Here is a 285,287-nt window from a genome sequence, read left to right on the forward strand (position 1 = left end):
ACGATACAGGCCGAAGGCTTAGCACAATGCTGTGAGTTCCTAATGATCAGCAGGCAGCCCCTATGAGGGTGTTAGATTAGGTATCAAGACTGTGTCACGCGAGAGTAGCTCATGCAAATCCTCTCAAACTACAGACAGGTCCTTCTGTGTGTCCTAGGAGAGCCATTTGTGAGTCAAGGAAAAATTTGAAACTCCATTTAAACTCCCAATGACAGCAAATTATGATCGGTGCAGTGTCGATAGCGACAAGACTCCGGGGCTTTGAAGTCAAGTTGGCGTGGGTTTGAATCCCAGCCCTGTTACCTGTGGCTTTGGGCAAATGGCCGAGTCGGTTTCCTCGTCCAAATACTTCACCATATGGGTGAGAAAATTAAATAAAACAACATACAGTGAGCTTCTAGCATAGTGGCTTGCTCATAACAAGCACTTAATAAAAACTAATGAGACTCCTTACTTTCAAAAGGACTAGAAACACTCCCCACTCTCCCTACGCACACACCCACACATACACACACTCAGATGAAAAACTTTCTGGTGGCTCATCTCTTCCTTGAGACTCTCTCTTTAAGGTATAGGTTTTATTTAGTTAGTTAGTTACTTATGTACTTATTTATTTAGAGAAGGGGAGAGAGAGAGAAAAACACTGATTTGTTGTTCCACTCATTTATGTATTAATTAGTTGATTCTTATATGTACCCTGACCAGGGATCAAACCCGCAACCTCAGCATATTGGGATGACGCTCTAACCAACTGAGCTATCCGGCCAGGGCAAGGCATTTATTTCTAGAAGTCAAATGGAAGGCCTGAAACCAAAGTTATGAACAAATGTTTCCCACCAACCATAAGAACATTCAAAGAAAAACATATTTCTTCAAACACAAATTCAGAAAGTCATACTTAAGTTGTCGTGTCCCCATCCCTGCAAAAACCAACTGACCGTGTGGTCTAACAAAACAGGGCACCTGAGAAGAAGCTGCCAGTCTTGCTGCAAACCGGACATTTTATAAACATGTCACCTCCTGCTCCCGAGGGCCAATTAAATCAGAATTTCTGGGAGTGGGCCCCACATGAATGTTTCAGGTTTTCTGGGGTGACTCTGTGGTGAGGCTTGAGGGGCACTAATTGCTTGCTGAAAGCCACCAGACCCCCCAACCCCCTTTGTCACCCCAAATATGAAGGCACAGGAAATACACAACAGAGGAGCGAAGAATACAAAGTACTGACCTGGTCTGCCCTACTCACCAACATCTGCATTTCCAAACATGCTTCAAAGATTTAAAAACTGGTTCCAGCTGAGATAACGAACAGGTAACTTGAGGCTGTGAGACCAGATGAAGAGTGGCAGGCCCTAAATTGGAAAAGAGGCCATCTCCAGCAGGCGTCTGTTCTAGTCCTTTCTCAGCTTGAGTCGCTACCAGTCAGCACCCCAGGACCCCCCTCAATGTAGCCCGGAGCCCACATCTCATACATCTCCAAGGTCTGACAAAGATAAAAAGCCACCGGCACACACAGACCCACCAAACGTTTGCTTCTCCAATCCAAAACTCTTAAAGACTTTTTATGCCAGGAGCAAACCAAAGCAGGAAAGTGAATTTTAAAAGGGAGAAAATGCGTTATCTTATCTAATAATGGAAGCATATGAACAACATGCTGAAGTCTAAAAACAATTCACACACACACACACACACACCTTGCCCTGCTGGACTCCAATCAGATAGTGACTTTCACATGATTATTCTATAACCTGGGGTTCCCAGCACATTTTGCATAACTGACTTCCTTGTGTTTCCAAAAGCCCTCAGCAGATCCTCTTCTCCTTGCCTGAGATGGGGGAAGCAGGGGGGGGGGAGGGGGACCAGCAATCATTGCTGGCCAGGTTAGGTTATGTGCTCCCGCAGCGAGCTACAAACAAGTGTGCAGACAGTGGGAGGACCCAGTGGCTGGGCTCTGTCACCGCACGTGTCCGAGCAGGAGCGCCTAGAACAGGAGTCTGTCTGCAAACCACACCCGCGCTGCCCGTTTCCCTGCGGCTCCTGAACTACAAGCAGTTTTTACATGAAGTGCTTGAAATAAATAAGATCTCATGGCACGTGCATATCATATTACCTTCCAACTTCAGGGTCCATAAACTGTGATTGGAACATGGCCACACCTGCGCGCTTATATTTTTGCAAGTGGCTGCTTTCTCTATAGCAGAGCTGAGTAGCTCCAAGACAGAATGACAGCAAGGCTTAAATACGGACCATCTGTCTGACCCTCTACAGAGCGCGTATGCTGACTCCGGGCATAAAGGGCCAAGATTGCCCTCCGTTTGGGTATACCCAGGGCCAGAATTGGAGCAAATCCAAAGACGTGAAAAAATTAACTAGACAGCTGAAGGTTCATCACAATCCTTGTTCCTAAAACATCAGTGATAAATTTGTATTATTTTGGGGGAAGGGCGTCATAGGCCTTTTAAGATGCTCTGTCCTGTTAAAAGCGTCACTACGAAGATTCAATATACTTTTGAAAATGACTTTGCTTTTTGAATTCTTTATGGTAACTCAGAGCTTTCTGCTTCCTCCCTCCTCAGAGCACTGCATTGGAGGGAAGTGTCAAAACCTAACAGATAACAGAAATTCTAACGCACTGTGATGCTGAGGGGGGGACGCCCAAGTTGCCAGAAGGCCAATGAAGGTTGCAGCTTTGTCTGTCTTCCTTCGATGATAGCCTGCTTGCTGATGGCAGAATGTGGGGTCGCAAGCCCTTCTCTTCATACATAGGAAAGCAGTCTTCCCAAGCTAAAGGCTTCCACCTCGCTGCTTTCAAGAGAGGTCGGTGCAAAGCCCTGACTGCTGTGGGTCAGTGGATTGAGCATCGGCCTGCGAGCCAAGTGTCGCTGGTTCGATTCCCAGTCAGGGCAGATTACTAGGTTGCACGTCAGGTCCCCAGTTGGGGGTGCGAGTGAGAGGCAACCACACAGTGAAAAAAAAAAAGAGGTCGGTGCTGCCCTAGGCGTCCTTCTCGCCTTCTTTCTAAGCCTCTTCAATACAGGCACACGTGGAACAAAGCCCTCTGATCCCTTCACTTCCTTCGTTTGACACCGGGGGTGCCTGTCCAGTCATTCGTCCTGGGGGGCCAGCCCTGCCACTCAGGCCAAGTGCTAGGTGCTCCGTGGGCCGCCACGTGCGCTCATTTCCACTCCAGGTTCCCCGGAGAGTCTGCAAACTAGTACAGGGAAGGTGGGGAAGCTCCCCTCACTGTCCCAGGTTGGGCAGGACACAACGCCGACAGGAAGGCCAAGACCCCCTATGTTTTCCGGCTTTAGGGTCCAGCCTCCACAAGGCGCTCCGGGAGCAGGCTCAGGGCAGGGGTGCAGCCTGACTTGGAGGCCCCAGGCTGCCGTGCCCCTCACTGGAACCCCGCCCAGCGCTTCCCCTAAGCCGGCGGAGGGGTGGGCCGCTCCATGCCGAAGGATGCCCGGGCAGCCCGGAGGCAGCCCTTCCTGCCCACAATAGTCCCCTAGGCAACCATAGCTCAAGGGCAGCCCCAAGGGCAAACCCAAGTTCAGGAGCAGACCAAGGACACAGCATTAAAGGACACTGCACAAAGAGAAACTTCAAAACCTTTTATTACCAACTTGAGCAGGTTTAACTTTGAACCCAGCTAACAGCAAAAGAGCATCTCTAACAGGATCTGGGATGGAGGTGCAGACCTAAAGATGGTCTCTTAATCAAAGGATTAAAAAAATACATATATACATCTGGACAAGTATTTTTTAAAAGAGTAAATTCTCCAGTGTTGCAGAAAAAGATATCCCAAAGTGATTTCAGTCCATAAAAAATAGCATTTGGCATGATGCTGCCTTAAAAACCAAATTCAGGATACACTTGGGAGAAAAAATAAAGTATTTCCTCTTAAAAAAAAAATCCCCTTCTCCTCCTTCCTGTTCAACTTGCACTGTTTATTCCTAGAAATGCCCAGAGAACAAATGAACAAGATCCAGCCCACTTCTCTTGGCCTCTGCTGTCTGAAGGCTCACATCAAGGACTGTGCCTTAGTAATTTTCACCTCTGCTACAATCAGGAAATTGATCCCTGATTTCTGGGAACTGGCAAAAAAAAAATCCTATTTCCTTCAAGGAGGAATCTGGCCCCAACTGGAACACCAGGATGTGCAAAGGGAGCCTTTCTTAATAAAAACACCCAACACCTTAAAACCTAAAGTTTAACCTACAGGTAAAAATGAGTAGCAGCGACTTATATACTAAAAAGGTGCTTATCTCTCCATCTTTAACAATAAAGCAGAGGGGAGGAGAGTCTGGAGTATTTGACCTTCTTTCCCTTCCAAGAACTTTGATGCACATCCTAGGCCAAAGCCACATCACAAAGACAGGCATGTGGTCATGTGTCTGGATAAAGCTGCCACTCCTGGGCAGCCTGGCTCATGGCCGCTTTATCAAAACCTTCCCCTGTATGCAGTGTTTACGAATCATTAGTGGAATTATTTTCTCAACCTGATGTTGTCACAGACTTCTAGAACTGGCCGGAGACCACCACACCCCCCAGTACAGGGTCACAGATCCTTCCAGTCGATGGGCTTCTTGCCAGACTTCTGTAGCAGCTCGTTGGTTTTAGAGAAATGTCTGCATCCAAAGAACCCTCTGTACACCGACAGCGGGGAGGGGTGGGCGGTCTGCAGCACATGGTGGCGCTTCTGAAAGAGAACAAGGGAATGACTAAAAGGCAGCCCATCTGGGACTCGATGGCTGTTGCCCTTGGAGACAGCTAGGCCATTCCCTTTGCCCTCTACATTCTCCCACTTCGCCTTCAGTGTTCACTCTGGAACATCAGGGCACTCATTCCGCATCTGTGGAGCAAGGACCTTTGCGAGGCTCAGAGGCTGCAGAGGCCAGTCTCAGCCTCCAACTTGGCCCCCTCCATGCAATTTTTAAGTGCCCGTATCTTATGATCCAGCAATTCCACTGCTGAGAATATATTTGCTAAAGGACCCCACGATGCATATACCCACACAAAAGACGCAGGTACAAGGAGGGCCATGGCAGCACTGCTTACCCAGGTAACCCCTAATATAAATCCAGTGTTATGCAACTGGCTGAAGATATTTTCTTGAGTTCTTACAATGGAACATTACATGGCGCAGAACAAGGCCGAGCTACATATGCTGATATGAGAAGATCTTCAAAATATATCAAGTGAGAAAAAAAGTGATAATTGCATCAAAAAACCTTTATCTGAAAAATACCCAAAACACCACTTGTACTAGTACTAGTTCTTTCAGGGAGAATAGTGGAAAGCGTCTACTTCTGTTTTGTACCTTGGGTTACTATCTGAATTGTCTTACCACAAAAATGGAATACTTTGATTTTTAAAATTTCAACTGTAGCTAGCAGAGCAAGAAGATTGTAGACTTCTGTTTTCTTCTTATTCTTTTGTGTTTAAAAACCACCTAACAAATCACTGTTTTCAAACATCCCTCCCCACAGGTTGCTCAGGCCAGGAGGGGCCTTAACTGAAGCCAGGCAGCCCAGTGTGATTAAGAGCACAGAGCCTGCGCTCGGGCTGGTGTGGCTCAGCAGACTGAGCGCCGGCCTGCAAATCAAAGGGCTGCTGGTTCAATTCCCAGGCAGGGCACATGCCTGGGTAGCGGGGCAGCTCCCCAGTTGGGGATGTGTGAGAGACAACCACATGCTGGTGTTTCTCTCCCTCCCTTCCCCCTCTCTCTAAAAATAAATAAAATAAAATAAAAGGCAAAGCCAAAACTGGAGATGGATAGCCTGGGTTCAAGTCCTGGCCCTGCCACTTAGCTATGTAGCCACAGGGAAGTTGCGGAGCCTCCCTAAGAGGCATTTTAACAGTGCCTAGCTTCTAGTTACTGCAAAAGAACAAATGGATGATCGTGTGTGCAGAGAACTATGAGATGTAATGAGATCAAGTGCTTACTGGCACCTTGTCTGGCATGCTGTACAGGGCCCCTCATGAAAATGTGAGCTGTGCTGAGCTTTGAAGGATAAGTTGGTCAGCCTCGGAGGAAGGCGGAGGCCTCTACCCTCAGGACAAAGGAAGCAGGGCGCTAAAAGGCCAAAAGGGGGGATGGCTGAGAGGCAGAGCAGGGCCACGCCCAAGCCCCTGCCTGCCTGCCTCAGTCAGGGCCGCCAGGGAGAGGGCAGTGAATGCTCCAGACAAGATCAGAGGGGGCTTACACCAAGGCAGAGGTGTCATGTGGGGCCAGGTTTGAGGGACAGTAGAAAGAGAACGCAGGCTGTGAACAAAGGACTGGGTACCGGGTTGGGGGAGGGGGCAGAGGGAGAAGGGGGATAAGAGAGAAGTAGGGAGGCATTATGAATGGAATCTGGTTTCTGGCTGAACAACTGGGTAGATGGCACTTTTTATCCTTGGGTAGGTCTGAGAAGTTTAGTGAGGGATGGATGAGGAAAGTAAAATTTCCCTTGGAAATGTTGAATCTGATGTTGAGTTTTCCAGGACCACACTGCAAGAATTCTAGAACTCTCTCGACTGGTTTAAAGGGTTAAAACTCACATACCCTGTCAATGGCACTGCCCTTCTTCTGAGCGTAAGATCCCCAGAGCAAGAAGACGAGGCCATTTGAGTTCTGATTGAGCCAGGACACAACCGCATCGGTGAATTGCTCCCAACCTTTCTCCTTGTGAGAGTTGGCCTGGTGCGCCCGCACTGTGAGGACAGCGTTGAGTAGGAGAACACCTACGGACACACGCCGAGGGAAACCAGGTTACAGGCAGGCTGGATCGGGCCAGCCAAGCCCCTGAGGACAGGGCCTGAACCCGTGAGGGAACCTTTCTCAGGATGGAATCCAGAGTGGCCGTCTGAAATTTGGTCACAGAGAAAGCATTACAACAGGCTGCTGGGCACCTCGTGGTGAGGTCAGAGGGCATGCAACTTTCACCTCTGCACTTCCAACATCTTCCAAATTTTGCAACAGTGAGTGTGCATTATTTATCATCGCTTATCAGGAAGGATTGTTTTCAGACAAGTGCATGAAACAATCCCAAGTGACATGAAATGATCCCAGAAGATAACAAAAAGAGGCCAAAGTGTTTCATTGAAAAAAAAATCTAACCGTAAGAAACCAAAGACTAACTATTGTTTCCTTATCCTGGTTACAGTGTATTTGTTAAAAAAAGAAAGAAAAAACTCGGTAAATACATATTAAAACACGTGCAACCCAACCTTTGTTAAAATGACAAAAGCGAGGCCCCCTTCTAAATGGTCAAAGGTAGGCTACGTGAATTAGCATAAAAAAATAACAAAGAACGCACATTTCAAATTATGAATAAAACATGAAAAGCAACACTGGCCGCAGCACAGGACAGAGATACATTTTCTGACTTAGAGCTCTCTTGTTCTTCACAACCATCTCTTACAAACGTAAGTAAGTGGAGAGAAAACTGCTGAACTCCGCCCGAGACACATCGCAGCGGTGGTTTTACCTTGCTTGGCCCACCCAGATAAGTCGCCGTGGCCAGGATGGTCAAAACCGTCTATGTCTGTAGACAGCTCTTTATAAATGTTTTCCAAACTGAAAGCAAGCCAGACGGAAAGAGACAATCTTAAGAGCACAATTCTGAAAACTCTGAAACCTCCCAACATGTCAATTGCAGGCTGAAAAGCCAGCCCCTGCGGGCACGACAGAGCACACACCGATTCAGAGGAAATACAGCCATTCCTTCAGCCCAAGTCCTTCATGTTGGTCTGCGTTTGATGTAAGGAATAGCACTTGAAAAGACCGAAATAAATTAGCCCAGGAGTTACAACCCTCCTCCCGAATGATGCTTAGTCGGTTTTATATCTCTATATATAAAGCAGTGGTTCTTAATCAGGGGTGGTTTCTGTCCCACTAGGGACACCTGGCAATGTCTGAAGTCACTTTTCACTGCCATTCTGTTAGAACTAGCTGGTTCTAGGCGGCCAGTGCTGCTGGCATCCAGTGGGCACAGGCCACAGGTGCTGCCAAACATCCTCCAGCACACAGGACCAGCCCTCCCCCCAACAAAGACCCAGTCCCCAAATGTCACCAGTGCTGAGACTGGGAAATTCTGCTCCAGCCCTTCGCCAGCTCGATTGCTGGTCAGAGCACATGCCTGGTTTTGGGCTAGAACCCTAGTTGGGGGCGTGTAAAAGACAATCAATCAATATTTCTCTTGTTCTTTCTCCCTCCCTTCCTGTCTCTCTATAAATAAACACACAAAATCTTTTAAAAATAGAAAGAAATCCTCCTCTAAAGGCTAGTGAAAGTTCCCCAAATAATAGGTTTACCCTTAATTTGCAAACTACACATCTGAAAAGTAATTGCAATTGGACCTGAGCCATCTATAAAGCAACCATACCTGGGCGGAGGAGGAACAGGCCTTTGAACACTAAAGCAGAGCCCATGAGCTTGATTGGGTCCATGATATGGATCCTGTCCCAGGATGACAACCTTCACCTGTGAACACCAGGTGGCAAATTAAACAATACTCTAGTTAAGCAGTGTAAATGAACACCTGGCTGACCGATGACCTACACAAGGGGATAAGATAATGAGAGGGGCAGCCCGCCTGCTGACCCAACTAAGAACCCCACAGAAGAAGCAGGCGAAGCCCCAGGTGTTGTGGCTCAGTGGCTTGAGCACCGAGCTGCGAACCAGAGGGTCACTGGTTCGATTCCCAGTCAGGGCATATGCCTGGGTTGCACGTGAGAGGCAACCACACATTGATGTTTCTCTCCGTCTCTTTCTCCCTCCCTTCCCCTCTAAAAAATAAATGAAACTTGAAGAAAGAAAAAGAAAGCAAGCAGGTGAGCTGACCTCATTACATACCTTCCACTACCAAATTCTCCTTCACTCAGTCGCCTACCACACCACCCCCTCCCTTCTGACACAGGCATTTAAAACAAGCTGGGGACAGCTTCGCTTTCATCCCTTCCATTTCCCAAATTACAATGGCAAATACATCCTTGAAAACAAGCACAGCCATCTAGAAACATACTAAGTAGTTGGTCATCGCCCAGCTATCCTACCTCCATTCTGATTCAATCAGTTTTAATTACAGACTTGGAGTTATTGTCCTCACTACCCCGCGTTTTTGTGTTTCACACATCACACATTTTGGGCACCTTTCAAGTCAACAGAGCTCAGTCGCTGATAGGCAGTCAGCTTGTTTTCCAATTTTTTCCACTGCAAAAAGTCACACAGTCAACACCCCGGTACACATCTTCCCACACTGTTGCTTTTATTTCTACAGAATATTTATAATAGTGGAGTTGATGGCCAAAGGGTAAGTGTGTTTTAAATTTTCACAGACACATCCTAAATTGCTTTTCAATGAGCTGAAGCAACTCAAATTTCCCACCAGAAGCGTATGAAGGTGCCTGTTCCCCTATATTCCCCTGTATTCACTAAGGAAGGAAACCAGAAGATAAGGAAGCCAGGCCAAAGAGCCATGGGATCAGGCAGCCAGATGCAGTGAAAAGTAATTAGGTCACTGTCACAGGGGTGTTAACACACAGCTAGTCCTTCTGCTCTGGAGGCTGACCTCCTCTTCTTCCTTCCCATGCTTCTGCCCAAGGTGCACCTTCTTAGACTCTCCTTCCACAGTGGACACACACCGTGTCCTCGAGCTTTAGCCATTCCTCTCATCACAAGGCTTTCGTGACCCTCCCTTTCTAGTTACTGCTGGGGCTCACCCTGTCGCCAGCATGAAGCAACCTATTCCGGCAGGGAAGCTATTCAGTTCTGGTCCTGGGCGTGGGACAACCTCAGAGGAGCCAGGCAACCTTCCAGACCCTCCATGTGCTCATCTGCAAAGAAGCCACGCTGGGCCATCTGATCCTCAGTTGCGTGTTCTTTTCTTATTCTTCCCTATTTCTATCAGTCACTGATATTCAAAACTGGACATACTATTCAAATAAGGTGCAAAATAGGACTGAACTTAGAAGGACTTAGTTGTGTTTTTTTTAAACTTCAGAAACAAGGAGCTCTATCTAAAGTCTTTACTCTAAATGGAAAATTGTAAAGTTTGCTAAGTATTAGGTGAAGCAGCTGTATCAACATGGCTTATTCACCTATTTCACTTCTACTTAAAGAGATATTTTATTAAATCACAGGATTCCTGTTCTCAACTTACAAATTGGGGGGGGCGGGGTGTTAACAAAATGTAAAAACCTTCAGTGTAAGCAGACACTAAATATATTTGGGGTGGGGACTTTAGCCCTCCCTGGCTAAAGACTAAGCGCTGGCGTGAGAACCAAAGAGTGACAGGTTCGATTCCCAGTCAGGGCACATGCCTGGGTTGTGGGCCAGGTCCCCAGTTGGGGGCATGCAACAGGCAACCACACATTGATATTTCTCTCCCTTCCTCTAAAAATGAACAAAATATTTTAAAAAGCAAACAGTAAATACAGGTTAAAATATAGCCTGACAAATCTCACAACTCTAGTATTTTACTTATTACTGACTTATGAACAGTAATTTAACTACTTAAGAAATACTATGTAATTCCCACCCCCCATTCACTAAAATACATCCCCAACTCGTACTTACGTCTCTTATGTCGCACATTTGGGTCCAGGTGAAGACTTGGTGAGGGGGCGGATAAACAGTGTAACGTCTTCGTTCTTCTGCAACAAATTCCATTAGCTAAAAGAGAAACTAGGTTTAAAATCAGACTCTCCATGGAAAGCATATGAATTCAACAGGAAAGTTAACTGAAGCATGATCTAGCTCTTTGCTATGTTTTATATCCAAATTCATTTCAAAAACGAAACAAAAACCAACAAAGTTGCTCAATCTGTTTAATTCCCTCCCTCTCTCGAAGCTGACTGGCCTAGACGCTTTTATTTCCTGTTAATGGCAGCCCCACGCCCTTTTTTTTTAAAAGGCGGAGCCACGTTTCTTGCAGTCGGGTTTGTGTTTGTGGTTTTCCTGCGACACCCTTTCCTGGAAAGCAGACTAATTGCACTGAAAGCCATGATAGCATCTTCGTCTTTTAGGTTCTTTAACTAATATAAATGTGCGGGTTCAAAACATCGTGGTTTTATTTTACCCTCTTACCGTGCAAAAGACGTTAAAGGAGGGAAAATAGGAAACTATGAAAGCAATATCCTATAAACGTGGTCTTGGCCTGCTACACTAGCAAGGCAAAGGGCCCGCAGGCTTCTTGTTTACCTGTATAAAATACGGTTTTCCGAACTCTCCGCTGAGCTGCTGCTTCCAACTTTCACCGAAACCCACCGGCACGTTGCGAGCCGCGAGTCTGAGCAAGGCCGCGGCCTTGTTCTTCCGGATGCGGACCAGCTGCTCGGGGCTCAGCGGCGATGAGGGCGGTGTGCCGGGCTCCTCCTGCTCCGCCCGGACCTTCTTGGCCGGGCTGGCCTGCAAGTGGTCCCCGCAGAAGCGGGTCAAGAGTTTCAGGGGTCCTCTCCCAGGCGCTCGTAGGCTCCGCCCCCAACCCAAAGGCCCCTGGCAGAGAACACCCATTCGTGGGTTTCAGCTTCACCCGGAAAGTCGGTGCAAAATCGAACTCTGGAATCCCCGGCCGTTGCCCCCAAATACCCGTTTCGTAGTAAAACGGGGCGGAGAAGATCGTTTCGCTGGAGAAGCCCTGCAACCAGGCGCTCCTCCCCTCTAGGCCCGCCACTCACGTCCCCACGTGGTCTTTTCGCGGCAAAAACCCTCCGCCCAAGAGCCCGCCCCTTCCTCCTTCCGATTGGGCAACTGGGCAAAAAGGGCCGTCTCCCTCGCCTCAGATTGGCGCCGTGGGCGCCGAGGCTCGCCCCCATTGGCTGGCCCCTCAGTATGGCCGCCGCTGCAGCACCGCGGCGGCTGGTTTGAACTGGAGAAGGCTGTTTTGAACATGTGGAGGCTGTTCTGAACGGGGACCGCAGTTTACTAAGTCAGGGGCACGTTTCTGCAACTCCTCGGTCGCACGGGGCCCGTCGCCTCCCGCCGTCTCTCTTCCCCCTCCCCCAGCCCCACAAGCAGTCCCCACAGTGCCTCACCGCTGCATCCCCTCTCTCCTCAGCTACGGCCGCCACGCCGGTCCCCGGGTCGCCCAGCTCGGGGCTGTGGGCACGTCGCTTCCTAGCAGTGCTCGGGGCGAAGAAGGAGTAGAGTGTCTTCTGGCCGATCATCCCGAAGCCGAGAGGGAAGCGAACACTCGTCGCCCCGGGACTTCCACAGGCTGTGGCAGTCTGCAATTGGCGCCAACCCGCGCGCGCATGCTCCAACCGGGGGGGTGGGGGTGAGGGTGGGCTGGGCAGGGGGCGGTGGATGGCCTAGTGCGCATGTGCGAGAGGGGCTGCTCTGGGCAGGGTAGGTTCGCTCTTTCATTTACATGTATTTACTAGGCACACGTCTGTCTCGAGACAAGTTTCTGGTTCTCTCCAACGTAAAAAAATAAAATAAAAAAGTAAAAATACCTGTTGCGAGAGTGAAATTAGCATTAAAATAGTATTTTGAGGCTGTTAGATACTACATTATCTCATCCAATTTTCACAGCCATTTTACTGACAACAAACTAAGGCTAAGAACGATCCAACACTGTGCCTCAGCCTGCAAGGTTTGAGGTCGTAAAGGTTAAACTTCAAACTAGTCATCCTCTGAAAAGTACCACCGCACCCCCCAATACACCTGGGATTCTTCTCTGCCCCTCTCTCCTCACATGCAAACCATGTACCAGTCCTCTTGGTTCTGACTCCAAAAGAAAGCCTGAATTCAGCTGCTGCCCTCTCCAGGCCCTGGCTATAATCCCAGCTAGTCGCCTCTTTCCTACCAAGTGATCTATCTGAAATGTAAATTATCAGGATGATCCCCAGGTGAAAATCCTACCGTTTCCAAGTATGCTTAGAATAAAGTGCCTGCTTCCTACTCTGCTGGCTGGACCGCTTCTCTGTCTGACAGAAGCCCCCGCTACGCTGCCATGACCGAATCTGGGTCTCAGCATTCCCTGGGCATAACCAGCTTGTCCTTTGGGTGGCCTTTACAACTTGCACATACTGTTCCCCTACCTGGAAGCCTGAAAAAGCAGTTCATTGGTGTTTATAAAGCAAAGCAAACACTTATAGGTGCCCCTGCAATCCCACTCCTAGGTATTTACGCAAGTGAAATTAAAATCTACGTTCACACAAAAGCTTCTACAGGAATGGATATAGGGAGTTTACGTGGAGTTGACCTACACTGGGAACAACCCAAATGGCTCTCAGATTCTGGGTCCCTCGGAGTGGATGAAGAAACTACTCAGACATTCACCATCTGAGGAAGGAAGGGAGGGGGTTTTCTCTTAGGAAAATCGTCCCCTTTTCTTTATTAGCCAGGGTTCTTATCTACTTTCTACACGGGAAATGCATAAGAAAAACATGCAGCTCTTCACCAAATGGTTGGGAGTGATAACAAAGGGAAATGCAGATCAACACAGGGTGGTAACGCCCAGGAATTTTACAAAAGTTCAAAAACATTTACTCAATCATTCTGTTTTTCACATCCTACTGACAAGAATTTGGGGCTCTTTAGAAAAAAACAGGTTTCCTTTTCCTTAAAAGCCACTTTGTATTTCTATTCTATCTTTAAAATCTCCCGGAGGGTGGGATTCATAACAAGCATGGAAGACAAACCTGCTGGTTAAGGCCCAAGGCGGGCGGCTCTACACAGCGGTCAAGGTCTTTTGAACCATGCCTGCCTGTCTCCCACAGCCCTCAATGGGTAAAGAGCAGGGCACCAGTACAATGGACTACTACTCAGCAATTTAAGGAACAACTGATAAAAACAAGGATACATCTTGAAAACATCATGCTGAGTGAGAGGCCAGAAACAAAAGGCTATATGTTTTATGGTTTCCTTTATTTAAAAATTCTGAAAAAGACAAAACGATAGGGATGGAAAAGACATCAATGATTGAGGGCTGGGGGAAAATTTGTGGGGTGATGGATCTAGATTGCGGTGGTGGTCACAACTGTGCACGATTGTCTACACCTGCAGAATTGTACACGAAGAGGATTCCTAACAAACCCCAACTTCACGGAGCTTTCCTTCCACTGGAGGAGACAGACAGGAACCAAAAGTAGGAGCAGCAATAGAACCCGACATTTGGAACAGGAAAGCCCTTGGCGCACATCCTCTCATTTAATCCTCACGTGGCACAGGTTTTATAGTCCCCCCACTGTACCCACAAGGCCACTCAAGCCCAGAGACTGTAAGCAACCTGTAGGAGCCACACAGCTAGAGTGGAGGAGACAGAAACGGAAGCCACGGGGTCGAACTGCAGGACTCGTGCTTCTACCTGCGACAGCACGCTGGTGGCCCAACTCCCAGGAGGAGACAGGTGCACCGAACAACAGCTCCCCAACCACAGGTGATCCTCAACAGTTGCAGAGTGAATAACGACTCAACTCAAAGCGCGGTAGTGCTTGCGACAAACCCAGAAGGCCAACAGGTGGCGCCCGAGGACCGCGCACCGAATTGCCGGCTTCTCCCAGCTTGCTGCGGGAATCGACCCGGAAGCTCCGCTGCGGCCCGGGTGAGTGTTTTTTCTCTTTCCGGCCCCCTTTCCACTGTGTTTTGCGGGATTCGAAGCGACGCAGGTGTTGCCTGAAACTTACTGAGAACCCTTGCCACCCCCACCCCACCCTGCGTACGTGTAACAGTTATTTTCTATCAGAATTCCTCGTGCTTGCCAGTGGAGCACGTTTAACTGATTTACATGTAGAATTAGAATCATACCCACTTGAGGGTCACTGTAGTCCTTACCTATGTTAATAATGGTGTGGGGGGGACTGTCAGCTATGGGTGAAAGGCAGGTAGATACACTGCTTCCCTGGATGATTTTGGGCAAGCCTCCTACCTTCCCCTGGGGTCCGTTTCCTCTGTAAAGCAGGGTTTGGATTGTAGTTTCCAAATTTGCCTGTGGCGTGTGAATTCAACTGGGAATTTGGGGGTGGGGTGGGGAATGTCTTTACAAATTCAGGTGCTTGGGGATGGAGTGTAGGTCTCTGGGCTTTTGCAAGCTAACCAGCTGATTCTAGCGTAACCAGGTATGTGGGAGACGCTGGGCGGGACCAGATCACCCCAACGGACTATTCCAGCTTCAGTTTTCCACTTCCTTTCCAGGACATGGTATTGCACTTTAAAATGGAAACTTGAAAACAATAAGGAGGAATGCTGCTGTGAATCACTCTGCCATAGAGCCACTTTCTGCACCTGGGAGAGAGCCTGGGCAACGTGCCCCTGCCCCACCTCTGACTCCCAGGTCTTTGCTTCGTGGAGACAAGATGGACAGATTCCTGGTGAAGAGGGTCGCAGGGGACCTCTCGAGGAAGAGGGAGCGAGAGCAGACGGGAGAAGGCCCGGCAGAGCTGGGAGAAGATGAGGAAGGGGCCGGGACAAGGCGCCGGAGGGAAGGCCCAGGGACGGGTGCAGACTGCGCAGGCCCCCGCTGGCGCCGCATCCGAGCCGAGGGCCTGGCCTGTGACTACGCGGTCCTGTTTGGCAAAGCTGAAGCGGACGAGATTTTCCGAGAGTTGGAGCAGGAAGTGGAATATTTTACAGGTAAGCAGAGGACTGCAGGGTGCATGTTGACGGCTTGTTTGATAAAACTAGTTTTTATTTAGAGAAATCGGAATTCAGGAGGCATTAATTACAGATGAGTTCGTCAACGGATGGAACCATTCTCGGGGTCCCCGTGGGCCAAGACCTTCGCTAAGCGCTTGGGATACAAACCTTTAAAAAAGTAGGATTGCCTGCCCACTGGGAGCAGACAGATGAATAGAGTGAACCTTCACTGGGAGAATCACCTGGGAAAGTAGAAAGAAAGAAAAAAGGAGGCTGAGTTCTGACCGAGATCCACTGAATGGGAAGAGCTGGGGGCGGGGAGTGGGGGGTGCAGCCTGGGCATTGTTGTTTAGAAAGCTTCCAGGTGATTCGAACATGCAGCCAGGGCCAAGAGCAACTGGTCTAGTAGGCGAGACAGCAAATAACCAGGTAATTCTGCACCGTGTTTTCAGAATCACCTGGAGGACTTTATTTCTTATATCAACTCTGATTGCTGGGCCCCACCCCCCAGTCTAATGTCCGAATTTTCAGGTCACACTGGTGCTGCTGGGGACCACACATTGAGAACCACTGCAAGGTGGCAGAACACTTGGAGGCACAGAAAAGCCCAAGGAGACCCCAACCTATAGACTATCTGTGTTAGTCCCATCTTTCACGGGGCCCTATGCCCTTACTCCCCAAAGTTGACAAAGTCACCCTAGTGTGTCACCTAACTTTATCTTGCCCACATTTCAGCCTCTTTATTCTGTTCCTACTGTAGTTAAGGCAATTGAGTTATGATGTTTTCTTTAAAAAAAATGGACTAGGACCATGTATCTGTAAGCACAGGACAAGAATCACTGTTCTTACATGAAAATTTTGTGCAAGCCACACTGACTTTTGAGGCAGGGTCCTTGGTAAGGTTTTTAAGTTATTCCTGCCCTGGGTGGTGTGGCTCAGTTGGTTGGTGCTTCATCTCGTGGCCAAAGGGTCGCAGGTTCGATTCCGAGTCTGGGTACATACCTGGGTTTTGGGTTTGATCCCGGATCTGGGCATGTATGGGAATGCAACCAGTAATTGCTTGTCTCTTGCATCAGTGTTTCTCTCTCTCCCTTCCTCTCTCTCTAAAAGCAATGAAAAAATGTCCTTAGGTGGGGATAAAAGCTTTTTCTTAGTTATTCCTGTTTTACTTTCCTTTCGATCCTGAACGCTTAGGGAGCAGGTGGGCCTGGTTTTCTGAGCCGCTGTGTTTCATCTGCACAGGCGCACTGGCCAAGGTGCAGGTGTTTGGGAAGTGGCACAGTGTGCCGAGGAAGCAAGCAACCTATGGTGACGCTGGGCTGACCTACACGTTTTCAGGCCTTACTCTGTCTCCGAAGCCCTGGATCCCCATTCTAGAGCGAGTCCGGGATCGTGTTTCTTTGGTGACTGGACAGACCTTCAATTTTGTGCTCGTCAACAGGTGACACATACTTGTTTTTTCCTTTTTTTCTTTAAGTTACTGCACTGAATTTTATCAATCTTCTGCCTCTTCCAAAAAGAAAGGTTTAGGATTCCACCATATCTTATTCATTTGCCCAGCAAGTCATTCTCTAGTGCGCCAGCGCTGTCAATGTGGAGAAGCACAGTTGGTCTTCACGGAGCTCTTGCCACCGTTGGAAGTGAGAGGTGATTAACTAATGAGCCATCAAACAAGATCATTTCAGACATTGATACGTGTCTTGATTTGACCGAGAATGGCCAGGAGGAAGGGCCTGGGTTTAGGGTAGGGTTTCTCAACAGCGGCAGTATGGATGTTTTGGGCCGGATACTTCTGTGGTTGGGGCTGTCCTGGGCATTGAAGGATGTTGCGCAGCATTCCTGGCCTCTACACGGTAGATGCCAATAGCAACCGAAAGTCTCCAGACATTACCTAGTCCCGGGGTAGGGCAGGATTTCGCCGGTTCAGAACTCTGGGTTTAGGGGATGGTGGTTAGAGGAGAGTTCGCGGAGGTGCTGACGTTTGAACGGGTAACTAAATGAAGAGAGAGCATGGGCCGTGCAGCCATCAGGAGGAAGAGCAGAGGAATCTTGCTGGGAGTGTCTGTAGAATGAAAATCCCACTGATATTGCATAGAGCGTGAATGAGGGAAAGTGGGGTATGAGTTAAACTCAGAGGTGGGCAAGAGCCAGACTGGGAGGAACATGGATGTTACTCCAGGTATAGGGAGAGACCTTTTCATGATTAAGGTTTACATACATGAACCCGGAGAATGAGAAGACACGTTTTTGGCTCGTTGGTTGTTGAGTCTTAAAGCACGTGGTCACCTAGGACTGGGTAACAGTGAAAAGGCTCCGGGCTTGGTCACCTCACCTGTAGAACCAGATCAGGCCACCAGCCTTGCAGAAGTGCAGCCCGCGTGGAGCGGCGCTTCCTGCCGTAGGAAATGAGGCTGCTGCAGTGCAGGCACATGTCAGGAGAGGGCTGCTGTGAGCTGGGCTGGCTTTCTTGTTGCAGGTATAAAGATGGCCGTGACCACATTGGGGAACACCGGGATGACGAAAGAGAACTGGCTCCTGGGAGCCCCATCGCCTCCGTCTCCTTCGGGGCCTGCAGAGACTTCTTCTTCCGGCATAAAGACTCTCGAGGGAAAAGGCCCACCCGGAGGGTGGAGGTGGTCAGGCTTCAGCTGGCCCACGGGAGTTTACTTATGATGAACCACCCGACGAACTCGAGCTGGTATCACAGTCTCCCCGTCCGCAAGAAAGTTCTGGCTCCGCGTGTCAATCTGACCTTTCGTAAAATTCTGCCTACTAAAAAGTAAAAATGTTTCTCAGTACTTCTGTTTTCTCCTCCCCTCTCTCTACTCGAAGAGGGACCTGGCATTTCCTTTATCAACGGGGAAAGAAAAGGTTTAACATCACATAACAATGCAGAATTCAGAAACAGGATGTTTATATCAAATCAGTAAATGATGAAAGAATACCAGTTGACTTTTTTTCCTAACAAAATGATTCTTTTATTGCTATAATACACAGCAGATACAAAAGGTGCCTTTAGCAAGTACATAAATCAGCAGTTATTATGGCATGAACTACTACTTAAACTTAGGTTTTTGCAAAAAGAGGCTATTTTATAAATAACTTAAAACTAGAAATAAGATTATTTGGCTGCTACTTAATGCCTAATAATTTACAAAATGAGGAAATGAGTTTTAAGTCAAGTTAAGAGACTCTGCAGATATCATTCACATTTACAACCTTGGCTCAAACCCTGGCCTCTGACCAACAGTCTGCTTTAACATGTTCAAAGGATTAGCCCCTTCTGTGCCCACATCTCTCTTTGATGGCAGATTTCAAAGAGTGAACAGTGGCAGAGCAGCAGTTCCTCAAAGCTACAGCTTTGAGGTTGAGAATAAGGTCACGTCATCGGGTGTTCTGCCAGACTTGGGTAAACCAGGCACGTTCATTTCAACATCAAAGCCAGGATCTGCGAGGGAATCAGGAAGGGAGTGGCAATGAATGGATCAGACGCTTCAGGCTGCTCCTGCACCCTGATGCCCGTGGCCCGGAGAACCTTCCCGGTATGTTCTACCGGCAGCCAGTTTGGGAGTCCTCGGGATGCATGCGGGGCCTGGCGGAAGGCGGTCACCTGGGCCTCTTGTACTTCTGGCTGACACTGGGGCGTTGCCTGGAAGTGCTTGCCCGCTCACCCCACCGGAGGAAGCATGGTTCTTAGCCTCACATCAGGTGGCCTCATAGACAGGTCTGATTCCAAATCTTAGAAGAGTCTATATGAACTTGGGATCTTTTTTATTTTCTTTAAATACAAAAGTCTCGCTAAAACAGATAACTTCTCTGTCATCAAAATACCTTCGGCCCCGGCCTGCATTCCTGAGACTTACCTGAAGGAGGAAGAGAAGGCTCACTACAGTCTCTTTGTACTAGGCTACTGGGAACAAATACATTTAGAATATGGGCCTAAAACAAAATGACAGTACTAGGTGTCAGCTACAGTGATATGTTGAAAAAATAATTTAAACTTCTTTTTGTGGAAAAGCCTGGCCTTTGATGGCCACTGAATCTAACCCTTCACTCTACAAATGAAGAAACTGAGGTCCAGAGAGACTGCTGCCCCATGGTCAGTGCCCTTCCTTCTGACTCAAGTTCTCAAATCAAGGCAGGGTTGTCTTCTTACACAGCCCCTGGCCCCACCTGTACATCGTAAGAGCCCTGCATGAGCAATAAATAAATAGATGAGAATAACCGTCCAAAATGGATCTGTGTAAGAAAGGGTTTTCGACAGAGTAGAGGAATCACAGGTGTACAATTCTGGCTATTCACATGGGTTTAGAATAGAATCGCATCTCAGTCCAGTATACAAAACGTAAGAGCAACAGGTGAGCAGTTCACTTAGAACTGATGAAGTAGTGACAGAATTTCCCCGAGGGGCAGATTTGGCAGGTGCGCTTTTACTATATATAAAGAATCGAAAGATAGAAAAAGACATACAAAAAGAGAAGTGGGTGTTTTTTAGGCATCTTTTAACTGTTCTTTTGCTCTCCATTGAGAAACTTAGAAGAGGGCTTTTCAAAAATTGTTTCTATGACTCTTGGAGAATGTATATTTTCCAGAATGGATGTGCTACAAAAGCAATCGAAAGTGAAAGGCACTTTTTCTTCTAAATTGTTGCCTTTAATAATTTCACTAATTCCTATCAATTTTTACATGGGCCTACTTATTAAAAATAAAAGATCTATACTGAAACATCAGAGGATTTGACAAAGGTAACTTCCCTTTGAGAATACCTAGCATATTAGAATATAAAAAAGGTGGCTTCTGGAGTCTGGTTTCTTTTAATTATCTATACCAGGTGAGTAAAAAGATGCTCTAGACATAACGAATGCTTTCCTAACACAACAACGACACCTTCTAGTGCATACTAGCAGAGCTGTTCAGGGAGCCTGATTTGGTTTGAACTGGGGCCACTGGTTCCCTGCTGGAGCTGCTCCTAGAACACACCTGAAGGCTAAAGGACTCTAGTGGGCTGCTTGCACACACACAGACACACACACGCACGCACGCAGTCTGATTTTGTCATTTTCCTGGACAGTTTGGACAGTGCCATCAGGTCTGGCTTGGGGTATGGGGCTCAATCATTCTTCAGACTTCTATTCCCGACTCTGGTGCGGCATCTTGGAAAGAACACGTTCGTAGAACAGCAGGTAAGCACTGGAGGACAAGACCTCCTGCAGGCTGGCCTTGCGGACAGTGTCGTCGGAAATCCACAGCCACTGGTTACTGGTTGAGAGGGGGTTCTTGGCCGAAGGCGGGGACCGTCGGTAAGTCACGAAGTGTCCCGAGTGCATGTCTCCATGGTGGACAACAACTGCCATCAGCCGGAAGAGGTACGTGGAGGAGCTGAATGGTAGAAACAAATGCCAGTAGTTTACAAATACAATGAAGAGGCTGACAGGCAAAAGCAAAAGGTAAAACAATCCTATTTGACAACAGGGGGTTGATACAAGGATACATTCATTCAAATGAATACTACACAACCATTAAAATACAGACCTACATTTACTGGTATGATGTCCATTCTATGAGCATATACATATATGTGCATTTGCATACACACATGACTTCACAGACTAGAAGACCTTAAGGATTTAATGTGATCTCTAGGTGGTATCTCAAGAAATTTAAAATGTTCTGCTTTAATCTTTTTTTCTACATACATCCATACATATATATTTGAATTTTATGTACTTTCTAATTCTTGTATTTAAAGAACGTCCATTTTGGACAAAAATAAACAGGAATGTCTAATAATGAGTTCCACCCTAAACTAAAAGCAAGCTCTCTCTCCACTGTCGTCCATTTCTGTGAAAAGCTGAGTTTGGAAACCAAGCAGTGAAAAATATGGCTTAGGGAGCGGCTCACCTGTAGTCCGCAACAACTGGGAGGGGGAAGGGCACTGGGGCTGGCAGGGGAGGCAACACAGAAGGGGAGCAGGCACCATTCATAAACACTTGGGGCTTGGGGCCCCCTGGGTGATTCAGAACTGCAAGAGAAAAAGGCCCAAGGCAATGAAAATTATTAGCAGCTTTGGTGGCTTTGATTACCCTTAAATTTAACTACACAATAATGCTACAAAGGAAAAAACAAGTATTTCCTTTTTGTTATGTTGTAAAATGTCCTACCTTTCTGTCCCTGTTCTAATCCCAGTAGGAAAAGCGTATCGAGCTCCTGGCCCACTGTCCCCTTTGACAGCTCTGTAAATCTTTAAGATTCTTATCCCTGTCTGCGGAAGACCCGGGTCAGAGGTAAGCAGTGACTAATTTAATGGCATTTTGACCTTAACCGGGTCTCAACCTTGGCATGACTGACATTATAACACTGCCGAACACTGCCTGCCAGTGCCAGTTTGCAGTTTGCTCATGGACCAGTCGTTTCACGTCTCGAAGCCTTGATTGCCTCCTCAGCAACACTGAGGGTAATAATGCCTGCTTTCCCGGGGCCCCATTCAACCAGTGGCCTCAAGTGAGGACAGGACTGGAATTAGATAATAAATCAGTAAAGGAGAAGCATCAACCCCAATAAGATGTGCCATGACCTCTAGCCAGGACGTTTCCTGCTCCCATTTTCTGCATAAATGAGATGGCTGGACTTGGGGGGGAAACGGAAGTTCCCTGGAATGACATAATGTGAGCCAATTACTGCTTAGTCAGAAGACCAGACAGAAATCTGAAGCTTTTCTTGCTGTATTTTCTCAACTGGGATAGTCATATATCTCATTACTACTTAATTTTAGCCTCTTCTAAGAAAGCTTATCCCTCCTGCCCCCAGCCCCGCGAGTCCTCGTGGCACAAGGGCCGCAGAGGCTGGCGATGCCGGACCCCTTTCCTCCGCGCTGCGGGCCCCCGCTGCCTCAGCGACCCGGGCGCACACCTGATCTGGCGGCTGCCGGCCCGTCCTGCAGCTCCGGCGCAGGCCCCGCCTTCCTGTTCAGTTTCGGGTTGTGCTGACCAGGTCTGTGCCCAAGGAGGTGGTACTTGTAGACGTCCATCGTCAGGAACTCGCTGAACTGCACGTGCTCGTGCCGCTTCAGGGGCGTGCCGTGGCTGGACCAGCTCAGCCGCTGCAGGTGGATGCACAGGCACTGGGGGAGCTGCGGGCGGGGGGGAGACCGCGGGTGCCGAGTGTCAGGAGCCGCCACCGGGGGCCCCCGGGAGCAGAGCCGACGACGTGGGTGGTGTGGGCTCACCTTCCCTAGTTTTAGCTGCTTCACAAAAGTGGTCCTCTGGTGTTCCACCTTCTCCCCATTCAACGTCGCTTTGGCTTCGTTCTGAAATAAAAGGAACACCTCTCTGCTGACATCCTTGAGAGGACATCTGTGGAGAGCTGCCATCAGGTTGGTGTTACTTATACCTGTATTTAACTGGCACTTGACTTCTACCTGCTGAAATGAACTTAGCTGCCCGGTCTGTTGTGGGTTGCTTTTATTATTTATGTAACAGCGACAGTGGAGGAAAGAGGAATGAAGAAGCTCTGACACTGGCATGTAATCCTTTCTGGTGGGTCTTCAAAAAATCTGTTCCACACAGTCCCTCTTAGTTCAGAAGGTGAGACTCAATTGCTTAGGAAGTTAGGCAGGCAGCACAGGTAAGGCAGGGTGTGAGACAAGTGGGAATGGAGGGGACTGTAGCAAATTGGAGAGGGCACACCTAATCTCAAAGCATGGTATTCAAATTTGTCCTTTAAATATTTGGGGGATGAAACAAAACTCATGGAAAGAGAGTTGGCCCGTGGGCTGCCAACTTCCCAACCAGTTAGGCAGGAATGGCTGCGGCTGAAAAGATTCTCTGGGAACAATGAGAAGAGCCCAGGGCCACTGGTGTGAGAGGCGCTGTAGCAGGGCACACAGACCGTGGGGACAATGACATCTGGGGTTAAGGCATACCTTTGTGCAGTTGTCACATACAACATCCCGCACTGATTCTGATGAGATGAAGTGGTGAAGGCAGTGGTCCAGGGTCAGTGGGTGACCCTACCGCAGGAGGAGAGAAAACTCATTATTACAATTCCAAGCGGAGCTACACTGAGACAGTGAGCAGGTGGCAACACGAACCCAGGGCTTTAGTTTTGCGTATGTCGGCAAAAGGAGGATCACAGCTGGGTGCCTCCTGAGCAAACATGGAACTCAAAGCGCCCAGACTTGCTACTGTGATGGATTCAAGGGTATGGAGACATAATATTGCAGACAATTAGGGACTTCCGCACTGCTTTAGATATTTTTGAATTTGAGCTTAATATGTGTGTGTGTGTATATATATATTCAAAAAAGCCAAAATTTCTGCAGCAAGAGAAAAACAGCCCACCTCTTCTCCCTTCAAATTGGGCCATGGTACCATGTGTTAAAACTAAGATGGGTTCAACCAACCACGTGTCTGAGTAACACACGGCACCTGAGCTACACAAAATGCCTCAAAGCCCTTTCAGATTCAAATGCCTCCAAAACCGACCCCAAATAAACCACAGATCGGTACATACCCATGTGGCCGCTGGAATACTTAGTGAAAGGCTATCAAAGGTATCAAATCGAACAGGACTCTGAAACAAATATTGCAGAAAATCCAGAAAGGAGTGAAGTTTGATTCAAAACTTTACAGATAGGAAGATATATGCTTATTAAAGTTTAACATTTAGATGCCCAACATTAACACAATGAAAGATAATGTACTTACCTAGAAGCAAATTCTATTAAAACAACCTTATAAACGTAAGAGGTACAATAATACTAGAGAACGGCTTGAAAAAACTAACAAGACAGCTGACCCAGCAATTCTGGGGTTTTATCCTAAGGTAATAACCGTGGACATAACTACGAGGATATTTATCACAGCCTAATTTATAACAGCAAAATGTGAACAGCTGAAATTTCTACAGAATGATTATATCGATTATATCATGTCCACAAAACAGAATAGTATATGAAAAATAGTGTAGCAGAATGCATGATTACGTGGAAAGCTGTGCATGTTACATTATTCATTGCAAAAACATGATAAAATAAGACAACAGTTCCTGCTTCAGGTGATGGCACAGTAGCTTGGCTGACTAGCTCTCCTTGAGATTACAAACTGTAAAATCTGGACCAAAACAAAACAAAATGATCAGAATGACTGGAGAGTTACCAAAAGCAGGCAGAAATGGAAAAGAAGTCAACTCTTCGAAAAACAGGGGCTCCAGTGGTAAGATGTGCATCATGTGGCTTTTTGTTGGAAAAAAGCGTTCTCCCCAAACAATGTACAAATTTGGCGAAAAGCATAAATGTACAGATTTAAGATTCAGCAAACTCCAAGAGAATGCAAAATAAAAATAAAAAATAAAAATAAACACCCATACTTATGCACCGCATGGACAAACTATTGAAACCCCCAAATAAAGAGAAACTCGGAGAAGCAGCCAGAGGAAGAAATGACACTGTGCGTACAAAGGGCTGAGACGGACGATGCTGACTCAGCATTAGAGAAAAAGACAACAGAACAATGTGTACACAGTGAGGAATTTAAAATAAACCAAACGAAACCAAAATAACTGCAATACTCTCAGCCCCAAATTCTATACTCAGCAAAACTATTCTTTAGAAAAAGGCAACATTTTCATGTAAATTAAATCCAGGTGAATTTGTCGCCAATAGACCTGCAAGAAGTATTAAAAGAATCTTTTTAGGTTGAATGGAAAAACCATCCAATGGACTTGGGTCCACAGAAAGGACTGAAAACAGCAAATATAAAATTTTCTTTTTATTTCTTTTGAACACATTTAACTGTTTAAAGCAAAGATTGTAACATGTTATGGGGTCTGTAATATATGTAGATGTAAACATATGACAAAAATGACATAGGATGGGGTAACAGTACTATACTTTTGTAAGTTACCTGTATTTCACATAGAATTTAACCTTAACTCAAAATGGACCATCGTAGGTTAAAATTGCATGATTTTATCATACCTCTCCAAATTTAAAAAGTACAGCAAAAAGCCAACAGAGAAATCACAACAAAATACTAAAAAATATTGTAATGAATCTATAACAAATCTTCTGGAACCAATAAATAACTTTTTTAATATCTCAAGATACAAGGTCAATATTAGACGATTGTTTTTATATATACTAGGAAAAGATTTTAAAATTCCACTTATAATAGCACCAAAATACAAAAAAAGTGCAAGGAAAAATAAAAGAGCTAAATCGTCAAATTACAGACAAAAAGATATTTAAGATGTGTGATTGTAAGCTATGGACCTTATTTATCAAGAAGGAAGCCTAACGAGAGACCACTTCACACACGCTAGGATGGCTGTAACTAAAAAGTCAGATAATATTGTAAATACTAGTGAGGATGCAGAAAAATTGGAAACCTCATTCACTGCTGGTGTGAATGTAAAATGGTGCAGCCGCTCTGGACAACAGCCCGGCAGCTCCTCGAAAGGTTACACACATAGTTACCAGCCGTTCCACTCTCAGGGATTTGCCCTGGAGAAATGAAAGCATATTCCCACACAAAAACTCGTACACAGATGTTCACAGCAGCGTTATACATAACAGCCGAAAAGTAGAAATAACCCAAATGGCCATCAGCTGATGAATGGATAAACAAAATGTGGTCTACCCATTCAGTGGAACGTTGTTTGGTAATCAACAGGCGTGAAGCACTGACACATGCTACAACATGGGCGAGCCTTGAAAACATGCTGAGTAAAAGAATCTAGCCACAAAGGACCATGTACTATATGATTCCACTTACATGAAATGTCTAGAGTAGGAAAGTCTGTTCTGACAGAAAGTAGATCATGGTGGCCTAAGGGCTGAAAGTGTGTGTGCACCGTGGGGGAGGGGGATGAGGAGTAACTGCCAGTGGGTCCAGGTGTTTTGGGGAGGTGACGAAAATATCCTAAAATTGTTTGAGGTGATGGTTGTACAATTCTCTACTTTGGTATTAATGTTGAAAAATTTCCAAATTAAAAACTATTTTTACAGCCTCAAAAGCAAAACAAAGAAGCAAAACAGCCCTGGAATCTGTTGTGTACATCATCGGTACAGACCCAAACTCAGGACATGAATTCTTGCCAACCCACAGTGCGTCTGCTGCTCTTGGCGCAGAAGATGCCATCTGAGGGTTAGATGACATGTTAGTACTGACCACAGACGGACAGTCCTCCACTGAGGGCACAGGGCCAGGCAATCACTGTGCCACATACCAATGTCAGTCCACAGTCTCTTGATCCCTCATGAGTCTTAACTTCAAAGAAAACCTCCCAAGAAAACATCAAGCCTTGGTGTTGTACTTACCTGGTGTTCACAGTGTTTGCAGACCATATTACTAGTAAGTCTTCCATGAAAAGGATGCTGAGATTTCCAGTGACTGGACGTGGGATGAGGTGCCCCTGAAACACAAAACACCTTTTGATCAGCCACCTCCAGCCCTCTGGCTCCAACTTCAAAATTCACCCTCCTTCTTAGCAGGTGGTAGCAACTCTCTCTTTAGAAAAAAAAAAAAAAAGCCCCTGAAAATTAAATTGAAATAGCTTTTCTTATTGACATACATCAATAAGACAAGCCATTCCCTTCATAGGAGGACTTACACGGGTCCTTAAATGAGGTTTCTGTAGAATGGGTACAGTCACGTTTAAAAAAGGAATTTGTGTTTAGCAACGTCTTTTCATAAACAAACGCTTACAACGTTTGAGATGTCAAAAGAAGGATACTGTAAGTGAACAGTTCATAGAGTATGATAAACTTCTGGAATATCATCAGAATAGGCAGGTTCTGAAAAACGTTGTTTGTTTCAACAGAATGCGGTTCAGTGAAATAAGCAGTGTGATGTACTGGTTAGAAACATGAGCCCTAGAGTCAGGCAGCCCGGGGCTTGGCCCTGGCTTGGCTTCTTATGAGCTATGGGACCTGAGAAGTCACTTCATCTCTATCAGCATCTGTTTGCTGGAAATGGGCATAATTGCTGTCCCATCATCCCCAGTATCATCAATTTAATAGAGTTGTTGTGGGACTTCAATGGGACATTACAGTGCCTGGCACACAGTACAGGCTCCAAGGATAATTGTTATTATTACTAATGCACAAAGGAATTGATGTCTTTTTTTCAAAAAGATTAAGTCTCAAGAAAACAATGATTTCCTTCTAAAGAGGACTGTGATCATCTGCAGTACAAGTTGGCCAAAATGGAAATGCTGAGAACATGCGTTTCAGCTTAAGTTCCTAACAGGATCGTTCGCTTCAAGAACATGAAACGTAAACCCTTGTTTGTATCAGAAATGAGTCTGTTTGGGGGGACACTGAGGAGGGCTAAGGTGTGAGGGAACAATTCAAGATGTTCACCGAGGGACAATTTAAAGCTGTTTCCAAAACACAAATTCCTTTGCGAGTACACCCAGTTCAATCCAGATTACATGTTACCAGGGGAAAAAAGAAAAGTAAACAAGCAAATTATTGCCATATCCAAGAGGCACCCATCTTACATGCTATAGAGGTCAATGGAACGTGACTACCTCTCGTGCGGCAGGTTATCTGTTGTGGAGTCACGTCCGACTGCTGCTGTAGGGAAAAAAGACACAGACTGAAAACCCGGCTACAGCCCTTTTAGCGCCCCCACCCGGCCCTGAATCTCACAAGTTTCTGCGTTTGTTGCACCACAAAACCCACTTTAACAGGTTTCTAAACGCAGCTTTGATCATCCTCTCTGGTTGCCTACCCCTTCATCAAATGCAATCAGAACACATTTCCTCACTCTGGAATATCCCCCTTCCCTTTACTAGTTAACTTTTATCAACGTTTATAATGCTCCAGGGAAATGAGGATTCAGTTAGAACCCCCAAGGCTGTGTTCCCCTGTATTAAATAGGGAGAAAAACACATTCTTTTTCAAGCCAGCACAAATTGCAGCCACGAATCAAGTATGGCAGTTTGAGACCCTCCCCCAGTCCCCCTGCTCACTGTTACTGAATCTGATTAGTGAGTTTAAAGCTGTACAAAGATTATACCTGTGGTCCGTCCCTGCTCCTATTAAATATGCCCGAACTGCACAAAATGTATTGGAACTGTAAATGGTTTACCTCCAGGGAATGCACATCGAACAAAGGCGTGACCCGGGGCTGGCGGTCCCGCTCATCCTCCAGGGACGAGGTGATGACATGGAATAATTCGTGAGCATCCTGCCAAAGGGCAAAGCATTCTTCAGAGAGCCCCAAGGGGGCCAGGGCAGTACCAGAGCCACCCCTTGCTCTTCCCCCCGCAGTCGCCCTCCCACTGATGTGGGCGGGGTTTGCTTTCCACCTTCTCGGGGCCCAGCTTGTGAAAGCGAAACAGTTCCCTCCCAGACAAGTTCACAATGAAGACTCTAGACTGACAGCCCTGAGGCCAGAGAGAAGGAAAGGAAGTTGGTGGGGAGCCTTTGCACCAGCTTCTCTGAGCCGTTTTAGCTTTATCGAGATGGCCCAGACCTCCATGCGACCGGACTGCCCTTTTTTTCATTGTGGTGAAATACACGTAACATAAATGTCACCATTTTAACCGTTTTTAAGTGTACAGTTGTGGGGTGTTAGGTACATCACACTGTTGTGCTACCCTAAGAACTGTCCACCTTCAGAACATTTTTATCTTCCCAACCTAACTCCGCACCCATTATACACTAGCTCCTCATTTCCCTGTCCCCACTCCAGCCCCTGGCAACCAACATGCCACTCTCTGTCTCTGTGAATTTGGCGATTCTAGGAACTGCACAGATGTGGAATCATACAGTACGTGTCCTTCTGTGACTGGTTTGTTGCACTCAGCATAGTGCCAGGGGTCACGATGTTGCAGAAGCGCTTTCCTTTTCTAAGGCTGAGTGACATTCCATCACGTGTATATAGATGCATACATTCATATATGTGTGTCTACACATACCACATTTTGTTCATTCATCTGTTGATGGACACTTGAGTCACTTCTGCCTTTTGGCTATTACAAATAATATTGCTAGAAACACGGACGCACAGATACCTGTTCAAGTCTCTGCTTCCAATTCTTTTGGGTTCACACTCAGAAGTAGAATTGCTCTATCATAGAGCAGGGGGACTACTCTTTAAGGATCAACTCAGCACCCCTCTCTCCAAAAACCAAACCGCCTCTCACTCTGCCGGGATGGGCAGGTCTCTACTCCCCGCACTCTGATGCTGCTGATCCTCACTGGGCTCTCAGCTTTAGCTCTCAATCTGCTGCCACACAGTCACCAAAGTGATCTTTTAAAAAACAAATATGTGACTTTATTCTTCTGCTTTCACTGCTAGAGTAAACCCTGCCCTGTTCTGAGCTGGCCTATGAAGCCTGGCTGATCAACCCCTAATGCTCACCTCTCACTCACTGGGCGCTTGGCCCTTTTTTCCTTTTCTTTAAATTGAGGGAACAGGGGTTTATAACACTATATGAGTTTTAGGTGTGCAACTCTGTAATTCAACATCTGCACACTACAGCATGCTCCCCACCAAAGGTCTGGCTCCCAGGCCTTTTGGCTCCTGAATGCACCAAGCTGATTCCCACCTCAGGGCTTCATATTAAAGTAGAAACAGATAATCTTTAAAAATAAGGGGAGCTAGAAAGCCTTCCCACCTCACTTTTCAGAGCTTTTAAATGCTTTTCTTTTCAGCCCCATAGTTTTGGGAGCCCAAAGGCCACCTCCCCTTTCTCTGGCCCTGTGCCTGGACAGTGCAAGCAACCCCAAACTGAACCCACACCCCAAAATGGACAAGACCAACTGGAAATGTGGCTTGAGAGGATGGACCAGTACACCACTGGGTGTCAAATTTTGGTCCTTAGCCTTGGCCTCAGATTTGCCACTGGTCTGGGGAAGAACATGAGGGTGGCTGGTACCAAAGAAGGCAGTGAAGCTGCAGTTGGGGACAAGGAGGTGCAAGTGGCTGGAACAAGTAAGGCCCTGGGGCTGCAGAGGCCAGCTGCTCCCAGTTTGGGGCTACTTTAAGCCAGCCTCTGAAGAGCTTTTTTTTTTAAATGAGGGAGTGGTCTAAGAAGTCTTGACTGAACCTCTGAGCTCCTAAGGTGAAGCCACTTGCCTCTCCCTAAAGGACCCAGCTGCCCTGTCATCCACTGAAGTGCAAATTCACTCAAGAACTAAAAAGATTTTTGCTCTTTGGCAACTGTGCTTGTCCCCTATCCTAACCATCCTTCCATCTGTCAGGTAAAAAAGCTGTTATTTCCCCTCTGATCCTGAGAGTAGGAACAAAACTCATAATCTAGCCCAGAACACAAAGGCTGTCTAAAATGTCACAGAAATGTACACTCAGGCCAGGCAACTGCAAGGTCAATGCTGACATTTATTCTTCCCGCTGCAGCACTGCAGCTGTTTCTCAGCCATCACTGTGAGCTCAGAACCCAGCTCATTAGTGGGAAGGATTCTCCAATAAACCTGTTTCAAATGCTGTGTTCACCTGCTCTTCAAATGAAGATATCTGCCATCTGTACATTCTTAAGACATCCAACAAGCAGCTTGCATCCAAGACCTCATCATCAGTAACTTCTTGGCAGGATAAAGCTGGAAACAAAAAAGGTAACACAATTATTAAATTCACCAGCATAACAACTAATCAGAAAACCTGCACAGAACAACATATCAAAGCTAATTAAGAATTTAAGAACTGTAAAATTCACCTTGGAATTATATCTCCTTCATCATTTTTCCTTGTAACCTTAGTACATTATTAGGCACTTTATGTTTGCTGAATTAATGTAATTTTTCATAAGGCTGCAGCATTTTTTTAATGTATTTTATTGATTATATTGTTACAATAGTTCCAAGGCTGCAGCATTTAAATGAAGCAACTGATTTTCAGTTATTGGAATTATCAATATAAATTTATTGTCGCAAGATTCTTAGTGAATAAAATGACTTTAACTCACAACTCTCAGGGGCAAGAGGACCCTTAAACACTTATCTAGGCCAACCCCACACTCAGTGCTTAACTTCTCTCCACAAGAGAGGCTTTTGCTTGTATTTGTCTGCATGTGAGTTTCTGATTATCACAGCAAAGCATGGAGTTACACGTGGCAGCCTAAATGGGTCTGCTGAGTTGTTTACTTTTAAATCATAAGCAGAATAAAACCAAACAGACAAAAATAAAAGTGTGATGGTCTTGCAGGACAGAAGGGATTGGCACAAAATATTCACAGTGATGAAAAGCAAGGACCTATAACCAAGATTATTCTAGCCGGCAGAGCTATCATTCAGAATAGAAGGAGATCAAAAGCTTTCCAAACAAGAAAAAGCTAAAGGAGTTCATTACCACCAAACCAGTATTACGAGAAATGTTAAAGGGACTTAGGAGGAGGGTTAAGAAGGAGGACAAGAAATTAAAAATATGAATAATAAAATGGCAATAACTACATATCTATCAATAATTACTTTAAATGCAAATGGATTAAATGCACCAATCAAAAGACATAGGGTAGCTGAATGGATAAGAAAACAAGACCCATATATGTGCTGCCTACAAGAGACGCACTTCAGATAGAAAGACATATACAGACTAAAAGGGATGGAAAAGATACTTCATGCACATGGAAACAAACAAACAAAAAACAGGGCGAGTAATACTTGTACCAGACAAAATGGACTTTAAAACAAAGGCTATTAACAAGAAACAGAGAAGGAACCAGCAATTCCACTTCTGGGTATTTATCCGAAGGAATCCATAATACTAAGTCAAAAAGAAATAGGCATCCCTATGTTCACTGCAGCATTACATACAGTAGCCAAGATATGGAAGCAACCTAAGTGTCCATCAACGGATGAGCGGATAAAAAAGAAGTGATGTGTACATACAATGGAGGATGACTTAGGCACAGGAGTTAAATCTTGCCCTCTGTGACAATGTGGATGGACCTAGGGGGCATTATGCTAAGTCAAACAAGTCAGACAAAGAAAAACAAATGCTGTATGATTTCACTTATATGTGGAATCTAAAACACAAACAAACAAACATAACAGAGATACAGAGAACTGATGGCTGCCAAGTGGGAGGGGGGTGAAAATGATGAAGGGATTGAGAAGTACAAATTGGCAGTTACAAAACAGTCACAGGGATGTAAATTACAGTATGGGGAATATAGTCAGTGATATGGTAATAACTGTGTATGGCATTGGAGGCGGTACTAGAATTATCAGGTGATCACTTTTAAGTTATATAAATATCTAACCACTATGCTGTACACCCGAAACTCCTATTTGAAATGGCAACTGAAATTGAAAACTTTTTAAAAATTAAAAATTCCAGGGCAACTCCAAAAAAAAGTTTAATGAGCTTATGAATTTGCCTTATAATTACAACTAGGTAAGGAGGTGGTAAACATTTCTGGCTTCATGGGACTCTGCAGCAGCTGCTCAACTCTGCTGAAACAGCACAAAAGCAGCCACAGACAATGCTAAACAAACGGGCCTGGCTGTGTGTCAATAAAACGTTATTTACAGAAACAGGCAGTGGGCCAGATCAGGCCCGTGGGCCATATTGTGTTGATTCCTGATCTTGGGCTTTCCCTAGCTCAGTGTATTGCACTGCACCAGAGTATGCGAGATGAAAATATAGTGGCCTGTCATCTCACTGCTGTTCCTGGGAGTCCAACAACCCCCTAGATGAACTAAGCAGCCTGTTTCTTCTCCTTCATTTGCAGCCAGTGAACTAGAAAGATCCCTTTTCTGGACCCTGGAGGCTCTGAACACCGCCGCACACACTCCTCTCTGAACACGGTTATGACTTTGTGAGTGGTGAACCCTGGAGAAACAGCAGCCCTGGCAGCCAGTGCTGAGAAGTCCTGAGGCTTGTCTTCCTTGGGAAAATATTACCCTGAGGTCTGACCTTTACCTCCAGAATGAAGGGAATGCAGTAGGGAAGGAACTGTACCTTCCTTCTTCCTCCTACATGCATCAGGCAGCCCTGCTGTTAGCTTTTTCCCTCCCAAGGTTAATTTTAAAAGTCCCCATTAACTCAATTTTGCCTAAAATGCTGTGGAGCAATTTGGCAATGTCTACTAATTTTTGCACCCTACAATCTAGCAATTTCACTTTCTCAGGATCAACGATAGGGAAATATGTGTTTATGTACATGTCTGACATGTACAAGGGTATTCACTACAAGCCTGTTGGTCAGGAGAAGGCACTGGAGGCAAATGGCTACATCAGCTGGGGTGTCCCGGTATTACAGATACTTTAAACGTGAATGAGGTTTGCAAGTAACATATCTGATAAAGGATGGATATCCAGAATACATAAAGAACTCTTGAAACTCAACAACTACAAACATACAGACAATTCAAAAATGAACAAAGGGTTTGAATAGACATTTCTAAAAAAAAAAAAAAAGACATACAAATAGCCGATAAACACAAGAAAACATGCTTAGCATTATTTATCATTAGGGAAATGCAAATCAAACCCACTTCGCTGCGGTACGCAGTCAGATTCAGAGAGACAGAAAGCACAGCGGTCACCAGGGTCTGGGAGGAGCAGAGAACGAGCGCTGCTTAATGAGCACAGGGTCTCAGTGCGGGATGGTGAAAAGTTCTAGAGGTGGAGAGTGGTTATGGCTGCACAACAATGTGAATGTACTTAGTGCTACAGAGCTGAACTGTAAACTTAAAAATGGTTAAGATGGTAAATCTTATGTTCTGAATGTTTTATCACAATTTTTAAAAACAGGATATGCACAAGCAAGTCACAGAAGACAAACTATATAAGGCTAATAAACTCACGCACAAAAAACTACAGTGAAGGAGGCAGAGCGTACCTGTACTGAAGTGGACACGTCTCTAATGCATATTATGTTATTTGGTTATAAAAATAAACAATATATAATTCCTATGGGTATGCAGAAATATGTTTAAATGCACAGAAAATGGTCGAAGTATACACTTACATCATACTTTGGGGAAGGAAGGCAGGAAACAGGATTGGGGTAGTGATAAAGGGGACCCCAGCCTTATCTGTAATGCTTTAATTTTTTACAAGGAGAATTTACTCATGCATTACTTGTATATTTAAAATTTTTCTTTCTAAAAGTCAAACTAAAAGACGCTGAAAAGCAAAAGCAGAAAAAGGAGCATATATTCTAGGCACAGCTGACCTGACATGACTCTGGTCTCCAGCACTGGGTTACATGCTGTGTTCATGGTTAGGACAACTCCTAAACCTGCATCATAACACCTATGTGGACATTTCAGCTTTTCACACAGTCTTTGGAATAGTATGTTTTTAAGAACTTGCTGCATAACGATTTCTGTGTTGAGCTGAGATGACATGGGAAAACACCTCTGTGAAACAATATTTAACCGAGTGCTTCATCAATCCAATCTTTTCCAGACTGTGAGAATAAAATATGCCTACTGTTGAAAGTTTTTAAAATATATATATTTTTAAATGTTTTCAAACTATCAACTAGACAATACCAAAATGGCCATGGGTAGCACTGTGATCTTCTTCTGCCCAGTCATTATCTGTAGAAGTTTTTGCTTCACTGAGGTCAAATTATATCCTATTTTGTATCCTGCTATTTTTTATTTTAAAAGCATTTTTGAAAGAGGGGGTTACATTTTATTTATTTTTAAAGTACTTTATTTATTTATTTATAGAGAAAGGGGAAGGGAGGGAGAAAGAGCGGGAAAGAAACAGATATGAGAGAGAAACACTGACTGGTTGCCTCTCACACAGCCCCACTGGGGACCTGGCCCGCAAGCCAGGCCTGTGCCCTGACTGGGAATCAAACGGGCGACCTTTCAGTTCACAGGCTGGCACTCAGTCCATTGAGCCACACCAGCCAGGGCTGCATCCTGCTCTTTTAAACTTAATACTATAGCTTATGCCATCTCCCAAATTAGAAATAAAAAGACTTCATAAAGATGATTCTGAATGGCTATATATTAGGTTAGCCAAAAAGTTCATTTAGTTTTTTCTATACAAAAACTCTAGTAATGCTTAGTTGTCTTTAATTTCATTTGAGACAATTTTGTTAACTGTATTGTGACAGCTGTCATATCAGCATGCATTTAAAAAAGAAACATCAAAATTGGTGAATTTTTGTGCAGTTATCTTAATATTGAAGATGGAAGAAAATACGCAACATTTTCAGCGTATTGTGTGTTATTATTTCAAGAAAGTTAAACACACAAATGAAATACAAAAAAAAGATTTGTGCAGTGTACACAGAAGATGCTGTGACTGATCAAATGTGTCAAAAGTGGTTTGCAAACTTTCCTTACACTATTGACATTTTGGCCAAATAATTCTCTGCTGTGGGGCTGACTTGTGCACTGGAAGATGTTTAGCAGCACCCCTGGCCTCTACCCACTAGAAGCCAATAACGGGAGACAGCTGACATACTCAAAATATCCAAATCAATAAAGCTATTGGTGAAAATGAAAAATGTGTCTTTTATTTTATGAAAAAAAAACTAACCAGACTTTTTAGCCAACCCAATACTTTTTCATTGATAATCATTCTACTGTTGGACAACCACATTCTCCCCGTTCTTTCCCCCCAGTATAACTAGGTACTGGAGCTCTTTGTGCCTGTAACAGCATTTCCCAAATTATGTTCTATTTCATGTCCTCAGGAGGTTGACAGATGTTAATGTGGTGAGAAGGGGTGGAGGGACAGTTCTGTCATCAAAAACAGTGGTTTAAAAATGAAGTTAGATCAGTGACTTCTTAAAATCCATATATATTGTGACTCTCCAAGCTCAGGGCCAGCCATTCACAAACTCTTAGAGCTCCACTTCAGGCTAGTGGAAATCATGGTCCACATTTCTATTCCTATTAAGACAGACTTCCAGACAAGGCATTGCTAAGTCAAATGGTACTGAGCATTTGGCAAGCTATTACTGTGCAGTTCCAAATGGCTTTCCTGAAATTTACACTCCCACCAGTACGTATGAACACGTCACCCAGCAGCTGGTCATGATTGCGGATTTGTTTTTCAATTGTTGCTGACAGGCAAAAAAACATAGTGCCTCACTATTATTTTATTTATATTTCTTTGATGACAATTAAGTTCAATATTTGAGTGTCTGTTATATATACTTTGTATATAATATAATTTGTATTATTTCTCTTGCAAATTACCTTTCTTCTCAGGCTAAGATACCTTTTAAACAAACTTAAATGTTTAACCAGAGTGTTCTATAATCAAAATGGTTATGTCTGTAGTAGATTTTCTTCTTCCATAGAAATCTGTTACAAAGCTGATAATTTTTAAAATAGATGGTCATGTATTTGATTTTTTTTTTTTTAAGTAGCTGTTTGTATCTATTGGGCTCTTAGTGTTTTTTCCATAATGATCCGTACAATCTTCTTCTACACAGAGGCTATTAACCCTTTGCCTGTCATCTGGGCTGCTGCTTTGAAAATGCACACAGTCCCCCCTTCAACTGCCAGCTAGATACCTTTCAGGAGGTGCAACAGTGTTAAAGATAAATACTGATGTGTGGGGGGCTCCTTCTGATCCCTGGTGTACTGGGTGGTGAACTCTTCCAGCCACTTGATGAAAGCGGGGCAGGCAGACAGGCCTTGCAGCAGGGAGTTCATGAAGCAGGTATTCCCCAAGTTGACAAGGCCAGGCACAAGCCCTAGAAAAAGCGGGACAGGAAAGAGAACAGCATGTCACGTTGGACCAACTCTTTTATTCTCTCCCATTTGCGACCCAGAGTTTCCGCACTGTGGCCTAGATTTTGAAATCAAATGTGAGGAAACCTTTATCCACAGGGATCCAAAGCCAGGCATTCTGTCCATGCCGAGGCCCTGCCCTCGTACTGCTCCTTCAGGACGCTGCAGTGACAGAGGACAGGTCCCCCTCGTGTGGTACTTTTGAAGTCCACCACAGTGTCTGGCACAGTTTGGTTTACACTCAATGTACAAAAAGACATAGTACCATGTCTCTCTTTTCCTCCCTCATTCTCTCTCCTTTGATAGGAAAACAATGTTTCTCAGAACAGAAGAAAACAATTGTTCTGTTGTTGCTCCCTGGGACAACGATTTCATTCTTATAATCAGTGGGAAAGACACTATAGCAATTCGGATCAATCGTTCTGTGAACAGAACCACAAAACTTGACATACTACCCTCTTCTGTTGAAATTTAAAAAAAAAAAACTTTTTATTACGAACATTCTCAAACACGCATAAAAGAGAACATATAATAAACTCTAAATTCTAACCATCCTCATATTTAACAATGGTTAACATTTTGCTACATCTACCTTCCCCCGCCCCCAAGGCTGACTTTTAATCAATGTAAGTAGAGCAACATTCACAAAGGGCACATTTTAAGAAACAAGGAAATAGATTTTTGCATTAACGAAGAGACAACTTGAAACACTTACTAGCGACTAGAAGCCAGTCAGTGAAACCACAAATGCGTCACACAACTAAGGCAGTTGTACTACTAAAAAATGTAATTGCTGCATTAATAAGAACACTAGACAATTAAGCCACTTACAATTTTTCATTACAAAACATGTCTCGAATTCAGGGCTTGACAGGAGGTGAAATATAAATCTTTTGACTCCAGGGTATGAAAGAATGAGTCATTAAAATTAAGTTCTGTTTAAAAGAAAGTATTGTTCAAAAACTGAAGCTACAAGAGCACCAAAAATGCCCTCCTCTTGCTGTACTCTTATTGGGTAAGAAGGGGTTGGGTCAAGTCTACAGACCATGATGTCACGGCCTCCCTCTTACCTTTTCTACGCTTCTTTCGTTCTGTGATGGGACCCCAAATAACATATATTCCTGCTGCCAGAGCAGCGGCAAGTCCACCTATGACACCCCAGTTCTTCATGACTTTATATCTAAAAAAGAAAATCAGTTTACTGTCCTCCCTCATCACACACACGTTATGTGTATATACAGATACAGGAAGAAATAACATTTCATCAAACTAACACACTGGCCCGCCAAATACCTAACTTGCAAGTTAAAGTAATACACAGTACAGATCATGTCTCAAAGCTCAGCACATTCTGACATTAGGATTTGAGACCTAAGTCACAGCACAACCTTCCAAAAGCCCCGTCTCACTGAGAGGTGAAGCCAGGGCTTTCCTGCTACTCTGCCTCTCCCTCCACTGCCACACTGGCTGTCACCTCCCAACGCAGGGCCTTTGCAACGCTGTTCCCTCTGCCCGCATGCTCTTCCCCAGATGACAGCTTGGCTCACTCCTTCACGTCCTCGTCACGTCTAACAAACTATCAGAGTCTGCACTCCTGGTCCCTTTTACCCAGTTTTGCCTTTTATTTTCACTGTCTCACATAAAATTCACTTATTCACTATATTTATTGTCTGTCTCCTTCAAATGGAATGCAAAGTCCCCGGGGGCAGGAATCTTTGTCGGTTTGCTCACTGACATATCCCAAATGTCTAGAACAGTGATTTTCAACCTTTTTCATCTCATGGCACACATAACCTAATTACTAAAATCCTGCGACACACCAAAAAATAGGTATAATTTGGATTCATTCACACTGGTTGGCTATTGTGTCGGCTGTTGTCATTTTCTAAAATGTGACAGTCTAAGGGAAAAGTGCCCCTGACCAAATAGTCAGGTATTGCATATTTTAAACATTCTTGCAGCACACCGGTATGGCCATAGCACGCCGGTTGAAAATTGCTGGTCTAGATTATACTTGGCACTTAGTAGGTTCTCAATAATATTTACTGAGTGGTTGGGTATTGAAGAAAACATAGAAATGGATGTATCTTTTAAAGTACTAATGAAGAGGTGGAGTACAATAGAATAGAAGATCTTTTAAGTATTGATTAAATTAAAGATTCTTAATTTTAGGCTTATCTTTACCACTTAAGTTATTCTTTTACAACGCATGTGGAAATCTCACCAGCAATTTAAGTGTTTTACTAAAAAGTCATGCCTTTCCACTGAATAAAGCAAACCATATATATGTATGTGTGTATATATACATATATATATATTAGATATGTTTGTATATATGTGTGTGTTTAATATATTCTTATCCCAATATTTGGATCATGTAAACACTGTTTTGATTTTAGCTACTGGTGATACTAGTCACTACTATCTTATAACTACTAATATTTTCTTAGTGTCATAACTGATATGATGCAAAACTGATAACTGAATTTCAAATAAATCTTTGTTTTCCCAAGCAGAGTCGATACTGCACAGAACCTGGTTACGAAAGTGGAATCGCATTATTTGGGCGCGCTGTGGTAGGCACGCCGGTGTGCTGTATTTTTAAAACGTGCGATACCTGACTGTCTGGTCAGGGACACTGACCTCTTTTCCCTTAGATTGTCAAATACAAAAAGTGACAACAGCCAACACGACAACAGCTGTCTGGTATGAATGAATCAAAACTATACCTATTTTTTGTCAGATCTGCATAAAATATATGTTTTGGCGTGCCAGAGAGTATTATTAATTAGTTTAGTAATTAGTGCCGTGAGATGAAAGAGGTTGAAACTTGCTGCCCTAGGGCATCATTTCACTTTCTAAGCCTCAGCTCCCTAATCTGTAAAATGGGGGTGCTCACAAGACCTACCTCATAGGCTTCTGGTGATGATAAAATAAGCACTATGCACAGGGTACATAGTAAGAGCTTAGTAAATGTTAGCTGCTACGATTATTAAGCATTGTAACTTCATTTATTTATGAAAGTTATTCTTCAAATTTCTTAAGGTATCACTACGCTGACTTTTGCACAATAGGTATATTCACAAAAGTGCCAGGAAAGATTACAAAGGACCACCACCGAAATGGTCACGCACGTCGCCATATGCTGCCGAACCCCCTATTCGAACACTAACGTTTCAGGGTGCGTACCCTGTGTCAGGCACTGAGATCACCTTAGCTTAACCCCAAAACGATCCCACAGAGTGGGCTGCATTATCAGGCCCATTCTTCTAGATGAGAAAACTAATAGATGGAGCCAGCCTGGTCCAAGTGGGTGAGGCAGTGTGGATCTGAACTTTCACCTGTCGGGCTGCCAAGGCTGTGCTTAAAACCACAAAGTCTGAAGGACAACAGGCTGCTGAAGGGGTGGCAGAGAGAACTTGCCCATGTCCTTAGCGGGGCATGAACAAAAACCCAGGGGCCAGGAGTAACTTTGGAAACGCCATTCCTCTGCAAAGTACAATATAAGGCGAATAAGAGCCTGGGAGTGAAAAGATCTGGTTTCTCCCAACTCTGCCATCAGGTCAGCTTTACGACCACAGGCAAGGCTGTCTCAAGACACACTTCCCACCTACAGAATGGGGACCCTGGACAGGACAACCGCTGATGGCTTCCAGCCTGGGATAATAAGTTCTTTAGCCCTGCTCCAGTCCCAGAGGAAGGAAGCTGACCTGAACAATAGGTCTCAGTCATTTAGGGACAGCGATGAAGGTCCAGTTCTCGAATCTGAGGCCTGGAGCCCATGGAGGGTGAATAAGACGAGGGAAATAGGAGCTCTGACAATTGGGGACAATACTGCTGGGGCGGGGGCTCCCAGCAGGAATGCGGGACCTTAGCAGGACGGGGAGCTTTAACAGGTAAAGGGGTCCTGACTGGTTTAGGGGTCCTTGCGAAATAATGAGTTACTAATAAGATCGGGGACTCAGACAGAGCAGGGGATCCCTGGCATAACTGGGAGGGGGACTGAGAGGAATTGGGGAGGCGGGGGGCGCTGGCAGGCCCCGGACTTCACGGGATTGAGAACCACGGCGGGGCTGGTGAGCTGGCGAGGCCTGGAGAACCGCGGCAGGCCGGGAGCTGGCATGGCCGGGATAAGAGCGGGGTTTCCTGAAAGGCTGAGGGGGTCCTGGGAGGCCTGGGAAGCCCGAGGGGCACTGACAGAATTCAAGGCCTTGACAAGCCTGAGGGTCCCTAGAAGTTCTGGGGACAAGGACAGGGCAGGAGGAGGCACAGGCATGCTGGGGTGGGGGCGCTGATAAAACCTGGGGCGCTGGTAAAACTGGGGGGTGCAGGCAGAACGGGCGCTGCCGAGGACCTGGAAGCCCTAAGGCCCCTCGCCCCTCCCTCCTCAGCGCCTGCTCCTCTCACCCTGCAGGACGCTGGAGCCTCTAGAACCTTCACTCTGGCCCCGGGGCACCTGACCAGGCCGTGAAAAGGCCGCCAGAGACCCAGGCTAGGGACTTAGGTCCCGGTGTCTCCGGCCGCCCCGCCCCCCCCAAGACTCACCTGACGGCCGCCCCAGTCCGCAGGAAGCGCTGGATGGCCCTGTCGGTGGCGCTCACCGCCGCCTGGGCCCGGGAGCTCAGCATTGCGGCCGCGCTGAAGGCCCTCCGTCCGCCGTCGCCGCCCCCGCCGCCCCCGCCGCTGACTGACAGACGTCTCCGAGGGCTCCCGAGGCAGCGGAACCCGCGCTTCAGTCCCCGCTCCTCGGGGGAAGGGAGGCTGAAGCACGGGCTCCCGAGGGGGCCGGAAACAGCCGCCACCGGAGAGGAAAAGCTGAGGGACTACATCCTGTTTTCCTGTTTTTCGCTCCCTAGCAATGGGCCCTGGCGTCTTTTGCTGAGAGAATCCCTGCGGCCCCGGGCTGCTGCGTTTTCAGGTTTTGCCAGAGCTCCACTCATGGATACAGATATCCCACTTCCCAGAGGGACCCTGTGTCATTTTAATTTTTTGATGTGAAGAGGGCGGCCCCCGCCCGAAAGTGTGATCAAGCCTGGGACAGCCTTAGTTATTATTGTCGTCAGAGTAGAAACAGGCGGCAGAGGAAGGGCCTTTAATGAGCATGTGGTCCATCTGATGGCATCAAGAGAGAAACCAAGGCCTTTAATGATAGCCATCGAACTGATTTTTCACTTAGGTGCATTGCTAAGCACCTCACATGCATTATTCATTCACATTCAATCTTCACAGCAGCCTTAACATTATCTACATTTCACAGCCCGTGAAATCCCAGAACTTTAGAGAAGTAATGTCTTTTGACACAGCTTGTAATGGGTAAAAACAAGACTGGCAGTCAAGAATAACACTGTTCAACAGAAATATAATGCAGGCTGCATTTTAAATTTTCTAGTCATCACATTAAAGTAAAAACGAGGAAATTAACAATATCCTTTACTTGACCCGATATGTTCAGAATATTGTAATTTCTATGTAAAAATTGTTAATGAGATATATTACTTTTTGAAATCTTGTACATTTCAACTTGGACCAGCTGCTTTTCATGTACTCATTAGCCACGCATGGAGAGCCTAACTTATAAAGCATTAGAACTAGAGAGAATTTGCCCTCTCTGTTAATCACTTTCCCCAGCTACAGAGCAAACAATTGCAACTGCTTTAGTAAAGAAATCAATGCTTTAGCTCAGTGATTCTCAAAAGTTTTTGGTATAAGAACCCCTTGGTATGCTTAAGCATCTAGAGATATTTTTTTATGTGGGTTATATCTAACTATATTTATACTATTAGAAATTAAAATTAAGACATAACTATTGGGTTTTCAAAAATTGAAGTATAATTTATGCAGTACAATTCACCTAGCTCTAGTGTATAGTTCCATGAGTTTTGGCAAATGCATAGTCATGTAACCACTACCATAATTAAGATACGGAATCATCGTACCCTGACCCCTGCAGATGACTCCCTGACCCACTGTAGTCAAATCCTCCACCCATCTTCAGCACCTGGAAACCACTTAAGACTGAGAAAAAATGTAAAACCCAAGAGTACCAAAGCATACACTCCATTAGACATCAGAGCCATGACTTCATCACATGTTGCGTAACCTCTAGAAAATTTCATGGTACAACCATAAGTGAATGAGAGTGAGAAAGGCAAATAATGTCTAAGTGTTGACTTCAATAACCCCCTGAAGAGGTCCTCAAGTTGGGGTCCTGCAATACACTTTGAGAACCCCTACTTCAGCCTCGTGAGTGAATACCCTGGCATCCCAACCACAGATCTACTTAGAACTCTACATTCTGGCCTAATTTAAATAATTGACATTTATAGATTATCCATGCCTAATGAATTCACAAGCATTTTTGAGCACTTTAAATACCTTATTTTTATTCAATTCTTGCAACAGCCACATGAGGAATAATAGTACTTCACATTTCATGAAGTTAATAACGTTTCCTCCAGCCTTGGTCTCACTGCTTCTCTAACAAGTAGGGGTATGATTTTCCTTGACTACAAGATGTTCTTATCAATAAGGATATATTACTAGTTATGATAATAATGCCGTGAACAGGAGCCAGCAAGGCCTGCTCTAACATCCATCCAGGAGATCAAGGGTTTGTGGCACCTTTGGCTGGGATTGTTCTGCAGGTAAATGGTTTATTCAGGACCCTCGACTCCTGAGGATTAAAAACTAAAAGTAGCAATTTTTTTCCAACTGTCCCCAGTACACTAAGTTGGACCTCTCCCTTTCATGCCATGTCGTAGGTCCCTTAATAATGCAACTTTGCATCTACTTTCAGAGATTCATCTCCTTTCAATATATAAATTGGTGTCTTCTTTATTTTTTAATTTAAAACTCAAATGTGATTCAAAAGTCTTCTCCCTGATTCCAGAGGAGTGAGTAGGCTAGCAAGAGAGAAGTATAGCTGTGGATATCTTCTTCACCCCCTTTTCTGGCTCTCCTGTGCCTCAGAGGTGAGATCTCAGAAATTGCAACCACATTGTCGCATAAAGCCACAAGAAAATATCTAGAATCCAACTGGTTATCTTTTAAAGATTTTTTTTTAGAAACTGTTTATTTTCTGTCAACCCTATTTGCATTCTGTTAAGAGTTTGTGAAAGACCAGCTTAAGACAACTCAGAGGTTGTTCCTACCCATTCAGTGGCCTGTGCAGTCAGGGCACAGTGAGGGCTGCAGACCAAGCTTCAGTAGCAGGGTGAATAGTCCAGTTTTCAGTAGGAAACTGCTGAAGAGGCAAAGAGTGCACCCGTGCGTTCAGACCTCAGGCTGAGCAGCAGTGAACTCAGAATCTGGAGTAATCCATTCACCCTGAAATTCCTCCTTGGTCACGCAGCCTTCTCAGCAGCAGCCTGCTCTTCCTTTTCAATCTCTTCAAGAGCTTTGTACAAGTAGAGATCAGGCATGGTCTCCCATGGGTGTTCACAGGAGATGGTGCCACGCATGCGCAATACTTCTGGGGTGAGCACCCACATCAGGGGTGAGCCTCCTTGTTGTTGCCAAGGATGGCAAAGTCCACATTGCACAGAGGAGTCTGTGTTATACAGAGCAATGGTAGGCAGGTTAACATAAGATGCCTCTGTGAGAGGCTCGTGGTCAGCCCTGGGATCAGCAACCACCAGGAGTCTCAGCTCCTGGAAGGCTGCCTGGATCTGGTTAGTGAAGTTTCCAGAAGTGAAGTGGGCAGCAGTGGGAGTGGCTCCAGGGGCAGCAGCAAACTTCAGCACAGATCACAAACCAGTATTCCTGGACAACATGACATTGACATCAGCAGGGTTTTTAATGGCAACAATGGCACAAGCTGTTAGCAGGAGCTTCTCCCAGGTTCTCTTCAGATTTATGATGTAGATACCATCACTTTTCCTTTTGTAAATGTGTTGTTCCATTTGGGAGTCAAGGTTGGTGTCCTCTAAATGGGTTCCTGCTGCAAGGAATTTGGGGCAATCCTCTTCCTTCATCAAGGCTCTGGACATTATGAAAATTTCCCTTTACGTTACATGAGAACCAAGAACAATGCCATATGGACCCCTCTCTGGGTAGCACGGAAAGCCTTTTTAAGATTTTAAAAAGTTATCATTGCTTTATATTTTCCTCCAGATAGGCAGGGATCCAAATAGCAGGGGATAGAGAGAGCTTCCAGGTTAGCAAAGGCACCCACACCAGGAGAGTGACACACCCCAACTGCATGGGGACAAAAGCTCCTGCACACTGAGGACACTCCCATACATGGCCCTATGTATCTCTTCAACTGTCTGTTCATCTGTATGATATGAAGTTTCCCTGAACAACTCTAGCAAATCATACTTGAGGAGAAAGTCATGGGACCCTCCAATTTGTAGCCAAATCAGGCAGAAGTTGTGGGTAACCTGGCAAACTACTACCTGCAGTTGGCATCTGAAGTGCGGTGGGAGCAGTCTTGTGAAACTGAACCCTTGACCTATTGGATATGACACTGTCTCCAGGTAGGTAGTGTCAGAATTGACTTACATTGGTAGGACACCCAGATAGCGTCACAGAGAGTTGCTTGGTGTGAAGGGAAAACCCCACACATCTGGTGTCAGAAGTGTTGTGAGTGTGGTATTAGTCTGAAAGTAAGAGAGAAACACAGCCAGAGAAGTAGGTTTTTCCCCACTCAGAAAAACTGGTAAAAGAACTAAAGGAAAGAAATAGAACAATGTCTCATCAAATAGAGGATATTAATAAAGAGACAGAAATCATAAAAAACAAATAGAAACTCTGGAGTTGAAAAGAATAACTGAAATTAAAAAATTACTAGAGAGTCTTTACAGCAGACTTGAATAGGCAGAAGAAAGAATAATGAACTTGAACATAGAGCAATTGAGATTATTCATTTTAGAAACAGAGACAAAAAGGAAAGAAGGAAAACGAACAGAGCCTCAGAGACCTGTGGGACACCATATGCATAACGGGAGTCCCAGAAGAGAAAAGAAAGAGGCAGAAAGAATATTTGAAAAAGTAATGGCTAAAAGTTTTCAAAATTTGATGGGAAACAATAATCTATACATCCAAGAAGCTCAGTAAACTCCAAGCAGGATAAATTCAAAGAAATTCACACCTAGACACATTATAATAAACAGCCAAAAGCAAAGAGAATTTCGAAACCAGAGAGAGGTGACTCTCACACAAAAAGAATCTCAATAAAATTAACAGCTGATTTATGATCAGAAACAACAAGGGTCAGAAGGAAGTAGTATCACACATACAGAGTTCTTATTTTCTTTAAAAAACCTGTCAACCAAGAATTCTATATCTGGCAAAACTCTCCTTTAAAAATGAAGGTGAAATTAAGACATTCCCAGATAAACAAACACTATATTTGTCACTAGCAAACTTTCCCTACAAAAATTACTAAGGAGAATCCTTCAGGCTAAAATGAAAGTACACTAGACAGTAATTAAAACCCACACGAAGAAATAAAGAACATCAGTAAAGGCATCTATATAGGTAAGTATATAATATAGAAAAATGTATTTTTTAAAAAACTGCATGAAGCAATAATTATAAATCTATTTTGATGGGCACACAATGCATAGAGCTGTAATTTATGACAATAAAAGCTTAAAAGAGGGAGAAATGGAGATATACAAAGTTTTCTTAAATAAACCTTTAATTTTCTTTTTTATATAAACTTCTTAAAGCAGTTTTTTGTATACTATTAAAACTAAGTTGGTATTAATCCAAACTAGATTGTTATAAATTGATATATTAATGGTAATCTCCAGAGTAACCACTGAGAAAATAACTAAAAATATATGGTGCCATAAAAGAAATGAAAAGGAAATTTAAATCGTACACTAGAAAATATGTATTTAACACAAGAGAAAGCAATAATGGAAGAATTGAGCAACAAAACAGAAATCAAAAATAAATAATACAATAGCATTGTAAATTCTACATGAGCTGTGATTACATCAAATTTAAATTAATTAAAACCCTCCAATTAAAAGCAAAGATTTGCAGAATGGCTAAAAAACCAAGATCAAACTATATGTATACAAAAACCCCATTTTAAATTCAAAGACACAAATAGGTTGAAAGTAAAAGGGTGAGAAAAGTTTTCCCCTGCAAGCGGTAATCAAAAGACAGAAGGCATGACTATACCACTCTCGGACAAAATACACTTTAAGCCAAAAATTGTTACTAGAGACAAATAAGGACATTGTACAATGACAAAAGGGTCAGTCCACAAAGAAAATATAAAATGTAAGCTTACATGCACTTACAAGAGAGCCCCTAAGTACATGAAGAAAAACAGGACAGAAAGGAAGGGAGAAATAGACAATTCAAGAATAATAGTATGAGACTTCAATAGCTCACTTTCAATAAGGGATAGAACAGAAGGGACAGAAGATCAGCAAGGAAAGAGAAGACTTGAGTAACACCGTAAACAACTAGATATAATTTTCTTCTCAAGTGGACATGGAATGATCTCCATATGTTAGGCAGTAAAACAAGTCTCAATAAACTTAAAAAGACTGAACTACCAAGTATGTTCTCTGACCACATGGAATAAAATTAGAAATCAGTAACCGAAGGAAATTTGGAAAATTCGTAAATATGTGGAAATTACACAACACAGTCCTAAATAGTCAATGGGTCAATGAAGAATTAATAAGGGAAAATTTAAATACTTTGAATGAATGAAAATGAAAACACAAGACAATATTGTGGAGAGAAGGTCACCATTTCTTCGATGACTACTCAGATGTCTTGAACTGCTTCTGCTTGACAATCTCTTTGCTATATCTCGACAGGTTCACTGGCCACTGATTCACCTCCACCTCTTGCTTATTTTACATTCCTTCCAAACACATCATTTGAGCATTTTATTTATGAGAATTTCAGAGTTTGTCTTTCGAGCCAGCTGCACAGATGTTCTCTCTACGCTCTCTGGGCCTCTCTAGTCTAGATCAGATATCTTGTATTTCTTGGCGGAATGGGATATGTGACCAAAGGACTCTTTGAAGTTGCATACCTTGACATTTTTAAACAAGGGCTTAACCTCCTCGCCAAGCCTCCCTTTTCTGCGGGCTCCTGTGGCAAAGTCAGGAGATACTTGCACCCCTCAGCACAACCCCATGGACTTGGAAGAGACTCCAGTTTTAGTTTTCCCTTTAGGTTTTTTATCTGATGTCAGCCCCCGCCCCCACCCACCGGCAAATGTACAAATTTGTTTAGGAATTTATATCCATAGGCTTACTTTTTAAAATTAAGTTCACTTTTATAACTAGTAGGATATTGTCTTGATAAAAATAGGGTTTAAAACTCAGCTGATTGGAGAACTGCTTGTACATAGCACATGCTTTTTATACTCAGTATTTCAGGCTAAGGGGCAGCTTTTCAGTCTCTATGCCAACCTCTATTTTAAAATATTCACTTTTTAAAAAATGATATGAGGGAGCCTGGCGAGGTAGCTCAGATGGCTAGAGCATCATCCTGATATGCCAAGGTTGTATAAATAAGTGGATCAACAAATCGATGTTTTTCTCTCTCTCTGTCCCTCATCCTCTCTCTAAAATCAATCAATAAAAATTTTTTTAAAAAGAATATGAGGGGGGAAATCATGGTGAATTACTCTGATGTGAAATAAAACCCATCTGGCTTTTGGCATGCCCCCTTTTCCCAGACAGATGGATAATGTGGTTAGCTGGAGGTAAACTGCCTTTATAATATTTTTATCTGCCCAAGGATGTCTCTAAGATCAGAGGTATAAATATATGAGCTATACTTTTCTTGGCTGATAATATCATCCAGATAGAACTTTAGAACCAGGATTCTCAATTCTCAGCAGCATCAGTATCACCTGGGACGCTGTCAGAAATGCAAACTCAGGCTTCACCCCAGACCTGCTGAATTAGAAACAGGAGTGGGGCCCAGCTAACAGTGTGTTAACAAGCCCTCTGGGGGACGCTGACCCACATTCAAAGGTGAAAAATATAACTGTTTTCTATGAAAGAAGAGAAAATATTATATATTATAAACTAATTAAAACATTACATATTAATTTAATTCTCTAAGATTTTTTTCAATGCCTATTATGTACTAAGTACTGTTCTCCAAGTTTTCAGGAGGTGCCCCTCTAAAGTCTCCAGAGAGCAGGAAGGAAATATCAACGTGCAAAGCTTGCTACAGCCTGGACAGTGTGGGGCAGACTGTTTTGAGACCCCAGTTGTTAGTGGCCAGAGAGAAAGGAAGACCCAGTGGAACAATGCTATCTTCCTTTTTCCCAAGAAACTAATAATCTTATAAAATCTATTTAAAGGTTGGAAATATCAGAAACCAATTTTAAAAGTAAAATTTAATAGAAGGAACAGCTTTATTGAGCTACAATTCATATGTCATATAATTCATCCTTTTTAAGCGTACAACTCGAAGTTTTAGTATAATTAATAGATGCTAGTGTTGCCACATCTAATTTTGGAACATTTTTGTCCCCTGTAAAAGAACTCTCACACGCATTAGTAGTCACTCCCCATTGACTTAGATGGGGAGAATTTTGAAGGCACAGATTTGGTTTAATTAATCTTTGACTCCCCAGCGTCAAGGCTGAAGAAATCACTTAATCATGCTTGTTAGATGAATGAGTGAGAGATCTTTGGCCTTTTCATACTTACCTTGCATTTTTTTCTTGATTCATTTCACTAGACCTTCAGCTCTGTGATGACAACGGCATGCCTGACTTGTTCTCTGTCATATGCCCAGTGCCTGGCACACGGTAGGTACTCAACAAACAGCACTTTAATTCATGACTACATTTAAACATTTTCTCAGTCTCTGCATTTGTTATAGCAGCCTCAGTTCCAAGAATATTACACCCATCACAACATTAATGAATGCCTACAGATCAACATTTAGAGAGGCGCCGTCAACCAAAGAGCGCTCATTGGTACCTCGACAGCCATTTCCCAGGCTGTTGTGCCCTATGGGCACCCCAGGAAAGCACCCCCGGCCCCAGAGCGCCTGTAAATTCTTCTAACCAGAAGAGCTCTCCCCGCCCCCTCTCCCCGCACAGCTTGCTCTGCCCTCCGCCGCCTCCTCCCCGCCCACTCTCGCCGCGGTCTCCTGGCGGCGGCGGCTTTGTCTCGTGGGCTGGTCCCTGGCGGCTTCCTCCCCCGAGCAGCTGCCGCCAGAGGGAGGAAGCGGCGCGGGAGCTGTCCGGCACCCCGGTGCTGAAACCCCGAGCGCTGGCCAGCCACCACCACCATGTAAGGGCCATGAGAAGGGCTCGTCCTGGCGCAGCGCGGACATGGAGGAAGACCTGTTCCAGCTAAGGCAGCTGCCGTGAGTACCGTGGGGGCGAGTGAGAGGCAGACAGGCTTGCCTTTAAAAAAGGAAAAGCTGCAACGGGGGAGGGGGGCATCGCTGCATGGCTTCTTGAATTCAAAGGGAACTGTTTCAGAGGAAAGAATTAGGCCTGGAGGAGAAAAGCCATTTTCCTGCCCCCGGAGCCCAGTCCCTGTATCTTTGACTCAGTTCGATTTTTCAGATCCGTCAGAATCTTATGGGGACCTACAGGGTGTTATGTTTTCCCTTTTAATTGCCCTCAATCCTAAAGGGATTTTGAGGTCGGTGTTTTGAGAAAGCATCCTCTGCTATTTGGAAATGTGGACTGAATTTATGAGTCCATGCAATGACATCGGTTATTTCCAGCCCTTCCCCGATGCTGTGAAATTCCTCATTTTTCTGCAAGGTTTTGTAGAAGGGGATGATAATTGATGTTGCAAACTGGTTTCTAAAAAACTAAGATACGCCCCAGAGGGGAGGCTTGAGCAAAGTCCGGTTGTTTATGAAGTGTGTGAATGAGGGCTGAGCACCCTCGCTGAAACCTCTTGCCTTCTTCTGAATGGGAGGTTTTGTAACAGCTAGAGTGAGACTCACTGTCAACACCTATCCTTGGGGCACCAGGAATACACTGCTCAGAGGATGGGCATTTTAAAGCTGTACCAAATTGGTTCTGAGAATCTTGAGAGAATACGATCAAGCCATGGGAAAGACGGGGCCTTGCAAAGGGGCTTATGGATTTCTCCTGGCTCATGCCAAAGGCGATTTGTTGAGCAAATTCCAAGAGTATGAGATGGGACATTAAATGGAACGTTAAGAGGGACTGTTGTTTTAATTTTTAGAAGCATTAGCCATTTGGATGGTGACCGTAGGCACCATTTGGATTTGTTGGGAAGGATATAATATTGTTAGTATGTGTGTGTTTTCTTGACTTCAAATTTTTTTTTTCTCTCTCTGAGCCACTGAGGAATTCTCCCAAGTGACTGTTAGTGTGACTGTTCAGCTCTCTGAGGCTCTGAATACTGAAGGATATTGTAATATTTACTTCTCAATCAGTGTAAAATTAATTTTTATTTCAAATTTTAATTAATTCATATTTTAATTTTAAGCTCTTATTAATTGATCCATAAATAACATACCTTATGTAATACAACATAATTTCACAGATGCTAAAGGATGCTCAGTTTTATAATATCCAGAGGTTGATGTATGCATACATAAAAATGGGCATATCTGAGTACAAATCTCTCAAGGAAAACACAGTACTTTCATTGAAAATAAATATCATGTTCAAAAACCAACATGTTATCTCAAAATAAAAAATAATTTAGAAACTAAAATATGAAATTTGGTACTCAGAATAACAATTCATATTGGAATTGCAATTTTACTAGGATAAATTTTCAAATAATATCAGAGCATGTGAACTTTGCAAATTACTCAAAGATTCATGTATATCTAATTTACTAATACATAGGCATGACGCTATGGTAACAATTCCTTTCTTAATCAAAAAAGGTAAAATAATAAGAGGTTTTAGCTTACTTAAGTTTAAAAATTAATTTATTTTATATTAACATATAAGATAATGCCTTATATCATCTACAGAGGGTAAATAAAGTTCAAAAAGAAGCACAAGAATAAGAAGTATGTCTCCCTGTTCTCAAACCCCAGTTTTATGTTTCTTGTTTATTCTTTTTGATATTTTATGCACATAAATACATATAATATCTGTTAGAGAGGCCAAAATGTGTTACTCAAGAGCATTGGCTCTTGAGTAAGACAAATTTGTGTTCAGACCCTGACTCTGCCACTTCCTGTTTATGTGACTTTAAGCAAGTGACTTAACCTTTCTGAGACTCAGTTTCCCTAGCCTAAAATAGGGGTCACAATAGTTCTTGGTTCATGGGGTTATTGTGAACCTCAATTGAGTTAATGTATACTACATACCAGACAGATACAAAGCACTCAACACATATTAACTATTATTTGTATTATTACATCTGAAAGATCACTTATAAAAACAAAATATATTAGCTCCTTATGTTGGACTTCCAAAAATTGTAATCTGCAAACCCCAAACTACATTTGAATGAGGTCAAAATTAGCCCTGGTGTGTGCTGACCTCAATTTGTTTATTTATTTTTTTAAGGAGTAAAGTAAAAGGAACAGCTGCATCAATCTGAGTGGGTTACAAATCGTGACTTAGATGGTTAAAAACCACACCCTGTATATGTTATGCACAGGTTTCAGGCAGCAGTTTTGCTGAGAGCAATATGGTTTTAAAAAATCAGAGTACCTCGTAGAGGGTTAGCAAGAGCGGGCTTTGGAACATGTTCTGTCCCATGGGAGTCCAAGTGTTAATAGATTATAAGCTACTAAGTAGTTTACAGGGTCAGGGTTCGAGGGAAAGAGGATGAGGATGTCTAAGAAAACAGCCCTGCTTTGTACTTGGGGGCTTCTTCACATAGTTCTGGGATGGCTCACTTGAGATCACAGACAACCTCTGCTTTTCACCTGCTATCCATTCAGGCACAGCACCATGTATAGGAGATTCAGGAGGCTGAGATTTTATACCTAGTCATGCCTTATTGTGTGACCTTCTGCAGGCTAGACTTTTCTGGGTCTCTCCTTTCTAGGATGACTTCTTGAAAGAAAATCTTGCACACTACCTTTATTCATGCATCCATTAAGTTTACTTGGGCACCATCCTTGGCATAAGAGATTCTACAACTGAATAAGATAGACATTATCCTTGTCCTTGAGAAGCTTATAATCTAGTGCTGCAATGTTTGACACAGTAGTCACTAGCTACATATGACTATTTAAATTTAAACTTGAATCATATACTTTGTATGTGAAATAACCTTTACAGTATAATATACTGTATAACTTATAAATAAAATACGTGAAATTTGAAAAATCGGTCCCCCTGGTAGCACTAACCACATTTCAAATGCTCAATAGCTCCATGTGGCTAGTGGCTGCTATACGCACAGCTTAGGTCAGAAACATTCCCATAACTACAGAAAGTTTTATTGGACTGCACTGGTCTGGTGGGAGAGGCAGACCCTGAACACATAACTGCACAATAACGAGGAGAAAGGTCTTACCGGCTACAAAAGGACAAGGCAGGGTGCAATGAGACTAGTTCTAGAAGGGAGAGAGAGAGGATTGAAAACACTTCCTTGAGGAAGTGACATTGGAGCTGAGTCCCCAGAGATATGTAGGAGTCATCGAGGAAAAGAGATGGGATTAAGGGCAGTTCAGACAAAGGGAACTCTGTGGGGAGAAAGCGCAAAGTCAGGCCAGTGGGGTATACTGGACAAGTGGCTTGGGGAAGGCCACAGAGGGTAGCAGGGACCAAGCCATATAGGACCCTGTAGTTCATGACAAGGAGTTAGAACTTCATCTGGTGTTTGCTCAATCCACTTTCTCTTCTTTCTTACAAACCCTGTCTTTCAAAATTGAGCTTAAGTACACCACTTCATTGAATCTTCTCCTGGTCTTAAACAGCAGCAGGGGTAAAAGATCTGGGTTCAAATCCTGACTCTACCACTTATTATCTGGACGGCCTTCGGGCCAATGACTTCATCTCCCCAAGACTGAAAGCTCATCTTTAAAGTTTGAATAGTGACAGTCTCTGTATGGCAGAAAGATCACCATTCAGGAGCTCTTGGCTCAGTTCCTGGCTCCAAGTAAAGGCTCAATCAATGGCACTCATGTGATTTGTTTTCCTCCACTTTGGATTTGTTTCTCTTATCCTCCAACTTGTTCAGGTAGTAAAGCACCAGGAAGCCATGGTCTTCCTTTTAGAACCCTAAGAAAACGTCCTACTGAAAGCTAACGGCAGTACACCTCCAAACTTGAACTTTTGATCTTTCCTCTACCTTGCTCCTTTTTCAGCCTCAACCATCTCAGCGGATGTACCATCATCCTATTTGGGCCCAAAACTTTGGAGTCAAGTTTGGCTCTTCTTTCTCTTGTATTTCACGTCAATTCATCAGGAAATCCCATTGGTTTTGCCTTTAAGCTATATCCAGACTTCAGCTACTCTTCTCCACCTTTACTGCTGTTTCCTGGTTCAAGACCTCACCGTCTCTCACCTGGAGGGACTGCAATGGTCACCTTACCGGTTTCCTGCTCCTGCGCTTGTCTCCCTCCAGCCCGTTCTCAACACAGCTTCCAGAGGGATTGTTTAAAAGTCAGATCACATCCTTCCTCAGTTCAGAACCCTCCCGTGGCTCCCCATCACCTGTCTCTTCCCCTCTCCCACCAACTCATTCTGCTGCAGCCAGTCCGGTCTCCTTGGTGTTTCTCAAACATTCCAAGTAGGCTCCTGCCTCAGGACCCACTTCTCTGTCTAGAAAGTGTTTCCTCAAAGTATCTGCTTCCCCTTTGTCAAGCCTCGAATGCTACCATCTCACCAAAACCTGCCCTGATCACCCTCTTTAAGATTGAAGCATGGCTCCTAACAAAAAATGAAAATAACAAGCATTGATCAGGCTGTGGAGAAATTGGAATTCTTGGGTACTGTCAGTGGGAATGAAAAATGGTGCAGCCTCTGTGGAAAACAATGTGGTAGTCCCTTTAAAAATTAAAAATACAACCTCACTTCTGGGTATATACCCACAAAACAACCTAAGGCAGAGTCCTGAAGAGATATTTGCACACCCCTGTTCATGGCAACATTATTTTCAATAGCCAAAAGGTGGAAGCATCTCTTGATGGAGAAGTGGATAGACAAATGTGGATGATCCACACAATGGAATATTGTTAGCTTTAAAAAGGAAGGCAATTCTGACACCTGCTACGTGTGGATAAACCTTGAGGACATTGTGCTCAGTGAAAGAAGCCAGTCACAAAGAGACAACTACTGTATGATCCACTTGCACGAGGTACTTAGAGTGGTCAAGTTCATAGAGACAGAAAGCAGAATGGCAGTTGCCAGGGGCTGCAGAAGAAGGGGGAGGGGAGTTGTTTAATGTGTATAGAGTTTCCATTTTGCAAGATAACAAGAGTTCGGCAGACAGATGGTGGTGATGGATGCACAACATGAATGTACTTAATGCCACTGAACTGTACTCTTAAAAATGGTTAAATGGCAAGTTTAATCTTAGGTGTGTTTCACCACAATTGAAAACAACGCAGCCCTCTTTCCTCATCCTCCAGCACCATGTTCTGCCTTTTCCTTGATCATAGTGCTTATCACCTTCTAACGTACCATATAATTTACTTATTTATTGTTCGGTGTATGTCTTCCCTCACTAGAGTAACAGCTCACATGGCAGGGGTCTGATGTATCTAGGTACCGGGGACATCACCTTGATTCCATCTGATTCTGGATTCCAGTGTAGACCCGTATATGTAGGCTGAGAAATTTTTTAAACTTTATGAATGAAAACCCAGAAAAATCTGTTCTTCACCTTAATTATTCTCCTTAACAGTGTGGCCATCTTTATTAAGTTGCAGTGGCTACACAGCTGGGTCCACCTGGAAAGATCAGACATAGCTTTGTTTCATCATATTTATCTATCTGCTTCCCCATCCCATTCTTAAATCAGGGAGCCTGGGAGAATGCAGAGTGACACACTGATTACATGACCCTCTTCTTGATATTGTCCCAGGCAAACTCTTTGGGTCCATGGTAACCTTGATAAGGACTCATTTTTGAATTCTAGAGAAGGACCTAGAAGCAGGTTTTATTTCCTCTAAATGAGGAGACCTCTGCATGATGCTTTCTCTCTCTCTCTCTCTCTCTCTCTCTCTCTCTTTCTCTCCCTCTTCTCCTTTCATCTCCATGGCAACCCTGTGAGATGAGAATTTTCATCTCCATTCCACCAGGGAGGAAACAGACTCAGAGAGGTAAAGTATTGAAACCCAGGTCAGTTTGTACACCAGAGCTGGGCTCTCTTCTTCCCTGAGTCGGACCGCTGCTCTTCACACAAGACTCTAAATGGCACCCTGAGATAATCACAGTTTGGTTTAAGCTTTCTTTTCAGTCTGACAGATTCCTGAACTCAGGGGATAAAGGTCAAGAAACTCAAATGAAAAGAGGAAAATAAAAAAGTCCTCATCTAAAATGCCCTAATCAAGTCTCAGACCCTAACTTACGGTACAAGGTGAATGAATTTCATGATGGTACAAACCAGATCTTTATGTTAACAGCTATTTCCTCAAGCTCTTCTCTTCTTTAAATAGTGAAATTATGTAAAATAAACGTTCCTGGTTATTTTGGTGAATTATATGCTATCTATACCCCACAAATGCCAAGGAGTTGTGAGCCAGTCTGTTTTGAAGGCCTCATACATTTAACATATGCCACTGCTATTTTCTTTCATATTTTTTTTTCTTGGGAAATCTTAGCTTTGGTAGTTGATACATACTTTTAGAAATGCAACTGATTCAAAATGTACCTTGGCTTTCTGAGTCTAATTTAATGTCAAAGGTCTCCTTTCATGTCCGTCTGAAAACATGCATTCGTACGTAAATGTGCCCTGGATTGTTGTGACTTGCCAGAGAAGGAATGTGAACAGGTCCTGGTTTAAGACTGCAGGGAGCTAAGCCAGTTTTTCAAAGTCACGTTTCACAAAGGTCATTGTACCCTTTGCTCAAGGCAAAAAGGCAAGTTGGGTGAAGCCCGGTGGGGGGGAAGCTAATATTTACTCAGTGCATGCACTTGGCCATTCATCAAGCTCAGTCAGTCTCCACGACAGTACTGCAAGCCCTGCCATCATCCCTATTTCATAGATGTGATGTGTGGCCCATGCTGTCAACAGGAGTTCTGTAAATAGTCACGATCATTATGTATATTGATTATTAAAGCATAGATGTCCAGGTTAAAAATTGCAAACATTACAGAAAGGTCCAAAATAAAAAATAAAAAAACAGTCCTTTTCCTCCAAACACCTTGTTTCCACCCAGTCCTCCTCCCCAGAAGCAGCGGTCTTCGGCTCCTCTGTATCCTTCCAGGATGTCTAGGCTCTAGAAGCATAAATAATCCACAGCAGCACTTCTCAGTCTTACTTGAACTGCGCACACTGCCTGGGGACCTGGTTAAAGTGCAGATGCTGATTTAGTAGGTCTGGGTCAGGGCCTCAGGCTGCCTGTCTAATAGCCCCCGGGGGAGGCGGGGCCTCTGCTAGGAGAGCATGCCTCCATCATGGGATCACATTCTAGCCTACGGCATAATGAGCCCCAACCATCTCTTCCTGTTGCCTCTTACAGATTAACTTGTGTGTCCGTTTGTGTATGTGTGTTTATGGCGGTAAACTACACATCACATAAAATTTACCGTTTTGATCCTTAAAAGTGTACAGTCAGTGGCATTAAGTACATTCACACCATTCTGCAACCATTACCACTATCTGTCTGAACTTTTTCATCTTCCCAACTGAAACTCTATACCAATTACACCCTAACTCTTCCCTCCCTCTAGCACCTAGTTTCTGTCTCTGTGAATTTGGCTCTTTTGGGGCCAAATACGTGGACAATATTTGTCCTTTTGTGTTAGGCTTATTTCACTTGGCATAATGTCCTCAACACTCATCCATGTTGTAGCAGGGGTCAGAATTTCCTTCCTTTTTAAGGCAGAATAATATTCCATTGTATGGCTAGACCACACTTTGTTTATCCATTCACCCATTCATCCACTGATGGACACTGGACTGTTCCCGTCTTGGCTGTTGTGATACAGATCCACTCAAAAACATTTTTTAGAACATTTTCTTAATGGATGTGCCATAATCTATTTCATTACTCCTTTCCTGATGATTGTTTCTAGGTTTGCTAACACTTATCACATTTAGTTAACCATGATCCCATGCAAAGCTGCAAACAGCCTGCTAGCACTGGAGGAGAAGAGCATCCACAGAGTGGCTGCGAGTGGGGACTCTGGGAGGGCAGGTGGCTTTGCCAAAGTCTGGCTTAGACACCCACTGTGTGACCTTGGACCAGCTCCCAGCCCCTCTGTTCTTGAGTGTTCTCATCTGGAACATGGGGATAGTGAAAGTGAAGGTTAAATAAGCTAATCAAATAAGCACAAACGCTGGATCGGACACACGGCAAGCCAATAGTCCATATCAGCCACTATTTGTAAGCTAAGTCCTTGCCTACCTGTGTCCGTCCCTATGATGAGTTGCCCGCATGACCATTCTAGGTGGGCACACAGAGCATTTTAAAGTTTACCCAATATCACAGATTACCTTCCACAAAAAGTAACAGTGGTTGCTATCAGTCATAGAAAGAAGTATTGGGTCCAGGAGAGTCCCTCAGGAGAGGGTGTGACAAAAGCAGTAGTCAGGGGAGATTATCGGGCCACCTGGTCATTTCCTTCTCTGGTGTCACCCTCAGAGTCGAGGTCAGTGATCCAAGGACCTTCCCTTCATCCCTGAAAATGAAGTGATGATGCGAGTCAATGCTCATGTCCTTCCTTTGCTTAATAATTATCTGTTTTTATCTTGTTCGAATACCTTGGGGGACTGTTTATGCTTTTTGGGGGGGTTGCTTCTTAGGGACAGAGCCCCCTTCTGGAACCCACTTCATACCACCCATTACTCAGCAGGTTTCAGAATTGAAATGTCCCAGCCTCAGGGACCACACTGCTCAGATCTAGCCATACTATTCCCTCAGAGAAATGTGGGCCCCTGATGGCCAGATATCCTACTTTCTAAGAGGCATCAGAAGTCTTGCATCTTATGTGAATTCCTTCAAGTAACAAGATTTGGCATCCACTTAAAAAAATACCGTATAGGCAACTTTGTTGTGGGCATAATGTAGCCTTCAGGTGACCAAATTGTTATCTCTGTTACAGAGAGGTGAGTCGAACATCTGAAACACAGGTGCTTCCAGACAGTATTCACGTCTAGAATGAACCTATCCTCACCCCAACAGCCCACCGTGTGAATAGGGTCCCTTTGGAGTTGTACAGTGCCCAACCTGTACAACCATAGGTGGCAGCCCTGATACACAGCCTTTGAAGTTGTCACCCCCTACTGTCCAACTCAATAGAAATGCTAACCTCCTACCCATTCAACTCCCCTGACCATGGAAAAATAAGCCTTTTGCCTGGTTTGGGCACGAGAGCTGTGCAGCAAGACTGTGCAGGGGGAGTTTGAGCCTTCATGACCAGATTTGCTCTGTCCTCTAGGGTGGTGAAATTTCGTCGCACGGGAGAGAGTGCAAGGTCAGAGGACGACACGGCTTCAGGAGAGCATGAGGTCCAGATCGAAGGGGTCCGCACGGGCCTAGAGGCGGTGGAGCTCGACGATGGGGCAGCTGTGCCCAAGGAGTTTGCCAATCCCACTGATGGTGAGGGGGCCCTGCAGCTGAGACATCAGCCCTGCCCACAGCCAGGGGCCCTGAGATGCCACCGTTTCCTCCCCAGGTGGCACTTTCAGAGGGACCTCATGAAGGGGCAAGTAGGAGGGCTCAGAGGGCCCAGGGGTGACACTGGAATGGGAGCTGAACCTCCGTGGCTTCCTTCAGCAAGCAAGGTTACGTCACCATCCCTGCCATCAGCATCATTGCATTACACTTGGCTAGGACGGCACAGGGATATGGATGCTGTTGGTGATGATGTGATCATTATGGTGATAGTGATGATGGTGATGATAATGATAGTAGTGATGATGATGATGAAGATGGCGATGATGATGATGGTGATGTGATGGTGGTGGAAATGAAGACAGTGTAATGATGGTGATAATGGTGGGGGTGATGATGATAGTGATGAAGGTGGTGATGATGGTGATGATTATGATAGTGATGTTAATGGTGGTGATGATGATGATGATAGTGGTGGTGATGGTGATGGTGATGATGATGGTGGTGGTGGTGGTGATGATGGTATATATCTGCACATTCTTTTTAACAATTGGGTTATATTTTATAGTATGGATATATAAACATAAAATTATAATATATGTCATCATTTATTTAATCAATTCCTGTTGATAGACATTCTGCATTTTCCAGCTTTTCCTTTTGTAAACAATGTTGCAGTGGATTCTATAGCAAGGTATCTTTCCACACTTGTTGGAATGTTTTTCTAGGATAAGTTTTAGAAGCAGCATGTGCTGCCATTAATGAGTTTGCCTGAGGATCCCCCAGACTCCCCCACACCAGGACAACTGCAAGATGCCCTAACTCCCTCCTCCCCTCCCCCTTTCTCCTTCCCAGATACTTTCATGGTGGAAGATGCGGTGGAAGCCATTGGATTTGGAAAGTTTCAATGGAAGCTGTCGGTTCTCACTGGCTTGGCTTGGGCAAGTATTTCCAAGAGACCCTTCCGTATGCTGCCGCACTAGGATTCCATGATCTACAAGGAAGGACACGGTTCTTTCCACACAGAGCCTTGGCTTGAATCAATAAGTTTTATGTTGAGTGAAGCTGGTGGTAATGAAGGTCAATGCTTGGGGGAAGTTGGGTAATGTTGGCAATTGCCCACAAGGAGGAGTTGTAGCTTCTGGCTAATTAAATGATTCTCAATCCTTTGGGGCTCAGGGCCACTCTAAGATAATGGAGTCATCTGTGAAGCTCACCCTAGAAAACCAAGCACAGAGAAAAACGAGCCCTTTGCTTCATGAGGGTCATGATCCCTTGTTAAAAATCCCTTCGTTGGCCTATTGCAAATAATGCATCTAGACTATTAGTACAACTGAAATTCATTTTTGAAATTGTTTTTCCAAATGGATCTTTAATTTCCCCATGTCATTTTCCCACTAATTTGAAAGGCTACCTATATTGTCAATCACATTCCCACGGCCTCATGGATCTGCTTCTGAACTCTCGTTTCTGTCCCATTGTTCTATCTAGTCCTGTAAAAGATGTTTAATTACTGGGACTTCCTAGTATGTTTTAATATATTAAAATGTCACGCTTGTTAAATATACTAAGAATGCTACATGAACAATGACCTCTAACCCAAAGACAAACTAATCTTTAATTGAACTAAAGAGAAAAGATCCTTGTTTCTCTATCTCCGTAAAACGTTTTTCTTATTTTTTTTATTGAATCATTTTTTATTGTTATTCTATTACAGTTGTCCCAATTTTTTCCCCTTTGCCCTCCTCTGCCCATCAATCTTTTCCCACTTATTCAGGAAGTGCCCCTATTTTTTTTTAAATATGGAAAATCACACACAGAAAAAAAAAGTTTAACGTCTAGTCATCAATTCCTGCATGATACCACACTGTTTTAGCTACTAGAGATTCTAGCACATTTTAATGTGTGGTAGGGTGCTCAGCAGGCAGGAGAAGAGGGCTTTCTATATGCTCTCTTGGGGTCACGGAGCGAGGGGTCAGCCGTTTAGGCACCGGGCAGCGTCCCGGCCTCCTGACGTTGCTTCCTCCCTGCAGATGGCGGACGCCATGGAAATGATGATCCTGAGCATCCTCGCGCCTCAGCTGCACTGTGAGTGGCGGCTGCCCAGCTGGCAGGTTGCGCTGCTGACCTCGGTAGGCAGCCGGCGCTCTCTCCTGTTGCACACAGTTCTGGTCCCCTGGGATGGCCCGTGGGGGGTCCCCCTCCTCCTGCTGCTGCCAAAGGCTCAGCAGAAGAGAATTACACTCTGCATGGAAGTGCCATGACCTCAGCTTCCTCTGCTCTCCAGCGGGTTGGCAGCCAGGGGGACCCCTGCCCGCAAAGGTCCCACTCCCTGGGGGCTCCAGACATCCTGCTCGATTGCTAGGAAGTTGGAAGCCACCTGGGCACGTCACTTAGACCTCACACACCTCACTCATCCAAAAACAAGATGCCAGTACCTCCCGGCCTCCTTTCTCCTGCCTTGCAACCTTTGATATTTTCTTAGCAATAGGACAAAATATTTCTTTGGTATGGCTAGAAATTAGCAAAATGCTAACTCCACAGCCATACCGCCTGATTCCAGCCCAGGCTGCCCCACTTACAGATATGAGACCCCCAGCCAAGTGACCTTCCCTCTCTGAGTCTCAGTTTCCTCATCTGTAAAATGGGGACAACAATGAAAACCACGCCCTAGGATTGTTGTGAGGTTCCAACAGTAACACCACGTACACAGAACAGTGTTTGCACCTTAGCAGGATCTCAGTGAATGTTGGCTCATTATTATTATTACTAGGGTATGAGGTCGCAGGTTCAGTCTATGATTCCCTTTCTCTGCAACGCTCCATGTCACTGTCTCACAGAAATCCTCTTTCCACCCACAGGTGGTCTTCGTCGGCATGATGTCCAGCTCCACCCTCTGGGGAAACATCTCAGACCAGTATGGCAGGAAAACAGTAAGGCGACCCTCTCCTAAGCGCATGTGCCCTGGGTTATCTCCATGGGGATGGTGAGAGGTAGCAAAACGGAGCTGCTTGGGCACTTGGGAGGCCCGATTAGGAGCTCTGTTGACATGCTGTGAGAAAACATTGCTCCGAGGCCTCTGTGGATTCCGAGGCCATGTATGTGTCTACGTACATTTCACAGTATAGAAGATGCTGCTGGCCCCCACGTGATCACCTTGACACTCACCGTTCACAGGAGGCTGGGGGCAGTCAAGGGTTGGGAGAGAAAGACATCAGCTTTCCTGCCCTAAAGTATCGTCTCTCAATCCCAGCAGGATTGAGCTCTGGGGCCACCAGGGGAGCCTGGTCATTGAGTCACCCTGAATTGACTGCCTTTCCTGCCCCTCCTGGGACTACCACCTAAGTAAACTATTTGCACTAGAATTCTTGTCTAAGATACAACATGAAAGGGATTTGCAAATACAAAGGGAATATACAGGTCTGGAGTTGCATGGAGCTCTTACTGCCTTTAAAAAAAAATGTTACCTATTATTTATTGTTTGAGAGAGAGAAAAACATCAATTTATTGTTCCACTTATTTATGCATTCATTGGTTGGATGCTTGTATGGGCCCTGGTCTGGGACTGCACCTGCAACCTTGGTGTATTGGGACAGTGCTCTAACCAGCTGAGCTACCTGGTCAGGGCTGAGCTCTTACTGTTTTGTTACTTCGTGACTTTGATGGTCTCCTTTGTACTTTAGTTGCTTTTGTTTTGCTAGACTGCACTTGAGCTCTTTGATTCTTTTGGTGTGTGAAGCTACAATGCTTCAAACTATAAACCTTGGCCTTAGATCTCAATAGACGCAGGCAAGCTCTACTTGGCAAAGCCACCACTCCACTATTGCTCTTTCTGAGAAATTGTGTTCCCTGACCACTTTGTTCTTCTCTTCCTTGGACTCTCATCAGCCTGCAGTTTCTCCAGAGGCAGCGTAGTGTAGAGGGTATGTGCTTGAGCTCTGAAGTCAAGCGGACCTGGGTTTAGTCCTGGCTCTGCTACTCCTGGCTTTGTGACCTTGGGCAAGTCCAAGTCTAGACCCTTAACCATGATGCTAGGGGATTGAATCCATAGGTGTTTGGTAAATATACGTTGGCTCAATGAATGAATGAATGTTTAAATAGTGCTGTACAGGAAGCAGACTCCAGCTGCAGCCCTTCCTTCTGTGACTGGAAGGAAACACGTGGGCCAGCAGACACCTGGGAGATGCTGACTAGTAAAACCACGGGGAAGTGGCTGTGGCAGGGCCAGAGGCGGCAAGGTTAGGAAACTAGCTGTAGCCATGGTGGACCAGAGAGAGGCTCTTGGTTGGTTTTAGGGGCTGGAGAGGTTAGTTGGAAAGACCTCTCTAGACATCCTAGAGAGAGTAGGAGCTGGGTTACTGTGGTCTTCCGGGGCAGCTTTCTAGACTCTGCCCCCATCCGCCCTCCCACCCACTTCCTGTTTCTGGAGGGTGTGAGTCACTGCTTTCGTGATTTTTGTGGTTGGATAATAGAGCAGAACAAGTTCTAGAGGGAGGGAGGAAAGCAGGAGGAAGGAAAGGAAGGTAGATTGAGGAAAGGAAGGATGGAGGTTGAGGAAGGAAGGGAGAGAGGAAGGAAGGAAAGGAGGGAAGGAGGGAGGGAGGGAGAGATGAAGGAAAGGAGGAAGGGAGAAAGATTGAGAAAGGAAGGAAGGAAGGACGGGAGGGAAGGGAACAACCCTTTAAAGTCAAACAGAGCCATTTCTGCGATGGAGCCGAGCACCCCTGGAAGGACTGGAAACCTGTGGCTGGCTGCCGCTGGACCTAACGTTAATCTTCAGGCCTATAAAATAACGGAAGGAGAAGAACTCTTCTAAGGTCTTAACACGGCTTCTTCCTGAGCAGACTGGGTGTGGGGACAAACGATTCATTCCTCTGCCTCTGGCTAAAAACATGTTTTATCTACTTGTTCTCGAGGCAAACACGCACGTGCGCAGAAAAATCCAGGAACTTGTAATGAGGAATTATACAGTGCCCCAAATTCTGTTATCCAACTGCTGAATACTGAAGCCATGAAGACTGTAGGGGGAAAGGAGGAAAAATACCTTAATTTGGGACCTGAATTTGCCACTGGGTGACTAAAGCAAGTCACTCCCCCACCTTGGGCCTCAGTTTCCTTATTTATATTGAAGCAGGTCGGATTAGGTAATAGCTGATACTAACAGCTACCATTTATTGAATTCCCAAAACTAAAGAGCCAGTGGGTTTTTGTCCCTGGAGTCAGTTCTTATCACTCAGTAGGAGATGTCGGGAACATGGATTTGTAGCGTCGGAAGCCGCAGTGGGCAGAGCTGTGGTTGGTTAGTGATGTCTGCCATGGGGACAGAACAGGACCGATAGCTGAGTTTAGTAAACTCACTGAGGGAAGGGGCGGTGCCTGTGTCGTTCGCAGACTCAGCCCCAGCGCCTGACACAGCACTTGGCTTCGGGCAGGCACTCAATAAATATTTTCTGAGTGGCTGAGCTGGATGGATGAGAATCAGATCTCGTTTCTGTGTTCTGCCACCTCTCCTCTCCAGACCAGCTGACTGCACTAACGAGTTGTCTTTGTTTACCCAAAAAGTCCGCGAAGGTCATTATAGCGTAGGACCGCGGCTTCCCTTGGAAAAGTGTGTTTTATCCTGTCACCAAGGGCAGTGATTCATGCAGTGTTCCCAGGAGGGAGCCCTCTCGACTACAGATGCCTTTGTGTTTAGAATGAGCCTCTGAGGAGAAAGCGCTGAGCTTGGATTTGAAAAAGTGTCAGAGATGGGTTTTCTGTAATGCCATTTACTGAATCTTGTGGCTTCAAAACACATTTTGGCACCTTTTAGAGCAGTGGTGGGCGAAGAGGGGGTGACTTCACGTGTTTTTGGTTGTCACAACTGAGGGGAAGGGTGCTACTGCCACCTACTGAGTAGACACCAGAGATTCTGCTTGAAACCTCACAGTGCCCAGGACAGTCCCCACCACAGAGAGTTACCAGATCAAAAATGTGAACGGTGTCAAGGCTGAGAAACCAGGCACTGAAAAGGAATGTGCAGACAGTGCCCAGTGGCCTCCTTGGGAAGAGTTAGTCCTTCATCATCTTACTGTGTCACCTGGAGACCATTCAACCCTCATCTCAATATTTGCTGAAGGGACTTATTTGGGCTAATGAAATATTGACATAACATCATTGTGAAAAGCATGGGCTACGAGACCAAACTGCTTAGGTTGACGTCCCAGCTCCTCCGGTGACAGGCTGCATGACCTCCAGGAACTTCCTCAACCTTGCTGTGTCTCGGTTTCCTCATCTGTAAATGGGATAATGATAGTCTCTCCCTTTGGGCTGTTATGAAGAGGAAATGGGCCCTCATACAGAAAGCTCTTGGCCCAAAGCAAGCATTTCAAAAATGTCCATTATTATCCCCATCACTTGCCAAGCTCATGGTGCCAATAAGTAGCAATGCCAGTGTTAAAATGCAGGTGTGTCTGGCTCCAGAGTTGACATCCTTCCGCCTGACCATGGCTGCTGGGAGACATGACTGAACTATCCCCAGAATTCAGCTGATCGGTAGGACATTCATCCGTCTCAATAAATCAAGTTTGGGGGGCTTCCTGGAGTGTTTCTCCAGCTCTCCTGACCAGCTTGCTAAATCCCACAGCCAACGCAAAGCTGGCTTGACCAGAGACAGAGGAAAGAAAGCACCCCGAGACTGCAGGGCCCCCTTGTCCCCCGCATGGAGTCCCAGCCCAATCTCAGGGAGGATGGTTTAGACTCTAATTATAAACCTTCCCCAGAACTCCTCCAGAAACAGCGGGCAAGCTGGGCAGCTGGCGAGCTTTGGTGAGCGCTGAAAATCTCTTAGCTCCTTGGTCTGCCTCCGCCCAGCTGGGAGCTTTCTGTGAGGGCGTCCGCTGCGTGACTTTGCAGGGGGATCACATATGGGGTTGGGACTCAGTGGGCCACTTCGGTTCCTGCAGAAGTTTCTACAGCCTCGGGGCTTGCGGCAGCCACAGAAAGGCAGGGCAACTTTGGGGGTGTGGACTTGAAGGGATGGAAATAAATGCATCCAGTTCATGTCCTAGTGAACCTGGAGCCAGTTACTTCACCTCTGTGAGCCTCAGTTTCCCCTTCTGCAAAATCAGGGGACAACAGTAAGAGCTCATAGTGCTGTTTAAAGAAGACAATATACAGAAGGCACTTAGAACCGCATGTCGTGATGCCTGGTTAGCCCGTGATCATTGGTAGCTGTTAATTGCTTGGAACTTGAAGAAAAACAATTTCAAAATAGGATCAGGTCACCTCCTAGTTCAATGTCTGCAGGTGCATGTTATCCCTAAGGAGGGGAGGGAGGTGGCTGGCAGGCACTAGGCCTCTTGTTTCAGTATTTTGAAGATTCCCCAGGTTTCCTTGCCCTGTGACTATTTTTCTTGAGCATAGTTGGAGAATACTTGCCTTGGGAGGGCAGTTCGAGAGCCTGCAGGTGACTGAGCAAACTCCTCTTGGGGGTGACGGGCCTGCCACCCAAATGGCAGCAAGACTTTTAGCTTCTTGGAGCAGGAGCTGGAAGCCTTTCCAAGCTACAGGTTATAAACTAATGAGCCATGGGCCAAATATGGCCCACAGCTGTGTTTCCTTTATTCCTTACAATGCTTTATAGGATTTCCAGTCAGATGCCTCTATTTCAAAAGTGATGTATTTTGCATAAAAATTTAAAAAGTAGAAGAACTATGAGTTATGGGGTTTTGTGTGTGTGTGTGTGTGTGTGTGTGTGTTTTAATTGGCCTATCTGGCAGCCTGGATCCACATTCTGTGAAGGTAACTTTTGATTTTAGAGACAGAAAGGAAGGGGGAAAGCGAGAGAGGGAGAGTCATTGTTTTGTTGTTACACTTATTCAGGCATTCATTGGTTGATTCTTGACTGTGTCCTGATGGGGGATTGAACCCGCAACCTTGGCGTATTAGAATAATGCTCTAACTAACCAACTGAGCCACCCAGCCAGGCCCATAATGGTAACTTTTGGCCAGAGCTGAGCAGAGGCTGATAAAGCAGGTCAAGTTCTCTTTCTTTCGCCCACACTCACCTGTCCTTGCTGCCTTACACCTGTGTGGTACATGCGTGTTCTCTGCCAGAGGGGATGGGGAGCCATCGAAGGCCCTGGAGTAGGGAGTAGCTCGTTCACAGTACAGCGTTCGGGGCCGGAAATCCTGGCTCCAGTTTTGACTCTGCTGATCCTGAACAAATCACTCCGCTATCAATACTTCGACCGTCGCTGTGCTAATTTGGAAATGAAAATCACGTCTTTCCAAAGGTTGCGGTGAGGAGCCATGTGAAAGAAAGTTCCATGAAGTCAGAGGCTCTGGCTGTCATGTTTCCTGCTGTAGCCCAGGGCAAAGTCCAGTGCCTGATGTTCAATACGTGGCGGGGACTCCCTGGCAGTACCCATGGCTTTACAGTAGCCATGGCACTACTCACAAATGGTTGCTGAGTCCTCATTTTCTGAGCAGCTGGAAAGTCCTGGCATCAGCACGCAAATGCAGGGCCAGCTACAATCTGCTGTGACCCCACAGGACGGGTCAGCCTGCCTGTCTGCGGTGCCAGGCATGCGGGCCACTGGTGACCTTGCTGGGATAACACAGGCAGCCCCGGGGGGGAGGCTTAGCCTGCGTACCCCAATCTGGGTGTCTTGTCTCTTCCTTTTCCTATTGTCCTGCTCTGTTTTCCTTCTTTTATTTTCTCTGGTGCTACTGATGTCCTGTTTCCGATTCAAGACTCTTTGGGTTCCAAGGAAGAAAATCTCTATTGAGTTAGCTTAAGTCAAAAGAAAGAATTAAGTATCTACGTGGCAGGTGCTAATTTCATAGTCATGGGTTTAGGGGTGCATAAATGTTGCTTTATTATTGCTGCAATACATCCAGGGCTTCCTGCTTGAATAATTCTTGTCCTACCTGTTCTCTTGTGTACGCTATATGTTTATTTGTACCAACTGTTTCTTTTTTTTTTAATTAAATGAATTTTGAAGGAAAAGAAACTTTGCAGAGCATCTTAAATGGGAAATCAGTAACAACTGCCCTAAGGAAATATAAAATAAATGCAATGAAAACAAAACAATGTTACTAAGTTCTAGCTGGTTATCGTTGTCCCACTGCTCTCTTAAGAGAGATTAGTAGGTGGTTAAAGACAGACTAGCACCACATAGATACTTCCTTTTGGACATAATCAGAAGAATGGATATTGAAACAAAAAAGGAATCACTTTCTTGCAAGGTGATTTAGTTATTTAAAATATTCTCTCTATTCTGGCTGCTGTGGCTCAGTGGATTGAGCGTCGGCCTGCAAACCAAGTGTCGCTGGTTCGATTCCCAGTCAGGGCACATGACTAGGTTGCACGTCAGGTCCCCAATTGGGGGCGCGAGTGAGAGGCAACCACACAGTGATGTTTCTCTCCCTCTCTTTCTCCTTTCCCCTCTCTCTAAAAATAAATACGTAAACAAACAAGTAAGTAAATTTTTTTTTAATAAATAAAATATTCTCTCTACTACTTAAAATCATTTTCCCAAAGACCTAAAATCATCTCAGAGACGTCCAAATTTCCCCTCCAGTTGTTTTAATTCAGTTTAGAGTTTTAAAGCTAAAATCGTAGGCTTTATACTTTTCTCCTAACACGTCCCCAAGGTGCTGGGGAGTGAACTTCAGCCTCTTACTGCAGTTCTCAAACCCATGTAAAATTTGCATTCTACTCCATAATAGGGCTGATGTTGGTTGCTATGTAAAAGCTATAATTTAAGTTATGTTTACTCTCAATTCTTTCTCAACCTCTAAGAGTAATTAACACTCCAGAAATATATAGCATGATTTCCTTGAAGCATTGTGTCCCTAGGTAGGACTTAACCTTGTCAAACACAACGCCCCCTTTATTAAAAAAAAAAGTCATTAAAATTTTTAATCATGTTCCTTAATTATCTAGAAATAATTTCAAAGAGAAAATGAAATAAACACTCACATAATTTTAAAAAGAAATCAGTTAAACCGCCCTAACTATGAGATGAGGGAGAAGTTTTTAAAAGGAGATAATTAATAATGTAAGATTTATTTTCAACATGCAAATGTTCATGTACAACTCTGTCTAGATAATAAAAGGAAGTCGTGAGTATTTGTCCCTGATTATAAATAAGCTTGAATTTAACTGAATCCTGTTGATGTTTTTTCTTTCTATTTGACATTTGGAAATAAGATTCAGACCAGTCTGTTTGTAGGTACACATCGAAGCCCTGTGAAAGGGGACAATGCTGAAAAGTGTTCCCTTGGGGACTTCAGCACCACACACAGCACTGTCATTGGCAACGCGGTTTTCTGAAATCATGAACAATCTTGAAAACTTCCAGATAAAACAAAGCACAATCTTCCTTTGATTTAGCTGGAAGTTGCCTTCCTGAAAAATTAAATATAGTATATTCAATCTATATCCCAACCCAAATCTGTCTGTATGTAAATCGGACTGAAGATCTAGGTGTAGGGAATCATAAACAGAGGTTCCAGCTGCATAATGGTTGGGTGGGAAGTTTGGTTTGAGCTGGACGAGGCTTCACTGGGTCTCGTTCACCGTGAGACATCTTCCACCTCTGGGCCCTGGCTAGTAAATGTCAATCATTGGGACAACCAAGAATGCCCCACAGTTTTGCCACATACCCACTAGAGGTTGGCAGCACCCACCCAGAGGACCCTTGTTTGTGCTGGTTACCCTTTAACATGATTCTGTGGGTGACTTTAAATATGTGGGGCCACGTGACCTGGAGGTGCTGAGAAGCCCCGTGACTCGGTGTCTCCCTTCTCTGCAGGGGCTGAAGATCAGCGTGCTCTGGACACTGTATTACGGGATCCTCAGTGCTTTCGCGCCCGTGTACAGCTGGATCCTGGTGCTCCGGGGCCTGGTGGGCTTCGGCATCGGAGGGGTCCCCCAGTCGTAAGTAAATACCCAGCTCTGGCCTCCCAGCCAGGTGATCAGTCACCCGTGTTCATGGCCTTGAAGAAGGCGAAGATGGCTACAGCAAGGCCTCTGGTATCAGGGAGCTTGCTGTAACCAGAGAACAGCATCATTATCAGTGTTGTAATGATTCACAATGACAGAAGCAGCACAATAGCTGGGAGGTCGTAAAGGTAGAATAATAATAAAAACAATAGATCTAGCATGGATTGGTCATTACTCCTTGACACGTCACAGCAGCCCCAGGAAGGATGTTATTGAATTATTGCAATTTCCGTTTTACAGTTGAGGATGCTGAGACTCAGGGCGTGAAGTCATTTGCCAGAGTTCCACAGTATGTAGGTGGGACTAAGAATCCAAGTTTGTCTCCCTTTGACATTCCTGTTTTTAACCAGCATGTACACTGCCTCTCACCCCCCTGTAACGTAAGCAAGAGGCAAGGGAGGGGGCTAACCATTGGCGAGTTGGGTGTTGTTTTGTTGTTGCTGCTGTTAAGGTACTGAGAGCAGTCAGAGCTGTAGGAAGAAGTCACCCTCTCCTGCAACGTTGGCGAATCCTAAAGCAAAGCATGGCAACAATCGAATATGGGCTGAATCCGATGGGCCAGAGAAAAGATCTAGAAGAGTAATGCTAATGCTGAGGCAGTGTGGCTAGACCATGGGCTCTGAAACCAGATTACCTGGTTTGAATCCTGACTCTGTCATATAATAGCTGTGTGACCTTAGGCGGGTCACTGAAGTTTTCTACACCTCAGTTTACTCACCTCTAATACGGGGAGGACAGTACACCTACATCATGAGGGCACTTAGAATATTAAACAACAACACAGGTAAAGTGCCCAGGACAGTGCCTGGCAGAACACTCAATAAATGTGAGCATGTATCCAGTCTGCTGAAGGCTTTGTTAAGTATCAGTGTGATGGATGGAGGATTCACTGTGTAATTTTGAGCAGAATGAATGGGGAGGGGGGAGATGTGACCACATGCATTTAACACAGGAACAAACGCCTAGATTCTTTCTTGCCAGTTAGAGGCTGCAGGGACAGTGAATGGCTCTCCATTCTCAGTCCTCCCCTTCCTTATTCATTATTGATCCCTGCAGGGCTCTGCAGAGTAGGCCTCTGGCATATCCTCCTGGATCTGGGATGAACTAAAAATCACTGGAGCCGGAAGCAGAGACCATTAAGCCAAGCCCATAAATCTGGGCTGGCAGGGGCTTGTGGCCCGTGTGCTCCATTCAGGCCCAACCCCAAGAATTCTTGCAGACACAGCTGCTACTGCATTCAGGGGCCATTCATTGTCTAGGGGACAGTTATCCCCTAGTGGCTGGAAAGGAGGCACTCACTGAAGTCCACATTCAATTCCTTTCCCTGGGCTGCTCAGGTCATGACAGCAGAAGCAGCCCCCAAAGAGCCACCTGGATTTTCTTCTCGTATGAGGGAAAGAAAGGGAACTTAGTATTCTCAACATCCACAGCAATTCTTGTTCAAGACGGTGCAATGAGAAGCGCTCATTTCTACTTCTTCCTCCACATTTTCTGGAAATGGCATAAAAGGTATAAGAAACAAAAGTCTTTCACAGTGCTGGAAAGCAGGAAAGGGGTGCCAGTAGCAGACTAGAAATTTTGAGGAACTTCTAGAAGATTCTAAGCAGAGAGAATTACAATGGCAGAGCCAGAGGTGAGAGAAACCATCTCCTAAAACTGCAAATGGGAGACATCTTTGAGGAGAGAGGACGGGACACCAGGGAAATAAAATAAAGGACACAGAGCATCTGGGCCTTTATCCCTTACCCTTACGTCATGAAGGTCCCCAACTTGCCTTCCTGCTTTCTGCCCCCATGCCCCAAATATCATGCCTTCCCATTTAGCTCTTTATTTTTTCAACACTACTATAGCCTTTCTGTTTGTTTATTGAGCTATATTACTACATTCCAGGCACTGGACCATGAGCTTTATACACATGAAAAATTTTAAAACTCATAAAACCTTAAGACACAGATATTATTATCTTTATTTTACTAGGGCTTTTAAGATGTTTAGTAACATGCCCAAGGTCACACAGCTAGTAAATGGCGGAACTAACACTTAAACTTCACTTGACCTCCCAGCGTATTCTCTGAACAGCTCTATTCGATGGCTCTTTTGTCTATGACAGCGGTTCTCAACCTTCCTAATGCCGCGACCCTTTAATACCGTTCCTCATGTTGTGGTGATCCCCAACCATAAAATTATTTTTGTTGCTACTTCATAACTATAATTTTGCTACTGTTATGAATCATAATGTAAATATCTGATATGCAGGATGTATTTTCATTGTTACCAATTGAACATATTAAAGCATATTGATTAATCACAAAAACAATATGTAATTATATATGTGTTTTTCGATGGTCTTAGGCGACCCCTGTGAAAGGGTCGTTCGACCCCCAAAGGGGTCGCGACCCACAGGTTGAGAACTGCTGGTCTATGAGGAAAGCAAATAAAAACCATGAACAAAATTACAGAAGAAATATCTTACCACCCAAGGAAGCCGCTGGCATCCCAGCTCTTTCGCTTCAGCCATCTACATAGAAATAATTGTCTTAATTATGCAATGTTTTTATCTAGTTATAAAAATGGCTCCCCTAAGTTCATTACTTGAAAACATTTCGATATTTTTATGTAATTAAATGTAGCTGAGAGTTCCCATTCATTTAGTTTCCATTCCCAATTGTACCGCCTCACAAAACCAAATGAGCAGGAGTTTGCTGCGTAATTTTTAAAAGCCCAACAACCAGAAGTCCTTATAATGTACTCCAAATCTTCAGTATAAGTACAAGTGATATTATTTAAACTTTTTAATTAAAATGTTTTCTTTCTATTTCATGGATATGTACTTGACAGACGGCACTCTCTAAGTGTAAGGTGTACAGCATAATGACTTGACTTACGTATCCTGCAAAATGGTTGCCTCGATAAGTTTAGGTAACATCCATCATCTCATACACAAATTATAGTATTTATAAGGAGCCCATCCCTCTGCTCTGATCTGTGCATTTCTGTGTCCCTCCTTCTCTCTTTCTCTTTCTTCTTTCCTTTCTTTCTTCCCCCAAAGCAGGTGTTCACATTGGTTCTTGGTGATAGCAGCAACAATAACCTTAACAGTGATGATGATGATGATGTTAACTGAATGCTTACCAAGTGCTAGGCCTATGCTAAGTGCTCCCTCACACTACCTCATCTTGTCCATTGAACAGTTCTATTATTTCCATTTTACAGATGAGAAAACCGAGGTCTGTGATCATAAGTGACTTGCTTAAGGTCAGATGGTTATTAAGTGGAGTGTGGAAGTTATCTGGCTTTATAACAAGCCATCCCACCACTTAATGACTTAAAACAATTATTTATTTAACTCGTGATCCTGCAATTTGGCTCTTTGGTTGTTCTGGACTCAATGGGGCTTATTTATGTGCCTTCAGCCAACTGGGAGTTGAATGGGGGCTGGCAGGGCTCACACAGCCACAGCGGAGTCCTCTGTGAGCCACAAGCATCTCATCCTCCAGCTGGCTAGCCCAGGCACCTGGTCACATGGTACCTGGGCAGGGGTCCAAGACAGCAAGCAGAAGCCACAAAGCTTCTTGAGGCTCAAGCTTGGAACTGGCACAATATCACTTCTGCAACATTCTATTGATCAAAAGCAAGTCACAAAGCCCAGATTCAAGGATGGGGACATGAGCTGCAAAGTCTCATTGTGAGGGAACATATAGATACAGGGAGGGGAGACTTAAGGCAACTTTTGCAAACTGTCTACTGGGTTCAAATCCAGGTTGTCTAATGCCAAAGCTCTTTCATTTGAACAAATATTGAGAAAGAGTTCTGAGCTTATGTAGTCAAGGGTCCTGGTAAATCATTAATGCCCGTGGGTCCCGAGTACTGATTGGAGATGATTCTGGGAAGGTAGGTGAGTGGTTCTGAGCAGGTGCTGTTCTCTTTAATTAAGGCAGGAAAGAGGAGTCACATTTAGGATGTCAAGTAATTCTGTTCTGTGTCTGTGAAGGAGCATTAAGAATGAAGAGACATTAATTCAAGCAGGAGAGTTAAATGTAACTTTATTTCGATCATTACAAACAAAACATGTTTGTTTCAGAAAAAATGTTAAATGCAAGTAAGCATCCTACCTCCCCCAAATGTTAATCGCCTCTAATTGTACCTACCACCTCACACACAAACTAAAATAAATACAAGACACAGGTGGGCGGGCACTCAGGCAGATCATTTCTTATTTCCAGTAGAGGGTGCTGTTTACTTCAGAAGAAATGCCTCTTACCTAAGAGGCTGGCACCTGACTCGTGTTTTAGCCACTCTTTAAAAAAACGCTGCACACCCCAGGTAGCTGCCCACCTGTTCTACCCGCAAGCCTGCCTCAGAAGCTTCTTCAGATCGGTGCCTACCATGAGCTTGCTCACAAACCTGCCCCTGACACAGCTTTTTCTTTCAAAGACTAAGCAGAAATGCCAAATGGAGATCACGGGTCATTTCTTTCTAAGCAAATGGCAAACCTCTGAGCACCAAAGTGCTATAGATGCGATTACTTGCAGTGGGGTGTTATTTATGCCCATGTCAGCTGCTTCTTGGCATTGCTAATTGTGTTGCTCGTTCTTTTATATTCAGTGTAATTGTAATAATCACCATACTTTGGATGGAGATCAAACAGCTCATTTTCATTATAAACTGCTATGAATAATGGCCAAGTGTGGGGCACGACAATTCCAGGAAAAGATGTTTCTTGTGGCGTAGGTTGCAAAAACAAGAAGTTGCAAACAATCTATGTATTGATCAACAGGGCTGCAGCTGTTAAAAAATAATGCTATTAATATGGAAAGCTTCCCAAACTGTCGTATTGGAAGCAGCTCTTGACACAGATTCAAGAACAAGCACAGCTGACCCTTGAACAACATGGGGGTTAGAGGCCCCACCATGCGGTCAAAAGTCCAAGTACAAATTTTGATTCCCCAAAAGCTTAACGACAGTCAGCCAGGTTTCACGTCTGCAGATTCAATCAGCCGTGAATAGAAAACACTGTTTTCCATCCACGGATGAGAAACTGCTGTTGGGAATGCAAAAATAGTTTTTGAGCCGAGTTTCGGTGTTGTTTGAATCTGTGGATGTGAACCTGAAGGATATCAAAGGGCTGGAACCCACCTGATTCAAATTCATGGTGTTCGAGGCCCAGCTGTAGCAGTTTACTCCGGGAGACCCTGCAGCATACAGCTCCAGATTGGCTCATTCCAGAGATGATCGAGGGCTGTTCCTGGGAAGTTAAAGTCTTTGGCACTCTGGTCTGCCACACAGGTTGGCAAAGCAATTTTTAATGAGCAGAGAAAGCACTCAGGAAAGAGTTGTAGGTTCTGGCAATTGGGAGTTGGAGTGGCCGGCCCCATAGTGAGAACAGTGCTCTGCGCGTGGTAAGTATAAAGGCAGGAAGAGAGGGAGAGAGGAAGAAGGAAGGAAGGAAGGGAGGGAGAGTTGGAGGGGAAGGGAAGAAAAAAGAAACATACCATGTTGCTTAAATGTATTTATTTACATAGAGAAGAGGCTGGAAGGTTGCAAAGCAAACTGCTGGTCATAATAGCTTTGAGGGAAGAGAATAGAAGAAAGATTATGAGGAAAACAAAGGATCGTCCTGTATACCCTAATGCATCCATGTACTACTTCACTTAAAAATTTTTTTTAAAGAAGACTGCATGACACCCTGACAAGTGTGACTCCAGTGGGTTAGGTGTCATCCCCGCAAACCAAAAGGTCACTGGTTCAATTCCCGGTCAAGGCACATGCCTGGGTTGTGGGGTTTCCAGCTGGGATGTACAAGAGGCAACCAACCAGTGTTTCGCTTCCTTTCTTTCTCCCTCCCTTCCTTTCTCTCTAAAAAAGAATAAATGAAATCTTTTTTTTAAAAAAGTGCGTGCTATAGGTTCATTATACAAAGAAAGCCTTGGCATCTAAGGCATGAATAGCTTTGCCCTTAGAATATGCTTTTGCGCATTTTTGCATGGTTAGTAGTTTGGTTTTATTTGGCAAGTAAAACGTAAGTATGCTCATTTTATTATTATTAATTTTTTTAAATAATGGAAGCACAGCTTTTGAGAATAGAATAAAATTCCAAAGAAATCATTCGTAGCGAGCACTGCAATCTTTTGTAACCACTTTGCGTTAATGAAATTCCTAGTAGCTTTTCTTGAAAGAGGGACTTGTAGGAGTATAAATTGGAACAACTTTTTTGGAACTATATATAGATTCCCAAAAGTCTTAAAAGCATGTATTCTCTTTGATTCAAATTTTACATACAGGAATCCATCCTATGGAAACCACATAAAGACAAAGATTTCAGCCGAAAGATCTTCTTTAAAGTATTGTTTATTATCATAAAACCATCCAATGAGGGAAATAATTGATGGGATGCACAATATAGACAGACCTGGATTAAAATTTTGACTTTTCCACTTACTAACTTGCTAGCTAGCTGCGTGACCCTGGTCAACTAACAACTTCTCTGACATAAACAGATACAGATATGAAAATGAGAGTTAAAGGTATGCACACACATAATGGAAACTATAATTACCTACCCCCATTGACTCACAGTGCTTATTGAGTAGATAAACCATATAAATTAAAATATCTCGAACAGGGTAAAAAACAGTGGCACATAGTAGTTCCTCAATAAAAGGTGACTATTATTCATGCATATGATAGAATATATGTAAGAGGATTTAAAATGGCATGGAAATATTTATAAATAGAATAAAAAAGAGGTTCAGAAATCCTGAGTATGATCTCAGGTAAGGGTTTAGAGTGAGAGAAAGAGACAGAGACAGAAAGAGAGAGCGAGAACAAACCAGGACAGAGAGAGGTAATATACTAAAATACACTGTGAGATGAGACTAGATAATATTGACCTTTTCCCCCATAATTTTCTCTAAAAAGAGTCTATTTGAACTACTAAAGCTCCTGCCTTTCCTCTGAGGCTCTTGAAAAAATTCTTTGATCTCTGGACAGAGGTGTCTTTTGTCATAATCCAAAGGACTTTTACAGTGACAAAACTATTTCTAAATCTCCACGGTATTGCTGAGGCCAACTTCTAAAAAGTTAGCTGCTCTGCAGGGCAAGGTGGTGCGGGTTGGATGCCACAGGAGCAGACAGACTGAGGCAGAGGTTCTTGTCCAAGTGATTTCTTCAGGGAATGCTCTCAGGAGTGACAGGGACAACCCGAGGGACAGTTCTACAGTGAAGTTGTCCACCATCCCACCACCTGATTTCCCCTTATGTTTTCCACTGGCTGGTGGGGAGAGCTCAATGAAAGCAATTGTTAAATTTGGGAGTCATTTGGGGTGTTAGTTAAAAGTGCAGATGCCAGGGCCCCACCCCCAAGAGTCTGTTTCTGAAGGTCTGGGGTGGGACCTGAGGAATCTACATATAAAGTCGCCATCCCAGGAAATTCTGAGGCAAGTAGTCCATGGAACACACTCAGGATCGTTGGCCTACAAATTCAGAAAACAGGAACAATCTCCGCTCACTCATGTCCTTGACCCCCTTTCTGTCTCTGTTTTCCCAGGGTGACACTGTATGCTGAGTTCCTTCCCATGAAAGCCAGAGCTAAGTGTATTTTGCTGATTGAGGTAAGGAGGGTTGGCTGGGTTTCTGGAGAATTCTCAATCTCTGAAATGAGGTTCTTGGGTGTCTTGAGCCACAGGACAAGGAAAAGGGTGTTTAAGAAAGAGATAACAGACTCAGGATGCACAGACTTAAATGGATCAGTGACGTTGGCTTTGACATGGTTATTCTGAAATATGGATAAGTTCTTCAATTGTCAAGACAATTCAGCCTTCTGTCCCTTTGGAAAACAATGGTGGCTGGCAGGTGGTATGTCCCTGTTGAACTGGAAGTGGCTTTGATCTGAGGGTTAGTGCTGGATTGCAGCTTGAGAGGACCAGACTCCCTCCCTCTGCCTGTATCATCCCACTCCACCTCACCCTTGTCTTGTCCAAGATCTCCATTCGTGGCCACCTTTGTGGCCAATAGGCTGCCTTCAAACTCTCTTGTCCAGCGAGTCCCTCTCAAGCCCTCCTGCCAGCATCCTGTGATCCATTTTCCAGCCATGATCTGGAAGATCTCATGGCAAACTCAGAGCTGCCCAACGGCCCCTCCTCCAGGCAGTGTCAGAATGGTATGCTTGTCCCTACTGGACACTGATGTCCACAGTGATGACTGTGATGCCACTTTGACCTTCCTAGTTACCATGACTACACTGACAATATTGATCACATCGATCCCATAGCCCAACTTAACTATCTTGACTGCATCCAGACCTGACCAATCAGGATGGTCCAGATGAACCAGTTGTTTAAATACTGAAATGCATGTGTGACAGCTGATTCTGAGCCTTGACTACCCCTCATCACCTGACCCCTTTAGGACCCTCCCCCAAGAACTCTTCGTGATCTAGCAACTAAAGGGTTAGCACCTGGCATTGTCAGGGTGGCGGTGGAGGAAGTGTATGACCAGGGTCTAGTATGATTGTCAGTGCTATCCCAGTAGTTAGACATTTTGATAGTCACCCCAGTTGTTAGCAACGGAAATAGACTGTGGCTAATTTAAGGAAAAGGAGATTTAGGAAGGCTCTTGGGGGCCCCCAGAACTGTTGGGGTAGCTAAAGGAGTGGTTTGGAAGTGGACGATAGCTGTGGAGTCAGGCTTGCAGCAGAAAAGAACATACTCAGATTAGGCATCTTGGAAGAGCATTTCACAAAAGGAGTACTCGTAATGGCCTTGCAGGGGTATTCTCACCACGGGCCTGAAAGGGCAAAGGGAGGGAGTAATCAGTAGCCCAGAGAGAGAGAGTGTGTGTGTTAGTTAGTTGTATGGCCAGGCCTGTCGGACGGGAGCTGTAACCTTCCACCGAGCAATGCAGCCAGCCCACCGTGACCCTGCGGAGAGGGAGCCAGAGGACTGAGCGGCCAGTCACTCTTTCCTTCTTCCCTCCCTCCCACCCCTGTGGGGGTCCCTGCTGGCTGCACCCAGTGGGAAGCCAGAGGACAGGGAGCCTGTGGACTCTGGGTGAAGAGGATGGGGAGTGACTTGGAGAGGCACACAGAGAACACGCAGCCCCACGGGGCAGAGGCAATTCTGATCAAGGGCACCGGAGCGCTGCTGGGCAGGGGAGATGGATGTCAGTGGACAAAAACCAGCATGCCCGCTACCATTCTGACCTCACACAATATTACTCATATTGATCTCCTTAACCAGAGCTGCCACAGCTCGCACTCCAGTGGGCGCCATGCAAATATTATAGATTGTGAACAGCACTCTCAAGAGATGGGCAACATGGCGGCTCTGGCCTACCCATATAAACCGCAGGCAAAGGGAGGGCTGTTCCATCCTCACTGACCCCAGGGACCCCTTAGCCATATGGATTCCCTTGTCTACAATGGCCCTGAAATTGCTCACTGTGTTAGCCAATGCCGCCCCCGTCACTGACTCCCATTCTTCTGTGCCAGGTGTTCTGGGCCATCGGGACAGTGTTCGAGGTCATCCTGGCTGTGTTTGTGATGCCCAGCCTGGGCTGGCGTTGGCTGCTCATCCTCTCGGCTGTCCCGCTCCTCATCTTCGCTGTCCTGTGTTTTGTAGGTATTCTTTCAGAGGTCACAACCTTTGCTACGTGACCTCCTGCTGTTCGCCATATTTTGGCTTAATTCAGCCTTCACATGAAACTCTGACAGAAGCGCCAAATAACAGTACAGTATTCCCTCACTTATCGCGGGTATTATGTTCTAGACCCCCCGCGATAGGTGAAAATCCGTGAAGTAGGAACCTTACATTTATTTTAGTATTTATATATATTTTAATGTTTTATAAACCCTTCCCACACACTTATAAACCGTTCCCAGTTCCTTAGTAACCTTTCCCATTCCCTTATTAACCTTTTCCACACTTTTATAAACACTACTTATGTTCTTAAACATATTCTACACTCTTAAACCTACGTAACTTTAACAACATACGTATACAGTACCCCAAAATCCCGCGATATAACGGAAAATGCACGATAAATAATTAAATATAATATTTTAAAAAACCCCGCGATACAGTGAGGCCGCGATAAGTGAACCGCGATATAGAGGGACTGCTGTAGTAGGAACAGCAACGACACTAGCTGTGTTATCCCTTCCAGGCACTGGGCTAAGCACTTTGTCTGGGGCCTCCTGTTTAATCCTCTCAGCAAGCCTAAGAGGTTATCCCCATTTTATGAATGAGGAAATGGAGGCATAGAGAGGTCAAACAATTGCTCAAGGTCACACGACCAGTATACTCAATGGCAGAGTCAGGATTTGAAACCAGTCCTCTGGCTCCAGAGTCCCCGCCCTTAAGGTTTCCACACACAAATGAGGGTGAGGCTGGAGCCACCCTAACCTGCCACACGTGGGTCTCCTGTCCCTACAGTGGCTGCCGGAGAGTGCAAGGTATGATGTGCTGTCCGGGAACCAGGAAAAGGCCATCGCCACCCTAAAGAGGATAGCGACAGAAAATGGAGCCCCCATGCCACTGGGGAAACTCATCATTTCCAGACAGGTCAGTTCCTGGTCCGCTGACTCTGCGGCTGTCGTGTCCCTGTGTGTGCAGCAGGGCACATGGATGTACATGAGTGGGGCATGCGTGCGTGTGATCACGGGTGTACAGGGATTGGGTGGGGGTGCGGTGGGCAAATCCTGCGAGGGGAATCTGGCGACTCCAATTGGTATATTTTCACAGCCACGTCCTAAAAGTGCCACCTGGAGAATTTAGCCAATGATTAGAGGAATGTAACACAGTGTCCCCTAATGGATCACGTAACTACTGCTTCTGTTTCACCTTTCAGCACCGATGAAGTCTGATTAGCAAATGTGATTGATCGGCAAAGGCTGGACAATAAATCCATATTAGAAAGCATCCTGATAGGCTTAGATCCCCGGTGCTGTGCTCAGAAGACATTCTTAATGGATAGCGCATAGCTCTGGTGGCAACACCATACGGGAATACACCACAGTCGGAATTTACGAGCACCTTCCGCGTGCGTGTGCGCAGACGCACCAAGCACGTGGGGAAAAGGCGATTAGATTCAAGGCTGCGATCCCTGCCCTCATTCATGCCAAATACCCTTTAACAAATGACAGACCCTGCAAGGAAATGATCTTTTAAAATAAAATTATATTTCTAATTGTTTTTGTATTATGGAAAAAGAACTGAATGAAATTTCACCAGGTGAGAGGAGCTGTTTTTGCATGGTCTGACGATACAGGCCTAGAGACAGATCCAAATCTACTTTTGGCAGCATGATGGTCCAGGAAGGCTCCAAGGAGGTGGTGAATTCTGAGACAAGAAAAAAAAAAAAAAAGAGAAGGGCTTTCTGGAAGCAGACCAATTTTCCAAAAGCAAGTTTTCCTGAATTAACTTGCCAATGTATCAATTACCAAAAACGTGTTTTCAGGATTGTTCTTTTTAAATGTATTTTCTCTATGTACATATTAACGCAGTAATTCATCAATATATTCTCTCTAAATAGTCCTAAATATAGTCAATAAATACACTCTTAAATATATTCAATGAGCATATTTAATGAATGCTGTCTCTTTTGTTGAAGGATATATTACCAAAATATTTTTATTCATGAAGGCAATACTCATAGACTAAACCACCCATGGCCTATAATTTTTTTTAACTTTTAGCATATTTAAATAAGAAAACATTTCTGAAACTGCTACTAAGAAAAATATGTTCATTAACTATATCTAAGAAGAATATAATTAGTCATAGAATATATATTTTAAAAGAATATTGTGAGGCAAAGCTTTGAAAAATTAGCAAATTATATGAAATTGGTAAATGGATCACTTAGCTAATCTGTCTTTTGGCAAATGGCTTTTAAGTGACTTCATTGTCACATTAATTTTTGTCACATTAATTTTTATCACCTTGGGTGCGAGACATGATATGGTTGGACGTCCCTTGGACTGGTTTTCTGCTCCCTGGGTCCATGAAACTACCTGAGAGGTGTCAGGGGCCCCCAGGGGTCTGCTCCCCAGCTTCAGGATTCCAGGATGGGGTAGGAGGTTCAGAATGTCTCCATCCTTCGGAATCAAGACTCTGGAAATTGCTGGGTCCTGGTCTGAGAGGCCAATTTAGCCATACTGGGCTGGGGATCTGAGTTCTCGGTTCTTGGAGCTTCAGTGTCCAGCCCAGAAGAAGCCCCCCTCTCAGCCACGGGTGTCCACCAGCCGGTACCCACACATCTGCATATTTTTGTCTTGAAACAGGAAGACCGAGGCAAAATGAGGGACCTTTTCACGCCCCATTTTAGATGGACAACCTTGTTGCTGTGGTTTATATGGTAAGAGCCATTTCTTGACACTTTGATCCCCTGCATCTGTGCCCTCTTTTGGGTTTTGTTTTAACACGAAGCACAGAGAACTTTTTGATCTCAGGCAGCATTTGCAAAATTCAGTAGTTTGAGCATCACTTTCCCAAACCCTGTCTTATCCAGATATCACCTGTACTATTATTTTCCTAGTCTTTTTTCTTTAACTTGACTCGCTTTTTACTCAGATAAATGCCTTTGAAAAGGAAACTTTATATGTCTTCTTTAAACAATAAAACATTTTAATTTCAGGCCATAGACACAAGGTGCTCTTAAAGATAAATACAGGAAAAAGTTGCCAGGTTGATGGTTTGCCAAAGGCACTGAGTGGCTGTATTTAAAAGATAGAGAGACCGAGAGGGGAGTTGCTAAGGACTCATTCACCTGAGTAACTCATCACTTAAGTAAGACTGGGATACAATCGAAAGAATTGAAAGGAAACTTAAGAGGACATTTTTTTTCACGAGATTTCATATTTACGCTGTATCAGTTTCCTGCTCCACCCGTGTCGCCTTGGGTACCACCAGTGATACAGGGCCTGTATCTGGGGAACCATTGATCTGGTCAACATGGGCATTCTTCGAACTTGCAGTTCTGATCATGTTCTACTTTTCTTAAATAACAGTCATTGGCAGGGGCTGGAGGGGAGGCTTTTATCTCCACAACTAGTCAAGTTTCAACTCTTCTTTCAACTCTCTACCACATCGTGTGCATAGCATTCACAGTGCATGCCGCTGGCCTGGGTAAGGCTTTGTGCCCTGTTTTGCTTAAGCAGTGATCAGCCAGGGAGCATCCATGAAAGCGGTCAGTTGTAGACAAGAGGAGGGAAAAGCTTTGATACTATACAGAACGGGGCTCCGTTTACAGAACTCCATCTATGAACTCTGCCCCTACATTCCTAAGAGCTGAACCAACTCTCCAAGCATTTATTAAGCACCTACTGTGTGCCCCGTATAAAGGTGGAGTCTGTAGGAGTTTTAAAAAGGAGTGTGGAGGTGGGTATAGAATTGAGAGTATCTATCTTTGGGTGCATGTGATTCTGTTGGGCTGGCACTATCCAAATACGGAAGCCATTGTTAAGAAATCAGTATCTTTGCTAGCACATATTGTAACCCAAGGAAATCAATCGTTGGCATCTGATTGTGACTGAGTTCCCACATACTGTACTATGCTGGATGAGAATGTTCTAGTCCTACAGACTTGAGCATTCTGGTTTCTGGGACAGCCGGGAATTAACGAGCTGTGTTATTATGATCTGAAATTCTAATGAAGTCTTCAGACTTCACACTTTTACTGGACACACAACAGCTATTTAATAAATGCTTGGTGCATTGATTTAGCTCTTTGGAATTTGGGGAAAGAGCTGGAACCCAATTCTATTTATTATTAAAGCTTCCCACCCACCCCCCTTTCCTATCCAAGTTGAACAGACCAACTCAACCTGAAAGCCCTGACAGGTGTCAATACTGTGCTTTCTTCCAAATTTTGGTCCCCCCCATTTTTTGCTCTATTGCCAGTTGAGTAAACAGGCTTGTGGGTGGCATGTTGGTGATATAATACAGTTCTTGCTCTTTCAGAGGACACAGGATCAAGTCCCTTTATCACATCACTGTGGTTTGTACCTAACCTCGACCAGCTCAGGGGCCCCAGGAAAGCCCCCAAAGGCCCAATTCTTTACCTTTCTTCCTTCCTTCCTGGCAGGTTTTCCAATGCATTTTCTTACTATGGATTAGTCCTGCTCACCACAGAGCTCTTCCAGGCAGGAGATGTCTGCAGCAGTGAGTATCCCACCGCTGTTTACCAGTGAACTACCCCTCCGCCCAGCACACACTGTCACACACACACGGTCACACATGCGGTCACACACACGCTCCCACCCCGGGTCTGCCCTCACAGGGCCTGCCCTTGCACAGACCCCAGTGACCTTCCCCCACAGACTCCAGGGAGAAAGTTTCTGCAAAATCTGAGCACAGAAGACCTGGGCTGTGGGCTCCACGGTGCTCCATTGAAGCCTGGACAATCTTGTCGTGTTAGAAGTGACATGACAGCAGAGTCACTTTTTTTCCAATTTTTATTGATTTAGAGGGGACGGGGTGCAGGAGAACAAGAGAGAAAGAAACATCTATTTGTTGCTCTACTTATTGATACATTCATGGGTTGATTCTTGTATGTGCCCTGCCTGGGGATCAAACAGCAACCATGGTGTACGGGGATGACGTTCTAACCTACTGGACTACCGGCCAGGGCTAGAGTCACCCCTTCTAGTGCTCCATGCAGTGCAGCACTGAGTTCGGTGGCTGTGACCCTGCGCAGCAATTCTCATGTGAACGTTCATTCTGAGAACCAGGTTGGATCTCAACTGCGGTCACACAACAGAATCACTCGGGGGAGCTTTTAAACACCGCCAGCACCAGTTAAGCAATGCCCAGACCGATTTAATCAGCATCCCTGAGGTGGAGCGCAGGCATGAGTGGGTTATAAAAGCTCCCCAGGTGATTCTATTGTGCCGCTGGAGGTAGGACGCACTGGACAAAAGGAATGAATAAAAAGCAAAGTCTCTATGCCTGTCTCTGGGCTTTCAAGTCATTCTGTCTTTAAGAGAATATGTGCTTGCTTCCTAGCATTGAACCCAGGGTGGGGGAATAAAGGGATCAAGTTCCTGCTCGTCTGCAGGATTTGCCCAATTATCTGTTTTGTATGAAGCCTCTTTAATCTTAGTTAATAGTTTTGTCTTGCGGTGTAAGGATTTAGTGAGATGGTGGAGCCCCGTCTCACTGGGGGAAGTGGGAGTCTAAATTAACCGCTCCGAGGAAGCAGCTCAGTTGTAGGTTTGGGGTTTGGTATCCAGGGAGCGTATATTGCATGCCCCTAACAGTGGGCCTGTTGATGCAAAGCAGAGGATCCAGTGGGATGCTATAAAGTGGGCTTGGCAACTTTTTCTGTAAAGGGCCAGAGAGTAAACATTTTAGGCTCTTTGAGACAGACAGCCCAGACGTAGCAGAGGAGCAGTTAGGGACAACGTGTAAATGAAAAGCTTGCTTGTGTTCTGATAAAACCTGATTTGTGAAGACAGATTTGAATTTCACATCATTTTTATGCCACGAAGTGGTATTCTTTCAGTTTTTAAAAATCACTTTAAAATGTAAAAACCACACTAACCCATGGATCAGGCAGAAACAGGCAGGAGATCAGATTTGAACTCCAGGTGATAGTTGCCAACCTCTCTCTGCTCTCTCTTCTCTTTGGGTAGGAGAGTAATTCTGTGGAACAAGACCACAGCAAGAAATCAGGGAAAGTGAGTTCTAGCACCGCATAGCTGTGGGACCTTAGGCAAGTCATTCATTCATTCATTCATTCATTCATTCAGTATTTTCTTAGTACTGGCCAAGTGTTAGGATATATCACTGAATACAAAAGACAAACATCCCTGCTCTGTGGACTTACATTTTGGTAGACAGAGAGAGAGAGAGAGAGAGAGAGAGAGAGAGAGACAGACTAGCTTAAAGCAAATTTCATAGTGTATTGGAAGGTGATAAATGTCTTAAAGGAAAAACTAAAGAAAAGGTAAAACTGAAATTGGAAAAGTTGGCATTTGTGCTGCCTGTCACTACCAGAACCAATAAGTAGAGACAAGGATTGAATCTTTATGGCGCTTTATACAGATGCCTGAGATCTGAGAATATGGCAGGTTACATACCCTAAAAACGACCTTCCTATCTCACCTCAAGCCCTCCTTCTTTTAGGGAGAAGGAAAAGGTAGGTAAGAGGTTTTGAAAAGGTTAATTAGATAAGTTTCAGTCCCGAGGTGATTTTCCTAGTATTTCTTTATCTGCTGATCAACAATCCTTTATCTGTGTCCCCTCCCTGGAACACAATGGCTCAGATCCCATCTCCACCTCTTGCAGAACACCTGGGGCACACAGGTTGCACACCTTATTGACCTCCTGGGGTCAGGTAGGTCATGCATTCCACTTCCCAGAATAACAGCTTTCCACATGCATTAATCACGGAAGCCTATCAACTGTGACTGAAGTTAAACCCTTTAACTCTTGAGTTCCCCCATCAAAATCATGTCTCTCATACAAATATAAAATGGACACATGTCAAAGATTTTCTTTTCTTTTCTTTATCAATTAACGAATGAATTGGTCATTAAGAACTGTGAACTAATGAGATTTTACCTATTTGCAAGCTAGCAAATCAGCCTTTCACAGTTTGCATAGATGCCAGCAGAAGACATGACACTCCTGGGTCAGAGACAAAGGACTTTATTATGCACAGTAATAGCAATAGTGAGGTGGCCAGTATTTTCTTACACCTGTTCCTTAAGCCCCAGTTCCCAGAGGGCAACATAAAGAGGGGCAGGTGATATCTGCAAAAGCAGTGGGCTGGCTTACAAGAGAGGATCCCTGAGCTTAGGGCACCCAGATCTTTTACACTGGATGGTAGGCCTGGCTGCCCACCCTTTGCCCTGCAGGGTGACACTATATCTTTGAAGGTTATAAACAAAGCTACCCTTTTCGCCAAAGGAAATACTCTATCTTTCAAGACTGTTTGCTAAATAAAAGCCCTTGACAAGATAGTCCAGAGCAGTGGTTCTCAACCTTCCTAATGCCGCGACCCTTCAATACAGTTCCTCATGTTGTGGTGACCCCTGGCTGGTTTGGCTCAGTGGATTGAGCGTCGGCCTGCGAGCTAAGTGTCGCTGGTTCGATCTTCCAGTCAGGGCACATCAGAGAAGGAAAACTCTGATTCCAAAAAACCTCCGCTGCCTTGCGGCATACCTCTTCAGGGGAAAGGCTAAGGGAGTAAACCCCGACAGAAAATCCGGAGCCGGAGTCCCTAAGGCGGTTTGACGTTGTAGTCAACACCGGCAACTCCTGCGGCGCACCTGAAGCCAAGCTGTATTGACTCCGTCTTTCCCTTGGACCCTTCAGCTGCGAAGAGAGGGGGGGTCTGCTGCATGGGCAACAGCAGACCCTCCATATCACCCTGCCCAGGCTCTGTAGCTTCAGCTTCACTGGAGAGGACACTCCAGCGTCATCGTAAGATGTCGATTCAACACGGGAGGAGACAGATACCGTGTCACTCCCGAGTCGGACTGCACAACCATTCTCGGCGGTGCAGATAGACTCTTAAGAAGCTACACCATCGTCTCTCAAGACGGACGGCTGCCGACGACGACGGTGACCCCCAACCATAAAATTATCTTCGTTGCTACTTCATAACTGTAATTTTGCTACTGTTATGAATCGTAATGTAAATATCTGATATGCAGGATGTATTTTCATTGGTACAAATTGAACATAATTAAAGCATAGTGATTAATCACAAAAACAATATGTAATTATATATGTGTTTTCCGATGATCTTAGGCGACCCCTGTGAAAGGATTGTTCGACCCCCCAAAGGGGGTCGCAACTCACAGGTTGAGAACTGCTGGTCCAGAGCAAAGGCAGCCGGTGGAAGCATGAGTGACCCGTGGAGAATTATCTGTTAACACCATTAAGGGGTTACAGCTGGTTCAAAGGATAACTCAAAACACATGTACATGACAACTGAGAACGCTGAAACTGATTTTGAATTAGAGGCAAAACTTGTCAGTATGCATAAGGCAATAGTCCATTGCATCGCCACCAGACACAATTTGCGTTTTGATGGATGAGGATCATTTGCATTCATATCAGTATTCTAGAATGTGCAGTTGTAAAATAGCTCAGTGATAATAAAAGGTGAGGTAATCTAGAAAGGTGATTTGATGGGGCATTTTCGTCAATTTCAAAGTCTGTTATGCTATTTTCTAACAAATACTTTTCCAGGGGCTTGGGGGAGAGAGTAGAGAAGAGTCAAGGGAGGTCGGGGTGGGGCAGAGCAAGGGATAGTGTGTTGGTTGAAGTTTTAAATGAGATGGTCAGAGTGGTCTCAATGAGAAGGTGAGATTTAAGGGAAGGCTTGAAGGAGGTGAGGAAATTAGTCGTGGGAATGTATAAAGTGCCATCCAGGGAGAGGAAGCAGCAAGTGCAAAGGTGCTGGGGCAGGTGTACGCCTTACTTGTTGAAGGAACAGCAAGGGGGCTGTTGTGGCTGGATGAACGATGGAGAGAGAGAGATAAAAAGTGGGATCAAGGAAGTGATGGGGGCCAGATAATATAGGTGGGGATCATTGGGACCACCCTAGAGTCTGTCTGCCACAAGAGCACCTAGAAGGTGCTAATTCTGGGCTAAGCACATTCATGTTCACAGTTTGCTTTCATTCTCTCAACTATCTTGCCCAGTGGTTTTATTAGCCTTGGTTTTTTGTTTTTCTTTCTTTTTTTTTTTTTTTTTTTTTTTTTTGATGAAACTGATACTCAGAGCCGTGAAGCTATAGCGCTGCTGGGCAGGATTCACACCTGAGTCTGTCTGACTCCTGAGTCTGGGCTCTTTCCACGACACCCCTGCCAAATCATACTCAAAGAAGGTGTGAGGATCAGGAGGGTGTGGTTGGAGGCTCTGCACATTGCTTGTCCTCTCTGTGTCTCCCACCTCCCAGTTTCCAGCCGGAAGAAGGCAGTAGAGGCCAAGTGCAGCTTGGCCTGTGAGTACCTGAGTGAGGAGGATTACATGGACCTGCTGTGGACCACCCTCTCTGAATTCCCAGGTGAGAGATGTGTGGGAATGGGGCAAGCCACTTTCCTGGTGCCACCTGGAAGCAAATCCCAATTGCAGGGGAGCTGGGAATTATTTTTTCAACTCTGAGCTACACATTGTCAAGAACTGTGAAGGGGCTGAGATTTTACTCTACTTGAAGGCTAGCAAGTTAAGCTGCCCAGTTTCATGCACGCTGGCTGAAGACATGAGACTCCTGGTCAGAGACAAAAGACTCACAGCACAGCAAACGGCATGAGTAACATATCAGTGCCAGCTCCACTTGCCCCAAGTCCCATGGGGATGATGAGGAAGGATCCAGGGAGATACTACCGTGCAATGGATGTGCAGCACAACTGAGAAATCTCAAGCCTCAGGAACTGAAATCTTTTAAAATAGGCTGCCAGAAACCTTCCCAGCCTTCATCCCAGAAAAAGATGGCATCTTTATTTCACTGGACAGTAAACAGATGTGCCCTTTGCTCTAGAAGGAGCCTGTATATCTTCCGAGGCTATGTCTATAAAAACAACCTTGAAATGAGAGCCTGGAACGAAAGGGCAGCTAGTAACTGCTCACAAGATGTAGCGAAATATGAAAGACCAACGGAGAATTGTCCCCCAACACCGGTCACACTGGAAGGGACCAGCAAGATGTCAAAAATCCAAACCTGCACATAAAGCAACAGTGATGTAGCTTTTTCCTTTAGAAGCAATAATGATTATTATAATAATATCTAGTATTTATTGAGTGCTTACTGTATACCAGGTACTGTGCTAAACATTTTACCAGTAAGTTCTCATTTGATCTTGTGAAGTTGTATAAGTATTTCCATTTTACAACTGGAGACACCAAGCCTTGGAGAGGTGTAGCAGAAACTGTTCCCGCAACTTGCTGCTGCCAGTGTGTGCATCTCTGTGCCCGAGGGCTGTCTCAGGAGGAATGAAAAGCCTAAAAGCAAGCAAAGTGGCCAGAAGTGCCAGGGAATTAACACCTGGGAACAGCCTTCACCCAATGCCTGCAGGAGTTGGTGTGTCAATGCCGCGGCTTCCTCGCCCATCAGGCAGGAGAATTCTAAGGTGCATGTTTCGTGCTGGCTCCCAGACTCCTACAGTGGAATTCGGCAATTTCAGCAGCAACTGCCCGCAGTGGTAATTGCTTGATAGGCACCGTTGTTTGGTGTTTTCCTTCCCTGTCTCCTACTGGCGCTGCCTTGGACGACCTCTCAAGTATGCACTTCGTATTCGCACTCTTGCCGCAGAGTCTGCTTCTTGGATACCCAGCTGAGACACTGAGCCCCACAGCTGCCAGAGCTCAGACCTGGGGTCCCACCCTAGAGCTCAGAGCCCTCACGCCTCTACTACACCATCTTGCTTTCTTCTAAAACACTTTCCTCATAGAGTATAGGAAGGAAGAGTAAAGACTCTGGAGTTGAACCAGCATGACCAATTGCCATTTCTGTGACTTCAAGCACTGCCCATTTCTATGATGTGATCTTTCTAAAACTCTGATTCTCCTCCTTTATTTATTTTGTTTATTGGTTTATTCTTGGTTTTGGTTCACTGACACATCCCAAGCTCCTGGAACAGTTCCTGACATACAGGAGGCACTCAATGTATTGATTGTATAAATATGGAATAGATCTAAAAATAGATGTAAAAGAGGTAATAGATGTAAAAATGCTTGACCCAGATTTAATAATTATTGTTGTTAACAATAATAATAAGCACTATGTTATACTGCCTCTACAGAGGTCAGGAGTGTTATTTTTATTTAATTCCATTTTACAGATGAAGAAATTGAGGCTCAGGGAAGGCAAGGGACTAACCCAAGACCACATGGCAAGTTAGAGGAAAGATGAGGTCTTAGAACCCACGTGGTTCTGACTCTCATTCCAGGTGTCCACCACCTGGACTCAGTGAACACCAATATTCAGGTTCCCCTTGGTGTCTATATTAGTTATCCATTACTGTGTAACCAATTTTCACAGGTTTTAGGGGGCTTAAAACAACACATATCTATTATAGTTTCTGTGGGTCAGGACCCTGGGAGTGGCTTCCCTGGGTACCCTGCCCAGCGCAGGGTATTTCACAAGGCTGCGTTGGAGGTGCTGGCCCAGGGTTTGTGTCTCATCTGAAAGCTCATCTGCAGCAGGACCTGCTCCCACGCTCAGTCACATGGTTGTTGGCAGGATTCAATTCCTCCGGGGTCGTTGGGCTGAGGACCTCAGGTTCCTCGCCTTCAGTTCCTTGCCAGGTGGCCAACAGGGCAAACGCATGAGAAGCAACAGTCCATCACTTCGGCTGTATTCTAGTCATTAGAAGTGAGTCACTAGGTCTGGCCCACTCTCAAGGGGATTGTACAGGCTGTGAATACCAGGAGGTGGGGGTCATTGGAAGCCATCCCCGTAGCTGCCTGCCATTGTGCCCTGCTCCCTTCCAGGTGTCCTTGTGACTCTGTGGATCATTGACCGCCTGGGCCGCAAGAAGACCATGGCTCTGTGCTTCGCCGTCTTCTCCTTCTGCAGCCTGCTGCTGTTCATCTGTGTTGGCAGGTGGGTGGTGAAACCGGCTCTCTCTGGCCAGGAGGCTGATTTCTCAGGTTGTGGGCCTGCAGGTGTGGATTGCACCCCCCAGGGGTCACCTGAGGGATTCCTTCCAGCCCGTCACTAGGACTGAGGCTCCTGACTGCCTTAAAACTGACCAAAAGATCAGGCTCAGAGTTGGGGAGCCTCTGATGGGGGTGTGGACAAGAATGCATTTTGGTCCAGGTTTTACTCCAATATCGTCACATTTAGACTTTTGACAGCCTCTCCCAATGAGATTGTGCAGATAGCTATTTAATTTATGTGTGGGTTAAAAGTGTTCACTTGTTCCATGGAAATATGTTAAATAGGCCCTGTTTTATAATCCTCTTCTGGCTCAGAATATGGAAGCGGCCTGGGCCTCCCTTGACCTATGAGAGGACCCAGACAAAACCTGATGAGGAATCTGTGCAAGGTCTGAATATATAGCCCAGACCATGAAATATTGATACTCTGAGACATTTATGGGAACAATGGAACAGAAGGTTGGGGACCAGGATAATCCTAAAAATACTGAATAGAAGTTTACTTTCCTTGGCTCAACTGAATCCTGGCTCAATACCTGCCCCACGGGGTCCTATCTGGACTTCTGATTATTTATATCCCTTCTCCCCAACCTTGGCCCCCACCCGGGCTCCTCAGATGTTTCCATCTCTCAGCCTGGTGTTTTAGAGAATGATAAAGTTTTTAAAGCAGGCTTTTAGAGAGGACACCAAGACATGAGTACCCGCATGCCTGCCTGCATCCATGTGTGCTGAGTGAGGGTGGGCTTTGCTGGTTTCTCGGGTGTAAATTCTGCCTGGGCAGGAGTGCTTGCTCATCCTCTTTTTCTCTCCCTAGAACTATGCTTACTCTGTTACTCTTTGTTGCAAGAGCGTTTATTTCCGGAGGCTTCCAAGCGGCCTATGTTTACACGCCTGAGGTAGGAGCGGTGTTGGGGAGCAGCGGGACAGTGAGGGAGGGAGGTCTGTCTCTGGAAACACCCAGCTTGGGCTCCTTGGTATGGAATTTGTCCTTGGGTCTGAGAGACAACTATGAAGCCCTTCATTATTTCAGGCTATCTTTCTACAATTTTTTCTGCTTCTAAAAATTTATGTTCTGCGTAGAAGGTCCACATGATACAGAGCTGTATAAACCAAAAGTGAGAGGACCCCTCATTCCTCTTTGCCAGAGATATCCTTCTTGGATAGTTCAGTGTAGGTTTTTTCTAAGCATTTATTAATGTAAGTTAGTGCACGTGTGAAATTGAGAACTGAGCAATTGAGGGGAGTTTAATAAAGGGCATAATTGCAGTGGAGTGGGGCAGGGCTTAGGGAAACTACAAAATGGCAGAGCAGCACCACTGGGATGGGGGTGGCTGGGGATGCTGTTACCATCCAAGTCCTGAGAAAGGAGGTATGACAGGGTCCCAGGAGAAAGGTGTGTAGAGAGAAGCTGTGACCTTTAGTTACAGGACACAAGTGGCCTGAGACAACCTGGAAAGGAAGGAGCAGGAAAATAAATACCCCAGCCTCTCTCTCCCACCTCCTGCCCATCCCCCACTGGGGCTGCCCATTAACTGAACCCAAGTGGAAGCCAGAAGGCCAAGGAGCCCTTTGTGGTCCACATAGGCCAGCCGCCAGGGTAGGGAATAAGGTGGGCGAGGCTGTCCTGCCTCCAACGCCCCAGCTCAGTGGGAAACTCCCTGTCCAGCAGAGATTTCAGGAACACAGTGGAAAAACAAACTTATCCTGGACACTGTATTTTGTCCAGAGGGAAGGGAGGTGGCTAATCTCTTTAGGGGAGAAGAGCGCTGAAGTTCCGTCTCCCATGCCTTTTATGGAGGAGGGGATTTGGGAGATACAAGGTCAAGATTTATGAATCATCAATAAGCTTTCAGATGCTCGGGTTACAGTTGACAGTTACTGATTACAGATATCAATATAAAGAACACAGTGACCAGTCTGTGTCAGGGTCTATTAAACATCTTGATGCCATGCTGACATCAGGTGCAAGGCTTCATCCATTTCTAGCTACAGGTTGTTTATAGTTAACTAAGAGATAAGAGAAGCAGAGCAAGCTCTAAAGCACAATATGCATTCTTTAAATCCAATTCCCGTGGGAACCCTCTGAGTGGCCTTTGGTCCTGTCTGCTGCATAGCCTTTCGGTTTTCTGATGAGACTTAAAGGCCTCCCCAGGGGGTGGGGAGGTTGGCTCATGGCTTGGGCTACAATTCCTAAAACCACAAGGAGCGGTCCCCCACAGGTGGGGAAGGGTAGAGAGATGTTCCAGAGAGAAAGGGGGAAAACAATGAGCACAGAACATACGGATCTACTTTGTTCTTTTTAACAGCTGCAATACTATACTGCACTGCACTACACTGTATTGCACTATATAGTACGTATATACAGTATATGTTATATACTATAGTATATACTGTGCCTTACTATATACTATATATAAACTCTATTATATACCATACTATACTATATAGTACATATACACTATATCTTATGTACTATACTTGCTATACTATATAGTATACATACACTCTATATATTATACTATCTTATACATTACATATCCTCTATGTGATATATACTGTACTTTGCCATACTATATATAATTATACATGTTAATTATTAATTGATATATTAACATATAAAACTATATAAATTTATTATTATGTAATAGGATCTATAGTTCTAGTCTAATATGTATGTATGTGTATATGTATTAAGTTTAGCTTCATACAATGTCCATCAATGTCTACTGCATTGTAAACTGGACTAGTGGGTTGTGGCCTACAGTCACATCAGTTAAAAAGAAGGAGGTGGCAGGTAGCTGTCAGTACACTGATGTGGACAGGATTTTAAGGTGTACTGCTGAATAGAAAAAACAAGATTCAGACTGATATGTATAGTATGAGACCATCTATATTTTAAAAACAATGTTATTTTTTTCTTTAAGATTTTATTTATTTATTTTTAGAGAGAGGGAGAGGGGGAGAGAAACATCGATGCATGAGAGGTACATTGACCGGCTGCCTCTCGCTCATACCCCAATGGGGAACTGGACTTGCAACCCAGGTTGTGTGTCCTGACCGGAATCGAACTGGTGACCTTTTGCTTTGTGGAAAAAATGCTCCAATGCTATATATTTTCTAGATCTACATATTTTAACAGATCTGAGAGGATACATTCCAACTTCATAATAGTGGAGTCCTATGGGGAGAATGTTCCTGAGAGAAGGAGTAGATTAATAGGAAATTTAGGTTTTTTACAAGAATATGCTTATATGTTGCTTATGTAATTAACTGAGTTAAAATATCATATATAAATATATATGGTATGCATTCAAAACGTGTTTGTTGAGTGAATAAATAAAAGAAGGAATATAGGTGTCCAATCACAGAAAAACTAGAAGAATACACATAAAAATGTGACAATGGTCTCTGACTGTTGGAATCGTGCATGAGTTTTGTTTTTCCTCCTTCGGCTTTTCATTCATTTTAAGCTTTCTACACTGGGCATGGTGTTTGTTAGAGGCATGCTACCTCCTGTGACAAATAACTCCCCCAAACAGAATGTGTTGACACAAAAGAAGTTTCTCATGTATGAAACAGTCCAATGTGGGTGTGCCAGGCTGACGGACAGCTATGCTCTCCACAGTGATCCAGGGACCCAGGCTCCTTGCATCCTGTGACTCCCTCGTTCAGACTGTGAACCAAGGGTGATTTTTGCCTCCTTGGGGACATTTGGCAATCTCGATATTTTTTAGGTTGTCACAACTGGAATGGCAGGTGCGGAAATGTGACCACATCTAGTGGGTAGAGGCCAGAGATGCTGCTAAGCATCCTACAGTGCACACGACAGCCCCGTCCCCATTGTGCCCAAGTTGGAAACCCTGCCCTAAAGCCTCAGAGTCCCCCTTCCAGCCAGCAGAAAGGGGAAGAGAATGGGGAAGATATGCTCCCTTTGAATCACGGTGTCCTAGAAAACGCACAGTCCCTTCCCACTTTGCCCAGAGGAGAAGCAGGTGCATGGCCACTCCTGGGGATGAACTGAGAAGCCATGTAAACATTTCAGTCTCTCTCTTCGTGAAATGCCTTGAAAGTCCATAACCGGTGCTTCAAGGTGAAATAGTGGGAAGTGGCGGGTAGGACCGTACCTGGCTCCTGAACGGAGTTCCTGGAGGAGTCTTTGGTGACCACCAGGGCAGAAGGACCCGCTTACTGGGTTCCCACCCACAGCTCAGCCTCTCGTCCTCTTTCTCAGTTGAACTTCTTATCTCCTTTGGGGTAAGAATCTTCACCCCAGTATCTCACCCCTAGTGAGGTCACCAACACCTGAGGGAGTCTCCCTAACTTCAGGCCCACCCCTGGGGGTCAGTCCCATCATTCCTGAGCCAGAGCTGGAAGAAGAACTTGCATTTCCCCCCCCCCTTTTTTTTTATATATTTATTTTTAGAGAGGGGAGGGGAGGGAGAAAGAGAGGGAGAGAAACATCAATACATGGTTGCCTTTTGCACGCCCCCAGCTGGGGACCTGGCCCACAACCCAGGCATGTGCCCTGACTGAGAATTGAACCGGCGACCCTTTGGTTCGCAGGCCAGTGCTCAATCCATTGAGCCACACCAGCCAGGGCAGGGCTTGCATTTTTCAAGGCCACATCTGGTGGCTGTATTTCAGGTGTACCCCACGGCGACGCGAGCGCTGGGCCTGGGCAGCTGCAGTGGCATGGCAAGAGTGGGTGCTCTCATCACTCCGTTCATTGCTCAGGTAGGTGACACACCAAATACAGATGGGGTGTGTAGACAAAAGCCAGCACGTGGCAAGCAGTTACTACATGCTGAGCCTTCTGCGGAACCCTCTTGTGTGCATTATCTTATTTTATCCTAACAACCCATCTTAAGAGAAAAGACACATTGCTTGCAGATGAGAAAAGCTCAGAAGGGTAAAGGGACTTGCCCAAGGTCACACAGCTGAAAAGTAGAGAAGCTGGGGAATCAAACCCAGGTCTTTCCCATGCAGAAGACCTCAGGGGTGTCATAGAATCTGGCCAAAAATAGTTTGGATGAAAACGAGTAGGCCGCCATGATTTTATGGGAAACAAATGTTGCCGTTCCTGGTTTCTGAGTTGGATAATTAGGTGTAGTTGTGGAATTTTGCAACTCTGTGTGTCTTGAAGCATTTCCACCCATATGTAGGGATCTTATTTTGAAATCTTTTTGCTTTTTAAATATCTAATGTACGGGGTTTTTATTTTTATCGCTTTCTAAACTTGAGAGAAAAGCCACATCACACAAAAATTAGCCCTCGTGAAGTGAACAATTTCAGTGGCATTTAGTACATTCACAGTGTTGTGCACCCGCCACCTCTAGCTCGTTCCAAAGCATTTTCATCACCCAAAATAAAACTCTGTGCCCCTTAAGCAGTCACTCCCCAGTTCCCTCTCCCTGCAGCCCCTGGAAACCCCGCATCTGCGTTCTGTCTGTGTGGATTTACCTAGCTGGGTAGTTCACGTACATAGAATTCCAGCACGTGTTTTAGCCGAGCACTTCTGTTCTGCGCTGTTGTGTTTAGCCATTGTGTGCCACTGCCAACTAATACTGGCTGAGAGCTCGCCGTGTGCCTGCGTGGTGCCAAGTGCTGCTAAGGTATCCTCTCATTAGGAAGTGGACACTGCCCTTATGCCTATTTGCCAAAGGAGGAAATCAGGTCCAGCCCCGCTGTGTGCCATCCAGCTAGGAAGTCAGCGGAGGTACTGCTCCAGGAGAGAGTATCATTATAAGGAAGACAGATCACTGGGCCTGACGGGGTCTGGGTTCAAATCCCAACCCCATCCTTAGCATCTGTATGAACTTTGGCATGGTAGTTAACCCTCAGTTTTTCCCCCTGTAAAATGGGGACAGAGAACCCATCACCTGGTGCTGTCATGAGGACTAAGTGGGACAAGCGGACAGTGGCCACCAGAGGGTCTGGCATGATCAATAGCATCTCAGTGGTTGGTGGTCCACTCAGAACGGATGCTCTCACTGACACGCATCTTCCCCCTCCAGGTGATGTTGGAATCCTCCGTGTACCTGACCCTGGCGGTTTACAGTGGCTGCTGCCTCCTGGCTGCTGTGGCCTCCTGCTTTTTGCCCATCGAGACCAAAGGCCGCGGACTGCAGGAATCCAGCCACCGGGAGTGGGGCCAGGAGATGGTCGGCCGAGGGACGCACGGCCCAGGCGTCACCAGGTCTAACTCTGGCTCTCAGGAGTAGTGACCTATGAGGGGCTGAGCTGGTCTTGGAGGCTGGGGGAGCCCGTCTGGGGCACCGACCGTCACTGCCGACACCAAGAACTCACCCAAGAGTACGACCGGGACCCCGGTTGCTCATATTCATTGAGACCCACCCATGGATGGGGAGGCATTTGCTCCAGAGGTTTTCTGTATGTGTTGGGGGGAGGTTTGTTAATAACCTGTGGATCTGCATGGGAAACTGCCACACTAGGACTGCCTGGTGACACCAGTAGCCAGCCAGACACCATCCAGAGTTAGCTGGTCCACATCCTTGGTGAACAACAACCAAAAGATCTCCACAGACACAATCCAGGCCCAGACCCGTGAGACCTGCCGTCCACCCACCAAACCTGCTCAGTAGGTTTCTCCTACACCCCAGACCCCAGCTTTCCTCTTTGAAATTGCAGGTGACTCGGGTGTGGCCTGAGTGTTCTTTCTTGGGTCTGAGAAATGCTCCCTCAGAAGGGGCCTTTCGGTTTGCCTCCCCAGGCAGGGCCTGACTTGTGGCGACTCTGGCAGATGGACGTGCATTTGAACTTGAGCCACATGCCCCACCAGCCCCCTTTGGAGTTGCTGTCCCTGGCTCCAGGGGATCCAAATGTGTCCAAAGGGACGGCTGATGACAACCCCCAAAAGCTGTTCCACCCGGCATTGGGGACTGAGGCGAAAGAAAGGTGAGAGTCGAGCCCAGAGTCAAAGCCGGGGCCCCACGTCTGTAAGCCCTGAACCATGTTGGGGCTTCTTTTCTTGCCTGCTCTCCAGTCAGGCGGATTGGTGACTCTTGGGGAAAGAAAACAGTTAACTCAGGTCTCAGCGCTTTGGGTTTTGAGCTTGGGTGGATGGCGAAATGGACAGAGAAAACAAAAAGATGCATCTCCAGCCATCCTTGCTATCAAGGGTTGGCTTGGTCTTTACACAGAGGCAGCTCCTGGGATCCCGGCAACGGAACCCACGGCAGGGAAGCCATGGAGTGGGGAGGAACGGGGTGTGTGAAATGTGTACATTTTCAAAGGAAGAGGAGGGAGGTCATTTGGATTTCAGGTTGGCCTTGGAAGGAAGGGCTGACCCCATGTCTCAGCCAACCACATCCACCTCCTGGATTTGGTTTACGGGAGCCCTGTCCCTATCGTGAAGGCAGGGGACCTAGAGAAGGAGAGGGGAAGCTGCTGGATCCCATCAAAGGTCAGAGAAGACTGACCCTCTGCTTGGAGATACCTGCCTGAAGTCAGTATTGTGAGGAAGACAAATGTGTACGTTCATCTCTTATTAAAACATGTTGGTGATGGACATCGCGAGGGGCGAAGTCTGTTCATTTGTCGTAATGTCCTAGTGACAGTTCAGCCCAAATGGTTGTGCCAACTTTGTCCATCCGGGATCATCCTTCCCATAAAGAGGAAACGTACAGTTGGCTGCCAACATTGTGACTTGGAGTCTGTTGGAGGCAATACTTTATTCTAACGGTGTTGAGGTCACAGTGGGCAGCTTCTTCAGGTTCATGTCCTAGGTCAACTGCAGACAATCCTGTGTCCCTGGAATATGGGCTGCAGCCCCCTTGGCCCAAGTAGTCAGCCGGAGAGGAAGCGGCTTGGCAGATCTGCCTCTGCCTGGCAATGCGCGTGTACCCTTGAACCCTGAGTGGCTAGAGCTCTCATTATTTCTGGTCTACTGAGCTCTCCCGGGTAACACAGAACCTTCGCTTGTCCTTTTTGCCTTTCAGCTGGCCAGACACTGCCGGATGAGCATGTCCACTCCCTTTACCCTCAAATAACCTGGAGGATTTGGGGGCTGGGGTGGGGAAGGAGGACTTGGTGGGCAGAAATGTTTTCCAGGGGCTGGGGGCAAAGAGGCCTGCAATCCAGAGCTTTCTCTTCTTGAGAAAATGAAAGTTAAAAATTCTTGCCTTCTAAATTGCCTGCCTTTTAAAAATAATCAATATTATTGAATGACACAAGAGCTGCCACAAAAGTTGCCCAAGTCTTTAGCTGAGGACATTTGTATCTAATTTTGAATTCCCCAAAAGCTCCCATTTCCATTAATGGAAATGTCATCTATTTCTCTGCATGTTTGGAAAGATTTCAGAAAATGGCAAAAGGTGTTCAGTGTAGCCAGGGTTATATAGTTTCTTTTCTTTACTTCAAATATTCCCAGGGACACATAAATGACCCTTGGTGGTGTGGGCAATGAGAGGAAAGACTATCTTAGAGATGGACTTTGAAGTGATTATGGACATTCATTATTTTTAAATAATATTAAGCAACAGAGAGCCTTGGAGGATGAGATTCAGAGTCTCCCTTGGTTACTACTAATAAACATCCAAGGACTGGATACCTTGAGCTACTATTCACTAGTCAATAGTAGCTTAAAATATTAAAATATTACTTGTTCACTTAATAACAAGCCCAGAGTCAGGCAGTTCTAAGAAAGATTCAGCAGCTCAGCCAGGTCATCACAGACCCAACTCCCTTTTGCCTTTCTTCTCTGCCATCTTCTGCATGTTGCCCGTCTGAGACCGCATGGTCCCAAGATGGCTGCTGAAGTGCCAGGCCTCCTCTGTGTTTTCAAAGGAGGTAGAACGGGGAAGAAGCAGTGACCAAAGGTCTTCCTTCCCGTGGGTCTGCTGTTCTTTGGTTAAAAGGGAAGCCGTTCAGCACATTTACCATCGCTTCACACTGTCAGACCTGGGGCCTCTGCCCATCCCAGCATGAATCCTTCCCTAGGGCTGGCGAAGGAAGGACCTACTCCCCATAGGATTAAAGGATACGCACGGCCTCTTGAAACAAACTTGGGACCCTGTTAGCACGGAGGAAGGAAGATGGTGGTGGTGCAATGGGGGATGGTAGAGAGAAGCCTTGTCACGCAGTTCTCATCAAAGCTGTTTTAATTGCAAGCAATAGCGACTGGACTCGGGTTAATTCAAATGAACAGGTACAGTTTTATTATAAGGCTGGGGTCGCTAGTTAATTTCCTACAGGGGACACCCAGGGGACATAAAAGAGGGAAACAGGAAGCGTGGAGGGAGTGGCAGAGTAAGGAGCACAGGTCCTGTTCAGAAAAGAGGTGGCAACTACTCAGTCGTAGCTGATTTTTTTTTTTTTTTTTTGCTTGATGGGATCTTCCAATTTTCAAAACAGAAATCTGGATTTTGTATGACGAATCTCCAAATTTTAGTATTTTGGATTAAAAAAATTAAAATGATATGTGAGCCCAATAAAATTCAACTGTTGCACGGCAAGCTTGGTTAACAGGCTACCAGTTTGCGGCCTCTGAAAGGTTAGGAAGGTCTCAGAAATAAAGTGCAGCCTGGCCTCACACAAGCAGCAGGGAACGGGAGCTTCCAGGGCCCGAGACAGCCCCCTCTCCGGATCCGTGGCCCCCATTTCCACTCTTCTCTGTAGACCTGCTTTCTTCTGCCTCCAAGTGGTTGCTGCACAGGCCTCATGGTGCACATGGCTTCCACTTACCCCGGCGCAGCTCTGCGAACAGCTGGCTCGGCTGCTCAGCGTCCCACTTCCAAACCCTCAGGGGCGGAAGCTGATTGGTCCAGTTTAGGGTTGGTTCTAGTCCTGGTCCAATTAAGATGGGTGGCGGGGACAGGGTCAAGAGGTACAAACATGGTGGCTTTGGCCTTCTCTTTCAACACAGTGGCACAATTACAGGTATGTCTGGGATCCACAGCGTTACATATGTAAACTCTCAGGTCTCTTCATCGTAACTATTATGAATCATGTCATAGCATGTGGTCAGCATGTGTGGAGTCTCCACCATGCATCGGATGACAAAAAGAGTGAGACATGGTTCTTATCTTCAAGCACTCGGAGTGTAGTGGCAGATACAGGCATAAATAGGTCAGGGTGATACAGTGTGATGTGGCTGCTAATGGAGGGATGCGGAGTGTTCTGGGAGACACACAAGATGCTAACCCTAAAGCTCTAGAATGTTCTGAGGCCTCTTTGATTCCTCAGAGACTCAGTGGTTTCAGCCAGACTGGAGTCACTGCTGGTGCTTTATTGTATTCTGATTCCTTCACATTTAAACATCCAGATACATCATATATGATCAGTTTTGGTTAACCAAGAATATTTGATGACGAACCACTTCAAATGCCAGAGCACAGAATACTTTCTAAATCCATCAATAAAAGAACAATTCCACTCACAATAGCATCAAAAAGAATAAAACACTAAGGAATGAATTTAATGAAAGGGGTGCAAGGTCTTTACAAAGTATAATACAAAGCATTGCTGAAAGAATTGGAGGTCTAAATAAGTGGAGAGACACTCTAAGATCATGGATCAGCAAACTTAAAATTGTTAAGATAGCAATCAATACTCCCCAAATTGATCTATAAATTTGGTGCAATCCCTGTCATAATCCCAGCCGGTGTTTCACGCAGAAATTGGCAAGCTGATTGTAAAATTCATATGGAAATGCAAAAGACCCAGATTTGCAACAAACAAACAAACAAACATATATATAAAGAAGAATAAAGTTGGAGGACTCACTTGCTGATTTTAAAACTTATTCCAAAGCCAATGATCAAGTCAGTGAGATGATAGCACACAGATAGATATATATAGATGAACAATAGAATTGAGAGTCCAAAAATTAACCCATACATTTATGATCAATTGACTAAAGTGCCAATATGATTCAATGAAAAAATAATTTTTTCTAAATTCATCAAGCTGTCCAGAATTCATTGAAAAGAGCTGCAGATCGCCTTCAGGGCATGCTAGGAGGACACATTGCAAAGAGGTCCTTACCACTTACAAAAAGAACAGGAGTGTCACTCTGGGTCTGAATGTGAACTTGACTAGCCCCATATATTTTTATGTGGTTCCCCTTCACCTTGGGCTTCTTGTGGACAGGAGCCAGGGAGGGCTGGGCTGGGGAGTAGGTGATGGCTTGGAGAGAAGCACATTAATTAGCTGGCCAAGGAAAGAGGGAAGTCCTTCTGTGAGGGACGGTGGTCACTGACATCTTCAGAGGTGGGATGGTGGCATCGTCAGCAGCTTCCTCTCTTCTAGGACCTTCCCAAAGAGCTTGGCCGCCTCCAGGGCACAGCCCCAGTGGATGGTGAGGCCGTAGCCTCCATGGCCATAGTTGTGAATGACCTGGGAGAGGCAAGAGAGAAGGTGGCCTGTTCTGCCCTGGAAGATTCAGGAGCTTTCTGCAGAGTCCTGGGCAAAGCCAAATGAACACCAGACCTCTTCTCAGCACCCTGGTGGAAGGGTGGGCCCCTGGGAACAGCAGTAAGGAGACTGGAGAGCTGGAGGTTGACACCCTCAACTCCTACTTAGGAGATGAACCTACTTTATACGCTCAGCACGAGAAATGTAGAATCATCTAGAACCTGAAGTCAGATGTTCCCATCCTGCTCCAGACTGCTAAACTTCCTGTGTTAATAGATTACTCTTCTACCCACCTTGTAGGGGAAGAAAACCAGAGGCACCAGACTAGCGGACTCTGGGTAACGAGCTAATTCATCCTGGGGGCAGAGGCAAGGCCCTGAGGCTGTTTTCAAAGCTAAAACCATTAGCTGGGAGTTAAAAACTCCCTACAGGACTCTTTCCTCTGTACACACACCTAGGACAAGAAAGGAAGGGTGACCTAGATGGGGAGATTGCTTTCTGGATGGGAGCCCAACCACCACCCACTCAGGTCAGTGCCTTCAACCCAGGACAACATCACCCACCATTTCAATCAGCCCGGTTCCTACCACATGAGAGAGAACACAAGAGAGGACCCCAGGGGGACAATGGAGCAGCCACAAGAGACATGAGCTGGAGTCACGTTGAGACCACATCCCAGGCCGGTCCCTCACCAGTGGTCTGATTTAGGTCCCAGTTTGCTCCTCTAGAGTGTGGGGAGAAGAGTCCCTACCCCAAAGAGCTGTAGGGCAGATTCCATAAGGTCGATCAGGTCATGGGCACAAAGCAGATGTTCAATAAGTGCCCGTTTCCTTTTCTTGACAACAGGCCTTAGCAACCCAAGGCAGCGCCCTCTATGTAACCTTAAGCAGGTCCTTTACCATCTCTGGGCCTCAGTCTCCCCATTTCTAGAGGAGGGGACATTAGCCACCACTGCCAAGAGCCCTCTTTAGGAGCGGGGAGGGCATGGCTTTTCTTGCCAGCAGAGCATACCTCTGTGTTTGAACTTCCGAAGCGAAGCTGTTCTCTTTCCAGCCGAATCTGGGGGCGTGCTGGCCGGAAGCCAGTCCATTCAGCAACAATTGTGGCGTCCTAGAAAGAAAAGTGTTAGTAATTCATCTCTGGATTACTTTTTCTGCTGCCAGCTTTAGGTGATAGAGAGTTCGCTTTGGGAACCTCACTATCATTACCACCACCATTAACACCATCACTCTGTTTTATTTTTTAATATTTTTTAAAGTTTTTATTTATTTTTAGGGAGAGGGGAAGGGAGGGAGAAAGAGTGGGATAGAAACATCAATGTGTGGTGGCTTCTTGCGCGCCCCCAACTGGGGACCTGTCCCACAACCCAGGCGTGTGCCCTGACTGGGAATCCAGCCGGCGACCCTTTGGTTTGCAGGCCGGTGCTCAATCCACTGAGCCACACCAGCCAGGGCTATCAGTTTTATTTATCACCACTGCCATCATCACCACCTTTGCCAGTCGCCAACATTACTATCACTAGTCACCACCAGTTCTATCAGCTAACCCATTTTCATCAACCACCACCGCCAGCCACCACCGCCAGCCACCACCACGATATTGTCAACAGCCACCACCTCATCACCCTCCTTACACCATCCTCAGCGTTTTCATCACCATCAATCCCAACCAGTACCTCCACCCCCTCATCACACCCTCTTCGCCATCAGTATGGGCATTGCCACCAGCAGGCAAATGTGAAAACTGAGATTTATGCAACAGATACATCTGCTCCTTGTGAACAGAGTAAGGTGTTTTGAGGATGTCACCTCAAGAAAGAGAGAGCAGCTCTTCATCATGGCCATAAAGGCTTCATCAGCCCATAGCAGGACTTCCCTGTCCATGATCAAATTCTGGTGTATTCCACAGACCCTTGCTGGGATTAATTCCCCCAACTATCCCGTGGCAGAATCCTCCATCCTCAAGGGTCCTCACAATCAAGCTGCCAGGCCCCTGGCAAGGGCATGGAAACCTCTCCTCGCCTTACCTTCAGAGTGGGCTCCAGTCTGCAGCAGCCCTCCCAAATGGTGTTGTGGTCTTGAGTGCTGTTTACCTCGCTCCAGTTCCCCAGCTGGAAGATGCCTCCAAGAGTCACCGCCTGGATCCTGCATCAGAGTAAGGAGGGTCAGGGGTGAATGAACGCAGAGCCTCTGAGATGAATGGGGATCATCGCCATACTACCCCTTACCGCCACCTCTTCCTAAGTCACTGCTACCATCGACCTCGTCATCCTTGTGCACAACACCGTCAACACCACAGCAGCTGCCGTTGTCACCACCATCGGCCACCACCTCCACCGTCACCATTCACATCACTGTTAACAAGGTCACCTCCTCCGGTGTGTAGCATGGTGACTATAGCTAACAGCACTGTAATAGATACTTGAAAATTGCTAAGAGCGCAGAGCTTAAGTGTTCTCGCCACACACAGCCAATGTCATCATGTGAGGTAATGAATGTGTTAATTAATCTTATTGTGCTAATCATTTATAATATATACAGCTATCAAATCACTTCACACATCTTAACTGAAAACAATGTTCAGCATCACATATCTCAATGAAGCTGGGAAAATATGGTCACATCCATCAACAACATCACCTTTACCACTTCCTCCCCTGTTACCATTAAGCCGTCATCACCATCAAGCTCGGTCACCATTTCCGCCACCATCATTAGCCACTGATACTGTCACCTCCTCCACACCACTAGCACCGCCACCGAGACAGTCAGCACAGCCACAGCATTAACATTGCCCTTGAGACTGTCATCTCTGCTACTCTATTATCATTGACACTGTCATCTTCATCAGCACCGCCTACCTCCCCCACTCCCAGTCACCACCATCACTGATATTGACCTTCTCATCACTAATGATACCACCTCTGCTACCACTGTTTCCCTATCAACACCATTGTTATCCTGTCAACACCACCCCATAGTCAGTAACATCGTTACCACTGTCGTTAATGTCACCGTCAACCCCAGCACCATCCCTATTATTGCCATTCACATCACTTCTAGTGTCGCTGCTGTCACATCATTGTCTCCAGCATCACCTTTGTCTCCAGCATCACTGTCATCCAAAAGTATGTTCAAGAAAGAATCCCATTAAGCCCCAGTCCTGATACCCCACACATTTCATGGCTCAGCCGCACTTTAAAAAAAAAAAAGGAAGAAAAACAGCTGAAGGGACTAAGCAAGGGGCCTGGGGTGGGCAGCAGGAGTATAATGAGGACATAAAGATGCCCCCTCTTCTGCCTAGGGTGTCAGCTTTTTACCCTGGGATGATGTACGGGGACTTGTAGATGCCTCTGTCTGGGTCATGGGTCATGATGAAGTGCTTCACCCAAGGAGCATCCACCTGTTGATAGAGGATGGAGAAGTCTCATCAGGGGCATTGGATCAGCGGGCCCCCTTGCCTTGCTCCCCTCCAAGGCCAGATGTTCTGATAAGAGTGGTCAGTTCCTTAGCCCTCCTAGGACCCTACCTGCCACAAGTCTGCACCTGCCTGCCTGCTCTTGCAGGAAGAGCACCCTGAGAGTCAGCCTTCTCCCTGAGGCATCGCTCAGTGTCACACACATGTCCATAGAAAAGCCCAGGACATGTGTGCAAATGGACACACACACGAGCCCACCTTGGGAACATATATGCCCATCTCCATACACATCCACACATATGAATGCACACACGTGCATTCACAAATAGGCATGCCTCGTGCACACACACACGTACACAGTGAGAAGTGGCGTGGACCGATGCTTACACCTGGGCTCTTAAACCAGGTTGCTGGGCTCTGATCCCAATCCCACCACTGACTACTGTGTGAACTTGTGCGTATACTTAATTCCTCGGTTTCCCCATCTGTGAGATAGCAGTGGTGACATAACAGACCCCACCTCAAAGGGTTGTGGTAAGGGTTAAATAATGAATACAATAAAGTGCTCAGGCCTGTGCCTCGTACTTAGTAAACACTCCATAACTTTTTGCTCTTTCCATATTTATTATTATTTATCCTCACCTAAGGACAGTTTTTCATTGCTTTCAGAGAGAGAGAGAGAGAGTGAGGGGATGGGGAAGAGAGAGAGAGAGAGAGAAACATTGATGTGAAAGAGAAACATTGATCGGTTGCCTCCTGTACACACCCTAACCCAGAATCAAACCCAAAACCAGGGTATGTGCCCTGGCCAGGAATCATACTCATGACCCTTCGGTCCACAGGCTGACGCTCCAACCAACTGAGCCACACAAGCCAGGGCTCTTTTATTATAATACAGGTATATTTGTACATATATACAGCTCCCACATGTGTACAAACATATACACACATGCTTTGCTATTAAGAAAAACGTCAAAAGACAACATTTGGGAGGGTCGTGTTGTACTGGTCTTTCTTGCTTCTTCAGCATGCGATTCCTCTAACATGTCCCCGATGCATCCTCTATCTTCGGAGATGAAATGAGCAGGCAGCTACAACCTTCTTGGCAACAAAAGTCGAAGGTCTCATCCCTCATCCCTACACTCACCTTAATGATCTGCCCCCGGCCTGGCTGCAGCAGGGGGTCTGGTTGCAGCGCCCCAGCCCACACGCCCGTGCAGTTGATAATCACGTCAGCACCTCCTCTTGCCACCTGGCAGCAATAGACAGGGCAAGTGGGGTGGAAGAGAGTAAGGCGAAATGCCTGAGTCCTTCTGGGACTGACAAAAGCTTAGAGTCTGGGACGGGCCTCAGGGGGACCCTGGAAGGCTGAGCAGGGGGCCCTCAACTCAGCAACAGGAAGCAAAGGCCTCCCCCTTCTCCTTCCTCCCAGCCCTGCAGCTCACCTCCTCAAAAGACTCCACCTTCCGCTGGAAGAACTTCACTCCCCTCTCTGTTAACCTGGGATGATCAGACACATGAAAAAGCTCATCATTCAGCTCTTTATCCTGGCTCTCTAAGAGGATGGCCTGGGGGACATTTCCCAAAGAGCCTTCTGTCCCACAGGATGCTCCTTGAGGAAACAGCTGAATAGTCCAATCAGCTCACGAGCACCCTGGTGCACCAGTGGGCCATGAAAGGTCCCTTGGGAAACCTGGGCAGATGGAGATGGGAGAAGGGCCTTGCTGAAGGTTGTGGAGTGAGTCCGTGATGGGGCCGGGACTGATACCCAGGCCTCTTAGTTGGAAACGCTTCCCCCTACAAGAACAGTGCTTTTTACTATCACAGGGGGTGAGGCAGGGTGGAGCAGTGGCGGGGTGGGACCAAGGCCTTAAGCCCCTTTGAAGCAGAGCATGAGGGGGGCGGGGGGCTAAGGATGCTCACCCCTCCCTCTAAGTGTCCCAGCAGAAAAACATTTGTCATGATTAGAAATATAGTGGAAACATCAAAAGAACAAGAAATAAACCATATAAAGGCTGAAGCATAAACTCAGGACTACTTTATCTACATAGTTTCCTCAAGACAGAAAACTGGGAGCATCTGTTCCAGGAAGAGGCTAGACTGGAGTCATTAAGTGTCCCAAGGATAGAAGAAATACCCAGGTTTTAGCACAACGGTTTGCAAACCTGGCTGATTATTACTATCACTCAGGGAACTTCCTAAGATGCAAATTTCTGAGCCCCAGACCAGAGATTTGATTCAGTAGATATAAAGCAGGGTCCTGAAATCTATGTTTTTAAAATTCTGCAGGTCATTTGATAAAAGCCACCACTTATTCCATATTTTTAGAAATCTTAATAAAATAGTGCTATATAGGAAATGTATGGAACTTTCTTAATATGAATATAAATATAAATGTATCTCTCAAGCTACAGAGACGCTGCATGGGCAACAGCAGACCCTCCATATCACCCTGCCCAGGCTCTGTAGCTTCAGCTTCACTGGAGAGGACACTCCAGCGTCATCACAAGATGTCGATTCAACACGGGAGGAGACAGATACCGTGTCACTCCCGAGTTGGACTGCACAACCATTCTCGGCGGTGCAGATAGACTCTTAAGAAGCTACACCATCGTCTCTCGAGACGGACGGCTGCCGACGAATCTCAAGCTAATGTTTGCTAATGTAGAACACTACAAGATTCCTATCAACATCAGAAACAAGACAAGGACATCCACTATCCCCTGTATTAATTAACACTGTTCTGGAAGTACAGGCCACAGCAGTTAGACAAGAAAAAAAGAAAGAAAGCATAAAAATAAAGGCAACTTATGCTTTGTAGATGATGTAAATAGATCTGGAAAACATAAAAAATCTGTCTAAAGCTATAACACACATATTACAGATTTTGGTGAGGTTGATGATAAATATCACATGTAAAGAGCTTCCCAATTGGTTCTTTTGCCCAAGTAGGCATGGGAAGCATTGTCTTAGGGCACAGGACCAAGGAGAGTACCTACTATGCCTAAGGGTTAACATTGGGGGTTGGTCAATGCAAAGATGGATACCAGGAACAATCATCTGCTACCACTCTGGTCCCTGGGAAGTACTTTCCTGAAACTAAAGTTGAAAACCTCACCTACCCTGGCTGGTGTGGCTCAGCAGATTGAGTGCCAGCCAGTGAACCAAAAGGTTGCTGGTTTGATTCCCAGTCAGTGCACATGCCTGGGTTGTGGGCCAAGTCCCTGATTGGGGGTGTGCGAGAGGCAAACAACTGATGTTTCTCTCTCACATTAATGTTTCTCTCCTTCTCCCTCCCTCCCTTCCCCTCTCTTTGAAAATAAATAAATAAAATCTTTTTAAAAATAGAGAATAAAAGAAGCTGTGGTGTGAAAAGAGGACTTTCTGTGAAATGTCATTTAAAAAAAAATAGAAAGAAAATCTCACCTTTCTGTCAGCCACTGCAGATACCTCCTCCCCTCCAGAATAAGGCTTGTGTTGAACCAGCCATAGCTAGAGTCACAGCAGGCAAAGGCAGGAACAAAGGATCAGAATCAAAGCTATATTTGAACGCTATCATATGGAAGTGGGAGCAGTGTTGGTTTTTGTCTTTTGGTGGGGGGAGTTTTCAAGGGTAGAGATAGGACCACTGGGTGAAATTCAAGGGGGAAGTGGTTTTGAGCTCAACGCAAAGAAAAATGTTCTATCATACAGAGCCATCCCTGACCTAGGAGGTGCACCCCAAACATTAGGTGGGGTGAGAAGGGAACCAGAGAAACATTGGGCTGTAGAGAAGAGAATGTAGAGAAGAGATTGGAATTCCATTTGGTCACTTGGTTGTGTGACCTTGGGAAGTAACATAGCCTCTCTAAAGCTCAGTTTCCTCATCTACAAAAGAGGATAGTGATATGGAGCTTCTGGCCTTGAGATCTGTGATTCCACGCCCCCCACTTTCCTAGCCCAAGGCTCAGTTTGGGTGGGTGTCTTCTCTGAAGGAGCTGAACAGAGTACCAGGAGACCAAGGTATGAGGGACTCTAGGTCTAGGATGGGACAGGAAATTTGGTGACTCCATCTTCCACTGCCTCCTAGACAGATCTGTCTCAACTGTGGGGCCTCAGCCCCTTTGCCCAAGTCAGTAACCTTACCTGTAATCAGGAAACATGTCCAGCTCTCTGGGGGTCAGCTTCCGAAATCCCAGAACTATGTTCTTCCAGGAAGGGTCCTGCAGAAGGAGAGAAAGGGGCACAGGGATGGGCAAAAGTCAATAATAACAACAAAATTTTATATAATGTTGACTGTGTGCAAGACTCTGTTGCAAGCATTTTACTTATACCACTCCATTTAATATTCACAACAACCCATTGAGGTAGATACTATTCTTATCCCCATTTAATAGATGGGCCCATTGAGGCTTAGAGACGTGAAGTAACTTGTCTAAGATCACACAGCTGATAAATGGTGGAGCTGAGCTCTGAACCCACACAGTTTGGCCTCAGAGTCCAAATTCTTAACCATTATGCTATACTAAGGGTAAGAATAAGACTTGGGGTGAGTCATAGGGTAAGGGTCATAAATGTGGGAGAAAAAAGGAGTGACAGTGTGAGTTGCCAAGGGGCGAGAGTGGGAGGCAGCAGAGAATGGGCTCAGATAATTTAAATGGAGATTTTGACTTCACCACTGACCACTTGGAATTCTCTGAGACTCCGCTTTCTGGTCTGCATCATGGAGTTAATAGTCACTCTTGGTCCCGTGGACGGTAATACATAACATGGGTAATACTCTTAGCACAGTGTTAAATGTTGTCTAAACCTTGGAGAGCTGGCTTAGGGTTGTGGACACCCAGCCAAATCACCCTCTCCAAGCAACCTGAGAACATCCCCTGCCCGTGTGGTCACAGACTGCCTGGGTTCAAATCCCAGCTCTGCCACTTTAAAGCTTTATGAGTGTAGGTAAGATACTTCATTTGATCTGAAAAAGGAAGATATTAACATTTACTTCCTGGTTATTGTGAGAATTAATTGAGTCATTATTGGTAAAGTTAGTTAGGACAGGAGAAAAATGCGATTTAAAGTAAAGTTGTTTTGGACAGAGAAGTCTGTTGCCTTCAAGATTCAAAACACTCCCCAGACTCGAGACCCCAGCCCTGGTCTGTGATCAAGGCTCTGCCCCATGGCCAAGGACTCCTCACTCACCGGAACAGCTTCACGGAAGAGGTTGTAGCCTGAGATTGGGGCCAGGCCCATGTTTGCTGCATTAGGAGAATGGATGTGGCTCAGGAGATAGTCGAAGGTCTGCTGGTTCCAATGCCTGGAAGGTTCCCCCAGAGTCTCATCACATAATACCCTGAGCTGGGTAAGACAGCTCTGAGGATCACCTTGCACAGGGCTGTGATCAGGTTGGTGGGGATGTGTCCAAATCCAGCATTCCACCACTTTCCACTCCTGCAGCACCCCAAATGTCTACAGGTCTTCCCTATCCCCAAACTTTCCAATATTTCACCATTAATAGAAGAGAGAAGACAGAAAAAAATAATGCTCCATCACAACCATTTGGAGTTTAGCTTGGGATCGTGTAGTTGCCAAGTTTAAATGAAGGCTTTGACCTATTTGGGCAACTGTGAGCCACATACATGGTTCAGGCTCTCTCTGAGCAACACTGCCCCAACTGTAAAAAGCAACTTGTGCTCCCAAATGCTTTCCTCTTCTTCCTGGGCACACAGCTTACCTACATTAGCCAGACTCCCTTGCAGCTAGGTATGGCCATGTGACTGCATTCTAGCTAATGAATCCTAAAGACTGTGCACCTATGGTCCTCATGCTATGCTCATTGCACAGGTGCTGACCCATAAGAATGGCAACATGGGAAATCAAAGAGGAGGATGGCAGAGCTGTGAGATGGAAAGGTGCCTGATCCCTGAATTGTCACCCACTGATCAGGAATATTGTTTTTGGAATTTGTGGGAAGTAAGAGCAGCTGAGGGTTTCAAAACTAACATAATGACTTTTGCAACTTCTTTGCTAAACCGAAGCATTGATCCACCCACTTAGAAGTAGTCCTAATTCACCAACTCATGTGGCATTGACAGCCACCTGGTTTAGGGGAGAAATGGAGACAAAGGTCTCCATCTATCTGGCATATATCACTTGTATCACTGACAAGATCAAGTGTAGCATCAGTCTAGCACATAGAAGGGGCTTAATATTTATTATTTTCTTCATATCATGCCAGGCCATAGCCTCCACAAAGGACTTGTAATTGGTGACAGGGACTTTGAAAGGACTCAGCTCCTCTGGCTGCCCAGCCATCCTCTGGGAACCTCACTCACGCCTCCTGTGGGTTGCTGGAGTCAGAGAGGTAGGGCTGCCAGAGGCCAGCAGCCACGTCGGTGTTGGTGAGCGGGGTGAAGCGGTCTGCGTAGACTTTCATGTCCAGTGACTGCAGGACTGAGTGGTAGCACTCGTGGATGCAGAATGCAGTGGATAGCCCAATGACACCTGCTCCAATCACTACCACACGCATTGTGCCAGCCTGCAGGAAGGAAGGGTAGAGGCGTGCCATCATTACCATCATCACCCTCATCCCCATCACGAGCACCACCATCTCCACTATTCACTGAAGACTTAGAAAATGCCAGATACTGCCCTGGTGGTTCAGTGGATTGAGCACCAGTCTGTGAACCAAAGGGTCGCTGGTTCGATTGTCTGTTGGGGCATATGCCTGGATTGTGGGCCAGGTTCTCAAGAGGTGGCATGAGAGAGGCAACTGATTGATGTTCTCTCTCACATCGATGTTTCTCTCCCTCTCTTTCTCCCCTCCTTTCCACTCTCTCTAAAAATAAATAAATAAAATCTTAAAAAAACAAAAAAACAAAACAAAAGTGCTGGATATTGCCAAACGCTTTCAATACTTGATCCCCTGAATGACCCTCACCAATGGGAAAACTGAGGCACAGAGAGGCAAAGTAACTTGCCCAAGGTCACACAGCTTGTAAGGGATATCACTTTCTCTGGGAAGCCCCCCAAAATACACTGTATCTATCTGGAAATATAAAAGGGGCCTAGCAGAGTACCTGGCCAGCTGTATGTCTAGGAGTACAATGGTTAGGATGATGGGCTCTGGCTTCTAATCTCAGATCTCAGTTCTACTGCCTACTGGCCATTGACCTTGGGCAACATGCTTCATAAGTCTCAATTTCTTCAGCTGGAAAATGAGGAAATTAACTCACGCCTCGGAAAGTAGATGAAAGATTCATCAAGAAGGCAAACGCAACAAGCTTAGCCCGATGTCTATACCAAATAAGTGGCTTACTGACATCTGCGGAGCACCAGCTGTGAGCCGGCCTCAGTGCTAAATGCTTCCCGTCTCTCGTTTCATTTGTCTTCCAACATTCTTATGAGGCAGGGTAGTGCTATTGACTCCACTTTACAGGTGAGAAAACTGAGGCTCAGAGAGGTGAAGTCACTTACCCAAGGTCACAGAGCCAGGAAGTGGTGCTGCTGGGATTTAATTTCAAGTAAACTCACCTGCACCTATTGCACACCTACTGTGTGCGGGGCTGCCAGCTAGTGGATGCAGCTGTGAGCACATGAGATGCATAGGCTGCAATGGCTGGCCTCAGAACTCAGGTGTTCTAGCGTACCCCCTCAAGTGCTGGGCTGCCTGGGTCCTCAGAAGTGTAGAAGGCCTAGCAGCTTTTGACCTTGAAGCTGCTTGGGCCCACACAGCAGGGAAACATTCTGCTGGCTTCTGCTGAGGCAGAACAAGGGGACATTTGTGCCTGAAAGAGCCAAATTCAACTTTCCCTCCTCTTTACTTACAACTCTCCCCCCACAGACCCAGCTCCTGGCCAGAGGCCCTGAATGGCAGGACATTCTCAGTACGGCCTCGTTTTGCAAAGGGGGAAATGGCTCCAGCCCACAAGAACTGGACTGTGCTGGGGTTTCAGCAGCCAAGTTAGAGATAAAACCCCAAAACAAAAAAGCAGCATTGCTCTGGGCGATTCTTCTTCCAGCTGCCAACCTGGGTTTGGTTGGGGTTGTGGGCAGACCCTCTCAGGGACCCCCAGCCTCCTCCCACAACCTTCTCATCTATAAAATAGGAGTAACCTGAGCTCATGGGGTCATTGTGAAGATTAAATGACCAGCATGGCAACAGTTCCTGGTTCAAGCAGGCCCTCAGTACATGGCAGCCTCCTTCTGTCCCCCAGCACCTTGGAAATAGCAAAGAGAAGAACAGCGGGTGCAGAGGAGAAGGGAGAGTCAGACCTGGCTTCACTTCTGGCCTGCTATGTGACCTTGGCTAAGTTACTTCCCTTGTCCGGGTCTTCTCACTGTCTTTGCATAACCTCCATAGAGTTCACCATTTGTGTGTTAACAATAAGAAGGCTTTTCTGTGTTTTCCAAATTCCCCACAGTGAATACGGGGGGAGGCACGGCACAGGGACATGGCAATAACAGCCTCGGCTGTAGGTCAGACACACCCAGGTTCACAGCTGGCTCTGGTGCACACACCAACTGTGTGACCCCAGACAAGTCACTTAACTTTATTAAGCAAGGGTGACCAACCTCCCTGATTTCCTAGGACTGAGGGGGTCCCCGGGATGTAGATTCTGAATGCTAAAAACAGGCAAGTTCTGTGGCAAACTGGAATGAATTGCTCATTATACCTGAGTCTCAGTCTCCTCTAAAACTTTTAAGGGTTAACAAAGGTCCCTGCCTATTATCTCCCTATCAGAATATCAGCTCCAGTAAAGCAAGGACTTTTGTCTACTGCTCTATCCCAAGGGTCTAGAGTAGTACCTGGCCCACAGCAAGGACTCATAAGCGAATGAATGAATGGATAAATGAATGAGTGAATAAATGAAGTTCTTATGAGAATCAAAAGAGAAAATACTCGTAAAGTGCTTGGGAGCTCATAAATTAAGCCAGTGATTATCATCATCCCCAGGATGAAGCAGCTGAGGCCGGGAGAGAGCAAGGTTAATTAGAGGTCACAGTAAGAGCTGGAGGAAGGGGAGGAGGTGTACCCAGCTCTGCACTTTCTGGGGCCCAAGTTTTTTCCATTCTCACACCACCTAGAAAACCAGTAAAGGACTGGGTGGGTGGTGGAGGGGGGAAGGAGCTGTTTATATAATAAAAGTATGTGAGGTGAGAGAAAAGAGTGTTTGAAAATCTTTACGAGGTTTCTGGGCCAGAGAAAGAGGCTTCGGAGGGAAGCGGAGTGGGCACGTGGCATGTCTCTGGTAACAAGCCTGGTTCGGCATGGCAAAGCCTCTGGGCAGGCATGGTGTCACATGCCCAAGAGAACAGCATGAGGGGGGACCCAGAGACTCTTCTGGAACCAGCTGGCAAGATAGAGGGACAAGGAACAGTGTGGGGCTCAGTTTCTACAGTGTGCAAAATTAAAATTCTAAAGGTGAGCAAAGCGTCATCATGCAGATAGGGAAACTGAGGCCCAAAGAAGAGAAGGGACTTGGCTAAAGTCACACATTTGTGGAAAGAAAAAAAAAGATTTGTGGGGTCTTGGCTGGTGTGGCTCAGTGGACTGAGCGCCGAACTGCGAACCAAAAGGTCATTGGTTCGATACCCAGTCAGGGCACGTGCCTGGGTTGTGGGCCAGGTCCCCAGTTGAGGGCAAGCTAGATCCAAACGATTAATGTCCCTCTCCCTCCCTTCCCTTCTCTCTAAAAATAAGTAAATAAAATCTTACAAAACAACTACAATAATAGCAGCTGCTAGATTCAACTTCTAGGATTCCGCTGAGGACTTTACATGCATGGTCTACTTTAACCTGCTACCAAGCTTCGGGTTATCCTTATGCCCATTTTACAGAGGAGGCGACTGAGGCTCAGCCAGCCAGCTGGTGAGAAGCAGAGCCCAGGCTGGCCTGACTCACAAGCGAAAAATCTGAAGGTCAAGCAGGTAAAGAGAAACCTCAATGTTTCAGGGTCCTGCACTGAAAATAAAACAATTTTAGAAATTTTTAGTGTGTTGGTGATAGGTGTAGAGTTGAAGAGGGAAAATGTGTGTCCTAAATTAATTATCTTAATAAACTGTGTAAATCAAATTTGATACTGATTATAGCAACTTTGTGTGCACGCGCCCGTGTGTGTAAATGTGCATCTGATTATAATGACTATGTAAGGGTGGAGTAGGAAGGAAATAATTTTGGCCATTTGTCACTTGCCAGACACATGCAGATGTAATGTAGACACCCTCTTACTTAATCCTCTCAACCGCTCTAGAAGGTTCTACAAAGGTGGGACTAAGGCTCAGGGAGAGGGAGCCACTGTCCCACAGTCACACAGCCGGTGTGGGCCAGCGTTTGGATCTGAGCTTTCGGCACGGTGCCCTAGAACGACGCAGGCAGCCAGCAATAAGTTGGCACTGACGCTTTCTGCTTGCCTTTCAGTCTTGTATTTCTTTGCTTATAACCTCCCTTGCCCCCAGAAAGGAATTTGAGGCAACTCCTGCCTTTGATGGCTATATAGGCAGAGCAAAAAATAGGCAAGGTCGTTCTGAAAAAACAGCAAGTCACGGGGAAGATACTTGAGTGAACATATTAGCTCTTCCAAGTTGCACCATATGGCCACTTCTCATGAAAGTGAGATTTTCAGAGTTTATCTTCAAACCGGAACAGATTCTATAAATGCCTGATAACCAGGCTACCTGCCCCCTGCCCCCAAAATAATAATTACCATGTACTGACTACTTGCTATGTGCCCAGTTCTTTACTAAGCACTTTACATCAATCACCTCTTTTAATACTCAGATTAACCCCATAAGAGCTGAGTTATGATCCTTTCTTTTCAGATGAGGACTGAGCCTTGGAAAGAAGAAGGTCCTTACCTGAGGTCCCCTGCCCGACTCCCAGACTATCCCCCGCCACCGGCTCTAATGTGGGGTCTTCTCTGTCGGGACCAGGGAGGACAGAAAAACCCCACTCACCTGGTATGCCAAACTCGTGGAGAAAAGAAGCAGCTGCTATGGGTGCAGGGTCCTGTCTCCCGAGGGGAGGCTCCTGATTCTGGGGCGTCCTGTCCTCAGTCGTCTGCCTGCCAGCCGGGACTGGAGCTCAGGGTCAAAGTCTGTAGTTATAGACAGGGCACAGCTTGGCACTGTGCTTCTTACAGGGGCTGGACTCAGGCCTGGCTTGGAGACCTCACCTCCCCTCGCTCACAGTCCCTGAAAAGCTGCTTGACTTTTCTGGCTGATCCCAAGCCCCTGTGTACAGGCCTTGATGGAAGGGAAGGGGCAGGTGGGGGTTCTTGGAGGGCTGATGGGCACAAGGAGGTCTGTCACAAGGGGCCAGCTGGAGACGATTCTCTTCCTTCACTCTTTCTGCTGCCATCCTGGGGGAGGGGAGGGTCATTCCCTGCCTGCAGGGTGGGGGTGGTCAATCTGGCAGCCTCTGTGGGGAGGCCAGAGGTACCGGACCAAGGTTCCCAGGGCCAGCCAGCCAGCCAGCCTAGTGCCATTCTGGGACACTAGGTGAGTAAGGCCAAAAAGAGACTCAAGGTGGCGCCTGTTTGGGCCATAAGGACCAGTGGCACTTTGCTCTGTACCCCAAAACACTCACAGCAGGATTCCAAGTCCCTCCTCCACCAGGGCTAGACTTGGAGCTGTGATTATTAAAGCTCAAAGATTATCAGGCACATCACGGTATGGATGGGGAAACTGAGGCCCAAAGAGAGGAACCAACAAGCCCTGGGGGAGGAATACTTTGGATCAGCTTTGAAGGTCTAGCCTCTACCCTCCCCTCACACCTTCAACATCACCAAATAAAAAGGTGAGGGTAAAATAAGAGAATGCATGTAAAGTATAATACTTAGTGCATAGTATTTTTTTAAATAACATGTCTGTTCTAAAACCCAGCAACGCTAACCTTATGTAGCTCCCCAAGAGAAATGAAAACAAATATCAAGCCAGAGGTTTATACAAGAACATTCAGAGACCCAAACCAGAAACAACAAAATCTCTGTCAGCTAGAGAATGCAGAAGCAAATTGTGGTGCTTTCAGACAGTTCACACCGTGAAATATTAAATAGCAATGAAAAAGACGAATACTGCTGCACACAGCAACTTGGATGAATCTCATAGTCCTTAAGTGAAGCAGAAGCAGCCAGACAGGAAAGAGCCCATATTGCATGATTCTATGTATGTGAAATTCAAGAAAAGACAAGGCAGATGGTGATAGGGGATATGGAAAGAGTGGTCACCTCTGGGGGAAGAAGGAGCAAGAGGAAATTTTCTAGGATGATGGCAAGATGCTCCTTAATCCGGTGGCGTTTACAAGAGCGTATGCATATGTGAAAATTCATCAAGCTATACATTGAAGATTAAAATTAACATACTTAATGCAATTAGAAAGAAAGAAGGAGGGAAAGGGAGAAAGAAAGAAGAAAGAAAGAGAGGAGGGAGGTGAGGAGGGAGGAAGGAGAGAGAGGGAGAGAAGAAAGGACTTGCTCATAGAAACACTGCCTGCAAGCAGAGGCTTGCAGTTGAACCCAGGTGAGGGTTGCTAGATCTAGCAAATAAAAATTCAAGGTGCTCTGTGTTTTATCTGGCGACCCCCGGCCAGGATATCTACAACCAGAACTGGAGCACTAGGCCACCACTCTAGAGAACTTAACCGAGTGAGAATAGTGAAGGGTCTTGGGGACCACACAGGGACTTCCCACACAGCAGGGCAGGATGCTGTGGTTTCAGAGAGTCCGATGCTGTGTGTAGAAAAGTTTATTCAGTATTATTATTTAATTTGGAAAATGATGTGGGGGGAGAACCCATATTGTTTTCATGATACAAACTATAGAAAGTAAAATTCCACAGAATGTTCTCAGCTACTGGACTATTACCAAGTCAAGCCAGTACCATCTTTTTTATCTTACTCCACGTCCCTCTCTCCATCCCCATACTGGTCACCTCTCCCCAGGATGACAGCAGCAGCCCCCTTGCTGGCCTCCCTTCACCCCTCTGACCCCAGTCTATTCTTCACACAGCAACCAGAGCTTTCTACAGCGCTCCTCTGCCTCCTGCAATTCTTTCTCAGGAAAGCCTTCCCTGATCTCCCTGCCCCCCAAGAGTTGGCTGGTGAGGAATAGAGTGAAGAAATAAAATGGAGTCCTTATAGTCAAGCTGCTAAATTACTAAAATCAAGTAGATTAAAGTTGGAGGAAATAATTCTATTCTTGTTCTAATTAGCCTGGAAACTTAAACTCATGAACTTTCCAGTCCTGTGTCAGTGCCTGGGTAACACATCAGACCTCCAGATTAGCCTGTGATTACCCCTGAAAGGCTCACATATCCAAATCATCTGGCATCCATCATCCAGGCTGCCTCTCATCTGACTGGTAATGGTCCTGGGCCAATCCCAGGCTAAGAATGCAGGACTGAATATTCTCAAGAATGCACTTTTTATAACAAGTAGTCTTAACTTTCTTCTTCAGAATATTTCTGGGTTTTTGCCCAGTTATGTTTCCAGTTTGCAAACCCTAAGACCCTTGAATAAATCTTTATCATTTATTTCTAGCCAATGTTTCCTGACTCACTTATGTTCAGCTGACACTGGACTTCTGGACACATAGAAGGAATTCATATAAAAAAATGAGCAAAGTAATTTTTAAAATGTGCCTAGTACCATAGTCCCTCCTTATCCATGGGGGATACATTCCAAGACCCTCCGAGCATACCTGAAACCGTGGATAGTACTGAACCCTGTATATGCTATGTTTCTTTCCATACATGCATGCATACCTATGATAGTTTAATTTATAAATTAGGCACAGTACGAGATTAACAACAACGATAATAAAATAGAACAATTATAACAATATATACTGTAGTAAAAGTTATGTGAATGTTGTCTCTCAAAATATTTTATTGTATTGTACTCGCCCTTCTTTTTATTGTAATCATGTGACATAATAAAATGCCAACCCTATTCCTGAGTGTGTGTAACCACCCCTTACTTGCAATAAATGGTTTGGGGTCATTTGTTTCAGGAGATCCCTTCCTCAAGTCTTCCTAGAGGGTTAATGCTTTCTGGCCCAACACGTTTTCTGTTTCTCCCCCCCACCCCCCAAATTTAACACTTTTGGCATCTTAACTAAGCACTTACCACACACACACTGTGGCTGTAACGTTTGCAGTCTGAGGTGCAACAACAAAACTAGCACGAATTTCTTATTCCTTCTTCACGATCTGGTGGATAGATTTGTGCTGAGCGTAGGTTTTTACAACCTCGGCATACTTTTTTTACTTTCCTGAAGCCAAGAACGTTCACCTGGTCGCTTGAAGGAAGCACTTTGCAGCCTCTTTGGCATGTCGAAATCGTGATCATCACTATCCTAGCACTTTGGGGCCGTTATTAAGTAAAATAAGGGTGACTTAAACAGTAGCACAGTGATACTGAAACAGTTGATCTGATAACCGGCTACTAAGTAACTAACAGGCAGGGAGCGGCACTGGACAAAGGGATGATTCATGTCCTGGCAGGACTGAGCGGGATAGCTTGAGATTTCACCATGATAATCAGAGGGGTGCACAATTTAAAACGTATGACTCGTTCATTTCCAAAAATTTCCACTTAATACTTTCGGATCACGGGTAACTGAAACGGGGAAAGCGAAACTTCAGGTAAGGAAGGACCACTGCAATGCGATTCACTTTTGTAAAACTCCCGAGGGCAGTCCTAATCTATTCTGCTCACTGTTCAATACTCCATGCCTTACAGTAGGTGCGCAATAAAGAGTTCACAGATGAATGAATTCATTTCTGCAAAGACTTCCTGGAGAGGGATTCGGGCGGTTTTAAATCCCTGGTCTCTGCGCCTCCCCACCCTTCTCCCAGGCAGTCCTGGCTGTGCTGCCACCGGGCCTCAGTTTCCGCGCCATTGTAGTGGGCGAGCCGTCGGATCCGGCCCCAAAGTCCGGCGCTCGCAGCCCCGCTCCCCAAGCCGGAGGCCCAGGCGCGCGGGCAGGAGCTCGTGTGTTGGCCGCGCGGGGAACGTGACTGGCTGGCCCGCCAGGGCCTCCAGCGCCGCGCACGCGCGCCGCCCTGCGCCCCGCCCCGGCCCTCCCCCCACCCCTTCCCAGCCTCCAGGGCCGGCGCGCGCCGGCGCGGGAGGCGGGGGCCGGGGGCGGGGGCGGTGGACGCCGAGCGAGAGGGGCGGGCCCGGCCCGGCCCGGCTCGGCCCGGCCGCCCGCGCGCGCGGCTCCTAGAGCGCCGCGGGCGCAGCCCGGGTGGCGGCAGCGGCGGTGGCCCGAACCTGAGGCCTCGGTAGTGCCCGCGCGCCGCGCCGCAAACATGGCCCTGGTGACCCTGCAGCGCTCGCCCACGCCCAGCGCCGCCTCCTCCTCCGCCAGCAACAGCGAGGTGAGCCCCGGGCCCGCGGCCCTGGCCCGGCCGGGCAGCCGCCGCGCCAGGCCTTGGCCGCGAGTGCGGGGCGGAGGGCGCTGGGGCGGCGAGGGGGCTGCCGCGAGCGGTACGGGGCCTGCGGGGACATCGCTGTACCGCCCCACCTGGCCAGCCGGACTCCAGTGGGAGACTGTGAAGTTGTGACCCCTGTCCGGTAGTGACTGCGGGACCCTGTATGCGGGTGTGACCCCGCCTGGGGACGCTGCATGTTGCCGCTGCGACCCCTGACTGGGCGCGACTGTGCAGGGAAACGGTTTGGCCGTGACCCCTGCCTCAGGATGACTTTGCAGACACAGTGTGTGACCGTGACCTCCGTCTGGAGGTGACTATGCGGGAGACTGGACGTTCGACTGGGACTCCTAATTGGGTGACTGTGAGATGCCGGTTCTGAGATTTGTGACCCTGGGTCTGGTGTAGGCCCTCTTCCCGAGCGCCTGTGTGTGTGTGTGTGTGTGTGTGTGTGAGAGAGAGAGAGAGAGAGAGAGAGAGAGAGATTGTGTGCGACTCCCACTGCATGTGACCGTCCTGGGAACTGTGCCTGTGTGATGCTGTGAGGCCACCAGGGCGCCCCTGTGAGTGTGTGAGATTGTTTCCTTGATCGCATGCCCCTGGTGTCAGTGACGGAGTGAGCTCAGTGACAGTGCGACCCTGTGTCTCATGTCTTCTGAGTGCAGCCGAGTCTGGGTTTCCCCTTCTTGTAGCATCACTGGGAGCCGCATGTTGATGTGCTTCCGGCTGTGTGGCAGGGGCTGGTTCTGGGCCTTCCGTGGCTGCAGGGGACACGTTCTGAGGCTGCGTGGGTGCCCTGCACAGGGTTATGTGGGACTGCGTGGGACCCCGCCTGTGTGTGGCTGGCTCCTTGTTCTGGGGTCCTCGGGACCTTGGTCCTCCTGAGTCTGCAGTCTGCGGGGCTCCCCTAGGTGGGCAGGTCCGTGCCGCAGCTGCGGGGCCAACCTCTTGTCCCCACTCTTGCCCGCTTTCTCTCGGAGAAGCAGTTAAGGCCTCTGGTCTGGGCTCGTACCCCTGGCAAGGCTGCGTGCTGGCCCGAAGACAGAGCAGCTGGAGAAGACGTGGACTGTTTGGAGAAGGGAGCGAAGGCTGGAGGAGGAGGAGCCCCGCAGACCCAGGAAGTGGCCCTTCGGTTTAGCAGCCCTGTCTGATCCCACTGCTTCATGGCAGGGTAGCTCTTTGGCCTGTTTTGCTGGGACTGGCAAGAACATTTTCAGAGTGGCTGCCCCCTCCTCTCAAGGAGAGGCCACCAAAGGACTTATCTAGTGCACAGACAGAAGATTCTGATGGTCCCTCCTCCTCACGCTGAGAGGGAGCATTGGTGGCCAATAGCCTGAGACCTAGAAACCGGGCTGCAGTAGTTTCTGTCCTCCCCACAGAGACATCTGCTCCCCTATTATTGCTGTCCTGTGATTGACAAAGTACCTCTGTGCACTTAATCTCAGGTTTTCTTCCCCAAAACTGTGTGAGATGAGTGAAGAGTTCAGCTTCAGGAGCGACCTTCCAGTCTGGGACTCTTGATTCTAAACCCATGTTCCCTGTGTTATTATTATGTCTGATCTATTCCTGCCTTAGACACGTTGAAAATGTTTTTAGTCATTATTTTTTTGTGCTATAATTCACATACCATAAATGCACCATTTGAAGTGTGTAATTCAGTGGTTTTTAGTACGTTCACAAGGTTGTGCCATCATGACCGCTGTGTAATTCCAGAACATTTTCATCACCCAAGAAAGAAGCCCCGCACCCCTTAGCAGTCACCCAGAGCCTCCCTCCCACCACCCACCACCCCTGCGCTGCTCTCACCAACTCTAGGCAACCGCTAATGTACTTTCTGTCTTGACGGATTTGCCTGTTGGCATTTCATATAAGTGGGATGATATAATATATGGTCTTTAATGTCTGGCTTCTTTCACTTACGTCATGTTTTCAAGACTCATCCGTGTTGTACCACGTATCAGTACTTCATTCCTTTTTATTTCTGTTGTACTGCCGTATCACATTTTGCTGGACATTTAGGTCCTTGCCACTAGGGACATTTAAAACTAGTATATAAAGCAGTATTTTCACAAGGTGCTCATGACCTGATAAACATAGAATCAAACTCAGCCAGCTTTTATTTGACTGGAGTCCATCAGCAGCGTTAGTCGCCCAGCAAGCGAGCCCAGGCAGGGGTGTTTCTGGAAGGCAAGGCTTCCAGATGGAATGAGGCAGGAAGAAGCAAGACGAAAGGGAGAGCAAGCGCATGTGTGCAGGCAAGAGACTGGGGCCAGCCCTTCCTCAGCCCGCTTCCCCTCTCTGCGCCTCGCCCCATTCAAAAGGGCTGAGTCCCCTCTTCTGTGTTTTCTTTGACAAATGTGGTTTGTTTCTTTAGGGCTAACTGACCTTACATTGCCTTTATCCTAAGGATCACAGAAAGTGACCAAGAATTAAATGGTCGTGAATTATCTACCCCCAGATCACTTCCTCATTCATCAAAATTCTTCTTTGAGGGAGAGACACTTAGGGCAGCTGTTTCCTGACCCAGCCTGTCCTGCTGCAGGCGTGGGAACTCGGAAATCGCAGCCTGGCCAGCAAAAGAGCACTTCTCTCTCTTTTAATAGTGTTCTCTTTTTTCCCCAGTCTTTAATTAACTCACTTATGTCATTTTACAGTTAATCTTATCTCATTTCTTGGTGAGAACAGGTAGTGAGCACAAGAATAGATAATAACTTTTGGAATTGACTGTCTCATTGTTATTTTTGACAAACACACAAGATGACTACTTTTCATGGGCACGATCTCCAGTCCATTTTGCGGGGATTGGGTCAGGGTTTCTGAACTTTGGCACAGCTGACATTGGGGCCTGAAAATTCTTGGCTGTCGGGTGGCAGTCTTATGTATTGTAGGATGGTTAGTAGCACTCTGTCCTCTACCCACTAGATGCCAGTAGCACACATCAAAAGAAGGCTACAGACATTGCCCAGGGTCCCTTTCTGAGAAAAATTGCCCCGATAGAGAACCCCGGGGTTAGCCCCAGCATTGTCTTTTGAAGTTTGTTGTGGTGGGATGGTGAGAGTGGTTTTGTGTCTGCTTCACTTCCGGGCCCAATGTCATGGCCCAGTGGCTTTTCTACTTCTTCAGTATGGGGTAGGGACTGTGAGAGCTAACTGGCCATCGTATGTGTGCCTCGGCATGATTCTGTGCATGCTTCATCCTAAAATTAAGGGACTCCAGAACCCTCTGGCGTGTGTGTCCCTTGCGACCCAGGCCCCTCCCTACATTAGCTCTGCACCCTTTTCCCATTGCTGTCAGGTTCCTGTCCTCGATCAGCCTGCACCTCTCCCCGCCGTCACTGCTTTCCAGGTTTCTCTTTCCCATTCAATGGGCTCCTCTGTGTAACACACAAAACATGCCAAGTCCCAATGGTGCGGCTGTTTGGGGGGGGGGGGTGTATTCTCATTTCAGTTTTCTCCTTGAAAGAGAAAAAGAAGAAGAAAAATGGCAGTTGGGGCTTAAGTCGTGATTCCTATTAGAGCCTCCCCTCTTGGCTTTTTAACTTTCAGAAAATATAAAATGTCCCTTTCTTTCATTTATATAAATAAACCAATCGCCTAGGAAGTTTTATATTTAACATTTAAGCCTTTTTGAGAACCAGCAAGAGCTTTTCAGACCCACAGCCAGCCAGCCTGATCCTGGCCACCTTCCATTGTGAAAGACTTGCCTGGAATGGTTTTTCTAAACCCGTCTGTTGAGGCTTAAGATGGTGTTGAGCACTCAGCTATGGCCTAGCTTGAAGGAGGAAATGGATTATCTTAAAACACAGCCCCCTCCCCTTAAAAAAGGAAAACAGGATAAGATCCAAAACAACCCTGGAAAGTTGAGAACTGGAGGCTGAAGGAGCGCGTTGAGCAGCAATGCCAGATAGCAATGTTCAGTTACCAGATATCCATCCGCGATACCGTGGAAGGAATGTGGGTAAACATTGGGAAACTCCGAGATCCCTCCGTGGGAATGGCTCCGAGGAACAGCAGAGCAGGGTCGGTATTGGTAAGGAAAGGGTGCTGTTTAGAAAATAGCCAGGTTTCCCGGACCTCTGTTTCTTTCTCAGAGACACCAGAGCAGAAAACGTGCGACTCACGTCTGAGGCTTTTCGCTAGTGTTGTCTGCGGTATGACGTTCTCTTTCTTTCTCTGTAGTTGGAGGCTGGCAGTGATGAAGATCGCAAGTTAAACCTCAGGTAAGCAGGCTTTTATTTCCAGTCTTTTAAGTCTTTCTTCCAAGCAGGCAAGAAATATTCTTGTTTCTTCCCCAAAGGGAGAAACCCTCAAAAAAGAATACACAAACTCTTTAGTAGTGCCTTAAAAACTATACCTGTTTTGTCCTAACTGGTGTGGCTCAGTTGGTTGGGCATCATTCCGCAAAGCGAAAGGCCACGGGTTCGATTCCTGGTCAGAGCACATACCTGCGTTATAGATTCGGTCCCCACTCTGGCCGCCTGCGGAGAGGCAACTGAGCGCTGCGTCTCTCTCACATGGAGGTTTCTCTCCCTCTCTTTCTTCCTCCCTTCCTCCAAAACTAAATAAAGTGTTAAAAAATATATACATGTTTTAACTATAAGCCATTTTAATAGCATTATATAACATTTAGAAAAACAAATAATCGCCACCATTCTGCCACCCTTGCTTTACCATTATGAACATCCTTATATACTTCCTTCCAGATTTTACCCTTTGCTTTGAAAAAAATAGTCACGTAATATGCTTTCACATTTCTGTCCTGTTTTTGGTAAGGTCTTCCTTTTGAGGTAAGAACATTACTGATTTGAAACAGACATTCAGCTTTCTAAGTTTATTAATTCAAGGTGTTTTTTTGTGCTTGTGAGAAATCTTTAGCTGTGCTCATTAAAAAAACTCCTGAAGCTCTAGTCCCCAGTTGCTATATTCAGGAGCAGACACCAAAAGCGTTCTTGTTTTTCTTTGCACAAAATTGAGGTTTTTCCTTTAGGTATTTTGTCAGTTTACAGAAGATTTAGTGGTTCATTATATAACGTATTCCTCTGTGCCAAGGAACCATTCTTAAGCTCTGACTTTTACAGTTGAAAAAAATAAACAGTTTCAGGGATATTGTCCTTTTTAAAAAAAAAAAAAACGTTGGTTTTATCTTGGGAGGAGGAGGAAAATTAATTGGAAAAGGAAGTATGTGTGCAGAAACTGGGGTCAGGCGTTCATTCCAGAGAGCAGGATGTTCCCCTGGTTATAAATGTGCTCAGCCTGTTTTTGAAGTTTCTGTGTGTTTGAGTGAAGGGAGGGAAAATGTTTTCAATGTGACACACATGATTTCTAAAGGTCATATGTGTGTAGGGAAATAATAGCCCGTAAAAGTCAAAGAGATGTCACATTGCAATTGTTGGGCCCTCATTTTAATGTTACATTCAAGGAAGGACCAGTGACAATGACAAAGTTACTTTGTCACTGGGTGTTTTGGTTGCTCAGGGTCTCAGTCGGGGCTGGAAGGCTGGATGGAGTAGGCCAGATTCCCAAGTGGGGGCAGTAACAGGCCGTGTTGTAGAGAGAGCGCACTAGCAGGTATGTGGTTGTCTGCTTGGAAGCAGGAGGTGGAAGCGGAAGTGTGCTCCTTGGAGGCTCTTTGGGGGACGAACTGGGAGAGGGGGTCACTGACCACTGTGATAGCTGTGCGGGGCCCTCAGAGCAGCTGCAGGCACCTGTGTCCCTGCCCCAGCCTCCCTCCGTCCCCTACCTGGAGTCAGAATCTCTTCTACCCTTTGACCACCGTCCCTGCCCTTCAGGGCTCTGGCCCAGGACATAGATCTCACTTAGATTGCCTTTGGGGCAAAGAACTATTCTTGGTTTTCTTTAATTGCCCTCTCTTGGCTGACAGCATAGTGTTTTGAAATGTTTTCAATTAAGAACTACAACTCCTGGCTGGTGTGGCTTAGTGGATTGAGTGCCAGCCTGTACCAAAGGGTTGTGGGTTTGATTCCCAGTCAGCGCACATGCCTGGGTTGCGGGCCAGGTCCCCAGTTGGGGGCGCAGGAGAGGCAACCACATGTTGATGTTTCTCTCCCTCCTTCTCTTCTCTCTAAAAAATAAATAAGTAAAATCTTTAAAAGAAAAAAAGAAAAGAACTTACAAATAGCTGTGGCTGGGTAGTTCAGTTAGTTAGAGCAACATCTGGATATGCCAAGATTGCGGGTTCGATCCCTGGTCAGGACACATGCAATAATCAAGCAATGAATGCATGGATAAGTGGAATAACAAGTTGATGTTTCTCTCTCTTTCTCTCTATCGTACCCCCTCCCTCCTTCCATCTCCTTTCTGTTCTAAAATCAATAAATAAATAAAATTTTTTAAAGAACTTAAAAATACCCGTGATATGAAAATACATATTTGCCCTTCTGACCAATAAAAGGCCACTTTCTCTTCACAGTTTGGAGCTGGAGAGGACCTTACAAGGAAAGGAAGTACCATGACGGTAGCTCTCTATGTTGCCATATTGAATCCCACAACAATCCTGTGGCAGGGGTGATATTTTTCCAATTCACAGGTGAGAAACCTGAGGCCCAAGGTTGTACTTGGTATGTAATGTATTCAAAGCGAGGCCTCTGGTGCATCTCACGGCTGAGTTTATCATACTGCGCTGCCTTTTGGATCAGTTCATTTGTTCAGTTGAATCAGCTCTCAGACATACAGGGGAAGGACCTTGCCTGAAGTCACCTGGGTGGTTCGAGGCAGCACCAAGGCCAGAACCCAGAACCACCACTGGGTGTCTCCAAGGATGTCACATCACTCTGATGACCACTGTGAGTTCCTCTTCACTGCTCAGCAGGTCCCTGGAGCCAATCATGAGCTCAGGGAGACCCTGGGCTGGAGTTGGGAACCTGGTTCGGAGCTGGTGCGCTCAGGTTTCCTTTTCAGTCCCTCTTCTCTCACCTCGACATTTCACTCCCCTTTTTAGGCAGAGGACACCAACCTGCTTTCTAACCCTTTTAGCCAAAGAAGAAAAGCTCTGGTGTCCTGGTTTAAACTTTGACTGAAACGCATACCCATCGTGTATTAATTTGCATTTTCAGGCCTTTCCTCTCTAGGCCTCTCCTAGAGGGGGGAAAAATGTATGGCATATTCGGTGGTTGTTGCTTGTTTTGCGGGGAGGAGAGTTCGGGAAAGCAGATTCCTCTTTGCTTCAAATTGATCCTGAAGGTAAACTGACATGGCCTTCTTTCCAAGGGATGCTGGTAAGGGAAGAAAACTGGGGACAGCAGGTTACTGCTCTCTCCTCTCCTCCCTGTCTCCTCTTAATTGATGGTTTTATCTTTGGGGTCACCCCCTCTTGCACATGCAATTTTTCATTCTTCCTTGCTCCCGGACCATGCTCTTTTATTATTATTATATTTTTATTGGTTGATTTGAGAGAGAGAGAGAGGGAAAGAAATACATTGATTTGTTGTTCCACTTATCTGTGCATTCATTGGTTACTTCTTGTATGTGCCCTGACCAGGGACCGAACCCACAACCTTGGCATATTGGGACACCGCAGTAACCAAGTGAGCTATCTGGCCAGGGCCCCTGACCATGCTTTTTCTCTAAACCAATTCCTTTTTCAGTTGGCCACAGTCCTCACAGCCAGGTGCAAGTGTTCCCACCCCAAAGGTTTACCCCTCCTTTCTTTGCGGAGGAAGCAGGTAGCTTTTGGTGTCTGTATCTCTTCCAGGTACCACACCTCCCTGATGGGGCTGATACATGTGCTTTCATTTAGTCTAACTGTTGGTGCTTCCCTGAGTGACAGCACCTTAGTTCCCTGCCTGCACATAACATTTCAACATTTCAACAGGTTGAGTATATTCACTTAGTTTTGAGCCTGCGGTAAATTGCGTACATACGTGAGGAAGAGCAAGGTGTAGAGGGAAGGTGTGGGGGTGAGGGTCAGGCAGGTTCGGAATCTGGCTCCTGCACCAGCAGCCGAGTTCCTTTACCGCTGTGTGTTACTGCGCTGCTGCGGGTCTCAGTCGTTCCTCTGTAAGACGGAGATAAACTCTGATCTTTCACGGTTGCCAGCAGTTTGAATGGGGCTCCTCTCAGAGTCAGGTCCTCGATGGGCTTAGAGAGCGGTCCCTGCTCATATCAGTGCTAGGTCAGAGCATCGAGTTACAGGGGCCGACCGCCACGGTTGCTCTGTGACCTGGAGCAGTGAACATCTTTTACCTGGCTCATCCCTGTAAGATGCAAATGGCAGTGCACACTTGCAGGATCAGTGCAGTCGTTCAGTTTCTCCGAAGGCCTTCTGGAAGGTGTCTCAGGAAATGACCATCTCCTGGCCCGAATGAAGCGGACTGACGCGGAGCAGTTGGAGATCCGTCCTCTTGCTCGGCTCCCCTGCTCTCTGCGTGTGCAGGCTGCCGCTGGCCTCGGCAGTACCCTTTTGGAAGCCGTGCTGTTCAGACTGTGGGAATTGGTGAGCAGATGGCTCTGCTGGCAGCAGCTCCTGGCTCCCTCGCCATCCTGGGAGCTGCCTCAGCCTGGCATGGGATGTAAGTGGTTGTGTGCCAGGCAGGGCCCCAGGAGAGAAGATGCCTGTGCCGTCTCCAAAGTGTGGATCAGAGGTGAATGCTTTCTTTCCCCCAACGTTTCCAGATCAAGCGCATGAAAATGTTCATTAGAGTTCTTTTCTTTTTCTTTTTTTTTTGCCTGCCCAAGCAAATATTTGGGCCCGAGCAGCAGGATTTAGTCTTCTCTATTTAGCTGGTTTCAGTGGTAAACTGTAAAGTCCCTTAGATTTCTGTCTTTCCCTTCATGGTCCCTTCCCCTTTTGGTCTTGACCTGGAATTCCCCAGATGACCCCATTCTCTTGATAACCTTTTGAAGTGTGGCGGTGCCTTTTCTTCCTCCTTGAGAGTGTCAGCATGGGGTGAGGCTTGCCATGTCCTTGCTCCACAGACCACACTTCCTCTTCTCCATTCAGCACCTCTTCTCTTAGGCCTGTCCTCCCTTTGGGGTTTCTTTCTGCCTTTCTTGGCATTTTCTTAGCCTGGGCTTTATCGTGCCCATTGATAACCTGTCTGGTGAAGTTCTGCTAAGAGGCGTCAAGCGCCTGCTGCACGCAGGCCCTTTGTGGCAGGTTGCTGTTTCAGTTCACTATTGCTGTACGACACGTTACCACAAACTCGGGTCCAAAACAGTGTCTGGTTATTATCTTGCAATTTCCACGGGTCAGAAATCCGGACATGGGGTTAGCTGTGTCCTCTGCTTGGGTCTCACATGGCTGCAGTCAAGATGTTGGCCAGTCCTGGGGTCCCCTCAAGGCTTGGGTCTTCTTCCAAAGTCACACTGGTTCTTTGCAGAATTCATTTTCTTGCAGCTTTTGAAGCCAGCTTGCTTCTTCAAGGCTGACAGAAGGAACTTCTGCCACAGGTCCTGGAACTGAATGCCATCAGATGAGTGACCATCCCTCACTTTTCCCAGACAGTGTCACCTAATTAAGGGAGCAGTCGGAATCAGGACTCGCTTGGGGTGCCCGCCCCAGGGGCCGGGATCGTGGGCCGCTTCAGAATTCTGCCCACTCAGGGAGGTCTTGAGGTGCTCCCATCTAATGTAGAGGAAGCAACCATGTGACTGAGTAGGTTTCCATTCAGTGTTACAAATGTAGCAGGTGCGTATTACATAAAGGTGACGCCAACTCGGGTGCTCAGTCCACGGGATTGACCACCACACTGGTGACTGCCATGCCCTCTGCTCAGCACCCACGCCCTTGTCCGCATCTGGAGGCATGGCATCTCTTGGGTTTGCACCCACTTGGAATATTTTGGCCTCTGAAATACCGTCTCCACTGACCCGTAAACATTTTCTTCCCTGAGCGCTGGCCTTAGGGAGAAATAGGCCTGGGTTTGGCTCTGACCTCTGTCGTCTTTCCCCTCAGCTGGCTATTGTATGACCTTGGGCAGGCCTCAGTTTCCAATGGGCAAAATCATACTCAGCCTGTAGGTGGTGGCTGTCAGGATTAAATGTGGTCATCGCACGAAGCTCTTCTCCCCTGTCTGTACCTCCATCAGGGCCTGGCTTCTGCAGGGGCTGAGTCACGCCTTCCATTTTCTTAGCATAGGTGCTTTTCTCTCTTTAGCATTTCTCTGGGACTTGGTCCTTGCTTTGTAGTATTAAGGGCGCCTGTCTGCTGGACGACATGCCCACCCTAAGGACAGGGCTTCCTGGCCTCTACCCTCCTAGCCCCTGGCATGCTCTGGATGGGCCATCGAGGTCTTGGAAATTCAGTCATCTGTGTTCTCGTTCACACTGAGGACCTCAGAGCAGTGTTGGACGACATACAGTAGCAGAGGGCGGATCCTTTTCCTGCAGTTTGCCCGTGCACTTCGGCACTGTGAGGTCAATCTCAAGACCCCTCTGTCCGGATTTGTCTGCCTGTGAGCCATTTGTTCAACATTATTGAGCACCTGCTATGTGCCAAGCATGGCTGTAGTTGCAGGAAATACAGCAGCGAGCAAAACAAACCCTGTTCTTGTGGCTCACGTTCCGTTGGTGGGGTAAGATAAGTAAGTACATTAAGTGTGTCAGCAGGTGCAAAGGAGAAGAGTAAAGCAGGATCAGAGGACATGGAAGTGAACACTTCAAGCACACCCTCCTCTGCGAGGAGCCTTGTGTGCTTTATTTCAGTCAGTCTGGACAAAAGTCCTGTAGGGAAAGTGCTCTTTTTATTCCCATTCTCTGGATGAGAAGACAAAGCCTCAGAGAGGTGACTGGCATAATTTCATTTAATAGGAAGTGGCAGAGCCAAGAGCTTCATGCTCTGTGTCTTTGACTCCAAAAGCTGTGTTCTTAACCCCAAAATTTCAGAGCCGCCTCTACTGACCCTCCTCCCAGTTTCAGATCTCTCCCCAGGGGGCAGAGTGGAATTCATGAGTTCATCCTGAAGAGCTGGCTTTGCAGGCCATTCTCCTTGAACCCTAGCGGTCCCACTGTGAGCCGTGTGCTTTAGGCAAGTCCTGTCATGTGACCTCCCTGACTTCTACTTAGAGCAAGGATTGTAATATATCCCCCTTCCAGTACGGTCACCTGGGAATGATAACACGAGCTGGTGATTGGGCTTGGAACTTCGTGCCCTTGATCCCTTTTTGTCTTCACCACATGCCTGGAAAGTGGGTGCCTGCCTCGTCTGAGGAAACCCCAGCTCAGAGAGGCCGCTGAGAGGCAGAGCCAGGGTTTGAACACAGGTCGCCGTGCCTGCCTTCCTCTGTGATCCTGTTTCTCACAAGAAACATGCAAATTTGTGTCCTCTTGTCCCTTCCTGTCCCTACCCCATGGCTTCATAGGCAGTGGCCTCCTGTTGACTCCAAATTTTAAATATTAGAGTACACAGACTTTTAAAATTCTGGGCCTATTATACAGCTTTGCTCTTCTTTTCAGTTTAACTCAGGTATTATTCCTAGTAGTTTGTTGGAACATTTGATTTTAAAATCAGAACTTGCCTTCAGTATGTCTTAAATATTTTTGTTAGAAAATTCATCCTAGAGTGGAGACCAATGAGAACAGAGGTAAAGACTTAATTTGATTCTGTTGGAACTTAATTAACTTTATTATTAAGGTTAACTTCAAATGAGTTTTGCTCAGAGTAGCAGGTTTCATTAAACTTCCCAGGTACTAGTGCTTAGACTTTAAATGCGTGCCATGGGGCCCCTGTCTCGTTCTCCCCACACACTTAGCACACCAGAGGAGTGAGTGCACACAGCAGGAATGCTTGTGCAAGCTCTTCGTAGGTGACAGTGGTACCAGTGATCACCCTCCTAAATGCCACACAGCTGTGAGAGGGAGTCAGAAAACCTGGGTTCTGTCCTAAGTTAGGTCATCTGCTGTGCAACCTTAGGCAAGTTGCTAAATATCTCTGGGCTCCCGTTTCCTCTTTTCTGAAGTGAAGAGACAGACTAGATAATGGCTTCCAAAACCAAGAGTGAGAGTCCTCAGACCTACCAGCTTAGTTCTGTACTACATTGTGCTTCTAATCGTGGTAGATTTGTAACATATTGTCAAGAGTTTCTCCTTCATTCTCACACTAAGAAGCACAGACATTTGTGGGACGTCTAGTCGGGTCCGTGTTATGGTCTGACCTTGAGACTGAAGAAACTGTTGTGACCACTGAGAAGAAGCGGACCCACCTCATCAGTATGCCTTGTCCTCAGGAGCAGGGCCACCTGCCCAGTAGTGGCCATTTAGAAGGAAGGGAGTCCACCTTCAGATCTCTGGATTTGGACAGCTTATTAGAAAATTCCTAAGGCTAGGAGGACATCCAGACAAGTCGTTCTGCTTCAAGGAGGCTGCAATAAGAACACAGGATTAACCAAAATAGGATTAATCAAAGTAAGGAGGAGTCAGCTTCAAGATGTGCTGAATGATTGGGCTGGGTGTGAGGGCAAGACAGTCTGACCTGTGGGGCCCCCACATTTGGGGGGGAGGGGTAAGTACTACCTCTGGTTCCTGTGCTGGAGGTGATGTGCTGATGAGAGAACCACGCTGGCCTGCCTTATGATGTGGCCGTGAGCGTCACAGTGGGACAGGCAAGACCGCTGTGGGAATTACAGAGGTCACCTGGGCCGGCTGTGCTTGGACAGAGCAGGGCCTCTGGCAGGTATAGGCCCTTGGCTATCTGACCACCTGCATGACTGTGACCTTGGGCCAGCCACCTGCCCTCCCTGAAATTGAGGGCCTTTGTGAGGCTCAGAGTCTTACATTGTGTGTAGTGCATACTCCTTGCCTGATACCGCCTGGCACGTGGTACTGTGTGTTTTCATTGATGGCAGTGGGGGCCCCTCCTGCCTCCCTTTCTGACTGCCTTCTCCTCCATAGATGGACTCAAGGCTGTTTTACCACAAAGGCCAAAAGGCTAACCAAGTGGAAGCTAAGAGGAAAAACAACCAAAGCTTGACCTATTTCCCTCCAAGTTCTACTGAACTTTGTACCAAACTTTCATCATGTCTTCTATGCTTTTATTTTTACAGATTTTTTTTCTTTGTTTTTTATTGAATGGCTATTTTCGAAGCTATTTTTAAAAAGACTTTGTTTCAAAGACAGCAGTCAGAGGCCCTGTTAGGAAAGGTCTGGTGCTCTCCCAAGGGGCTGGGGGCGCCCTGTGCTGGCAGGAGGAATTCCCAGTCAGGGATCGGCACACGCTTGCCAAGAGTTCTCAAGGCGTTTCCCCAGGTCCGGGCCCAGTCAGAATTCCCACAAGGGAGGGGACCGTAGGTATGATTTGTAGAGAACCAGGCCAGCCGCTGCCCCTGGAAACCCCTTGTCACTTCCCAGAGGTCCAGACCTCCTGTTCTGCGCCGGGTCTGTTACAGGTGAAGTTTGGGAGTGGCTCTTCAGGGCTGGGGTTGAGGACCCTGAACCTTGCGCAAGAGGGCTCCCTAAGGTGCCCACTCCCCGAGCCCAGGCCCCACCACGTGCAGTAGGAGGGAGAAGTGTCTCTTGTGAAGCAACCTGATAATGGAAGCAGTTTTTATTCAGCTCTTTGCTTTATTTATCAATTTAGCCCATGTAAATTTGGTGCCTCGTATATGTAATGGGTTCTGTGCTGAATGCTGGAGATTCCATGTTAAGTTAAAAAAAGAGTCAACCTTCTGGAGGTAAACGTGTATGTGCTGTGTGTACCATGGCTCTGTTGGAAAAGGATTTGAAACAGCCTAGAACATGCATGGAAACAATGCAATTTAAAGTTAGAAAGTGGAGCCCTGGCCAGGTAGCTCAGTTGGTTAGAGCAGCGTCCCAATACATCCAGGTTGCGGGTTCGATCCCTAGTCAGGGCATATATGAGAATCAATGAATGAATGCATAAACAAGTGGAACAGCAAATCCACGTCTCTCTCTCGCTCTCTCTCTCGCTCGCTCTCGCTTCTTGCTCTCTTTCTTCCCCCCTCCTTTCTCTCTATCCCCCAAATCAGCAAATAAAATTTTGGAAAAAAATAAATAAAATTTAAAAAGGGGGACAGGGAGGAAGTAGGCGAGAGTAAGATGAAGTCATAGGAAGGTTGTATGTGGAACGTATGGCGTAATGTTGGAACAGTTACCAGAGTTGGCCACCAGTCTGACTTCGAGCTTCCTAGGAGTCAGAACACAGGGGAAACAAGATCAGTTGCTTGATTCATGGTGTCCTTAAAATACCGCCAGGTCAGTCCCTCTGAAGAACAATTCCTAGTAGATCCTCTGACAAATGGTGGGTGTTCATAAGAAAACCCAGTGTGGTGGGTGGACAGTCAGGTGAGGCCCTGAGGCCCACAGATAGAGCTGCTGCCGTGCCTGTCCCACCGATTAACCTGGGTGTTTGTGGCCCTGAGAGGTGAAGTCAGCTGCAGTGCTCGGCGCCAAAGCTGCCGGTCGCCCCAAACATCGAAAACAGGATGCTGAGTCACATCCTGCGGGCCTGCAGCATCCTGACTTTGCGTGCTCTTCACAATGGGAGGCTTGCTCGGGCAGCCTGGCCCCTTGCTGTTCCAAAGTGTGGTCTCAAGAGCAGGAAAATGTTAAAATTAGGTCTTACGGGGGCCAGGGCTACATGTGTGTGAGGGCCACGAGAACCGGACACACACAGACCGAGAGGCACTGGGAGAGCCGAGCGTCCCGTTGTTTTCCACTGCCTAGCGCACGAGTCAAGGCTGCTCCCACTCTGGACAGCACGAAGAGGGAAATGGTCCTGCGGCAGGGAGAGTTCTCCGCGGGCGAGGGAGAAAGTATCCGTGGTGGAGGAGAAAGCCAGGAAGCATGCCAGTTATGGTAACCAGTAAAATGGACTTAAACTTTATCACCTGCCAAGGCAGGATACGTAGTTTTGCCAAAATTCAATTAAATGGAATTTGAAAAAATAATTTTTAACGTTTTGAAACAAAACTTACAAAACGTTGCAAGTACAGTACAAAGGACTTTTTTTCTGAATTGTTTTGAGAATAAGTGGCCAGCCTGATGCCTTTTGAATACAGGCAAGGACGCTTCCTACAGAGCAGACCCCTGACCCAAGACCAGTGACCATTGACCCTGATATGTCTAATCCTCAGACCCCATTCAGGGTCCTCTGTTTGATGCAATAACATCCTTTCGAGTAGAAAGGTTCAGTCCAACGTCACTTGTCACTTGTAGTTGTCCTTTCTCTTGAGTCGCCTTCAGTCTGGAACATTCCTCAGTCTTTCTTTGACTCTCATGACCTGGATACTTTTTTTTTTTAATGACCTGGACACTTTTGAAGGGGACATCATTTTGTAAAGTGTTCCTCAGGTAAGGTTTGTCTGATGTTCCCTTGTAACTAGATTCAGGTTGTGCAGAGATAACAGAGGAATGATACTGTGTCCTCATAGGATCCCGCCAAGTGGCGTGACATTTCCGTTTGTCCGTTACTGTTCACTTTGGTCAGCAAAGTGGTTTTGTCTGGCTTCACTGTTGAACAGTTACTCTTTTCCCTTTATCATTAAGAAGTATTTCTTGGGTGAGTCTTTGAAATAATCTCCTTTCTCCTGTCAACTTTCCCATTTATTTATGTCTGTATAAACTCATTGGTTGTCTGTTTTATTCAGTGGTTTATAATCAGTTAATGATATTACAGACTTCAAAGTTCACATTGTCCTCAGTTTGGTCAGTGGGGTCTCATTCAAGCTGTCTCCCGTGTCCCTTTATTTTTTAAAATTGTTTTTAGATAAAGGAAGAGAGAGAGAGAAATATTGATCTGTTATTCCTTTATTTATCCATTCATTGGTTGATTCCTGTATGTGCCGTGACTGGGGACTGAACCTGCAACCTTGGTGTACTGGGATAACGCTCTAACCAACTGAGCTACTGGGCCAGAGCCCATGTCCCTTTACATGTCTACATCATCCTTTAAGCATGTTCTCGCTTTCTGACACTAGCTGTTTCGGGCCTCATCTTGTACTATATCTATAGTGCATCTCTGTAATCAGTCTTTTCTCCAAGGAGCCCTGGTTCCTTTTAGTGGAAGATGGAAGTTAGAAGCCGTGGTAGGTGTGCTTATTACTGTTGGCACGATGCTATCCATAGGCCCCCTGCAAAGTGAGAGAAGGGGCTATGACATCCTGAAAGGGAGGAGCAGTGGCTTAGAGCTAGGGTGGGGAGGGAGAAGGCGTGACGCTGGAAGACTGGGGACCCAGACGGGAGAGGGAGAAGGCTGGGAGGAGAGAGAGACCCAGAGCAGAAGAGTTTGTAAGGATAATGACACAGGGAGGGAGGGAGCAGAGAATACATAGAGTGTGGGAGAAATAGTGCAAGAAGTCACACAAGGAAGGTTTTTATTTTAAGTCCCTTTTTCTGACTGTATTATAAGCTCCTTGTAGTCAAGGGGTACGAGATGAATGACATCTTGGTTAGCAACATATAAGGGCTAGTTGTGACTACCATAGAAAGGTGCCACAAGACGTTTGGACGCTAATCCATAGATAAGGTTGCATCATTGAAAGTCCTGGAGCTGGGAGACTGTAAGAAGAGCATAGGTTAGGAATAGCACAAAGTGGGATCCAGGCTGGAGGTCCCTTCCCTTGTTCTCATTAGGCTGAAAGCTGCTGGAGCTGTGGTTTCCAATACCAGAGCTGCCAGCCACACCAGCTACATGTGACTACTTAAACTTTAATTTAGCTAAAAAATAAAATGACAGATTCATGCATGGTCATACTTCCTACATTTTAAATGTTCAGTAGGCACCTGTGGCGAGTAGCTACCTATTGGAGAAGCCAAGTCGAGAGCATGTCCATTTTCTTGGACAGCACTGCCCTTCAGGGACCTTAGGTACCCAGCAGAGGGCCGGGCACACATGGGGGCCCGTGGATGTTGCATGGCTCACCGTGGGGAGGAGGGCCTGGGAAGGAAGAGGCCCCCAGAAAGGTTAGGACGTGGCAAGCAGTGGCTGTGGGATGGGGTTGCATACCAAAGAAGGGACTAAGAACCTGGGACAGTGGAAATAATCATTCTTGGAATTTTTAAGTTGTTTCAAAACATTTTCTTCATGTGCCTGTTATTTCTGGCCGGCTAGGTTGTCTTTGCTACCACTGCATTTCCTGTACAGAGCCCTCACTGAGGGGCTTAGACCCTGGTATACCAGATGTACAGAGGACGGTGGCACTAGCCCTGTCTTCTACCGACAGGGCCTGGGGGCTCTTAGGAGGTGCTGTCAAGAAACTATCCTAAGGTTTATAAGGCCAACTCAAAGCATCTCATTTGCTGTCTTATTTATACAGTGGGGAAAAAAATCCTGCTTTTGCAAGCTTGCTAGTGATATTCAGCTGCTTGCCCCTACCCATTGGTTTGAAGGAGAGCTGTGTAGCTGGCTTCAGAGAATGTCTCTTACTGTCTGAAATACTTCTGGACATTCCTTCTGTCTGAGAGAAGCCTACGCCTTCTAGCCAAACAATACACAGCCCAGCAGCAAATACATTTGTCATGAGCCCTGCCAACATTTCTTGATTGTGACCCCATTCCCTAAGTATAATGCCCTGCAGAGCTGGAATTTCCCTGTTCTCAACATGATGTGTTTCAGGGAACAGTCTGGGAGCTCTAGCTGATAAGTATGTCAGGTGAGTCCTTGTTTACTGACACTCTGAGGAGTGATGTGTGGAACAAGGCCCTGCCAAACTGTACCATGGGGCACAAACTAAAAAGAACAAGGCATTTGTGTGGCTCAGGGTCTTTGTGACTCGCACATGAGTTCGAAATGAGGGGAGAAGCTGAGGGAGAGCAAAGGAAGGGATTTGCTCTATATACCTGCAGTCTTCTCAGCCTTCTCCAGATAGTAAGTCTTCGTAAACTTCACTTTGCTCGGAATGAGGTTCTGAACCTGAACCGTCACCGGCAGCAGTTTTGAGGTAGATCTGTATTTACCCAGTTTTACCTGTTGCCGCAGGTCAGACCGTCCTGCCCTCTGACCTGGGGATTCTGCGGGAAGAGCACCAACCTTGGCGAGCCGTTCAGTCCAGTTCTGCCCCTTATTAGCCATATGACCATGGAGAAGCCATTTATCTGCTGTCTTGGTTCTCTCATTAGAAGAATGAAAACTCGTGAAAACTCATTCTAAGTGTTAAAAGCAAAAATGTAGGGGCAAGCTATCTGTGAACTATAAAGAACATTCCAACTGAAGGTGTCATTTACGTATTTAAAACAAACCCACTGAGCGCCTGTGGTACACCAAGCATTCAGGTGCTAACTTCTTAGGGTGACAGTTTGATGGCTCAGCCAGGAGCCCAGGTTCTGTTTCTTAGCTTTGGATGTCCTGAAGCTCGCATTCATTACTACACTCAGGGATGATCAAGTTCCGAGAAACCAACTTATACTCACCGAATTGATAAGAAACTGGCTTATAAACCAGAATGGACATTTATGAATTCATAGTGGGGCCTTTTACAATACAGACCAAATCCTGCTCTGTTCACTATAGGGCAGGTGCAAATTATCCTCCAGCTCTCCTGCTCCCCGCTCCCCACTTCTTTGTCTTCTGATCCTTCGAGGCTAAGATTGGGGTTGTTTCTTCCAGGGAGCTCTCCCTGGACCCCAGGCAGGCTGGGCGTCCCTCCTGTGTGCACATATGCGTGTGCACCTGCAGCCCCCTGTATGTTCCTGTGCTGTGCAGCTTGCTGCATAACATTGCAGGTCCTGTCTCTGTCTGTCTGATCCACGAGAATGTAATGTTGCTCCAGGGCAGGGACCGTGTCTGTCTTATTTCTGAATGCCCAGGGCTTAGCACTGACCAGACAGAACATTTTTGTGAATCTAAATGGAATTAATGGGAATGTTCAGTGGTATCCACCTTTATACTTGTGCCCTTTTTTTCCTGGAATTATGATCAAATCCACTAGACAAACCACAGTCCACTCAATAATCACTGTGCAGAGCTAGGTGCAGTCGAGGGTTAATTCTGTTCATGTACAAGTAATTTTGGGATGTTTCAACCAGTCCAGCCAATTTAGGACCCTTTCAGAGCCTGTACTTTAGGCTCCTGTTCTCTGATTTTGTGTGGAGATGTAGTGTCAAAAATCCTAAAATCATACCAATGAAGTAACTTCCTGTTTCCTCATCTATAAAATGAGCATCATAATGCCTTCTCAGTCCACCCGGAAGTTTCTAGAAGATCAAATCAGTTGACATTAGCTAGAGGGCTTTTTAGCAGCAGAGCTTATCAGAGGTCTGATCTGTCGCTGGAACTGTCATTTCATAGCTGTAATGCAGGGCTGCCTTTCAAGGGCAGGAGCACTTGTGGCTCTGAAAGGATTTGGTGGAAGATGGGCTCCTGCCCTTACCTGCTAACCTGCTCTGCTAACCTGTTCTGCTGCTTCCAGGGAGGGTGTTAGTTTGTTTTATGACCTGGCATGACCTCCCTTCATTGTACCTAATGGTGTTTGTCTCCTGAGAGGACTATGCATTTTCACTCACGGTGCCTTCACCAGCAGGAAACATGTATCCTGTACCTGCTGTGGGTAAGGTATTTTTATGAAGCCCATGGAGAAGCCAGTTTTCTCTGTGGCTTCTGTGACTGTGCAATTGAAGGGTTCTTAACCCTGTGTCAGAAGCACTTCTGGAACTTTTAAAAAGCAGATGCTCAGACTTACTGCAGACCTTTTGAATTAGAATCAGTTAAGGTTAGACCTAGGCATGAGTATGTTTTAGAAGTTTCATAGGCTCTTCAGATGTATAGCCAGACGTAGAAATCAGGGGCGCTAGCATAATATTCTGTAATGTGGTGTTGCTACACTTCATATTTCTGTGTTTCAATGAATTAAGTTCTTAAGTGACCTGGCACACACCCAGGCCACCCAGACATATGTCCACCCCTTAAAGAGGATCCTCACCTTTGCCCTTGTGGACACCTAGGCAGGCTTGGCTTGGCACTGTATTTCTTAGTCTGCAGATACTTGCTACCTGAATGAATGAACAGAACCCTGTAAGTGAATATCAGAACATCCATACAGTAGAACATAAACTCCAACTCAGACGAGCGTATTTTTCTTTTCTTAAACTTCGATGTGCGCTAGGCTCACTAAGGGAGTTAGTTAAGAACCAGGTTTCCCTAGCTATCCCTGGAGACTGTGTCAGGGCTTTGACTGCTTTCCTGCAGTTGTCACACGGAGAAAACCGTGCCTGCCCCTCAGGTCACAGGAGCTAGACGGCATGGCATAGCTAAGTGCCTGGTACAGTTGCTGCCATGTGGCGGGCACTTAGTAATGACAGTGCTGTTGGTGAGAAGCAGCTTGGCCAGCGTGGCTGTGACACCACCCACAAAACTCCAGGATTCCCTTTCAGTCCAGAAGGATTGAATGATGTGTCCTGTGGGCAGGGCAATCAGGGTGGTCCTCCAGGCCTTCTGCCTGTCCCCAGGGTTGTAAAAAGAGCTCTAGCGCCAAGGTTTCCCTTCCTGAGGTCTTGGTTCCCTGAATGAATCCTTCTCTCTGTTTCCTGCAAACGATGCTTCCACCTGCTGGGAGCAAGCACTGAAGATGAGCTCATGTTCTGCCTTCTCAGTGACTTGTGCTTTAGTGGAACCAAAGTAGCCGCCCTGCAGTTTAGTCATCCGGGCCGTTACGGATGACAGGCATTGCAGGGGTTAAGAAGGTGGGCAAGGGGTAGACATACTCAGGTCCAGTCCGATCTTGTACAGATGTATGCTCCTGGGCAAGCTGTGGCTTCCTCAGCTGCACAAGGAAAATAACTGTAGTGTGTGTTTCACTTAATCCTTTAGTGAGGATTTGGGGGCTGGAGGAAGCTTCCACATAAGACTTTCCCAGAAGCCCTCTACTCAGTGCTGCCTCCTTCCATGAAGACTTCCAAAAGCCACCAGTTAGATTCTTTCTCTTCCTTCTTCTAAATACTAGCAGAGTTCCTTTCTTAGGATACGGATCCCGTTCTGCCCTGCGTTAAGGTTATTTGTATCCTTAATTTATTTCACTGGCTGAAAGAAGTGCTGAGAACAGACAGCTCCTGGCTGGCTCCTGTCAGGTAGGTTCCGGAGTCCTGTGCCAGGCCCTCTAGGACCTGAGCTTTCTCTACCTTTGCAGCCTGTCCTGTCCCAAGCATCTTGCCTGCAGTTCTCAAAGCTCCTAGTGTGCACGTGAGGTTCTCTACCTGGAATGCCCCCTCCCAGGACTTGCCTCCTCAAGTAGCAATTAGCATGACTGAAGAATTTCCAGAATGTAAAAGTGCTTTTGAAAGTGCCAAGAAACTGTGGCAGCTGCCCACGGTCACCGCTGGGTGAATGGATGGCGTTTTGAAAAAAAGAGAAATCCTTCAGTGTGTCGATGGCAACAAAGCGTGGGGCCCGCGTTGCCTGGGGTCCGTGACCGGGCGGCCAGCTGTTCTCCCCCACCGCTTCTCATACACACCCCCTTGCATGGTGCTGAGGCCCACCGGCCAGCCGTGGGAGGCAAGGGACTGGAGGAACTTCGCCGGCTTTGCTCCCTCTGAATGGCCCCCTTTCATCAGCATGTGCGGGGACAGCAGCCTTTCAACCCAAATATCGGGAAGACGAGAGTTCCACAGGAGCCGTTTGCTCGCTGGGTGGGGACATCATCCGAGGACCAGGAATCCTTGCCGAAGAACTCCAGCCTCTCCCTCACCTTTCTGCTTTCTCTGGAGGGCGTGGGAGGCAGTTAGACATGTGACCCCAGCAGGCATGGACCTTTTTCATTTTACCGACTTCTGCATCTCCCTTCAGCCACCTCCTCACTTCTGCTCTTCGGAGGTTTCCAGCCCAAATTAGTACGTATCTCCACCACTGGTTTCTGTTTTCCTACCACGTCTCAGTGCCTGGATGCCTGGCTGTTTATGTTCTGAGGGCTGGGGGTTTTTGAGGAGCAGCGATTGAGGTTTTTCTCTGTCTTCAATGCTTTATAGAAACTAATGCCGCGTCATCTTCTGAAATGGCAGGAACCGGTGTCTGAGAACATGTTTGTGCTCTGGAGATAAAAGCATTGAGGATGGGGGTCAGGAGGGCAGGGGCTGTCTTTGTTTTTAATTCAAGATTTTTGTTAAAGCGACAGAGGAAGACAGTTGAGTTTTGTGTGTCTGGGTCTGACCTTCTGGAACTCTGGTTGCACTACTTAGTACACCAGCATCTTTGAGGTAGTGGCTGGTGTCTCTGTAGCTGGGATGGGTGGTTGGCGGGTTTGTGCTTCCCGACCCTGAGTAGCTAGGAAAGTGTGTGTGCCATCGACGAAGTGGATTTGTTAGAGGGCTTCCTTCCCGAAAGGGGCGCCTTGAGACTGATGAGTCGGGGTACAGTGCCTCTGGGTGTTAGAAGCATGGCCAGGAGCCCCACGGAGCACTGTCAGTGGAGGCAGTGTTTGCCGCAGCTGCCCAGAGGGTGTGTGAGGCTCTGGGCGCAGTGAGCTCAGAACAGAAGACAGGAAACAGGGTCATGAAGAATATCTGCATCTTGTTTTCGTAAATCCTGTGACTGCCCCTGCTCTGCGGCCTCTTGTTCCCGAGAGTCATCTTGTGTGGCCACCCTCGCGCTGTGTCCTCTCACCATCTCCCCAGGCACAGGGCGATGGGCCTGGCTTGGGATAATGTGTTCTCTCGGCTTCCCCGCAGCTTCCAGGCTCACTCTTTCCAGTAAACGCCCGTGACTGATTGCTGAGAGGACAGAGGCGGCGTGTTCCAGGGCCCCATCCACACAGCCCCCAACTTCATGTGTACATGGGAGGCTCTGATTCTTTATCCACCTCAGGAGCCCTGAGGAACAACTGGCCTCATCAGGGATCACAGGGTAGAACCAGCCTATTCTTTTGCATTGTTCCCCTTTCTTTCCAACGGAAGTGTAAGGGAAACCAAGGGGAATTTTCGCCCATGATTTCCAAGGCAAAGGTCACCGTTAATGGCTGGCTGTTTCCAGAGTGCTCGGGTTTCTGGTCAGTATGGATTTTTGTTTTTCTTTCTTTCTTTTTTTTTTTTTTTTTTAACTCATGAACAAAAGAGGCTGAAGTTGCCTTGCCAAGATTTTTCCCAGCCGCTTCGATGAACTGATGGTTAAGTTTCCTGGGTTTTGGAGTCCCTTGGGCAGCTCTTTCAGGTTTTGCTGAGAATAAGTAGTAAGCAATCTATGTCTTAAACAGAGTAGTTCTGAAAACAAACTTGGTTGTGAAATTTTAAGGAAGGAGAGGGTGACCAATTTGAAGGGTCAGAAAGTGTTGGGTGATTCTGCCGCCTGCTAAGTTAAAACAACGTGCATTTCACATTGGCCAGAGAGAGCTAAAGTGCTTCTCGACTTCTGTGGGTGAGTGAGACGGCAAAGGAAGGATGCTTCTCATTTCTTCCATTATTTATAATCCTGGGCTCCTTAACGACCGTTACAACTTGCAGCACAACTGTGTGACTAAGACATGGGAAGGATGGCTTGGCAGTACATTCGCGGTCATAAATAAAGAAGTGTTGTATGGATGTAAAGTATTGGTATTCTGAAGTCCATAAAGCCAGGTATCAGTGATTCAAAGGCCCAAATAAAAAAGTCAGAACTAAGCCTTACTGTTTGATATTTGAGCAATCGCTATTTTTAGCTTGGAGATTTAACCAGGAAAATGAACAGATTTGATTGTGGACTTATACTCTAGAAGATAACCATTTTTCTGATTCCAGGGCCTGCTCATTTACATGCTAGTTCGTGTAGTGAGTTTTCTTAGCACCTAGAGTTACATCCCTTAGCTGAGTTTTTTATTCCAGGATTAGAATGTTTAACTACTCATCTTAGATGTCTGGGGCAAAGATGGACTTGCTTTTTATTTATTTGTTTGTTTGTTTATTTTTATTTTTTAAAACATTGGAATGTGTCACTTTATTTTTATTTATTTATTTTTTAATAATTTATTTACTTGTTTATTTATTTATTTTTAGAGAGAGGGGAAAGGAGAAAGAGAGGGAGAGAAACATCACTGTGTGGTTGCCTCTCACTCGCTCCCCCAGCTGGGGACCTGACGTGCAACCCAGTCATGTGCCCTGACTGGGAATCGAACCAGCGACACTTGGTTCGCAGGCCGACACTCAATCCACTGAGCCACAGCAGCCAGGGGGTGTTTATTTATTTATTTTTAGAGAGAGGGGAAGGGAGGGAGAAAGAGAGGGAAAGAAACAACTGGGGACTCAGCCCGCAACCCAAGCATGTGCCCTGACTGGGAATCAAACTGGCAACCCTCTCATTCGCAGGTGGGTGCTCAGTCCACTGAGCCACACCAGCCAGTGCTAGTCTTGCTTCTTTATGTTATAGAAGACATTGTTGTATTTCTATCAGGAATTGATTTGCTCTCTTAAAACAAAAAAAAAAGTGCCACAGGTTTTTTAAAATGGTTTTCCCTTCAAATTATTTATATGTTAATTGTTTGCTCAAGAGAGAATTAATAATCTTTACAGTACCTAAAATTTGAACTGTGATTTTCTTTCACAAAATTAATAAAAATAAAATGTTTTTTTGTTATGAGTACATGTCTTCTATTATTTTGAAAATGAAACAAAAATAATCTTTTTAAAAAGTTAATATTTGCTAAATGTAGAAGATTTGGAATATACTAAGAGGTGGAAAGAAGATAATCAGAAGTAGTCCAACCCCTCAAAAAATTCTGTTAATGATTTTGGTATATTTTATGGGTAATTCTCAGAGTTGATGGTATTTTTGAATAATTGATAGTAATTAATAGATAACTGATAACAGTCTATACAGTCTTAATTTCTGCATCAGCAAAAGAATTTTTGGGGTGTTTGGAAATCTTTAAAAATTTTTAATTACAAATTTTTAGGCTATAGTTTGAATGTAAATGTTATTAGTAGTTGAAATAACAGACCAAAGATTTATTCTGCTCTGAAATTCATTGGATCAACTTGAGGTTTTCTGTAGCAACAGTGGACAGAGCAACCTTGACTAAGTTACACTCACTTTTCTTAAGATGCAAACAAACAATGGAAGTGTAATTTCCCTTTCCTTGTAGTCCATCAAGAGAAGGCACCAAGAAGCAGTCAAGTTGTTAAAAAGTCATGGAATCGGAAACAGAGATCAGCAGCAAGACTTAAATTCACAGTGAATCACCCTGTCCTAATCAGGGAGTCAGGCCCTATTTTGAGAAGATGTATTACAGTGAGGTCCCTCCACAGTGCCCTGCAGGAAAGGCTCTTGGCCCTGGAAGAGCCCACGTACAACCTTGGGTGCTTTAGCAGAAGTATTATTTCATCACACAAACTTGCCAGCAGTGAGCTTGTAGCTAAGGTTTGGGAAGACTGTTATGAGAAGTTTTTATAAAAGCTGTTTTATTCCATTTGATTTTTATGTGCTGTTTGTCCACACTCCAGCTTTGCCTCTCTAGCAGGTCTTGGCCCATTTTCCTCTGAATTCCAGCCTAACTGTGCTCGGGTTTTATTCTTTCCAGCGTAAGTGAGAGCTTTTTCATGGTGAAAGGAGCAGCCCTCTTCTTACAACAGGGGAACAGCCCTCAAGGCCAGCGAAGTCTTCAGCATCCCCACAAGCACGCAGGTAAACTGATGTTCTTACATTGGAACTTATATTCTCTGCTACTAGAGGAACTTCCTGTTACTGCTGGTTTTCAGGGCCAGAGAAATGGGGGGACCAGATTTGTAACGATTGGAGCAGGGAGAAGCCTTTCCCTGAGCAGGCGGGCCATGCATGTTTACCAGGGAGCGCCGGAGGCAGGTGACCCTTTTGGGCATCTGTGTCTGTCTCATGAGTAAGGTGGTCAGTAGCATTCAGTTTGGATGTAAAGGTTCTCTACTCAGAGTTTATCAGTTAACTGCGTATTTTAAGTTGTAGTGTGATTTTTTTTTTAAATGCACCAGAAGGCATTATAGCCAGGTGTTGTCCCCTTGAAAACAGCCACCTTGATTGGGGTTCTGTATACCTAGTCTGGGGATGCTGTCATTTCTCCGAGCATTTGGAGAACTCATATGGAGAATTTCTTTTTGTGTTTGTTTTTTCACATTCTCGGCAAGCTATTCTTCAACAGTTAATATCAAAAGAAAAAAAAAATCAGTTTTTATAAAAGGCAGTGGAATGAAAAAACAGTAATTATTAAACTCAGCCAAGACCATCTAGAAAGAAAAAATTTAGCGACACATCTGACATGAGCAGCTGACAGCCTGCCTAGCCTTTCAGAGAAACATGTGTCCCCTCTGTGTGTCCCTCCCTCCTTTCTTCCACCCCATAGCTGGGGAAATAGGATGCCCACGGACAGAGCTCATGGAATCCTCATTTATTTAGCCAGGAGCGGAGGAAACCCAGTGCCAACAGAGAGAGAGGTTCCTAATGGGTCTGCGGGCAGAACAAAGCCATAACTGTGGGTGGCGGGCTGATAGGTGATAAGGTTTTTAAGTTCCGGTTTCCAAATTTTCTGCAACAGGTTGTATTACTCTAACAATGCAAAGAAAGCTCCAGCCAGCCTCATTTGGGGAACCTATTCGAGCTTCTGGCACGCACTAAGATGGGATGTCTTTTTAATGGTGGACTTGGCTTGGGGAAGTAGGGAAGTGATAAAGTAGGGATCAAACCTAGTTAGTATTACTTTAGGTCCAAAAGCAAACAAATAAGGAATGCCTATAAAGTAAAAAGACTGGTTTTCTTTGGTGACTTGACTCTGAAACCAAAGGCAATTGGAAAAGAAAAATTCAGAAAACATTCGTGTACAAGTTAATCTTTGTAATAGGCAGATAGCCTCTCCAGGTACGCCTTGGACGGGCAGCACACACCTGAGTGTGAGCTGGGAAGGCCTCTGACTCTTGGAACAGCAGGTGAGAGCGACTAGCAGTTGAGACCAGTTTTCTTGTCACTTTGATCATTTTGTTTGTCTCACCTCAAGTCATCCAGCCTCCCTTGGATCTGAGTGCCTAGACTAGAATTTTGTATCTTACAATTGATAGCCACCACCGTTCCTCTGGGCACTCGGCGTGTTCCTGTTGTCTGTAGAGTCACTTAAACATTTCCCCTCCTGCTTGTGGAAGTCTTATCTATTGACGGAAAATGCAGAAGAGTGTAAAGAGGACACGTGGTGCCCAGTCCCTTTTCTTCCAGACCGGCTCGTAGCAGATCCCCTACTTCAGCCACGTCCTTAGTTTCTGCTGCCCTAGCCTGCAAAATAACGTTTGCTTAAATTTAACAATATTTCCCCCCAGGCTTGTCTATATTTGCCAAATTTTGTACTTAAAAACCCATATAGCAAATATTTCAGAAAATAAAAGTAACTTTTAAAAACAGGGCAAAAGCTGTTTCTCACTCATCCTCATTATACATTTCAGTGGTGGAGTAAGAGAGACTGAGGCTTTACGATTTTGTGATGTTTCTCCTGTGGGGTAGGCAGAGAAGTTTTAACATCTCGATCTTCTTCCTAACATCAGCCTCTCTTAGGTTTCTGCCTAGAGAAAATAGGTGGGTGACCTTTCAAAACTTTCTTCATTGGTCCAATAGGTGACTTACCCCAACATCTTCAAGTAATGATCAATCTTCTGCGTTGTGAAGATAGAATCAAGCTGGTAAGAAGAGACGACAGTGGCAAGTTTTAATTTTTCATTGTGAAATTTGGTAGGGAATTAGTCATGAGCAATGGGTGTGGTTGGAGGGGGTGGGGTATGAGTTCTACGTTTTAAAAATTCTCCCGGATGGTTCACAAAAGCCAAGTGAAGTTTGCTCCTCAGTACCCAGAAGGTCCAGAGAAAGGCTGTATCAGGTCTCTGTATCAGTCTGTGCTAAATTGTCATCTTCGTTCTCTGGCCTTTATTATTCCCCCATTTAACAAACTTGGGGAGGAGGCTCTCCTTTGAGCCCGGCACTGTCCCTTGTGTTAGGGCTATAAAACAGATGCAGCTCCTATGCCTAAGAATCTCATCTTGATTCCAAACTCACAAAGGGAAAGGTAGAAAACAGAAGTCCTTGACCTTGGTTGGGTAGGGGAGGGGGCACCAGCTGGAGAGGCAGGCCAGTAAAAGCGTCTCTGCCTGCGTAGGCCGTGCGCCTGGAGAGCGCCTGGGCGGAGCGGGTCCGGTACATGGTGGTGGTGGACAGCAGCGGGCGGCAGGACACAGAGGAGAGCATCTTGCTGGGAGTCGACTTCTCCAGTAAGGAAAGGTAAGTCTGATGGGACGGTGGTTCCCTTCTGCGGTGGGACAAGAGTTGCTCCTGGAAAAAGATTTACAGGGTCCCATACCCTTGGGAGGTGCTGGAGGGATGCGTGATGGCAGGTGGTGAGGGTGATCAAGCACCGTAAAGCCCGGCATTTCAGTTCTGTATGCAATGGTGTTAGACCCAGTCTCTGCACTCAGAGTTCAGGGTCTGCTGAGGACAGAAAAGTTGCACTGTGCGTAGAGCTCTAACACTGGGTGCTATTGGGTGTGTTCTAGAAGAGGGCGCCTTAGCCTGGAGGGCTTCCTGAAGGAGGTGGCAGCTGTGGTGAACACCCAGGTAAAAGCAGCCCAGTGAAGCGGGGAGGATGCCATGTAGGCAGAGTGGCCCATATAAGAAGTATGTGCTTTATAGGCAGTGTGTCAAGCACCTTATCCAGTATTGCTATCCTGTGGATTCCCAAGCACTTGCTGACGGGTCCTAGGTCAGAGGCTTAAAAAGAGGTTTGGAATTTCCCAATACCTAGAGGCCAAGCTCATCATATCATAGACCCTATTATTTGTGTGAAATGAAGGCAAACGGCTCTTCTTACATCTGGGATAAGTTAGTACATGCGAGATCATTGCAAAGCCTGGATTTGTTAAAACTAGATTAAGTTGACTCCCTTTAGTCATCATTCATTAAGCAAACAATGTATTTGCATTCTCCTGTGTATGAGGCAACAGGCCAGGCCCAGGTAAACAAAGAAGCAACAGTACACACAGTTCTTGACCCCAGAGAGCCTATAAGCACAGTGAAGGGGAGCCATCATCAGATGCTGGGGCGATGCGCTCAGTGATGCAGAGACCTGGGGACCTCTGGGAACACAGGAGGGGTGGGTGTAAAGGGGCCATGGAGCAGGCGGTGGCTGAGCCCAGTCTTAAAGGACGAGTGGGCAGCTGGGCAAGTTCAGGAGTAGGGATGTGTGGGTTTGGGGCTCTGGGGGGTCCCCTCCTTGCCTCACCCTAGCACTGACACAGCCATGAAGGTCCAGGGGCTCTGAGTCCCAACATACATTTTATTGTGCAGCTCTGCAAAGGAAATACAATTAGCGCATCAAGAATGGGTAGCACTGCGGGGTGGCACCTGAGAATTGGCCTAACACGAAAGGCTTAGTCTAACTGTACCTGAAGGACTTACGACTCCCTTCCCCTCAGATAGAGAAGCAGAGGCTGGGAGAGCCCAGCATGGGCACAGCTACTCTGGGAGCCCAGCGCTCCCTGTCTGCACAGTCGCACGCTCGTAACATTACTCCGTGGGCAGGCTGTTGAGTGGTAGCAGAGATGTAAGCTGGAGATCCCTGGAGGTTGTCGGAGCTGGCCTTGGCTCAGTTACAACGGTTTCTCACAAGCCTGCTCTTTTAAACGCCTGAAGAATGTTCGTAATAACCTGAAGAGCCCCTCTGATAAAGCCCTTTCGTCCCCTCTGTGTGTTCAGCAGCGCCAGTCTCTGAAGTATCGTTTCACTGTTAGGATGGGCAAGACAAAAGTGGATTAAGCTAGTTCTTAAATCAGCAGCTGCACAAAAGGCACAGAAACAGAGGTCTCGCATTGAACTCAGTAATGGTGTTGGCGCCCCCCCCCCCCTTCACCCCAGGACAGGAGGCTGGGTTGGCTGCCACTACTCGCCCAATTCCCCCAGAGTGCATGTGGCCTTGTGCCCAGAGTGCGCCAGCCATCGGTGGCTTCACCCCTGCTGCGGTGAGGTCGTGTGGTCAGTCGGTTGCTCCTTGTCCCGTGAGAGCTGCAGCTGAGACCTGGTGTTCACGGAGCTGCAACCACACAACATAGTGGGGTCAGAGTACCCTAGGACTCTCCTCGAGAAGGGGTCACTGGCAACTTCCTGTAGTGGGGCTTTCTCAGACCTAGGCCTTCTAAGATTCAGGAGTGAGCAGTCCCAGCAGAGCCTCTCCCAGACACACACCCAGTGGCTGGAGGCAGGTCAGGGGCTGGTCCCCTCTGTGAGGTGGGCGGGCCGGGCGAAGACACAGGGAAGTCTGTGTGTAAGCAGCTGACTGCTTCTCTTTCCTCCCACATAGTAAGAGCTGTACCATTGGGATGGTTCTCCGACTGTGGAGTGACACAAAAATTCACCTTGATGGCGATGGGTAAGCAGGTCTCTTTAAAAGCTTCTTTTAATCACTAAACTCTGAAACATGAGTTGGTTTGAGCATCATGGGGTAATCATTAGCAATTGAATCATGTGTGTGACGTGTTGATTATATCAGGAGAAGTAATATTGCCTTCCAGGGAGCCACACAGGACAGGGGCATTCTGGATATCACATAAGAGAGTTTGGGTCATGAAGCAGCAATGGAAGAACATTACAGGAGATCGCTGCTGTGTGAAGTTCAAGAGCAGCAGTCAACTGACGTTCACTTGCCATGATATCGTACATGAATAGTCATGACATGCCCTCCATTTGGGGCTGCTCTCTGGGAGTTCACAGATAACATGGCAACAGCAGGAGCTTATAGACTCTGGGCGTGCAGGGAAGGACATGCAACTGGCAGGTACAACCGTGTCTCAGGTGCCACTTTGAGGGCTGCAGAGGAGGAATCATTTAGTTGGTCCTGGGTAGGTAGACAAGGGGGAGGGCCATCAGGTTCTGCATATGCTTGTACCCAAGGGAAATGCACAGGTTCTGCGATGGGTGGAAAGAAGCAGAATAGGAAATTGTCCCTACTAGGGTTCCAGCAGTAAAAGGTATGCTGTCTCGGAGATAGAACTGGAAGAGAGAAATAAAAATGGGGTTTCTTGAAGGCATAGGATTATGGTAATGTTTTTCCTTTTTAAAGTTTTGCCTTCCATTAATATAATTTCAGTGCAATTCCAAAACAAAAACAAAAACCCATAATGATGAGCTATGTGGGGCGGAAAGTCGCAGGTTGGTGGGACCATTGCAAGAGTGAAAACGAGCTGGTGTCAGATGCCGTCACTGCCTCGCGCCCCTTGCTGGGGTTTCAGTTTTTGTAGACTTCACGTTGCCGGGTTAAAAACAAGTCTTCTGCGGTTGAGAGCCTATCTTCTTTTTCCCCTTGCTTTGCCCTTGTCTGATGCAGCCGGCCTGTAGTCCCTCATCAGACAGCAGGACACACATTTGTCCTCAGAGTGTCCCCAGCGGGCCTGCCCACATCGTCCCGCGGTGGTGCGGTTAGAGGGTCCCGTTTCTGAGCACAGTACCTTTTTGTTGTCTTTCACCCTTAGTGGATTCAGCGTCAGCACGGCAGGACGGATGCACGTCTTCAAGCCCGTGTCAGTGCAGGCCATGTGGTAAGTGTGGTGTTAGGGACTTCTGACTCCTTAGAAATAGTTGCCAAGGTAACAGTGTGAATAGAAAAACCCCTTCTACTTAGAAACCCATTCAGGCACATCTATTTTAGGTGTATGACAAACGATACATAACAAACTTGACCATTCTAACCGTTTTTAAGTGTAAAATTCAGTGGCATTAAGTACATGGACAATGCTATGCAGCCAGCACCACTGTTCATCTCCAGAACTTTTCCATCGTCCCAAACAGAAACTGTCCTCACTAAACACTGCCCCCCAACCCCCCTGCCTCCAGCCCCTGGTACCCTCTGTTCTACGGTGTCTCTATGAGTTTGCCGTTCTGCGTCTCTCATGTGAGTGGAATCACTTGTCCTCCCGTGCCTAGCATCTTTCAGTTAACGGACTGCTCAGGGCTCATCCATGCTGCGGCAGGTGTCAGAACTTCATTCCTTTTTAAGGCTGCGTAATATTCCGTTATACCACATTTTGTTTATACATTCATTTGTTGATGGACTTTGGAATTGTTGCCACTGTTTGGCTATTGTAAATAGAGCGACTGTGAACATTGGTAAATAAATTATCTGTTTGAGTCCCTGCTTTCATTTCTTTTGGGTTTATTCCTAAAAGTAGAATTTCTACGTGATGTGGTAATTTCATGTTTAATTTTTTGAGGAACCACCAAACTGTCTTCCATAGCAGGTACACCAGCAATGCACAAGGATTCCAACTTCTCCATATCCTAGTCATCGCTTGTTATTTTCTGGGGTTTTTTGTTTGTTTGTTTGTTTGTTTTTGCATAATGACCATAAAATGTGAAGTGGTATCTCATTATGGTTTAGATTTACATTTCCCTAATTAATTGATGTTGAGCATCATTTGATGTGCTTATTGAGCATTTGTGTATCTTCTTTGGAGAAATTGTCTATTTTGTCCTTTGGCCACTTTTTAATTTGGTGGATTTCTGGTGTTTTCGCATATGTACAGTTCCTGCTGACACACCTCACTGTACCTGGCACACAGCTGGCCTTCACTTTTCTCTGTGAGGGAAGGGCACTCTGCTAGGTGCTGAGCGTCTTGGACATGCTTCCTGTCCACATGGAGTTTAAAGTCTGTAGGGGGAGGTGGCTGTAAACACAAAACACGCAAGGGTGCTGGGGCTGTGGGATACTTGCTGCCGCGTGCGGGGGCCTGGGCAGGGCTGGGGCCTCCCATGTGTTCTGCTTTCAGGATGAGGTCACTGTGGGTCAAGGTTGCATTGGGCAAAATAAGTCACGTCCAGAGCTTCCCTGACCCCGGCACACACATCTCAGCGCCTCCTTGTCCTTGGAGGGTCGCACAAACCGCTCAGGCAGCAAACCCTACAGTCTCCCGTGAATAACCTGGAAAAGACTCGGGAAAGCTAGTGGCACCTGCTGGGAAGACTTCTGCCCAGTGTTTCAAATAATTACTCTTTTTCTAGGACAGCGAGTTAGCAGAATGCTCCCATGGGCTTCATTTCTAGCTCCTCTGTCACTCCACTCTGTAGTCAATTCAGGATCATTTTGGGGGAAATCATAATTTTATAGATGTCCCAGATGTTTCTTTATGCTCCTGGATTTTTTACTTTTTTTAAATATTTCTCTACAGCAAGTGAAAAATAGGCCCACATGCTTTTCCAAAACTTCAGAACAAGAACTAAGTATAGTAAATAATTCACTCAAGTTTGTTCCCTCCACCAGCTTAGAGTGGACCAATGTGTGCCACCAGGAAGGTGACGTGGCTCGCAATGATGTTTATACCATTGTTGAGCTGTTCTCTGATAACTCTCCCTCCACCCAAGGCTGCGCTCTCTCACCCCTCATGAACCTGATTCACCCCACTCGCTGAGAAAGTTTCAACCTATATTTTTGTTAAAAGAAGTGAGACAAGAACACTAACTTGGCCGTTAATGATATGCGTTGTCCCTTCTGTCCCACTGTCTTCCCGAGCCACCTCTTCAATTGGTTTCTGTGTTAAAGTGGCATTGAGAACTCATTTCCTTAGGCACCTGAGCTGCTGTAAAATGGCTGGGAGGAGTGAGAAATTCGGTTGTTAGAACGCAGTGAGATGCCTTTGGCTGCACACTAGCGACCCCGTCCTCCCAGCGGCGGGGCTTGATTGTAGTTCCTGCGTTCAAGGTGACCACAGCCTCAGAAGCGAATCGCCGTTCTTGGGAGGGAGTCAGCGCGCAGTCAGATGATACGTGCAGCGGCCTGACGGGGAGAGCTAGGAAGTTTTCTGCTTCCTGGTTGGGAATGGCGGGCGGTGTCCTGTCTGCTCCTGGGTCAGTGTGCATGTCCCGGAGACTGGCCGTGTTACCTGGCAAGCTGGCCGTCGCCAGTAGCTGGTCCTTTGTGAGCTGCCCTTCCCTGCCCTGTTGCAAAACCCTTGGTCAGGGGGAAAGCCCAGCACTCCTTGTGCCTCCCAGGCCTGACCCTCTCCCCTCCTCACCCCAGGTCTGCCCTGCAGGTCCTTCACAAGGCCTGCGAAGTGGCGCGGAGGCACAACTACTTCCCGGGCGGCGTGGCTCTCATCTGGGCCAGCTACTACGAGAGCTGCATCAGCTCCGAGCAGAGCTGCATCAACGAGTGGAACGCCATGCAGGACCTGGAGTCCACTCGGCCCGACTCCCCAGCCCTGTTTGTCGACAAGTGAGTGCGGCACCTCGTCACCACACCCACCCTGTGCCCGGCGCTGGGCCCGCACGGTGTCACGGCCCCTGCACACCTCTGACTGCAGGCCCCTCTCCCAGAACCAGCGTTTCAAGCAGAGGTTCCTAACGTGTGGCCTGAGGGGAGTCTTTGGCTGAGGGAAGAGTCTGTGACCACCACTCCACTTTTGAAATTACAGACAGATCTGGAGCGAATACATTTCTGGGGAATGGCTCCACAGCTGCTGTCAAATCTCAGAGGAGCCTGTGACCCACACACCTCACTGGCTCTCAGGCAGCGCTCCGTGGCACGGCCTCCTTTTCAGATACTTGATTTTAAAGGCTCTTCCTCTACCCTTTATTTTTTTTATTTTAATTTTTCAATGACAGTTGACATTCCGTATTATTTCACATTAGGTTTAGTTGTACAGTATAGTGATTAGACGTTTATTGAAGTCATCCCCCCATCATTTCCATTACGTACCTGGTAATACATGGTTGTTACAGTATTGTCGGTTCTATTCCCCATGCTGTACTTTACATCCCTGCGACTGTCCCATAACTACCAGTCGGTGCCTCTCCATCCCTTCGCCCTTTTCACCCAGCCTCCCAACCCCCTTCCCATCTGGCAACCTCTTAGGAGTACTATGAACGTGACATCTAGTTCCTTGGGTCTAAATATGACACAACTGCACCAACACAGACTGCTGGCAGCCTCAGGGGGAGCAGCAGGGACTCTCGTGGCCTGTGTCACATGGCTACCAGCAGCGCTCACGTGGCCAGAGGCTGCACTGGATTAAAACCTGGTTCCAGAAGAAGGAAGTGGCTCTGCCTCCTCTGGGTTAGGCCCCTCTCCGCAGAGCGCTGCGGACACTGCATTTCAGAGGGCAGTGGCAGGGGAGCAAGCTGAATGGGACAGGACCAGGGCCGGAGTATGTGAGGCCGCGTAGGGATGGAGAGAGAGCTGGGGAGAAGCGACAGCTGCTTCTGAACAGATGAGGGGGCATCACGTTGAAGAAGGATTAGCCTGGTTCGTGTGGCCCCTAAAGTGAGAACCAGGGTTGATGTATGGAAGTTACAGGGAAATACATAGATTTTGGTGCCATGTGAGAAGGAGATCCTGGGAGCCAGACGCAGCCGTGTCCTCAGCAGAGACTGAAGGGCCCGGCGGCCTGGGGCTGTTACGCTGGTGGTGCCAGCATCCTGCCCCGAGAGTCTAATACTGGGCAGGACCTGAACAAAGAATGTGCTTCCCGACCCCTCTGTTCCCCCTTGATCTGCTCCAGTGTTGACGCCTGTGGGATTTCTGGACACAGAGCAGGGCTTCTCTGTCCCTCTCTCTGACCTGCTGAGGACACGCACACCGAGAAGTTGTTATCCCTGTGAACCCAAGTCCAGCAGCGTCAGGGGCTTCTGTAAACTCTGACCTCGTCTTCCTATAGTTCTGCATTTTCCTAATTTCTCTCCAGGCCAACCGAAAGGGAAAGGACGGAGCGCCTCATCAAAGCCAAGCTCCGGAGCATCATGATGAGCCAGGACCTAGAAAATGTGACCTCCAAAGAAGTAAGAGAACTCTTCCCTTCTTAGCGGGCCAGTGGTCATTCCTTCGTCTGGTTGCCCAAACCTGGTGTTCTTTACCCATCAGTGCACCTGCTCTCAGTGGCTTTTTCCTTCAGGACTTAGCAAACAGAGTACAGCCCTGAGGGTCAGACTCTAGTGTGAGCCCAACCCTGCCACGTGCCAGCTCTGAGGCTTGGGCAGATTTCCTGGGCTCTCTGAACCTGCAAGGCCTTTAGTGAGAATTTCACGTGACCTCTATGTTGATTGTACCGAGAAGCATTTACCTGTTAGCACCCTCTCCTCTGCCCCACATTACCTTACCAGTAAGACACTGACCCTGGACTGCTTTCCTTCTGCCTTTTGATGTTTCTCTGAATCTACTTTTTTTCCTTTCTTCAGTTGCTTTTTGTTCAAGGAAGGCAATGAATTTTAATAACAGTTTAAACCAGGTATATCTAAGAGTTTGAAATGGCCGTTTTTCAAAGTACATATAGTTTTTTATTTTATTAATACATTATATTGTGATACCTTCCAAAGCACGTTGGAACTGATTTTGGGTTTCAGTGTAACATGTTTGATATTTAATTGTAAAGGTATAAGTGCTTTAAATTCAGAAAATGTCCCATGGGAATCAGATTCTTTACTTGAAATAGTAAACTGCCCCCACATCAGATTTACTTTGCAGCTAAGTGGCCTGCGTTCCTGCCCCCCATGCTGTGTGCCACGTGTGTTTAAACGTAAAAAATACCTTTTAAGGAAACAGCCACAGTTTGCATTGTGACTTTACTTCTTTGAGTGCAGTGACTGACTGTTTTCTTTGACAAATCACTTTTCCTGATGTTTTCCACTCCACAGATCCGTAATGAATTGGAGAAACAGATGAACTGTAACTTGAAAGAATTCAAGGAATTCATAGACAATGAGATGCTACTAATCTTGGGACAGATGGACAAGCCCTCCCTCATCTTCGATCATCTTTATCTCGTAAGAGGCACAGCATGTGTCAGGGTCTGGCTTGGGGAACGTAAATTTGACCTTGATTGTTTAGAGCAAGTCAGAGAGGGGAAAACTTGAGTTACTGGAGCCTTGATCCCAACTTTGACAGGAACTTCCCTCCTCTGGCCCGCTGCCTCGAGGTTCGCTCTGGAGCCAGATGCTTGCGATGTGGCTCCCAGCTGGGCTGTGGGGAGCTGATTGAAAGCTGTTTGGCCTAGTCAGTTGGCAACTATTTTCAGATTCTTGCCACCCTTTGCCTCCTTCCATCACTAAACACACAAACCCCCTCCAGATACCTCGGAATGGTTTGTGGGCTACATACTCCCAGTTACTAAAGGGAGTGTGCTCGCCAAACCCCAGAGTTATGCCTGGGAATCCCGAGACAGGAGAAACGGTAGGGAAGGCAAACTAGATGCCCGCAAGGCAGCTTCCCTGCTGCTTGTCCAGGCAGCCACCCCGTGCACTACCCCCAGATCCATCGAAGGAACAGGCCTTGGTGATGCAGCTTCCGTCTCTTGCTCAGATTTTCTTAAAGCTGTAAATCTCCATAGAAGGCAACTGGCAAGATTTCAAAGTCAGACTGTAGAGGAAGGCACGTTACTAAAATTAGAGGCAGCAGAGTGTAGTAATGAAAGTCACGCGCCACCCCCCCTCAGACCAAGTTCCCATCCCCAGTCGGACCAGCGATGTGACTGGAAACGAGTCTCTGTCTCTTTTTTTCCTTCATCCTGAGACTCGTGGAATGATTATGAGGATTCAGTAAAATGCAGATTTAAGGTACTGAGTTCCCTAATAAATAACCATCGGTAGAGCAGAAATCACTTCCTGAGAAAGTTAAGAAAGTGTATTTGCTTTGGAAGGCACAATGGTTTTGTGCTCTGCCTATAGGGAGTAACTAACAGTCCTCCAAATGCATATGTTGTGATATATATTTAATACATTAAATACATATTTAATGTTTTTATAGATAAGTCTTTATACATTTAATGTATATGTTAAAATGGATGTAAATACACAGATTTGAAGCCTGTGTCTTGAAAGCTATGTGGCAGCCCCGGGCTCTAATCTCTCTGAGAAGTTGATGGTTTTCCCTGGTGGAGACGGAACGCAGGCACCTTCAGCCCGTCTCTCCACTGGGTGGCGATCACGGCAAGAAGACACTCGGAGCCTTAGCGAAGCTCTGGTTATTTTTCGGTGTGGTTGGTGTTTTTTTGTCACTTTTTCCATGAGAGATACCAAAGGAATTTCTATGTTTGAGCCTCTCCCTTCAATATGAAAATCCAGCTAGCACCCACACATAGCCAGCCTCATCAGACCCCTGAAGCCCCTGCCTGCTGAGGGGTCTGCCCTCTGCGGAAAGCAGGTTTATAGGGAGACTACGCAGGTTTTTGCTTTGTTTTTTGCTCTTGTGACTTTATGTTGTTTGCTTTTCTTAAGAGCGAAGTGATAGTTTTTTCTTTGTTTTTTTTCCCCCCTCCATGTTCTTTGCATGCTTAGAAATTGAGGGTTTGTTTTCTTTCTTTTTTTCCCCTTTCTTTAATACCATTTTTAAAGTATTAAAACATGTTAAAGAAGGTTAGGAAATATAAGGAAGTCTAAAGAAGAAAATTAAAGGCATTCCCAATTTTACAGATGTAGAGGTAGTCATAGTTCACATTTTGGTATATTTATTTTTCTGTCGTCTGGGTTTTTTAAATGAATATATAGCATTTTAAAAAAGGAAAAAGAAAGAACTATACTGTTTTATGTTTACCTAGTTTTGTGTCCTGCCTTAATTTGTTTTTGTTTTGTTTTTTTGTCATTATGTGGTATTTCCCTGTGCCATTAAATCTCCTACAAAAGTATGAGTTATTTTAATGCCTCCATCATATGGATCCATCATCATTTATTTTACTAATTTCTCCTGTTGGACCTTTGGATTGTTTCCACTATTTTGTTATTATAAATAACTTTAAATATCCTTCTACATAAACCTGCAAATTCTGGGTATTTCCTCAAGGTAGCTTTCTATAAGTGGAATTTCCGGGTCAGAGGGTGGGAACTTTTTAAATGCTGCCAGCATACTTCCCAGAAAAGGTAGAGTGATTCTTGCTTTAACTGGAGCTATGTGAAAATGCCCTCTCCCGAGTGGAGGTCAGAGGCCACTGCCTCCAGTGAGAGGACCCTGCTGGAGTCTCAGGACAGGAAGTGGTGAGAGGGGCGCAGGTTTTCCTGAGTTTGCCCTTCCCCTGTTGTGCTAACAATGCTGTGACTGCCTCAGGAACCTGTCGGTTGTCTCTGTTCTCTGAGGCCGGGGCGTGAAATCACCATCAGGGCTAGCATCCCGAGAGCAGTCCGAGGCTGACGTGTGACACTCACGGGGGGTTTGTGTGATCTGTCCCCCAGGGCTCTGAATGGAATGCATCCAATCTGGAGGAACTGCAGGGCTCAGGGTGAGTCTGCTCCTCTTGTCTTCCTTTGTCCTTCTAGGCAGCTTAGAAACCCTCGGCTCTGCCACCCGGGCCTGTAATTGCCTGCACCCTGGCACCAGGGTGATTTGCATAGTTAAACCGATGTGCTTTAGAATGCCACCTCCTGCATAATTCATGGGTTTAGATTTTCCTGGAGTTTGTGTAATGGTGTTTGTCCCAGAGAATGATCCAAAATCACAGTCCGGTGGCGTAGACGCCCTGCGCAGTCTGGTGATTGAGACAGCCTGGAGGCAGGTAGGGGCACAAGCCCCGCCCACTGCCCTGCAGAGCCGCTGCGAGTTCTGGGGTGGACACGCCTGTCTGTTGGGCGGGTCAGCGACTCTGACCCCTGGACCATGTCTGGTTCTAGCTGAACTTATACTTTTGGACCTGGTGGGACTTTTGCAGCTAAATATTCAGTATTGGGCAGGGCCTCTCTTAGTCTGAGAAATGACTAGCAGCAGGACTAAAAAATTGTTTAAATCTAGACCTTCGAGAACAGATGTCTGGACATTTTTTTGAAAAAACTACACAGCCACAAAATCACTATTCTGTGGGTCTTGACATGATGGCATCCTTGAATTACTGCATTTAAAAATCAAGACTAAACAAAATCTTAAAATATATCTTTAGAACTACTGGTTAAGTTGTGTTCTTTCAACAGAAAGTATTCTTAAAATGTAGGGTGAGATTGTCTATGCTTTCTATTTTGCTGGGAATAAGTAAATTATTTTAAAGGTATTTTTTAAAGCATTTATAAGTATTCACATATGAACTCTATTTGAGGTATTTTGAAACTCCTGGTCTCCCAAAAATATAAATATTAAGTGTAGAGACCTACAAAACCTGGTTAGCAGACCCTCTCAACTATTTATTTATTGCCTGCCTTGTTTCAAAAGGGTGTAAAGCAGTCCCCAAGGACATAAATAATGGATAGATGTATTCTGCTTTTTAACTATTTAAAAGTGGAGACGTTGTTTTTTCTTAAAGCCCCTGTATGCACATAGTAGTTATGAATTTTGAAACTTTGAAAAAGTTTAAAAATGTATTTAATACATACATCTACTTTCTAGAATTAACATTGTTTAGCAATGTTTGGAACTGTTATTTAATAAGATTTAAAAAGAAGTTTGTTCTTTATTATAAATAATGGTACATTCTCATCATAGAGAGGGCATTTAGGAAATACCAAAAAAATTACTATTGAAGAAAAACAGAAGTCCTACCATAAAAATACAAATTCTCTATTAATGTATATTTGACTTTTTTCTCTGTTCAGTTTTTTGTTACTTTGTTTTTTGTAGTTCCTCATTCTGATTCTCCAAATTTGTTCTCTGTTTTTCTTTTTCTTGTTGCAGTGTTGACTACATTTTAAATGTCACTAGAGAAATAGATAATTTTTTCCCTGGCTTATTTGCATATCATAACATCCGAGTCTATGATGAAGAAACAACAGACCTCCTCGCCCACTGGAACGAAGCATACCATTTTATAAACAAAGCTAAGTAAGTGGGCGGTCAGAGGAAGACGCTGGCAGGTGCTGGGTGGGCAGGAATTAATGACAGGCCCAGACACAGACACCTCCTGGCTTAGGGAGCCTTGGATGTCGGTGGTCCTCTGATTTGAGACCACACGACCCCTCACACCAAAGGAGCAAAGCTGTTGATCTCCAGGTTTGGCTCTAATGAGCTTGTTCTCTCCCACCTCTCATTGACTGGGACCTCTTGACCCCGGTTTCATCAGCAGCACGGGTTCCAGTTAAGAATCCAGTACATACCACGTGGGCCCTCTGGGCAGGTTCTGCCTGTGGGGAGTCTCTGACCAAAGAGAGAGAAGGGAGGGCCAGGCTGTGCATGGCCTTTGGGACCGCTTCCTCAGAGAAGCCCCTCAGGCAGACACCGAGCTGTGGGCTGCCTCTCCACCCGAGGTAGTGCCATTTTCCCGTTGGAGCAGAATGGGACAGATCACAAGCCTGTCACTGGTTTCACCCACCTTCTCCCTTTCTCCTGCAGAGCAACTCTGTCTCACTGCAGTCAGGAACACAAAGATAAGTCTTTGAGACCCCACCTTCTACTTTGCGCCCCTCCAGGTCAAAGCTACATAACCTGTCCTTAACAATGTGTTCTCATAGTTTGTTTGCGTTCCCGAGGGAAAGACTTCAGACCAGCAGGCAAAAAAAAAAAAAGAAAGAAAGAAAGAAAAGAAAAGGCACTGAGATTTGGTGCTGATTTTTGCTCCTGAGGTAGGAGAAACGAGTCTGCCCACACCTGGCAGGCTGGCTACTTCTAACGTAAACAGGCAGGTGGGCTCACCTCCTGTACAAATAAAGCTTGCCAGGTGCTTCCTTTTCCAGCCCGGTGTTCCCTCTCGTTCTTGAGCGAGTGATACTCAGAGAAACGCTGTGTCTGGCCTTGCTGGATCTGGTAAATCAGCCACATCTGGGCCAGCACTGCCTCCTCACAGCCTAGGGCCCCACCCTCCCTGGGCTTCTTTCTGTGTTGGCCAAGTTGGTGGTTCTGCTGCCCTCGCCCTGGTTCCTTGACCCTCCTGTCTCCCGAGGGCCTTGTGGCTTCCGGTTCTCTGACCCCGTTTTTCTACAGTAACCCATTCCGTCTCCCTCTACTCTAGCTGCTGAGTATCTCTTGCAGATCTCTCCTTCGCTGCTCATTTGCTTCCCCCAAAAAAGGTTTGGGGTCACCTACCCTGTCGCAGCAATGTGGGAAGATCCCCACTTTGTCCCTGAAGGCAGCCTGATTTTGGAGCTCTCTTTGCAAAATTTGGCTAGGCAAGGACAGCGTTATCTCCATTTCCCACTGTTGCTCATTGGTTTCGCAGGGAAGGGATTTCCTTCAGAGTGTGTGTGGACATGTGCTGGGTAAACATCAAGACTGGGAGGATTTGGGCAATGGCATAACTTCAGGGTTTGAAACTGCTCGTTGTGTAAAACCCGAGAGATGAAGTTAAGCTTTTTAAAAACTCTCCCCGCTTCCCCAGAAGGAACCATTCCAAGTGCCTGGTACATTGCAAAATGGGTGTCAGCCGATCCGCTTCCACGGTCATAGCCTATGCGATGAAGGAATTCGGCTGGCCCCTGGAAAAGGCATACAACTACGTGAAGCAAAAGCGCAGCATTACACGCCCCAACGCAGGCTTTATGAGACAGCTGTCTGAGTATGAAGGCATCTTGGACGCAAGGTGGGTGCCTGTCTGCGGAGGACTGGCAGGACTGAGCTCGAGAAGCTGCTGTGTGCATCTAGCAGTGGCTTCCACAGCCAAAACCCTGACTCCGGGGGCGGGGAGAGGACCGGTTTGAGAAAAACATCCATTGTTTGGCGTTTGATTAGTGGTTTCCATGAGGGATCTGTTCTGATTTTGTTGGCACACACAGCTATTTTGCTGCGGGAGGGAATGATGCCTAACTTCTGACCTAAGGCAGGACTTCGTGTGCGGCACGGGTGTGTGGATGCCCCGTTTCCCGAGCATCTGCTATGGGCCGAGCACTGTGCCAGGCTTCGCCACAGGGCAGTTCCACAGACTGCAGAAGCAGACCGGGTACCCCCGCTGACAAGCTGGGCAACCTAGGGCAAGCTCATCAGTCTCCCCCGCCTCGCTTTTCTCCTTCCGAGTTAAAAGTCAACACCCACCTGGTAGGGTTGTTGTGAGATATGCCTAAATACCATAGAGGTTTGCCTTTACAGAGTCTTTGCTAGACCTGGCTCATAGTAAATAGTGATACAGTTTTTTATGAATTTCTAACCCCCACCTGAAAAGGCTTGCAAAGTACAGGTCATCCGCCATACATGGGGGAATACGGACCGACGCTGGAGGTTAACTTGTCCCATGTCACAGAGCCAGTGGAAGGCAGAAGGGAGCACATGCCCAGGTCTGTTGGCCTCCAAGGTGGTGGCTCTGAGGTTCGCCTGCCCCACAGGGAGGGGTCCTCAGTCACCCCAGGAAGATCCCTGCTGGCCTCTTGAGACTCATTTCTTCCTCTTTCCTTTCTGTTCAGTCCATAGGAGGGCGCCCCGGGTTATTTCTGACTGGTGTTGTGAGGGAGCCACAGGCTAAGTCTTGTCCTCATGACTGCATTTGGGGAGCAGGAATGCCCTGGCAGGCTTGAACACGGTCCTGAGGACAGCTGCAGACATCTCCGCTGTCCCCCAGAAAGTGGCTGGGCAGATCCCCAGGCCGGCCGAGGAGAGTGTGCATCCCTTAGACCTTCGGTCACTCACTCCCGTCAGCGCCCTTGGTGGCCTAACCAGGGGTTTCCAGATTGGGTCACGGCTGCGCCGTATTGATCTTGAATGGCAGCCCCATCTGTGGGTCTTCTTGGCCTTGCCCTGAACATGCCCAGGGAGCAAACAGTCATGAGTGATCATGACACACTCATTGAACAATAGCAGATCCTTAATTTACATTTAATTCTCTCACGTTAACCTTCAGGGCCTCATGATGTTGGTATTGCTCTGTCTCAGTTTCATGGAGGTGACTTCCTTACCTTATTTCACTATAAGCCTTTCTCTTTTTTTCTTTTTTTTTACCTTTATGTTTTAAAAATGCATTATAAAAACACCACCATAGTATTAAAAGACATATTTTAAAAACTGACCTGTAATCTCTCTGACCTAAACAAATATTTGCAATTTTCTGGAATCTTCCCGGCTTTGTTCCCGTGCATTATGTGCTTACATGGCTATATTAGTATAAATATATATGTATATAAAACTTGATATTGGCAGATGGAGAAACTGAGATGGAACGTGAAGTGGCATGACCAGATGAGATGCAATGCTAGGATCGTGGTGGCATTTTAGGTCTAGACCCCCTTCACATATCTGCCACATTTTCATCACATGACAGGAAGTCATTTAAGGCTTCTCTTGAGGGTCACGAGGATTATGGGTTCCAGTGCTATTGCTCTCATTCTTTCATTTCCTGGGGACAAATGAACAGAGAGAGAGGCTTTACCTAAGTGAGCCCCCAGCATTCGCCTGAGCCAGGGCTGCCCCCTGCTGGCTCACCCCCTACCCCTCTTCCCAGAAGCCTCTGGGCACTGGCCTCTGATGACCTTCCTCTGCCTTCCTCCCCCAGCAAACAAAGACACAACAAGCTATGGCGCCAGCAGACTGAAGGCTGCCTCCAACAGCCCGTGGATGACCTTGTGGGGTCTGGGGATTTCTTGCCAGAGACCCTGGATGACACCCCAGAAGCCCGGCTGCCCTGTTTGGATGATGCCACCCAGCCTGCGTTCCCAGGCAGCAGGGCCCCAGGAGGAGGAGGACCCTCTCTCTCCTGCTGTTTCCGGCGGCTCTCAGACCCCCTCCTGCATTCCCCCAATGATGAGACGGGCAGTTTGGTCCAGCTGGAGGACCTGGAGAAGGATGCTCTGTCAGAGGAAGCTGCTCTGCCAGCGGGGGCACACAGGCCGGCCAGACCTCCCCAGGGAAGCCCTGGACCCTGTGAGAAGGAAGTGAGGAAGAAGCCAGAGTTTTTCCAAACCCAGAGTGGCTCCTTGCCGCAGGTGGAGGAGATGGAGAGGGAGGAGACTCCAGGAGTGGGGCGGTGGGGGCGGTCCCCAACCCAGCTGGATAAAAACCTGCTCACCCGGGAAAACCTGAACAACAACAACAGCAAGAGAAGCTGTCCAGACGACTTTGAGGTAGGCGGGGGGCCGGGGGGCAGGGGCCGGGGGTAGGCACCTCTGCTGCTTCCTCCTGCCAGCCTGGCAGATCTCGCCCCAGTGACCTGTGGGCTTGTTTCAGAGAGCAAGGCTGCAGGCTGATGGGGAATTTGGACGTACCAGGGGCAACTCTGATCCCTCCAGGCCCTCTTCACCCCGCACACCTCAGTCACATCTTGGGCAGGGCTTCCAACCCTCCTCCTTTTTCCTTAAGTGTAGAGCATACGCCTCATCACCTGGCCACAGCGATCTCAGTGTGCAGCTATTCTTAGTTCACAGCCCCACCCCCTTTCGCGCACCCTGGGTTTGAAACCTCCCACACACATTGTTCCATTCACAAACGCTTCAGTATGTGACGTAACCGCAACACCATTGCTACCTTTAAGAAGGTGGTAGTAATTCCCCAACATCATCAGATATCTGGATTGGAACTCAGATTCTGATGCTAAATTGCATTAGCCCCGTGTAACTGTGATCCTCAGTGGGTTGTTTGCAGCGAGGTTTTAGCCTGAGCCTGACGGGCGAACTCAGAAAACCATGGATCGTGCAGCCTTTCCCCTCCTCTGAGTGGCCCCATTTTACACCCTGTTTTATCTTTATCAGTCGTTTGGCATGGAGGCTGGTTTTATGGTGGGGTTCCGCCCTTGCTCTGTGCTGGCTCCCCACGGCCCAGGCGCAGAGCTGCGTTTCCCGTGGCTCGCCGCGCGCCTCCTGGACAGCTGCGGTGCTCGGGTGAGGGCGAGCACGTGGGAAGCTGGCGGGCGCCCTCCGACGCGCAGAGGCCCTGCCGTTGTCGTGGTGTGCTTGCTGCAAACCGAACTGCACCCTAAAATATTCCAAACCCAGTGTTATTTCCTCCGGAACGTCCCGCGTCACTCATCCTTCCCTCGGAGAGGGGAAGAGATAATTCAGCCTGGATGAGTCCGAGGTGGCGTAGCCGCGCGTCGTAGAGTGACACACACAGGGAAGCTTGGAGAAGACAGCAGATGAAGGACACCGTCCTTTCCCAGGCAGACCGGGGCTGGGTGGGCGATCTTACCTCTGGAGTAGGCCTAGAGATAAGCGTTCATTCGTCTGCTCAGCTCGCGTTTATTAGCTGCGGTGCCAGGTGGAGGGGGCGCAGCTGCGGGTAACACAGCGCAGTGCACGCAGACTTGCGAAGAACGGCAAACACATAAGGATGTGACAGAAAACAGCTGCAGGTGACTCTCGGTGCGGGGAGGGGATGAGAAGGAGCCAGCCATGCAAAAGGCCAGGAGGACAGTCTTTGGGCCCAGGGAGTGGCAGGTGTAACGGTGCTCCCTGAGGACAGAGAGCTTGGCATGGTTGAGGAGCAGTGGCTTGAGGTGGCCAGGTCATGCAGGGTCTCCAGGAGCGGCGGCAGGGCTCTGTGCATTGTTCCGGGAGCACTGGGCAGCCTCAGGAGGATGTCCCGCAGGGAGGGGCAAGGCCCCTGTGGTTGTGGCCCGCCGGCAGGCTGCTGGGCAGAGAGTGGAGGCAGCAGCCTGAGATGATGGTGGCTCAGAAGACGGGGCAGGGACAGATATGCAGCGTGGGGGCATTGGGAGGCAGAGCCCTTTGCCAGGAAAGCTGTTTTAGACCAGCTTAGGATTCCCACAGCTCAATAGCTCGAGGGGAGAGGGTTGGTTCCCCCCACCTTCCTGTTTGCTGTTCTCAGCTCCACCTCCACTCAGAAGAGTGGCCCTGGTGCCTGTCGACAGACACGGGGGAGGAGAGCAGGAGTGGAGAGGCGGGGGTTTTCCTCAGGGAGCAATGCCAAGGTACTTTCTGTTGGCATATAAAAGCCTCTCAGCCTGGCTCCCTCTTTGGGGCTGTGGGCACCCATGTTTGGGTCTGAATTAGTCTTTCCAAAGCCATTTTTTACCCTTCGCCACCTCCCTGTTCAGAGCACAGCCAGATGGTCGTTCTCTGGAGCCCCGCAGTGTTTGTGCCAGAAGGGAAACCTTTCAGCGCCAGGCTACACATTCTCCGAATGCAGGTTCCTCCTGAAAGGGAAAGGAAGGGAGAGGCCCCTGCTGCGCCAGCAGCATTCCATTAATTCTCACGGTGCTGTGAGGTCACAGTTACCCTGCTCGAGATGAGACCACGGTTCAGAAAAGGATCACTGGGGGCAGGGGGCAGGGGTGAGAAGGGAGGCCTGGTGGCCCTGCCTGCCATGTGGCCAAAGATTTGCCCAGGACTGTCGCACACAGCTTCTGGAAAGTTGAGTTAGCATCTCTAACCTGTACCAGCCACGGTGGGTTCTGACAGGTCTCTGCTCCTGCACTCGCTGATGTGAGGGCATTGCCCCCCAGTGCCCGCCCAGCCCACCGCAGGCCCTCCTCTGTCCTGTGGTCTTTGGCTCGTATTGCTCTCTCACGACGTTCTTGTCTCCTTCCAGCATGATGCTACGTTTGGGATCCTCAACAAGGTGAAGCCTTCCTACAAATCCTGTGCCGACTGCATGTACCCTACAGCCAGCGGGGCCCCCGAGGCCTTCAGGGAGCGACGCGGGAGCCCTGGGGCCCCCGCCATCTGCACCCAGCCAGCCTTCCTGCCCCACCTGACATCGTCCCCTGTGGCTCACACATCCATCAGGTCCCGCGTTCTGGAGAAGCTGGCCTCTGGCCCAACCGAAAGTCCCCCCTTCCTATCACCAGCAAGCCCCAGGAGGCCGGACACTGGTGGCTCTGGGGCCGGGGCTGCCCCAGAACTAACAGCTAGCCTTTTGGAACCTTCCAGAGAGACCCAAAAAGTCCTGCCAAAGTCGCTCCTCTTGAAGAATTCTCACTGTGGTAAGAGCCCTCCCAGCACGGACGCGGTGAGGGAAGACTCGCCACCCACGAAAGATGTGAAGCCGGCCAAGGACCTGCGGCTTCTGTTCAGTAAGGAAGCCGAGAAGCCCACCGCGCACAGCTACCTGATGCAGCACCAGGAGTCCATCATCCAGCTGCAGAAGGCAGGCCTGGTCCGCAAGCACACCAAAGAGCTGGAGAGGTTGAAGGGCCCGCCCGCAGAGCCCGCGTCTCCCTTCAGGGACGGCACCAGCAGGCTGGAGGCCAGCATACCTGAGGAGACCCAGGACCTGGCTGCTGTCCCTCTGCCCGGCCAAGATGGGCATGACGAGAAGGCGGAGGCCGCGCCCCTTCCATTGGAAGGAACCTCGCTGAAGAGCCCCACTCCCTTCCTCTGCCGCCTGGACCACACCAGTCATTTCTCGAAAGACTTTCTGAAGACCATCTGCTACACGCCCACCTCCTCCTCCATGAGCTCCAACCTGACCCGGAGCTCGAGCAGTGACAGCATCCACAGCGTCCGCGGGAAGCCGGGGCTGGTGAAACAGCGGACGCAGGAGATCGAGACCCGCCTCCGGCTGGCGGGCCTCACCGTCTCGTCCCCGCTCAAGCGCTCCCACTCTCTTGCCAAGCTCGGAAGCCTCAACTTCTCGACAGAAGACCTGGCCAGTGAGGCTGACGTGTCCACCGTGGCCGACTCCCAGGATGCCAAGTCGGGCGAGGCCTCCTTCCTGCATGAGCCCCAGGCAACCCCCCGGCACCCAGCCGCCACCTCTAAACCGTCAGGGAAGTCGGCCCCGGAAGCCTTGCAAAGCTCCTCGCAGCTGAGCAAAAGCTGACCCGCCTCCAGCTCGTCACAGGGACCCCTCCCTTAGTTTCACTGTGGATTTTGGTCAGCCCCTCGTGTCTTGATTTCTCCTAAGCAGTGGCATTCTAACTACCCCCCACCCTCCTGCCAGAGAGGAGGAGGCGGAGAGAGAAGCATGCAGCTCAGGGAGAAGGGGAGTGTCAGCTGTGTGGCCGGGAGAACCAGAAGCTGCCGCCAGCGGGCCCTGGGCCCACGTCACAGGTTTTGCAGAAGAGTTGCGTCTGAAGAAGGGCATACACAGATACGCGCACACATCGAAAGCACTCCTTTTGCACCCGCAGGAGCACCGCTGCGGTGGTGCCTCGTCGCCACGCACACGCTCCTCGCTCCCTCAGACCCTTGTGGGAAATGTCCTGGCTGGCAGTATAAGTCCTACCTCTGTTCTTGCTGAGCTTTTTATTTTAAAATACAGTGAGGCGCAAGGCTCGTTCCAGGGAATAATGCTGTGTCAGAAAAAGGTTTTCCAAAACGGAATTTTTTTTTCCTTTGGGACCCCAAAAAGTGTTAGGATTTCTAACTCCACTGCACCCAGCACTGCTAGGTAAAGACACGTGAAGGCATCAGATGCTGTCGTTCAGCCAGCTCTGCGGTGCATGGAGATCATCTGTGCAGCTGACTTCTCTGTCCTGTGTAGTGTTACAGCCCAGTGATGTGTGTCTAGTGAGGGGGGTGTGTGTGACGTCCTAAGTTGTTGCTCAGGGTGGATCTTAAATGCCTCCCCCCTACCTGGGGAGAAGGGCCTACGGAGCATTGTTGAGTCTCCCCTGCTGTTGAGCCCAGCGGTTGTGAGGACCACCTGGTGGGGGTGGCAGTCCTGGGATGCAGATCATCCTGCCAGAAGCCCTGGCACTTGTTCATTTGGTCACATCTACTCATATTTGGGAAGGAAAAGGAAAATCGAGCAGTGAGAAATGATCAGTGTCTCTCTAGGAGCAACTGAACAGAAGCTTCTCTGAAGGAAACACAACTGCCGAAAAGCTTCACGATGTTTACAGTTGCCCCTTTCTGTGCGGGGAATCCTGCTGCCTGTTTCTCGCTGGCTGTTCCCAGTGGCAAAGACAGGGTACTGGCAGTGTGTGGTCCCAGCCCGGGCTCGGGAGTGGCCCTGCTGGAATCAGGTGAGCTCAGCACGTTGTGCTGCCGCCGGCTCTGGGCTCGAGCAGAGGGTCATCTGGTGTTGGTCAGCAAGACAAGGAAGAGGAAAGGGGCTTGATGAGAAAGGTTTGGTCCAGGGGTCAGCAAACTGTGGTTTATGGTCCCATGAGCTAAGAACAGTTTTTACATTTTTCAGGGGTTATAAGGAAAATAAACTAATAGGCAAAAAACCACATAGCCTGCAAAGCCTAAGATGTTTATTATCAGGCACTGTGTAGAAAAAGTTCGCTAACCCGTGGTCTTATTGGACAACACAGGACTGCCCAGGGCCCTCAGGAAGAAACTGGGCAAATGTGAAAACCTCCCTGCCTCCTGACACCTCAGGCCAAATCCAGCTCCTGACCCTGACCTTGCCAGCCCGCCCCAGCTGTCCCCTGCAGGGTCAGGGGCTGTTTCTGCGGGGGAGCCCCCCCTGGTTGAAGCTTACCCACAGGTACAGCTCACCCTCAGCTGGGATAGCCAGATCAAGTCAGTGAAACTAGAAGGCCTTCAGGAATCAGCTCAATTCTGAAAGTGGGTGCTGCCATCTTACGTTAGAAGAGGACCCCCAACAGCCCCAGTACCCAGGCAGGGTCTTCAGGACCATGTTTCAATTAGGGCAAGAGTTTTTTGCAAAAAAAAACCATGTCTCCAGGAACTTTTTCTCCCTGACCTTACCCTTCTTAGTTTTTAAACATACATGTTATTTTACTTTATGGGAATTTGTTTTCCCACCACTGTTCATTGAAATCACATTAAAAGGTGATTACTCACTTTTCCTGAAAACCCTGTTAGGTTTTTCTTCCTCTCTCAGCCAACAAAAGCAATTCTCAAAAAAAAAAAAAAAAATCAAATTTAATATGTTTTGCCAAATTAAATTTCATGTGGTGGATCAATTTTTGTGTCAAAATAATCCTTTAGATTTGGTGATGACAGGCTTGTGTTTTTGCTTTTTTAAATCGTGCCTAGGTATGAGAGTGATATATTTTTGAAAACTTTAATTTTGAAAGCCATAATTTTTCTTAGTCAGTTAAAGGGTGGGAAGAGGATGACAAATCTGAGTGGGTTTTCGACTTTTGTCAAAACCATCTATGCGTTTTCAGAAGCACAGTTCATAAATTAACATCGAAACAGACCAGGGCCCAGAGTCCCACTGTCAGAGCAAGTGAAGCCTTCTAGACTTGGGGGATAGACCGAGAAAGGGATAAAGCTTCTTCTCCCAGCCCCAGATCAGTTGCGTGTTAACATGTGGCAAGTTGCTATTTGAAATATACTGACGAGCATGCTGCCAGGCTTAGGGCGCGTTGGCAAAGAGCGTCCCACTGCTCTCTGAAAAGGAGGTTTGCTCCATATGATAGGCCACGTCCTGACCGATGTTCTGTTTGTAATCTTCGCCGATGGGGAAATGCCTAAGGTGAGCGGCAAGAGTGAGAGGCAGGGATGTACGTACGCCCTGAAAGTCGTTGATGTCGGTTACTGCCGTGTTCACGGAATGCCTGTGTTGAGTTAGGAGAGAACAAAAGTGTTCTAAACCAGCTTGGAAACCGTGTGCTCAGCTGCATCTCATCTTCCACCTTGCCTTTCCCTCACTTCCATTCCTGTGGCTTGCCAAAGGTGAGGCCGAACTAGACCGTCACGGGGCACCAACAGGTCATCTGGTCAAGTTCTGTCATGTGTAAGCGGTCCCGGAGCAAGGAGAAACTATGCCGTCCTCTGATCATGCTGTGACGATGTCGGTTCCTGTGTCTGTCGTGGAACGTCGTCTGTTGCATGAGCTTCTTAAGAACAAGGTTCTTACTCTTGGAGTTCCCTGCCTCCTTGGTGTCAGTGTGAGGACGCAGGCCAACCTCTGGGCTGGTGACAGCTCTGCCAGGAGTGGCGCCCTGTCCATCAGGTGTGCAGATGGCTGTGCCGTCCAACCCCTCTGCTCCACCCACTCTCCATCTGAAAGGCATTGCAGCACGTTGTAAAGCCTTTTCCCTCGTGGGTGAATAAGCCCAGACGGTGCCACAGGAGGGAGCCGAGTCTGCACTGGGATGGGCAACCCTGTGCTTACGGCACTTGTGTCTCCACACAGGCCTCATCCTCGAAGGCTGATGAACCCCGTGCTTCCCGGGGCCACTTCTCCCCACTGGGAACAAGCGCTGCATTGCTTAGTCAAGATCATCTCCCTCGAGATGTCCCAAGAGCGACTCCTGTCCATTGGCCGGAAATGCTTGGTTCCAGAATACATTTTACCCAGTCCTACTCCAGCTTGCCACCTAGGAGGGCTGCCGAGACGCACAGCGCAGTGAGGGCAACCATTTCACCTCTGGCCACAGCCAGGCGGGCTGGGAATATTGTGACGTCTGGACAGCACTGTGCCGGGTCACCTGTTCAGGTCCCCCACTTGCAGGTTCTTGCTGATGCTGCATGCCAAAGGAAGGTAGTTGGTAGACCCCCGTGCTCAGCTCCTTGGTCCTTTTATTTTCTGCTCTGCAATTGCACACCTGTGTGTTTGAGTTCACTCTGCATATGCATGTATATATACATATATATGCATATATACATGCTTGAATCATATCATGTGCATTATTCACACACTGTCACCTAGCTGTGAAGCGGATCACCCGGGACAATCTGGAGTGATGCTGTATAGTGCTGGCCTTGTTTTGGTCTTGGAGGAGGTGCTATGGCCTTGGCTTCAGTTGGTCTCTTACATAGGAGTCTATAACCAGACCACCGGTCCTCTGCTGTCCCCTCTGTCAGCTGCGCTGCACAAGAAGGCGGCCGCTTCCTCCCTCTATTCCGACACTGTAATAATTGTTTTACAATGGAGTGCCTTAATAATAGTTTACAAATACTATGTATTTATGGGAAACTGTTAAGCTCTCACCTTCTGTGATTGGATACTCTGCCCTGTCCGTGCTGGCTGGCGTTGGGGCTGGGGCGTGCCCTGTCCCGTGCGTGTGCCCATCTGCTGTGCAGTCTTGCGCGTGCACCCAGAGCTGTCTGAGGAGCGTTACTAGAAACGACTCTGGGAGTTCCTGCAGGCGAGGCAGGTGCTGGCTCACACTGTGACCCATCATAGTGAGAAGAGACTAGAACTTGGTGTGCTGGCCAGCCCGGGGGCAGTGGGGGCAGTCCCAGCCCCCTGGACTGCAGCCCGGCCCTCCACCCCTTCTCCCATCTTCAATAGGGATTTTTAGTACCACCTAGGCCGCCCTGTCTTCTCTGTTGGTGTCCTGAGCTCTTTACAACAAAATGCAGGTACAGAACCCTCCCCCCAAAATCAGGAGCTCCACAAGATGGGTTGCCCTGTGGTTTTCAGAAGCTGCCAGTGGGTTCTGGTGTGTTGCGTAATGATATCAATTATTTTTTTTATTGTTTTTTTTTTTATAGTATATATTTAAAAGGCAGTATCTTTTGTACTGTGAACTTGCAGTAGAAGATGCATAATGCACTTTTTTTTACTTCTGTTGGTATGTACTGTATATAGTCCGTGTGCTTCTTGTGATGAAAATAAACTTTTTCTTTACAAATGCCTGATGACCTGTGAACTTGTGCAAAAGGAAACTGCCTCTTCCACTCCTGCCACGATAGCTGGAGGCATCTGCACCCCCACGATGGCCAGTCTTTACTGAGCACCTGCTGTGTGCTGGGCCCGGCGCTAAAGTCCTGGACAGTTTAGTCCCAAGGGAAGAAACAGCTCCTCCAGGAACTGGCTTCCCCCCTGATTCTGCCAGTGAGGAAGAGCAGGCTCACTTGTGGGGAGTCATTTGTGTGCCAAAAAAACTGTCCCCAGCAGAGTGGAACTTGGACTTTGGGTGATTTCTCTCCCTACACAAGCAGAAAATGTCAAGCTAGCGGAGTGCTGGAGGGAGCCGCCTAAGCGACAGACGCTGCTCTCCCTGGGAGCGGGGACCGTGGAGGTGGTTGCTGCTGAGGGCCAAGGCGGTGCTCCTGGGGAGTTCCCATCACTGAACACGCCAAAGGCTTATTTTGCACTCAGGTCCCAGGCCACTGCAGGTTAGGACCTTTTGGTGGCTGTCCTCCCTTGGGGACTAGCAAAGCCAGGCTGCTTGCATTTAAAACCCTGCCGCCTTGGAGTTCATTGCTTCTAGCTGTGCAGTCAGGGGAAGGAGCCTGGGGACTCATGTTCACACTTAACTGCCTTTGTCTGGCTCTAAAACATCATGTCTACTCACGTGCCAGTGGGCAAGGCCTGTGATGTGGCTGAAGCCCAGCTGTTGGGGGCTGAGTGCTGTCTACCACAGATAGCTTCAGTGACCAGCAAGTTCCAGTGCTTCCCCTAGGCTGGCTCTGTCTCTTACCTGGACTCGGAGGAGACTGACGGATAGACAGGAATGCAAATTTATTACTTTACCATCAGAATTACAGCTGTGGAGCAGACCAGGTTACGCTCACTTGCCAATTAGCACATTGAGGCCTAGATAAAGCTACATGTGAAGTCAATTATGATTAGGAATTGCTTACTGAGTATGAACTCAGAGCAATCAGTGGAATAATTCTGATGATTCTGCCAAGCTGTAGTGCAGCCTTCTCTGGAAGATGCTTTCTGAACAATCGCTGAGGGTCATGGTTCAGAACCCTGTCCCTTGGCAAGGCTGGACACACCTAGTCAATTCTCTTCAGGCTCCAAGCCCTTATTGGAGCCCAGGATGTTCCTGAGGGGTTCCCTGGGGTTTCTGACGCCCCGTTTAGAAGCCATTGATTGTAATAAGAATGTGATGCAATCCAGTTGGCTTCCACTTCACTAGCTACAGTCGCATTCCACACGTGCTTTCTGCAGACAACACCCACATTACCCTCACGGAATACGGGTGTTCCCAAAACTCACCAGATACTTACTCAGGGCCCTAGGAGAACGTTCCTAGAACGGGCTGTTTTTTCCCTGATTTTTGTCCACCGAGTAGCAGTCCTGAGGTTACAAGTGACCCCAGGTCACACCTCCAGTGGGGGTGGATTTGCAGGGAGTACGCCCCTGGGGAAGCCCCTCTTGGCTTGATGTTTGGAAGAGGCTCCTGCAGGCAGAGCTCGGAGGGTGACTGACTTTCGGGAGGATTTCATGGTGGGAAAGCTCCTTCCAAAGGGGATGTCCACCGACAGTGCCACCCAGTGAGGGCTGCCCAGAAAACCGCCCACTCGCCACACACCCTAACCCAAGGGGGTAGGATAGACTTCTGCCCCTTCTGTGTGCCCAGCAGTTTACATAAGGAATTCCTTGGCGTTGAGGCCTCTAAGTGGCCCTGTTGACATTATCCTCAGTTTACAGATGAAGAAACAGGCCTGCAGCCTATGTCAGTCACTTGCCCAAGGTTACATCTCAAAGTGGTGGAGCTGAATAGGTATTACTCCGTCCCCATCTGAAACCTTTCTCCGCTATCTGCCACCCCAGAAGAAGCAAGAAGCAAGCTGAAACTGCAGCTTGATCTCACAGGTGGCTGAGATTAAGCCTCCAGCCCCAGGGGAATCAGGCCCACAGACCCACGTGCAGGCTCCGAAGGCTATCTGGGCAGCACAAGGTGTGTTTCCCTCCCCCAATTCGTATTCAACAGGTTTTGCCTTTTAAAGGGAAACTGCTCATGTATCCTCAAGTATATTGCAAAAGATCCTGTTTCAGCCTGAAATTCCTTTTTTCATTAACTGTTTCAGCAAATAAAATGTTGGTTTTTCCATGAGCAGCCTCCCACCGCATAGAAGAGGATGGAGGGGGAGGGGGCGGATCTGACATTGAGACAAATTCCCCCACAAGTGGTTTGTTGGAGATGGGGCGCTCGCTCTCTCCAGGTTTTACATTGGATATCAAATGGGTTGGTGGTGATGCTACCTGCCTCATGGGGCCAATAATTTGAGAATTAGCTGATAATGTATGCAAACTCCCTTCTGCCTGGCACACAATACATGTTTTTGTTGGTACTGGCAGGAGGGATGGAGGGGAGGGAAGCAGGAAGGAAGCCAGCACTGAGCATCTTTCACATACATTACCAAGTTGATCCTCCCAGTGTTACGGCTACATAGGCGAGATTGAACACTCTGAAGCGGTGTATAAAGTTAAGCAAAGGATTTTTAATATTGGCCAGGAGTTGGGCAGACCCTGAGCAGGTCTCTAACATGCTCCAACCTACAATGGAGTCTAAACGCTGGGCTTTTATACTGGTGCAGTCTCTTTGTTTCTTCTTTGGCGGGAAACAGCTTTAGGAAGAGGGGGCTGCGCAGGACTGCAGGAATGTCTTGGCAGTAACAGGAACAGAAATTCGCAAGGCTAAAGGTTATCTTCGACGGCAGCATAGCTCTTCAGCCAGGGACGAACTCCCTGTGAAGCAATTTATTTTCAAAGGGCTAGACATTCTGCAAAGCACAACCTTCACAAATGTTATAAACCAGACACAAGCAAGCAAATGGGAGGTGATAGAGGCTGAAGTCCTTTTAGCTTGTAAATCACTAATTGCTATAACACTCCTTCTTACATTCCTTTTTCCAAGGCCTTTTAGCAAGTCCTTGCTACTTCTTACAAAGAACATTTAAAGCCCTTACATACTTACATATTGAAACTTTTTACAGGGAATATTTGGTGCCCCTACATAATCCCCCCTCTAGTCCCTGGACTAAACCTATTAGGGACGTCTAGGGACTATAAGTAGGGTTTTTAAACCCTGGTTTTCAGGAGGGGCTTAGTAGCAAGGATAAGGAGTTGGGTATTTATAATGCTAGCTTTCAGGAGCTGCAAGGAAGAAATTAAGTTTTCAGAAACAAATGATAATGAGTATACAACATCCCAAAACTAAAAGGGACACAGCAAAAGCAGTTTTGAGAGGAAAGTCCATAGCAATACAGGCCTACCCAAAGAGGATAGAAGAACTCCACACAAAAATTTAACCCCACAGCTACAAAAACTAGAAAAACAATAATAAACAAAGCCCAGAGCAAGCAGAAGGAAGGAAATTATTAAGGTTAGAGCAGAATTAAATGACACTGAGACTAAACAAACAACTTAAAAGATTAACAAAAGCAGGGGCTGGTTCTAGGCTTATAAAGAAAAAAAGAATCCAAATAAACAAAATTAGAAACAAAAGAGGAGATATTATGACCGATAACACAGAAATACAAAAAATTGTAAGAAATTACTATGAACAACTATATGGCAAGAAACTTGACAACCTAGATGAAATGGACAAATTTCTAGAAACATATAATTTTCCAAAACAGAATTAAGAAGTAGAAAGTCTTAACAGACCAATAACAAAGAAGGAAATTGAAACAGTAATCAAAAATTTCCCGGCACACAAAAGCCCTGGATGGCTTTACAGGCAAATTTTACAAAATATCTAGGGAAGAACTAACTTCTACCCTTCTCAAACTATTCCAAAAATTCAAGAAAAGGGAAAAATTCCAAACTTTTTTTATGAAGCCAGTATTACCTTAATTTCAAAACCAGGTCAAGACATAACAAAGAAAGAAAACTACAGGCCAATATCGCTAATGAACATAGATGCTAAAATTCTCAACAAAATATTGGCAAACAGGATCCAGCAATACATCAAAAAGATTATATACTACGATCAAGTGGGATTCATCCCAGGGACACAAGGATGGTTTAATATTCGCAAATCAATAAATATAATACATCACCTAAGCAAAATGAATGACGAAAATTACATGATCATATCAATAGATGCAGAAAAAGCACCTGATAAAGTACAACACCCATCTATGACGAAAACCCCCAGAAAAATGGGAATAGAGGGAGCATACCTCAACACAACCAAGGCTATATATGAGAAACCTGAAGCCAACATTCCACTCAATGGACAAAAAAAAGAAAACATTCCTTCTGAGATTAGGAACAAGACAAGGATGTCCACTTTTTTCCTTTTCTTTTTAAACAGTGTTGGAAGTTCTAACTACAGCAATTAGACAAGAAGAAATTAAAGACATTCAAATTGGTAAGGAAGACAAAACTGTTACCACTTGCAGAAGACACGATAGTATACATAGAAAACCTTACAGACTTTACGAAAAAACTACTTGACCTAATAAGTGAATTTGACAAAACAGCAGGGCACGAAGTTAATATTCAGAAATTAAAAGCGTTTCTATATACCAACAAAACATTAGAGATAGAAACCAGAAAAAAATTCCATTTACTATAGCAACAAGAAAAACAACAGTATTCAGGGATAAACTTAACCAAAGAGGCAAAAGACCTGCACTCGGAAAGCTACACAACCCTGAAGAAAGAAATTAAGAAAGACACAAATAAATGGAAGCATACACCACATCCACGGATGGGAAGAATTAACATTTCCAAAATGTCCACATTATTTAAAGCAATTCATAGATTCAATGCAATTTCTATTAAAATACCAGCAACATATCTCACAAACCTAAAGCAAACACTTACAATTTAATTTAGCAGACATTTGTTAAGCACTTGCTATGTGCCATGCATTGTAGATTCAATGATTAATAAGAGCAAATGGAATGTTAGCAAGATGATGGAAAACAAATTTCCAGACCCTTATGGAAACATTAAATTAACAACTAGGAACTGACTAAAATAAGTTTTTACAGCTTTGAAAACTAGTCAAAGATTAATAGCAATTAAGGAAATGACCAACAAAGAAAGCACTACATTCAAAATGATAGAAAATTTTATGGCACTGTACTTATTTTTGCCTTACCCTTTTTTTTTTCAATGTAGTGCAGTATACTTGGGAGGAATTAGCCTAATTCCCAGTTTTTTTCTTTTCTTATAAGGAATGTCTGAAGCCCCTGTATAATTCCCCTCCTTAGACTTAAGACCTTTTATTTTATAAGAGGACAATGGGCGAAGGTCTCGTGCTCTTCTAGCTGCTTCAAGCTGAACATGGTCGTCGTCCTACCTACCCTTGGGTCTAGGAATTTCTAATAAGAGTGGGGGTGGAGGGGAGTGCGGCCCTCCCTTATGGGAAAGGATTTTTGCAGAGTCCAGGTCAGTTGGCTGTCCCCGGACAGCGGCATTCTTGGTTTCCAAGGGCTGGCACTGTTGGACAAATTGACATCCTTGTCATATTCTGGAGGCAACAGACCTGGCAACAGGGTTAAAAGGCATAATTTAACCCACAACCACTAGATGACAAAAGACAGAGATTAATTCTTCAATGTCCCACATTAGGAAAAGAAATGGCTTCTTTGGAGGAAGGTGTGCAGGGCACGTCACACCTGTCCAAAATTCTTTTGCTCACTATACTTAGCTAGGGCTGAGGGAAATATTTTAGGTTTTCCCCCCTCTCAGACCTTTAGGCCCTTTTTGTCCAAGTCATTAGGATAGATAAGAGAAATAAGTTTTTAAAGTGAAGCTCACAGACTACCCCATACTTTACCAACCCAACCACTTAGTTCAGCCAAACCGTTGAGTCTTAGGAGGCGGCACTGCAGATGGGCTTCTTAAGTGAGGCCTATAAGTACAGACAATTACTCAGGTAATGAGATCATAGACTTATGCCCTATGAAAACGGAAAGAACACACATGTTAATTCACACAACACAATTCACAAACTAGTCTTTAAATTGGAGAGACTGTCTTATTGGGAAGACATCCAGTTGCAAGGCATTTGACATTCTTCTTGCCTGTAAATAAAGCATCCTTGATAATGTCACAGACTTGGTTTAACTTTCAAATGAAAAACAAACTTTATAGACAGTTAGCTGCACTGAGCATTGCAATTTTCCTTAAGTCGTGATTTTTCTCCTTAAGATCACCCTCCTTGTCAGTAAAGGGCTGCATTAAGTCCAGTTTTAATTTAGCCTGTTCATTTGCATAAAAACAACAAGAGCAGTGATTGATCACATATGATCTTTAAGTCTACTATGCTGGAACTTACGCAAGGAACCTTCATGTTGACTTTTAGTTTGCCCATTAGGGCACAGATGCTGAGCCACACACCTGCCATTCAGCCTTGCCTGTAAACACCTGCTTTTCCCAAGTCCTTTGGATTTTTCATTGTGCCTTGAGGTTCCTTCTAGCCATTTTTCAGGAAAGCAACCTTCGTTCCTTCCCTGGAAAGACTGCCATGAACCGCACAACCAACCAAGGTGTCAGGCCTTTTTTCTCATGGGCTTTTCTTAGCTTCAAAAGTTAAATCCAGTTCCTTAGGGCTTCCTGGTAACAACAACCAGAGCCTAAGCATGCCTCTTTCAGGCATATTATTCCAGTCAATGTCTTGGTTAACAATACCTTTATTAACAACTGGTCTTTTTAGTTTTATGCAAAGAAACCTAATGTCATTACTTACTTCTTTAAATTGCCAAATTCTGGAGGGATCAGGTAGGGAGAAAAAAATACAGTGTGAAGGAAAATCCTTGTCCTTCTAATATTTACTAAAACTGCATTTCCATGCCTTATACTTTCTTTTGTTCACTTTCCTACATGTGAAGTTTTCTTTTTTTTTTCTTTTTAACTCTCTATGGGGAACCTCAATTTTCTTTTCAGATTATATGGCTAATACCAATACAGAGAATTCTAGACCTTTTCTAGGTCCCCAATGGCTAATGCCAATTCCAACACAGGGAATTCCAAATGACCTTTCATAGGTCCCAAGGCTAAATGCCAATACAGAGGTACAGTAACGATACAATTAGACCACAAGTAGTTGAGGTTTCCTTTCCCCAGGTTTAAAACTTTCACAACCTTTCTATACATTTTTATGACTTTCCACAGACCTTCTGCAACATTCACAAACTTTCCATATATTTACCCATTCAGATTTAACCATAATCCATTTCCAATTCTTGTTCTTTTCCACACTGTAAAGTACTCTACTCAAACTCAGTATTTAGCAGCTAAAATTTCCCTAGATTTATAGATATTCTGCAGTTTTCTGAAGCTTCCTGCTTCTTCTTCTTCTTTTCTAACATACACTTTTGAGCTTTCCTGAGAAGTTTTTCAATTGTTTTATTTGGCCTATTACTATTCTATTTAGGATTTTATTGGGAACCTTTTGTTTGGCCAGGACAATTCCCTGACCAGGAGGATGCTTGCATTTTTTTTATATTCTTATAGCAGCCCACCTGATTATTCCTCTTTCTTTCCTATTGAAGAGGATGTCTAGAATGGACATTAGTTTTATTCATGTGTAACAACACTTTTCCTTAAGATACAGGCACATTCCCCCTGCTGAAGCAGTGAGGAGATTGAAGGCTCTTTAGTTACAGCTTTAGAGGTGTTGCTGATTGGCACCCAAGCAGCTTGCACCAGTTTGAAGAAGAGCGGCCTGAGTTTTAAAAGTGTCACTTTTTTTTTTTTTCCTCCATGTTGGAGAGACAGACATTCTGCTCTTTCTGTAACCTGTAGCAAGGGGATTAGACGGCTGCTTCGCTAGCAAATTTAACATTGTCCCTCCTTGCAGCTCCAGCAGGGAGTATTCAGATGCAAACTGTATTGCTAGAAGTTACCTGGGGTGGAAAGAAATGCTGCAAGCAAGTTCTCTGGGGAAATTTTTAAGGAGCCTCATCCCTCTGGCCAGGGCTACAAGGCAGCAGGACACAGCACAGAGGGTCCTAGGCTTTTTTTTTTTTTTTTGTGACACTGCCCATATTGATAGCCTTGGTTTTCCTGTTCCCCACCCCCCTCTCCTGCGCCTGCAGCTGTTTGAGAGATAGCAATTTGATCTGGGAACCAGGGGCCTTCCCAGATTACAGAATATGTGAAACTAACCCACGTTTGTTTGGCCTTCACTAGCCATCTGCAAGATAATACCTTCTTTTTTTTTCTTAAAAAAACACTTTTCCCTTAGAAGTGCAGAGCAGGAGCCACTCTTTCAAGGCACAGCTCCCTCCTGCCTTGCTACTTCCCCCAATAACCCTCTCCTTTCTGCTTGTTGCATTTTTGCTTCCCGAGAGACACCGTTTTACACTTATAATATTTAGATTTAAAGTACTCCCAAGGGGGGGTGGGGCTATCCGACCCCAAAAGCAGACCACTCTGACCTACAGAATGTTTCCCGGGTGCCAGAGTTTATGAAGGGATTTTGTCCCCGGAACTTGGGGAAATTCTGGAGCACACAGTCAAGAACTATGGGTGCAGGCTTAGACTGGCGTCCCCTTATGTTGGCTAACATGACTGCTACAAACATGCACTTAATTTGGATTACAATTAGGAGCTGGAACACAAGGCACAGGAGCAATTCCCCCCTCACGGCGCAGACAAACACGGGCTGGGAGCTCCCAAAGGAAGCCAAACAAATGCCCGCTTGGCCTCTCCTCCTGCGAGGCTAGAGCCCACTCAGACTCCATAGACCGAAGTTTGTGGAGGCACACAAAAAGGAGGAAATAACTTTTTTTTTTACTTTAACCTTAACATTCACTCACACATTCACTCAGAGGTTAAACAATCCCACCCAAACCCCGCCTAGGCTTCTGAGATTAGATGAACAGCATCGGCTACAGGCAGCAGAACCCCAAAACCAAAAGAGCTCTATACAATCCAAATGAAGCTAGCCAAGCCGGCTTCAACAAATTCCCTGTTCGGGAATATGTACCTCTGCGTCCAGAGGACAAAAGAGACCAAGTCTCAGTGGCAGTGGCCCAAGTCCGCTGCCCAAATGGGTTGCCACTCACCTGTCGCCGAGGCTGTCCTCTGTCCTTTGCTTACTCTAGACTGGGCCGTCAGGGCTTCTAGCAGCTCCCGAGTGTCTCCTGAAGGTGCAGGGAATTGCTCCCAATCAGAGCTTGCGGCCGCTGTCCTGCCACACGTCAGCTAGACACACGGGACCGCACGAAGCCCCGGGGGCTCACCGAAGGCGGCACCGCTTTACAGAGGCATCTCGCTGGGGCCTCCAAAATGTTACGGCTACATAGGCGAGATTGAACACTCTGAAGCGGTGTATAAAGTTAAGCAAAGGATTTTTAATATTGGCCAGGAGTTGGGCAGACCCTGAGCAGGTCTCTAACATGCTCCAACCTACAATGGAGTCTAAACGCTGGGCTTTTATACTGGTGCAGTCTCTTTGTTTCTTCTTTGGCGGGAAACAGCTTTAGGAAGAGGGGGCTGCGCAGGACTGCAGGAATGTCTTGGCAGTAACAGGAACAGAAATTCGCAAGGCTAAAGGTTATCTTCGACGGCAGCATAGCTCTTCAGCCAGGGACGAACTCCCTGTGAAGCAATTTATTTTCAAAGGGCTAGACATTCTGCAAAGCACAACCTTCACAAATGTTATAAACCAGACACAAGCAAGCAAATGGGAGGTGATAGAGGCTGAAGTCCTTTTAGCTTGTAAATCACTAATTGCTATAACACTCCTTCTTACATTCCTTTTTCCAAGGCCTTTTAGCAAGTCCTTGCTACTTCTTACAAAGAACATTTAAAGCCCTTACATACTTACATATTGAAACTTTTTACAGGGAATATTTGGTGCCCCTACACCAGCAGGTAGGACCTTGTTTTTACACAAAGGTGGAAGCTCAGAGAGGTTAGGTAACATAGGTCAGGGCCACACAGCCAGGAAGGGTCAGAGACCAGGGTGCCTAACTCCAAATTCATATACTTTGTACCTCATGGTCTGTCTTTTACCCCAAAGAAAATAGTCCTTAATGTAGTTAGTGCAGTCATTAGCATGTAGTAGGTGCTTTAAAAATATTTGATGAAAGTGAATGAATGAAATGTGCTGTGAAAATGAGTCTGAGTTTCATTCACCAAGGCTTGGAAAGTTTGGGAACACCCATGACAGCCGAAACTAAGTTCCTCTGCGGCAGGAGCTGTGTGGTTGTCACCTCTAGGTCCCCAGCAAGGGTTCTTGGCATGTTGGACTGAACCCCAGGTCAATGCCAGGAATTTGCTGTGAATCTAAGAATCCTGAGTTTCTCAGAGTCTAGAAGAATCTGAAGGTCATCCAAGCCAAGTCCCTTTGTAATATCCATCCATTCCAGTGCCCCCACCCCATTCATGATACCCCTGCCATGTGCCAGGCTCTGGGGACAAAGCAGAGACGTCTGTCTCACCCCTGGAGTCCTGTTGGAAACCCTTTCTGTAAAAGACAGGAAGAAAATACCCACTACCTGCTAACAGCAATGGGGCTAGACAGGTAGGAGTCAAGGTTTATGGTTTTTTCCTCCTTTTATCTATTACCAAAACCTCTGCAACAGAATGATGCTGCTTTTATGATTAAAAAAATGAAAATGTTAAGATTTAATAAAAGGAGGTTTCTGGCCCTGGCCGGGTGGATCATTTAGTTGGAGCATCATCCCATACCCAAAATGTTGCAGGTTTGATCCCCAGTCAGGGCACCTACCTAGGTTGCTGGTTCGATCTGTGGTCTGGGCTTGTATGGGAAGTGACCAGTCGATGTTTATCTCTCTCCCCTCCTCTTCCTCTCTTTCCAAAATCAATACTCAGGTGACAATTAAAATAAAATATAAAAAGGAGGCTTTTATAGTAAGCTAACATTTGTACTCTAAGCTCCCAGGCCTGTCCTAGGACGTTCAGCACAGCGTTTTGTGGGGGAGGATCTTTCCTGCTCTCTGTCGGGGTAGCATGGGTTCCCTCCAACAGAGAGATTGCTCTCAGGTCTCTGTGGCTCACTGTTGTGGGCTGTAAGCTTCTCCAGGCTGCATGTGCCTACTCTCTGAGCACCTGGGGGGCTGGCAGTGGGACCGAGTGGTGTGATGGTGAAGCCTGGCACCCAGGGCTGCCCTCCTAGGCAGTTGGACAGACTTACAAGACCCTGCAACTGGGCTAATGCTCTGTTGTCCCCGTCTTAATATTTCCCATAATTCTTTAACAAGGGCCAGACCTTTTCATTTTGCACTGGGCCCTGCAAATTACTATGTAGCTGTTCCTGGCAGTGTCACCACACGGGTCAAGGGCTTTGGAGCAAGACAGGCCTGGGTCTTGCTCCTTAACTCTGTGGCCTGGAGCAAGTGACTTAACCTCTCTGTGCCTCAGTTACCTCATTTGAAAAAACAAGTGCTGTAAAGATTAGCACTGTGTAATTAGCACAAAGTAAATACCCCTGAAATTATATATTATTTGCCTTATAAAATATTTAGCACAGGTCCTGGCCCAGAGCAGTCCCTTGGTAAGTGGTCGCTAAATAGTGGGCAAGCCCCAGGTCACGCCCACAGAGCAACCCTGCAGGCTGCCCGCCTGTCTTCCCACCCTGCTCCCTTACCGTCGCTCTAAGGACAGAGAGGAGCAAACGTAAGCTCCCTGGACTAGGAAGAACTCAGCAGGGATGTGCACATGCGTCCTCACCCTCCCCTGCCACAGACCCCGAGAGGATGCTGGATCTGCCTCTCTCCCATATAAACACCATTTGTCCCTGACCTGGACCCCAGCAGTTCTACCCATAAGCCTTTGGAGAGGGGAACTTGAGGGCAGCCTGGGAGCGTGGGCTTGTGCCTGCTGCGATCCAGAGGTACATCCTGTTCTGGCGTTGCCATGGCACAGGCAAACATCTGCCACAACAGACGGCAGGGGCTGGCAGCTGCCAGCGGGGCCGTGGATGGGTGAGGGCCTGGACAGGCAAGGGAAGCAGGAGTGGAGGGGGCACAATGGCCAACGAGACTTGAGGATGGGAAGGAACCACCCCCCACCCCTGAACACACACATGTGCACATGTGAACACATGTACATGGCATGCACATGCATACATGCACATTGGCCCTCCAGGACAGGCAGACTTCCCATAGGGAAGAGTTCCCAATCCTGGACTATCTTCCCGGAGATCCTGGGAGAAGACCCCAAGTGCGCAGCCCAGGCAGGACTGAGCCCTCCTGAATTCTCATCCCGGTCCTGCTCATGGCCAGGCTCCCAGAGTTGCCCAAGGCCCCATCCCAGTCCCAAGATGGAATTTGCTTTCCTGGTTCCTATTGTTTTTCCTCATTAGAAAGGAAAACACAGTCATGGTAACAAAATCACATGGTCTAGAGGAGTGACAAGAGCCACGCTCCATGGTGTATGAGCCAGGAGCCGAGCCTCAGACCTTCCATTCGACGTGTGTGGGCATGAAGTGCTTCAAAGGAAGGGTGCCCCCAGGTCCATGCTCTTTCCATTAACCATACTGCCTCCTCGGATGATCTCCTTGAACCCTGCAAAGGCTGGATTCTCAGCAAGTGGCCAGGGGTCCTCACTCTTGTTGCTAGTGACCATCCCTCAGTCCCTGCGTTTACCCTTGGGAATACCTGGGAACCTCCTGGGGGTGGGGCAGCCAATGTGGTCATTGCATTGCTGGCTTAGCATTGTGGCCCAAAGCTCCCCAAAACAAAATGGAGGCTCCCCTCATGGAAGTCTAACAGGGACCCCAATTTGGGAGTCGGAGTGAGGTGGATCATATGCCTTCACCTCTCTGAGCTTCTAGACTCGTCCCGCCATGAGGGTCTGGCTCATTTGAAAGAAGCCACTGACTCATGCTTGTCTGTCTGTAGTTCTGGATCGAGTACAGTCAAGCCTGGCACATAGTGGGAACCGGAAACATGTGTTTGAATAAAAGATATTGCCACTTATTGCCAGAAGAATTTATGTATGCCTGCAGACACGAGGGAGAGCAGCTTGGCGCCCATATCTCAAATAATTCCTTCCTGCTACTAACGATTTTGGGCAAGGGTGTCTGTGTTTCAGAGCATATGTGCTCCCAGAGCAGCTCTCCTTTGGGAAGAGCCATTTTCTCCCCTGGCAGGAAAGGAGGTGGCACGCCCTTGGGGAGGAAACAGATAATCTTACACCTAAGCTTCTGCTGGGAAAGGCAACAGCAGCTGGGGGCTATGATCAAAACCTGTGAAGGAAAAGGGAACACATTCCAAACCACGTGCCCCGAGCACCCGGGCCTGGTGTGATTTTTCTTGGCGTGTTCGGGGATTCTCAATTCTGCAGGGAGAGCATGATGTCCGTCAAGTCCCTGGTGCAGCCCTGACGCTGGAGAGCAAGACCATGGGGGCTTGTTCAAGTGCTTTCCTAATGTGTGTTTATGTCTGAAAGTTTCTGTGATTAAAAAAGAACGAACAGCAACAACTCAGCAATTTGGGCACGGGGGGGGGGAGGGGAGAAGGCAGGCTCTGGAGTCAAAACCCCTGTGTGATTGCTGATTCTACAAGACAAAGCTATACCATCTCAAGCTCCTTCCCCTCCTGCAGCCTTAGTTTCCTTTCCTGTGAAATGGGCAGGATGATAAGTCCTATCTCCTACAATTGCTGTGGAGATTAAATGAGATCTTTCCTGTAAAGCAAGACTGAATAAGCTCCGTATATCCGAGCCAGGGTTTCTCAATCTTGACATCTGGGGCCTAATACTTCTTTATTGTGCGGTAGGATGGAGGCTGCCCTGCGCAGCGTAGTATATTTAGTAGCATCCCTGGCGTCTCCCACTAGATGCCAGTAGCACCCGCATATTGCCAAATGTTACCTGAGTTGGGGGAAGGATGGGGGGGCAAATTTCCCGCACACAGGAGCATTGTCTGTCTGGAAATTCTTCCAGCTGGGGTTCTGCTAGCTCATCAAAGAGTAATGTTGGGCTTGGGGTCTTGCTTTAACACCTTGAATTTATAGAATAGAATTCTTTCTCCCTTTTCAAAATGACAACTTTTAAATTTCAAACTATTGAATGCACTTGGCAGAAAAATTACAAAATACAGAATAGGACATGTAAAAAGGAAACGTACCCATAACTTGAATCCTGTCACCCAGAGATCATTTCTATTACAATATGTGTGTGTGTATGTGTGTGTGTGCGTTTTATAAAATGGGATATAATGTTTTTTGGACCTGCCTTTTTCTTCTAACAGCACATCTGGTGCATCTTTACATATCATTAAGCAACAACTATTCTTCCACAAAATCATTTTATTTTTCCTGCTTAAAAACTTTCTGTGGCTCCCGGTGGCCTGGGAATAATCAGGTTTCACAAGGGGAAAAGGTGAGGCGACATTCCGTTGTTCCAGCTGAACTGCACTATTTACAGGTGTTATCTGGGCAGGTGGAGGTGGGAGACCACAGACCTCAGGAGGTTGGGTTGTGGGAAGTCATTTTTGCCTCCAGGATGAGGTGCAGACGTCCTTGGCTGCTGCTCATTGTCCCCAGCGCCTAACCTCAGGATGTCTTCCTGATGGTGTCTCACTGATAGCATTCCTTCCAGTTACTGCACTGGACTGCATTTCTTGTAGCTTCCAGCAGACAGTGGTGTGATACACATCCTCACACACAGGGGTTGAATCTGTATTTGAGAATTTGGGGACTCTGTATCTCTGTATTCACGAATTCACCTACTCATAAAAACTTATGGGGAACCCCAAAAGCAATACTCGCGATGTAGTCATTTGTGGGCACAGGTATCCACAGGGTAGCAAGAAATTTGAATCACCCAACGCGCACGTTGCCAGCTCTGCCTTCTTGTCTCAGCTCTCATGCTGTGGCCAGTGTCCTTCTGCAGTATATTTTGTGCTGTATTTTTAGCTTTTATGTGCTTTTGGTGGGGCGGGGCATGATTTTACTATTTAAAATGACCCACAAGTGCAGTGCGGAAGTGCTGTCTAGCATTCCTAAGCACAAGGAGGCTGCAATGTACCTTATGGAGAAAATGCATGTGATAGATAAGTCCCATTCTGGCATGAGTTATGATGCTATTGGCTGTGAGTTCAGTGTGAATGAATCGTATGGTTTGCAGGAACCTAACTAACCTGTGTTTCCTCTAGGAACAGTGACTCAGTATTTGCTAATTCTGTGTTTGTGGTGACTTCATAGAATATAACTACAGCAGATAATGAGAATTGACTGTAGCTTTGCATGTGGCCATGATTATTGCCTTAGAATAAGTTTCTGAGAGTGAAATTACTGAGCACAGGTATAATACCTCTTCTAAGATCTTTCGAGTTTGTATTAGTTAGCTCTTGCTGTGTAAGAAATCTCAGTTTCCTCCTCTATAAAATGGGAATTTAAGAAACCATATTACAGTATTTTTCATCAGCTTAGTATAATGATTCACTGAGTTAGCACCTGCCACATTGGCAATACTGGGTCTGGTAATCAGTAAGTGCTGAATAAGTACCAGCTGCATCATAGTATTTTCGTGTGTGCAGGATCTGTGGCAGGTGCTTTCACAGACATAATCTCAGCCCCCAGCATGGGCTGGGCCCTGATCCAAAATGTGTTTTCTCGTGGATGCTCCCACAACACGATGGTGTGGTGTCAGAGAAAATTGAGTAGGCAGCAGAGACTGAAGTCCCCACTGGGTTGTCCTGAGGCCCTCCCCAACTTGTGTCAGTGAGAGCCACAGGAGGAGTCTGGATTTGCACCCCTATCTAATAGAGAAGGCAGAGTGGAGAGCCAGGACTTCCACCACTGTCTGAGAATGCTTTCCCGTGCGTCAGAGGAGGACACATGGGGACGCTAATGACTGACACCTAAAGCAAAAATTATAACACTGTCTGATGGTTCTAGATGTACGTAGGGGACATCTTTAAGACAATTATGTTACAAATGGAAGAGGGTAAAGGGGCATGAAGGGAGATAAGAGCTGTAAACTACACTTAAATTGGTAAAATGATGCCACCAGTAGACTGTGACTATATCTTAGAAATATAGATATAGATATAAGTAGATATAGATTTCTCTAATCTATAATGTGATACTTAGAGCAACCACTAAAAATGCTATATGAACAGATACACTAAAAAACACTACAGATAACTGAAAATGGAATTCTAAAAAATATATAGGCAACCCACTGGAAAGTAGGAAAAGAAAACAGAAATGCAAAACAGAGCAATCACAAAGCACAAAACAAAATGGCAGACTTAAACTCTAACATAGCAACAATCACCTTAAATATACGGCATCTAAATATACCTATTAAAAGACAGAGATTGGCAGAGTGGATTAAAAATCATAAACCAAATATATGTTACCTCACTTCAGATAGGCTGATATCGGTAGGATGAAAGTAGAAGGATGGAAAGATATATTATATAGATATGAATAAAAAGAATGCAAGAGTAGCTATGTTAATATTAGATAAAGTGTATTTCAGAGCAAAGAAAATTATCAGAGAGGGACACTCTATCATGATAAAAGAAGAATGCACCAAGAAGACCTAGCACTCTTAAGTGTATGTACACCAAACGACAGAGCTGCAGAATATGTGAAGTAAAAACCGCTGGAACTGAAAGGAAAAATAGATAAATCCAGCCTTTTAGTTTCAGATTTTAATACTGCTCTCTGAGCTGAAAGAACAACTGGACAGAAAATCAGCGGGAACACCACCAACCAACAGGATCTGACTGACATTTATAGGATACTCTGTTGAACAACAGAATACACATTCTTTTCAAGTGCCCATAGAACATATACCAAGACAGATGATATCTTGGCCCATTAAAGAAACTTCAACAAATTTAAAAGAATTAAAATCATAGATGTGATCTTTTTACATTAACGTCCCTGACCACAATAGAGTCAAATTAGAAACCAAGAACAGAAAGATAACAGGATAATCTCCAAATACTTGAGAAGTAAACAACACATAAATAATTTATGGGTGGTTCAGTGGGTTGGGTGTCATCCCGCAAATTGAAAGGTCGCCAGTCCGATTCCCAGTGAGGGCACATGCCTGGGTTGCAGGCCAGGTCCCCGTTTGTGGGTGTGCAAGAGGCAACCAATCTATTTCTCTCCCTCTTTTTCTCCCTCCTTCCCCCTCTAACAATAAATAAAATCTTAAAAATAAGAAAAAAGGAATAAAAAGTACTTCCCATGACTCTAGAAAAAGCATCTACAAAAAAATCTATAGCTAACATAGTGATGAAACACTGAATGCTTCCCCACTAAGAACAGGAAAAAAGGATATTTGCTGCCACACCCAAGTCAACATAATGCTGGGCGTTCTAGCTAGTGCACTAAGGCAAGAAAAGGGAATAAAAGGCATACTAATCAAAAAGTAAGAAATAAAACTCTTTATATTTATAAATGGAATAATTTTCTACATAGAAAATCCCAATGAATCTACAAAACACCTCATAGAACTAATAAATGAGTTCAGCAAGGTCGTAGGACTCAAGTTAAACACACAAAGTAATCAAGTGTATTTCAACCTATTAGCAATGAACTCATGGACACCAAAATTTTAAAATACCATGCTACTTATAGTTGCTAAAAAATTAATTAGGTATAAATCTTACAAAACATGTACAGAACTTATATACTAAAATACACAAAACAATGAAAGAATGCCAAGAAGATTAAAACAGACACATTATGGTTTGGAAGACAGCATAGTGAAGCTGTCCGTTCTCCCCAAATCGATATATAGGTTTAAAATAATTCCTATAAAATCCCAGAAATATTTTTTTCAGCTATAGACAAGATTATTCTAAAATTCATATAGAAAGGCAAAGGAGCTAGAATAGCTAAACATTTTTTAAAAAAGAAGAATAAAGTGGGAGGAAACAGTCTACCCAATTTCAAGCTGCATTATACAGCTGCAGTCATCAGGGCTGTATGCTAATGGCAGAAGGTAGATAGACCAGTCAATGCAACAGAATGGAGGACCCACAAATAGTGCCAAATGGCTTTTTGACAAAGGTGCAAAATTAATTCCATAGACAAAAGATAGCCTTTCAACAAATGATACTGGAGCAACGGTACATCTTTAAGAAAAAACAAAACAAAACAAAACAAAACGAAACAAAACCTCAACCTAAGTCTCAAACTTTATGTAAAAATTAATTCAACATGGATCACAGATCTAGATGTGAAATGTAAAAATAAAAAACATAGGAGAGAATCTTTGGGATACAGGCAAAGCACTCTTAGATTTAATACCAAAAATGTGATCCATAAAAGGAAAAATTGGCAAGTTGGACATATTTAAAATTAAAAACATTTTCTCTGTGAAATACTCTATTAAGAGGATGAGAAAAATAAGCTACAGACTGGGAGGAAATATTTGCAGATCACATATCCAGCAAAAGACTGGTATGAAGAATATATAAAGAATTCTCAAAACTCAACAGTAACAAAGCAAACAAATAGTCCAATTAAAAACTGGCAAAAGATGTAAAGAGCCCTGGCTGGCATGGCTCAGTAGATTGAGTGCCAGCCTGCGAACCAAAGTGTTGCCAGTTTGATTCCTGGTCAGGACACATGCCTGGGTTGCGGGTCAGATACCCGGTTAAAGGTGCATGAGAGGCAACCACACATTGATGTTTCTCTCCCTCTCTTTCTCCTTCCCTTCCCCTCTCTAAAAATAAAATAAACAAAATCTTAAAAAAAAGAGATGTAAAGAGACATGCAGACATGAAGATGGCAAACAAGCACATGAAAAGATTTTCAACATTATTAGTCATCAGGGAAATGCAAATTAAAGCCACAATGAGATATCACTATATATCTATCAGAATGGCTAAAATAAAAAAGTGATAACACCAAATGCTGGTGAAGATGCAAAGAAACAGAATCATTCATAGCTTGGGGATGTAAAATGATACAGTTACTCTGGAGTTTGGCAGTTCCTTAAAATACTAAACATACAACTACTATATGACCAGCAATTGTACTCCTAGGCATTTTTCACAGAGAAATCAAAGCTTATGTTCACACAAAAACCTGTGCACGAATGTTTATAATGTTTACGAACCTAGAATCCACCCAAGTTTCCTTCAGCCGGTGAACAGTTCAACAAGCTGATACATCTGTGCCTTGGAATGCTACTTAGCAATAATGAGCAAACTAGTCATACATGCAACAATCTGGACACATGTCTAGAGGCCTATAATGAGTGAAAAAAGCCAATACCAAAAGGTTGCATACTATATGGATTGCCATTTTTGAAATAAGAAAAATATAGAAATTGAGAACAGATGAGTGGTTGCTAGGGATTAAGGAAGGGATGGGGGCAGAAGGGAAATAGGTGTGTTTCTAAAAGGGCAATGTGAGGAGCCCTTGTGGTGATGCAAATACTCTGTATCCTGACTGTATTGATGTCAATACGGAGTTGTTATATTGAACTACAGTTTTGCAAGATGCTATCAAAGGGGGAAACTGGGTAAAGGGCCACATGTGACCCCTTTGTATTATTTCTTACACCTGCATGTGAATCTACAATCATCTCAAAATAAAAAATTTAATTAAAAAATACATCCTTCTGTAGCCAATCTATCATTTTCAGCTTTTATTTTGCAGAAAGCAGCACTCAGATCAGTGACAATCAAGATTTATCTTGAATTTTGATGTTCTCCAAGCTTTGTCCTCTTCTGTCACTCAGGGGTCTTGCCTACTGAGATTACTCTAGGGGCTTCCAGTCTTTCATTTATTTAATTATATTATTATTTGTTCATGCTTCCACAGGGTAATTCACTCAGCTCCAGGTTGCCCTGGCAATCTAAGAATAATGTCCTCCATTTGCTACTGAGAAACTAGGAAAAATGATTTGCTCAGGAGCCTCTGAATGCAGATCCCACAATTCTTTTTTTCTTCACACATGAGTGACTTGGAATCACTCTTATTTTCCCTGATCATTAAATTCATCTTTATCTAGCATCGCTCTTAGGCCACTTCAGAAATTACCACCTTTTGGAAGCAGGAAATAACTCTCAAATCCAGCATCTTACCTGGACCTGAACCCCTCCATTCAGGGCCAGCTTAGACAGAGCCAAGATTTCCTCAGAGCCCACAAAGAGGTTGCTATGGATTCAAGAACAGCAAGATGATGGGCGTTTTCTCCCAGCAAAGAAAGGGCTTTGCAGTTTTCCTGCTGCTTCTGGGAACAGCAGCTCTCTGTTGACCACATTGGGAGCAGGTGTGTGGGGCAGGGGGGTGAGATGGCATTGCTTCTGGCTTTAGATGCTTCGTGTGTAAGAATTACCTCCCTCAAACTAGGGATCAAACTAGGAACTGAATCAGGCAGCTGGAAGGCAAAGGTCTTGGGATCTTTCTTCCATAGCATATTCCGTAGCTGCTCTATGGTGGTGTCATTGGGGAGGAACTGGCGTCAAGGATAACTTTACTTCTAATTTCATCGAAGAACTGGGAGAAGGGAATCAACATGTTTTAAACTTTAAGTGCCTGTCTTGTGCTGGACACTATGCTGGATGCTTTGCCATGTCTTAATTCATTGAATCTAAACTCTTGAATCTTCAAAACCACTTGCTGAAGTAAGCATTTGGATGAACAACACTGCATAGGTGAGGGGACTAGAGGTCAGGGAGAAGTGACTTGCCCAGGGTCATACAAGCGGTAAGTAATGGAGCCTGAATTTAGAGCCAAGTCTCTAGGAATCCAAGGTCTGTGTTTTTTTATATTTAATTTTTAATTTTTGTCATGCTGCATAGAGGCAGTTTAATGTAATGACTAACTGGCTAAGAGTGCAGACTCTGCAATTCGAGGAATATCGGTTGTATCATTAGCTCCCCCAGTTCAGGCTAAGCCACTTTCATCTCATGTAAACAGGGTGGCGGAGCCTACCTCCCAAAAGGGTGCTCAGTCCCTCCTGTAGTCAGTGGTTGTTTCAAGGCAAAATGAACTGCATTCCCCCTTTATTGAAGCACAGCAGTAACAGCAACAGGTGCATTTGCTGAAGGCTTATTACAAGTCAGGCACCCTGCTAAGTGCTTTTTCAAAGTTTTTTATCCTCACCTGAGGACATTTTTTCATTGCTTTTAGAGGGAGAGGAAGGGAGAGAGGAACATCGAGGCAGAGAGAAACATTGATTGGTTGCCTCCCACACGCGCCCATGGGGTGGGGGGTGGCGGGGAATCACACCTGACCATGGATGGAACCGGCAACCTAGGTATGCGCCCTGACCCCCACGGGGAATTGAACCTGTGTCCTTCCGTTCCCCCGCGCGACACTCCATGCGACTGAGCCACACCAGCCGGGGCCTGCTGAGTGCATTATTAACAGTGAGCTCATGGAATCCTTCAGGGAGGGGCTGCTACTTACTACAGTATCCCTATTTTACTGATAAAGAAACTGAGGCTTAGCGAGGATGAGTGATTTTTTGTGATAGCTGTTTTGGTTCAGGTAGACATTGTTTTACGTAACACACATTTCTGAGACTGATGCTCAGAAAAATTGCCCTGTGAACGGCGAAGATGCCTTGCTTTGGGAAGTAAATATCCCTATCCCTCAGCTTTGCAGTTTCCCCAAATCTTGGTACTTCAGAGCTTGGTATTTCAGAAAGGGACTCTGGTTATTATCAATAATAAGACAACTTTACGCTATTGATCAGGAAATTCGGGCATGTAGAGGTGAAGGAAACCGCCCCGGGTCACAGTCTGACAGCAGCAGAGTTGGCGCTCTATCTCGGTGCCCTGACTTTTCAGGCCGGGGCTGTCTAGTCATTAAGCAAACGAGTGAGGGACTTTGACCAGGAAAAGGAAGGGAGGGACCGTGCATCCTTCATTTCCTTACCTGCGAAATGGGGTCAAGACGGGCCCTCCTTGCAGTGGTCGGGGATACGTGGGAGTGGCCCAGCTCAGGGTGAGCCACCCTGTAGTAGGAATATGACAATTCAAAGTGGGGGGAGGGCCAGAGCTACGGGAATCCCCAAAGGTGGTGGTGGTGGAGGAAAGGGATATTGGAAGCAAAGGCGGAGCTTCGGAAGCCAGAGGCGGGGATTCGAGTACTTGGGGCGGAGCTTGGAGGTTTTTAGGCTTTTATATGAAAGTGGGCGGGGCTTGAGAGGAGGTGAATAGGGTGTTTAGCCTGTGGGCGTGGCTTCTAGAATTTCCTGCGGGGTTTATGGTGCCGATAGGTCAGTTCTGAAGCCATGGGCGGGGAGCCCGGCTTAGGGAGCCAGGAGGCTAGCTGAGGGTTTGGCTGGGTAGTAGGCGGGGCTCAGAGGACCCGATGTTCTGGTTTTTAAGGAACTCTGGTGGAATTTTTGAGGAGCCAGGGATGTGGCCCTGCAGAGCCAAGCAGGTCAGTGGGCGGAGCTCTAACAACGCCGCTCCTGGTCAGGAGGAGCAGTGGGCGTGGCCCTCCGGCCTTTGAGTCTACTGGAGGGCGGTACGTGCACTCTGCGGCCCTCCTGCATCTTTCAGCGCGACCAGAGGGGGCGTTAGAGAGAGTGAGGCGTGGATCGTAGGGTGGGAAGCGCACTTTCCTGCCGGAAGTGGGCGTGGCGCTCCGCAGCACGGCGGCTCTGGTTGGGCGCGGTGCGGCGCGGGGGCGGGGCCTGCGTGAGGCGGTGGGGGCAGTGGCGGCTGCCCACGCCCCTCCCCCGCGCGGCGCTCAGTGCCAGGCGGGAGGCGACAGCGGTTGGAGGCATCGTCGGGATTTGCAGCGGGGGACTTTGGCGGCGGCGCCTCAGGCACCTCGGCCCTGGTTAGCAGCGCGCCCCTGGAAGGGCAGCTTGGGCGCGAGCCGGGCGAGCGGACCTGTCTTCTTAGCATGTGCTGGCGCCGGCTGACAGGAACCGGCGGGGCGTGGGGAAGGGCCCAGTGTAGGGGAGTGGACTGGGGTGGTTGCGCGGGGTGCGGGTCCTTGGACCGGGGCTCACGCTGGCCGGTGTGCGGGTGTTTGGGATCGGGGCTGCTGCTGGAGCCTTGGGGCCTCGGGGGGAGGGAGTTGGGTACAGAGCCGCTTGGCTTGGGGAGAGTGAACCCGGATCCCTTTGGGGAGAAGATTGCCCAGGGGAGGCTTTTAGGGGTCCGGAACCCTCCTGGCCGGATGAGGAACTGCGGGCAGAGTGCGGTCTGGGCTGGCCGAGGAAGGTTTTTAGGGGTCAGGAACCCGTCTGGTTGGGTGGGGTTTTGGGTGGGGAGGGGCTGCTTGAGTCTAGGGCGCAGAGCCCAGGGGCGTCAGAGCTGGAGACGGAGTCGGAGCGACCGTTGGGAGAGAGTGGGTGGGGGTAGGCAGGGTCGGGGTTCACGTGTGGCGGGGGCGAGCTGGGCCCTGCGTGGGAGGGGCGAGGGTGACTCTAGCCCGGGGGTTGCCTGGCGCTGGGCCCTGGAGATCTGGGTTAGGGGTCAGAAAGGGCGGAACAGGGCCAGAGCTGGAGTGATGTGGGTGGGGGCGGTTTGGGGAGAGGATGAGCCCAGCGTTGGGAGCCGAGGCCTGGGACTGGCGAGGTGGGGGAGGGAGGTCGGGAGTGGAAGAATGAAGCTGGAGCGGGGTCGGGGGCCCGGAGCGTCTTGAGCGACCGGGATGATTCAGAGGTGTGCTCCCCTAATAGCGAAGCAGCTGGCGAGGCACGCAGTGAAAAGGAGCGAGGTGCAGGTGGGGCTTCGCTGCGCTGCAATGACTGAGGATGAGGTCAGATGTTGAGGGTGGAAACGCAGGCACCGAGCTCTCCCGCCTGTCTACACAGGCGCGCGCACCCCAGCTCGCCGATTCTCAGAGGATTTGAATGTGCTGGGGAAGTGGCAGGCTGCGGGAGAGCTGAGAAGAAAGGGGCTTCCTCTTGGAGAGAGGCGCTGGCCCTGCCGTCCTTTTTTGGGAGTGTTCAAAGGGTTTTGATCGCTGGAAAAGGAAACGTAGCCTTTACTGCATGGTGGTTTAGAATCACATCCTATATTTGGCCTTAATGTAGGCTGCCCTTGTTTTGTGGTGTCTGAAGTCCTTGCTCTACATGTTGCAAACGTGGGATTTGGTGTGAGAAGCAAATTGCAAGTTGTCCATCTCCCTCAGGATAGCATGATACAAAGGCCTTTCTTACCTGTAAGGCATTTGAAAAGGATTTAATACAATGTGTGTGTTTTAAACTGGTACTGGGTGGTGAATGTATTTACTTTTGGAAATAGTTATCACGAAATATTAGGGCTCTCTTACCGAAGCCCTCTTGCTTGGGATTACATTCTAAAGCTGTACTTGTAGGGCTCTTAGTCACTCTATATAATAATGCATTTCATTGTCCTTATCTGGCAAAACTCTCTCCTGACCCCAGGGCCTGCTAAAATAGTCAGAAACATGATTACGTATAGGCGGTTGTTTTGTACTGTCTGTTCGGTTGTGAAGGCAAATAGATATGTGTATATATATTTGGATTTAATTCTGTATATTTCAGAAAAGTAATTTAAGGAAACTTAATCTTGTTTGGCTTGGAGATACATTTCAGTGTCGCAGTTTTTGATTCTTGAAGCCTAATAGTAAACTTTGGGTCTGAGAGGTTGCATAAATAAATAGGGGTAAAAAAAGTCAAATAAAACTGGAAATTGTGTTGTATGTTAGGTCTTGAGGACAGTATTTTGTGGTAGGTGATAGTCATGTGTACTGAGAATTGAACAAAGATTGGTGTAAAGGTCGGATACACACCTTTTTGACAAATCTGGAATGTGCCCTTTCTGTATTTGTTTTTGAAGGTAAATTAAAGCCTGATAAATTTTAATAGATATGTACCAATGAGGTATCATTGCACATAGTATTGAATTTTCCTTTTTTATTTATTTATTTTTATTTTAAAAAGATTTTATGTATTTATTTTTAGAGAGAGGGGAAGGGAGGGAGAAAGAGGGAGCAAAACATCAATCCATTGCCTACCATGCAACCCAGGCATGTGCTTTGACAGGGAATCGAACCTGTGACCCTGTGGTTTGCCATATGATACCCAACCCACTGAGCCACACCAGTCAGGACGAATTTTTCTTTTAAAAATTATTTATTTGAGAGAGAGAGAGATTGATTGACTTGTTCCACTTATTCATGCATTCATTGGTTGGTTGTTGTATGTGCCCTGATCTGGGATCGAACCTGCAACCTTGGTGTATCAGGACAATGCTCTTAACCAACTGAGCTATGTGGCCAGGGCCAGGTTGAAATTTTCATGATCATTTGTTACTTTGCCTGCAGATTTCTCTAATTAGTGTTTATGTCTATTACTTTATATATAGTTAAGGATTAGATTTAGGGTTTAGAAACAGCACTTTTTAAACACTTGGATTTTCTTTCTTAAATAAGTTTTATACTTAATGTGTCTGTCACTTTGGAGATCCACTCCAACCAGGAGGAGGAGCATCACTTTTGTCTATGAAATGGAATGTTCAAAGGGATAAATTATCAGTTCTTAGTTTACATAACTGGGAATCGAATGGAAGATTCAGTTTTTTTATGATGGCCGATTATTTCTTAATACTTTGATTTGCCACAAACTGGTGCTATAGAAACACATATTATTATTATTAACTGGGTTGTTTTTATCTTTTATTTCTTTTTCAGAGGTGGAACAGTAATAAATTGGGGTGCCAGTTTCATGTTTAGGGTACAGATCCATGTGTGTTTTCTATTTGATGAGTTCCCTGTGTTATCTTGAGTTATGAACTGTTTTCTGACACTTATATGACTTTAAACTTAGGATACCTTTTCTGTATTAAAACATGGAAATCATCATGAATATTTCAGTATGACCTACTACCTAGAATGTTAAGTAATAGAATCTCTCTGGGTTTTCATTGCCCTAGTTCAGATCCTTTAAAGTGCGTGAACAAGATTATATACTCCTTTTTGAGACCTTGTTTTGTATTTTAATAGTGTATAATAGAATCTTTTTTGTTTTTATTTTTAAGATTTTATTTATTTATTTTTAGAGAGAGGGGAAGGGAAGGAGAAAGAGAGGGAGAGAAACATCACATGAAAGAGAAATGTCGATTGGGTTGCCTCTCATATGTGCCAGACCAGGGTCTGAACCTGCAACCTAGGCGTGTGTCCTGACTGGGAATCGAACCAGCGATCTTTCGCTTTGTGAAAGGGGATCAACCAACTGAGCCACACCAGTTGGGGCTCTTTCTTGTTTTGTAATCGCTTTTTGAGATATAATTCACATACCATACAATTCACTTATTTAAAGTGTATAATTCATTGGATTTTAGTTAGAGTTGTACAGTCATCACTACAATTGTAGAATATTTTCATCAGCCCAAAAAGTAACCCCATACCCATTAGAAATCCCCTCTGCCTCATTCTCCTCCCTCTGCTGCCCTAGGCAACCACTAATCTCCTTTTTGTCTCTGGGTTTGCTTATTTTGGACATTTCATGTAAGTGGAATCATGCAATATGGGGTCTTTTGTGTCTGTCTTTTATTAAGCATAATGTTTTCAAGGTTTATCTGTGCTCTGGCATGCATCAGCACATCATTCTTTTTTGTGATTGAGTAATATTACACTGTATGGATATACCATGTTTTGTTTATCCATTCATCAGCTGATCAACACTGGATGTTTCCCCTTTTTGGCTATTATGAGTAATGTTGCTATGAACATTCATGTATAAGTTTATATAGGACATGTGTTTTCATTTCTCTTGGGAATTGCTGGGTCATGTTGGTAACTGTGTGTAGCTGTGAAAGGAACTGCCAGACTGTTTTCTAAAGTAGCTACACCATTTTACAATCACACCAGCAGTGTATAAGGCTTTAATTTTTCCACATCCTTGTCAACATTTGTTATTCTCTGACTTCTTGATTTTGGCCATCCTTGTGGTATCTCATTGTGGTTTGGATTTGCATTTCCCTGATGACTAATCACGTGTTTAGCATCTTATGTGATTAGTGGACAGTTGTGTATTTTCTTTGGAGATATGTCTATTCAAGTACTTTGCCCATTTTTAAAATTGGATTATCTTTTTAATGTTAAGCTATGAGCTATATTCTAGAAACAAGTGCCTTATCAGATATATAATTTGCAAAAATTTTCTCCATTTTTTGAGTTGTTTTTTCAGTTTGTTTTTCAATCCTCACTGGAGGATATGCTTATTGATTTTAGGGAGAGTGGAAGGAAGGGAGAGATGGGAAGAGGGAGAGAAACATTGATCGGTTGCCTCTTGTGTACGCCCCAACCAGGGATCAAACCTGCAACCTGAGCATGTGCCCTGACCAGGAACTGAACCTGTGACCCTTCGGTTTATGGAACAACACTCCAACCAACTGAGCTACACCTGTCAGGGCTTTTTTCACTTTCTTGATAGTGTTCTTGAAGCAAAAATGTTTTTAATTTTAGTGAAGTCCAATTTATGCATAATAGTCAAAATTGATAATAATGAAGTTAGAAGTTATTTAGACCTTAAATCATGTTCTTATCAATATTTTGATTATATAAATTAAAAACCAAAGATGAAAGGGTTAGGGAAATATTTGAATTAGTCCAAGAGCCAAAAGGGTACATCAGGAAACAATGTCATTCAGCTGTTTAAATCCTCTAGTTATCTCTCACCCCTGTGTCTTTGGTTAAAGTTCAGGCTTGTTAACATGGCTTTGCATCCAGGCGTCTCTCATTTCAGCCTGCCTTATCTCTCACTAGCTCCCCTTATGTATCACCCCCACTGCCACTCCCTGAAACATCCCAGCCTTCAGATCTTCTTCTGATGTGCTTACTATTCTGCCCCCTTTCCGCTTGCTGAATCCCACTAGTCCTTTGGGATCCTCCGTGAAACCTTCCTCGTTCTCGCAGGCAGACATTGTTCCTGCCCTGATGCGTCGTAGGTACATTTATTACTCCCGTCTGCTACAAGGAACTGGACCTGAACTTGAGTTTACAGTCCGAAGGTGCCTTCTCACCGCAGGTGGAATGCAGGAGAGAAAGTCACATGGAAGGCAAACCAGATTCTCTTGATCACAGCTTGGTCTCCAGTGCCTACTGGGTGTTTGCTGAATGAATGATTGATTATTGATGTTAACTGGAAAAATCTTGAGGTTGGTGGCTTTCTCTGATTCTTATTCACGGTTTTGTTGCCTGTGTTAGAATAATGTGAAGGGCAGAGGTAATTCCCCTCTGCCTTTGGGGCATCCAAGTCCAGCTCTTAACAAAAAATTGCCCAGATTGTAAAATCCAGTCTTGAAACATTTTCCCGAGGGCAGAACATTATCGTCCAGGTTCTTTCCCTCTAATGAATGATAATGACTGGCCCACAGTCTTAGTAGGGCAGATGGCCAGGAAGCTCTTGTAGTTTGGTACATTGAGCCATACCCAGTGCAGCAGGCCAGCCCTGGGGGTTTGAGTAGTCAGCGCTGGGACTAGCCCTGTGCGGGCCTGTCAGGGGTGTAAACTGGGCTGTAAGGACCCCTACCTCCTTCCTTTTTCATTTTCATGTGACTCTTTTTCTCTCAGAGCATCTAACTCAAGTAGTAGTCTTCAGTTATGTTCTGTGCTCTTACGTTCATGCCTGGTACTTTAATGAAAAATACTTAATTTCTTCCTGGGAGCTAGAAGAACTCGTTGGCCAGTTGGGGTACATTTTCTGCTTTGGGTTCATTGAAGAGGTTGGATTGTGGCAAGGTAGTAAAGAAGAGAAGAAAAATACCTCGTATAGTTTCTTGCTCTAAGAGAGTTTTGTATTTAGAAAACCCAGGGCAGTGAAGGCTGCAGGCCTTCCGAGCCAGACTGAGCTGCGTTTCCTCTTGACTCCATTTCTTAGTTAACTGTGACTTTGCCGATACCTCGCTTCCCTGAGCCTCGGTTTCTTCTTCTGTAGCATGGCAGTGTTAGTGACTACCTTGCTGGGTTATTGTCAACATTAAATGAGAAAAAGTACGTACAGTGCCTAATAATGAGTAGCATGGAATAAATTTGTGTTCCCTTGCTCTCTTCACTCTTAAATGTCTGTTAATGAATGGAAGGAACTGTGGAGAATCTAATCTAGTCGGTTTTATTTCTGATGTTAAGCTATTCGTGTAAGGCTTCCCACTCCCACCTCAGCATGTTAGACTTTGAATCAAAGAATCACTGAAGAGAAAAAGAAGTGTCTAATTTTAGAATAGGAAAGTAGTAAAAATGTAGTGTTTTGCTATCTATCTGAATTGGAAATGTCTGTACAGACAAGCTCTCTTACTTAGTCTTTATTCTTGTGTTTAATCTGTCTATGTTTATCTGCTTATCTGTTAAGGAAAAAGGTTTGGTTCCTGGCAAATGATGCATGTTAGGGTTTGAAAGAAGATTGAACTGCAGGGTGTGAGATCCTCATCTGGTTATAATGTGAATGGCAGCAGTGTAATAAAGTATAACATTCTATGTGGGAAAAAGCCACAGTAGTTTCATGGGATGTTAAATTAGGCCTGTCATTTAAATCTTACATCAATAACAAAAGCGGGTCCTGCTCTTTGCCAGAATAAAGAGAAATTATATCAAATTGATGCACAGGTCAGAGCAAGAGAAACAAATATTAATGGGAGTAGGAGGCTTGTATTTTGTATGACGAAGGGAGTAACTTCACAGTACTGCATATGTATGTTTCCCCTTTGGTCATGCATTTATCTACATTTCTTTTGTTTTTAATTATGAATAATGGATTATGTTTTAGTGCCAATGTCTCAATCACCTTTTAAAAATATACCACTTTAGGGGATTTGGGAGATTTATTCCTCAGGCCCAGAGGTTCTCTCTTTCTTGAAGGTCTGTGAGGAACAGCTATAGACCTTTGAGAATACAGCTGCCTGGTGACCCTGAGTCACAGCCAGAATGGGAAGTGCCTACCTGATCTTACAGATGAGGAGCTGTGGTCACAGGAGCTTGGGAGACTTGCTTAAGATCAGGAACGTAACTGTCCCGCCCTCTTCCCCCAGCCTCCCTCCACCTTTTGCCATGAGAAGTATGAACTTGTGTGGTTTTGTAGTGTAGTGTGGATGAACAAAACTCTTACAGTGTGACCCTGATAGCGGCTTTCCCTTTTCAGTCCTTGACCTAATGCAACAGTTCCCTCTTAGCCTTCCACCACGGACTTCTGCCAGACCTGCTGGGGGGCCTCCTCGCAGCCGATCTCCTCGGTTCATTAACACAGTGTTTGTTTCTTCCCTCCTCACATTTTCAGATTGCACATGTATTAAACTACTAAGCCTGGCCCAAATCTTCAGAAGGTTTTTTAGATGCTTTTTTTTTTCTTTTTTGGAAACTTAAATACATGGAATCTGTTGCATAAGCCTTTGGTAGATTTGATTTCCTAGTTTTAATATAAAGTTCTTTGACAGTGTTTTATTGATCCATTTTTATTTCTTCCATCTTATAATCTGTTAGTAAGCAATGGTTGTAAGGACTTATCTCAAGTGTTTCAAAGACCAATTAATATTGCAAAGATGTCGTTGCATTGTGCCTTGCCAGAATAATTGGCATCATTAGGCCGTTTGTATATGCAAACACAAGTTTGACAGGAACAGCACACGTCCAGTACTGAGCTACACCGATTGTAACAGGCGGAATGAAAGCCCCTCAGGGTTAGCAGAAGTCGATCATTGCTTCACAGCGTGGTCATTCTGTCTCTGTGGGGCCCAGACAGACTTGGAATCTAGGCACTTTGAGGGAAGAGCTTTTTGACCCATTGTGGAATCAGATGTGTATCCACATTTTCTGACACCTGCTGAGGTCTTTATCCTGCATGAATAAAGCCGTGGTTTTTTAGTTTCATGAAGGCCCATAACACACTTGGGAAAGGAAGTCTTGGGAGAATGAAACCTTTGGGAGTGTGTTTTCTACTGACATTGTAGGGGTTCTTGACAAAATTCACAAGTACCCCCTCCTTAAGACCAATGTTTAATCACCATTATTTGCTTACTTCACATGAAAGATACTTAAATTCCTTTTCATAATGGTCAAGCATTCTTTTCTAGTTAAAGATTCTAATTCCTTTCATTCTTCAGAACTTAAAGAATTGAGGCTGATTTATTACTATAAAAACTCAAATGCTGCCTGAGTGGTGACTGAGAAACACATATAAACTTGAGCTATCATCTCCATTAAGCAGAAGGATTTATTAGGAGACTAGTCACTTTACAAGCTAGATGGTGCATTAATTTTGTGGTTAGTACTGTCTTTAGTTTAACATTGTCATCCTAGTTTTTCTTGGCAAGCAAGAGAGAGGTTGGAGCCAATGAGTGCTGGCCACAGCTCTTTAGGGGTGATATTTAATAAGACGCGTGTTGTCTGTTTTAGAAATAGAGTAATCTTCTCTTAGGCCTTTTCTCTTATGTGGGCTACTGTCGCTTTACAGTGCTAGTATAGAAGATAAGTTGGAAGTTTTGTGGGTTTTCTTTAACCCTAAGACTTCCAGTTTGATGTAATGCAAGGTAGAGATATCTTGGATGCACTGGGCTGAGTTACATTGTCAAGTGGAACAAATGATGCATCTTACCTCCCAAGGATAGTTGGGGACCATGTGGTTTTCTAAAAGTGCATGACTGGAGAGCCCAGATGCAGTTTCTTTCTGAGAGGCAGTGTGTGCATTCAGTCCCCAACCCAGGACTGGGTTATGTTCCCAAGACTAACTCAGTTCATTGGAACTGAGATAGCTCTTTTTTTTTTTTTTTTTTTGGTATAGTAAATTCAGTATTACAAGTGGTGGGTAAGTTCTCAGCCTAGACCAAAGAAATCTGTTTAATTCACAGCACAGCTTTTGAAACTGTTCATGGTGATAATGGGATTCTGGATCCTGGGAGCTGGGAGTCACATGAAACAGAAGTAAGGAACCATACTCCACACCCTTGGGGCCTGTTCCAGGCTGTGGGACATCCGCAGTCTTCCAAGTTCTTCATCTTCTTTCTTAACTTGAAGCTTCCACTCCCCTGGTTAATCTGGTCTCTTTTAAATATAATAGTAGTAGCAAAGCAAATGGCTCCAGTTTATTTCCACTAATGTGTTCCTGGATGGCCACAGTTATTACTAAACTGTCACTGTTATTCAGTGTTATGGTGACTGATGGGCCTAATGTGTGTTATCTTATTTCACTCACATCCCTTAACCCTTGTAGAGGTACAATATTAATATTTTTAAAAAGGAGGTTCCTTATTGATAAACAGATCATCTCTGAAATTTTGATATTCAGTCAGTGCAATAAGGTTTCAGGGGGAAACCTGGGCAGAGACCTGTGTGATCAGGCAGAGCCCATATAAAGATGCTAGCCCTGATACCTGAAATCAGGAAGAAGCTCTGCCTGTTCTGAAAGGTTCTTCCTGTTACCTCAAAAACAGTGAATCTGCTACATCCTCCCCCTCCCCCCCGACCAATAACTCATGATCCTTTTTTTCTCTTGCCATTTAGGAATCAAGGCTTGAAAGGGTCTTAGGTTTTAATTCGAGGTAGCTTGAGATAGACTGGCCAAAGCTGGGTGCTGATCTCTTGTCTATTTTTCTGTTTCTTTATAAACTCATAGCAAAAGCCCCTTCTGCAAACGATGGGAAATAATTGACCCCTTTTTGTTAATGCCTTTTGAAGGGATTGGACTACCTGGTTTCCAAGAACCTGGCTCATTCAAACAGTTTATGGTGCTAAGTGGAACAAGGATTAGGGACCTGATTTTCCTGGTGCAATTAAGAAAGTCTTCACAAAGTGTTAATGGTAAACTTAATTTTTTGATTTACTTTAAAGTATGCAAGAGTTAAAAAAAATTACAAACTTCTGCTGGCCCTCAAATATATAATTATTTGTGCTGAATTCTGTGTGGGGAATGAGGACGGGGCGTTGGAGAGCAGTATTTATGGGAAGTTAACAGTGAGGCCCTGCCTGTGGGTGTGTGAACCAGCACGGGGCTGACTCCAAACAGGTGTGATTGGGGCAGAGCAGCATAAGAGAGGCGGAATGGCCCAGACTGGGGAAAGTCACTATAACAGAGTATATTTATACAATCTATTTGAGTAAAATGTAAATATAGCTTAGAGATAGAATATGCAAATATAATTTGTAGGTGTCACTACTGTTAATGACTTCTGTGCTAATACTAATTACATTTGGGGTTATATGAGCAGAAATATAAAAATAAATTATAAGTGTAGACTTTATTTTCTAGTTTGTGGAAGTGAACACCATGCTCCTTAAAAGGAAGAGAATATCTTATTTTTTTGTGCTTCCATTTCCCAGCACACTGCCTGGCACAGAGTCAGTGCTCAGTACCTGTAGTTGAATAATTAAATTTCAGTTTTACATGATATACTTGTGATAGGGATTGCCAGTCTTCCCATTTTTCTAGAAGTTGAAAGGAATAAAGAAGTTTTCTATGGTATAGGATTGCTGATTGTAAACATTTGCTTTATTAAATTATCTTATGGTAAGCTAACCTCAATTTTCATTATAGATAAATGTTAGCAAAGTGTGTGTATGTACATTTCTTTATTGAAGCATTTTATTTGCAAAGCAAATTTTGGGCTTTTTGTTATTTAAAGCATGAATTCTGAGTGACATTACATTTTGGTGCTTTATTGCAAATTTGCTTAACTGAATTACTGAATAAATTGAAAATATTGGTAACAAGGGGTTCTTAGGGCTCTACTTTATAGTCCAGTTAGTGACTTTGCCTTAAGAAAGTATCAGTGAAGCTGCATCCTAGGGGAGTATGCTTTCCTCTTATGAGTTTTTGTCAAAGTAGATATGGGAAGAACTGTAATTTGTATCAAGATGAGGATTTAAAGTTAAGGTGGCCATGGAACAGCAGAGTTTCCCTTTACTGTCTTTCTCTGTTTTCTCATCTTTTAATGACTGACTGGTAAGTGTCTCGTCCCAATTAGTGGTTTGTCCTGAGGGGGCTCTAGGGCCAGCTCCAGAGGAATCAAAGGGTAGGTCTCAGGGCGTTTGAGTGGCTCATGGAGCTCCAAAGATTCGATGTGTTTGGATTGATTTTGACTTGAGAAATTGACAGGAACTAAGTAAAAATAGGGTGAATTGTGCAACATTTCAATTGCTGAATGGTCTCATCATTTAGGAGTTCATTTGTGCAATGTATTAAAATTTCAAAAATGACAGGCTTTGGTTCAAATTACATTAGTGATTTATGTAATAAATGATGACACTAAATGTCATTTTTGTAATTGTTTGTGTGTGTATTTTATTTTTAGAGATTGCAGAAAGTATTTATTTGGTTGTAACTACATTTTCCCCAGTGAGTTACATTATTACAGTTTCTTGTACTCTGTTGTAGATACTGATATTCTTTGTTGTTGTTTTTTTCTCCTTTAGAAGAGAGGTGTGCTGATAAGGAGACAGTTTGTAATTCTACCAAGAAGGATGAGACAGAATGATTTCTCCTGAGTTGCAGTAAGATTTTAAGAGTTGTATTTTCCTGTTTCTGAAAATTCTGGAAACATAGGGAGATTTTTATTTTAAATGGTGTTAGTTTCATTTTCAAATAGCATGCTCAATATATTTACCTTCCAACTTAAGGATCTTGCTCGGCACACTTTCTTAATTTTAAATCCAGTTATTAATCTGAAAAGGTACAATAAGTATTTAAATATTTTTCCTATGTCTTCACTCTTTTTAGACATCCTCCTTGTAAAGAGAAGGCTCTTCGGAGCTAATACAAAGTACATAGTAGTGGTTCTTTGCCCTGGTTATTGATATGGTCCCCATGTACTTCATCATCCCAGTGTTCGTCCCAGCTGCACGTTGATGTTTGTGTGAATATGTGATTATGTTGTGTCCCCGCCAGTAGACGGTAAGCTCTGTGAGAGTACAGGCCAGGCTTGCTTGCTCACCGTTGTGTCTTCCGTGTATAGCATAATGCGAGCTGCATGGTCAAAGCTCAATAAGTAATTGAATATTGACTAAATGGATGATTGGGATTAAAGACCTTTTCAGCATTTACAGGTAAGTGTATATGTTATACACATAACCCTGTAGGTACTAGCAACTAATTCAGAATTCGGTTCTCGGTGAATAGTGTGTTTTATTAGGGGGATGTGTACAGGATCCCAGGGAAAGAACCATTTCCCATAGACTTGTAGGCTGTGGAAACCATTTATATTTTAGTTCTCCCATTTTATAGAAGAAACCAAGAACTGTGGAACCAAAATGATTCAGTGTGTAAATGACTGTGAGTGAGGATATACTTGTGTCTGACATCCAAGCCAGAGTTTTTTCCTGCTGTTACCTTACCATTCCCTTGAAACATTATCAAGAGTATATATATATATATTTAGTCATTGTTTGCCCACATAATAGGATATAAAAAAGGGAAGAGAGAAAAAATTTTTTTTAAGATTTTGTTTATTTTTAGAGAGAGGGGAAGGCGGGGAGAAAGAGAAGGAGAGAAACATTGATGTGAGAGAGAAACATCAATTCGTTGCAGCTGTACACGCCCCAACTGGAGAGTGAACCCACAACCTGGGCCTGTACCTTAACTGCTGGGGATCGAAGGGCAACCTTTTGCTTGAGGGGGCGACACCCAGCCAGTTGTGTCATATGGTCAGGGTAAGAGTGAAATTCTTCAGTTGAAGGTGATTACTTCATCTTTTGACTTTGTTAGTTTTGCCTGTGACTAGCCTTATGAGTGTCTTCATAAAAATGCCTTAGAACAGCAGCAACAAAAAGATCTTGGAGTCCAGTTATTTCATATCCTGGTATAAGACGATTGCCAAAGAATTATTAAAATTTTATTCCAGGAGAAACTCCATTTGACTAAGTAGTGGAAACAGACTTAGCAAGTTTGGTCATACAAGTGTGCTTTTTGCCAGTTGTTGATAAGAAAAGTAGATCATTGATTGGTATAGAGAGTATTCTGAAACACATTCATCATTAATTTTTAAGTGAGATTGCTGTGTCAGTCATGTCTGCAAAAGCTCTGCACTTGGTGTGAGAACTCTTGGGACCAATTTGGCTCTTTGAAGAGAGCGGCAGAGTTCAGCCTTTGCGTCTGGTCTCCTGTGGTGCCCTTTAGAGAGATGACGGCAGCCTCAGACCATATACAGTCCCACGGTGTCCTCTGGCAGGTAGAGCCTGCCCCTGTCTCTGCGCTGGAGGTTTCTTCAGGCCTTTCAAAGCTCCAAGGATGGGTGGAGGTCACGTGTTGATAAAGACGCTGGTGACAGGCAGAAAACTGGGAAAGGCGGGGGATAGTAAACACATCATCCTTGTATGTTATCTTGAGAAAAGTGTATTCTTATTTTGATAGTGAAATAAAAATAAAAGTATCTATTTCTGTCATTGAAAAGCAAGAGGTGACCCCTAAAATCTTATAAGCTCATGTGTTGAAACTGCAAAATTTCTGTAATGTCATTTATTGTATTTTAAGTGTGTTACAGGCCCCATTAAGGCATCTTTTAGTGATAAAGGGTCTGTCGCTCATACAAGTGTGAAAATGTTAATTTGAAGATTTCTATTTTTTTGTATTTAGGATGTTTATGTTGCTATTTTGCTCTTCATATGTTCATTTCATTTTTTAAAAAAATTTCAGTTGTACTGAGGTAGACTTGACATAAAATGTAACATATTTAAAGTGTCTATTTTGGTGATTGGATTTATGTATATAGCTCATTTCATTTCTTGTCAGACCTCATTTTTAGCTGTCACTTTCTACTCCAAATCACTCACATTCTACTCCAAGTCATCACAGTGTTTATGTTGACGTTAGGTGGTCCCCAGCTTTTCTTTGTAACAAGTTCCTAAAATGAGTACAAAATTATAAAAAGTAAAAGTTGGCGTTCTCTTCTTAGAAAGCTTTATAAACCTCTTCATTATATCTTGCCTTTTAGAATTGTCATCGATACATATATATTTCCAAAGTTTTATGCATGGCCTTTCATGCTGTTGTTTTGGGCAGTGGAGCACATAGGCCTCTGGCTTAAGTCTAAGGGTTTTCAGTCGGAAGTAAAGACTTGGCATACCTAATGCTCTCTGTTGTTATTTGAATGCTTACAGCCAGCTTCTGTGTTTTGATTTTTCCGTGGTTAGGCATGTTTATAAAGTGTGAGCAAAATGCAATTTCATATTTAAAAACTGCACAGACAGGCCAAGTGTGGGACTGTGAGCTGCGAGGCAGCCCCCCATGGAAAGCACCGAATGCCGCTCGGCTGCTGTGGGAAAGCCAAGTTGTATGTATGACGGGGAGCTTATCGTTGAAAAACTATCAAAGTGCAGAGGGTGGAAAGTTGAACTGCCCTCTACTTTGTGGTTTGAGGTCATTGTGTCTCTCTCAGATGTCCCTTATCTTTGGGCAAGTCACGTAATGTCTCTGGGCCGAAAACGGTGCCTCATTATTGGCATCTTACCTATTACTTGGATGAATAATGGGGTAATACTATTTGGAAGACTATGAATTTCCCCGCTTTATTATTATTTTTAATCCCCCCACTCCCTTATTCTTACCATTTTTGGTGTCATGATAAATTGAACCAACATTAAGGCTGCTCAATACTTGGGTCAGTTGTCTTATGTGGTTGTAGGCGTTTCTAGAAAAAATCGTTCACCCCCAACATCTCAGTGTTGTCAGTGGTGTGCAAATCCGTTTCAGCCATAGCTGCTATGTATGAGGGCTGTTGTGTGTCTCACTTTTCTGCTGCAGTTTTCTTTTTTTACGATTTTATATATTTATTTTTAGAGAGAGGAGAGGGAGAAAGAGAGGAAGAGAAACATCGATTGGTTGCCTCTCACACACTCCCTGACCAGGACCGGGCTGCAACCCAGGCCTGTGCCCTGACCCAGAATCTAACTGGCAACCTTTTGTTTCGTGGGACGATGCTCAACCCACTGAACCATGCTGGTCAGGGCTTTGCTATGTTTTATACCAGATATTGTATTGTGGTCTTTTTTTTCCCCTTTCCTTAAAAAATATTTTTATTGATTTGAGAGAGAGAGAGAAATATCAATTGTTAATCCATTTATATAAGCATTCATTGTTTGCTTCTTGTATGTGCCCTGACCAGGGATTGAACCCGCAACCTTGGAGCATCAGGATGATGCTCTACCCATTTGAGCTATCCGGCCAGGGCTCTTTCTTCTTCCTTTCTAAAATAACCTCTGTTAAAGTAGGTAAAATAGGGTTTTTTTTTTCTTGGAATGTCTCATATGAATCTGTCTTCATATGAATCTTTTTAATTAAATGGATGTAGTGAAAATGATTTGTTAAGGTGAACTCTTCAAGTCACTGGTAGGTTTTATTTAAGAAAATTCAAAGAAAGTTCAGCTACCTCATATCGAGAAATGATGAATGTTGAATTTTTGTATTTAATCATAGTACCTCCCATATTTGCTTTAGGTATCTGCTCTTTTGTGAATGTTGTATGTAGGCTTACATATTATATTTCTAACTTGTTAAAGGGATTTTTCACTTTAGGAATGCCATTTAAATAGCTGAGTTTAGGGCATTTGTTGGCTCATTTGTTATTTTACTTGCCATTTTCAATTAAATAACTCATTCAGATCTCTTCCACATTAAGAAGCGCCTGCCGTCAAAGCAGCAACTTAGAGGGAACGTTTTCTTTCCCCATTGAGATTCTGGAGTCTTCTGTGGTCCTGGCCGGGGAACATTCTCAGCTTAGCGAGCGCTTGAGTGACTGGTGCTCTGTAGTGGTCTCAGCGAGTGCGCTCAGCAGGGTTTTGCTGCTAGTAGGGGTTTTCCTGTATGTGTTTCTAGCAGGATGTGTTGCCTTTCATATGAACCATAGAAGTACATATGCTGGGATCCTTAAACAGGTAACTTCTCAATAAACAAGGAAATGTCAAAATTGTGGTCTTTTTTTTTTTTTTTTTTTAATGAAAATGATGGAAGTAGAATAGAGAAAATGTAGTGACATTGACTAAGGTGTTTTGAGTGTATTTTATTTGGTGGCATTACAGTATAAACACCCTGTCTTATATACATTTTTTTCTCCCAAGAGCCAACACATTTCTCATATATGGCCTGTGAAATAAATTTTCTCTGTATGACTTGACTTGGCAGCACCATAAGAAACATGCCTTTACAGTCTCCTAAAAATTGAGGATGATCAGTTGAATGTATGTAGTTTATTCTGAGAATGATTTTTAGCAAACTTTCCACTGAAACTTAGAAATAAGTCCTTAAACCATAGAGGTAGACCTTATTTTTACAGTTTGTTCTTAGTTAAGATGTTCACCCAATATGTAAAGAAAATTTTAATAGTATTTTGTTTTGTTTCCATAGATGAGCTGTTAAGTATCATGAATATGGGTAGTCAATTTTATACTTTCTTTATTTTTAAAAAAAATTTTACTTATTTTTAGAGAGAGGGGAAGGGAGGAACAGAGGGAGGGAAACATCACTGTGAGAGAGAAATGTTGATAGGCTGCTTCTCGTATGCGCCCTGACTGGAGACCAAACCCACAACCCAGGTGTGTGCCCTGGCCAGGAATCGAACCTGCAACCCTTCGCCCTGTGTGGAATGATGCCCAGCCAACTGAACCACATGGGTCGGGGCTTTATTTTCTTTATTTGAAACCAAAAACAGGAGTATATAATCTGATTAGAAATTTATGTGGCAGTATTATTTGGTGCAGCTAATATAGAACATGGTATGAAAATTTCTCAAAAAATTAAAACTAGAACTACTGTATGATCCAACAACTCTACTTCTGGGTATTTATCCAGAGGAAATGAAGTCCCTATCTTGAAAAGGTATCTGTCTGTACCTGCATGTTCATTGCAGCATTGTTTACCATAGCTAAGACATAGAAACAACCTAAGTGTCCATAGACAAATGAATGGATAAAGAAAATAAGATGTGTGTGTGTGTAAATAATATGGTTAAATAAAAGATTTCCATCTTTTTAAATTTAGCCATAAAAAAATGTAAATCCTATCATTTGTGACCACATGGATGGACCTTGAGCGCATTACGCTAAGTGAAATATGTTAGACAGAGGAAGACAAATACTGTGTGATATCACTTATACATTGAATTTAAAATTTAAAAAACTCGAACTCATAGAAACGGAATAGACTGGTGGTTGCCAGAGGCAGGGAGTGGGGGCTCAGTGAAATGGGTGGTCAAAATTACAGACCTAGGATTACAAGATTAGTAAGTCCTGAGGATGTAATGTGCAGCATGGTGACTATGAAAAAGATAAATTTAAAAAAGAAATTTATTCTGATATTTGCTGGACAATCAAGACCTACCTCTTGCTCTTCTTTCTTTGTCCTTCAGTATCACTTGGGAACTGGGCTGCGGGGATGACTTTCCATGTTTCTGAAATAGAGGTTTCAGCCAAATTCCAGAGAGCGCGTTTTACAGTTGAGCCTGGGCTCTCAACCTGTCCTCACGTTGTCTTTCAAAGACATGCCGGTTTTTATCATAATTGAAACCATTCTAGAATAGTCCCAGTCTTACTGGAAATATGGGCAGAACGATAAATTGCATGTTTTAAGGCCTAAGCTAAGGTTTGTTTGTAATGCCCACATTTTGTGGAACTGAAAAACCACAGTGCATTTTTTTCCTATCTAAAGTCAATTTGTCTTGACATTTGTAAACATTTCTTTGATTTGCTTAATGAATGACTTATGGCTACATCATCTCCTTCTTTAATGCTGTGATGATCCTCCAAATGCAAAGAAAAGGCCCTAAGCAGTTTTAGGAATTTGTACTTGAAAGACATAGTGAGTAGGCAAGTTCTCCAAGGTTGAATTCTGATGAGACATTTAAAATAGTACCCAGTATTTCCTTGGGATTTCTAGTTCAGGATTTTTTTCATTTATTCTTTTTTAATATTATTGAGAATTAAATTAATTTATAAAATGCTTTTGTTTTGGGAGGTACTTTAGTTATGTAATTTAGGACAAGATATTTATGAGTATTTTCTTTGTAGATTTACCTGTCCTGGACTTTCATATAAATGTAATCATAATGTGTAGACTTTTGTGACTGGCTTCTTTCCTTTTGTGTAATATTTTCAAGGTACACCCAAGTTGTAGCATGTATTAATTAGTAGGGCTTCATTCCTTTTTATTGCCAGCTAATATTCCATTGTATGTGTATGTATGGCATTTTGTTTTCTAGTCATCTAATGGATATTTAACATGAGTTGTTAACTTTGGCTATTGTGAATATGCTGCTGTGACATGGATATACAAATATTTGTTTAAATACCTGTTTTCATTTCTTATGGGTATATTCCTAGGAGTGAAATTTCTGGGTCATGGTAGCTCTTTGTTTAATCATTTCAGGAACTTCCAGACTGCTTTCCAAAGCAGATGCACCATTTTACATTCCCACTAGCAGTGTATGAGGGTTCTGATTTCTCTGTATCCTCATTAACACTTGATATTACCTGACTTTAATTCTAGCCATTTTAGTGGGGGTGAAGTGGTATTTCATTGTTGTTTTGATTTACATTCCCCAGTGACTAGTAATGTCCAGTATCTTTTCCCGTGCTTATTAGACATTTGTAGCTCTTCTTTGGAAAAAATTCAAGTTCTTTGTCCATTTTAAAATTGGATTATTTGTCTTTTTATTATTGAGTTGTAGGAATTCTTTACGTATTATAGATACAAGTGCCTTATCCAATATATGATTTACAAATATTTTTCCCATTTTGTGGGTTGTCTTTTCACTTTTTCGATGGTGTCCTTGGAAGAACAAAAGTTTTAAATGTTGATGAAGTCCAGTTTATCTGCTGTTCATTTTGTTCCCTGTGCTTTCAGTGTCTGATCTAAGAATCCTTTGCCAGATCCAAGGTCATGAAGATTTACTCCTATGTTTTCTTCTATAGTTCTTAATAGTTATGTCTTTGGTGCATTTTGAGTTAATTATGTTATATGGTGTGAGGTCAGGATCCAGCTTCTTTTGCATGTGGCTATCCAGTGATCTCAGTACTATTTGTTGGAAAGACTGTTCTTTCCCCATTGAATGGTTTTGGTACTTTGTCAAAATTCACTTTAGACTAAAGATGTGTGAATTTATTTCTGGACTTTCAATTCTCTTCCCTTGATATATGTGTCAGTTCTTGTTCTAATGCCTCCCTGTCTTGATTTCCATTGCTTTGTGGTAAGTTTATAATTAGGAAGTTTGAATTTTTCTAATTGCCAAATAATATTCCAATCCTAATTTGTTCTTCTCTCTCAAGGTTTTTTTTTTTTTTGGCTACTTTTGGGTCCCTTGCAATTCATATGAATTTTATTGGGTTGACCAAAAAGTTCGTTTAGTTTTTTCCATAGGATAGATCTAGTAGTCCTTAGTTGTCTTTAACTTGATTTGAAACAACTTGTTAGATTGTATTGTGACAGCTGTTGTATCAGCGTTCATTAAAAAGAAAACTTATCAAAATTGGTGAATTTTTGTACAGCTATTTTAGTATTTAAGATAGAAGAAAATTGCAACATTTTCCATGTGTTATGCTTTATTATTTCAAGAAAGGTAAAAATGCAGCTGAAATGCAAAAAAGATTTGTGCTGTATATGGAGAAGGTGCTGTGACTGATTGAATGTGTCCAAAATGACTTGCCAAGTTTTTTGGCACTATTGACATTTTGGCCAAATAATTCTTTGCTGTGGGGGCTGTCTTATACACTGGAAGATGGTTAGCAGCACCCCTGGCCTCTACCCACTAGCAGGAGACAGCCGATATACTCAGAATATCCAAATCAATAAAATTATTGGTGAAAATGAAGAAGTGTTTCTTTTCTTTTATGGAAAAAACTAAACAAACTTTTTGGCCAACCCAATAGAATCAACTTGTCAATTTTCACGAAGAAGTCAACTGAGATTCTGACTGGGATTGCATTGAATCTGTAGCTCAATTTGAGTATTGCCGTTTTAATGTTAAATCTTCTGATCCATGAACACAATATGTCTTTACATTTAACTGTATCTTCTTTCATTTCTTTCAGCAGTGTTTTGTGGTTTTTAGTACAGGCATAGCTCAGAGATATTGCAGGCTCAGTTGTAGACCACTACCATAAAGTAAGAATTGCAATAAAGTGAGTTGTAATCTTTTTGCTAGTGGAGGGTCTTCCCTTTAATTTTAAAGAACGCAACATCTGTGAAGCATTGTAAAGCCAAGCATACTAAAATGAACTTTACCTGTATTCAGGTCTTTCACCTGCTTGGTTAGGTTTATTCATGAGTATTTTATTTTTTCTGATAATATTCTGAATGGAATTGTTTTCTTAATTTTATTTTTAGGTTTTATGGATGTACAGATATGAAGTTGTTTTTTTTTTAAATTGGTTTGAGGAAGTTTTCTTCTAGCTTGTTGAGTGATTTTATCATGCAAGAATGATAGAGTTTGTCATGCTTTTCTGTGTGAGATGATCATGTGGTCTGTGTTTTTTATTCTATTGATATATGTTACATTGATTTTCAGGTGTCAAACCAACCTTGCATTCCTAGGATAAGTTCCATGCACTTTATGTTTTGCTAGATTTGGTCTGCTAATATTTTGTTGAGGATTTCTGCATCTATATTCATAAGAGATATTTGTGTAGTTTTTTTTTATCATGTCTTTGATTTTGGTACCAGATTAATACTGGTCTTATAAAATTAATTTGGAAGTGTTCCCTCCTCTTTTGTTCTTTGGAAAAATTTGTGAAGAATTGGTATTCTTTAAATGTTTGATAGACTTCAGTGGTGAAGTCATCTGAACCTGGGTTTTGTCAGATGTTTTTAATTCTTATTTTAGTTATTCCCATCATTTTACAGATCAGGAAACTGAGGCTCAGAAAGATTAAGTAATTTATTAATAAATGACAAAGGTAGGATTTGAATCTAGATTACCTTATGTAAAGTTCTAGGATGGTAACAACAACTAACATTTATTGTGTTATTAGATATGTATCTCTAACCATACAAGGGGCTTTAACATTTTAATCTCCTGCTACATTCCCGTCACCAAGTGCTCATGTAACCATCACTTCAACGTCATATGTGTTGTACCCATTTTCAGATAGAGAATCTGACACTTAAGGAGATGCATTGACCTGCCCTGCTGAGCTGTGGCCAGGAAGTAAATGGCTCAGCTGTACTTCTCGCTCACAAGGCTGTCTGACTTTGGAGCCTGCTGTCTTAATTGCTTTTCTCTATTGTGGGCAGCAAAAGCAGCTGTGCCACGCGGCTAGCTGAGCCCAGATCTGGTTCAGCCTTAGACGTGAATGGGCTCACATTGCCTTTCAAGCTTCACTTGGACATGCCTGGCTCAGTCAGCACAGCACTGTGGAACCACTGGCTTTTCTCACTGTCTCTGCTCTGTAGTTAACACTCTAATCCATGGTTGTAGCAAAGGAACCTGTATGTCATTCTGACTGCATGTAGTTAGAATGAAAGTAAGTCGTCAGTGCGTGTAATAGAGAAATGACTTTTAAAAGTATTTTAATACGTGAATGAGCACATGTGTGTAATATCTTTCAATGAACACATTTGAAGCACTTCACATATTTATATTTATCAATGTTTTTATCGGTGAGATTAGATGGTATCTAGCTTATTTGAGTGAAGAGGAAAATTAGAGGCACAAAAAAGTGACCTGATACCTGGGTGGGTGGAGGGGCTGGCTGAGTGGTGGACCTCACAGTGAGCGGTGAGGTCTGATCTCCTACCAGGCAGGGCGGGTGATACCTAGGCCTGACAGCCAGGGCAGGAGGCTCCAGTGTACAGAACCATATTGTCAGTGTGACACCTGTTCACACCTGTGCCCACCTGTGCTGTGTGCCTGTCCTGCCCAGGGCATGCAGTCTGGCTTCTGCTGGAGCAGATGCGGGGCGATCCTGATTGTGCAGCAGTAGAGGAGGTGAACTGGGTGTTCAGCTGCTTCTGACTTAGGCTTCCGCCAGTTTTCTCTGCAGCTCCTCTCTCTGCTCCCTGACTTTAGAGACACACGGTTTCTGAGTGATCTGGGGTTTGGCAGTGGGCCTTGGCGTCCTTTTATGAGCCTCTCCTCAGCTGAGTGTAGCACACTCACCCTTAAGTCAGTTACACGTACCGACGTGATAGCTTTCCATCTTCCAGGATTCTGTTGTCACGTTAGGCCCCTTTCCAGTGTCCTTTCCCTTGTCCTTGCGTGTTTATACCTGCTTTTATTCCTTGACTGTCATTTTATTAGGATTTCAGGAAGAAGTAAAGATAAATGCCATTTGTATTTCTTTTGTAAGTTACCTCTTCATGCCTTTTGTGTAATTTTCTATTGGGATTTTCGTGTTTTGAATTTGTAAAAACTTTATATACGAAGGATATTAACTCTGACATATGGTGCAATTCTTCATTCTGTGTTGACTTACTTTTGAGACCCTTGCTGGAAGGTACTGGTGGGGATTTGAGCTTTTGCTAATTTGTACAGATGGTTGTGTAGGGAAATGGATACTGAAACCAGCTGGCTGTAGATTGGCTTTTGTGTGAATGTGCTTTTCTTGTGGTTTTCACCACCTCATGGAAGCTCTCTTATCTCTTCATGCTCGAGAATTATTCACACTGTTTCACAAATGAAGGACCCTGGCCAAGTGGAAGCAAATTGTTTGCCATCTCCTCTACCAAGTACTTTAAATGTATGGTTCTGGTAGTGAGCTGCAAAGGTCTGGCAACAGCCGGGCTCAGGAACATGGGTGCTCAACTGCCTGCCAGGGATCTGTTGCTTCAGCCCAGCTACATGCCCCAGGCTTGGAGAGAGGCGCCTGGTGCACATTCCTTGGAAGGGTAGAAAGAGACTCTGGCAAAATAAATTCACTCCCTCTGCATTTAGCAGTGGGCCCCGAGCCACGAGAAAGGGGATTAGAGGGAAGGAATTAGCAACATCTACCAGGTGTCCCGTTTGGCGTGAGTGGAGAGGTGTTAGCCTTCCTCTGAGCAGGGGGATCAGGATGACTGGTTTTCAGCTGAGCTGTCAAGGTTTGAACGCCCTCCATTTCCACTTAGGTTGTTCCAGGCCCCTTCTACCCTAGCCGAGACGAACAGAATGTCCTACATCGGCAGGTAGGAAAGTTACATTGGAGGCAGTACCGCTAGGAAACCTCACAGGTGTGGCCTGTTGATCCCAAAGCACGAAACTTTCAGTGCACAGGTCTATCAGATAACTTAGTGGAATTTGGAGTCTGAAATGACCCACGAGGAAGCCCAGGGATACCACCCCTCCCCCAGGTGAAGGATCAACTCTGCTGTGAAACCCATCCTGGTTTCACTGCCCCTCCCTAAGGTTTTCCTTTTCTCTGTCCAACTGCTACACCAGTCATTCCAGGCCTTTCCAGGCCAGTTATTGTTACAGCTCTTGCTTAGCCCTACATCTGGCTTTTAGCTTCTTGCTGTCCGCTGTGTTTAGTACGCCACTGTCAGACCTCTTGTCGTCCTAAACATCATTTTTATCGCGTTACCCTCCCTGTAAACCCTGCTGCTCTTTGCCCAGACATGGCTTTTGACCTGTCGGCTTCCTGCTGGTGGCATTCAGCACCAGGAGTTTGGTTCTGAGTTGCTCTGATTATTATGCCTGTGTTGGTAGGCTCTTGAAGACAAGGGTGGTTGCTTAATATTTCTTGACTTCTCCACTACATGTAGTTGGTCTTATGGAAACACTTGTGAGTGAGCACAGTTCTCAGACAGCAAAGTGCTGATGTCTGGGGAAAATGCTTAAAACTGAAAAATTACCCAGGAAACCTCAGTCTCTGGAATCCGGCAGTGACCAGCCGAGTGACCTTGGGCAGGTTACTTTTCTTCTACAAACCTCAGTCTAGCATCTGTCCTATGCCAGGGATGCTGAATTGATCCTCTTCCCATCAAACCAGCTTCTCAGCGGCCTACCAAAAAACCAAAACAAACAAAACCCTAAAAATTTACCTTGGCAGAATGAGGAAAAAAACCACAATATTGTAACTTCTTTGAGAGGGTTTCTTTAACTTCAAATACACCGCATAACTTAACTTCAGAGTTTTCTTATCTATAAAAGGGGAGGACTGGGGTTAATTATTTTTCGTTTCCCACCCAGTCCTGAAAGGCTAATTTTCCTTCATTCTGTGGCTTGATCTTTTCCCTGAAATTAAAACTGATGAGCAGTTTCTGGACCTTGAATTAGGAATTTTTCATTTCTTTGTAATTCTTTCCCTGACGCATTTTTCTCAGTTTTCTCCGGGTATGTGCTGCTAAAGGAATTTTGGATTTGCCATTTGGCTGTTTTCTGGGAGAGCAGACAAAATGCCATACATGTCATTCTGTTTTTTCCTACTTGGAGCTTTTCATTTGTAAAAGTAAAACTTGCAGTTAGGTACGTGATTGTAACATAATTTTTGTTCTTCTACAGACACAATGAGGCGAGTGGTACGACAGAGCAAGTTTCGGCATGTGTTTGGACAAGCGGTGAAAAATGACCAGTGTTACGATGACATCCGGGTTTCTCGAGTGACCTGGGATAGTTCCTTTTGCGCTGTCAATCCCAGATTTGTTGCCATAATTGTAGAAGCAAGTGGGGGAGGCGCGTTCCTTGTGCTCCCTTTGCACAAGGTAAGTAATCTGACTTTCCATTCTGCTAAACACCATAATGATTGACAGTTCACTAAGAATTGTATGATTGCCAACACCATTACACTCTGATGCAACTGAGGTTTCATTCCATACAGTTTCCAACTACATCAGTTTTTTCTAATAGAGAATCATGAAATAGAATGGTGATCTCTGTTCTGGGTGTGCCCACTGTAGATAAAAAACGGTTATTATAATGATGCTGTGAGCATGGGCAAACAAGGAATTTTTACGATTTGGTTAGCAGGCATCTACTTCTCACAAACATCTTCTTCCAGAAAGTACAGTTTACAAACTTGTTTCTAAAAGGGCAGAAATTTCTAAGGTCATCTTTTTGGGTGTGAAGTCATGAGGCCAAGACTTCTTGGCTTTTTGAGTGGCAAATGGGATGAGAGCACAAGGAAATGTCCTCAGTAATGCAGATTTCCAGTCTGGGTAATAGTAAGTTTCATCATAGGAGCTACGCAGTGTTAACAGGCGGTAGAAATAAAGGTCATTACCGAAAGCGTTTCGCGTGACCTACTTTGGTGGCTTCCCAGTCCTCCCTTCTCCATCCAGAGAGCCCTCTCTAATAGAGAGGATAAGAGATAATGTGATTTTCTGACTGTTCTTGAATATTGTAGATAAAAATCTGTACTTGTTTTAACAGGAAATCCCAGAATCACAAATAATTGGGGGCGGGGGGTGGGGGTTGCTGCCATGAGAGAGAACCTGGAAAGAGAAATTTTCTCGTTAGTTTTTAGGAGGAAAAAGCTTGGCGAGTCCTGAGCTCTAATGATCAGGGCTCAGTGCGGGTGAGGATGCAGGTGTTGGGTCATGTTACAGCTGTTTCCACTTTGCAGGGGGGGGGGGAACAGTGGGTCTTCCTGAGTGAGCCATGCCTGTTAGGAATACAGTCTCATCAGTATGGACCATGTGATGCTGAAAGTGGTTACAGTAAAGTGGCTTTCTGTCAGAGTACCCTTTCCCGTTTTGGCGTTTCTTCCTCAGGAAAAACTCACTGGAAAACTTCCAGTTCTCTTGTACTTTTCTTCTTTCTCTCAGATGCTAATGACTAACCTGTTTTATTTTAACATCTGATTTTGACTTTAGTGGCTGGATTGATGTAATATTACACAATAGGACCATTTCACAACAGAAATAGGGGATGGCTCCCTTTGGGGAACAAATTTGATATGTGTTTTCAAATGTATCTTCTTACTGGCAGAATTGTTGATGATATTTTAAAGGAGAATCTTTTCATTAAATTGAAATTTAATTTTTCTACTTGGATACTTCCATTTTTTTGGAGAACGTTGCTTAGTGGCAAATAACACATGACACTATTATAACTGTACTTAAACCTGATCTTGGAGTGGCAGTTTGAATTTAATGCTAGTTACATTTGGTCTCCACAACTTTTTAGTTTATTTGTTCACTAAGAGCAAGGAGCATTTGAAAACCTGATTTTTTTAGTGGTGGGTTTTATGGTAGCCAGCCAAGAAGATGTTTCAGCTTTGTCAACCAAGATAGGGCACTGGAGTACCGGGATCTGTTTTGCAGGTAAGAGGTTTTTGTTGTTGTTTTTTTAAATCCTCATCTGAGGATATGTTTATTGATTTTTTGGAGAGAGAGAAAGGAGGGGAGAGAGAGAAACATCAATTGGTTGCCTCCCATATGTGCCTCGACCAGGGATTGAACCTACAACCTAAGTAGTGCCCTGCCCAGGGATTGAACCTGCAACCTTTTGGTGTATGGGATGACTCTCCACCCAACTGAGCCACCCGGCCAGGGAGGAGTTAAGAGTTTTTATTTCATCTTTTATAGACCTGAGAGATAAATTTAAGACTTCTTGGCTTCAAAGAAATTAAACAAGCCAATTAAGAAGCCCAAAATAAACTTAAATGGCTAATCTTCCTCTGAGTTCAGACAGTTCTCTTCAAGTTCCACATCCCCAAAAGGCTCCGTGAGACCATCTTTGCTTTTACAAACCATAGGAAACTGATTTTCATTTATGCCATTTAAGGGAGGCCTAAGCTAAGTGGATCTTAACAGTTTGGTTTTCACTTGCATTAAGTGGCCTACACTTAATAAATAGAATTTAGTCTTTTCTTTAACCAGCTATACAGGAATTAGGATAGAATAAGTCGTTTTAAAAATAGTCATGTTTGGATGACGTGCTGGTTTTTGGAGGAGTCTCAGAGGTCTTTCTTTCTCAGGCTGTAATGCTGTCTGTGTGGCTTTGCTCCTTAAATATTAATTTGTTTTGAAGGAGGTAACATTGGTATAAACTGAGCTCAACAACAGTCAATAAGGTCATTACTTGGGGTTACTGACTTCTTACAGTCGATGGATTTACATGTACTATGTAGGAGTTTTGTGTGTTAAAGTGTACTTAGCCCTTAGGGTCAATGTGGCATAGAGAAAAGATCACAGGTCTGGGGAGCCAGGGCCAGGGGTTCAGTCGCTAACTTATAGTGGGACATGGATATATCAGTCTGTCCATTTCTCTATCTGTGACATGAGGGGCTGTATATAAAAGGGATTTTCTGCCTTGGAAATTCTAGGTAATCTCAGAAGTGACTCTTCTATGGTTCTCAGTTATAAAATGATTTCTAATACAGCTGGTTTGGTACCCAAAATTTAGCAAGGGCCATGCTGTTGTTCCATTTTTCCCCACACCTTAGCGCCAACACATAACTTTGGAAAATAGGTGCCTTTTTATTTGTGGCTGCTTTTCCACCAAAGCCAAGGCTGAGCCCAACAAAGGAGAGTGAGTGGTCTTGTGGCCCCGTAGACAGTTCTGTGCCAGGGAGCTCTCGGAAGGATCTACTACGATGGCAGGGCCTAGCCTGGGAGCCCTGTAGTGTCAGGTGACGCTCCCTTCTTTTCTTCCTAAGACCCTGTCTCTTGACTAGTTATCTAAACTGGGCATCAGTCACTCTTAGAAAATAGAACTATGTTCCACATTGTCAGGAAACCTCCTACATTTCTGTCTGCTGACGGCCCTTTTGGTCCCTGTCTAATTTTGATATAATGATAAATATTTGTGTCATAAGTTTTACATTTTTATAGATGTTTATACAATACGAAGTCTTTCGTTGTCTTTTGACTATTCACACATGTTCAGTTGGTTTGGTCACCTATAAACCAAGTGTCTCCTGGCTGCCAGCATCTCTGCCTCCCAGGAGCACTTGCATCCAGTTTTCACCGTGGTCCGTTTCTTCATCTCCTCCAGAAGATTGCTGGCACTGAGGTGTTTGTCTTCTCTTAGCAGCCTTGAAGGATAAATATCGTGGGGACCCCAAGTACATGGGGAACCCATTAATCTTAATGTAGAGCTTTGCCTTAGAAAAGATTCCTACAACTTCAGTATTTTAGCAACTTTGAAATAGTTTTATAATGAGGTGCTGCTTTTGTTTAAAAGTGAAGAACTAAATTCTCACATATAATATGAAGTGGTGCTTGAAATCAAGATCACAAGAAATGATGCTCTAGGGAGTATATTGCACTCTAGTAACTGTTGATAGCAGTCTGGGATTACTCTAAACATGAACTTTTGGAGATGGGTGTGTTTTTTTTTTAATGTTATTTTATTTTTCAATTAGGGGTATGATTTTTAATAAATATCTCAGAAACTTCTGGTAAGTTTCCCCTCACTTGTTTTTGTTTTTGTATTTTTTTTAATGGACGGGCAGGTTGGTTTTGCTGATGCTATGGTTCTGTACATATTAATATTGAATGTCCATTATTGATCTTAAGATGCACTGTGACACTTTGAGAAAGGCTCCCATTTGAAAACATGGTCTTCTGTGAATTTGTCTTCAAAGTTAATTAGTGTTAGTCGTCGTCGGCAGCCGTCCGTCTCGAGAGACGATGGTGTAGCTTCTTAAGTGTCCATCTGCACCGCCGAGAATGGCTGTGCAGTCCGACTCGGGAGTGACATGGCATCTGTCTCCTCCCGTGTTGAATCGACATCTTGCGATGACGCTGGAGTGTCCTCTCCAGTGGAGCTGAAGCTACAGAGCCTGGGCAGGGTGATATGGAGGGTCTGCTGTTGCCCATGCAGCAGACCCCCCCTCTCTTCGCAGCTGAAGGGTCCAAGGGAAAGACGGAGTCGATACAGCTTGGCTTCAGGTGCGCCGCAGGAGTTGCCGGTGTTGACTACAACGTCAAACCGCCTTAGGGACTCCGGCTCCGGATTTTCTGTCGGGGTTTACTCCCTTAGCCTTTCCCCAGAAGAGGTATGCCGCAAGGCAGCGGAGGTTTTTTGGAGTCAGAGTTTTCCTTCTCTGATTAGTGTTAGTAAACAGGGCTTATTATTACAACTTCATGAGGTTTGTAGTTAGATTCTGGGAGAATCATGGTCTGTCTTTGAAATAAAAAATGGAGAGAGTAGTAGGGACAAATACATTAAAACACATACACAGCAAGAGGGAAGCTTAGGAATGAATGTACGTTTTAACTGCGTGGTTTATGAGGTTTTTGTTAGGAAGGATTTATTAGAGAAAGCAGGATTCGAAGAGGTGGTTGCCAGAGGAATATGGAAAGTGCTCAGCCCTGAGGTGGGGCGATTTAGATTAGCACACGTGACCTCTTTTGTAATGCTTCCTTCAAGCTTAGGCATGCCATTCTGTCATGACTTTTCAAGGTGTGGCTTAGTACATTTTCTTATTCTTTGTTCTTCCTGAGGCTGAGTAATAGCAGTCTTGCTGAACAGAAGTTGGCTTTGTGGTTTTGGCTATAGGGACTTTTTCCGGACAACTGCATAAACTGCCTTGTCCCAGCCCCTTAGCACTCCACCACGTGGGCATGAACAAACCTCTCCTGTGTTGAGTAGCCACACTCGTGATTTGGGACTGAGGCATTCCCATCCCTGTTGTGAATCATGTGGGACATTCAAACACACCAGTGTTTGTGGTTAGGTGCACGTGCACACATGCACCAAACCTTCAGATCACAGTGAACGTGTAAATTCTAAACTTCAACCAATAAGGCTGAGAGGAGCTGGTTAGAATTATATGGTTTTGCTCTCTTAACTTTCACTTGGATGGAGGATGCAAATTGGAGGGCTCCTTCCCCTTCTTTCTCCCTTCCTCCTTTGACTCTTCTTACCTGAGGGTATTGGAGTGATGGCTAATTTCATCCTCGCTTTAATTGCATTGGAGAGCAGCTCTGCTCTGGGCCCAGATGGGACGGGTGTGGCCAGGTCTCTGTTGACCATTTGGGTCACTATTTCTTTCCTCCAGTATAGCTGCATCAGTATTATACCTCATATACAGTTCCGTTTCTGCCATTTATTTTAGGAACTGTGTGTAGGAATATTTGAGATCTTGCTATATTTATGTCTGTAAACTATCTTTTTAATTCATTTTGTAGTTTTAACTAGGGTTTTGTTAAAAAACTCAGCCCTAAGAAAATCATTTCAATGAATATTTTCTTTGTTCTCCCAAGGATGGGATAAAGCTATGCCTTCTAGATGCACAGGAAAGAAATTAATTTCTTAAAGCAGCTGCCTTAGGACATTAGGACTTAATTCTCTCACAGAACTTGGGTTGATGAGGGCTGCTTTGGAGCGTTTTTCTGCCATATTTATTGAGGAAGAAATACTGAGTCATTTCAGTCAGTACTCTAAGTGCTTCCTCTAACTGTTCAGTGTCCAACTCACATGTTATTTCTAACCCACTGAGACAGTGGGAGTCTCCTTTGGGTCCTCTTAGCTGCTGTCCATGCTGCTAGTATCACAGGCTACGTTATCACATTATATTATAATTATTTTCTTTGTTACTTAACTGATAAGGGCAATGTGGTTAGAGTGACCTGCTCTTGATCTCCTGACAGTCACTTGAATGGAGGATGCAAATTGGATGGCTGTTTGATTGGTAGTTCCTGATAACAAGTTCTCCCAAATCTGGTTTTACTCTGCAATCTATTGTGGTAGCAGCCTCTAAGGTAGCCTCCAGTGAGTCTTACCTCCTGGGTTCATGCCCATGTTGTGTGGCTCCCTCCCATATTACAGTAGCCCCTTTCTATATCACGGGATTTTAAAAAATATTATATTTAATTATTTATCCCGGAGTTTTCGCTATATCGCAGGATTTTGCGGTACTGTACAGTAAATACTAAAATAAATGTAAGGTTCCTACTTCGCGGACTTTCACCTATCGCAGGGGGTCTAGAACGTAATACCCACGATAAGTGAGGGATCACTATACATAGGGCCACCTGTATAACCACTAGGATATGCTGTGGTTGGTGGAGTTTGGCTTGGTAGCTGGGTCGTAAAAGCATATCGTCTTCCGCTTTGTGTCTTTTGGAGCCTCCATGTTCCAAACAGCTCTGTGGAGAGGTCCATAGGACATACCCCCAATAGCCAGCAGCAACGTAACAAACACGTGAGTGAGCCATCTTGAAAGTGGATCCTGTGGCACTGGCTGGCACCTTGACTCAGGAGAGCCCAGAGCCTGAAACCACCCAGATGACTGCTGCTTTTGTACGTCTGACCCTCAGAAACTGCGTGAGATAATAAATATTTATTGTTTTTAGCTGAGTTTTAGAGTAAGCAGCAATTGATAACTTATACATGTATTCTCAGAATATGGTGCTTGATTCATAATGTTAGGTCACATAACGCACAAGTAAACGAGTACTTCACAATGACCTAAAGGCCACCTGGTAGGTTTAAGCACTCTTTCCACTTCTCCCTAAAAAAAAAAGTAGATATATAAATACCTGTAGATACACAACATTGTTAAATAAATCTTTAATGAATAATTGGTGGATTCTGTACAGTAGCAAGAGAAATCAGTTATATGGCAATATCCTTATGTTCCATGTTACTGTCATGTAACCTGAAAAAACTCATTTTAAGGTCATAGTCACTATCTCATATATAATTTCAAATTACATCATTGGATTTTGGGAGAAAGTCTGGGCTGTTAATATTGATGGTGAGTCTAAAGGTGATTTTTATTTTCTTCTTTATAATACCTGTACTTTTTCCAAAATGCTTCACAATGAACTTAATTGCATTATTTTACTTTAAAAATTATTTTAAGAAGTATTGTCAATAATATTAACAGAGCATATATAAAGAGCCAGTTGTTTAAGCTTTAGTGAAACCTAAAACAGTACTTTAAAAAGTCACATTTATTCATTCACATACTCGTCCCTTGTACATTTGAGCGTCTGCTCTGTGCCATGACCTGTGTTGGGTTCTTGCTCTTAACAAGCTTTGTTAACAGTTGACCTTGATCTCTCCCATGGGGAGCTTTGTGTGCGCACAAAGTGCTCTGATACAGTGATGAGAGATGAGTTCCAACTGAGGCTCAGAAGTCAAGGAAGACATCACAGAGAGATTCCATTGGAATTCAGGTTTTTCCTGTGTGTGGGAGCTAGAGGTGAGACACAAGAGGAGCCCAGCAATTCACTGAACTGATGGGTTAGAAGAGATGCTCTGTTCTGGGAGAGCAAAGAATGGGGTGGGAGCCATGCTCTTCCTTCACAATCCTGAACCTGGGAATTTAGGTGCACTTTGCTAATATTGGAAAAGTGGGATGTTTGATTGGAGGGTGATTAAGAGGAACTGTGGGATAGCTTTTTTGAAAGAAAATCACATTTCCTGGCTCTTTTCCCCCTTCGCCTCCATTGGAAATAGTGCAGAATGGGTGTTTTCTGTGATCATTTTATGGTGGAGAACCAGAATAAGCACTATTCTTTTATTTTTATTATAGTTATTACTGGAACAGCATTGCACATTTCATCTGTATCAGCTTCAGGAAAAGATAGTGACTTCATGTCATAGTCTTAAAAATGCGACTCCGAAATGGCAGACTGTGCTTGGAGGCCCCCACCTAAACAGTGTCAGCTCTTGTGCGTGCTGGGGCTGCTGTCCTGCCTTGTCTTCAGCTGCAGAAATTGAAACTCAAATTGAGTACGTGCCCAGAGCTGTGGCCCTTTCATGGATTAGAATTTAGGTCTCTGAGTCTATTTGATTTGTACATGTATATTTTTGATTAACATTTTTTCCCACTGATTTTGAAAGATTTTTTGGTATAGAAACTGCAGTATAATTGACACTTAATTCTTTGCGTCTTTCTCTGGGATTAGAAGACTTAATAACAAAAACAGTAGCTTGTCAGGGCTTTGATTCTGTCAGCTCGGAACATTGTCTTCAGGTTTGGAAAGTACTTTGTCTACGCCATGCCTTGTGTGGAAACAGCCTGGATGATGAACTCCCAGCAGTGCACGTTTTTGAGGGCTTCTTTTCGTGCCAGGCGCCGTGGTGATCGGTGCCTTCTTTCCCGGACTCGTTCAAAACAAACGGCCGTGTCCGGACGGTGCCTTTAACCAGCACCTGCGGGATGTGCACTGGCCGCGCCCCCCGCCCCTTACTGTGCACCGCTGACAGGCCATTTCCGGTCCCACCAACGGCGGCGCTCCGTCTGGTCAAGGGGAGCAGTGCCGGTGCCCTGTGTACAGGTGTGGGCTTTCGGCCCGCGGGGGCTTTGGCGTTTTGGGCAGCGGACTTTATTCATTGCCAGTGTCCTGATGTGTCCTGGAATGCCCATTCACTGCCTACTGAAATGGACGCTGCCTGATGCCCTGATCACCTTCTTAAACTGCCAGTGGTGTGGGCTGTGAAGCGCTGGGAGGCGGGCTGTATGTGTGTGTGGGGGGCACCAGGTGCAGAACAATGACTTCCAAATTATGTCACGAGCTGCCAGCCACACCAGTGAGCCCCGCATGGCCTCATTATCACATGAAGTGCCACAGAAGGGCCTTTTCATTTTCTCCCAGCGACTCTGTTCTCCATGGTCTTGCTGTGGGGGGGAGTCAGTGGGGGGGGGGGACGGCAGTACTCAGCCTCAGTTAACAATGGAGCACAAAGTCCTGGCAGAAGGAACCTCACAATGTGCCCCGGGGCTATTTTTGATTACAGTGAGTGACTGTGACTCAGTGTGCCCTGGCAGATGACGGCCTCCACCCTCCCCTCCGCTCCCCCCCCTCTCCCCCCTCCCCCGGAGATGAGCAGGCAGCCTGTCCTTTGTGCGGTTCCCTGGCCGGCCTCGCAGCCGCGCCGCTGCAGCTCACTGCTGTGTCCGCAGCCGGGCCGCGGGCCTGACGGGCGCTGACGGCGGTTTTTACCATATATGGCCATCGGCGCTCCGGGGCTGTCAGCCGGCCAGGGCAGTCGCCTTCCCCGCTCTGATTGGCTGCGCAGCCCCGGGAGAACGGTGGGATCTGGGAGTGCGGGGGAAGGAAGGGAAGCCACTGAGTCAAGTGCAAGGACCGTTTAACCCTTTCCCGGGTTTCTGGAGCCCGAGTCCGCGCAGCGCCCACAGGCGGGTGCTGCCGGCAGAAGCCCTCAGCTATAAACAGTAGCCCAAGTCCAGGGAGGCAGCGAAGAAAACGCTCCCGTGTGCAGATTCCTCTGAAATAGACGCGGGGTTTAATGCACGAGTTCTGCAGTCCCGATTAGCCCAGAAGCCGCCTGTGACCGTAGCAGCACGTTATCTGTTCCTGACTAGCGGGACACCAGTGTTAGTTACGGGTGGGACCTGAGCTGCGTGCCGGGAAGGCTGAGCGGGGAGGGCCGCTGACGGCGCACGTGCTGGCGCGCGCAGAGGGGCGGGGACTGGGGTTTCTTTGCTGGCGGGGCTTTCAGGCCCCAGTAAACAATACGGGCTGCCGAACTGGGTCCCCAGCCCTGCCCGCCGCCTTGTTTACAACCGCTGCCTTGTGTTTCAGCCGCTGCTGCTGGACGTGAACTGCCTCGCCGTGGGGCCCAAGGCATTCACCTAAAATAGTTGTAAATTTTTTTGTTTTTCACCCCCACTTCAGGGGGGATGGATTTTTATTCTGAGGCTTGTGGGCAAACCAGCGCAGCGCCAGGACTGGGAGGGGGAGCCCTGGAGCTCTGCATCGTTGTCCGAGGGGCGCAGGGGAGACCATCTCCAGTGTTATTTGCTCAGTGCGAGGGGCGAGGCAACCGATCACTCTCCTTTCTGATTTGATACGGAATGCTTTGTTTTCATTTCCTGTATTTGTACTTACATCGATGGTTCTTTTACTTCTCAGCTTTTGTTTTGAAGCCGAATTTTATTTTGACTCGATTCTGCCTCCTCTTGGCTTCCTAGTTTTTTGTTCTCCGACTGGAAGTGTCGTATGAAATTACTTGTCCGCAATGATGAGGTTTTTACTTTATAAATATTTTGTTAAGTCAGGAAGTTAGGAAATACAGCTTCTCTGGTTGCTATTGCGGATTTAGGCGTGGTTAAGGAAGTGTTAACTCTTCTGCTTTTTTGCTTTCTGATAATAAAATATCCATAGTTTTAGAGTAACTTCCCTCAGGTTCTTACGAATGGTCTGTCCGATACTGAAGCCAGTTGTAAAGAGAATCCGTGATGGCAAAATGATTTGCTGGGCATTTTCACTCTGCCCATAGCGACACCTTTCTCACTCACAGGCAGGTGAGGCCTCGGCAGAACCACACTGCCCCTCCCTGGCAGCTTAAGCGCCTAGCTTACCTTACAGGGCTGGGTAACCCAATCTGTATGGTTTAACTGGGAGCACCTTCTCTCTCAGGTCGGTGTTTCTGGCTCATTTAAAGTAAAACCTCCTCAGAATGTTTTATTCCTGGGCCTTGAGCTGTCCCTTTAGTGGCCAGCCTGTCAACAGGTCAGGTCTTGGCATGTGTCAGTCTTTATGTTCCTGTCTCCTTGTACCTCCACCAGTCACTGTAGCTCTTCCCTGTGGGGCAACAATGCCTTAAGAGATTTCAGCAGAACACGGATCCGCATAAATAATACTGTTACAAGAAAAAGGAAGTTGAATAAAAAGGAAAACCCACTTCAATAGACATCCTTTTTTGACTCCTTTGAACTCTGCACAGTGTGAATGGAGCCCTTAGGCCTGAGCTGGAAACTTTTCCTTTGCTTCCGAGCACATGTTTGATTCAAACCATTATCCTTGCTGGGAGTTCAAAAATTCTTATTGTGTTACACCAAGGCCAGTCATGAGTTATTATCAATGTCTTTGAAGAGATCTAATTTAAGAACAGTATAAATTTTTTTGAAATGTGGACATATAAAGTGATTTTGATTGGCACTTTTTCCTAAAATGACAACTTTTGTGACTATAAGGTGGGGATGAACAGTTTGCAGAATCTTTATATCTTGTTCCTTGGGTCAGGATGGGTGAGGGCTGTTTAGGCCCTTACATCAGAGGGTGGTGTAATCAGTCTGGGTAGTAAACACAGATTATAATAATGGATTGTAAAATGGCTAGATAAAAAGATGACTGTAGATTAGAAGCTGGAAAAGTACTGGCATGCTGCCTGTGCTGGACTAGCTAAGGGAGACAGTCTGGAAAGCAATGAGAACCCAGCGCCCTAGAAGGCCTTTGGCCTCTACGATTGAACTGCAGAATGTTAACTAGAAAGAAATGTTATGTAGAATACCTTGAGCATCTTAAAGGGTAATATTTGATTTGACTGCCAAAATTAATGTGTGTCACTTTGTATCACCATGGGAGTTTATTAGCTTTATGAAAACATGTTAGTTATGAGAAAGAATAAGGCTGTTAGGTAGTGTTGTGTGGCTTTAACAGTGTGTTACATTTTGAAGGAACCAGTAATTATTAGATTGATTCTACTTAGCACCAGTTTAGTAACGTCTTCAACCTAATACTGAACAAGCTAAAGTGTGGATGGAAAACAATTACCATGTGAGGGGCCATTCTTATATTAAGTAATAATCATTCTGAATGGTCTTTAATATAATATCATGCATAGGTCATATTGGAAGCATCCCAATGTTGAATTTTGAGAAGTTGAGTACGTTATAATTTCTGCGAATAACATCTGTTATACACCATTACTTCTTTAAAAACACCTCTCAGAGTGGAACTCCTTTATAGAAACATATCTGTGAGTAGATTTCTGCACATGTTTGTTAGTATATACTTAGAATGTGTTGATTGCACAATACTGGCATGTAGGATGAGTACACTTAAGTATGGACTCATTTTTTAAGTGAAGCGTGAGAAATAAGACAGTGTTACATGTAAGTGGAAGCATTGGTGGTTTTCCATTGAAATTGTGGCAAATATCCTTACAACTAGAAATATTTCATGAGGGCTACATTGAATTTTGTATGCCTAAGGAGGAATGTTTTTGCCATGTTATTTAAAATTACAAACATTTCCTCTTAGAGCAGTTAAAGTTATGTATTGACCGATGCTTAAATTCTTATTTCATGCGCACTCCGCCCTTTTTTAAAAGGAAAAAAGCCCATTGGTGTAAAGTGTTGCCTAACCGTGGGTTTAATTGAGGCATGGGTCTCCAGGAGCTCTGCTGAGGTTTTTTGTTTCCTTTTCTCCTGCTCTGAAACGTTTGAGGACTTTCCCCAAACCTCCAGCAAATGGTAGTGCTGGTGCCTAGGGGGATTTCTGCCACTGTGAGGGTTGCTGGCTGGAACACGCCAAAGCCATCAGCCTCCGCTCGGGCCAGCCACATGGAAATTGTGCTGTCACACCTCTCTCCTGTGCCAGCTGCACGCACACTTGGGAGGCGGAATTTTCCCTGGGGCTCATGTTGCTTGGCCCCTGGCGGGCCATTGGATCTTTTAGATAATGTCTGTAAGCTAGTGCTCTGACCTATTTCCCTCCCGTCCCACAAGTTTGGAATTGGACTCTGGGCCAGCGCCTTCAGGGACCTTGATGTTGGTCGTCGTTACCACTTGAGTTGACTTGCTGGTAATGCCCACCACTTGAAGTTTTAGCTGAAAAAGTACAATAAAAGTTCTCCTATGGCATGTGATTGGGACTAGTAAGTAATCAGTAAATAAAAAACTGTTTAAAGAGGGAAGTCTAGATGGTGCAGCTGAGGTGGCACATCCCTAATGAAACAGTGGACTGATCTGTTAGTAAATGAAATTATTCTATATGTAAGCCTTGGAAAATGGATGGGTAGTTCTTAAAATGTCACCATTTAGTGAAAAAAGATTAAAAGCAGGCATTAAATTCTTGTAAACCTTCCTTCCAGCCTCAGCAGTCATTTAAATTTGCTGCTGAGAGGTCTTGGTAAGCTGTGTCGTCACCGTGACTCAGAGGATGTCTTTCTGGATGGTCCTTCACAGTCCAGCAAGTTAGACATGGACTCCTTGGTTTAGTAACTGGATGATAAATGAGGATATGTCATGGGTCTGAATGAGAAATGCAGTCTCATTTAGATCCTGGTGCAAAATGTCTTTCAGAAATGATGTGTCCTCATTACCATATAAGGCCATTATTGTATGGTTTCCTTCAGTTTCCGTGTACTTGAGCTCTCTCAGCGGCTCGTAATTGCTCAGCTTCGCCCTTTCAATAATGTATACTCATTGGGTGAACTCTGCTGTGCTTTTTTAAAAATTTGATTTTGTTATGGGTAGGAAAACAGAGAGAGATAAGCCCTTGAAAGCAAGATAGCTGAGACCACTGTCGCTGTGTGTGGTGAACATCCTGTGCTGTACATCTAAAATGCCAGTTTTCTCACACTTTTGCCTCTTGTTTCTTTATCACTGTTCAACGTTTTTTTTCAATTCCCTTTCTGTTGTGCTGCGATATGATTCTCCTTTCCCTGTTTTATTTGTTGTAAGGATTTACGGTCATGTCACAACTAGAGGAAGCAGCTGTTTGCAGGACATAATTTTTTATTAACTCCTTGTTTCTGATGACCAGCTGCCAATTTCAGCATTACTTCTGTGCCGTTTTCAGATCTCCGTCCATGACTTAGTGGAAAAACCTTTCCCTAAAGAAATCTAGTGATATTTCAGATCTCTGCTTCTTGGCTTTCTCTGTACCTCAGTTTCTTTATTTCGAAAACGGGGATAATAAAGTCCCTCTATCATAAAGGTACTTGTGAGAATGAGCATGTAAGGGCTTTCGAACAGTTTTTAACATGTAACATAAGCACTCTAAAAGTATTAGTTGTTATTTATTTTTTTGATAGAAAGGTAAATACATGGCAGTTGCTCTTTAAATGACATTCAGATTTCTACAAAAACATTGGACTCTTTAGTGCTTTTATGCTAGAGACTTGTCCTGCAAGGCTGAGTTGAGAATGGCAGAAATGCTTTATTACTCTTCTCAGGTATCTTACTTGACAGGCAAATATGGTTAACCGCTATTAACTTTTAGCCAGGGTTGCTTAATTTTAACCTAAAAAAAGTCACTTAGTAAGCTTCTCAGTTTGCAATTAAAAACAACTAGTATTAGCACTTCCAGATTCCCCTCAAAATTGTTTTATGTCTGAGCAACAGCTTTTAGCCTACAGTGGAAAAAAATTATTTGGTATCCTTGGAAGTTCAGAATTCAGAACTTTGCCGTCAAGATACCAGATGTGGATTGCTGGGGAGAGCCTAAGAATGCAAAGATCCCGAGATAAAATAAAACAATTCAGATAGAAAAAGTTTTTTCCTTTAGAGTAAAGATTGTTTAAAAATATAAAGTTAGTAACAAGACATTGCTTTTTCTCAACTTTATTACTTTATTAATTATTTTTTTAAATAGGAAACTAGCCCTGGCTAGTGTGGCTCAGTAGGTTGAGCACCAGCTGTAAACCTGGGGCACATGCTTGGGTTGGGGGCCAGGTCCCCTGTAAGGAGAATGTAGGGGTCAACTAATCAATGTTTCTCTCCCTCTTTCTCCCTCCCTTCCCACCTCTCTAAAAACAAATAAATAAAATCTTTAAAAAAGAAAGGAAAAAAGTCAAACAAAAAAATAAAGTAATAGGACACTTGTGTACTCACTCACAAGATTAAACAGATGTTAGTATTTTGCCATGTTTGTTTCATATCTCTTTTTTGGAAAACAATAAAGCATAACAGATGTAGCTAAAATACCATTCCCCTTTACTTCTTTCTCCTTCCCCAGAAATCGTTTCCTCAAAGTATGTACCATATTTTTATACTTCTATTACACGTGCAAATATCTAAACAGATTATTGTTTTCTGTGTGTTTAACTTTTTTTTGGAAACCAATTTATTTTATTTTTTAAAAATATGCTCTATTGATTATGCTATTACAGTTGTCCCAATTTGTTTTCCCTTTGTTCTCCACCCAGTAACCCCCCGCCCTCCAGTTGTCCCCCCCTTAGTCCATGCCCATTAGTTGTGCATCTACTCCACTCCCTCCTACTATGCTTCTTAATTCCTGTACCATATCCCTCCCTTTCCCCACTTCCCCCTCCCTGCTGACCTCTCCCCAGTATGTTCCCCATACCTATAATTCTTTTCCCACTCTCGTTGCCTACTTAGTCTGCCTTTGTTTCGATTCCTGTTTCTGTTGTTGGTTGTTGTGATACAGTTTTCATTTTAAGGTTCATAGTTTTGGTCCTCTTTCTCCTAAACAAGTCCCTTTAACATTTCATATAACAGTGGTTTGGATCTGATGAACTCCTTCAGTTTTACTTTGTCCTGGAAGAACTTTCTCTGCCCTTCTATTCTGAATGACAGCTTCGCTGGATAGAGTAATTGTGGTTGTAGGTTTTTGCTTTTCATTCCTTTGAATATTTCTTGCCAGTCCCTTCTTGCCTGCAGAGTTTCTTTTGAGAAATCAGCTGATAGTCTTATTGGGATCTCTTTGTACGTAATTCTCTTCTTCTCTCTTGCTGCTTTTAAGATTCTCTCTTTATCTTTAACTTTTGACATTTTGATTATAATGTGTCTTGGAGTGGTTCTCCCTGGGTCCAGTGTTTTGGAACTCTCTGTGCTTCCTGTACCTGGAAGTCTATTTCCTTCCCCAAGTTAGGGAAGTTCTGCTTCATTATTTTTTCACATAATTTTTCAATTTCTAGTTCTTCTTCACCTTCTGGCAACCCTATGATTCGGATGTTGGCCTGCTTATAGCTGTCCCATAGGTTTCTGAGCCTCTCCTCATTTTCCTCACTTTTCATTTCCTCTTTCTGCACTGGTTGACCGTTTGTACCTTCCCTATGTTCCGATTTGTTTATTTAATCCCTGGTTTTCTTTCTCTCACCATTTCTTTCGTGTGTGTTTTCATTCATTTCAGCAGGACTAGCCTTCATTCCTTCTCCGTCTTATTTAAGATCTGCTGTTAGGTCTGGAAGCATTCGTATAACCAAAGCTCTGAACTGAGCCTCAAGAAAGATTATCTATCTGCTGAGCCGTTAGATCAGATATTTGCTGGCTGGTCAGCTGCGTCACGGGGATCTCTATCATGATCTGTGCCATCCTGACAGTTTTTGTGTTTACCTTTGCTTCCTGGGTGGGGGTGTCACACCTCCTATGCTATAGGGGGCGGAGCCCTGCGTACTTGTCACTACTGGGAGACCCTCCTCACCATGCTGTGGCGCTTTGTGTGAGGGGGGTCCAAGATGATTCCTGCCCTTTACTCTCCGCTGAGAACCGGGAGCCTCCTCCTTCAGCCCCACTCCCTCCAGCCCTCACAATCCGAGGCAATGGGGGTCTGCCTTTCCTGGCATTGGAATCGCAAGCTGATGGGTCTGGTCTGCAGCCGGGAGTGCTCCCCAGGTGCTTCTTGCCTCCCCTTAAATACGGGTGTCTGCTTACTGCTGTCCCGCTGCTGTTGCCACTGCTGCCAGCACAGCTTGACCTCTCTTTCCAGGCTTCACACCTCCTACCCGTCTGGATAAGCACCACTTCTTTATAACTTCATACGTTGGACTTCCATGTAGCTTTATTTTCTGGAACTTCTGGTTATTTCTGGTTTTGCGGTAGCTGTATTCCTTCTTAGTTGTGGAGGGAGACTGAGCGTGTCAGTCTAGGCCTCCATCTTGGCCGGAAGACTTAACGTTTTATATGACATTTATTCCCATGCGAAAGGACAGTTAAATTGCTTCTGGTGGTTGCCCCCCCCCCCCTCCACTATTTCCTACAGTGCTGCAATTGATATCTATCTTGTGAAAAATACGGGGCTTTTCTCTCAAAGACCACCAAGAAGTGGGACTGCTGAGCGGGGGGGGCGTGGGGGGGACATCTTCACCTCCAGCTGTTTCCAGATTGCTCTCAAAAGGGGCTGTAGGATGGTCTCTCTTGTGATCAGTTATGAGTTCCTCTTACCCAGCATACTTGCCAGCACTTGTGTTTAGACTTCTAAATTGTTGCCAGTTTTAATAGGTATAAAATGTTACCTCATTATTTTAATTTTCAGTTCCCTGATTCCAATGAGATTATCTTTTCATAGCTCTATCAGCTTTTCAGGTTTCCTTCCCTGTGATTTCTCTGCTCATATCACTTGCCTGTCATTCTGTTCGGTTGCTGTTGACTGTGTCAGATCTATATATTGCATATATGTCTTCTCCCAGTCTGCAGCTTGTCTTTTCACTTCTGTTTTTTGAGACCAATCCACACAGCTGAATTTGGTTTACCTTTTTTGTTTTTGAGGGGAGTTTGCAGAGACTTAAGTTTCTCTTCTTTATACTGTCGGTATCAAGCTGTACATTTCTTATGTAATGAGTTCAGCAGTGCTCCTCTTTTTTCTGGGAACATTTGTTTGAATGTCTGGTAAAGGTCACCTGTAAAACCATCCGGTCCCAGTGATTTTTGGTATTTAGTGACTGCTTGATTTATGGGAGTATGTGGAATCATACCTAACTGGTTCTTTATGGTTATAGTTCTTATTCAGGTTTTCTATTTATTGAAAAAGTTTTGATAAGTTAGATTTTTATCTAGGAGATTGCTCATTTCATCCGGAGTTTTCAAATTTATTATCAAATGTTATTCCTAGTATATTCATATTGTGTAAATTTCTACCATATTTGTATTATGCCCCCTTTTTTTAAAATTCCTGGTGTTTGTGACTTCTGTCTTCCATATCTAATTTTGTTGATTTGGTTTATTGTTTATTTTCTTTCTTGTTAATTTCTTCACATAATTTTATGTTCTGTGGGGTTACTCTGTTTATTTTCTAATTTCTTGGATTAGATACTTAACTCAATTTTTCAATCTTCTCTCATATACACATTTAAGGCTATAAGATATGTGTTAGCTATACCCTACAAGTTTTGATAGGTTGTTGAACAGGTTCTCAGACCCAACTTCTGTGTGTGCATGTAAGGCTTCGCCACACCAACAAGCCATCAGGCACCAGCAGGATGTTTTAGAATTCAACACAGTTCTGAGAGATAGCATCACGTTCCACAGGTTAAAGGTTCCGTCCTACGAGACAGCCCTCCCCCCCAAGGCATACTTCAGATGCCAGTCACAAGTCCAGGTTGTTACCTGTGCTTCTGACTCACAAATCAGGTGTTCCAAGGACCTCTTCCTTGAGTTTGATGAATTTGCTAGAATGGCTCGCAGAACGCAGGAAAACTTCTTTACTCACTAGATTACTGATTTATTCCAAAGAATATTAATGGATACAAATTAAAAGCCAGATAAATAGGGTGAGGTCCCCAACAAAGGAGCTTCTATCCTTGCAGAGCTTGGGGCCTGGCATGGCAGCATGGGAAGTGTTCCTCAAGAGACCAACCTGCTATCTTCCTGGGGGCTTCATTACATAGTTATGATGGACTAAGTCACTGACCATTGGCAGCTGGACTCAATCTCGTCTCTCCCCTTCCCTTTGGTCAGGGGGTGGGACTAAAAGTTCCAAACCTTTAATCACGTGGTTGGTTTTCCTGAGGACTAGCCCTCCCCCTTAGCTGGAATCCAAAAGTCACCTCACTGGCATAACAAAAGACACCTTTATCACTTTCAACACTTAGGAAATTATAAAGGTTTTGGGAGCTGTGAACCAGGAACTATGGATGAAGACCAAATATCTTATAAATCACAGTATCACACAGTCATGTATTTATGATCAGTTTAAATATCTATTGACCTTTATAATTTTCTGTTGAATTATTTAGTATATTTAAAAGTTTTTAGATACATCAAAGATTTTTGGTTTATATTTCTCTGTTCATTGTATTGCATTAGACTCAGAACATGCTCTACAGGATATTGATTCCTTAGTATTTTTTGAGATTTGCTTTGAGTGTCCTAATCATTAAAAAAATGTTTAATGTTTGCTTGAAACAAATATGTATTTTAAATGTTGGCTACAAGGTTGTGTATATTCATTAGCTCAAGCTTGTTACCTTTATCTTCTGTGTTTATATTTTGTCTGTCTGCTTGATCTCCCAAATATTTATTAAAATCTGTTAAGTTCTCTTTATAAGTTCTCCTTACAGTTCTTATGGAGAAAAAGGAGCCTAATAAATCTTAACTGAAGATAATCTCACCGGGTGATCTGATCATAATTCCTAACTGAACAGGTCATGTTGGGTAGTAACTGCCCTGGTAAAAAGGTAGCTTTTCTTTAAGCAGGACCTCTCCCTTGTGTCTGTGCGTCTATGTTAACACGCCTTTGAAATGCCTCTTTTCAGACCCCTTAGAAGCATAAACTATGTGATTAACATGATCTTGTTAACTGTCCTGTAATCCAATCATAGAGATTTCCCTGCCTGGCTTTCTCCCACATTCAGGTAATGTTCCTTATGTTCCCTCCTTAATTCCAAATGTACAAAAACTGCAAAACTGGCATTCTCTGGAGCACTTGAGATCTTGCTTCTGACATGTCAGTTTGGCTAAAATAAACTCATAAAAATTCTCTGCAGGTTTGGACATTTCTTAGTCCACATTTTTTGTCTTGTTTTTGCTTTAATAATTTTGAAGCTATGTAGTTAGATGAGTTTAAAGTTCATAGTGACTATAGCTTCCCTGTGAATTGTTTTTTAAATGTTAAAATGTAATATTAATTTTTAATAATGCATTTACAAAGTCTGCCTGTTTTAGTATAACTACCTGGTATATATTTTTATATCCCCTCCAGGTCTTTGTTTCTGTAATTGCTTTTGAGAAATCTGCCCACAGAGAGTCTAATTACGCTCTCTGTAGGTAATGTCTTTCCTCTGCAGCCACTCTTGAGACTTTATCTTGGTTTTAGGTGTTCTACATTGCATTAGGCTGCAAACAGATGTGGACTCATTTTTACTTACTCTGCTTGGGACTTGTGCCTCTTGAATCTGAAGACTTATGCCTTTAATGGAACCTGGAAAATTCTCAGCCATTTTCTCTCCATTGTCCATTCTCTTTCTCTGGAATGTCCATTTAAACATGGGTCAGATCTCATCTTGGCCTTCCTGTCTCAGAACATTTTAAATTATGAAATACCACACATTCTAAGTAGTAATATTATACAGTAATATGTTAATATTGTTATGAAATGACACCTGTGAGTCCACCAGCAGCAGCTCGAACAATAGAACATTACTTGGGGTAGTAGCTCCAGGGGTAGAGTACTCACATAGTACCTGTGAGGATGGAATAAGGGAATTAGGTAAAACCACTCAGCTTAGGTGCTTAGTAGCAGTTTCTTTGTTAAGGAAAGATACTACCAGGGATGTGGTAGAGTGAGTTCTGGCAGTTGTTAAATTTTGGCTAACATTTATTGAGCACTTCAGGCACTGGGACAGTACCAGATAAATACTTTACCCTGATTGTCTCAGTTAATCCTCATGTCAGCTCTTAAAGAATGAACTATACAGGAATGTTCTCATTGTACAGGGGAGGAACTGAGGGTGAGAGATGAAATAATTTGGCCAGGACCTCATAGCTAGAAAATGTCGGAGCCACAACTCCAGCCCAGACAGTCTGGCGCTCAACCATTGGTGCTTTGCTGTGTATGAGCCGTGTGGCTTCTCTTATAACACCCAGCTTCTGTATAATATCGTTCTTGTTCATTGACATTTTCTTTTCCGAATTCCTTTTTGGGGGATGTAATTCAGGAGAATCAAAGTGGATTTCATTAGTTTTAAAAGAGAAAGGGGGAGAGGAGCATGTGAAAAAACTCGGGCCATGGGTCTGTAGACAGGTCCATCCATCTTCACACCTAAACTTAGAATTAACCTCCCTCTGTAGGAGACCTCCCCTGAGACTGGGACCCCCTGGCTGAATGCCCTTCTGTGCTCCTGCCATCCTTGTGCCCGCCCTGGTGGAGCACGCCTCAGACTGCACTGTTCTTATTGGTTTAAACGTCTTCTGTCCTCTTCCTGGACTCCATGCTCAGCCAGGACAGGGCTGTCCTGTTCACTTCTGTGTCTCCCGCACTCAGCACACTGGTCCCTAAAAGCACACAAATAACACATATTTGTAATTCTTAAGAATGGAGTAAATCAACATACTGTGCTCAAGGAACTAATAATAAGTGACAGTAGTTTTTTTATTGAATATTTACTATATTCTAGGTACTATAATTAGATTTTTGTACATCCCTTGTACAGGTAATTGTACTACTAAGTTATGATTTACGTAAAAACGTGATCTCATTTAATCCTCATAGTAATCCTGGGAAATAAGTATTACTGTTATTCATTTTACAGATGATGACCTGTAGCTCAGAGAGATTACATGACTCGCCTAAGGTCACTCACTGTTTAAGCAGTAGAACTTGCATTGGAACCATGTCTTTGCACTTTAGCATACTGGCTCTGGAGATGGCCACAGCCAAGCTGAAGTGGCCAAATCATAGAATTTATTGATCTTGAAATATTACCAAGAAGCCTGCCCCAGTGTTGTGATATCTTGCCACAACGAGAGCAACAACAAAAATGGGCTCAGTGTTGTGTGGCAGTGATTCCTTTTTGTTCACCTGCTGTTAGAGCTTGTAGAACCTCAGCATGGATTGACATTCACCTGTTTGAAAAGGAAGTACCTTTTGTCCATCTGTTGTTATAACAGCATTTGTCCTGGTTAACACAGAATTGGTCTAAGCCAGGTCAGCTCCTTTGATTCAAATGTGTAACATGAATGCATTATAATAGATATAGATAGATAGATAAAACAAGTATTTTCCAAAAATGAGCAAATTGTGGTGGCAACTTATGACCAACATTAAAAATTGTATTCTTAGATGTGGAACTGTATAATGGATGATGTCTAAGTTGTTGTTAATTTAATTACACTGTCCAGCTGGCATTTCTGTTGATTGAAGATGGCAGAGAGACTGAGGCATTAAAATGTAGTATGTCCTTTTAGCCCCTAAGCAATAGCTAACACATTAAAAAAAAAATGTTTTTTTAAACTTTATTGATTTTAGGGAGAGAGGAAAGGAGAAGGGGAGGGCGATAGAAACATTGAATTGTTGTTTCACTTATTTATGCATTCATTGGTTGATCCGTGTATGTGCCCTAACCGGGGATTGAACTCGCAACCTTGATGTATCAGCTGAGCTACACGGCCAGCGCTAAAGCATTTCTTTTTTTTTACCTTAACTTTGCTTGCTCACAGTACTGTTCATTTCCAGAACTATGAATTTGTATATTCAGGAATATTAGCTTATTATACTAAAAGTTGTATTTTCCATTTTGAACAATACCAAATATTTTTTGCAGTAGAAACACATACAATTTATGATTTGGTTATCAGAGAAAAATATTTTGGTAAAAGATTTTTGTACTCCCTTGCTATGTCTATTAATGGAGTTGATTAAATAAATCTTTGTGATACTAGAAATTTGGATTTTTAATTTGGTGGAATGTCCTCAGTAGTAACTATTTTTAGAAATGAAAGTTAACAGTTCTTACTAATTGACATGAACTGATATGAAGGTCATCATATGTACTCCTTTGAGACTTTTGGGTGGAGGTAATGAGAAATGGATCTGAGAAAACACAAACTCTCTGACGGTGATGTTACCTAATAAATTTGTTTCTCTCTACTTCCAGACTGGTCGAATTGACAAATCCTACCCTACGGTGTGTGGCCACACAGGACCAGTGCTTGACATAGACTGGTGTCCACATAACGATCAGGTCATTGCCAGTGGTTCAGAGGACTGCACAGTTATGGTAAGCTCCTGGGGTGTGGTATGCACACAGGCCAGTAAGACTCTCCTCCTGCTTTCAGCGTGCGTGCATGTGTGTGTGTGTGTGTCTGTGTGTGTGTTTGTGTGTATGTATAGAGGCTTGAAAAGCACAAAATCATAGTGGTTTTGTCCATTGGATTATACAGGATTTAGTGACATTAAAGTTTAATAGCAGATAACCCTTTTATAAGCCCTTATTATCAAGAGGTTGTCTTTTTCTTCTTTTGTTTTAACTGTGTGTTTATACATGCTTATTGACCATTCTGTGGGAAGATTTTAGAGAAACTGAAATGACTTCCCCGTAATTCTATGAATGCCATTGGACCATGTGACCCACCCCCCCAACTGCCCCCAAGAACTGTACATCACAGCGAAACAAAGGTCCCATCGGTATGGATGAGTGGTATGTGACAGACACTGAGACAGGAGCTTTTGCAGGTGCTCCTTTGCAAGCTAATGTCAGAAGGTATGTTCTGTCTAGTGGACCCTGGTTAGGAAATTCCTTTTTATGCAGCTCTACAAACATTCTGAAAGATTTTCAAAGTAAGTTCTTTATATTCCCTCATTTGGATTCCAAAAGGAGGGTACTTTCTTAATGTAAAACTTCTTGTTCTGGATTATGTTCTTCTTAATCTTAAAATGTAATTATTGACTGTGGCTCAGTTTTTAATCCTAGCTCAAAATATGTTGAAAAGCTTAGGCATGGCCCCGATGGGGGTGCTGCAGTAAGCGCTGATGCAGGCAGAGGCAGTCACTGATCCCGTTGCAGGCGGCCTCACACACATCAGGTGGGGAGCTGGGAGATCCCCTCCACTTTCACTGCTTCTCATTTTCTGTGGGCTGAACCAGACTTAGAAACATTGTTTGGAAGCCTTTATTAATTAAAATTATTTTACATAAACACAAGCTAATTCCTCAATTGTGTCATTTAAACATTTACTCGTTTTTCCTCATGGACTTTTGGCTGAGGATAACTCCTCCTGTGAGCTCATAATTTTGGCAACCAGAGCATATTAAAGAAATATGCTGCTGTTAAAAGGAATTGTTCTGTTTAATGTGCCTTGCTAAATTGACCGTTTTAATGGCTGCAGACACATATTGCTAAGGGAAAGGAACAGTATTTTGACCTAATGCCAAAATCTTAAACTGAGAGTCTTAACCTCTCTTGAAGAAGCAGGTTTGGTCTATCTCTGTCTCCAGCATTATTGGTATGCTGCCCCTTGGGGGAAAAAAAAAACTTTTTTATTATAAAATACACTAAAGTTTAGTGAATTAAGTGATTTATTACAAAGTGAACACTCTGGAACCACCACCTTACCTTGGTCAAGAAAAAGAACTTTCTTAGCCATGACTCCCATCCCAGTCACAGCCCCATCCCTCCCTAAAGGTAGCAACTATCCCGACTTTTCTGATACTCACTTCCTTGTCTTTCTTTTCTTTCATTTTTTCTTTTTCAGAAAAAAAAATGTGTTTTAACTTTTTGTTGAAAGATTATTATACATTCACACATAGTTGTAAGAAATTTTAGAAACCCAGTACACCCTTCACTCAATTTCCTCCAGTGGTAACACCTTGCATAAGTGCAGTATAATAGCACAACCAGGAAATTGACATTGATGTAATGCACTAACCCTATTCAGATTCCACTTGTTTTTGTATGCACGCTTGTGTATGTGTATTTGGTTCTGTGCAGCTTTATCATATGTGTAGATATCACATATGACCAATACCACAGTCAAGGTACAGTTCCATCACAAGAATGACCCCTTTGCCATCCTTTTATAGCCACCCCATTTTCTCTTTGCTCCCTATACCACGACAACCACTAGTCTGTTATTTATCTTTATAATTTTCTCATTTCAAGAATGTTATGAGTAAAAGTATACAGAATGTAACCTTTTGGGATTGACTTTTTCCACTTAGCACAATTCTCTTGAGATTCATCTAAGTTCTGTGTTTCAATTCAATAGTTCATTCCTTTGTAATCGCTGAGAAGTATTCCGTGATATGGATGTGCCACAGTTTGTTTAACCGTTCACCACTTAAGGACATTTGGGCTGTCTCTTGGTTTGGCTATTATAAATAATGCTTTATGCATATTTTTATATAGATACAAGTTTTCATTTCTCTGAGATAAATGCCCACGACATAGAATTTGAGACTCAAAACTATAGTAGCCATTTGGCTTATATCATCAGAGAGACTTCCCTTGACCACCCAATATAAAAAGATACCCCAATACTCTCCATCCTTCATATCCTAATTCATATTTATTCATGGCATCTTTTATATTATGTATTTATTTCTTGGTTTGCTTATTGTTCACCTTCTCTCCAAAAGGCAACTCTGTGAGCCCAGGAACTTTGTTTTGTTCTGGAGCCTAGACAAGATCCTTAGGCTTCCTCATGTCCTACTCAGTTAGGTGCCTTTCACTACACCACCTAGTGCTGGCTTCCACCTTCAAGATGGCCTCATGGTCCGAGACAAGCTGCTCGAGGTCCTGCCATCAGTGTGCACATTCCAGGCTCTGTTACCAGTCCCTGAGGCTCATGTTTTGCTTGTTCCACCCTAGGGTGGGTGGCCAGGCCTCCTCTGTTTTCTCTAGGAGTAAACAGTCCAGGACCCAAGTCCTTGCCTTTCTTTATGGTTTTAATCACTCAGGTATATATCTCTAGACACTCACTTAGTCTCGAAAGTTTTAAAAACCTGATCTTTTAAGTCTTTTGTATCCTCCTCCATCCTTTTCTTGTCCTTATTAGTGAGTGTATTGATACCAGTTGAAGAAGCCTGACCTTTGACCTGTATCTATTAACAGTAGATTTTGCTGATTGTACCTTTATGGTGCATTTCAGCATACTCTCTATCCTCTGAATTCCGTGCTAATTGGCTGCTGGATCCTGAAGTGTGATCAGACTCAGGTTTGATCCCTTTGGCAAGACTATAGATAAGTGTTCGATTCTTCCATTAGGAGGCTTGGTTCACCTAGCTGCTCTAACTTCACAGAGCTCCACCTTCTGTCATTTTCATGTAGTGTCCTGAAACATGGTGGCCTGCTTCCTGAGATTTTCTGGTCTGCTTTTATTTGGCCTCTCTTCTTCCTTTGTCCCTCTTATTTCTATCCTGCTCCCATTTTATTTCAGTCCTTAAAATTTCTCCTCAAGGTGGGACCTGTCTTGAAAGGAGCCCTGTCCTCTCTGGTTGGTTTCTTAGCCTATTGGGGTCTGGACTGCTCTGGCCCCTTCATACCCTTTTTTTATTTCAGGTTCTTACGCTTGCCTGTTCTTGGAGAGGGAAAATCTGCCCCAGTTTCCACTGCTGGTCTCGTCGGCCTGCTCTTCTCAGGCCTGTGAGGCGCCTCACTGATGCCCCATGGTTTTTCCCCACAGAGGCTGATGATGACTTGCAGGTTCCCTGGCTGTTGGTGAGACTTCTCCACTAACTTGCATTTGGGGATGATCACCTAGTTTTGTGTAAATGCCCTTCCTGTGTGTTTGGTTTTGTTATCTCCTTGCTCTGTGTGTTTTTATTGAGGAACTTGGAAAGATCACAGAACTACGCTGCTACCTTCCCAGAATCTTCTAACATTATGCCTTTGTTGGTATTGCCAGTGAACATTTTGTAAATGAAATAAGACATAATGCTTTGGGATAAATCCTCCTTCTAGTTTTCCTTAAGCCCTTAAGTATAGCACCGGTTTAAATCGCTTAATGTCCCCCAGATCATTTGTTATTATTATTGGGGTGACTATAAGAATTTTTTATAGCTTAGCAGGTGAAATGAAATTTTAAAGAAATAGTTGATCATCTCCTATCCCACCTGCTTCTTAATACTTGATTTTCCACTTTGCTCTCCTGAAGGTAAAAGAACACCATACAATAGATCGAATGGTTTCAAGTAACACCCATTAAAAAAACAAAAAACAAAAAACAGAAAAGTTCTCTGTCGTTTCCCAAGCCTAGGCTGTTGGTAGTAACTTGTGAGCTACAAATAGTAGATAGTGTATCAAGGCCTAGTTCTAGTAGAAAAAGGATACTGAGAAACGCCCGGGATGGGGAGTGCTGAGCACATGCAGGTCACAGGAATGCTTTCAGTCTCAGTTGCCTTACATGTAAGATAATAGTAATAATATGATGATGGTAGTGCCAATTGAGGGGATTAAGGGAGATATAAATGTATAATCAGTTATTTTTTACAGTGAGTTTTGGTATGTACCTGTAAGTGAATTCACAGCAAAAGAACATCTTTAGCAAATATGTGGTAGAAAAATACAACAGAACTGGTTTATGAAATGAACTGGAAAAGGATTAAATTAATTTTAGAAACTGCTTCTCATATTTATGGGATAATTCCATTAACTCCTAAGCATTTAAGCATCGATTGCTAATTTTGTCTGCATCGATTTCATGACAGTGATGCTACTTTGATTGCAGTCTCAGGAAAAGCAATGCCGGCCTATGGTACGTTCCTCCATCTTTCAGAGATGGCTTCTTTAAACAGCCTAAAAGTAAATCAGGTTGGCATAATTAAATGTACTTTAATGTGCATTTAAGGTACTGTCACTACTTTTAATGTACTATTTGGAAGTGATGTTTTATACCAGCAAATCCAATTACATAAACCTTCCTCCTAAAAACTATACTTCACACCCAGGTTTCCCAGGTTTTTGGTACTGTTAAGTCCTCCAAACATATTTTCTCACAGAGAGTTTTGGAGATTGTGGCCACTAGTATTGTACTTGGGAAAATTTTAGCTCCAAGAAAAGAATAGTGCTTTAAATAATACAGAGAGCAGCCAAATTAAGTTTTGTGAATGGTGTCAATTCACCCTTGTCCCTTATCTGCAGGATAGTAATCAAACACAAATTTAAAAAAAAGGATAATTCAGTGGGGTTGCACAGTTGTTTCTTGCAGAGTCTAGAAGAGGGAAAGATCTTGAAGGCAGAGTACGTGTCCTCTTATTTGTCTCTGGCTAGGTGTTCTGAACAGTCCCAAATGATTATGTTTAAATGGACACTTTTCCATTCTCCCAAATCAGTCTCACACTTCTGTGGAAATCAGCAAAAACAAACTCCCTATTTTACACGCTTTTGCTTCTGTTGTAAATTTTTCCAAGACAGTTTTTGTCTTGAAATAAAAATGGCGGTGATGTTGTAATTGGTGATGAGAGCGCATCCCTCGGGATTCCTGTCCCTCTCAGTCCTTCAGCAGGGCTTCATGTTGTTTCCTTTTTGTACAGATTACATCTGGGCCATTTGCCAGTGGGTACTATAGCCTTGGCAGATCAGAACCCAGCTCTCAGTTCTTGATTTTTCCCAAAACTTAATGTCACGGTTCTTTTGTGAATGTTGTGGCTCTGTGCTCTGTACCCCTTGGGGCTGTGCTGCTTTGCAGCTGCTACAGAACCTGTGATCCTCTTCCTGTCTCTTAAGATCATCTCTTTCCTTCATTTTCCCTTTGGAATTGGTTTCCTTTGCATCTAAAAAATACAGCCTTTGGGGGGAATAGCCCTTTTAATGACTGTAACTCTAGTGCCTGGCCCAGTAGCAAGTTCATGAAGGGTGTTTAAAATAGGGAAGCAGTGTCTGGAAACACTTTGTGCTTTAACTTTACACTTTAACTTTGCACTGTGTTTGGGAAATAAAACCGTCAAACAAATTGCACTTTAAAATTACTACTTGAGAGAAGCCTTCGTTTCTTAATTTTCCTTTTATCTTATTAGAAATGCCCTCTTGAGCTGTCCTTTTTACATATTGGGGATTTCACACGTGAAAAGGATGGCGGTGGTACAATGGTCCTGAACGTGGGCTTAAAGTTGTTTTCCCCAGAACCATGATGGGTTTTCACTGATTGATCACTTTTTCGTCTGGAAGCCCTTGGGACTGATTGCGGTTTTTTTCCTTTCTTTCAAAACAAAACAAAGCAAAACAAAACATTGCCATAGTAATGTGCTGTCCAAATAGAAAATTTCAGGAACACACGTTATTATTTAAAAAGCAAAAATCAAATGGAGAGGAGATCTAGTTTACAGTCCCCTGCTGGGTGGATATGCCCACTGGGCACAGTGGAGGATGTTTGATACCTCTTTTCGTCCCTACTCACCTCGTATTTTTTTAAAAGCTGACGGGTGTTAGAGCACTAGCCTGTAGCCATGGAACAAAGGAAAGCTAATGGACCTGCTTGGAGACCAGAGCTGCCCTCATCTGGGCTAATTGGCCGAGGTCTGAACTAGAGCCTCCATCCATGTGAGTTTTAGGGTGTAAATTAGACTGTTGGGTACAGTGCTGAATTAACTTGAAGATAAAACTCATCCCAAGAAATTAGGATGTTCAGACTTAAAAATGCATAGGGATCATAATGATCATAGTAAGAGCAAGAAAAATAATCATGAACATATAGTAGGACTTTTTTTTTTGTCAAGTGCTGTTTTTAAGCCTTTATTTACGTGATTATACTGAATCATTATACTAGCAAAGGATCTATCTCCCATTTTACAACTTAGGAAACACAGGCCTAGGGAGTGACAGTTTTGTCAGAGGTCACCATACTTGAGTATTTCACATTAAGGTAGCGCTTGGGTGTGCAAAATGTTTTAGCTCATTTGACCTTTCCAGTAACCCCTTCGGAAGCTGAGCTGATGCTTTCCCCAGTGTCAAATAAGGAAATTGAGGCTCCAAGAAGTGAAATCCCTTTTAAAAAAATTATTTATTTTTATTGATTAATTTTAGAGAGAGACAGAGATTGATTTGTTGCTCCACCTTATTCATTCATTGGTTGATTTTTTTATGTGCCCTGACCAAGAATCAAACTGGCAACCTTGGCACATCCGGAGGGTACTCTAACCAGCTGAGCTACAAGGCCAGGGCCAGGAAGTCCCTTTATAACGCTAACATGGTCAATTAGCCCAGTTAGCGTCCAGCTCTGATGGGAGCCCAGGAGCCCGGGTTATCTTCTGACATCCAATCCAGGCCAGACTGCGTCCCAGGTTGCACACAAGAATACTAAACACATATTAAGTGGCACTTTGTTGTTCTGGTGCTGCAGAAGGCAAGACCTTTTCAGTTCAAACTGGAAGGCCAATACCCGGAAGCTGCAGACAGTCCTAAAAAGGGCAGAGCACCACATAATGACAGGCCTGTGAGCAGGGCCAGCGGGCAGCAACCGAAGGGTGTGTGTGCTTCGTATGGAAAGACTGACAGCTCTGCCGGCCCTTTTCCATAGTCCACAGTGGAGAACAACACCACCTTTATTTACCAGCGGAGGCAAGAGTTCCAGCGTCTTTTCATTTAGCTGTCCAGGCTTTTCCCTCACTTTCTCCTCCGCTGTAAACCCTCGTGCCTGTGCTCTCATTGTTACTCTGGCCTTTTTCCTGTCGGCTGCTCAGCCAACCTCCTTGGGGCATTCATTTTTCAGAAAATTGCTATATGCATCTGTGTTTCTGATTTCCTTCCTCATCTCCTTCCCTCTTTCCTTCTTCCTTCTGTCACCTGATTCCTTTTTGTCCTTAGAGATCATCTCCCTAGAGAGTTTTCCTGGACATACCAAACTGGAACAGCAAGAAGGTAACCTCATGACACTTGTATTTTCACTGAGCACTCGGCTTATACCAGCACAGCCTTGTTACATACACTGTGTGGCTTCTTTGTAATAACAATAGTTAACACTTACCCAGAGCCTGGTTTATGCCAGGCATTATTCTAAACACTTCAGACTCGGTGAGAGCAGGTTTATTATTACTCCCATTTTATAGGTGAGGAAACTTAAGGCCCAGACAGGTTAGGTGAATGTCCCCAAGGTCAAACAGATGATATGTAGCTCAATCAGGAATCGAGCAGTCTGTTCTAGTTTGGGAGCCCATGTTCTTAGCCCCTGCACTGTACTGCCTCTGCATTTTGGGGGCACTGATGGTGTATGCCAAGTATTATTCTAAGGGCCTTATTAACTCACTTAATCCTCACAGCAGCCCTGAGAAGGACAGGCGCTGATGTGGCCTCTGTGCAGTGGTGTTGAGCAGGCGGCCCAGTCGGAATGTGGCGCCAGAGCCCATGCTCCAGCCTGTATGTTACATCCTTTGTCTTTGCCGTCTTTGGTTTTCGGTCTCATAGAAGTCTCTCCCTTCCTCAGCCTTTCCCACCTTGCCTGGTAATGACTGCCTCATAGGTGGATACTCAAGAAAGGTGTTCCATGAATGAGTAACGAGGGTTAGTTCCCTGTAGTTAATGCATAAACCTAGTTGAAGGAACCATTGACCCTTCCAGAAGTGACAATATTAGAAGGAAAAGAGTTTTCTTATTTAAAAAATTATATAATAAATGTGTTGCTTCAGTATTAAAATTTCCTCGCAATCCACAGAAAAGATGGCTGAAGAAGCTAGAGAAGGGGAAAAGGGAAGTGCCTCGATGAGCTCTGCTTCTGCCCTAATATTTAATCTGGAAATGCTGATTATAATCATTGCATCCCATCGCTCCACGCCTCATTAGGGACTTAGAAATCCATTCTTTATTTAATCATGGTCAGTCAGGCACAGAGGTTTTGCAATCCTTGGAAGAAAACCCATCAGCCCATGGTTATGGTACCATCTGGAGGTGGCAGGTGGTATTACCACTCTTTTCAGCTCTAAGCTTGGGTCAGAATTCATCTTGCAGGATGCATTTCCTGTTGAGTCACTGAAGTCTCATTTCAAGATTGTTTCTCTGCGGACTTCATGCTATGTTCACATTAGTGATCATTTCCTGTTCATTGCATTGAAAATTTCAGCCTTCCTTTATATTCAGATAGCCAAATTGAATTTGGAGCTGTTTTATTAATCATCAACCCGTGAATAAAAATAGTGCGTATCAGGATGAAAGCATATACTTTGGTCCCTCTCTATATCGCGGCCTCACTGTATCGCAAGATTTTTAAAAATATATTTAATTATTTATTGTGGATTTTTCGCTCTATCGTGGGATTTTGCAGTACTGTATACATATGTTGTTAAAGTTACATAGGTTTAAGAGTGTAGAATAAATGTAAGGTTCCTATTTCACGGATGTGTGTGTGTGTGTGTGTGTGTCTAGAACGTAATACCCGCGATAAGTGAGGGAATACCATATAGGGAGAGGGGGTGGAAACCCACACTCCCCCGGAGAGAAGCTGTGGTCTGGGTGAGGGACAGAGAGAGGCAAGGTAGGTTTCTGGTTTGTCTTCTATGCTTATTTGCATCTGTTTTGTTTAAATTTTGCTGAATGATGAGGGTTCAGGGGAAATTAGGTGACATCCTAAACTTGGGCTTCAAAAGCCATATTTATTTTACCATGATTTGCATAAGGGGTTGTATTTAGCTGGGGCAGAATTTAGCCATAAAAAATGAATGGTCACTTATTCATAACATTTCCCACTCCTCAGGATGGAAGACTTTTTTTTCTAGTTTTTTTTTTCAGGACAACAGAATTGAGCTGAACCCTAAGCACTCAGCTAATCCCTCTCTCTCTTCCAGTAAGCAATTGAAAACAGACAGTTGTTTGTCTGCTTCTTAAAAATCCCCAAGAAAGGAAAATTCTGATTTCTCACTTGTTCCACTGTTGAGTATGATTTTTTTACTGGCAAGTTCTAAATTTTTCATGACCTACTTCCTTAAAATCTTTTTTGCTAGTAAGTTACTTATTTTAATCTTCATATGTAAGATAATTACTTTTAATTTAAGCCTTTTCACAGACTTAAATATTAGTATCTGGTTTTCTAAAGGGGTCTTGGTGCTGTTCAGCTTAGATATGACTTAGTCCCTTCTTCTTAGAGGGTGGTTCTTAAGTCTTTTAAAACCCAGGTCTTCCTTTGTTAAACATATTCTCTGTCCCCTTGCTGCCCAGGCATGTCCCCAGTTAAGATATGGTGAATCTTCCGAGTTTTCACTCATCAAGAGGAATTTTCAAACAGCTTTATTGAGATGTAATTCACATATAATTTATCCATTTAGCGTATACAATTCAGTGGTTTTTAGTGTATTTACAGATATGTACAACCCCCACCCGTAGACGATTTTAGAGTATTTTCATCACCTTCAAAAGAATACTGGGGGGAAAAGTGGGACAACTTTAATAGAAAAACAATAATAATAAATAAATGAAAATTAAAAAATTGAAAAGAAAAAAAAAAAGAATCCCCATATCTTTGAGCTATTACCATTCCCCCAGTTCCCTAGTACTCAGCAACCCCTAACCTACTTTCTGTCTGTAGCTCTTCCTAGTCTGGACCTTTCATATACGTGGAACCCTGCCATCTGTGGTCTTTTGTGACTGACTTCTTTTACTTAGCATAATATTTTCAAGCACTGTCCATGTTGTAGCATGTGTCAGTACTTCATTTCTTTGTAATTGATGTTTTTTATTTTTATCCTCACCTGAGGGCATGCTTACTGATTTTCGAGAGAGAGGAAGTAAGGGAGAGACAGAGGGAGAGAAACATCAGTTGGTTGCCTGTTGTATGCGCCCCCAACCAGGGAATGAACCTGCAACTCAGGCAGGTCCCCTGACTGGGAATCGAACCCACCACCTTTTGGTTTATAAGATGATACTCTAACCAACTGAGCCATACCAACCAGGACAGTACTTCATTCCTTTTTATGGCTAAATAGTATTCCATTGTATCAATATATCACATTTTATTCATTCATTTCTCATTTGCTGGACATTTGGGTTGTTAACGTTTTGGCTGTTACAGATAATGCGCTATGAACATTGATGCACAAGTTTTGGGTGGGCATATATTTTCATTTTTCTTGGGTAGATACCTAGGAGTGGTGTTGCTGGGTCATGTGATAAGTATGTCGAATCATTTGCGGAGCTTCCAGGCTGCTTTACATAGCGCTGCACCATTTTACAGCCCTACCAGCAGCGTATAAGGACTCTGATTTCTCTGCGTCCTCACCAACACTTGTTTGTCTTCTTATTCCAGCCTCCAAGTGGATGTGAAGTAATGTTTTATTGTGGTTTTGATTTCCACTTCCCTAGTGACTAAGAATGTTGAACTTCTTTTCATGTGCTCTTTCAGCATTTGTGTATCTTTCTTGAAGAAATGTCTGTCTAGGTTCCTTGCCCATTAAAAAAATTGGGTTATTTTCCTTTTATTGAGTTGTAAACGTTTTTTTTATATATTCTAGGTAAGAGTCCCTTATCAGGTCTATGACTTGCAGACAGTTTTCTCCCTTTCTGTAGGTTGTCTTTCATTTTCTTGGTCATGTCCTTTGAAACACAAAAGTTTCATTTTGATGAGATCCACTTTATCTGTTTTTTTGCTTTTGTAATAAGATTGGTTTTCTACGGTACATATTACAAAACTATTACTTATATTTTTATTTTTCAAATGCAAAATTGTAGAAAATAAGATGTTCTTTAAAATTGCACACAAACACCCCCCCACCCCCGGTTGGTGTGGCTCAGGGGGCTGGAGTGCTGCTGTCCCGGAGACCAAACGGTAGTGGGTTGGTTCCCCAGGCGGGGCATGCGTGGGAGACAACCAACCAATCTTTCTCTTGCCCTTCCTCTCTCTCTCTAGAATCAATAAACATTGAAAAAAAACAAAAAACAAAAAAAACCCTGCACTGTTCCTCAAGAGCCCTTGGTGGGTAGAGTTTGCTCTTTTCCTCAGGAACCGTGGACTTAGCCAAGGGATCTCACCCCAGTGCTGCATGTCCTGGGTACTCCAGTTATTTTGTATTTTTCTTTCCATTTTTTTTGCGTGCTTCTGACTTGAGAGTTTTGAACTTCACAGGGAATTTAAAATAAAGTCTCAACTAATATTAGGTAAAAGTGGAGAGGTAACATTTTGTAGGCCTTAGAGATATTCTGATCTTTAATATCTTACTACATTTTTAAAAGCAACTGTACACCCAGTCATTTCATATTATTCTGCATTTTATCCAAAGACCATTATTGTGTGTTCTGTTTATGCAGAACAAGTCTTCAAACCAGATGGTCACAGTAAATGTGAGAACGAAAGATGAATCGTCTTTCTCTTCCTTTTCCAACAGGTGTGGCAGATTCCAGAAAATGGACTCACCCTTTCCTTGACCGAACCCGTGGTGATTTTAGAGGGCCACTCAAAGAGAGTGGGCATTGTGGCCTGGCACCCCACAGCCCGCAACGTGCTGCTTAGTGCAGGTAGGAGCTGCGCAGTCCTCTTTCCCCTCGTCACCGCTTGCAGCCCTTTCTGTGGAGGGAGCAGCAATGGGTTTGACTTAGTTCTAAACAGTTTTGAAGTCGATCATTGGGAATCCACTGAGGTACTGAGATGCAGCAGTTCCCTGACCCATATGTGCGCGTGTGTTAAGGCTCCTTTCACAGTCTGGTGGAAGATAAAGACTCCTTGCTCAGAAAAATGAACAGATACACACTTATTTGCATGTAATTTCAGCAGTTCCAGCTGGGGCCCTCCATGGACCACAGTTCTAGTCATTCCTGATGAAGTAGATGGAACACAGATGGGGGAACCAGGAGCCCTGGGTTCCAGCTCTGGTGTTGCTGCCAGCTTCAGGGTGATCCTGTTAGGAAAATATCCTTCTTTCTTTTAAGAAATACTTTCATTTTTCTCCTTAGACAAGTAGTACATGTATGTTACAGAGAATACATATAAACAAAAGGAAGAAAAGGAAAATCACTTGTAATCCCACCACCCATAGGGAACATCATTATTACCATTCGGTGTTTCTTTCCAGAAGATATTTCTGTGCGCGTACATAAATGTTATTAAACATGAAGATGGATTCAGAGACTTAGCATATGTGGTCTTTTTCATGTGCTTTTAAATGTTCTTTCTGTGATATTTTTAATAACTCCTTTAATAGTCCATTGTCTGGATACCTCAGTTTTTTAAATCAGCTCCTTATTTCTGGACATTGAGGTGGTTTGTGATTTTTCACTTTTAAACCACTTCAGACTTTATCTTCTTTTAGAGAAGCAGTACAAAGGGCAAGAGGAAGCTTTGTGGGGTGATGGAAATGTCCTATATTTTGATTATGATGGTGGCTACATGAATATATATGTGTGTCAAAACTTAAGGTATATTTCAAATGGGTGCATTGTGTTGTATGTAAATTATACCTTAATAAAATTGGTTTATAAAAAAAGGAATGCTAATGTTAGGGGTAGAATTTTAAAGCTCTTTGACCAGTGAGAAGGAGGGGTTCAGTTCAGTTTTTAACTGGGAATAAAGGATATTTATGATATAGTGAGTTAAATAAAAATGTAATGCCTGGTACCTATTGAGACCAAGAACTGCTTTTCAGAGAAGACACTACATAGGATTCTCATCTTTTAAAATCACAATTGTCTATATACCTGGGAACCCTTCCAGTGTTCTACTCAGAACCTCAGTCCGAGGAGAGAAAACAGTTCCAAAGGTGGAGTTCCATCACGGAAAACTTCCTGCTCCTCTTCCCATTGAGGTCAAACTTACGCTATTATCAGCAGACTGATCCCCATGCTCCCCTTTACAAGCAAAGGAGAATGGTTGGCTGCAGCGTTCTGCATATTTTAAGACTATGTGATCCATCCTTGGTGGCTGGAGTTACCTGTTTGCCTGTGATGAGGAAGGCAGCAGAAGGGTCAAGTCTCCACCCCAGAGTCCCACTCCAGCTTTTCATACTGCTGTGCAGTTCTTCCACCCTTTCCTGCTGCTCACTCTTGGGTAACGTAGGTGTTCTGGATATTAGGGGCTGCGTTTCCCGAAGTGCTTACAATATTGGTTTATTGGCAAGAACTCACTTTCAGAGTGTCCGTTTCTTATTTTTTCTTCATCCTTGAGGTACTGTCCTGGAAGCAACAAATGGTGCTCTTTTTAAAAGGGTCTCGGGGACCTGGGGGAGTCCCTTGATGAGCTGAGGGGTTGTGGCTGAGTCAGCAGTGTGGCCTCTTGGGGCGCAGTTTCTGAATCCATGTGCCTATGTGATTAGGTAGGCTTCTCAGATCAGGCCAGTCTTGGCCTCTATTTTCTCCCCTTTAAAGATAAAGATCTGTTGTGAGCAAAGGGTTAGACCAGCCCTTGCATTTCCCTTAAACGTTCTGTAATTTGCTGTGTTTCTGGTCCGAGAGCACGTTATACAGCATCATCGATTTGAATAGCCTGCTACCCACCACCTTTGTTGAGTGTCCTAAACAGTTGTTCAATCTCTTCTTATTTAGTTCCTCTGGAAAAGAAGCCAGCTGTACTCATTCTGATGCTTGTTTTACTAGGAAAGGAAACTGACGATTACTTGGGGTCCACCAGCCCAGTTAACTCTTTAGAAAAAACATAGGATTCTATTTTCTTGTAGTTCTTTGTTTTGTTTGGTGGTGGTTTTTTGTTTGTTTGTTTCATACAAACCCAAACTTAACAAGTTGTGTTTTTCCTTTAACTGATTTCTTTTACATAAATGCCTTTTTTCCTTTTTTTGTCACTTCAGTTTTTAACTCCCGGTAAGTAGGGCCTCCCTTCAGCACCTTTCTTGCAGTGAGTGTCCTTGTAGTTTTCACAGACGTGTTGTTGTGCAGGTGTTTCTAATACCTGGGGGGCCATGCTTGTGCTCTCTCTCAGGCTGTGACAATGCCATCATCATCTGGAACGTGGGGACCGGGGAAGCCCTGATAAACTTGGACGATATGCATTCGGACATGATTTACAATGTCAGCTGGAACCGGAATGGCAGCCTGATCTGCACAGCTGCCAAAGACAAGAAAGTGAGAGTAATCGATCCTAGGAAACAGGAGATTGTCGCTGTAAGTGTCCTTCGGCCGGAACCTCAGTACCTGCAGCCCTGGGGCGAGTGGGAACTGGCTGCGTCCTGAGGCAGGCTGCAGACGGGGCTGCCAGCGGGCCCTGCCGTGTGCCGATGCCCGTGGTTGGGAAGAGGCTCGCCCAGGCTTCTGGCGGTCTCAGTCACGCTCCTGTTCAGAGTCCAGCTCTTCCCCAAGTCTTCGCTCTCATTTGGTGACCACTTTTCACAAAGAAATAAGGTTTTTTATCAGTTTACTAGAGTCCTTAAGCGTTGGCAAGTCTCGATTAGCAACCCAGTTAACTGCGTTCCTGGATTAGTGCTGAATATTGGTTAATTGGTTCCCACCCTGTTCCAAAAATGACTGTTCAAGTGTCTCACAAAGATGCAGCGGGTCCTCTCATCAGCTCAGTGTCTTAGTTTCTGCCACCTAATCTAGACCTCAAAAAAATCCCATCATGACAAAAGATGGACATTTGGGACTGTAATCAGGGCTGAAACTGCAAGCATTGGATCCAAGAATGCCTTCCCTCAGCTCCGTTCTGAGATCCTAGGGTTCCCCTCCCGTGGACGCAGTGGTTCTTAGGCTATAGTTCTCAAGAATCGGGCAGCCATTGTGGCCAGTGCTCACGGAGCGTTGGGACTCCCTGGCCCTGTGCCAAGTGCGTTCCCCACTGGGATCTTCCAGGAGTTGGTGCTAGTGCGCTCCCTGAACAGATGAGGCTGGGGGAGGAGCTGACCAGACGAGACTCTGTGTCCTGTGTAATTGGTCAAAGCTGTAGGGATATCCAGCCTTCAGGTTATGATCCTCTTGAGAAACGTTTGGCAGAGGGCTCTCACGTGTTTTATTTTCGCAGCGCATGGACTTGGTTGGGCAGTGGGGTGTGATGGGAGGATTGCGGCTTTTGAGTCAAGTCCTAACCTAAGCTGAGGGACCTTGACCAAATCGTTTAGTGTCTTTCTTTCCTCATCTGGGGAGGAGAGATACTTATTAATGTGAGACACACACACACACACACACACACACACACACGAACATAGCAGTTAACATGAAGGGCATGTGGGCTGTGGCTGGGTTTGGTATACGGGCCCCCCACCCCTCCACCCCACCTTCCTTTCTGCAGTTTGAATGTGTGTCATGTGCTTCTCTGCTCTCTGTCCTCCAGGAAAAGGAGAAAGCACACGAGGGGGCACGGCCCATGAGAGCCATCTTTCTGGCTGACGGCAACGTCTTCACCACCGGTTTCAGCCGCATGAGTGAGCGGCAGCTGGCTCTCTGGAATCCGGTACGCCCCATCCTGGCCTTCCCACCAGCTTACACTGACCTTTCTCTCTTTCCTAAATGGGTCTTTGGGTGGGTACATAGACCATGGGGTCCTTGGTATAGTTTTCTGAACTCCCACTTGTTTTAAATTGGATGTGAAGTTTTTCTCCTCACTGGAGATTTATTGCTAAATGTCTTTCAAAGATGTATTTGTGATACTCCCAAGGAGTCTACATTGACTATATTTTTAAAAAATAATGTGTGAGGAATCCAGACTTGGGAAATGAGTTTGAAACTTAGTTATAGTTTATAAAGAATAAGTGGAACCCTGACCAGTGTGGCTCAGCTGGTTGGACGTCTTCCCACAAAGTCAAAGGTTGCTGGTTCAGTTCCTGGTCAGGGCACAGGCCTGGGTCGTGGGTTTGGTCCCTGGTCATGACATGTACAAGAGGCAACCACTGATGTTTCTCCTCTTGTTTTTCTCCCTCCCTTCCCCCTCTAAAAATAAATTTAAAAAATCTTTTTTTTAAAAAAGGTGGAAAAAATACTAAACTGCACATACAGTGATCCCTGTGTGTGTACGTGTGTTGGGAGGAAACAGACTAAAATGGGTCTTTCTGCCGCAGACCACTCTGTGGGATGATGGCATATGAGACAATTTTTGTGTTTTTCCATGTAACTTTTTAAGGAACATATGTTTATTTTACAAAAAAGGTACTTAAAAAAAAAATAAGAGTCACAAAAAAGGGCGTTCTCGTCTCTGCCACAGAATCACACAGATGTGTGCATTAATTATGTTGTCAAGTCAACGTAATTTTCAGTGGGTCGGGTCCCATTTAGTATCCCTACTGGTAGTTACACGTATGAATATCATATGTGCATTGTTCACACTAGCTAGCTTAATTAGGGATAAAAGAATGATAGTAAAATTACAAAAATTCATCTTTAAAGTGTGTGTGTCTATGTATACTTTTTTTCCCCCCAGAAAAACATGCAGGAACCAATTGCTCTTCATGAAATGGACACTAGCAATGGGGTGCTGCTGCCTTTCTATGACCCCGACACCAGTATCATTTACTTATGTGGGAAGGTAAGCAGTCATTTTGATGTTTAATATTAAATTTAATCCTGGGGGAGGAAAAGTTTATTTTTCAGAGATTTAGTGTATTGTGTCATTTTAATGAATTGGATGTATGTATGTCTGAAACTAAAATAAAGGCAGATGATTTTGTGGTTTTACGTGAGTCTGGATAGTGTGTAACTTGCCAGCGGTCTGGTCTAACGTGCGGCTCTCAGTCCTCGGGCCGGGAGCAGGGACTGGGCTGGGATGTTGGGGTGAATACTGACAGGGACATCTTTGCCCCGACACGCTAGTGAGATAAAGAGTACATGCTGGTGTTGTGTTTTGTTTTTCCTTTTTAAATTTTATATTTTGCTTTTCTTGTTTGTGTTTGTATTTCTTTTTACACGCTGGTGTTTTGTGTTCAGCTTGCGGTGCTGCGTGTGGTTGGTGACTTTAGATTTATCGTAATTGGTATCAGGGATGAATAACCAGTAGCATCTAATGCTGAAATCTGGATAGTTCTTAGGTTGGCATTTAGTACTTACTACTACATGCCACACACTCTTAAAGAGAAGGGTGTTTTGGGGATGTGAGCTTTTGAGGGCCTCACAGATTCCCGAGGGGGTTCTTGTTCCTGGAGTTCAGTGGTAGGGCCCTGGGCTGGAAACCATGTGGCCTGATTAGTTTCAGGAAGTGACAGTTGTTACAGGAAGACCCCACACTGCAATTAAAAAAACACTAAAAACTTACCTCCCGTGTAATGGTCTCTGCCCAACTAGACTGGTGGTGGCTTTATTATTATTTTAGTAGGTGGTCCCCTCAATATTACTTTGTAGATTTTTTCCTTAAAAATGAAGTGATGCAGCCCCTCACACCTGTTAGGGTACCCCTTGCCGAGTAAAGCCCAGGGTGTTTCCCTTCTTTTCCTGGTTGGTCGATCAGCTGCAGAGCTGCTTTACATTTTTATAGGCCAGTTACTTAGAAACCGAGATCTTGTCTGTTTCCTTGACAGTCATTTCCCTTCAGATTATAACAGCTACCAGAGACTACATCAAAACAAGCAAAAGGAAATGTTACCCAGAAGTTATTAACATTAGGTGGGAAATTATTTTTAGTATGCAAAGAACAAATAGTATGTGTTTAGCCTTTTTGCCGTTGCTTTAGATATTTGTTCATATGATTGAAACAAATAGAAATCACGAAGACAGAGAGGATTGCTAAGTTGTGATACTACCCAGCTATGTATGTCTTCATGTGTGTGTATATGTACATCTTCTACCAGGCAGGATTGCCTTCATTGTTCAGGTTGGTATAACTGTGTGACAGTGATTTATACTTAGACTAGCATATGTTTCAGATCTCAAAAAAAAAATAAAAAATAAAAAATTCTAAGCAAGATTATTGTAGAATTTTATACATTGCAGTGAGTTCGCAAACCTTGTGAAGTTAAATAAAACTAAAGCTTCTTAAGGAAAATCTTAGTTTTTATTATTATCTGATTGTAATTAGTACCCTCCGGTCTCTGAACTATGCCAGTGAACATATAACTTAGATCAGTAGTTGCCCTCTCAACTGTCCTCCTGGTGTTCTGTTTGCCTTTTGAAGTTAAATTGCACCACAGTTGTTTGGCAGAGGTGGTAACATTTTTGCCCTGATTCTCACTCGGTGTCTAGTCTCTGTGGAGTAACACTGAGCCTTCAGCAGGGGGCAGAGGAGACTGTTTAAAGGGCTTGCTGATGTTTGGTAAGTGAGGGCTGACTCTGCCAGGATGAGAAACCATCATGTGCCTTAGGCAGACCTCTTCAGAGGAAGGAAAGTCAGCCGCTGTAGTGGAGTCCTAATTAATGCTGGGTTTATAGGGGAAAGAGATACCCATTTAAATCAGATATTTCAGTTAGTAGTACAGTAGTCCCTCTCTGTCGCAGTTCACTTATTGTGGCCTCACTGTATTGCGGGATTTTAAAAAATATTATATTTAATCATTTATTGCAAATTTTTTGCTATATCGCGGGATTTTGCGGTACTGTATAAGTATATTGTTAAAGTTACATAGGTTTAAGAGTGTAGAATATGTTTAAGAACATAAGTAGTGTTTATAAAAGTGTGGAAAAGGTTAATAAGGGAGTGGGGAAGGTTAATAAGGGACTGGGAACAGTTTATAAGTGTGTAGGAAGGGTTTATAAAGCCTTAAAATATACATAAATACTAAAATAAATGTAAGGTTCCTACTTTGCGGATTTTCACCTATCGTGGGGGGGTGGTCTAAAACGTAATATCCGCGATAAGTGAGGGAATACTGTAAACACAAACTTGTCTCTGCTTTCTTGCAGGGTGACAGCAGTATCCGCTATTTTGAGATCACGGATGAATCCCCATACGTCCACTACCTCAACACGTTCAGCAGCAAGGAGCCTCAGAGAGGGATGGGTTACATGCCCAAGAGGGGACTTGATGTTAACAAGTGTGAGATTGCCAGGTAAAGAATCGGCATGGTAAAGTATTGAAATTGTTTATACCGTCTGTGTTCTACAAGAACAACAGAACTAATTCTGTAATTCTGAGATGCCCGGGTCTTTCTACCCTTGTTTATGGTGTAGAATTAGTGTCTCATTTCCTGTCTGTACTTAAGAGACAGAGTTTTAGAGCAGGGAGGAACCTTTCAGAATCATTTAATCTAACCGTGCCCTTCTCCATTCTTCAGATTATATAACTAGAAGTGCAGCAGTTATGTGACTTAGCTTGCGTGTATTGGACACTTATTTCAATAGTGAAACCATCATCTCTTGTCTTCAGGCTGAGGCTGTGGCCAGTGTCCCCTGGGAGGCAAGCAGGGGAGAGCCTGTCCCTGGGATAGAAATAAGGGATGGTTTTCCTGGCATTTGAGGCAACAAACCAGGTTCTAAAATGGATTGTGGACCCCATGGATCCTAAACTAGAGAAGGCAAAGACCTACAGCAGGGTGCTGGTTTGGGGTCGCTTGATGTGGGAAGTGGTATAGAATTCCTGCTTCTCTGTACTGCTCTGGATTTTTTTAAAGTTTGTATTTCATAATGCTGGTGGGCTTCCTAAGGTGCAGGCTCTTTTCTCCTACTAGCCAACATAGGATAATCCCCATCTTATCAGGCTAAGACCCTAGTACACATACATAACACTGCGTTTCTGTGGATGCTTGTCTAAGTGTGCTGTTCTGGTCACACAGTTTTAAAATAATTAACACATCTTTAAAAACAAGAATTTTTAAGCCCTTTTTAAATATTAATTAGTATGTTGTGTTTTTCTTTTTTAACACATTCACCTCTAAAGCTGAGTAATGAAGGAAAGCTCTCACAGATAATTCAAAGTTATGGTTTAAACCAAACTCATCAAAATGTGCTTCAAAATATATTGACTTTGAATTTACGATTATATTCAGTATTTGGGAACACGTTTATTTTATTGTCACCTAAAAGTTTAAAAGGCCATAAAATCATTCAGGACCCTCCTACTTACTGTTTCTTGAGCATTTATTATGTGTCAGGCGCTGCATAGCGTGTTGCATGGGTTACCTCCCTTCTCTCTCGCAGCAAACCTGTGAGGCAGGTGTTGCTTTTACCTCCACGGGACGGACGAGGAGCTTGAGGATGGATGAGGTGGTCACACACTCAGGTGTCAGAGTGGTTGAGCTGGAAGTCAAATCATTGTTTTTCCCCACTATACTGACCACAGGGTTTCATGCTTTGTGTTCCTATCCTTTCCACATTTGGGATAATTTCAACTTTTTGAGTGTGAAGTATGTTGTGGTTTGCTTGCACGCCAAAATTTTAATTCCTAGGATTGTTTTTTTTTTTTTTCCTTTCAAAAATCATTTTTATACTTAAAAATGTTTGACCACCTCAGGTTGGCAGAAGACCTGTCATCCAAGTCATAGATATGATCTGGTATATAGGTGTTTGTTCCCTCCTGCCTTTTGACCTGGTAATTTTTCACAAATGAATCAATTGGTGGTGGTGGTGGTGGTGCCGTTTCCACCACGGTTGATCTGCCTCTAGAGCTTGAATTTGACCGTCACCATCGTGCATAGGTCTACTCCTGGTTCTTGTCTCCGGTGCGCCATTTCCTAGTGTGGATGTTCTCAGCTTCTGTTCTCCCATCTGTACACCGGGGATACATTCGGCCCCCTCCCCGGGGTCGGGCAGCGGGGGTGCTGGGCAGAGCACTTCATATCCCGTACAGCATGGTAGAAAAGTGGTTGTTACTGAGCCTGTTCGATACTTGGCCTCCTGTTTCACTGAAATGCAACTTTTGCCTTTATTTCCTTTTTGAAGATTCTTCAAACTTCATGAGAGAAAGTGTGAGCCTATTATCATGACGGTTCCCAGGAAGGTAAGCGCCCAGTTTTCTCAGCAATCTTATGTTTTTAAAAGTTTTTAAAAATCTCCCACCATTCTTCTTCCGTACCTAAGGGTTTCCCCAAAATATCTCTTACAGTCGGACCTTTTCCAAGATGACCTGTACCCCGACACAGCGGGGCCCGAGGCGGCACTGGAGGCAGAGGAGTGGTTTGAGGGGAAGAGCGCAGACCCGCTCCTTATCTCCTTGAAGCACGGATACATTCCAGGCAAAAACAGGGATCTCAAGGTGGTCAAGAAGAACATTCTAGATAGCAAGCCCACTGCAAACAAGAAGTGTGACCTGATCAATGTCCCCAAGAAAACCGCAGATGCGACCAGTGTGGTAAGAACCACAGGACACTGAGGGGTGTGCTTGGCTGGCTCAGGCCTGGTCCTCCTGAAAGCTCCTTCCAGTCCTGGGCACTGGCCGGTGCTGTCGCCACTGTGGACAGAGGGGGTCTCCATGAACAGTAACATGTACTATTTATAAGAGTCTCCTCGGTCATGACATTGGAATTGTGGCCGCGTTTGGCTCCCTTGGCTCTTTTTTGTAATGAATCGGTCTCCCGTGGTGTTCAAGAGTAGACCGGAGCCCCTTGGTTTTTCTTAACTGCCTTTCCCCAGACTGTGATTTGGGGTAAAATGAAACACGAGGGCAGGGGTCACATATGCCAGGAAGAGGAGGTCCTGGGAAAGAGGGTGTGATGGGTGGGCTCAGATGGGGTTGAGGGTTTGAGTGACAGAAGGGGCAGGCCACAGAGATGACGTGGGCATCTTGGCTGGAACCGTCTCAGCGGAGGGCTGGGGACTGCAGCCTGACGTTGAAGACACATCTGGCCACGGGAGAGCGCTGCTGCCGGGAGGGCAGGGTCCAGCCAGGGAGGGCAGGGTGCGGGCAGGGCAGTGAACCGTCGGTGGGAAGGTAAGCAGGATGAAGAGGCAAGGAGCGGGCGTTTTGGCCGTGACCGAGGAAGCCACATGAGGACAGCATTACGGACCTCGTTGATTTCAAGGTTTCTAAAGGAATCATTTTCACGTGGGTGAGGCTCAGGCTCTTGAGAGCAGTGAGCAGGCAGGGCAAGGGATTTAGCTCCCAAGAAGGCTCCTCTCTGGGAGATGGTAGGAGCTCTGTAGCCTCTGGAAGTTCACCCCTCACCCTGGTCACATAGAAGTCACTTCTGGTGGACTCACATGATAGGGACTTAGGGTAGCCTTGAAGGAATCAGTCTTGTCCTGAGAGTCTGTCCGGGTCAGTGCGCAGGCACGGGAACTAGAAGCAGCATCGCCGCGCGCCGTTGTTTTGCTGGGGGCGTCACATGGGCCAGCCAGCATTCATTACTTGCTCATAAGGCGCAGCCTGGCAGCTGAGGCTTCCCACTTTGAAAATGGAAAATCCCATTGAATGCCTTATAATTCTCAACTGCTGTGAACTCTGTTTACTGCTTTTTACTCACCTTTTTCCCTTCCCTCCTTTTATTTTTCTTAGCAAAATGAAGCCAAGTTGGATGAGATTTTAAAAGAGATCAAATCTATAAAAGACACAATCTGCAATCAAGATGAGCGTATTTCCAAGTTAGAAGAGCAGATGGCGAAGATAGACGCCTGAAGGTTGACCCCCACCCCCCAAAATGGGAGCAAGAACTTGTGCTTGGTAGCTGGTTGTTGGTGTGGTCCCGGGAGGGCGAGAGGGAGACACTGCCATTTGGAGACATTCATTTCAGGTTTGCAACCAGCGATAGGCCACATTCCAGTAAGGACTCAATCCGTCTCCCAAATTTGCAGTAACGAAATGTGATTTAGAAGCTGGGCTTTTTATCAGAAAGCTTTTTTGATGTTTTAAGTGTTTATGTGACTTGCTGAACTTTTAAAAGACAAAAGTGCTACTTTTAAAATCCAAGATACTCTGAATTTTAGAAAACCAACTGATCCAGTGTCGTGCCCAAGTACTTTTTTTTAACAAATAGGGACCAATGCCACATTGCTTTTTATATTTCTTTTTTTTAATGTTGCCAAAACCAAAAGTAGCTTTTTTTCTTTATATTTTGCTACTTTGCAGTATTTGTGTGTGGTTTTTTTTTTTTTTTTTTCCTAAATTTGAAAGGGACAGCACTGTGTATGTTTATAAACTAAATGAAGATAAGATATTATTTTGTATAAACATTCATCTAAGAACAATCAGCAGCAGCCACACTGTGCTGGCTCGTTTGCAGCACAAACCTGGTCATCTTAATGACTGTACACAAGGAAGACTTGAAAATCGTGTGGATTCATATTACCGCCCCTCTCATTTCATTGAGTCTTCTGATCAAAAATGTTCGTCTCATTTCCTTTCTTTCTCTTTTCTAGAAAATTGGGTGGTTGTACCAGAATGGGATTTTGCTTCTTGGTTACCCTGTGCTTGAGATGATTATAACCTAACCTAAACTGGCATGTGTTTCTGCAGTTTTGTTATGTACGTAGACTCTGTTGCATCATCATCACTTTAAACATCATGTTTCATGTTTCAGTCCATACTTGACAAGGGCCCGGGACAAGAAGATACATGTACTGTCGAGGGATCCTTCTTGCCCATTTCAGCAGCTTGCCTAGCTCTCAAGTACATGGGGGACTAAAAACTAGGGAACTGGGAGGGAAATATTGGCCCTTTGTGACCCTCTTGCTTTCCTGCATGTCCCATGTTGTCCCCGTGCTGTGCTAGAGGAAGAGTGGCTCTCCCTGCGCCACCAGAGCTCCTGCCCTTCCCTCTTCCTTGTGGAGGCAGCCACCTCTCTCAGGGCTCCCCCAGCCATTCCTCTCTCCCTCCTGCCTTTCAGCCCTGACTGCATTCAGCTAAGGTGAGGCCAGGGGTTGCTATTGGAGACTGAGACTTAGGGGAATGGTCTAGAATGAAGCAAGACCAGAAACGCAGATCTCCACTGCAGCTTTAATGTGTACAAATGTGTCCCTTTGCACACAAACTAACCTGCTCCGCCCACCCCCCACCCCCGCCCCCCGTTTGCACCTAGGCTGTGTCAAAGCACAGAGGCTCCCCAGATTTAGGGGGCCAGAGCCTGAGCTCTGCTCACCTGTTCCGTTCCAGGGTTAGCTAGAACTTCTCTCCATTTCCAGTTGTTCATACTACATGTTTGAGAAACAAGATGTAAGGAGCCTCTGTTTTGCAAGGAGTGAGTGTCTGTGATTGAACATGAAATGAATAGTGCCATTGGGACCATGATGGGAACTCGTTTGCATCTACTCCTGCCGGTGGGCTGGACGTGTCTGAATGCAGGGAAGTAGGATGGAGGCAGGGTGTGGGCAGTTTGGCGTGCACAGCCACTCTGGGGGTGATGTCCGCATGGAAAAGGTACCATGTTCTTAACGGACATTGGGATCACTGTCTCCATAATTTCAGGGCATCTGAATGTTCGGTGTGGTTTTGTGTGTGTGTATGTGTGTATTTTTAATGTTGAAGTGGATAATGAGATGTAAAGAAAACAGTAATTGCAGTGACTTGTACATGTTTCTTTACCAACATAATATGCTGAGGACCTTCATTTTTAGATTCTGAAATGTTTTACGGTTCTGATGTCCAATTAACTAAGTAAACAAAATTGTTGCTGATGGTGGTGAAATACCATAGGGACTGTGGTTCAAAGAGAAGAGGGAGGGCAAGGAAAAGTTACCCTGATCATATTGTGTAGCTTATGACTTATTTAATGAATGGATGCCCAGCCAGGCTCAGAGTCGGCACCTGAAGCATTGTGGATTATTTTTCCTGTTTTGTCTTTTTTTTTTTTTTAAAGCCGTGCTACCCCAGAGGAGAACCAGTGAATTACTCCTAGATCGGCTCTTATAGAGCGGCCATAGTATTCTGTCAAAACACTTGCTTCCATTTTCAAAGATAAAAAAAATCATTGATTACAAAATGGTGTCCGTGTTTATTTCACACCTCACAGTGGTCTTTGAAGCAGCCCACGCCCTCTGTCACAGCTTCTCTGACTCAGTGGGACTTGCTTGGTGACTTGTTCCTCTCCGAGGGTAAGTACAGGAAGAGTGTGGGCGGGCCACTCAGTTCCAGCGAGAGGGGGCATGTAATGGAGTCTAGGCACGAGCTTAGGGGCCAGATTGCAGGAGGCCCGGATATTTGAAACCTGCCCACTGCCTTCCCCAGGGGCGTGACTGGGCAGACTCCCTGATCTCAGTGAACCCCTTTTTCTTATCCTGCAGGAGGGGTGAGAATCCCATTCTGGTGTAGGTGAGAGAAATACCTGTGTCTGGCCACCCGAGGACCCCTCTTTGCACAGCGGCTGCTGATACTGCTACGAGCACATTCCCTGACGGGGCCGTTGAAAGCCTTTTTTTCTTTAGTAGAAGGAAAATTCTCTTGTCTTGGCTGTGATTTGTATTCCAGCAGAAGGTTTTCAGGGTCACTTGAATGTCATGGCCTTCTTTCACGGGCTTCCCTTTTTGCTCTAAAACATTGTCTCATGACACTTCAGTGACTGTGGCAAAGAATATCCCACTGTTCGGTGTTGCTCAGCGGTTGTGTGTGTGACGACCACTTGGCACACACCTACCCTTCCCCAAATACCTTCTCCTACATGTGCTGTCCTGTTGGAGAACAATGGCGACCAGGCCCGTGGTCAGCGCGTGGTTGCAGGAAGTGGAAGTGGGCAGATGCTGTCTGCAGCCCCTCGGTGCCCAGGGTCAGGGGGGAGACGCGTGGTGCGGGGTGTTTACGACAGACTGATTTGCCCACTTGGCACCTTGCTTCTTTGCCAGAAGACCTAATAAATAGGTCACCATGCTGGCCTCAGACAGCCGGCCAGGCCCCGTCGAGGGAGAACTTCCCTTTTTTTAAAGGTGACTTCCCTTGCTGTACTTGATGTTGTGTCTAGAAAAACTTCATTGGCTCTTAAGAATCTGTTAACTCTAAGGGTCCCAGTCTGTTTGCTGGCGTATTGGAGGGTCCTGCGGCCATCATGGGTCACCACCTGAGTCATCATCAAGGACACACCTTCACTTACTCAGATGGGCTCTACTTGTTGTCCAGCACAGCCAGTGCCCTTTGTTCCTTCCTTTTTTTAATTAAAAGAATATTTTCCTCCAGTGTTAGAGGGAGTTTATACAAACTGGTGCAGCCTTTCTAGAGGGCAGCGTCTAGAGGACAGCGTGACAGGGTGTATCAGAAGTCTTAATTAAATTTTCGTTCTGTTGACCCAGGATTTTGTTCCAGGGAAACTAATGGGAGATATGTTCAGGAATTAGAAGAGTAAAAATGAGTGCGGCAGGGTTGGCTAGCTTACTGGTCACATTCCTATGCTGTAATAGTGTGTAGTCATCCCAAGGCGCTGAGTATTATCTCAGGATGTCGGATGTCCACCACCAAGTCTATTCCAAGTGCCCCGCAGTGAACGGTATTCCTGCTGTCATCAGAAAAGTAGAATTCGTGTTTAGAAAAGAATTCTCTCTGACCCTCCCTGCCATGAAGTCACTTGGAGGTAAATGATGTTGGTTGGCTTATAAAAGTACTTTTCCAGAAGTAAGATGGGGCAGTGGTGTCAAGTCTATTAGACATATTTATGCAAACATAAAAGACCAGGATTTCTAGTCAGGAGGCTAGGCCTAGCTCCGTGGATAAAGATAGATAACATAGAAGAACCACCCCGGAAAAGACTGTTTTCGGCAAACCCTTTAAAGGGTATATGTGTATATAATGTATATTTATGTGTAGAATAAATACCACACATGTTACTATGTGGACTTAGCAATTTTGAGTAATCCTTATTTAATTGGATTTTCCTGAATTTCTAAATTTCCTATAAATGTCTTTATTCCCATAAAGAAATTATTAAAATTAATTATGCATAGTGAATGAGGACTACATTAAAACCAGAATCACAAACAGGGGTGGGAAGGAAACAGTGTGGCTGCATTAAGTGGCTCTGGGTGCGGAGACCCCTCAGAGCCTCCTGGGGACACCAGTGTACGTTCTCAATGAAGCCAATAGTTAAACTTTTTTTTTCAAATTTAGAAGAAAAAGATAAGTTCCTTATCTAGACTTCAGGCTGGGGAGAACATTTTAAATCCCCAAAAAAGAAGGCCATACAAACTGGGAAAAACGTTTTCAATCAACATGATATGGGGCAATATATATTTAATGCTGAATCTTAGTCCCCACTGCCACCTCTAACTGAAATGGGAATGGGATCGCCTCCTTGGCAGGGTGTGTTCGATTTTAAGTCCCAAAGGACTGACATGCAAAAAGCAATCCTGGTCCTCTGCCCCACGAATTTCGTCCATCGGCAAATAGTTGGTCACAGACTTAGAGATGGAAGCGGTTTGCTAGGAGACACCAGTCGGAGTGTGCCGTATGAACTTTCTCCAGTTGCGAGTTTCTGGAAAAGGTGGGGGGTGAGAAGTCGCTCCAGATCCAAAGAAACTCAAGGAAAGGTAGCTGCCAAGTTTGTTCGAGTGGATGAAATGTGGAGGAAGGTGGTTTTAGAGAGGCCGGTGGGATCTTTGAAATTCAGTGTCACTTTACTTGTTTGCATGAAATTGAAACTGGATAAGAAGACTGATTTTAAGAGCCTGGGCTAATGGGGGGCGGGGGGCCTGGAGGGTTTGTGTAAGGAGCACAGCTCACGTGACAGACTTCATGGTAAGGGACCTTGGAAAGTAATGCCAGTCCATGGCCCAGGATGCCTGGGGTTGGACGACAAGAAGTTACTCCACTTCAGCGCTCAGCTCAGAAGTCGGTAGTTGAAAAGCAGGTAGATAGGTCTCTCCTGCTACCCAAAGAAACCCTTGCGCTCTGCAGTTTGGCGACTGACCTCTGGGTGCTGTTCTTTGAATGGAGGCTTATTCACATCTCAAAGACGTAAGTGAATTTTTTGGGAAAGGACTTCGTGGTTTTGGAACCACCTTGGGGAGAGGTGATTGAGACAGGATCCCAGCAGGCGGTTGTGGGTGCAGGGACGGCTTCGGGTGGTTGAAAGAGACGAGCAGTCAGTATTTCAAAGGGGAGGAGCAAGGGTCTCACCTGGTGCCGGGCGCTGGGTGCGTGCTAGGGCTTCAGATACAAATAAGGAACCTTCCCCACCTTCATGGCCAACCTGTGATGCAAATAGAGTACTGTGCAAAGGGGTCACACGTGGTGCCTGGGGACCCCGAGGTGCTCTGGGAGCCGAGGGAGGTGCGGGTTGCCACGGTTGTGGAACTTCACCTCCACCAGGCGCCTCAGGCCCCGGCAGCAGGGCTCGCCCTCATGATAACCCTGTCTCATCCCTAATCCCGTCTGCCCGCTAGACGTTCATCCTGGCATTCACTGGGTCCGTATGAAGGTCCTGGGACGGTTGTGGAGTGAATGGCCAAAAGGTCCAGCAAGGGGAGGTGTTTGAGCCCTGTGCCCTGAGGGTCAGGAAGGCAACCACCAGGATTCCAGCAATAAACTCAAGCTTCGGGGCTATAGTGACAAGCTTGAGAACTGGGAAGTTGCCCCATAAATAACAGGAAGTTGATGCAGGTTTGTTTCCCAGCAGAGATGCTCTTTGGGTTGCAGGAGGCAAAGCATCTCAGGTCCCCAAGTCCTTCGGCTGCTGACTGCTGCTCTACAGTTTCAAAATGACTAATGAGTCATCACCCTAGCTACTTTCTACCAGAGCCAGCGCATCAAAATATCAGAAAAGATGACAAGGTGAAGATTTTCTAAATTAAGTTTATTGGGGTGACATTAGTGGATGGAGATTCTAATCTGGGCACCTGCCAGAAACCTTTCCTTATAGAAACCAGGCCATTTTTTTTTTTTTTTGAACTGGTTCTCCTACTTCCATCCCCCTCTTCCCTTTTTTGCTTCCAGAGTGATGTTTTCTAGAACAGAATCTGTCAAGATTTCGCAGGGAGACCCAAGTCCACACTCTTCAGCCTCTCCTCTCTTGAGAGCTCCCTTGGCCCCAGCCTCCTGCCCAACCTGATTCCAGTCTCCTCATCTCCCGTGTGCAGGCTGTCAGCTGTGCATGTTGGCTCCAGCTTCAAAACACATTTTACTCCAGCTACTTTTTGAAAAGGTTTGATTTATTTTTAAAAGGGGAAGGGAGGGAGAGAAACATCATTGGTCAATTGCCTCTTGCACACCCCCACCCGCAACCCAGCCGTGTGCCCTGACCAGGAATCGAACCGGTGGCCTTTCGATTTGCAAGAGGATACCCAACCCACTGAGCCACACCAGTCAAGGCACATTCTAGCTACTTCTCACACCTGTGTTCTTACCCCTCCAACGTGGACTGAGCTGCTGTATTCGGGTTCTCCAGAGAAACAGAACCAATAGGATGGGTCTAAACATATCCATATATAAAGAGGTTCATTATAAGGAATTGGCTCACGCAATTGAGGAGGCCAAGTCCTGAGGTCTCCAGTCAGCCAGCTGGAGACCCAGAAGAGCAGATGTTCCCATCTGAGTGTGAAGACCGCAAGAAAGCAATGTTCACAGGCAGCCGCACAAGGAGGGCCGCCCTGGCCTTTAACTGATCAGGTGAGGCCCATCCCCCAAGGGGAGGCCAGTCAGCTGTGTTCAGTCTACCCAGTCATGTTCATCTTTTCCAGCCACACCCTCGAAGCTTGACCAGATATCTGAGCGCTCTGGGGCCCAGTCAAATTGGTACGTTCATAAAATGAACCGTCACAGCTTCCAAACCAGCTTCCTGTTGTCCCCTGCTTTAGTCTTGACAAGAGTAACCTCTTCAGGTATCTAGGCAGGGGCGGGCAAACTAAGGCCCACAGGCCAGATCCAGCCCACAAGAAGCTAATAATAGATTTTATGTTTTTAAGTGGTTGGAAAAAAAAAAAAAAAAACGAACAGTGACAAGGAAGGATTACATGAAATTCTAATTTGAGTGTCCATAAATGAAGTTAATTGGAACACAGTCACATCTATTTAAGTACCACCCATGGCTGCTTTTCTATATTTGCAGAGTTGAGGAGCTGCAACAGAGACCTTATGGCCACAAAGTAAAGTATTTACTATCTGGCCCATTAAGAAAAAGTTTGCTGACTTCCTGTATTTAGGCTCAAAGCCCTCCATGACTTTTCATCGCACTCAGAATACAAACTAAAGTCCTCACGATTGGCAGAGACAACCTGTCCCTACAGACCCCTCTCCTGAAGCCCCACTGTGTTCACAAGGCCGCCTGCCTCTGAGCCTTTGCATGTGCTGTTCTCTTTGGGCCGCCCATCCTTCCCCCACCTCCAGCATCAGCGCAGTTCACCACCCGCCCTCCCCTGCCGTCTCCCCCGTTCTACTTTATTGCCATCAGATCTATTGACAATGAGTTTTTGACGGTCTCCCCCAAGTTGAATGTAAACTCCGTGTGTGAAGATGGGCACTTGTTTCATTCGCTACAGTATCCCTAGGATCTGGTACATTGTGCTAATTAATGCTGAACGAATGAATTGAAAGTATAGACATCTGGGATGGGGCACTGTTAGGTCCGGCGAGAGTGAGTGGAGAAATGACCAGAGAGCAGGCCACGAGTTTAAGATTTTTTGGCCAGCTGCGGCAGGTGGGCTGAGACCAGAAAGGCAGGAAGGTGTCAGCAGTGAACAAAAGAAAGGCAGGGCTCTTTAAAGAGGTAAGGGAGGTGGAGTTGAAGGGACTCCCTGTAGGTGGCTTTACGGGAGTTGGCTCTGAGAACAGAGAGGCTTACTAAAACAAGAATTTACTAAATTCTTGCTGGCAGGCTAGGACATCTTTGAAGGACACAGGCCTTGCCAGCAGGCTTAGATATCGGAAGGGCACAGGCAGTCACTGACATCAGCAGTTACTAAGGGGACAGCAGATGTACTGGGGCTTGCTAACATTATACCGGAATCCCTGGAACCCAGGTCTTAGGCCTAAGAGGCGCCTATTGGGTTGACCCCAGGCTGGGCCAATGAGCCCCTTGGAGTCAGTTACCTCCAGTGCGTCATAGCTGAGTTTTCATTCACACGGGCCTGGGAGTTCGGGGGTCCAGGGAGCCAGCAGACAGAGCAGGTGCGCAGTGATGCGGGACGGGCTTCTGGGTCCCTTTTGCTCCCTAAGTCCATACCTAAGGTCCAGCTACATTTCTGATCTTAAATTCCATGAGTTACTCCAGCAATCCTATTGCCACTTAAGCCAGTTTGAATGGACACCTCTCTCAGAAGGTCTGCTTCAGATCCCCTTGAGATCCGAAATCCAGAGCTGTTCATCCCTGTACTGCCAAAGCCTAGTGCTCGGTTTGGCTGTCGGAGGCATGGATTCCTTCAGCTGCTAACCATTGAAATCACGTTTCTAGATTAGGCTGCCCTCTGACCTTCTAGGTTTGGGACCAGGTTCTGTGCTAGCCACCCACCCTCCAGTGCCCAAGCTGACCCAGTGGCCCCTGGGGGACTCTGTTCTTCACTCTGGAGGACCGGCTTTGCTGTAGGCAACCGTCCCAGAAGCCTGCTCTCAGATCGACAGCCAGACCGGGGCTGAACAGAAACTCGCTGTAGTTCTGTTCACATTTGAGAAGAGGAATTGCGCCCCAGCTGCAGCGGTTCCAGAGTGGCCATTTCCCCTTTAAATGATTCAAATAAGCAAATCTGGGCCTGTGAGCCCTCCCTTGAATCAAAGAGGATGACGGGGAAAGCAGTTGGGTGTAAGGCCTCCCTTCCCTTCCAGGCTGGCCATACATTAGAACAGCTCTGTTCTCTATTTTATGGGACCTTTGCATTCATTTGAACAGAAGGTCCCATGGCTGGCAGGCAAATTCAGAAACCACTGCCCCGGAGAAACAGACTGTGCAACTGGGCTGCCCAGCCAGCTGGACTCCTGTTAGGGGGGGAAGTGTGGGCTTCGCAGTCTAGACGACCTGGGCCCTTCCCTGAGTCTCAGCCTCCTAGTGCCACTGGGGAAGGCGGGCATGGTTCTGTGACAGACGTCACCCTCATTGTCTTGCAGTTTTCCCTGTTTTTAGGAAAATGAACGGTGGGTCGGAGTGGGTATCATGTGGGGAAGGAGCCGCACTGAGTTCCCAGCAAATTACAAATAGGTGGTCAGATCTCAGTTCCACCTGGCCTGTCAGATACAGGCTGTGCCCAGCCACCAATTTCCAGCACCCCACAAGTGTTTAATCCCCCCCCCATTTTCCTTAATCACTGAAGGCATAGTTGACCAGCTTGTAAATACTGGTATAAGCTAAACTTGCGTGCATTGCCCACCTCATGCTTCCTCTCTTTGTCTCTATGGTGTTAAGTTTTTTAAGACTATTCTTGTCACTGGTGTGAAGAGTTCCCCAGTCCCCTGCCCACCCAGGTACAGCAAAGGGGCAACATGCAACCAAACAGACCACTGCGCAAGCATGGCTGGGCAGGCACTGGTGGCTTGGTGCTGATGTAAGTGACACCATTTAGCACGTGGGTGGTCATGACAAGGGTCCACGTACAGGCAGACCTCGGCTATACTGTGGGTTGGGTTCCGACCATCGCAATACAGCAAGTCACACGAAGTTGGGGGTTTCCCAGTACATGTAAAAGTTATGTTTATACTATACCGCAGTTGAATAAGTGTGCAATAGCATTCTGTCTAAAAAACACACCCTAGCGGGTGTGGCTCGGTTGGAGTGTCATCCCGAAAGGTCACGGGTTTGGTCCCCAGTCAGGGCGTGTGTGAGAGGCAACTGATTGATGCTTCTCTCTCACATGGAGGTTTCTCTCCCTCTCTCCCTACCTTTCTCCGCTCCCTAAAGTCAATAAACATGTCTTTGGGTGAGAATAAATAAATAAATAACAATGTATATGTCTTAATTTAAAAATACTTTCTGGCTAAAAAAATGCTAGCCATCCTCCGAGCCTGCAGTGAATTGTGATCTTTTGGCTGGTGGAGGGGTCTTGCCTGGGGGCTGGAGGGTGGTGGCTGCTGAAGGCTGAGGTGGCCGTGGCAGTTTCTTAAAATAAGACATCGATTCCTGTCACGAACGATTTCTCAAAGGTCACTGGCGACAGAGGACTGTAACAAATATAATAATGAGAAAGTCTGAAATAGTGCCAGAATTACCGAAAATGGGACACAGAGACCAGAAGTGAGCAAATGGCACCCCCAGACTTGTTCTGTGCAGGGGTACCACGAACCTTCAATTGGTAAAACAACAAACAAACCAACCATACCCCCTCAATCTACCTGTGAAGCGCAATAAAGCGAGGCTGGGCTGTACCGGGCCCTCACCTAGTGGGGCTCCAGTTTTCGTGTTGAAAAACCTGTGTGCAGAGCAGCATATGAGCCTCTCTGCACATATCCTGAGGCCTCTTTCCCGAGAGGCTGGCGTTCCTAGGCCTCCCAGCCTTTGCCTGGGGTCTGCTCTCTGCCTGGACTGGACACCCAGCCCACCCTACCTGTTATCTCAAGTGCCACTTCCCCTGACACCCCTCCCCCACCCAGGGTGGGTTAGAGGCCCCTCCCTGACTCACCACACGGTGACATTACCACACTGTGTCATCATGGTCTGTTTACTTGACAGCTTCCCCCCCAGAAGAAGAGCTACAAGAGGGCGGGAACCCTTTGGATCTGGGTGCATCCAGCCTGGGGTGCCCCGCTTGGCTGAATGAACAAATTAGGAGAGGAAAGAAGCAGGTCTTGCCCTGGTGGACTTGGCAGTCTAAGTCTCCAGAGAGGTTCTTGGTTGCAGCAAAAAGGACACCTATGGACACCTAAGGACACATCCGGACCGCTAAAGGAGGACTATGTCAGGGTTGCGAAGTTCAGGAAGGTCTGTGTTGTGTGTTTTCTACCCCCACTTCCTTCTGGGAAAAAAGCGATTACCATCCTCTTGTGCATCTGGTGGCTCCCTTCCAGGGCAGGATCCCCCATCACCCCCTCTCTCCTTCAACCGTGGTGTAATGGTGTGGCCTTTTCTGCTGGGTCCCCTCAACCGTTGCTCCCCAGATTTCCATTCGGTTCTTGGTGTTTTCGTGGTTACCAGAATCCAAGAGTGACATCAGCCTCCGCAGGCCGCTGTCTCCCACCACCACCCAGTCCAATCAACAGTGTCACCAAAGCTGTCACAAACAAGGAGGTGTGGGCCGTCACGTGGCCCCGCCTGAGTAACCACATTCTCGCTTCCTTCTTCATACGGGCCGTTGGGCGTTGGCAGGTCCAGGACCACGGCAGGACCCTGATCGTGGGCTGGGCTCCTTGTTGCTAAAACAGAGAAGCCGCTTCTCCGGGGCCCACAAGGCAACTGTCCCATGCTCTGCTGAGCACGGTAAGCGCTGGGTGACTGGTTAACCCACAGGGAGTGGCTGGGGGTGCCCAAGGGACCAGAAATCCTGCCTGACAACGGAGGGCCTGTGGGGGATGGCCCTGAGCTGTGGCCCCTGGGGCAGGTAAACCAAAGGTCAGGGGGCCTGGGACCAAGGTCTGCCTGGAGTCTGTGGCCTCATTCTGCTGTCTCCACTGGATCCTGCGCCCCTCCACTCCCATCCTGCCCTCACGAGCCGATTTGCCTACAGCTGCTGGCTGGGGAACATTCTGAATTCAAAAAACTGGAGAAATGGGGAGTGTTTCCCTAGGAACCAGCCTCCCCCTCCTTTCACGGGTAGGATACTGGGGCACAAAGAGCTGAAGGGGTTTGCTCGGGAGCAGAGCTGGGGTCAGGTCTGGGCGACCTCTAGGAGGGGGTGCAGGATTTGTCTGTGAAAATATTGTTTCCAAAGCTGCATTCTTTGTGCTTTTTCATTTTTATTTTATTTTTTTAATCTTCACCCAAGGATATGTTTATTGATTCTAGAGAGAGGGAGCTAGAGAGAGACATGGATGTGAGACAGAAACGCTGATCGATTGCCTCCCATAGGCATCCTGGCCGCAGACTTTTGGTGTATGGGATGACGTTCCACCCGCCTGAGCCACCCGACCAGGGCTGTTCATGCATTTTTTAGTAAGATCAAGGAAATAATGTGCTCATGCAAATTATTAACTTATTAGAATTAGGATACTGTTGCTAGCAAAAAAGCCCCAATAATTAGAATACTCTTATTAATTTCTATTTGGGGGGCTGGTGGCCAGAGCAGTGCCCCCTAACACACACCACACATACACACCACATGCACACATACCACACACACATGCATGCACACACCACGCACACACCATAGATAAGGGTCAGGGCTCTGGTTACCTGGAATCCTCTTTTTTTCCCTCCCAATCCCTCTTCTTCCCTCTCCTAGCTCTGACTTCGAGTTCCCCAGGCCAGGTCTCTCAAAGTCCCTGGGCAGGGAGCTCAGGAGGTGGCTCCCCGGCCTCAAGCCCCAAGAGTGGCTATCTCTGGGGGTTGCCTGGGCCGGCCACACCCTCAATGGCAGCTGCTTCCCTCACCAGGCTTGGCCAGAAGCCACAGGAGAGCGAACCTGGTTATGAGAAGGGGCTTGCTGCCAGGCTCCACAACTCCTGGGAGCCTCGGCCAGGCTGGAGCAGGGCCTTCGGAGGGGCTGGGAACCCTCTGAGAGCCCGGTGCCCCTTTGCAGCAGGAAAAAACCGAGGCTTAGAGGGGGCGAGCAGATGCTCGGGTGGAGGGCCCCAGTGGGCTAATGATTCATACAGAGCTCTTCAACCAGTGCCTGGCACGTCATCTACACTCAAGGTATGCGATTTACAAACCAGAGGCTGCGCCCTGGACCTCCGAGGGCTTGCTGTGGAGGCAGATGTCCAGGGCTTCCTCCTTGAAATGTCAGGGTTGTGTCAAAGCTGTCCCAGGGTTGGGGACTTTTCAGGGACGTGGCCCTAAATGCAGAATGACAAGAGTTGGCCTTTACGGAGCACTTACTATGTGCTAAGCACACAACCTAGACCTGCTCACTTCAACCCACAACCCCACGAGGGACAGGTGCTACCGTTGTCCCTATGTTCCAGCCAGAAATCTGTGGCTCAGAGAGGTGAGTTCAGTTGCCCAAGGTCACGCAGCTTTTAAACAACAGGCTGGGACTGGATGTCATTTGATACTGGATTTGGCCCCAAGTTTGGCCAGGCCCTGTCCTAACTGCCGGGACTTAGCTCTGCACTAGGATTGGGCGTGTGTTGGTGGGAGGGGGGGGGGTGTCACCTGGGCCTCAGTTTGACCTACTTGTGGATTTGGAGCTGTTCCCTCTTTGTGGCTGTTCAGCCCACACCCTGACATGTCAGTCTTTTGAATCCTAAGATTCCAAACACTCGACACTTGAGACTCCTGAGGTCCAAGATTCTGAATGATCAGTCTCACAAGTTTTAGAATCCCATGGGTGTCTTTCCTGGGCCCAGGTGGCTGCACAGTGAGGTCCCTGGCGCTAGAGTGTGGGCCCCGCAGCAGACTGCCAGCCTCTCCCTGAGCCTCACCTGGTTTTAGGGTGAAAGACAGGAAATAGTGACTGACACACCCCCTTAGGAGAGTAGAAGACAAATAGGGCATGACAGCCCTTTGCCCCTCGCTCGGAGCCCTGCCCAGCCCCTCCTGTGGTAAGTGGCCGTTTTTCCGCCAGCTGAGGACAGGTGAACGAGGGGCCCGGAGGAAGTGGCCTCCAGCTCTCGGAGCCTCAGCCAGGGGGGAGTGAAGAGGACCAAGGCCCCTCAGCGGGGGCGCTGACGGCAGAGTCCCCCACAGTGAGGGCTTCATAATACCGCTTTTGTAGTTACGCTAACTTATTTTAGCAAATGCCAGAGTTACTGGCCTGCCTTTCACACGCAGTGTGCACACTCTGTCCCCTCCTTGCTACCTGCGCGGCCCCTCGGAGCCGCGGAACCTCTGGGAGCCGCTTTTCTTCCCATTCCATGGGCTGGTGCCAGCCCAGCCTGGGCCTGGCACAGCCCCTTCCCCTTGAAGCCTGTGGGATGGGCAGCAGGCCCCAGGACGCGGTGGCCAGCTGCCCCGGCCTGCCTGGGACTGAGGGGTATGGGGACCAAGGATTTTCAGTGTTAATGTCAGGTCTAGGCAGGGAGATGTGCTTACCTTTTATTTTTTAAATTCTTACCCAAGGACATGTCCATCGACTTTAAAAAGAGAGGAAGGGTGGAGGGCAGGAGGAGAGAGAAAACAACAAAAAAAAAACATTGATTGGGTGCCTCCCGTATGCACCCAAGACTGGGGATGGAACCTGCAGCCTAGGTATGTGCCCTGACGGGGAATCGAACCCTCAAACCTCTGGTGCACGGGACGATGCTTCAACCAACTGAGCCACCAGGCCAGAGCCCAGTGCACTATCTGTTACCCCAATAGGTGGCTGAGGTCTGTGCAGCCTCCCTCGCTGTACACAGGGGAGATGGGAGGCTGCCAGCTCTGTACCCTCCCTGGGGTGTATGTCTCCTCTGCTCCTCCATCCACAGCGCCCCAAATAAAGTACCCCCTGCTAGATGCCAGCACCGGGGACCTTCCCTGCAGCATCTCATCCCATTCTCATGACCATTCTTTGAAACAATAGCACCTATTTTACAGGTGAGGAAACTGAGGCTCAGAGAGGGTGAAGTGACCTGCTCAAGGTCACACAGCTGCTAAGTGGTGTCCCCTCCACCCCTTTGCATACAAGGGTCTGTGGGAATGGGAGCAGGGGTGAGGGCCCACCTTGGGGACAGGCCCCCGGACCCCGCCATGTTCTCCTCCCAGTCCCCACCCTGCAGAAAGAGGGTCCTGACTCTCCAGGATGCCTCTCCCCAACCCGGAATTGGTGGGTTGGGCCTTGAGTTTTGGCTCCTCCCTCTCTGCCTCCAGGAAGTGACTGAGGGCTCAGCCTTCCAGGAACTGAGAACTGCCCTGGGGGAGGGGCAGGGGTGCAGTCTGTGCGAGTCTTTTCATAATTATGAAATATGGCTCTGAGCTGGTGGCGTCTTCGGAGATTCCTCTGCCCCAAGGAAAGTGGGGCCAAGGTTAGGCCATATACTCTTCCCCCAAATAGGAACTCCACCCCATGTGCAAAGAAACTGCCTCCGGAAGGCAGGTTAAGGGGGTGAAGATGTATGTGCATGTGGATGTAGTAGGGACTGTTTATTGTTCCCAATCTACAGATGAGAAAACCAAGGCTCAGAAAGGCAAAGCTCTGAGACCAGCTCACCCAGCTTATAAGAGCCAGAGCCAGGACTCAAACACCTTTTTGTCTGACCCCGTAGTCTATGCTCCCAATCCTGTGCCCTGCATGGCACCCAGTACATAGGGAGCTGACCTTCCTGTGGGATGTGGCTTTCAAGGTCCTTCTTATTCTTACTCTGCCCTCCCACTCCCAACTTGGTTCCCAATCTTAGCCAGAAACACCCCAAGCTACGCTCTCTGACAAGCCTTTGCCCCATCTGCCCCCACGAAGCCTTCCTGGAACCTCACTGGGTTCAAATCCGATCCCTGCCACTCACCAGCTGTGTGTCTTTGGGCAAATTGCTTCACCTCTCTGAGCTTCTTCCCTCCTCAGTAAAATGAGGATAATCATGAGGGCCAGATGTGTCTGGTACAAATATCATACAGTTTGGTTTAAGAAATTTTAAGATATGCTCAGATTGGCATTTCAGAAACCAAGATCATTCTCACCCACAGAGGAAGGAGGTCAGGTTGAGGCTGGAGGCTGAGGGAACTATGAGTAAGTTACAGTTACTGTCGGAGTGATAAGCCACTGCTCTTTGCTCCAGATCACTTGAAGGGCAAAGAAAGGTACTGGAAATTAAGTGAGCTCACTCTGCCCCAGGCACTGTGGCAGGGGTAGCACACTGCTGGGGCCATGGGGAGGTGGTGGTGGTATTATGTCCAGACACCCAGAAATACCTGCATCCTGCTCTGGAACGCAGGTGTCTCTCATCAGGGGGT

At 45.3% G+C, this 285,287-nt stretch overlaps 8 protein-coding genes, 2 long non-coding RNA genes and 1 pseudogene across 15 annotated transcripts in view; 5 read left to right on the forward strand and 6 right to left on the reverse strand.

The window, feature by feature from the left end:
• Nucleotides 1-4,102: 4,102 nt before the first annotated feature.
• Nucleotides 4,103-12,218, reverse strand: UNG (uracil DNA glycosylase). Its single transcript, XM_090292555.1, has 7 exons — nt 12,016-12,218; nt 11,183-11,389; nt 10,559-10,654; nt 8,367-8,464; nt 7,470-7,558; nt 6,545-6,723; nt 4,103-4,696 (listed from the first exon to the last, which is right to left on the reverse strand). The coding sequence occupies exons 1-7, from the start codon at nt 12,145-12,147 to the stop codon at nt 4,556-4,558; spliced, it is 942 nt and encodes a 313-aa protein (XP_090148681.1). The 5' UTR covers nt 12,148-12,218; the 3' UTR covers nt 4,103-4,555.
• Nucleotides 12,219-15,210: 2,992 nt separating this feature from the next.
• On the forward strand, nt 15,211-18,503 carry ALKBH2 (alkB homolog 2, alpha-ketoglutarate dependent dioxygenase). The gene is made up of 3 exons (XM_090291143.1): nt 15,211-15,556; nt 16,802-17,000; nt 18,036-18,503. Exons 1-3 carry the CDS (start codon nt 15,280-15,282, stop codon nt 18,340-18,342), a joined length of 783 nt encoding a protein of 260 aa, XP_090147269.1. The 5' UTR covers nt 15,211-15,279; the 3' UTR covers nt 18,343-18,503.
• An 810-nt stretch (nt 18,504-19,313) lies between these two features.
• On the reverse strand, nt 19,314-41,918 carry USP30 (ubiquitin specific peptidase 30). Of its 2 annotated transcripts, none has more exons than XM_090291142.1 (13): nt 41,786-41,918; nt 38,311-38,420; nt 37,021-37,203; nt 31,024-31,127; nt 28,654-28,752; nt 28,091-28,133; nt 26,877-26,971; nt 24,071-24,130; nt 23,481-23,567; nt 22,785-22,865; nt 22,469-22,688; nt 21,461-21,581; nt 19,314-20,938 (listed from the first exon to the last, which is right to left on the reverse strand). In XM_090291142.1, exons 1-13 carry the CDS (start codon nt 41,866-41,868, stop codon nt 20,689-20,691), a joined length of 1,536 nt encoding a protein of 511 aa, XP_090147268.1. In that variant the 5' UTR covers nt 41,869-41,918; the 3' UTR covers nt 19,314-20,688. The 2 variants fall into 2 exon arrangements, with proteins under 2 accessions (XP_090147268.1, XP_090147267.1); XM_090291141.1 differs by having other exon boundaries at nt 28,091-28,136.
• Nucleotides 41,919-44,347: 2,429 nt separating this feature from the next.
• On the reverse strand, nt 44,348-45,228 carry LOC149996939 (small ribosomal subunit protein uS2 pseudogene; annotated as a pseudogene).
• Nucleotides 45,229-50,312: 5,084 nt separating this feature from the next.
• Nucleotides 50,313-100,016, forward strand: SVOP (SV2 related protein). Its single transcript, XM_090292211.1, has 16 exons — nt 50,313-50,557; nt 59,706-59,866; nt 60,737-60,822; nt 61,915-62,013; nt 62,743-62,814; nt 70,684-70,808; nt 78,421-78,484; nt 80,362-80,487; nt 81,305-81,433; nt 83,155-83,228; nt 84,957-85,033; nt 89,787-89,894; nt 92,321-92,432; nt 93,303-93,384; nt 97,133-97,222; nt 98,503-100,016. The coding sequence occupies exons 1-16, from the start codon at nt 50,523-50,525 to the stop codon at nt 98,707-98,709; spliced, it is 1,647 nt and encodes a 548-aa protein (XP_090148337.1). The 5' UTR covers nt 50,313-50,522; the 3' UTR covers nt 98,710-100,016.
• A 3,663-nt stretch (nt 100,017-103,679) lies between these two features.
• On the reverse strand, nt 103,680-118,339 carry DAO (D-amino acid oxidase). Of its 2 annotated transcripts, XM_090290902.1 has the most exons (11): nt 118,205-118,339; nt 113,584-113,786; nt 112,451-112,565; nt 111,404-111,480; nt 110,705-110,770; nt 108,724-108,778; nt 108,426-108,530; nt 107,181-107,263; nt 105,888-106,005; nt 104,873-104,971; nt 103,680-103,843 (listed from the first exon to the last, which is right to left on the reverse strand). In XM_090290902.1, exons 2-11 carry the CDS (start codon nt 113,775-113,777, stop codon nt 103,712-103,714), a joined length of 1,044 nt encoding a protein of 347 aa, XP_090147028.1. In that variant the 5' UTR covers nt 113,778-113,786; nt 118,205-118,339; the 3' UTR covers nt 103,680-103,711. The 2 variants fall into 2 exon arrangements, with proteins under 2 accessions (XP_090147028.1, XP_090147027.1); XM_090290901.1 differs by lacking the exon at nt 118,205-118,339 and having other exon boundaries at nt 113,584-113,825.
• A 4,116-nt stretch (nt 118,340-122,455) lies between these two features.
• Nucleotides 122,456-171,749, forward strand: SSH1 (slingshot protein phosphatase 1). Its single transcript, XM_090291238.1, has 15 exons — nt 122,456-122,629; nt 126,859-126,899; nt 148,062-148,165; nt 150,107-150,171; nt 150,642-150,763; nt 152,835-152,903; nt 154,003-154,068; nt 156,543-156,737; nt 158,206-158,299; nt 159,152-159,280; nt 161,678-161,724; nt 163,101-163,247; nt 164,737-164,937; nt 166,834-167,401; nt 169,824-171,749. The coding sequence occupies exons 1-15, from the start codon at nt 122,561-122,563 to the stop codon at nt 171,054-171,056; spliced, it is 3,150 nt and encodes a 1,049-aa protein (XP_090147364.1). The 5' UTR covers nt 122,456-122,560; the 3' UTR covers nt 171,057-171,749.
• Nucleotides 171,750-178,268: 6,519 nt separating this feature from the next.
• LOC149996943 (uncharacterized) lies at nt 178,269-179,323 on the reverse strand. The gene is made up of 2 exons (XR_016514193.1): nt 178,765-179,323; nt 178,269-178,535 (listed from the first exon to the last, which is right to left on the reverse strand). It is a non-coding gene; the product is annotated as an uncharacterized LOC149996943 (long non-coding RNA).
• A 5,764-nt stretch (nt 179,324-185,087) lies between these two features.
• LOC149996944 (uncharacterized) lies at nt 185,088-185,631 on the reverse strand. Its single transcript, XR_016514319.1, has 2 exons — nt 185,584-185,631; nt 185,088-185,354 (listed from the first exon to the last, which is right to left on the reverse strand). It is a non-coding gene; the product is annotated as an uncharacterized LOC149996944 (long non-coding RNA).
• Nucleotides 185,632-198,018: 12,387 nt separating this feature from the next.
• CORO1C (coronin 1C) lies at nt 198,019-271,412 on the forward strand. 4 transcript variants are annotated; one of them, XM_090290815.1, is made up of 11 exons: nt 198,019-198,100; nt 223,024-223,223; nt 245,950-246,072; nt 258,093-258,222; nt 260,633-260,814; nt 261,977-262,096; nt 263,060-263,164; nt 265,468-265,613; nt 267,442-267,499; nt 267,605-267,850; nt 268,994-271,412. In XM_090290815.1, exons 2-11 carry the CDS (start codon nt 223,029-223,031, stop codon nt 269,111-269,113), a joined length of 1,425 nt encoding a protein of 474 aa, XP_090146941.1. In that variant the 5' UTR covers nt 198,019-198,100; nt 223,024-223,028; the 3' UTR covers nt 269,114-271,412. The 4 variants fall into 4 exon arrangements, with proteins under 4 accessions (XP_090146941.1, XP_090146942.1, XP_090146939.1 ...); XM_090290816.1 differs by lacking the exon at nt 198,019-198,100 and adding an exon at nt 198,166-198,187; XM_090290813.1 differs by lacking the exon at nt 198,019-198,100 and adding an exon at nt 198,395-198,505.
• A 9,178-nt stretch (nt 271,413-280,590) lies between these two features.
• The window catches only part of SELPLG (selectin P ligand), an 8,184-nt gene continuing 3,487 nt past the window's right edge, over nt 280,591-285,287 (forward strand). The window contains exon 1 of the mRNA XM_090291076.1: nt 280,591-280,742. The gene's annotated coding sequence lies outside the window, so the exon portion shown is untranslated. The remainder of the gene's footprint in view (nt 280,743-285,287) is intronic.

Source organism: Furipterus horrens, unplaced genomic scaffold (genome assembly GCF_987537825.1).
Source record: "Furipterus horrens unplaced genomic scaffold, mFurHor1.1.pri manual_scaffold_11, whole genome shotgun sequence".
In the NCBI taxonomy this organism is placed as follows: domain Eukaryota; kingdom Metazoa; phylum Chordata; class Mammalia; order Chiroptera; family Furipteridae; genus Furipterus; species Furipterus horrens.

Bases quoted from the DNA above. Each gene is read 5' to 3' on its own strand.
- UNG (XM_090292555.1), bottom strand. From the start codon at position 12,147: ATGATCGGCCAGAAGACACTCTACTCCTTCTTCGCCCCGAGCACTGCT. The intron at 10,655-11,182 runs GTAAACAAGAAG...TTTCTCTTTTAG, and splicing joins GAAAACCGTATTTTATACAG to CTAATGGAATTTGTTGCAGA. The intron at 8,465-10,558 runs GTAAGTACGAGT...TGGTGTTCACAG, and splicing joins AAATGTGCGACATAAGAGAC to GTGAAGGTTGTCATCCTGGG.
- ALKBH2 (XM_090291143.1), top strand. From the start codon at position 15,280: ATGGACAGATTCCTGGTGAAGAGGGTCGCAGGGGACCTCTCGAGGAAG. The intron at 15,557-16,801 runs GTAAGCAGAGGA...TCATCTGCACAG, and splicing joins GGAAGTGGAATATTTTACAG to GCGCACTGGCCAAGGTGCAG. The intron at 17,001-18,035 runs GTGACACATACT...TTCTTGTTGCAG, and splicing joins AATTTTGTGCTCGTCAACAG to GTATAAAGATGGCCGTGACC.
- USP30 (XM_090291141.1), bottom strand. From the start codon at position 41,868: ATGCTGAGCTCCCGGGCCCAGGCGGCGGTGAGCGCCACCGACAGGGCC. The intron at 24,131-26,876 runs GTAAGTACAACA...TATTTGTTTCAG, and splicing joins GCAAACACTGTGAACACCAG to AGTCCTGTTCGATTTGATAC. The intron at 23,568-24,070 runs GTATGTACCGAT...CTCCTGCGGTAG, and splicing joins GTATTCCAGCGGCCACATGG to GGTCACCCACTGACCCTGGA.
- SVOP (XM_090292211.1), top strand. From the start codon at position 50,523: ATGGAGGAAGACCTGTTCCAGCTAAGGCAGCTGCC. The intron at 92,433-93,302 runs GTGGGTGGTGAA...TTCTCTCCCTAG, and splicing joins CTGTTCATCTGTGTTGGCAG to AACTATGCTTACTCTGTTAC. The intron at 97,223-98,502 runs GTAGGTGACACA...TTCCCCCTCCAG, and splicing joins TCACTCCGTTCATTGCTCAG to GTGATGTTGGAATCCTCCGT.
- DAO (XM_090290901.1), bottom strand. From the start codon at position 113,825: ATGGTAATGATGGCACGCCTCTACCCTTCCTTCCTGCAGGCTGGCACA. The intron at 104,972-105,887 runs GTAAGGCGAGGA...TTTTCTTTCTAG, and splicing joins GACTGGAGCCCACTCTGAAG to GACGCCACAATTGTTGCTGA. The intron at 103,844-104,872 runs GTATGCTCTGCT...TGCCTCTCCCAG, and splicing joins TCGGAAGTTCAAACACAGAG to GTCATTCACAACTATGGCCA.
- SSH1 (XM_090291238.1), top strand. From the start codon at position 122,561: ATGGCCCTGGTGACCCTGCAGCGCTCGCCCACGCCCAGCGCCGCCTCC. The intron at 156,738-158,205 runs GTGAGTGCGGCA...ATTTCTCTCCAG, and splicing joins CCAGCCCTGTTTGTCGACAA to GCCAACCGAAAGGGAAAGGA. The intron at 159,281-161,677 runs GTAAGAGGCACA...TCTGTCCCCCAG, and splicing joins TCTTCGATCATCTTTATCTC to GGCTCTGAATGGAATGCATC.
- CORO1C (XM_090290815.1), top strand. From the start codon at position 223,029: ATGAGGCGAGTGGTACGACAGAGCAAGTTTCGGCATGTGTTTGGACAA. The intron at 246,073-258,092 runs GTAAGCTCCTGG...CTTTTCCAACAG, and splicing joins CAGAGGACTGCACAGTTATG to GTGTGGCAGATTCCAGAAAA. The intron at 263,165-265,467 runs GTAAGCAGTCAT...GCTTTCTTGCAG, and splicing joins TCATTTACTTATGTGGGAAG to GGTGACAGCAGTATCCGCTA.